This window comes from Dicentrarchus labrax, unplaced genomic scaffold (genome assembly GCF_905237075.1).
Source record: "Dicentrarchus labrax unplaced genomic scaffold, dlabrax2021, whole genome shotgun sequence".
NCBI lineage: Eukaryota > Metazoa > Chordata > Actinopteri > Moronidae > Dicentrarchus > Dicentrarchus labrax.
Genome location: NW_026136712.1, coordinates 20,364,518 through 20,647,166, shown reverse-complemented (window position 1 = coordinate 20,647,166; position 282,649 = coordinate 20,364,518). Strand labels below are relative to the sequence as shown.

The following is a 282,649-nucleotide window of genomic DNA, read 5'->3' as shown; positions in this document are numbered from 1 at the left end:
TTTTATTCTATATTTTATATTTTATTTTTTTTTTTATTTTTATTCTTATTCTATATTTTATATTTTATATTTTATATTTTATATTCTATATTTTATATGTTATTTTTATATTTTATATGTTATATTCTATATTCTTTTTTATATTTTATATTTTATATTCTATATTTTATATTCTATATTTTATATTTTATATTCTATATTTTATATTTTATATTTTATATTCTATATTCTATATTTTATATTTTATATTTTATATTTTATATTTTATATTTTATATTTTATATTCTATATTTTATATTTTATATTTTATATTCTATATTCTATATTTTATATTTTATATTTTATATTCTATATTTTTATGTTATATTTTATATTTTATATGTTATATTCTTATTCTATATTTTATATTTTATATTTTATATTCTATATTTTATATTTTTATTCTTATTCTTATTTTATATTTTTATTTTATATTTTTATTCTTATTTTATATGTTTATTTTATATTTTATATTTTTATTCTTATTCTATATTTTATATTTTATATTTTATATTTTATATTTTATATTCTATATTCTTTTTTTATTTTTATTCTTTTCTTTTTTTATTTTTTCTTTTTTTATTTTATTTTTTTTTTTATTCTTTTTTTTTTTTTTTTTATTCTTTTTTTATTTTTATTTTTTTCTTTTTTTATGTTTATTTTATTTTATATTTTTATTCTTTTCTTATTTTTATTTTTATTTTTATTCTTATTTTTATTTTTATTTTTATTTTTATTCTTATTCTTATTTTATATTTTTTTCTTATTCTTTTTTTATTCTTATTCTTTTCTTTTCTTATTTTATATTTTATATTTTTATTCTATTTTTATATTTTTATTTTTATTTTTATTCTTATTCTTTTTTATATTTTTATTCTTATTCTTATTTTTATTCTTATTCTTATTCTTTTTTTATTTTTATTCTTATTTTATATTTTTATTTTTATTTTTATTCTTTTCTTTTTTATATTTTTATTCTTATTCTTATTTTTATTCTTTTCTTATTCTTTTTTTATTTTATATTCTATATTTTATATTTTATATTCTATATTTTATATTCTATATTTTATATTTTATATTTTATATTCTATATTTTATATTTTATATTCTATATTTTATATTTTATATTTTATATTCTATATTTTATATTTTATATTCTTACTTTATATTTTATATTCTATATTTTATATTTTATATTTTATATTTTATATTCTATATTCTATATTTTATATTTTATATTCTATATTCTATATTTTATATTCTATATTCTATATTCTATATTTTATATTTTATATTCTATATTTTATATTTTATATTCTATATTTTATATTCTATATTTTATATTTTATATTTTATATTCTATATTTTATATTTTATATTCTATATTTTATATTTTATATTTTATATTCTATATTTTATATTTTATATTCTATACTTTATATTTTATATTTTATATTTTATATTCTATATTTTATATTCTATATTCTATATTTTATATTTTATATTCTATATTCTATATTTTATATTCTATATTCTATATTCTATATTCTATATTTTATATTTTATATTTTATATTCTATATTTTATATTTTATATTTTATATTTTATATTCTATATTCTATATTTTATATTTTTATATTCTATATTCTATATTTTATATTCTATATTCTATATTCTATATTTTATATTTTATATTCTATATTTTATATTTTATATTCTATATTTTATATTCTATATTTTATATTTTATATTTTATATTCTATATTTTATATTTTATATTCTATATTTTATATTTTATATTCTATACTTTATACTTTATATTTTATATTTTATATTCTATATTTTATATTCTATATTTCTATATTTTATATTTTATATTCTTTATTGTGTTAGATATTGTAAATCACTTTTTCTGACTCCCCCGGTGCAGTTACACTCCTCTGCCACCGGCGGCGCCAACGAGCCGAGGATTAATAGCAGAAGAAGACGCGTTACTGCAGTCAAACCAGAAGACGAAGAAGAGGCAGAAGCAGAACTAGTTGAATGACATTAAATCGAAAGTTTTAAAACCTTCAAACTTTCAGTTTCTCCGCCTGGGAACAACTTCACCGTCTCCTGCGCGGAGTCTCTGCGTGTGTCTGACTCCCCAACGGCCGCTGAACGCCTGAAACAATGCGGGACCGAACCGCAGAGCTCGGGAACGTGAGTATAATAAAGAGAGTGAGACAGCTAACGCGTTAGCATCAGCGCGCTAACCAACGCTAACGTTTAGACCCGCGCGTCATCGTCCAGGTGTGACACCTTCACCTGGCGGCGGGGAGCCACGCACGGGATCCACGCGGATGAATCTTTAATCTGTTTGTGCGTGTGAATGTGAATTTAACTGACATTTTATTTCTAACTTCCGTTTGAGCCTTAAAGGATGTGTCAGGGCCGGAGCTGGGGGTGGGGGGGGGGGGGGGATCTATATCTCTCTAATCACTCCTTTTTATTATTGATTATTGATTGGTGTGGCTGCAGAAAGCCGAGGCTTCAGATGAGGAGGAGGAGCGCACAGCCTTGATGATCAAACCTGGAGCCACCTCACCCAAAGAGGAGAAGGAGAATGAAACTTTCTTTAAAAAGGTGGAGTTTATTTATATTTATTTATATTTCTGTGTTTTATTTTGTAGTAATCGATGCACAGATGGCAGATCACCGAGATCAGTGGTTTTCCTTTAAGAAACTGGTGTTTTATATTGTATTCAGTGCATAACAATCAAAGTATTTAGAGTAAAATAAGCGATTTGGATGAATTTTGAGCATCAGAAATTAGTTTTAATGATATTTTTATAAAGTTTTTACACATTTTTCTGTTCGTATTGTGGATTTTCTGACATTTTGGGTGTTTTATTTGGCTCTTTTTGTTGTTTTAACTACATTTTTAATGCAGGACGAAGCTGTTACGTAGAGAGTTTAAAAGTATCTAAACTTTAAAAACAACAGCTTCATTCAGTTTACTACACAGAAATTAACAAAAGGCCGACAGTGTATATTGAGGTTTGTTACAGTGAACCACTGACCTAGTTCACTGGGTCTTATCTTAAAGTATTTGCCTCAGATTATAGTTCCACATACATTTCTAACCCACACAGGTGTAGGACAAAGAGGGATTTAAATGTTTGTGGCTTTAAGAAGAAGAAATCAAAATGTTGTTTTGTCAACTCCTCAGTCTCTGCTAATCCTGATGTCCTTGAACTGGGCTTTCATGAATAAGGACTCAGTGTTATTGCCGTAGTATTAAAGCAAAAACGCCCAAATTAACTGGTTCCAATGTGAATATTTGCTAGTTTTCTTAGTTCTCTATGATAGTAGATTTTATATCTGTTGGTTTTGGATTATTTGTCGGACAAAACAATCAATCAGGAGACCTCACGTTGGGTTTCAGTAATGGTTCATCACCTGATTGAGAAAATAATCTGCAGATTAACAGATAAGTAAATAAGTTATTTGCAGCATTGTGATACTTCAAACCTATTTTTTTAAGTTTAATAAATTAAGTGTTTAGTCTGCAAGCTGTAAATAATAGTTAAAAATGCCCATTGCGAGTTCACTACCCGAAGAGAATCAATTAACAAAGATGGAAAACAGAGAAAAAGCAGAAATTCCTCCCATTTCACAACCTTTCACAAGCTTTATAGACGAGTTTAATTATTCATTTATTAACATTTCCTGTTGATAATCTAAGTAATCGATTATAAATTCAACTGTTAATCGTGTTTCTGCCGATAAACCTGAAACTTCTCTCCCATTCTCAGGTGCAAGAAATCCACGAGGGTCTGCACAACCTCCGAAGTAAAGTGTCTGAACTTGAGAACAAGCAGAAAACTGTTCTGGGCGTGGCGCTGCCAGAGGAGAGTAAGTGTGTTCAGATTTACACATCAAGTGCAAAACAGGCCTGACGAGTGCTTGAAACTGAACAAAGTCAACAAAGGATGAAAATATTTGTCAGATTAAAGTCTTTTATTGTTGAAGGAGCAATAATAAACAGTGTTTTATGTGTTTTACTGGATCCCCAAAGGCTGTTTTTGTGCTGAATATGTGGTTTTCCTCTTCGGTTTTAGGTATGAAGAAAGAGCTCCAGACTCTTCGAGAGGAGATCAAAACGTTGGCGGGTCACATCCAAAAAAAACTGAAGGGTGAGGAGTGATGTATAACAAGTGAACACTGCTGTTTTCTTTGTTTGTGTTTGTTTTGTTTACACTAATTGATTATCTCTCCACAGGTATTGAATCAAAGAAGGGAGAGGAGGATGGAAAATACGTAACCATCAGCATTCGGATGCAACGGACCCAGGTTGGTCATTTTTTGCTTTTATGCCACAAAATCAGAGTTTTAAGTCTTGTTAACTTGCTGCATGAAGCTGTTTTTATTCCACTAATAATCAGAATAAAAGGTCAGACAGGGAAACAGTGCTTCCTGTAAAGTGAAACAGAAACAGCACTGAGTTTCTTTCACAATACGTCGTCATATAAACGTCAAAAACCTTTTTACTTTAGATTTTCTCTTACGCTGATCGCTTCTTCTCCACACACTCACCTGAGTGAAGTTTAGTAAGCTCTGGAAAACCCCTTGTAAGGTGTGAGCACAGTCGGGACACGTGTTTTATTGTTAGACTTTAATATGTGTGGTTGTGTTGTATGAGGCCAGGCTTGGAGGATCAATGAGGAGGGTTGTGTTACAGGAATGTGATAAAGTACTTTAATTTGCTAGCTGAGCCAAAAACTCCCATTTTGTTATTTTATCTATAAACAGTTTGAGTCATGTATTAAGTATGTATTAAATCACAATATACACCCAGTTGTTATTTTATTAGCTACACTAAACTAAAAAACGAATACAGTTCTGAGGTAATTCTACATTTATTAATGTCTAACTGTTTTAAAGAGGTGTTGATTCAACTGTATTATCATGTTTGAGGCTGCAGTTTGTGGTGCTGTTGAGCCTAAACTCATTTCTATCAGTGAGAAAAGGCTGAATAACAGAAACACCTGTGAGTATAATGCATTACATTCAACTGCACAACAAACCCAGGCTCGTTTTCCAGTCGTGGAAACATCTGGGAAATGTATTAAAATAACCAAATATTCCATAAATAATCTCTGTTGTCCTGGAAAAAAATGTATTCTTACTCAGATTACCTCCGTAAACCTCGGTTAGAGGAAGTGTCCCATAAACGCAGGCCACCACCTAACTGTTAAATTCATTAAAAAAGAGGAATCAAACTGATAAATGTGTCAATACATACGCCCACTGTCAAGCAAGCGCTGTCCTACTACTACATCCTCCAAAAATCATAATCATCATACGGTTGAACCAATAACTCTAAAACAAACGTCATAAATGTAGATTTTTATTGCAGGTCTGTACCTTCTATAAACTGACAAGTGAGTGTAAACTGATATAGTTTGACAAGAAGTACAAAGACTTGTGTTTGTGTTTTTAGATTTACAGCCGTATAGCGATGATTATTGTTTATTGCCTGACAGCAGATCCCAGAAAAGACATAAACACCTGAATTTAACACGAGTAACATCAGTGCGACTCTCCGGTTTTAATGGTAAGAGTTTTGTATTTTCACCGTTTTAATTTAAACGATTCCTCCTTTCCAGCACGGCGTCTTGTCCAAGGAGTTTGTGGAGCTGATGGGTTACTGTAACACCATCCAGGCCCAGTACAGAGACCGCAACGTGGAGAGAATACAGCGGCAACTCAAAATCAGTGAGTAACAGGAAGCGGGTTCGTGGTTCGTGGGTTGATCGCTTCCACCTTCGCTGCGGCCGTTCGGTGTGGCGGACTGCAGGTTGCATCATTTGTCTCATGACATTTGTCACATGTCCTCGTTCTTGGTCTCGGTTTCTACTGTACACACTATGTTCCTTTACGTTGGCATGAGTCCATCCAATTTATTTAATTATTGGAAAGTAAAAGAATGTGAATCGATTGATTATCGATGGGTGAACAGACACTGGAGGGTTTAAATTGTCACCCGTGTGTATCACAAGTCACAAAAACTTTAACAAGGAGAAATTAGAAGTTAAATGGTTGTAGAGCTGCAAAGATTAATCAATGAATCAGATAGTTTAAATCATTTTTCAAGCAAAAATACCAAAACATTTGATTGTCCAGGGTGTCAAATGTGAGAATTTGCTTTTCTTTGTTGTGGTAAATTGAGTATTTCTGAGTTTTGGACATTTAATAAATGTTTTTATGAACATAATAATATACAAACATTCAGATCAGCAAAGAAAATAAATAAATAAAGAACATAAAGTGAATAGTAAATTAAAATAAATATATAAAAACAAGCAAATTATTCTAGCCTAAATGTTCAATGGAGAATAGTTTCCAGATAAATCAGAAATGAATATTTTATAATAATAAATAATAATTAACTACAGAGAGAACCACATACTGAAGCTTCAGGGTCTCTCCAGAAACATTTTCTCTAAACATAAGCGTCTCTCTCTCTTTAGCTGGGACCAATGTGACCGACGAAGAGCTGGATACGATGCTCGAGAGCGGGCAGACGGATGTTTTCACCCAAAACGTGAGTACAAACGGCGGGCGGAGATGAAAGGAGGCGCGGCAGCAACGTGACTGTCGGAAACCACAACTCCTGCTGCAGCGAAGCACGTTGACAGCTGCAGGTGTTTCCTCTCGACCTCTGTATGGCAGCAGCAGCAGCAGCTCTGACTTTAAGCTGCATACGTATGAAATGATGACAGCTTTGTTCTGTTGTAGCTTCTCTAATTGCTCAAACTGGACTACAGATTTGGTAAGCATTGGCAAAGAAAGTCACCTGCAGCCCCTAGAGGTGTTAGTGTCTGAGTAGTTCATAGTGTGAAGACTCCTGCTGGCTTTTAATGTGCTTTAACCTACTTTGTACTCCTGCTTGGCTCCATTGAGTGTTTTGGTAACAATTAAATTAATGTTTAATTTACCCCAAAGAGACGTTTCCCACTAAAAAAAAGTTTGTCCAAAGGTAATTTCAAAGTCCAGTGTGTAGCAAGAGTACAGTAGCCCAGAACGGACAAACCAAACACCGGCTCCAGAAAGGGTCTTTCAGGGTTTAACAGCTGTAGTTTGGTCTTTTAAATGAGGCTCAAAGAGGTAAAAGTGTCCAATATTGCACAAAAAACAGCAAAAGTGAGAGAAATGTCCGAAAAATACAAGATAGGAGCATTTATCAGTCATTTACTGTACATTTAACTCTCACTTAAGACTTGTAATTGAGTATTTTTTAACCAAACTTAGATGTTTTGTTGATTATGGCGCCCCCTGTGGACAAAAGCGGTAGTGTCTCCTTTCATTTGCATTACAGACATTAAGAATAACAGTAAAAACAGCCAATCTAGAGGCCTCAGTGTTTAAATTAAGACTCCTTGTAGTTTGTTTACTTGGTAGTTCGTCCACCTCTGGTCTTAGATGAAACCCTGAACCCTCATGTTGGATTTGTTGTCCATATTGAACCTAACACACACATCCGCCCTGCGCTACACAGATCCTGATCGACGCTAAAGCCACGAAGCAGGCCCTGAACGAGATCGAGTCCCGGCACGACGAGATCCTGAAGTTGGAGAGGAGCATCAAAGACCTGCACGACATGTTCCAGTACCTCGCCATGGAGGTGGAGGCTCAGGTAACGCAAAGTTTGAACACTTCTGTCTGATTAATTCAACCGTTACCAACTAATCGCTGCAGCAGCTCCCGGTTCTGTCTGACTGTGTTTGTGCCTCCTGCAGGGGGAAATGGTTAACCAGATCGAAAACAACATCAAACTGTCTACAAACTACGTGGAGAAAGCGAAGGAGAACACAGAGAAAGCCGTCACGTATCAGCAGAAAGCTCGCAAGGTACAACTTCCTGCCTGAACTGCATGTTTTAGAGATTAGATAGAAAATAGACCTTTTTTTTCTGTGGATTTTGCACCAGTATGATTATGTAAAGGTACTCTGAAAGCTGCTTTCTTTAACTAATAACTCTATGAAAGAATATTTAAGTTAAATATTTACCACAGGCCATTTCTTCCCCACATTATTAACCATAAAAACCTTTTCTTATGAGGACATATCCGATAACGTACACAGATACCGATACGTCTGAGTAGATCAGCCGATCCTCTATTAGGATACAGAGTTGTGCTTCTTTTTTGGTGTCTTTAAGGTTTGCACCTGATTAATTTGTGTGTGTTTTTTTTAATTGATTTTTTTATTTATTTATGTTTTGTCTCTTCCAATGCAGAAAAAGATCTGGATCGCGATCTGTTTGGCCATCTTAATTCTCATCCTAGTCATCTCATTGGTCTCCACCTTCAGCACCTAACAGCAGGCAGTGTGAGTTGGCTGTAATTAGTTTGCCAGAAACCACATTCTGGCTTTGGAGAACCCCCCCATTGTTTTTCATGTATATACACCTTCAGCCCACAGGATGTACGGATGAATTAAGTCAGTTATATCATCCCTCTGCATTATTTTGTCTTCCTCTAACACACACACGTCTCTTCTAACTGGCTCTATTTGTTGTTTTAAAAGAAGAGATGTGCTCTCTGTTGTCTTAACTCACAAACAACTACAATCTTGCCTCCATTTCCACTTCCACTCAAGAGGGTAGTGCTGCTGGTTTATGGGAACCCCCCCCAACCTTTATCAGATAGATTCTGGTCTACAACATAAAGACCAGGACCCTTTGTGAACTGTTACGTCACTGCCCCCGCCCCCCCTGCTATATTAAAAAGAGGAAATGAGTGGCCTTGAGCAAAGCACAATGCAGTATTGAAACCCAACACTGGCGCTGATCATTACTGTACTCAGGAAAACTGTGCGTTGACTCTTACGTTGTTGTTTCTGGACGATTTGGAGGCTTCCTTTTTATAGGCATATATAGTAAATAGACTAATATAATTGTACATAACCTCTATTGCTGGTGATTAAGACTATTATGCAGATTTTTTTTTTCTTTTAAACTTGAGAAGTTAAACCTGTCTACATGTAACAATTGTAAATATTGTTTTTGGTGTGAAGCTCCGCCTGCCCCCTTCCTCCTTTTGTATTTCAAGTGTCTCTGCACTGCAGTAAAAAAAGGCCCACTTTTATTTGTCCTACCAGTTTGTATTTATGATTTGAACAGTGTTGTTTAAGCTGCTACGAGAAAAAGTTCTGCAACAACACGTGAAATGAAATTGTTTTCTTTCAAAAAATGGTGCCTTTCTCCTTTTTATGTCCACACGAACAGCTCGAGAACGTGATGTTGTGCACTAACATTGTCAAGAAGGGATGGAGTGAGTTTTTATTGTTTATATAAATGTTTGAATCCACACTGCAGTGTTCCAGCTTTTAGTCTGACACATACACGCTCATTACTTTTTAATTTTTCTTCACCCGTTTGTCACATTGTGCAACGTCTCAGTTTTTGTTTTTTTGCTAGATTTAGTAATTTAATAAAGTTTTAATGCTGCAGGGAAATCCTGGAATCGAGTAGTAGCTGCTGCGCCGCCACAATGTGACAAATCTGTAAAGAAAAATGAACCAAAAACTGTTTGTTAGACGCTGTCCGGGTCCTCGTCTGCTTTTGGAAAAGGCCGACGGAGGACCTCTGCTACTGTTTGATATTACAGCTGTTCGATTTTTTTTGCACCACTCATTTTAATCTAATTTGTTTTTAAAATAAAATACTGTCACGTTCTATTATTGTGTGTTTGTCTTGAGCTTTTTTTGTTTGTTCATTAGAATCTTTAAAACAAATTCGTAATAAAAAACTGACATTTATTTCAACACAAATGGAAGAAGAAAAATAAAGGAAACTAATTTTTGGTCTTTTTATTCAACTGTAATTGTCTTAATTTTTCAAGTAAAACAATGTGGAATTACAAGGGATCAAAAGGAATGCAACAAATGAAAGAGACAAATCAAAGAAAATAAGACCATCACCATAAACTACCCCCCCCCCCGCCCCCGAAATATCACCTTCGCTCAAAGTAGCTTAAGTCCAAAAGTAAATTGACAATTTACAGTCATCTGGAACTGTACCAGTAATTTTATTCACATATTTTTGTCCAAGTATTTTTTTAAATTTTTTATTTTTTCTTACATGAACGAAGAGCAATGAAGTAATGGTGACAAAAATCCAGGTGAAAAATAAAACATTAAATTTGGTTGCACTGATGCACAGGGTGCTTTTCTTAACATTTCCTGGGGAGGGAGAGGGAGGGGGGGTGGGAAGAAGGAGGTGGGGAGGGAGGGAGGGGGAAGGTTATATTTTTATTCATTTTTTCCTGTTTTGTTTGGCTTTTTTTTTTGTTTGTTTTTTGTTTTAAATAACGAGTGAAGCTCAGCACCCCGGCGTTCAGGTGCTTCACAAGGCAATCAGAGGTTCAAACCCATTTTGGCCAGAGAGGCACTCTTTAAATTTTCAATAAACACTTAAACTTTTTGCCCTTTTCGATATAAATACATGACAAAGTGGACCGTAACAATAACTGCCTGTTGGGAAGATTAGGGGGGAAAAAAAACAAAAACAAAAACAAAAAAAGGAGCTCCGGGTCTGTGAGGAGCAAATAACGTCTTCAAAGACAATTTGCAACTTGAATTAATCTGTGGAGATACATCGTGAGGTACCGGGGGAACCAGTTAATTTACCGAAGTTGATGTAAAAACTTATTACTACACCACAATGTACTCAATAAAGCAGAGGGCCACGTTATCAGATGTGCAAATGAGAAATGCGAGGCTGGATTTTCTTTTTAAAAATGAATTGAATCCAAAATGAACAGAAAAAAATTGACATGAAAAATAAAAAGGGGGCCCAAGCAAAAGACAAGCTCCAGCATAGTGCAGCAAAGATCACATTGACAGATCAGTTCCTCTTCCTAATACCCTGGAAGAAATAATAAAATATGCATAACTTATCAACTGACTACAAAGAAACAATAGTCAGGACAGCTGACGAAATTTTTCAAAACCAAACTTTCTAAAACCTCCAACTTACAATACAACTGGTCACTCAAAAAGTTTTTAATGTCACACAAATGACTTTTCATTTATAACCCTAATAAGAGGGTGCTGTATAATCCCATCTTAACACATAAGATCTGAGTGTTCCAGTCTTTAATGATTACAGTACATAATGTGAACTAACAACTTTTCCTTTATTACCTCTTGCACCTTTTTGTCCCCCCCCTTTCAAAGTCCCAGTGGTGAAGTTTAAACCACTGTACCATCTTCTATCTGTGTTACCGACGCACCATGATGGCGCCACATTTTTTATACTCTCAGTCCGGCGTCCCTGAGCCTTCCCCCAGCTGACAATGGCTGAGCTGGTTGAGGGGACCAGCTCCAATTGGAAAGGGAGAGGGCCCAAGAGGCAGGGGAGGTCCCTGGCTTGTGCACTCAGTTCCCCTTGCATTCATTAAGAGTGCAGACAAAGCAGCAACCTTGGAGGTCATGACATTGCTCTCGTGACAACACTCTCACTTCCGTTTTTTTTTTCCCCTTTGGCACTCCGATCATGTCTTGTTGTGACGATGTTGACCAGAAGAGGAGCGGGTGCTTGCGGCCGGTGACCGGGCCTGCACCGCTGCGAGCGCCGCGACGCTCCGCAGCACCCTGTCCGGCGTCCCCTCTGTTCCCGAACTGCTGGTCACCTCCTGCGAGATCTTTTGAGACCTCCTGCTGTCGTGCCGACTCTCCCGTCGCTGCCTCTCTTTTTTGTCTCTACTCCGCTCGGAGCTGCGCTCGCTGCCGGAGGAAGTGGCGCGGGATCCTCTGTGCTCCGTGTTTTGAGAGCTGATGCTGTGGGTGCGTTGGCTGCTGTTGCTGCTGCTGCGGCTTCTGCTGCTGCGGCCGCCGCCGTCGCCCTCGCCGTCGCTGCTCATGCTGCTGCACGCACTGTGGCCCCGGGATGAAGACTGAGCCTCTGCCTCGCCTTCCTTCACCCCTGATGACTTCCTACTCCCTCTGTCCTTCTCCTCTGCTTTAGACCTCTTGTACTCCACCTCCAGGGGGGGAACCAGAGAACCAGGGCACTGTCTGGTGGAGCGGGAAGCAGAGCGGCTCGTCTGATTGGGTGTTGAGGGTTTGCTGCTGCTGCTTTTATTATTAGTTAGATTTACAGAGTTACTCTGAGGGGAGGCTGGTACACTTTTGCTTTTAGGTTTTTGGTTCTTGTCAGAAGAGGAGGCGGGGGAAGTCCCGGCGGCCTTGGCCGCCGAGTCTCTCCGAGTGGTGTGGCCAGGCGTGTCCACCCTGCCTTTCATCGCAAGGAGTTTGGCTGCTGCGTTGAGTGCCGAGCACCTCTTCCCCAGAACCTCGGGCTCAGGAGGCAATGAGGGCGCGCTGTTTGTTTGAGCTTTGTTGTCTTGTGAAGGCTGCGATCCTGCAGACTTCCTGGTGATCCTAACAGAAGACGTATCACTGCCAGACTCTCCACCTGTGGACGCGTTGGTGTTGTTTGATGCGTTTCTGTCAGAGCTGTGTGCAGGTTTCTTTCCTTGTCGGCTGTTGCCCTTTTCCCTCTCTTGATCTTGTAGCCTGTGTTTGGCTGAGCGAGTCAGCCGGTGCTCCTTCCTGCTCCCGCTGTCAGAATCCGAGGAGGAGGAGGAAGACGACCTGGAGCGCCCTCTCCGAGAGGGAGCATTGGCCAGCTCCTTGTTGCTGCCTTCCTCTTTGTTCTCCCCGTCCTCTTCCATTTTCTCCTCCTCCCCTGTTTCTGAGGTGACGTCCATTCGCCTCTTCTTGGTAGGATGTCTGTTTTCGTAAGTCCTCTTGTGGTGAGCGTGACGAGTGAGGGTTGATGTCGAGCACCCAGATGACGGCGAAGAGGAGCGGGTGGACTCCTGGCTACTCTGGCGACTAAGAGATCTTTTCTGGCATGGAGTTCTCTGATCTTCAGTAAGTTGCTCCTCTGCTTGTTGCTTAGGGTCTTCTTCCTGATGATCAGTTGCAGACGGTGTTTCTCCGTCCGTTCCCTCCCTTCCTGACTCCAAGTCTTTGGTCTCCGAGGAACTCTCCACCTTTCTCCTTTTCGGCTGAGGCTTACAGAGGTCTGGCTGTTTGTCGTCATCCTCCTTTCTAGTCCTCGCCTCAGTCTCTACAGCTCCCTCCTCCATTTCTGTCACCCTGTCCGGGTCACTTTTAGGGGCTTTCTGCGTTGGCTCTAAAGATTGCTTCTCTGATGAAACACTAGAAGCAGCAGGTGTGGGTATCTGGGGCAGGGCCTCTGTCTGGGCTGGTGTGGACACCTCTGGGGAAACGTCTGTGGACGAAGAGCTTTCTACTGGCAAGGAAATGACTGCAGAGGTTTGTGTGGTGGACACAGGAGGAACTGTGGCAGCTGTGGTTGTTGCTACTGACACAGGGGTGACTATGGGAGTGGATACATGTGTAGTTGGGACGACGTTTGTGGTCGCAACTGTAAAGGACTTTTCAGGGGATGTAGTTGTGGTGACGGTTGGTAGTGGAGCTGGTGTAGCAGCTGTGGAAGTCGTTATTTGGGGTGGGGTCTTGACAGTGTTTTCTGCAGTTGTGGAAGGGGTAGTTGTATGTTCTTTGGAAGGGGATGCTTCTACTAAAGGGGTTGTTACTTGGACTCCCTCTGTTGCAGGTGATGTAGTTACTGTAACCGTCTTTGCCTCGGCTGTGGTAGAAACACTGGCGGATGTTGTAGTTGGGGAAGAAGTGATTGGGGAAGGTGCAGCAGGAGGTTTTTCTGAGGATTCAGCCACCGAAACAGTTGTTACCGGTGCCTGTGTGGCCACTTGAACCGTTGGTGGTGGTGGTGAGGTTGAGACTGGTTTGGTTGCGACTTTGGTAGTTGTCACATTAGTCCTTGTTTGGGCTGGAGAAGATGTATTTGCAGCAGATGATGAGACTGTTGTTGGTGTTGTAGAAGCGCCGTCAGACACAGTTGGACTTGTAGTGGCAACTGTGCTTGGACTTGAGTTTGAGGGACTCGCTTGTACGGTTGTTACTGTTGTTGCTGTTGTTGCTGCAGTGGGGCTAGGCGTTGAGGTTGGTTTTGAAGCTGTAGCTGAGCTAGTAGCTGTAGCTGAAACATTCTGGGTGGCAGCTGGGGCGGACATTACAGTAGCTGGGGTAGATGTTGTAGACGAAAGGGGCAAGTTCTTTACAGCAGTAGTTCCAGTTGGGACTGGGTTCACTGTGGTGGTGGTGAGTGCTGGTGTAACGCTTACTGTTAGTGATTTTACATTAGAAGCTGTTGCCGTTGTGGCAGGGACTGATGCTGGAACATCCGTAGGAGAAGACAAAGCAGTGGATGGAGTGGTAGCAGCTGATGTGGCAACTGTGGTGGTTTTGGCAGTGTCTGGTCCTGTTGTTTTCACATTTACAGAAACTGAAGGTTTTGGCTCTACGGGAGCTGTAGAAGCTGTGGAAACCACAAGTGTTGATCTTGCCGCTGGAAGAGTTGATGTGATGGTGCTGGCAGGTGTCAGTGGGGTTGTGGTAGTCGGGGTAGCAGTGACTGGGATGGGGGCAGGCGTGGAAAGTGCAACAGAGGATGAAGAGGAAACCTGGGTTGATGCTGTGTCTAGGCTTTGAACTGTAGCTGGAGCTGAACTAATGAAGTGGGCTGAGGCTGATGTGGAGGCAGCGACAGGAAGGGCTGCGGTCTGCTGGGGTGCAGGTGCAGCGGCTGCTTGGACTGAAGCCGAGACGGGTGTGGAAGTTTGATCTGTGGATGTTGTGGAGGTTTGAGGTGGAATTGAAGCAGGGGCTGAAACTGAGGTTGAAACCTCAGTCTTAATGTCTGTTTCCTCAGCTTTGGTAGACACGGAGGCCTGACTTGTAGTGACAGCAGCAGCAATGGGGGTCTCCAACTCACGGGGAGGTGGGACTGTTGGCTCTGTGATAGTATCAGTTTTCAATACACCAGAAACACCAGTAGTGGTGGTCTCGTTTTTAGAGTTCTGTCCTTCACTCACAGTTTCTAGAAAGGTTGTGGAGTCTTTGCGAGGACGACCCCGCTTACGTTTTGGGGAGAGAGGGGGGTGCCCTTCCTCACTTGGCGAGGTGGGCTGTGGAGAAGGGGTTACTGTGTTGTCAGGCTCAGGTAACCTAGGAGAAGTCTTAGGGGGCCGGCCCCTCTTTCTTTTCAAAGGTGTCGCAAGAGAATTCACACTGGACTCTGTAGAGGTTGAAGTGGCGTCCTTGCCTGGTGGTATGTCTGTTTTTCTGGCCTGGTTTCCTCCTCTTCCTCTACCCAGATGCTGCTGTTGCTCTCCCAGCTGAGCAGCCATGCGAGATTCAGTTTCCAACCGGCGCCGTACAGGAAGATTTCTCAGCACGGGCATGTCGGGAGAAAGATGGGGTGGGGAATAAGGAGGATAACCTCTGACAGGCTGCGGGTGCACAGACGGACTAGGAACAGAGTCTTGGTCCTGAGGAGATTTGGTAACGGCCCCTTTACTTTTGCCGTCAGGGGTCGGTGATGCGTTGTCTTTGTTCGGTTCGTCGACGAATCCGGCGGCATTCTCCTCCACAGTTGCCTCCTCTGAAGAAGCTCCACCTCCAGTGCCGCTTCCTCGCCGCCGCCTCCTTCTCGGCTCTTTCTCTTCCACCACCGTGACGAGTCTCCCGGGAAGCTTCCGCAGGACTTTGGCAGACGGAGAGTCTTCAACCAGGCCCCGCCGGACTTCACCATCTGCTGACTGTCGCTTGCGAGGCGATCGGGAGCTGGTGGAGGGGGGAGACATGGCGCTGTGGTCTTTGCTGTCGTCATCATCTTTTGCTTGATGGTCCACCGGGCAGCTGGATTCTAGTGATGACTCAGACATCCTCCTCTCATTCTCCCCCTCTTTCTCCTCTCTGCCTGCTTTGGAGTTCTTGCCGTCAGTCTCCACAACGCACTGTTGTTTCCCTCCAGGTGGAGAGGCTGTAGGAGGGGAAGGCACTGGACTCGGGTGGGAGCGGTTTGGTAAAGTCCTGGTTTTGGTGGTCTGGTGATCTCTGGCAGGAGATGAGGCTTTTGAAGATTTGGAGGAATCTTGCCTGGTTAATGAGGAGGTTTTGTGATGGTCTGTGCGGCATGGGGTGGTAGACACAGTACCGGTGTCTTTGGCAGCTCCTCGGCCTCTCAGACTAAAGCGAGGTCTTTCAGGCACTTCTTTAGGGGTCGTAGGCTCAGGCTCAGTTTCAGGTGAGGCCCCACGTAGCCGACCACTAGTCCTTGTAGAGGTGACGATCTTGTCCTTGTCCTTATCCTTATCCCTGTCCTTGTCCTTGGGTTTACGGCCACGGCGGGCCGGGGCTGGCTGAGCAGGCTCCACGGAGGCTGGTGGTGACAAAAAGTCATCGTCGTCCTCATCGAATGAAGCGTGGAGCTTTAGGCCCTCCTCCTTGGCCTGGTCCAGGCCCTTCCTGGCAGCCTCCACTTGCTCCTAAACAGACAAACAAACAATATCCATTTAATACTTCAGTCATTGTTGTGAGGGTCTTTTTTTTCTATTTATTCAACTTGACTGTCATGGCCCCCACTTCAGTCAAGACCAAAATAATGATTGTCACCAAATCAGTATTTAGTAGTTCTGAAATACATGAGTCAATTAATGTTTTATCCCCAACATTTTTTTATAACTGAATTCAGGTCAATATCAAGAAGAAAATGCTAAATATTTGTGATTATAGTTTCTCACATGAAGATTTGCAGATTCGATCACCTTGAGCTATTTTTATAGAATAATTGATCAATTTCTATTTGAAAAATGATCACCTAATAATGGCGATCATCACTAGTTTCAGCTATAGTATTAACTTTAGGAAGCCAGTATAGTAAATGTGTTTCTCTTACTTTTTACACCCCTGTACCTTTGGGTTGAGGAAAGCTGAGTCTAAAGTCAAAGTTGAATTTATTAAATCAAACTTTTAGAAAGCAAAGCTGATGACACAGACTCTGTTATTTAAATTAAAACAAACAAAGAAACAAAAAGGTGAAGATGTTGTGTTACCTCAGCCTGCTTCAACTCTTCTTTGCATACATCTTCTAAGGAGGCTTCCAGGAAGTTCATGGCGTAGCGTTCAATGGGAGTGAGCTAGGGACAGGCAGAGAATATGGTGAGTTAACTGTGCACAGTCCCCCCCCCCGCCAATCCTCACTCACAACTGGCAGTAAAAGCAACAACACTGTACAGATCATTACCTCTATGGATAATGAATAACCAGTAATAATACAGAACTGCGTGATTATTCACCTGCTCCACCAGAGCAGCTATTTCCTGCTCGGCCTTGGAGAGCTCCTCCACTTCCTCTTGTTCCCCTCCGTCGTCCAGCGGTATGTTCTCGTTGAACTCTGCCAGTTCTGCCACCTGCTCTGCTTTGGCCTGAGAGGCTGCCACTATGTCCTCCTCGTCCTCGGCACGACACAGGGCCTGCAAGAATCATTTCAAGATGATCAGGTTATTGTTATTTTACACCATTCTGATTAGACTGTACCCCACAAAATACAACAGTTACACTAAATTTGGATATATATCTACTTGTTCTACTACTTGTTGAATCTGAAAGACAGATTTTTCAACTTTGTCCTGTGCTGCAAAAGAAATGTGTTTGGTTTTGATCAGAATCAAAAATACTTTATCGATCCTGATGGATACAGTTGCTCAATTGCTAAACAAAGAGTTATAAGAAAATATGTGCATTATACTGGAGTATATAACAATAATATAGACAATAAGACATGTAACAGTTTGAAAAAATAGAATCTACAGTATAACTGCAGTATTAATGACGAATATTGCACGCAAGGGCCAGTTTAATGACCTCCTTTGGCGCTCTGTGGTGCATCTCAGAGCAATGAGTCTACTCCAGATAATAACCAAATGCTGGGTGATACATCCCATCGTGTATATGTCTGTATTTGGGCCATGTGGTGTATCTAACCTGCTCCAGAATGGTGGTGCTCTGCTTGTTGACAGCTTCCTCCTCCTCAGCTTGGGGCACCGATAGCTCCACCGCCGCCTCTCTCTTCTCCCCCTCATTCATATCAAACAACTCTCGGATGGTTTGCTGAGGAACAAAAGTTGGAAAATGAGACACATTCAGTGCAGGAAAACTAAAATAAAGAGGCACTTGAACTTGCTTAATGTCCTTCCATTATCACCACAATACGCTCAAAAAGAGCAGTTATGCTAATGATGTCATTAATTCAATGCATTAATTGGAAAACGTAATGTCGGCATACTTCAGATAGCACAGGTGGCATTACTTCAAAAGTAGATCTGAACAAATTTAATTAAAAAGAGGCGAAGAGGGATGTCTGTGTTGCTGCAATGAAAAAAAAAGATGTTTTTATGTGCAACCGGTGACTGCAGTCAATGAGACATCTCAGTCATCAAAGCACACGCCTACAACATGTTTGTGTTTGGATAAATGATTCATCATCATATGATTAAACAGTCAGAACGAGTGTCAGTTGCGTGAGGGCAGCCGTAAAAACTTGATTAGAAAGAAGAGAGAAAGACTGGAGACAAATTAACATACTTTATCTAATCTTTAACGTTTATATGATGGTAATAAAATAGCTGTAATCTGGTGTCGCGTATGAATTTATATAATTTATGGGAACCCACCAATGTTATTTCCATAACATGGAGTAGAAGGATAAATAAAGACTATTGTTGGTAGAATATATATAAATTAGGCTGCTACCTGTTTGAAGAAGGCGGTGGTAAAGTTTCCTCCTTCAATAGCCATATCTCCCAGCATCCTCTTCTGATTAGCTTTCTTTAAAATATTCTCCTCCACTGTGCGCTCGCTGATCAACCTGAAGAAGAGGAACATTAAAAAAAAACCATTAATGTTGTTGAAATCACATTTCTTTGAATGAACTAAACACCTTGGCTCTAAAATAACACCGATATCTCATTCCCACATTCCTTGTTTTTCCATCATCACCCCCCCCCCATCTAAAGTCTTTAATCCTCACCTGCTATTTTGCTATTTGTGTTATCTATCTATGGTGAGGACACAATCAGAACATTTTCCACAGACATTTAGACTTTTATATAGTTGATATTGGCTTCTATTTAGGTGTAGCTCAGCTATTGTGCAACTACCACCAGTTGTTATCAGTAACACATGTGCTTTTACTGGAAGGGCATCAACATGTCTGCCATGAGAAAACAGGAATTTTTGGGACTTCCCAGTATGGTTTTCTTGAAATGAGATCTGCTGAAGACTCAGCAGTAAATTGTGGCATCCTGGCACCGCCATGCAAATCATGAGCAGCTCTACATCGAAACATAAAAACGTAGCCTGTAAAACCCCCGTACCTTCTACTGACCAAATAATCTGTCTGGTTAAGATCACCAGATACTTCCTGCTTGTTTATGGTCAAAATGAAAGTGCAACTGCAGCCTCAAACAGACCATACTGCATGTGAAGAAGAAGAATTTTAAACAGATCTTTTATACTCTTTCCTGTTTTAAGTCAAGGTAAAGTCAAGTCAAGTAATTTAACTGCTTTTCTTGACCCGGGGGGGGGTCCCTAGCTGCTGTTTATACAGAAACTACATAAATAGCACTGGTTTCTATTTTATGTAGACTTGTAGCTCTTGTAAATAGGCTTTTTACCTGTAGATGTGGACGTCTCTGGTCTGGCCGATTCTGTGGCAACGGTCCTGCGCCTGGGCGTCCATGGTGGGGTTCCAGTCGCTGTCGTAGAATACTACTGTATCGGCCCCAGTCAGGTTCACCCCTACACCCCCGCTGCGAGTTGATAAAATGAAGCAGAAAATACGCCGATCGGCATTGAAACGCTCCATGAGGGCCTGAAGGGGAAGAAAAAAAGATAGAGAATAAGGATTAGAGACAGCGGACTGGCTGCTACGTAACTTTATTTTTCCTTTCTGTATATGCAGGGAAAAGGCAACACTTAAACACTATCAGTACGAACCTGTCTCTGCTCCACGCGGGTGCTGCCGTCCAGACGGAGGTAGATGTGTCCGTGGTAGTTGAGGAACTGCTCCAGCACATCTAACATACGCGTCATCTGAGTGAAGATCAACACTCTGTGGCCTCCTGTCTTCAGCTTTCGCAGCAATGTGTGGAGAGTCTGCAGCTTACCTGCACACAGGGGGACACACAATAAAAAATATTAACTATTTAGGAGAACAAACAGAATCACCAGTAGTAGTAGAGAATAATAAACTCAATAAAACCAGTTAAAGTTTATATTATTGTGGATTCTGCTAAAGAATATCAACGGTATCTTTTGGTTCTTTGTATCAACAAGACACCTTACCACAGTCATACTGTATGAGCCTCAGGTCTGGAAACTGGGTCCTCATGTTACACTGGATACGATGGAGACTGCGAGTTAATGGAGCGACTTGAGTTGACAGCATGGAGGAGAAGGCTGCTTGCTTGTGGCTCAGCGAGGGAGGAGGATGGCAGCAGTGCATGGAGATTGGAGGAGCCTCCACTGGGGGAATCGCAAATGTAAACCTAAAATGGGCACAACAAATAACAGTTAAATCTTTCCTCTTAGTTAAAGCTTCCCAGAAAAGAAAACAATCAGCTGATCTACCTGTCTACAACTTCACGGAGCAGCTCCAGCCTGTCCTCAACGCTGTGGATGGCCTCTCTCACGGCGCGGCTCTGAAACCAGTAGTCGTATTTGTTTTGCCACTGTGCGTACAGACAGCTGCTTTGGCCCGAGCGGCTCCACTCCCCCTGAGAGCTCAGGGCGGCCGGAGAGGGACGGGGACCAGGGAGAAAAGTCAGGAAGTCCAAAACCTCCCGGCCATACATGGGCTTTGCCCCACAGTGGCTCTCGTTGACTCGAATGATGAAGTCCAGTCGGCTGTCACGCTGCTGTTTGTGGCTATCTGCCAGCCACGACTGTTGAGTGAGAGGGTAAACATTAGCAGGGTAAAGAGCTGGAGCACAGGATGCTAAAACAGCACAGCGCTTTTTGTATCTTATATCTGATTCTGTGCTGCTCAAATGTAGGATGAGATAATTTAATTTAACAACTCAGTGATCGGTGTCACGAGGTGCAACTTGCTTATAGAGGTGGGCGATATATATCGTTTGGAAATAATTTTCTTTTTTTTTTTTAGAAAGTGAAAAATTTTCATTACTCGGTATTTAAATTACTCCAAAAAATAACGCCCAACCCCATCCATAAATCAGCCCACATCAACAACTTACCACATTTAGAAGCGAGGAGAGCGAGAAAGGAAGGTCCGGACTTCAATTTTGAGGCACTTTTCTGGGTGGAGGGTAGGAGACTTTTTTTAGGGGCTCTTCAAGTTCTGTTCACTTTTAAACTGGGCCTCGGAAACGTTTGGTGGACCAAGTCCAGCTCAGACAATTTAATCAATTTTAAAGGTGGCGACTGGTTATGCCAAAATCCCAAAAAATATTATTTTTGCCATATCGACCCCTACTTGCTTACCACATAGAAAGGAGAGGGAGGGGGGGGAGGAGGCCTTTTTTGGGGGGGGGGGGGGGTTTCTTCCCCCTGCGCGGCCGCTTTTTTGGGGTTTTTTTTTTTTTCGGTTGCGCGCTGCTGCTGTCACGCGGTGCTGCTGGAGACTTGGACGCAGAGGACGAGGAGGCCACCTGACCTGGAGCTGAGGGAAGGATAGAGGAGAAAGCAGAGCAAAGGCAAACGTGAAACAAAAACAAACATAAAAATGTGTTTTGCTTATTGTTGCTTCTCTTGGATGTTTGAAATTAACCGTGCAGAATCATAAACGGGCCGAGTTTGACACCAAAACGCTGTTTTATGAGCAGGATTTTGTAACATCACAACTAATTTGGAAGCAAATTGTGGTTGAATATGTGAATTTGAAGTGTACAGACACTGAGAACGGACTTCACAGTGAAGTAGTACAAGTGAAGTCGTATCCAGCAGTTTAAAACAATGCATGCATATTCATACAATGTGTTTACATGCACAACATTACTCAGAGAAAGAAGGTAATGTGGGTAGTCGAAGAACACGTTTAGTCCACATATGCATGCAGCAGGTCAGTAATCAGATTTCTCTCCTATCCCGGACCTCATGTTGTAACCATTGCTTACTTAAAGTATTTCTGATTTACTTATTTAAACTGAATTAGTGGAAGAAGACGCTGAAGTGGTCCTGATTTTATTTTGAAGTGAAGTGAAGCACAAATGTTCAGCAGTGAAGACTGACTTATGTAGACTCAGAGACTACTTTTCAGTTTCAGTCTGGCTTTCAATGGAGTCATTATAAAAGGACTCATCGCTCTATGTAATTATCTCTCCTCCGATTATCCTTCCCGTTGTTACTTTTCTTGTCTGCGGTCTTTTGTCATGCTCATGTGAACATATAAAAAGCCGATTAGAAACCCAGTTAACCTGGATACCATTTCTCCAGAAGGGTCATTTTAACTTTTGTGTGGAAAAACCATATCAGACACGTTTGTATTTTTATGTCTTAAAACATAAATCTACTAAACTGGCTTCCAGATACTTTCCTGTGCCTGTCTAAACCAGTGGTTCTCAACCTTTTTTCGGTGTCAAGTACACCCCAAATTGATACACATCAGGCAGCGGACCCATATTTAGTGAGATGTAGTCTCAGGGACCCCCATCTGTCTGATATTTAGTCCACAACCGTCTATACTGTGGATTAGAGTGTGGGCTAACTTTTACTAAATTAAATAACAGTGAAATTAAAATATTTCCCATGTTTCTGGGGACCCCCTGAAACCCCCTCAAGGACCCCTGGGGCCCCCCCAAACCACAGGTTGAGAACCTCTGGTCTAAACTTTCATGCATGTTTCATATTACATGACACACTGCACACATCTGGTACCCAGATTAAGCAGATTAAAAAAAAAAAAAATGGGAGTGGGAAAGAAAAAATAAATACTAAAGATTAGTTGCGATAACAATCTGACCCAGTTCTGCTCGCCATACAGCGTTATGAATTATAGCTCAGAGTGATTAATAGCTCAAGCTCGTCCTCTCACCTGGCTGCTCTGTGCTTGATGGAGGAGGCTGCACTACTTTGAGGACAGGGCGAGGGGGGTGGGGCTGGTTCGGGGTTGAGCTAGGGTTTCCGGGAGGAGCTATGGTGTAGTGGGCAGTAGCGGGGCCAGGCGTGCGCTGGGCAATTTGCAGTGGAGCAGTGTTTCTGACAGGGGTTGTGTTGGCGTGAGGGTGCGGGGAAGGGGATGCCTGAGGAGCAACACGAGGGGAAGGGGCCACTGCCAGTGTGGGCACAGGCCCGCCCTCCTTGCCTGCTGTCTGACGCACAACGATCTTCACGACGCCAGGACTGCTCACCATAGAGGGGGTCACTGAGGAGACATAACATATGAGCTGTTAAAAACAAGGCTAACAGATAACACTGACAATTTTAAACATGATTTAATTGATTTTTAGGTAATCAGAGGATAATTCCAGTAGGTTTTCTTGACAGCACTTGCTCATAAAACAGTCATATAAATATATAAAAGGTTCATTTATGGGAGACTTTATGACAGTTTTGTTTGATATTACAGAAAATTAATCTTTTAGAAAGTGAAAGCATTCGTTACACATACAATATGGCTGTACATGTATTTATCAACCAGACAACAACAATGATCCTTAATAGGCTGTCTATGTAGATAAGATTCCCACTGGGCTTCTCTGAGAATTCCACTCACAGAAAAGTCTGTTCTGCTTTGCATCCGGTAAACCTGCTTTGAATACTGCACTGCTCAGCTTATACTGCCAACAGTCAAGTCTCAAACAAAATACGGACGCTGGTGATCTGAGTAAGGGGCTAAAATACAATACAATATAATTTAAACAACAACATGGATTATTTCCACTATATTGGGTCATTTTAAATCAATATCCTGGTGTCTGACTGGAAAAATAGTCTCTAAATTTCCAGGTATTCTAGTACATGAGGAAAACCCTGATAATGCCCAAAGAAAATACTTTAAGATTAAGCTTTATGAATTTTGAGAGAGATTAAGATGAAAAAGAACAGATAAATAGCTTTGTTTGTTTATTATCTTTGTCTGTTGAGGGGCAGAACATGAGTGAGTAAGAGGAAGAAGAGTTGAAACCTTGCGAGGAGGCATTGTGAGGCAAACGATTCGCAGGGAGGGCAGTGGAGGTGCTTGCAGGATGAGTGTTAGCTGCGCTCTGGACAGCCACCTGGGCAGGCTGGCTGATGAGGTGGTGCTGCACTCCGCTGGACACCAGGTGCATTACATTACCTGCAGCGAGTCAGACAGGTAATCAGCAACTTCTCCCTCAAGTCCACAGTCACACATCATACCCAATCATCTGCAATCACTTCAATAAATCCTTCAGATTTATATATGATACATAAAATGTATTGCTGTACAATTACGTTGTATATCTTGAAGAAGCAGCAACTTTTGTGTTAAAAAAAAAATATTTCACACTGTAGTCCAGCTTTAATAATGTATAACTAACTACTTTAGTGCCAAAACCCAAACCCTATAATCTGTAACTACATGTTTAATTCTTATCCAGTGATGGTCTGTTAAAAGTTGGGCAGTAATTGCATTATGATTCACCTGATAGACGACGCTGCAATCTTATTGAAGGTTTAAAAAGGTATTTTGTTTAAAGCTTTAACATAAATACAGAATTATTGATACAGAAAATATACAAACTAATTAAAATGGTCTAACCATTAAATCTTGTAGATGCATAGCTAATTTTAAACGCTAACCTTGAACTGGGCGTGCAGGACCTGCTGGGACTTGGTGGATCTGGGCTCCAGACAGAGTGAGCTTGTTGCCCTGAAGCTGGAAGGTGACGGGTTTACTGCCCTGACATGAGGACACGGGTCGCCCTGCCAGGGAGGCCAGCTGGGCTATGCTCACTACCTCACCAGCTTAGGAAGAAAACAGAAAGAAGGAGCAATATTAGAACAATGACCTGTGTGTGTGTTTGTTTAAAAAGGGTGTGTTGATTCACTAGCTGCTGAACTTACTATAAAGCTGACAGCTATCATTCAGGGTGGAGTTTAAAGGAGATAACGTTAGTAAGCGTTATCCGTTTTGAGGATCAAACAGGCTAAAAAACACTGAACATTAATCAGTTTCTACTTACAAGGCAACCGAGCCTGCATATCTGGACTGAGCAGAACCCTCTGGGGCATGATGTTGCCAGCGTTTGGACTCGGGTGAGTTGGGATGCTGGCTGTGCAGGAGGCAGTGGGAGGCCGTACGGTCAGCACCGGCTTTGGAGCGTTGGATCTCACTGCAGTTTGAGCAGTGAGATGCATGGACGGGCGAGGAGGTGGCGTGGTTGCCACTGAACACACCACTACAGTGAAAAGGAGAAATAAGCAAAAGTTAAAATAAAAAGGATCTGCAAGCACCGCCGTTTTCTGAAATCATCGTTCAAACTTTTTGCTTCACGTGCCTTGTTGGACTACAGGAGCAGGTGCAGGAGTCGAGGTGACTTCAGTGACTGCAGGAGGTTTGGGGGTCTGTGCTGCAGGGGGAACGGAGCAGGTGGGTTTGTTCATCAGTAGGACCGGTCGGTTATCACCTTTAGGTGGTGGCTGGAACATCCTAAAACAAAAAGACAAACAAAAGATTAAACCTTGTAATAATAGATTTGTTTAATACAAATTTTACACATCACCTGGTTTTGTTAGCCACTGACTATGCATTAATGTCCACCTATGTCTCCAACTTGTTCTCATACGGCTCTTTACTTTTAATATCTGAGAAAGAGGTTTAACTCCTTCCCATTGAAAAAGAGGGCTGGTAGTCCTTCGATATGTTTAGTTTCAGTATTGATATCAAAACTGATGCTTTTATACTTTACTTTGCTTAGAAAAAAACATGTTTTTCTACAAAGTTCTTACTTTTTTCTGCAAATAAACAAAAGCAAGGCTTCTGAAAATACATCAGATTGGCCACTTTTAATTCATTTATGGGCAGAGCTGGAGCAAAACAACAACTTAACATTTACACACTTACATTTAAAAAGATGGTGGGCTGTCCACTAATTTCTATGCATCTTCAATACTTTCATACTGTTCATTCTTAAGTGTTTTATTGCTCAGATAAAGCTCAGATCACAGTCTACATTTCTTTGAGTAAAGTTAGGGAACTGATGTCATTTTAGTTGGAAAAAAAACAAATAATATCAATGCTGGTCAGCTTTTCTTGCCCGACACAGTGAGCTTTTAATCGAGCTGATGGCGGTCTGAACACACTGAGAAGTGACCTTTGGCGAAGCACTTAACCCGAGTTGCTCCCACAGTACACTAACACAGCAGTTACCATGGCGTATAGATGCAGGCTCAGCTGTACTGTTCTGAGGGGTTTTCCTGCATAACTTGTGGTTATAAAAGTATTTTAAGTATTAGTGGGTGTACTGTGTACCTGTTGACCTTCATGCGGACTGGTTTGGGCCTCGGAGGGGGTTCAGGGGACTCCACAATCTCCTGGATCAGTTGGCGGCTGACCTTGTAGCGCTGCAGGAATACATCTGCCTGGTACCGGGACACACGGCTTTCCAAACCAACAAGGTCAAACATAGAAAGGTCGCAGCGCTGAGGACGGAGAAACATACAGGTATTTTAGGGTTTCGTCCATCAGAATTCACAATACTGTAACGTGACTGACCAAATTAAAGCTTTTTTTTTTTTTTGTGTTTCTTTAATGCTAACCTTCAAAGGAGAGACCTCCAGGGCGTCCTGCACCAGGGAGGCTGTATGGAAAACAATGGGCTGCGTGATGAAGGGAGACTGGATGGGTCGAGGGTCAAACAGGTTGGGGTGGTTGCACACTTTGCGGAGCTGCATTAGGATGTTAATCACAGACATGAAGTGACCACTGGCCAGTGTTTCCCGGGTCCTGTCGACCAGAAACAAAAAAGGTGATGAATGGAGAGACCACACAATACATAGTAGTGATCATATAGAAGGAAAGGTGATTAGTTTTTAAATTTTACTCAAAAAAAAGGTATGATTTTGCTGTATTTCTTGCCGTCAGATTTTGGACATTTGTACTTGGCTTTATTTGATAACTACACTCAGTTGTCAGTTTATTAGATACATCTAGCTAAAACTAAGTAACAACAGTCAGCAATAAATCCAATATTTATGATTTAAAAAAGGTTTTAATTCCACTGCATGTATAATTTGAAGGATATATTTTTTTTGGTGCTGTTTAACTGAGAAATACTTCTGAGGACGTGCACACCCAACATTTCACGGCAGCGGCTGTTAAATGCAAATATATCTTTGGTCTTATACTGACAGGTGTTTACAGACTTGTTGAAGCAACACCTCTCTAGAACTGTTTAAACAAAAACTGAACCTTCATAACCTTCATACACATAAGACTTATTGTAGGACTGCTGTATTGGACTGCATTCGTTTTAACTAGATGTTCCTAATAAACTGACATGTCAGAACAAAATAACAGTAATTACAAATGTCCTTTTTACAAAAATGTGGAACTCTTAGTGAGGCATTTGTAGTGCAGTAACTCACGAGGCCTGGGCCATGAAGTCATCGTAGAGAAACCGTTGTCTCTTGGAGAGGCGACAGCGCACCACATGCTCGTATTTCTTGGGCATCTGCTTCTCCACATCAATCTTGATCCTCCGGAGCAGGAATGGTCTCAGAACCTTGTGGAGCCTTTTGACCAGGCCTTCGTTGTACTCCTGACTGCCCTCGATCATTCCCGTCAGCGGGTTGGAGAACCATTCTTTGAACTCGCGGTGGGACTGGAATACGTGGGGCATGAGGAAGTGCATCAGAGACCACAGCTCCATCAGGCTGTTCTGGAGAGGGGTTCCCGTCAGCAGCAGTCGCCGGTGGCTGTAATTGGGAGAGGTCGGAGTTTACGTAATGTGCCGCAATTTAGGTAATTTAGGATTATAGATGACGAGGGAGAAGAAGTAGAGTTCAGATAAACAGGCAATCTCAGTCAAATTGATTCAAAGCTGCTGCTTAAGACTCATTAAATCTACACTGATTGATTTTCTGGACACTTGGGCACAACAAGCTGTATAAACAACACTGACATGTCTTCACCTTATAAAGCTTATGTGGCAAAGGGTTAGCAAACAGCTGATACAGAGCAGCAGCCTCTCCTTCTACTCCTGAAGGAAATATCTGTCTCTTTAGGAGCTAAACTCTCCACTTTGATACCAGCTAGTTGCTAACTCTCTCTGCCTGCTGTTTGGTGCTAAGCAGGGAGAGTACAATACTGAAAATTACTGCCTGCTGCTGCTGCTGCTGCTGAAAGCTGTGGGACTGCAACTAAACAGTAAAGTTATAGACCGGAGAAAAACAAAACAATGAGCTGAAAGAAAGCAGCAACCTCTGTGACTGGCAAACAAAGCCAACACAGAAGTATAATGATGATAGCAACTTTGATGTGACACACAATAATTGATAGTTGAATAATTTCCCACAGCACTTTGTGTATTTCTGTTTGTTATTTACAAATAAGTTCTTATCTATACACAGGACTACAATATCCTATTATTTTCATTTGTTTTGCATCAGGACTCATCAATAACTGCCCACATACACTGAAGTGCTCTCGCATTCTCCAGCCACCCTTGTATGCCTGCAGAAAATCCTTCACTAAAAGCTTGTATGCAATAAAACTGTGTGTGCAGAAGCCACTCTTTGAAGCTCTGTGTAACAGTGAGACATTACCACCAGCTGGAACAGGCCACCAGCCAAATGACGGGAAGTTATTCTAATTACAGCCAGTTTGATAGCAAAAAAAACAACATTTCAAATTGGAAGATTAGCTGGTTAAACCTTCACATCCACACACACCACTGTCGCCTGTTGATAAACTTATGTGGTCTGGTGTATTTTGGGAATGCATTCAAAGTCAAACTGGCTAATACTCAATGACGGCTCGTCTTCTACAGTTGAATGCACTCTGACTTTTTGTGACAAGCAACTGCTTACCCATGAGAGAGAAAGGAATCCTTGAATGTGTTTGGAAACACGACAGAGACAGGAGACTTTCTAGTTTGTATTAAAACGACTTCTTACTTATGACACCTATTCAGATTTTCCGCCTTCAGGCCTCATTTCCTAAAAGAACGCTGGAGCTATGATCGTCTCAGTCTAGTAGGTTATTAGATCATACAGAAATGGACACATGGGTGTCTGCCAGACTAACCAGGGCAAAGAAAATAAACATTATCTGATCTGGAAATTACATGAATATTTGTGCCAAAAGCAGTTTCTTCACATAAAAAAAGTGCTTCAGTCTTCTTTCTTGCTTCAATCACAGCAAACCATTTTGTGTTTGACAAAACCTGTCTGTTACGAAAACAAAAGTGAAACGTTGCTCCCATGCTGTGTGGATTACTTCAACATACACACAGGAGCTGCCGGGGATCAAACCAGCAACCATACCAACTCGCACTACCACCTGAGCTACTGCCACGTGAGGTTGAGACTGAAATCTTTGTTAAAATGGATCTCTTTCAGCCTTTTTTAAACAAATTTAATGAGTTACAGCATCTTTTAAAACCACACATATTAAAACCTCCTAAGAGACTGTTTGGATTGTAAGAATGTTTACTTGTCTCTGGAAAAGTAAAATCTTTATTCCAGCATGTGTCAGCATTTCTTTTAAGTGGCGGGACAAAGTACAAAGCAAAATATGTATGCTACAATGGTTTTTGGACAGCTCATTCATGTCTGCAGAGGGTGCATGTGGTGAAGCACGTTAAGCACGTTAAGCAACAACCCTTGGACACAAGACAGGGACTCATTATTCCTGGCTGGTCCAACGGGGTGTGCATATATAATGTTCAAAGAGCAGATGTGTCATGTGTCCACGTTTGTAGATCCACAGATGTTTCTGTTAAGAACGGCAGTAAAAATAGTGCCAACTTTCTGGTGGTGCGTTTTGATTTTGGAGGTTTGATGAAACGGTACCACATTAAAGAACCAGTGCGAAGGATTCAGTGGCATCTAGGGTGAAGGAGCAGATTAAAGGCCGCCCTATCTAGAGCCAGTGTGTGGTTTGTACTCTCAAGATGACGGCCTTCATGGAAGAGGACTCGTTCTTTTTACAGATAACAGCTCATTCTACGGTGACGAAAACACAACATTTACAAAAAAATAATTAAAACAGACCTATGACTATCATATTCCATAAATGTTACACACTGGACCCTTAATTACACATTTAGAGCCCTATAGTTTGTACATTTCTCCTTCTGAGAATACAAAAACACCCAGGCTCGACTGACCTGTTGAAGTTCAGGAGGCTCTGCCAGCGCTGGGACTTGAAGTTCTTGATGTTTTGCGCCTCATCTAGGATCAGGTACCGCCAAGACTTGCGTCGGAAGGCCTGGTGATCCTGCAGCACCAACTTGTACGAAGTGATGCACACGTGGAAAGCATTCGGCTTTGTCCAGCCCTAAGAAAACCAAAACAATAGGAAATCAATAAGTGTTTTTATATCCATCACAGACACTTGGAGGACTGGAAATAAAAGGCTGCATCAGGGTTGTTATTAGGTACTTTGGGAACATAAAGCAGGAAAACCACAATTTCACACAATACTGCCAATTGTAGAAACACCTTGAAAGCATAATATATGAAATCCCACCCGTGCTAAATATAATAAAAAGGTTTTCCATTCCAAACGAATTAACTAATTACCTGTCTCTTCAGCTTTCTCTCCTTTTGGCTGCCAAAGTAGGTGAGGATTTTAAACCCGGGACACCAGCGTTTCAGCTCCATCTCCCAGTTCAACATCACACTGGTGGGGACGATGATAAGGTGAGGGCCCCAGTTACCTAAAAACAACGGGTCACATGACAAAATATCAGCAGTTGAAGATGAAAGAAAGAACATGTGAGTTAAATTACTGTATAAAAACATGAGTAGCACTCCAAAGAAGACTTTTATACCCTTTTCACAGGCGAGGTGAGCGAGCAGAGCGATGGTCTGGATGGTCTTTCCCAGACCCATCTCATCAGCCAGAATGCCATTTAGCTTTTTCTCGTACATGGTGACCAGCCAGTCGAGTCCAATGTGCTGGTATTCTCGTAATGTGCCATGAAGCAGGAATGGGATGGGGGTCTTGACCTTTTTATTGGAAGAAAAAGATGAGAAAATTATGGTTCAGAACTGAGTATGACTAGATTTTTGCACTTCAACCCACAAAAAGTATCCTTTATCCTATTTCCTAAACTATTCTGGAGGGTCTCCTCTTAAAAGAAGAGCTCTAAAATGATCTTTTGTCAGTAAAAAAACTCAAAAGACATTTGAGGTTAGAACAAAAACATTATTCTAAATATTAAAGACTGACCTTTGTAGTAGCCAGAGTGTAACCTTTAGGCTGCAGGCTCTCTGCAGTAGCAGCAATGTGGCTGATCTCTTTCTTCGGCCGTGAGCTAGAGGATGGCGGGCTGTTGTCTCCCTCCTTCAGCAAGAGCTCCATCCCTTCCTCTCCACAGTCATCATCCCCATCTTCTTCCCCGCTCTCCTCTTCGTCTTTCTCACTGTCGTCCTCTTCCCCACTGTCCCCTGGTGAAGCTGAGAAAAGCACATTTGAAAACAAGAAATAACTTAATAATAAATTCATGAAGCGTGTAACAATCACAATCTTTAAAAAGCAGGGAGGAAATATTTCCCCTTCCGAAAAGATGTTACACCTTTAGATAAACAGTTTAGAAGAGATTATTTAGATTTCCTGTAAGTTTGTTAATACCTGAGGAGGAAGTGTTGCTTTCAGCATCGCTCTCATCTTCTTCAGTCTCCTCCTCCTCGTCCCCAGACACCTCAGAATCAGAGCTCACTTTAGAGCCAGATGCAGAAGGAGCCTCAAAGTCTGAAGCATATGCTCCTTTGTACTTCTCCAGCAGCTCCTCAACACTCATATCGCCTACAAGGAGAACAGAGAAGATGTCAGGGTAGATGTTTACTGTTTTTAAAACAGGACGCTGCTTAAAATTAATGAAATGTGTATTGGCATGCAGCTAAGTGGCACACACACAATACACGGCTATATTAAAATCAGAAAAGCAGCAATCAGCATTAAAAAAAAAGCACTAAAAAAGGATCAGTTATTCTACATACACCAAACTTGCGTCTTACAGTGCATGCATTTCCCCAATATTGAACTGTGCTTCAGGGATATGGGGCTTAAAATAATCTAGAAAATGCAGCTGACTCTATAAATAATAGAGCTGTGGGGGTTAATGGATTAGCTCTCATTCTAGCAATACAGGAAGACACAGGCTGGGTAAAAGGGTACAACAAAAATGTGAAATGATCCAACTGCAGATGGTCTCACCAAAATGGCTGAGGATATAATAGATAAACACAGGCATATATTGCATATATAGAGAATTAAATTGTGTCAGCTTTACTAAAAAAAGTAAGATTTTACTGATGTTTGAAGAAAAATAGTTTGAAAATATATCGTCTCAGCCAAAATTTAAAGGACATATATTCATATCAAACATGAGCTTGGCCTTGAATCATACGTTATTATGTTGTTTATGTAGACACCAAAAGATCTTTAGTTGCACAGTTGAGCTGGTATTCATCCTCTGCCCATTGAGGTTGGAAGATTCAAAGATATTCGTGAGGAAACCAGATTTTTTTCCACATGGATTGGGGTCGCCTAAAGCCCTGGAATAGTCTGGTGTTCAGATCAGGCCTGCAAACTCCAACGGGATGAAAAAGGGTGACAGTTCTGAGAATAAACGCACGGCTTTCAGTGTGTCCCTACTGCTGCTGGGCCAAACAAAGCTTTAAGTAGTAGCAGTTTTTAATCCCTGTACCTGTAAAAGTACATACCTTCCTGCTGGTATTTGATGGTAAGACGTGAGTTTTCTAAACAAAAACACATTTGAGTATAAAAAGCAGCACACTAGCTAACTTTAGCCACAGTTTGTGCCTCTCACACATAGCTGCTGGTAGCGTTAGCATTAGTGAGACTCCAAGTAAGTCTAACCCCTCTGTAAACACAACACACCTATGAAGCCTAATGTACTGACACTAGCTTAACTACCCACACAGTAACTCTCTGAAAGGGACATAAACGTGTTTCTAGAGACCATCAAAGCTCAGATCTTTCCAGCAGAGACAGAGTCTGACAGTAGCTTCTCATGGCTGGTTAGCTCTGACTACCAGATCTACCCTTTGTTTGCTGACCCTCTGCATTACAAACTATGCAACCACAAGGCCTCCTACAGTCCCTCACTCTTCTGTAATATGCTGAGACCGAAATAGGGCTGCACAATTAATACAATATTAACCGCGATCATGATTTTGGCTTCCCACAATTAAATGAACGTAAATCGTCTAACATCTTGACGTTTAAAGCGTGTGCTCGGCTCATTGAAAACTCTGCAGCATATCAAATCAAGCGCTCCCTGAACTAACAGCCAGCCACCACAGGTGATGTTGTGGTTTCCCTTTTTGGCCAGCTGTCATTGTCGCTGCACAGACACCCTGCAGCTGCAGCCTGGATACTTTTATTCACTGAGAAAAAATGCTGTGTTAAGTTACTCACACAGCACATTAACCGACCGCTGCACCTTCACGTTAAAGAAACCTTGTGTAATAATCTGTAATCGTGACATAATCATGATCTCAGTATTGATCTGAATGATAATTTTGGCCATAATCGTGCACCCTAAGACGACTGCATTACCTCTGCATATGAATGTATGAATGACACTTGAGGCAGTTTTTTAAAGTAAACATTTAAGTTGACAGTGAGTGGATTCCTCTTCACAAATAATCAGTAATAACAGAAGCTCTTAAAATACCTTTAAAAAAAGCAGCAACACAAAAAGTGACAGCAGCATGAGCGATTACACTTTACATTTTAAAGTAAAGCGCCTACCTTCTCTGGCTAAGTCATCCAATTCCTCTGCGTGGTCTACATTTCCTTCTACCTTCTCCTGGGCATCTATGGTGTCCTCCTCATCCTCAGCTGAAAACGGGAGAAAGGAGAAAACAAATATAAACACATTTAATTTTAAGTAATTAAAAAAAAATCTGTTTCTACCCATTTTTCCAAGATATGTAGAAGTATTATTCTTTATTCTAAAAGATCTTACCATCCTCTTCATTGGCAGTGAATTCGCCATCTTCCTCCACCGATGAAGAGGTTTCATCAGAGCATTCCTCGTCTGAGCCCGACTCCTATGCAATCCAACGAGTCAGTGATTGATTCAATTCACCCAGTCATGTACTTTCAAATGTAGCAACACATAGTTTATTCATGGTCTATTTTGAGTTGTGATGTTAATTAACATTATTTAAAATAATTATGTGGAAGTGAATCGTATACAATCCTGCATGTGTTAAAAGGAATGGGTGTACAGTATAGTACCATGTTTAATGGACAATGATGATACAGTATAAAAAGGTTTTTACTGTATAACGCAGTGAAACATTCAGACGGTCACGTTTTTACTAAGTTTTTAGGGAGGAATCGTTAACGCAGCACAGTATTATTTGGATTAACCACACAGAAGCAGATTTTTACTGGTCACTAAAATTAAATGAATCAATTTTCCTTTATGGATTTAAGGACTGAAACACCGTTAATAAAAAGAGTCCAAGAGATTGTCAGTATGCTTGATATTTTTGGTTCAATTATTAACTAATTAGTAATTAAACTTGAAACAACCAACCTGCTTTTGTTTGATGTTTTTAGTGTATTTGATGTTCTTTTGCAGAAAACAACAAAGCTGCAATATACAGTTCACTGTTCAGTTTGTTGGGATCCAATGCAACGACATAGTGAGGTAATTTCACTACATATATTAGCAATAATAGTAATATTACAGGAAAGCTTGATGATCATGATAAACCAGGATATTTGTAGCATGGACATATAATCCTTAAACATTTACAAAAGGACAGTTTGAATGATAATTTCAACGTATAAATTAGTTTTCACGCAAATATGTGGCTTATAAAATGGTTTAAACTAAGGAGTTTTAATGTCTGTGTGACATATATCAAATCTGCCAATTTAAGATCCATTCTTTTAAGAACACCTGATCTGATGGTTTAATTCAGATTATTAGCAGTTGTAAGTGTTTCAATGCACGGACAAACGCTGTAGTTATATTTAAGAGTTTGAATAGGAGCTTTTAAACAACAGTACAACTTAAAACTGAGTTCAGCAGTCTACTTTTAGACAACAATCCCAGTTCCATGGGGTTTGTGGAGGTACCTGTGGCAGTTTGAGGGTGCTGAGTAATTGGTCCAGGGGCAGCATGCCCTCCTCCTTCAGCAGTTCAATCTCCCTCCTATGGCTCTCGGCGTCATTGCCCTCCTGTTGCTCCTCCACCTCTATGGTCTCCTCATCATCCTCCTCCTCACAGGGAGGCTCAAAGTCTCTGTCTGCGCAAAGAAAATATAGTTTTGTACGGATGGACTTGTTTCCTGACTACAAACAAATACAAAAAAAAAACCTTTTTGTATCTCAAAGATACACGATGCATCCAGATCAACAGGGTTCATAAAAAAGGCACAACACAAAGACTCAAAAGGACTTTTTAACTTATGAGTTTGGGTTTCATTGACAGAGTCTTGATAACTAAGCAGCCGCTGCACTTTAGCACCACAAAACATTGTCAAATAATAAAATTAAATAGGGACTGGACTACGACCCATATAAATGAACCGATGCCAAGTGTGCCCGTCCTCACTGAGAAAACCTTCCACTGTAGTCACTGTTCACCTCCATGCTTTGATAATGGGCAGCAGACAAGTCTGACAGGTCTGACAAGTCTCAACCGTGAGTGTTGCTGAGCAGTATCAGGTACAGCGTCGAGGAAATGTTTTACTGCACTGACTTTTTATATTAGACTTAATGTCATCTTGGTGAAGACAAGATGTCTGTGAGCTCAGGAAATCAGGTGGGATTTGTGCAGAAATGTGAGAACATGGCTGATTCTCTCAAAAGATGTGATAACCTTGACAATGAAAAGGAAACAGCTTTTTGCTTCCATGAAACATTTTACCTCTGTGCTTATGAAAATGCAGTCATTGGTGTGTAGCTATGACAACGTCCTTTTCTAAACCAATGATTCATCTCTGAAAGCAGTCTCAGTACTATCACATGGGCACAGTGAGCTCCATTTACAGAATAAGTTGCAGGTACTGTTTAAAAAAAATAAACACTTCTTTACCATCCTCATCAACGGGAGGTGGCGGAGATTTTTTGGGAGTCAGAGGGACAGTTTCAGCCGGCCTGGTGGGTGCAAGGGACTTGCTGAGGAGGTCCGAGTATTTCTCTGTCTGGCCAACAATGAAGTCCAGCTGAAGATCCAAAGCCTTCTTCCTCTTCTCCTCCAGTCTAGACTGCTGCTTGTACTGCACCACCTTTAAAAAAAATATGAGACACAGCTACTCTTAACACTGCCTAAATGAAAAAAGATTAGACAAAATGATCCTCCTTTAACTGTTTATAAATCCTGTAACGGTTGATAGTTTCCCTTGTTGAGTCAGTATTTGTTTTTTATTGTCTGAAAAGTAAAGGGCTTTTTATTTCTATCACAAAAAAACAATCAGATACAAACGATCCTGTCAAAATCCACATCTGAACACTGAAGCAGAGTGTTTTGTTTGCTTGGTGTCTGTGAATCATCTGTACCTTCTCAACACTGGTCCAGAAAGCCCGGACTTCCTTTGCAATAGAAGAGGCAACTCTTCTGATCTTGGCGTGTTCATCTCTCTTGGCTTTTTCTTCTTTTTGCCTCAGGTCCTCGTGGTGTCGCATCACCATTCGTACCACCTAATAACACATCAACAGAACACATCTAGAACACATATACGGTATGCATCATGAGAAATACAATACAATACAATACAAATGTACCTAATCTTTTAAACAAGCTAGTTAAATTATTCACAATTACACATTTCTAGGTGTAAAATCCCTCTCTGATAACTCACCTTTCTCGCCACTCCTCTCTTCCATCGCCTCTCTTGAGCGAAGTCGCCGGAGAGCCACTGCATCTCCTCACACAAGTAGTCCCAGTGAACTTTAGGTCGTGGCGGTTCTGTCAGGCGGGTGAGACGCTTCATCGACCAGAAGCCCTCTCGCTTCAGCGCCTGGGTTCGATGTTCGATGTCTGCTTCCTACAGGACACAATGACCAAACCGCTCAGTAAATCCTGCCAGCAAACAATGTTTTAGAAACTGTGAGCGAGGGGTGGGAGACAAATCTCTTACGATGGAAACAATGGCTTTCCCCAGTACTGATGCTGCAGCAGGGAAACTGTTTACTACTGGAGATATAACATTAATAACATCACAGCAGAGAACTCCCCTCCTTACCTTCACATTTAACCAGTGAATAGTCTAGACTATTTACCTTAACTGCAACTTATGTTTTCATATTGCACACAAGATAAAGACACAAGCGAATTGTTTTGAACACAGTGAGCCTAAAAATAGTGCCACCCTTTTGTATTTATTGAATCAAGAATCAATTCCAAATCAAATTGTAAGATTTCAAGAATTCCCACTCAGAGTTAGGACTCTGCTGGGTAACTACAGTTGTTATGCAGGTAAATAGTGAGAGTAGCAGCGTCTTCAAAAATACAGTTTTGTTGATTATTGACTGCTACATAGCTCTCAGTTTGCTCTCCAGTGTAATCCGACTGGGCAGAGGTAAATAAAAGTCAAAACACTATCAGGAGTTAAATCAAGGATTACAATAAAGGGAGAGGCTTCAAAATTGCAGGTGTGTGGCTCAAAGTGTTTTTAATGGAAGGGACTTATTGAATTTAAGGGTCTGATCAGCACACTAAGTAACGGTGCTCCAGGAGGGTTCAAGGATACGGTCACACATGCATGAATTCATATATTTTCTTCACGTGGAGTTTAGTCACTGGAGAAGTCGCAGGCTCAACCAACAACAAGACGTGTGTTCACTCCCCTGCAGTCGTGCATTTGTGACCCTTAATCCTCTGTTGCAAACCAGGAATTTCTGTCGATTTAAAAGCAATTTGTTTAGGTATTTTAAATTTTGGACTACTAGAGAAGCCTATTCAAGGCATCAGGGCATGAAGCAAATTGTCTCTAAACGCACAATTATGGCGATGTAGTGAAAGGCCAAAAGGCACTAAGAGGTTGACATGCGTCATATCCAAATACACACACAGCTTTCAACAGCCGGTCACACACTGGAAGCCTTTTGTGGCTCCTCAAACCACCTGTAGAATATTAAAACTATTATTTAGACTTTCTGATTTACTAAAGCTGCCTTGCTTCTACATGAGAAATGTCAAATTTATGCATCTATTTATGCATCACTCACGTGTTTAGCCAGCTCTGCCATGTCTGTGTGACGCTCGCCACGCGGTCGCTGAGGAGCGGCCTGATCGGGTGGGGAAGAGGAGGAACTGTAGCCACCAACAGAGGAAGGAGAAACGAACTTCCCGTGAGGACCCCGGAGAGGTGAGGACCTCTCCCGTCGTAGAGTGGACCAATCGCTGGTGGACAAGGGGCCGGGGTAAGAAGAGGAGGTGCAAGGTGAGACAGGAGATGAATTCGCCGTGACCCTGTCTGCTATCCACTGGCGTACCTAAAGGCCAAAAGGGAGGAAGATGAAGAGGAAATCAATTAAAAAAACGTTATCTTAGTGAGGTAAAAGCGGTAAGACTCAATGAAGACAGAAGCCACATGCATGAGTTAGAGCAAGCGCTTATAAGAAGCAAATCCGGACATGCTCCGACTTATAAACTGGCCATTAGTGAATTTCCGTCAGGTTTCATCTCATGCAGAATTACAATCATAAAAATAGCGGAAGTCAAACGAATGCCTTCTTAAAGTTAAAATGCTTCAACAGTGGCAGCGCCTCGCTAGTAAGTGCTCGTGAATATCCTGTTGAAAGGGAGCCTGTCTGGGTGTCTGACAACCACCTCTTACCTTAAGGAACAGTGCCTGTCTGTCTGTCCTGCTCTGTCCATGCTGGAAAACACACATGGCTTAGCATGCGGCCAACTTAAAAGAAATAAATCACTACATAATAACATGAATAATGATAATAACACTATTTACATATGTGACATATCAATATGGACTACATGCAGGAGGATGGGTAAAATGATGCCATATTTAGACAGTAAAAAAACATGCCAGCATGTTTGATATGACTCACAGAAGCATAATGACGTGAGGGTGTAATAAATATTGCTTTTGTTTCCAGCTGGGGTAAATCTTAAATTCTTTTCTTTTTGGGTTTAGTGCCCATTTACAGCTCATAAAATATTTCATAAAACTGTCACACACTTAAAGGTAGACCTACAGAGTGTGGCACATCACAACAGCCTAACAATGCTTTTTGTCCTCGGTTTAATTAAATAAAAATGTGTGTTCACAGAGGACGCTCAGTGTGACTGCGTACTGCGAAGAGATGCTTTACTGTGGCAATTTATCATTCAGATTATAAAGTAAAATCAGCTCTCTGAAACAGGAAGATGCACTACTAGCTAATAAACACATACTAGTATCACCATAATCACAGTGTAACAATCCACAAGATGCTCTTGATAGAAATTCCACATTTATCAACACTGTTTTCACTTCAGATGCGCCCTTGTTTAGCGGAGTCGGATACATCTGTGTTATCTCTGCATTCAAGGACAAACTCTTCGGTATTATGAGGCCCAATGCTTCAATGTGTCACACTTGGTCGTACTTCCTACTTCTGCCTCTGGCCTCACAGCTCTGCCAAAACTCCACCCTAGCCTGCAAATTTCGACATATAAGCGGATATCCCATTCGTCGTGAAGTTACCTTATGCGGTGAGCTGGGGTTGGTCATCTCGCCTTCTGTTTTGTCGTCGTCGGGGTCCTCGTCGCTGCCTTCCTCCGGACTGCTAACCTGTCCCGAAGTGGCCTCCTGGGCCTCGGTTTCTCCCGTCGGTTCGTCCTGCTCCATGTCCTCGCTCTCGTCCTCCGCGTAGAGGGAGTCGTGTTGGCTGACGGGGTCGTTGAGACTGGCGGATGTCATGACCGTACCTTCACTATCCACTGATGCTGTGAGCATGTAAAGGGTGTTAGGCGTAGTAGGTGGGGTGGCAGCGGCGGCTGCAGGGGTGAGGACATCTTGGGATGCAGGATCTGTTTCACTTGTTGAAGTTTTAGTTACAGTTAAGGCCTCTTTGTCAGATTTGCTTGTTGAGGTTGTGGGGGTGACAGTCTGGTCAAGTTGAAGTGAGATGTTACCGCTCATGGTAGGCTGCAGTACCTTTACAGGCGGAGCTGTTGTCTCTGAAGTTTTATGGACAGAGCACTGCGTCTGATCTTTCTGGCTGCTAAGCGCCACAGACGCACATAAAGAGTCTGCTGCTGAGACAGTTTGGGGAAGGCACTCCTCAGACACCGTGCCAGAGCAAGAGCTGTGGGCATTGGCCAGCTTGCCGGCCGCATTCTGTTGCTTGGACACCTGTGCCAAAAGGGAGGGTGGGTGTTTCAGGATGGGAGTTTCTCCCGGTTTAAGAAGGAGCAGCTTTGGATTTATAAAACCAGAGGAGTGAGTGGTGCAGAAAGCCTCTGGTTTGGTTTCTGTGGGCACATTCTGAATACTCTGTGATGGAGTCTCCGTCAAAGCGGGCTTTGTGGCACTTACAACAGTGACTCCTGGGGTCTGATTTAGAGAGGGCTGATTTTCTACATGAGAAACGTGCACTGAAACAGCAACGGATGATTCCATCCCCATGTCCTCACCAGTACCCACTGGGGACACGAGCGATAATGCACCAGCTGTTGCTTCTGCTTCCTGTTTTTGGGGAACTGCCTGACTTACAGGAGACTCATTCACCTCCGTTTGGTTTTGGACAGCCGCACTGACCTGTGAGCAAGGTGTCACAATTTGTAGACTGGTGTCTGTCTGTTTAACAGTGAATGATTCAGATGTAACAGCAGCTACTTCAACTAAACAAACCGCACTTGTGTTAGCCACTTCAACAGCTTGGTTAGCATCTAATACCAAATGCTGTCCGACAGCAGCCACCCTTGCGTTTTGCACGGGCAAATTATGGGATTTACCGTTAGAGCAAGCCTGTGATGAAAGCAGGGGCTGCTGGGAAATAATAACCGTGTCACCTTCATTAAGTGTGTGAATAGATGGTTCAAGATGCGACTCTAGATCCTGTTTGCCAGCGTATTCCTCAGAGTGTTCTAGTAACGCGTTGAATAAGTTCACCTCGTATCCTGGAGAGTGAGCTATCTGCACACTGCTGCTGGCGCAGACCGTTTCCTCGGCAACCTCCTCAACCAGGCCACAAAACTCATACACTTCCACGGGCTGCGAGTGCAAGTCCATATCTGCCTGAACACTTTCCTCGTAGAGCTTCGGTTCTCCAGCAGAGAGCTCAGCACTCAGCTCGTTAACAATGGCAGCTTCACAGACGCTGCCGTCTTCTCGTTGTAGGAGGTAACTCTGATTCAGGTGCATGTTCGACCAGTCCCCACTGATGTGAGCCTCCTCTCTGACTACCACAATTTCTTGAGCATCGGCGGTCAGCGGAGTCTCTGGGGTGAGGACTTGGTCTGAGGGTTGAGATGTTTCTGCTTCAACAACCTGCTCCGCCTGCAGTGAGTCAACTAGGCCCGTGTCAAACAGAGGGGTTGCAGCAGAAGGTTTTGAGGAACTCTCCCGTGTGGAAGAGCACTCTGGCAGCATTTTGAAGTCAGATGAGGAGGTGGTGGTGTCAGTTTGTTCTTCCCTCGTGCTGCTCTCCCCTTGCTCTCCTTCAAGGGGATTGCAGCTCCTCTGGACGTCGCCGTCTTCTCTGCCGACTGTGCTGCCGGACACCGAGCCTCCATTTCCAGGAAGAGTGTATAATCCAGGAAGCAATTCTCTTGCTTTTGTGGTCTCAAGTATTTCAGCTGAAGGAGGTTGTGTTTCTTTGTGAGAAGTGTCAACAAGCTCTTTAACATGTTCAAACATCTCAATTGATTCCAAAGAATTAGCTTTCTGTGTTTCTCTGGCGTCATTTGAGAGCTCTTTGATGACTTTAGGTTGTGTTTTTGACACGTCAGTTTGTTTAATCTCACTGCTGTCAGATGAGGGTAAAGGGAGCGGGAACGATTTTGAGTCCTGGTGAACACCTGCCTGCTCCGCAGCACTTGGCGGAGGTATATGGCTGCCTTGATTTGCGTGGGCAAGTGCGTCCCTGTCAGACTGCTCCATAGTCCCATGTTCTGTGGTGTCTTGGACTTTGAAACCAACACTTGATTGTGAGACAGATGGAGCTGAGGCTGTGAAACAGATTTGAGATTGGGGTTGAGGGAGAATACTTCCGCCTGTGTGCTCTTTTCCACCAAGTTCCACGTTTGTTCCATTCTCTGGTTTATATTCCAATGTGACGGACTGTTTCTCCTTTGTTCCCGCAATGTCCACAAGTCCAGCACCCTCTGTGGGTGGCGGAATCTGGTTTGTCTGACTATTTGAGTGGCTTTTCTCTTTATCAGTTTGTGACCCGTATTGCAACTCTTGCACTGTGCTGTCAATCTGTGAACCTGGGGCGAGGGGAGGACAAAAGGGGGCTGGAAGCCTTTGCGTCTCAGCAGAGGAACTACAGTCCTCATCGAGGGATGTTGGCAAGGATGTCGAAACTCCGACAACGCTCTCCTCAGCGGGAGCTTCTTCTGAGACGCTGTCCTTAGAGTCGCCGCTGATCGGGAGAGTCTCAGGCAAGCTGGTCGGAGGGGCGTTCTCCATGCCGAGGAACGCAGAGTCGCTGCTCTCCGGCAATGGCACAGTGGACGGATTGGTGAACGGAGGGACTGGGCGGGGGGCAGCGGCGACCGGCTGCGGGGCATGCCGAGGTGACTCCCCAGCCACATTCTGTGCAGCCTGGGGGTTGCCACCCAGCACATCCACAGCCGGAGGGGCACGCTGCCGCACCGCCTCCTCCCCAGAGCTTCCTTCCTCTGTGCTGCCCCGGCTACACACTGCACCTGTGGGCGATACAGGTTGTTAACAAAGTGTCTGGACCAAGTGGGTAATTTATTGAGTGGCTAAAAACGAACATAAAAAATAAAACACTCAGCACAAATAAAAAAAAAAAAAAAACCTTTTGTAGATAAGGTAGGCAGTCACTGTACTGTGGCTGTGTGTGAACACAGGACACTGTATTCTCCTCACCGCCTACTAACCATCCGACTCACTACCTTACAAAAGGCACGGCACAGAACTACTTTTACCTCAAAACAATCTGACGTTTTTGTAGAAAAATAACTTAACATCTAACACAAGCGAGCCATCATCGAACACTGGACACGATGTTACATTCAGAACTGACTGGATGGTGTGCAAAGCAACAACTTCTCACCTGTCTGTGGTGTGAGACACAGATCTTCTGTGCTTTCTACTTCCAGGATGCTGAAATTAGGGTCCCCTCCACATATTCTGAGGAAGCGAGAAAACAGAAAACGGACGGTAACTTTATTATTAAATAAAAAAATTTAAAAAAGGACCAACTGCATATCAAACTCTGATGTTGCAATCTATTGTGTTTGCCACACTACACAACTACACAATAATGAGTTTAATCATTGTGAAAACAACAAGCAGCAGCTACAACACATTGCATTAGATGAGATACTAGTAAAAAAAAAAAATACCACGATGTGTCGGGGACGAAGTGTAACCTGTCACACCGAGAGCAGCAGGATAGCTAGGTTAGCAAACAACTGCTAGGACTACAGTGGGGGGGGTATCTGCAGGGGCAATAAAGGCGGAAAATACCCCGTGAAGCTCCGTTAGCTACCTCCAAGTTGCATCTCTTTTTTTTTGTTTTGCTGCAGTCGCCCACAGGAAGATGCAGCACGCGCTCTCTCTCAGCTAGAAGCCGGTGGCGACCGGAGGCGCGCGGGGCCTCCACTTCCATTCATTGTAACGCTCTCGCGACTGTAAACCGTGAATCCACCGGGGCTACGGGAACCGGTCGGTAGTCTCTACGGTGGGGGGGGGGTTACATCTTTATTCAAGCAAGTGCACTGGGGGGGGCTTTACGTGCACGAGATGGAAATATGAATCGACTTCTATGTGTGTGTGTGTGTGCGCGTGCGGGGGGGGCAGCGACAGCACAAGTTAACGCCTAAAAACGGTTTACCGGTTTGGTTTAACACACACACACACACACACACACACACACACACACACACACACACACACACGGTTGGGTGGCACTTAGAAAAAATAAAAAAATAAAAACGGGGGAGGGAGGAGGAGGGGAGGGAGGGGGAGGAGGGGGGAGAAAAGCCTCGCTAACTAGCAAGGTAGAAAGAGTTGGTTAGGGTGCGTTCGTTTTGATGCGCAGGCGCCCCCCTCCTCCCCTCCCCTCCCCGCCCGCCCGCCGTTATGTAATGATCCGGCTCCCAGAAAGAAAGAAAGCCCCGGTAACGCCGACATATTGATAAGTTATTGGAGCACACACACACACACACACACACACACACACACAGAGAGAATAACACCTGAAAAGTCGCATTAAAACCCGCTTCTGCATGCACTACAGGGAGGGGGGGGGAGGGAGGGAGGAGGGAGGGGGGGAGACAATCACTCGTGACGTCATTGCGTGGGGTCAAATCTGTTTTTTTTTTTTTTTTTTTTTTAAAAAGGAAAAATAAAAACGATTTATAATTATTCGGTTTCGAGCAGTAACGCGGATTACGGTCCGGATGAAGACACAGAAGGACGAGAAAAACAATGTTTTAAAAAGTTGCATATACATTTTGCAGTGATCAGACGGGGGGGGTTAGGGGGACCCGCACCGGCCCACGGCTGGCCGTTTGGAAGCGACCGGGAAGAAAGTGATGGTTGGCGGGTAATTTATGTCCTTTAAAGACGGTTTTAAAACCGGAGTTCAACCGGCGCTGCTGCTTCTACCGCGGTTCAACTTGGTGTCAATACATTTCCGGCGCCGTCCGTTAAAGCAAATACCACCAAGTAAAAATGCAGTCGGATTGTGTCCTTTCGTTAGTCTGAGCCCCCCCCTCAATTCCCCCATTACTTCCTCCTTTCCCCCCTCCTCCTCCCTCTCAAGGCCGCCATCTTAAGTTCCCACCTACCTGAAATTTCCGACCGATTTTCTTTTACTAAATTCTCGTTGAAGGAGTCGTCATCCGCGTAAAATCGCACTCAATCCGTAAAGCCAGTAATCCAAACCGCCTCCCGGTACCCAACGAGGTACCACTAGGTCTGTGGGAAGAAGTTAAAATCCGGACCGGGAGAGACTGGGTTTCGGCGCAGAATGTAGCGGTCGCGGGGAGGAGACTTTACGCAGCGAAATGGTGGAGGACCGCTGCTGCTGCTGCACAGCTCGCTGAAATCTCGCGAGATTTCCGTCAAGCGCGCCACTTAAATTTTAGATTTTTTTTTTTTTATCTCCGTAGTTCGCTTCATGAAAATATTTTAGTTTAATCGTTTTATTTTTTACTTTAAAACCGTCGTTTGGATAATTATATTAATATTGACTGTGAAAGTAAAACGATGTATATTTATTTATTTATATATTTATATTTATATGCCAACCTGTGGTCAGATTTTATATAACAATAGGTTTTGTAATTATTCTTGTGATAAATATGATAATGAAGATATATATTATAATAAGTTTATTACATGTATGACCAGAATACCCCTGGACTTTTGGAGCATACATTTCTTTTAACTTTAATAATACATAATGTACTTTCCTTCTTATTCCCTTTAAATGTAACATTAAAATAACAGTTGCTTTTGGTCTGTTTAGATAATATATATATTGATATTAATCCAGGTGTCAATAATAATCTTTCTGTGTGTGAAGTAATTTAGCTGAGATATTAAATATAAATAAATTAATGAAGCTGAAACAATCAGTTGATTAACAGAAAAATTAATCACCACTTCTTTTAATTAGAAAGGACAAAAAAAATGACTGGAAACTGCAAATATGTGCTGTTTTTCTTTGTCTTCTCAGGTAGTAAACTAAATATGCTCGGGCTTTGGACTGTCTGTCAGACAAAGCACTTGTTTTTGATACGTCAGCTCCGGCTCTGACACATTGTGATCCATATTTTTTCCAGTTTTATGATTTTTATATCAAGAAAATAATGAATAATTAAAATGAAAGTTGCTATCCTTATATTAAAAAGAGTCAGAACAAAAGACCCACACAACAGAGTAAACAACAATTCATTTAATAATTAATCTTTGTGGTCTCTAGGGGAGGGGTTTGAAAGGTATAAAATGGTCATATTAAAATAATCGACCCAGTCTTTTCCCTCTCAGGATACCCACTGTCTAGCTGTCTTTTTGACACAAGTACATATATTTTTTTTTCAGTTCTTCAGCAGATGTCCCACTTATCCATGTATATAACTTATTCTCGTTGATGAAACAACTCGACAGTTCAATGTACAAGGCTCCCATAGTCCCAAATGGATATAACACACAACCAATGACACACAAGGCAAACCTCCCTCTGAGCATAATAAAGTCCTAGATGAGATCCTTGAAGAGGCCAGAGGTTGCAATGGATACGGCTTAATGTTCACGAGCATTAAAAAGTTTTGTGAAGCAAGCCTTTTGCTTTGTCTTTTGCATGATTTGAAACAGATTACTACCTGGGGAGAGAGTACTGGTTGATACCCGAAACAAAGACAAATAACATAACAGTGAATATATTTATTATTATAGAAGATAATTAATGTTAAGAATAATAATTACAAAGGCAATTTCTCTAGACTACTATAATCTGGTCCTGCACATATAGTCAAGAGGAGACTGGGGGAAACAGTTACAGGAAGCTCTAAAATACTGTGTTCACTCACACAGTGTAGCACAGTTCATTTCGCCATTCATCCTTTGAAAACAAAAACAAAAACAAACCAAAAAAAAAACAAGCCAAAAAAGGTTGAATCTCATTATCAGTGAAGCTGAGGGGTTTTGGGTTTAGATTTTTTTTTTTGGGTAAAGCAGGAAACTGAGGTGCGATGCTTACCGATCTTCATTAAAATGGTCTCATCAGTAATTTTGTCTTCTCACAATGACAAAAAGACACAAAGACAGAAACAGAAAGCACCACTTTTACCACTGTATTTCTAAAGACCCTCATCCACAATACCTAATCAGGGGTGACTTATGTAGAGGAGGGCTTTATAATATCCCATGAGTATTTAACCAAGCTGAGGATGAACCCTTGACATGTTTTTTTTTTTTTTTTTTTTTTTTCACAGTGTACATCCCTCTGGAAGTCATTTCCAATCCACCCGGAAAAAAGGCTTGCTAAGTAGCATGGATCATAATTCACCTGACAAATGAAAAAAAGCTGTCCTCTGCCTCTTCGTACAGCTTCTGAAATCGACTACTGTAATAACCAACAGCCAGTATAAAATAAAAAATACACCAAGGATGCACAGAAACCATGTACCTTTAAATTGCACTGATAGAACCATTGCGCATATTCCAAGTCTTGCATTCCCTCCCTACCATCACCTCCAGCCAGTCATGGTTACCCCTTTTTTTGCAGGGGGACTGGAACTGGTTTGGTTGTGTTACTGGAAGGGGAGGGGTTAGTAGTCTGCAAGAGGAAAAAGGGGGCAGGTTGAGAGCAGCACAGTGATCCTGACATTTCCCTTAATCTCCTCCAGTGTTGTCCCTGTACTATCTGGACTCTCCGTCTTTGTGGGCGCTGTACAGTGCCAGCTCACCTGGCCCAAGTCTAGAACCGCGGGGAGGTGTGGACGACCGGCTGGTGATGGACGGAATGAGCGGAGGCGGTGCCCCCACTGCCAGCGCTCCCACCAAGCCTGCAGGGGTTTTTGCCAGGATGCCGTTGGGCACGTGGTGCGCGTTCAGTGAGCCTAGACGGGCGTAGAGGCCAGCGTGGTGCTGGGCAGCAGGAGAGGCTCCGTGGGCGAGCGAGTGGGCGAGAAGGCCGGGGTGGAGCTGCTCCAGGTGAGCGGCAGTAGCAGCATGAGAGGGGCCCGAGAGGTGAGCGCCAGGAGGGAGGTGTGGGTGCATCCCAAAGTAGCGAGCCCGCTCAAAGTCTTCCCTCAGGATCTGGGCGCGCTGCTCCTCATCGATCAGTCCTCCGCCTGGGTGTCCGAGGTGAGAGCGGTCAAAGTGATGGGCCATTAGGCCAAACTCCTGGCGGACAGCAGAGCCGGAGGCAGCGGAGGTAGAAGTCGGAGGGTGGTGAGGGGGGGCTGCCTCCATAAGGCGTTGATGGAACAGTCGGGCCAGGTGAGGGTCTGACCGAAGTGCCAAAGCCTCCCTGCGATGCTGATGATGCTGATGATGCTGCTGAGCTGCAAGCTCCCTCCAGGGGTCCCAGGTGAAGCTATGTGGACCCTGCGGAGGTCCTTGAACTGGACCATGGGCAAAACGTTCTCCTGGACCCATTACCAACCCTGCACCTGCTGTGCTCCCCAGATACGCTTCAATGGCCCTGGAGCGGTCCAGCAGGGAAAGGTGTTGGTGGGAAGGAGCGTGGTTTGAAGTATGTTGCATTAGGGGAACACCAGGAGTGGGAGTCAGTGATAAAGAGGAAGAAGAAGGGGTACCAGAACTATGGTGGTGTGGATGGCTGTTGGGCCGGTCAAAGCTGTGGTTCTGCACCGGGGGAGGCAGGGAGATGGGGATATGCTCCGGCTCCTCTTTCCGCTCCTCTTTGACTTTAACTGGTGGGAGAAGCAGTGGAGGTTTGGAGACGGGCGTTGTGGTCCGGTCAGACTTCTTGGCCTGAGACAAAGAAGTGACAGAGGCAGAAGCTGCGGAGGAAGAGGGGAGGTTGCCGTCTCTTTGGGAGTGTGAGGGTTCATTGTGGAGGCTGTGTGTTGTTGGGGCCAGTGCACGGGGGTAAAGGTCCAAAGGAGATGGGGCTGAGCGGTTGGAGGGTGGGGGAGTAGTGAGCACAGAAGATGAGGAAGACCGTGGTCTGTCCCTGTCTGCTACTAAAGATGAAGAGCCAACAGGCAGCCCACGTGAAGACACCGTTGGCAGCGGCCTCTTATCTCCATCTCTGTCTCGCTCGCGCTCTCTTAAGCTGCGTGTCAGGTCCTCAATGGGGCCACTGCTCCCACCCAGGGCACTGCTGTGACCATTAATGTGGGAAACTGGGGTGCTACTGCGGGGCTTGAAGGAAGAGGCAACTGGAGACATTCTCACAGGTTGTCGGCCATACAGCATATTGTCTCTGCAAAACATAATGTGCACAACGGTTACATAATGGAAATCATTCATAATAATCCTTATGTGTATCACTTAAACTACAGTTTTTGAGGGCTTTTTTTTTGCCTTTATTTGACAGGACAGCTTAAGACAGACAGGAAAGGGAGAGAGAGAGAGGGGGTGACATGCAGCAAAGGTCCACAGGTCGGACTCAAACCCATGGCCACTGCTGCAAGGGCTCAGCCATGGGGCACCAGCTCTACCAGGTGAGCCACTAGGGTGCCCTTAAATAAGTTTTTACTAGTAAATTGTTGATGTAAACAAGCTGCAATGCACAGTATCACACTTGAATTAATAGTAACTTGGGTACTGATTGCTAACGAATACTGCCTCATGTCAAAAAATCGAAGCCATTTCTTTAAACCGGTATTAAAATCAACTGAATGTCATACCTGTCCTTTTCATCCTTGATGTGGGGGATGTCTCTCCTCTCTCCTTCCTTCCCCCGATCCCTATCGTCCCGCTTATCTGCTCCTTTAGCCCAGCTGGGGCCTGGGGGGAACACAGATGGGCCACCGTGTAGACGGTTCCATGGGTCATGATGGTTGGGGTTGGGTAAGCCTCCAACCACACCAGCTGGTGTGCTCGCTGCGGACCAAAAAACACGTAATTTTTGTTAGAAAACAAACCAAAAAAACAGCGTCGTGGTTAAAAAGGTAGACAAACCTTAAAGCTTTTGAATTAAATATTTTACAAACCCGCTATTGCCATCTTGTGGAAATAAAATCCACATGCATTACACACAAGGTTTGGTTCTTAGCATCTAGTGTGATCCCAGTGAGTATCAAGTCACAGTTCTTAGAAGTTAAGAGTAACAGTAAAAACTCTTAAGGAAACACACCTAAGTAACACAAAGTGCATTTTATAACTTATGCTGCTTGAACAACTTCTGTTACAGGACGTACAAAGAATATTTGGCCCTTGCTAAATCATCAAACCTCTTGTGACCCTGTAAGTGATGTGGTTAAGCACTGGGCACTTTGATTAATGAGCTCTCCCATCTTAGCCTAGTTGTAGCAACACAACTAAACAATGGGACAACTTCCTAATAAATCTTTTTCTCCCTTAAGATTTGACAGAAATGTTTAATCCATGTTTTCATGTTGGACTGCTTGCAGTCTTCACAGATACTCAAGTTAATGCATCCAACCTTGTACTTGTATATCAATGACAAAGCCCAGCACAGCCAATCACAGCATGTCTCTGACAGTGACAGCTGAGCTGTAGCTGTGCTATAAGACAGGAGAGAAAAGCATTAAGAGAGGAGAAAAGCAGTAAGTGATGACAAACAAACGCCTCGGCCAAACGTCAAGACAAGATTAGTAGTCGCTGGATATTTTATCTCAGGTAACAAGGTACTACACCGAGCATGTGGTAAGATTATGAGTCTTGTTTACTAACTAATTAATCAAATAATTTGATTTATTTGACTATTGTCTTACACTACACATATTTAGGTGTTCGTGTATGGCTGTTTGTGTTAGAAAAATACACCTGATGCCTTTAAGAAACTATTTGGAAAGAAAAAAATGTGTTTATACTCAGTAATGTAACCATTAAAAAAAAGTATTGTTTTGATAATTGGAGCTAAACCTCAAGAGTATATTCTGGCCCCAGGATTGTGAAGAGAAAATCAAACAATACCCAGGCCTAGATCAAAGCTGCACTGGTAGAAGAAAAGGCAGGAAGAGGGGTTCATCAGAGGCTGTGTTAATCTCCAACGTGCATTTATGCCTGTAAACTTATCAGAAGCAGATCTCAGTTCCTCACAAAATATCCGCTGTACTTATTTGTGCCGTTAGTAACTTCTGAGACTGAAATGTCAACAGTTATTTCTGAGAAAAAAAAAGAGAAACTGTGTTGTTAATAGTTTTGTTTTGAGCCTGCTCATGTCCTACAATTAAACCGTGCACTGCTGCAATGTCACAGAAAAAACACCCCTCACAATACAAAATCTATTCCATTCTCTTTTTATTGCTCACTGTGAATTATCGGTTCATAATGGCATGAAAGGAATATAATCAGCTACAATCATGAATCTCTCTTGTGGGAATAACAGGCTAGAAGGAAGGTTTATCCGTTTTTTGGAAGCCGCCACGTCCCCAGTTCCTGCTTCAATACAGTAAAGCTTTACAACCCACACCACGGAGCAGATTAGCTGCTTAATGTAAATATACAGATGTAGCTAAAATCTGGATTCATCCCTTACCTTTACCAGTGCTTACAAATAACACAACAATAATAATTTTAAGTGTTAATTTGACTTCTTTGCTAAATTCAATAATTCAAGAAGTTTACACTGTTCTTCGTGGTATTAATGTATAATCCTAGTCTATGGAGGTCACTCCAAAATTTGTATATATCCATTAATTAATATGTATTAACAAGTAAGTGTGACACTAGTGAGCTTAAGTTTATTAAAATACAGTTGTGGCGTAAAATGCATTGCTCTCCGTGCACCGTCTTGTTCTGAACAGGTGCGACTCGACAAGCCACAACAAGCTCATCATCATTTTTAATTAGCAGAGTATGGTGAGGAAAACATAACATTTTGCACTTAATGTGGGTGAGAGGCGGACAAATTATTTTCCACCCACCCACACACACACAGACACAGACACACACACACACACACACACTGCATCCTCAGACTCAATCGAAAGCAACCAGTCAACTTTTCACAGGTTCCAAGTATTTCACTTATATCCTATTCACAAACCCTCAATATTCTTTAAAGGTGTGTTTATACTGTACCTTACAGCATCTAACCTAGAAAAAGAGAGAGCTCAGACACGAGTTGGGACTTAAAAGTAGAGGTTATGATTTTTCAAGTCTGTCTTGATGCAATAATCATATTTACTGGGTGCTGTAATTATTCCTCATGTCCATACTGGGGTGTGACCTGATCCCCTCTTTGTGCGACTATACTGCAATAGATGGGGGACAAAATCCACAGTATTCTGTGTAAAAATGTATTTTTAAGTTGAGCTGAAGGTAATATGAGTCTTCGGCAGTCTGATATCGTCAAAGAGAGGAAGAATCCTCAGAAGTTTCATACAAAATTCCCTCGCCGTGCTTCCCCAGAGATACTTCTTAGTGGTTGCATCTAGGTTTGTACCCAATGCCGGCAATAAATCTACATAAAAAAATACTCGCTTGATCTGTCTGACTCAAACTGCTCATATTAGTCTCAGCTGAACTTTATAAGACATTTTTGAACAGAGGGAGGACTGTGGATTTTTGTCCCACATTTCTTAAGTGGAGTCACATTATAAAAAGGAATCACATTATGGCCATTATGGAAAGGAGGGATGATTACAATGACCAGTAAGTCGGTATGTGTTTAGCCTAACATGAAAATGTATTTGAATGGAGGCCAGATCGGTGACGCAGCAGGTAATGCAGAGGGTGTCAACTGGCTCAACTTTTACCGCAACATGTAATATGTGCTGTTTACTTTATGATCGTCGCACAAAAAAGATAAAACAACCGCTGCCATGCAACCAGAGTTGTTAAATCCTGTCTCACAGCATTATAAACCGCTGTCCAGTGTTTTGCCGTCTGATAAGCCACCGCCAACAGAGCCCCAGGTGTTAACGCAGGGCTGTTTTCAGTCAGAACACCCATTTACCCTTTCAACATTCATATAACATGTGAAGATTGTATTAAGACAGACTTGATAAGATCTGAACCGATCCTTTAAGCCTCGTGTTTTGAGAGTACAGGTACTGTAAGACTGACCCATTGTTGGGCTGCCAAGTCCTCCAAAGGCACCAGAACCAAGCGCTCCCAGTGGGGTGAAGGGTGGGGATCGGCCATACGGATCTAAAACACAAACGCAGACAAACATCAGAGATACTGCGTTGATCCAAACATTCATGGAATTATATGTCTATACAGGCGTTAAATACTGCTGACACTTCTGAAATACTTCCAAATAGATGTGAGAACCTTGACACAAAGATCAAAAATACTTTGAGATCACAGTTTTACTGAATCACAGCTGAAGAGAATTTGTTATATTTAACATAACAGTTACGGAAACTATACCGACAATAAATATGCAACTGACCTTGACCATTCATAAATTAATCAAAATGAAAGTGAAATCTGGAGTGGATTCAAAGTGACAGACATTGTGGCATACAGATGTGCCTTTTTAAGCTGCTCTTACCCAAGTGTGCAGCTGGTGCGAGGAAAGAGGAGTGGGGCGTTGATGGAGAGATGAAAGGAGCCGAGGACGGATTGACTGGCCCTGTGGGAACAAAGTTGTAGTAAAAGGAAAAAAAGAAAATGTCACGAGCAATCAAGTCAAACGCGTCGAGCTACTCATACACTTCATGCTGTGATTCAAGCAACGCTGTGAAACCTCAGGGATGTGAAGACTGGATGGATCGAAAAACAAATAATGACAGGCGGTAGGAGAAAGCATTGGTGAGATCTTTAAGAAATTAGTCAGAATTATGTGTACTAATAGTCATCTTATAGTCATGTAACACATTACACAACTTCTTGAAGTTGTCAAATCAACAATAAATTCACATTCTCTCAACTGGTCCTCAGAGACAATAAATGTTTAGACACGCACCTGTCGCTGAGAACAGACTGGGAGGCCTGGTCAGATCATGAGTGGGAGGCAGGGCTCCTCCTATGGGCCCCAGGGGTCCCAGTCCCCCAGCTCCAGGAAGACGGGCCAGCAGGTCAGTACGGAAGTCCAACTTGTGAGGATCAGCCTGCATCAGCTGAAACAGTTCTCATTTTGTTACGACGACTTTATGATTTTAATCTCTCAATGAGGCATTTCACTTGAATTAAATTTTTTAAAAATCGGGGAATCACTTAGAAACACATACCTTTACTTTTTTCTGATGGCTTAGAATCATCCAGGCCACGTATACATGCATAGCACACCATTTTCCTGGTTTCTGCACAGCATAAAAGAAATCACAGGGGTTTACTATGTATGTATGTATGTATGTATGTATGTATGTACTATGTACAACTTAAAGCCTTTGCACACAGAGTCAGATGTTCTTCCGGTTGTTTCCGAAATATCTCGTCTAGCCTCAACACAAGGTTGGGGTTTTCCAGCTGGAGATAATGTTACTCCCTAAAGCTCAGTATGAGTTTGGGAAAATAAAAAGTCAGTGAAAAATGCATAAGCAGGGATACAAGAAAATCACGGGGGTAGAACAACCACATACATTATACACGGGGTAATTTCTGGGTCTGAAATATCTAACTGGGTGTGCAAGGGCAGAGAATAGACCGGTAGCAGTCAAGATTACAAGTGAGATTAATGCAAAGAGTGAGTGAAGCAGTGAGGAAGTAACAGGCTGAAGATTTTAAGGAGCCAAGGGATTCAAAAACATCTGTTTTTGCTTACATTACTGATTTTCAACGATGTCCCAAATGGATCAGTTAGCTACAAGAGAACAGAAGTGTGAGACCACTTTTAATCAACATATCTCACTCTTTATGAGGAATAGTGTTGCACTCTTTACTGCACTGACTAGGCCCATGTTGCAGCACATCCTAACCTAACCTGGCTGTCCACATCTGTACAGTTCAATGCTATCAAAAAAAAGGAGGCAAACTTTATGTTTTAAGTAAGCATGTTGTCCTTACCCTGGGGTCTTTGGGCTGCAGGTGGTGAGGCACAACCCCAAGTCGTGCGCTTATATCAGGACCCGTTCCCTGAGGGACAAGAGGCTGTCACACACAGTACAACACATCAGCAACAACCTACTAATCTACTGATTGACATGTTATTTTCTGTCTTTTTCAGTGACTTTTGTCATGTGTTCTCACTGTGACAGATTCTGAAATCACTTTGTCAGAAGTAAGGAGTTTACAGTCTTGTAGTACCTTGAAGCAAACATGCGAGGGAGGGTCAGTGCTCCTCAATAAATTACCCTCCAGCGTTTATTGTCTGGAATGTCACAATTGTTAATAAACACGCTTCATATTTTCATCAGTGCAATCCCAGTGTGGGTGATTAAATGACTCTGGCTAATGACACCAGGTAATGTGAGATGTCTCCTGACAAAATGACGTCTACTTGGATGCCCAGGAATAAGTAATATAAAGATGTGAAGAGTTTTTGTTCTCACCTTTGGCTGAAATGCTCCTTGCAAGGAGCTGAAAGGCCCAGTGGGAGGAATCACAGGCTGGATACTCGGCACTGAGGGCGGTGGGTATTGTGGGAAGAACTACCAGGACACAGACACACATACATATCTTAGTGACCACTGAACAGCTGAACAAGTTAATCAAATCAATGTCGTTTTGTGCGCATAAAATCTTATTTTCTCGTTGTATATTGTTTAATCTGCTATTTATCAACACCTAAATAATCAGTAAGATTATACAAAGTACTCACAGTGTGTCTGTACAGCCCGTCCATTTTTCCAGGATACTTATCAAACTAAAAAAAAAAAACAGAAGCAGTGCGTGGGTTAAAACATCGCAAAAAACACATTCCAGCCACACTGGAATTTCAAGTACGACACAGATGTTCAGCATAACAGCAGAGAGCATCTCACCAGAGGCGGTGCGGTAGCTGTGGGGTGCAGGAAGGGCGTGAAGTGTTGGTGTGTGTGCGTGTGTTGGTGCTGGTGGTTGTGCTGATGAAACTGGAAGGCCATGGGTTGGATGTTCGACTGGTTCTGCGACGTCCGGCCCGACGAACCCGGGGCGGAGCTCGATGCTGATGGACCACCGGGAGTGGAGCGGCCCGCAGCAGCTGCGTTATTTTCAGCCCCTGGGACGCTGCGTCTGCCCTCGCGATCTTGTGAATTCAAGTAGTGCGAGTTTAAGTTGTGACGCATTATTTCCTGATCTAGAGTGGAAGGTGTCAAAGTGAAGGAGAGAAAAGAAATTATGTTAATTGTTGAAAATAAAACATTCACATCAAAATCATACACAGATTAGCTCATAAAGGGGAGTATAGAAGTATAAAATACGACAAATGTTGATATTATAATACATCATATCAGTATCTATAGTGAGTATTAGTACTATAGTGTTCACTAGAACTGCTAGAACTCGTTTGACAGACACAAGAGTAACACATTCAGGATTTTTATGTTGCTACTTATCTAGTCTCCAAATACAACACAGTACATCATGTAGCTTCTGCTTTATACAAGTACTGCAATACTCGCAGTGATCAGGCCTCACTTCATCAATAAATAACTTCCTCAACACCCGAGACAACTGCCAGAGGAAGTCTGGGTTTGGTTTATTTTAGTAACATATTAGTCATCGTGTTCCCATGAACAGCTGAAACAAACCAACAGGCTGTAGCAGCAGTGAAAAGTAGCTTTCCTGTTGACTGTACCTGCTGCAGTTGAGTGGGCAGGACCTTGGAGCAGAGGGGGAGGAGGAGGCAGGCCAGGTGAGGACGTAAATAGGGCCCCAGAGCTGGCTCGGGATGGGGGTCGGAGGGGCCCTGAGACTCCTGAACCCCTGCTGTAGGGCAGCGACACACTGGTGGAGGGAGTCGGGGGGCGCATGGAGGATGAGGAAGACCCAACAGATGAAGCAGAGGAGGGAGGTTTGACTGGGGTGCTGCTCCTGAGAAGAAAGAAGTATAAATAATGAATCAACTTTTCCATTCTTAAACACTGAGCCAGCAGGGATTCATTGTAAAAAAAAAAAAAAAAAGGTACTCATACCTGTTGTAGATGGAGTGAGAGCGGCCAGGCAAAGTGAGGAAGGGTTTGGGTTTGGAGAGTGGGGGACTACCGTTGTGGCGGCTGCCGTTGGGCCGGGGGACGGTGCCTGAGGATTTGACCGGGGAAGGCAGGAAAGAGAAGGAGGTAGAAGAACAAACAGGCTCTGGGAAATGCTGCTCCAAGCTTTTCTCCTGGCTTCGCTCCAGGCCAGAGACTCTCGGGGTCACCATCAACCGCGAGACACAAGGGGCCGGTAGAGGCGGGCAGCTTTTGCCCATCGATGTGCCCATGTTTGAGGGGGCAGGCTCCACAGCTGAAGAACAGAACATCAGTCAGTATTTTGCACGTTATAGTACCAACATATACAGGAGAGGGACCACAAACCCAAAAGGTGAAATAGTGCTCAGGTTTAGAGGTAAAAGGAGAACAAATCCAAATTCCAAGGATAGTCAGAGCTGGTTCAAATTAGACCCGAGGAAAACTGGAAAATTCTGATTCACGTCCAGCCCTAAGATGTACCCTGAGGCATAGAGGTTCATGCCTCAGGGTACAAGTCATTACTGACTTAGCCTCACATAGCCAGACTATCACCACACTGCGTTTCAGCGCTGTGCCAGTTAGGGCTGTACGTTATGGTAAAAAAATCCTATTGTGCTTATTTTGACAGATTTTGTATCACAATTTTACTGGAAAACAAAACTATGAAAATCATGATTGTGTGTTTATCAGCCAGGGCGACTCTGCAGCACTACAGTACTTCATTACAATAGTGTTTTGTCACACATTTGACATTTTATTAAAACACTGCAGCTTCTGCAATTTGGTTATTGCACTTAAGATAATATTTCAATTAATTGTGCAGCTCTAGTGCCAGTGCAGAGGGGGGCTGGCTGAACCCATTATCATTCTGGTATAGAGGAAAGAAAAAAACCTCTCTGGATTGTTTGTATTTCTTTAAACCAATCACAATCGTCTTGGGCAGCGTTAAGCCCGAGGATACAGTGGCGTTTCCCTTGCAAAGCACTCACACGCAGAAAGCAGATCGGGAGGAAAGGAAGCCAATGGCAGCCATAAACCCACATCTTACTTCCTGTGAGTCAGACTATTATTGACTAAACCCACATCATGGAATACCAAACAACCAATCTTTCATGTCATAATCACATCAATGTACAGCACAGGGTATGCTGTGTATTCTGATCTTTCATACTTTGGTATAATTGACTTAAAATCAGCACCAGTCTCCCATTGACTTAAAATGTAATGACACAGGAAAGAAAGCAGTCACAGCTACTTTAATCATTTTCTGTTAAGATCTAAATATAGACAGTTTACTGACACATCATTTCCCTGTTTCATTGAATGTGAAGCAGCAGAAATAAAGCAAACTGAATTTCTCATACCTTTCCTAGTACTGACTGTGAAGACTGGGTCCATGTCATTGTCGGAGGCCTAGACGGGGGAAACAAAGATTTAAATTAATATACAGAATTTGTCGTACCATATCAAGACTGAATCATGTGTGACAATCTATTAGGCGAACCAACAAATGAATAACATCGTCTCATCGTAAAGAGAATGAGTTTATCTTGTTCCCATACAAGAATACTGTTTAATAGCAACAAAGTTCCTACAAAACAGGGCAAAAAGTGTCAAACATTCATTATCTAATGAAAAGAAAAGCCTGGAATTAAGATTGATAACAATGAAGCTGTACACACCTTATCTCCTGTATCACTCTCAGTGTCACACTGAAAGAAGACAGGGAAAAAAAAGACAATTCACTACTGGAATATTTCAAACAACGTACAGTTTTTAAAGCAGTTTGCAGAGAGGCTGCACACTGATACACCAGAACATCATGTTCACTTCATTATCAGGAAGAAAACTTACAATGTAGCCCGTCTCCAAAGGGTGTCGCTAGAAAAAAAGAACAGATAAAATTGGCTCTAATGGGTTTTCAAATATGTTTTAAATAATGCTAAATGGAAAACTGTATATCAGTGATTAAAAAAGGATATAAGAGGTTTACATAAGACTATATTTCCTGGTTGTACAGAATCACCCGCTTCATTAACAACACAACCTCGAATGATGTGTGTTGAAAACCAGTTTTACTAGATCACAATCGGTGGCAGGATATACAGGTCAGCAGCAGCACCACAGAAACGTACACATAGCTATTTGATTAAGAATTAGCTCAACAGCTCACATGACGAGACGAAGGTAGGTCCAACCACCCCATTAAAGCTCAGTAGTCATAACGCAATTGTTCACCTCTATTCTTCTCCTCTTGTTTCGGCTCTTGTTCCAACAACTGCTGGAGTAGCTGTGCGGGGCTCCTTCCTCCGGCTCGGACAGCGGCCCCCCGCCGTTCTCCTCTGGCCCTCTCTTCCCCTTGTTCCTCCTTCCCAGCATATCAGTGCGCTGACTGGGCTTCAGAGAGCAGTCCATCTGATAAGGAGAGGAGAGAAAAATAACCAGTGTTTACATGTCTACAAATAAAACATGAATGTGTACGCCGGAGGGAAAAGACCATAGGCTAGCTACACGCTGATTAATTTCCTGACAGACCTAATTTCTGCACAGCTTCGACTCTTTGAGTGATCGCAAAAATAGAAACACCAGAATGATGTAATGCAATACAGCAGCCTGCAGGAGACTATTACTTCAGCTGTTTGTGTGTTGACTCGATTGTCTGGTGTTTTGAGACTGTGTTTTGTGGTTGTGTCGTGTTGAACTTGTTATATTTTGTCCATATTTAAAACAACAGCATTTAAAAAAAAGCTCCTGTAGAGTTTAATCAATACTTTGCTGGCAAATGTTCACAATGGGGGGGGGGAAGAGAAAATCACAAAGGGACAGTATTAGTATATTGTATTAAAGTACAATGTAGTGTGTAGAAGTTACGATCTTTTGGATCTATTATCATCCAAACTATCTACACCGGGGGGTCAGAAGGTAAAAATTAGGAGTGAACAAGTTAGAAAAGAAGAAGCAACTCCGCTAAACAAAATCATTATTATTTCTTTCACCCATTTCTGGTGAAATGCTTGAAGTATTGCCTCTTCAGGCCCTTTTTAAAAAGGATATTTTGTAAGCGTGGTTTGGCTACAAAAGGGTTACAAGCAGCAGCTGAAAAATTTTGGGAACCAGTGACTTATATGCAAAGACAGTTTGCATAAAGGCGCTCTTCAAACCTCAAGAGAAAAAAGGCGTCAAAATAAGTGAATGAGATCCAAATAAAGTCGTTTACAATGCAAGAAACAAGTGCATAAACAGCTGGAAATGACAAGGTGTTGATGTTGCATGTATTGTTCAACTACTGTTGGTAGCTAGATGTCTAAATAAAGACTGTGAGCTTAAAAAAGGCCACGTATTGTCATTATTCTGTTTGCTTGGATCCCTCAAAGTTATCAAGTTTCTGCTGTTTATTGTAGAAAAAATACAGCAGATTATTATATTGGAATGAGGAATAAATAAATAAATGATGTCTTAAAGAATAACTGCGGGCAGTTACTGTTGTTAAATTCGAGCAGGAAATTCAAAATTCAGAAAAAGGAAATTGTCACATTCCAGTAAACATTGGTACTTTTTTTTTTTTCTTATTAGCAGTTTCAGATGGTAACCAACCATCAATCTTTGCCTTCACCGGTTTATTTGACTGTAAAATAAAGTTACCCAAGAGAATAGTGGAACTGTACACGTGTGCAGTTTTATGACGTAAGCTTACTGACAAATTAATTTGGTTTCCTGTCCTGATGCAGGGGTCAAAGCAAATGTCACAAGACCCACCCTGAAGGCAGATGAACCGATATTAAAGATTATTTCTCTTCATGTGAATGACAACTGTGCCACTTGTAAACAACATGTAAATATTTATATACATGTAAGATGTGTGTATGATGTATTAAAGCGTTAATTTCCTGTCTGTCTTAATGGATATACACAAACCTGAGCAAGTCGGGAATGAAAAGTATTATTATTAGTGAGGAGTACTTAACGTAATCTCCGTGGTGAGTGACACACAATTATACTTTTTTCTTTCTTTTTCTGAAAAGCCATTTGGCAGCTCATCAACACCTCAAAGAATTAGGACATGAATAATTTAAGGTCTCTCCAGAACCCATCAGAGCGATGCCTTGGGGTTTGGGGTTGGGACTGAGTGGACTGCTTTCTCCCAAACAAGGAGTGATGTCAGAGTAGAGAGGGCGTATAATCTCACAGGATGGTATAGTACAGAGAATAAGGATATTTATATATATTTCGGGATAAAAAAAAACACTAATTTATCGTGTTGAATTCGCATTTTTGTGGTATATTCTCACATGACTTGACTTGAAAAAGCTGTCTAGCTCACCAGCACATGGTCCTATATTTGTTTCCTGATTTATTTTGAGGGGGTGTGCGCATTTTAATATTTAGGTTTAAAATCCTAAACCTGTCAACCCACAAAAAAAAGTTATACCTGGATGTGTGGGTAAGATCAGGGAGATGATATGTCCTATATGTAACTCAATAAATAAGCGTTCATTAAGAAAAATGTAAGGTAAAGTGATTCCAGTATGTTTAAGTGCCATTTTATATTTTAGGGCTTCAAGATATTATAAAAACATCACATTAAGATTATTTTAACCGATATTGCAGCTTTAGGGCTCAAATTATCATTTTAGCCTCACAAATGTATTTTTCTGTCAACAAATAAAAATGTTTTCTTTTATCTGGAGAACAAGATTAGTGGAGTTACAGCTACAGTACATCATTATACACGTTTATTATTGCACTTGGCTCATATTGTGATGAACTGTGGAGCCCTAAATATCGCGATAACACGGTGCATCTCTAATATTTAAGATATTTAAGATAATTGTGACATGAATATTTCACTTCTTTCCTCAGAGAGAGAGAGAGAGAAGAACTCATTTAAGTTTCAGTCTTACTGTTTCTGCCAATCAATTCAAATAAAAGAGAGGAAATGACCAGCCGCCTGCCACGCTGCATTATAAACCCTTATCCATCACTTTGTTTATTCTAATGTGGAAAATAAATTACACTTGATGAACGACAGCTGCTTTCACTGGGTGTAAACACACACATTTACCTCCAGTGCCTCCAAGCTGATAAAGCTCGCAATAGCGAAGCCATCGATGATGTCTTCCTCGCAGGACACCGACTCCCTCTTCCTCCGGCGTGGAGGCCTGTGTCTCCCAAAACCGGGCCGACACTCCCTCCCACCGGGACCCAGGACACTGTTGGTCCCACACGCCTCCGGATCGGAGCCTGAGGACAGGGATGTGGCCCTCTCCTCGGCCAGGTTCACCCTCCTCCGCCGCCGCTCCCTGTCGCGCTGTGAACGGGACCGGCGGCTCTGTCTGAACCCAGTGCTTCGGCTCGGGCCCTCCATGTTCAAACGGTTCTTTTGTAACTCCAGTGAGACCCGAAAGGAAAAAAAAAAAAAAAAAAAAAAGGCACTTCTTTACTCAAGTCACCAGAACCGCTAACTGAAACCAGCAGCACACAGGCCCTGTGTTAAAATGGCGTTAATGGGAACCAGTGGCTATTATTCACCGTCCTCTGACAACAGTCCAGTGGCATCAGAGCGGAACCTCAGAGTCATTTCAGTCAATGTGAACGCAAACTTTACCCCCACATGGGCATTTAACACATTTAACACACGCACACACACACACACACACACACACACACACACGCGCGCGCAAACGTCAGGACATAGCCGGACTGTGTCTGTAAGCTATAACGTTAAACGCATGTAAACAAAAACAAAACCTGTCAGGAGTCCTAAACAATATAAACAGAGTAACCCCCCCTCTTCTTCTTCTTCTTCTTCTTCTTCTGGTTGATGCTAACGCGAGCTAACGCTACAGTCTCCAGCCGATTAGCTCATTCTTCCGCGGCTCGCTAATATTTGTAATTTAAACTATATATTGTTAAAACAACGTCGGTGAAGTCAGCAGGGCTCTCTAACAGTCCGCGGCCACGGTCCGCGCGGTGTTCTCGTGCTCCCGACGGCGCTGATCGATAGTTTTATCGGTTCAATTCACATCGAAAGAAAAGACGTAACGTTAGCTTCCCGCTGCTAGCTGAGCGTTAGCCGATCCAGCTGTTAGCCACCAGCGAGATTTATTTATTTATTTATTTTTAAAAAAAAGAAAGAAAGGAAGCAGGGAGAATGTGTGTTTGTTTTAAGCCTTAATAATAATAATAATAATATTTAAACACAACTCTTATTTCGGTCCGCGTCCATCACGAAGAAGAAAAATAAAAATAAATGAAGGCCCAAATATGAAAGCCTCGGGGTCGATTTCCATAAACGTGGGTGTGGGCCGAGCCCCTGGCGGGCTGCGCCGCTCCGTCATGCAGCCTCCTCCGGTTGTAATCCAACTGTTTTTAGGATTAGTTGGAGCCGTTTCCGGTCAACGAGCTCTGATTCTCACTGAATCCACTCTGTTTGTGGACGAATGGCCGCTCCGCTGCCCGGTTCAAGAGTTTCCGACTGGATTTGAGATTAATGTTGAAAATGAGAGAAAGAGAGAGAGAGGGAGAGAAAGAGAGAGAGAGGGGGAGAGAGAGAGAGAGAGCCGTTGTCAGCCCGAGCGGTGCATTGTGTGCGCCCTTCTTCTTCCTCGGTCAACAGACTGTCTGCTGGGTCGCTCTGCTGGTGCACAGCGCCCCCAGCTGGAGACTGTTGGTCGCTGTCTGTTGTCAGGTTCCCGACATATCCGATGTGTTGTTGTTGTTTTTTTATTTATTTATTTATTTATGCGTATTGCATTCGCTTTTGAACTTTTCTGACTCATTTTTTCTGTTTTTCTAACTCATTTTTCCTGTTTTTCTGACTTTTTTTCTGTTTTTCTAACAATTATTTTCTGTTTTTCTAACAATTATTTTCTGTTTTTCTAACAATTATTTTCTGTTTTTCTAACAATTATTTCTGTTTTTCTGACAAATTTTTCTGTTTTTCTAACAATTATTTTCTGTTTTTCTGACTATTTTTTTCTGTTTTTCTGACTAATTTTTCCTGTTTTTCTAAAAAATTCTGCTTTTCTAAAGAATGTCTGTTTTTCTGACAAATTTTTTCTGTTTTTCTGACTAATTTTTTCCTTTTTTAAAACAATTTTTTCTGTTTTTCTGACTAATTTTTTCCTGTTTTTCTAACAATTTTTTCTGTTTTTCTGACAAATTTTTTCAGTTTTTCTAACAATTATTTTCTGTTTTTCTAACAATTATTTTTTGTTTTTCTGACTAATTTTTTCCTTTTTTCTAACAATTATTTTCTGTTTTTCTGACTATTTTTTCTGTTTTCTGACTAATTTTTCCTGTTTTTCTAAAAAATTCTGCTTTTCTAAAGAATGTCTGTTTTTCTGACAAATTTTTCTGTTTTTCTGACTAATTTTTTCCTTTTTTAAACATTTTTCCTGTTTTTCTGACTAATTTTTTCCTGTTTTTCTAACAATTTTTCTGTTTTTCTGACAAATTTTTCTGTTTTTCTGACAAATTTTTTCTGTTTTTCTAACAATTATTTTCTGTTTTTCTGACTAATTTTTCCTTTTTTCTAACAATTTTTTCTGTTTTTCTGACTAATTTTTCCTGTTTTTCTGACTAATTTTTCCTGTTTTTCTAACAATTTTTTCTGTTTTTCTGACAAATTTTTCTGTTTTTCTGACAAATTTTTTCTGTTTTTCTGACTAATTTTTCCTGTTTTTCTAAAAAATTCTGCTTTTCTAAAAGAATGTCTGTTTTTCTGACAAATTTTTCTGTTTTTCTGACTAATTTTTCCTTTTTTTATAACAATTTTTCCTGTTTTTCTGACTAATTTTTTCCTGTTTTTCTAACAATTTTTTCTGTTTTTCTGACAAATTTTTCTGTTTTTCTAACAATTATTTTCTGTTTTTCTGACTAATTTTTTCCTTTTTTATAACAATTTTTTCTGTTTTTCTGACTAATTCTTTCTGTTTTTCTGACTAATTTTTCCTGTTTTTCTGACTAATTTTTTCTGTTTTCTAAATTTTTCTGTTTTTCTGACAAATTTTTCTGTTTTTCTGACTAATTTTTCCTGTTTTTCTGAGTAATTTCTTCTGTTTTTCTGACTAATTTTTCCTGTTTTTCTGACTAATTTTTCCTGTTTTTCTGAGTAATTTCTTCTGTTTTTCTGACTAATTTCTTCTGTTTTTCTGACTAATTCTTTCTGTTTTTCTGACTAATTTTTCCTGTTTTTCTAAAAAAAATTCTGCTTTTCTAAAAGAATTTCTGTTTTTCTGACTAATTTTTTCCTGTTTTTCTAAATTTTTTCTGTTTTTCTAACAATTTCTTTTTCTGTTTTTCTGTCTCTTTTTCTAACTAATTTTTTTCCTGAATTATCAAGATTATCGAACCTCCAACGTGCAAGTGACTCCCTGACTACAAAGTCCTCAGGTGCCTGCGTAGAGTCCACAAACTAATAGATATCAAACCATCTATAAAACTTAAAGACAGGACTATCTCCTAGTGTCTTAAACCAAGAGAAAAGTAAATCTTGATTGAACTAAACAAGCTGGTCTGTTAAATCCAGCTCTCAATAAAGGAATTAATGTGTCTATTGTTTCTAAGGCCTTCTAAACTCAGAAAATAAATTACTCTGAAAAACAAACCAAAAAATAAAATTTCAAGTGAATGCAATACACTTACGTAATTTTATTTTATAGGCTGTCATAAAAAATAAAATTACAGAAATGTATTGAGGTATTATCAGAATCACTTTTATTGGCCCAGGTTAGTAACATTGTTCACTCACCATATTCCACTTTATTGCATAGAGTATATTTATTTTCATTATGGTTTTATTATATTTTACTCTTTGCACTACATTCCCCCGGTTCCACCACAGGCGATCAATAAAGGAGCATCTTATCTTATTTTATTTTATATGCACACATACAAGGAATCTGACTCTCAGTGTGCAAACGCAGAATAAGCATGAAGAAACAGGACAACAAGATACACATAAACTGCTATGTACAGTTCTACACATACAGTATATTTATATATAAGCAAAATAAATAATTGTAGAGAGGATGCTGAAATAAATGTTTACGTGCAGGTATTTTTATGTACATGAGGCAAGTGATTATAATAATATATTCTGTATGCCTTACTGTATATAATTATTGGAACTTATTATTGGGAATTATTATTACTGTTAGTCTAACTCAGTGGATAAACTAGCTTTTTTCCATAAAATATGTCACTTAGTTTACTTAACTTAAGTGAACTAAGTGAAATATTTTATGGATATTTCATATTATATTCAAAGAATAAACAATAACAGTGCCAAACAACTGATAAATTCTATAATGAACCTAAATAGTGAATCTAATAACTGCAGGAAGTTTGTGTAAAGGAAAATCTGTGAATTTTGCATCACAGATGAGTGTTCCTAATAATTCTGGGACATTTTTATACAATTATTTGTCTGTATTATGTTATTTTAACAATCATAGATACTTAATACCTTTCTTCTTTTGACAAATTCTGTGTTTTCTCCTCATTGTTCTATCAGCTCTTTGATTGTTTTAACTTTTCTAATGCAGGACGAGGCTGTAAAATAGTAATCTAAAGCTTAGAAATAACAATTTAATGTAGTTTTCCTTCACAGAAATGAATGCTGAGAGAAAGGCGTGCTGTGTAAATGTTCTGTGTGTTTTTTTAAAGTTTTCTTACACCCCTTAAAATCAAGAGGGCCTTACGACCCCCCCGGTGGCCAAAAGTATGTGGACACCTCATTCCACATGCATCCTTTTAGACTGAGATTGTTTTAATGCTACAGCATACCATGATATTCAAACTTTGTGACAACTGGCCACAAGGCCGCTGTGCACCAAGCCAGGTGTATAAAGAAAGCCTTGGAAGAGTCTGACTGACCTGCACAGACTGCTGACCTCGACCTCTTCCAGCAGCTTTGGGGTGAGCTGAAGCACCAACTGTCGGGAGCCAGACCTTAACACCAGCTCTCGGGGCTGAACGGGAGCAAATCCCTGTAAAATCTGGTGGACAGCTTTCCCAGAAGAGTGGAGGCTGTTCTTAGCAGCAGATTAATGACCATGGTGTTGAAATGAGATGATGTTTTTAGGAGTATAGGTAAGGGTATAGTAGGGTACTTGAAGGGATAGGGTCAGTAATTTTTTGACAGGCCACCCAAAAGTATGTAAATATATATCTTTAAAATTATAATTAACTTTTTTTCTCCCTACACTTTAACACCTATGCTGTTTAAAACCCTTCTACACAATACCAATGTCAGTAATTCTAGTGGGGAAATACTGAATTCTTGTTTTTTAACTTGTTTTTTCTGCCTAAAAAACTGTCGAATCAGCCTTAAAAACCCAACCGTGAGCAATTCACGTGTAATTAAATAATGTAAACTCTTCAAATTCCCAGAAACAACACTCAGAACTTAGAGACTTAAACACAGAAACAACACTCGACAAATATACAAGAATTAATATAATCAAGTATTACTTTATTCAAAATAAAAGCCAGAACAGTTTAAACCTCTTCATTAAATTCATGTCACTTTTGTAGCCACGAAGCAACACTTAGCACAATATACAGGCAGACATATAACATAACTATATTATTAGCTACTTCAAGTGAGCAACAGATCAGTGTTTTAAAGGACAAACCTGATGTTATTCTATATTTTTCTTACTGTCAACAAATTAAATTAGAAGATCAAATGTCGAGTTCATGTAACAAAACTTTCAAACTTTTCTTCCAGCCTCAAGTTCGCTGGTTTCTACTGAAGATGTAAATCTTTCACATCACAAACATGTAGTTTCATCATTAACAATGGCTTAATAATAACCTTAAACAGCTGGGCAGTTTTTAGCAAACTTTACTCAAACACACAATTCATTGTTGTTGTTGACAATAAAAGAAATACAGAATAACTTCATCATTTAACACCACCTCCAAAGTTTGCAAATCAGTTTAATAAATGTGATTCTGTTGTCAGTTCTCTTGCATCTTTGGTTGAAGTACAGACAGTTCTTATTATTAATCATTTTAGTTTCCTGGAGGTAGCAAGAAGGACAACCTTGTGAATGACAATAAAACATCCCCTGAATCCTTGAACATTCATCATCTGGAGCCGAGCAGAGAGTGCAGCAGGATGGCTGTAGCTACAGACACGTTGAGAGACTCGACCCCGGGGTGCAGCTCTCTGCCGGCTGGGATGGTGAGAAGAGTTTGGCACAGCGAGAGCAGCTCCCGGGACAACCCTTCCCCTTCACCGCCCATCAACAACAACGTGGGTTTAGTCATCTGAAAGTCTGAACACTGGGTGACAGGAATCTGGATCTCCTCCGCTTCGGCTCCCACGGTGCCGACCACCTGCCAGCCCTGTGCCGCCTTCAGCCTCAGCATTTCTTCCAGGTTTTGGTACCCGTACACGCCCATCACCTCCATGACGCCTGAGCTGGCCTTGCTGACCACTGGGGACAACGGACAGCTGTTGGAAAGACTGCTGGCGACTCTGTCCACGCCGAGGAAGTAGGCAGTGCGCAGGATGGCGCCGAGGTTCATGGGGTCCTGAATTGCCTCCAGGACAAGCCAGAGAGGGGTGCGGTGGTCTTCTCTGCTGGGTGCTGAGTCCCTGCCTTCAGTGAGGTAGCTCAGAGGACTGGCCTGCAGACACACTCCCTGATGTAGTCGCCCAGAAGACATCTTGTCCAGATCTTTCCTACTGACCCGATGGATTTGGACTCCTCGCTGATGAGCCACCTCACACACCTGCAGCACAGAAGCCCTGTGAGAGGCCTCGCCATCTTTTACAAACAGCTTACGGGCCGTCCTTCTACCCTGAGACAGAGCAAAGAGACAGGGAGAGACGCCAAACACAACCTCGTAGCTCTCTGCTTTGGAGTCCAGTGTCGACTGCTGTTGCATCTGTTTCTCCTTCTCCTCAGGGAAATCATCCAGACACAGTTTCCTGAGTTCAGACGACACCCTGCTGTTGTCTCCCTTCCTCTGATTGTGCTGCACTGGCTTCTCACTTTTCCACGCTTTGCTCTGACCTGACCTCTCACGATCCCACCGTCCATCAGATGCATTAGGTTTGGGTTGGCCCCCGGGGGTACTGAGCACTGTGCGTTGTCTCTTTGGCAGAGGGTTGAAGCTCCTGTCCTCTGGGTGCAGGAGAGCAGCTGTGACATGATAGGAGGCAGACTGAGAGCTCACTCTGGAGATTAAAACAGGAGTCTGCAATCTTCTGGTCCAGACAAGCAGCATCTTCTGCTGATGCACAATTCTTAATACCCACATATTGACAGAGTTGGAAATGTGTCCAGAGGCACTAAGAAGGTCAGAGAAACGTGGTTCAAATGCCTGAGAAGTCCTTTAATCCACATGTGTGTCCGCAGATTTCTTGTCGATTATCTTTAATCTTGATTATTAAAGGCAGAAATGTTAAAGAGTTACCTTTGTTCAACCATCAACACCAACTCTCTCCCTCCATAGCTGCTGTGTTTGAGGCCTTTCTATGAAATACGCACATGTGCAACGCAGCTGCGGAAAGTACGCGACATTATGACCGGATGTCGAGCGCGTTTACCTATAAAATAAAAGCCCAACAAAATGTAATTCATGGCATTCAGAAGTTTTCCCAATAAAATAAGAAAATTAACGGCATAAACCGGAGACTTTGATTTAATCTTGAATATATTATTAAAGTTATATATATTTAAGTATATTTGGTCTAAATATCCTGAACATAAACACCATGTGTAAAAGAAAAACACTGAAAATACACCTTCAGTGTCCTCAATAGTAGCTATGGCTGTAAAGGTGCTGCTTATGAATTATGATGATAATTTAATGTAATAGAATATCTCAATATAAAATAACAATACATATCTGAGTACTTTTACTTTTGATAGTTTATATTTTGCTGATAAAATTGACCCTTATACTTTTTTAAATCGTGGTATTACGATGTGAGCTTAATTAAAATATCTACTATTTCCACCACTGTATTAAATGTTTTAATTTTAATAAAAAGTATTTTTTTTTTTTTATTATTTTTTTTACAAATAAAGGCTTTATTTTGAAAGTTGTTTCTCTCACTTCCTCTGGTGTTGACGCTTGTGACGTCGGTGATTATAAAAAAAAAAAAAAAAAAAAAAAAAAAATCTGACGTTTGTTGTCAGGCGTGCGCGATTACGTCATTTCCCGGAAGTGAAACTATCGCAACACGGAAGTGTCGGAAAGAAAACAAATAATCGCTTCTAACTGTGTCGAGTTGAAGTCGGAGAAAAACGCCCTGAACACCGTCTACCTTCTGGATCACCGTCTTCTCACGTCGAGCCCGGCAGACGGTGAGTACTGGCTATAGTCTGCGCCGGTGGGGGCTATCAGCTGTGGGGGGGGTAAAAACAGGAGAGAGAGTTCAGCGCTGGTTTAAAGGCCTCAAGTCACACAACTAACTGCTGAGGAACATCCCATAACTCTTTATTCTCCACTGCAACCTGAACACTGAGGAAAAGTTCCATTTAAAAGTCTGTAGGTAATGTTTTACATTACATTAAAGGACTGTGTGTGTGTGTGTGTGTGTGTGTGTGTGTGTGTGTGTGTGTGTGTGTGTGTGTGTGTGTCAGGTGATATGAGTCAATCAGTCCATCAATAAGTTCTCATATTAACTGGTTAATCGTTAAGCTATGAACAGCCCAAAGAACCCCAAATATATCCAAGTTATGATGAAGGACAGAAAAAAAGCAGCAAATCTTTACATTAAAAGAGAAGATCGATTGTTCTGATCGATTGTTCTGATCGATTGTTCTGATCGATTGTTCTGATCGATGTTTAAATACGAAGCTGCAACCAGCAGCTGGTTCATTTATCTTCGTTAACAGACAGAACTCGCCTACCAGCGCCTCAAAAGTTCACTAATTAACTCAGTAAATTCTGTTTATTCATTCAGAAAATGTGTCAGGTGACATGGGGGTGAATCAGTCAGTCAATCAATATGTTTTTATATTAATTGATTTATCATTAAGCCATGAAAATTACAATAAACAATCCAAAAACCAAAATATATTCTCAAATCTTCACATTTGAGAAGCTTCCACTTGAGATTTTGCTTCAAATTGAATTCCTGTCCGTCCTAATTGATTAATTGATTAATAATTTAACCACTTTTTAACAGCATCTATCTAGTATTGACTTTCTGCTTGTGCTATTTTCAAACAGATGGATTTCCTGTTTGGGAGAAGGAAGTCTCCGGAGGAGCTGCTGAAGCAGAATCAGAGGGCGCTCAACCGAGCCATGAGAGAACTGGACCGAGAGCGAATGAAACTGGAGCAACAGGAGAAGAAGATCATCGCTGACATAAAGAAAATGGCCAAGCAGGGACAAATGGTGAGCTGAAGGAAACTTTCTGTGAGATATTAAAGAATAATCCTAACTGCCACGTGTGCTTGTTTTTTTTTTTTTAAATCCTCGCAGGACGCTCGTCAAAATCATGGCCAAGGATTTGGTTCGCACGCGGCGCTACGTGAAGAAGTTCATCATGATGAAAGCCAACATTCAGGCCGTCAGTCTAAAGATACAGACGCTCAAGTCCAACAACAGCATGGCACAGGCGATGAAAGGCGTCACCAAAGCCATGGCAACCATGAACAGACAGGTCGGTGACACACCTGAATCTTCAGTGGACATCAACAACAACAATAACAATAATAATAATAATAATAATAATAATAATAAGCCTCTTGTGTTGACAATCGTATTTAATTTCCACAGCTGAAACTGCCTCAGATTCAGAAGATCATGATGGAGTTTGAGCGACAGAGTGAAATCATGGACATGAAAGAGGAGATGATGAACGACGCTATCGACGATGCCATGGGGGATGAGGATGATGAGGATGAGAGGTGAGGGACAGTGCTGACAAATCTTTTCTTCTACTCTTTATTTAGTTGTTTCATTATAATAATTACTGACCAAAGAAATGAAAGAAAATCACATTATCTTTATGTTATTCCCCCAGAACCTCCTCCATCCCTCAAACACACATAATACCTATAATACATAACATAATGAAAGAAATTAGACATCTTGTACCTCTTATTTTCCTTTACATTCTTTATAATCATCAGATTTTATTCAATTTTTAACCAGTGAAATGGGTTTCATTAAAGGAGTAGTTCAATAAACTCGCTGGCGTTTTTACTGAGAAATAAATGAAGAAGATGCCACTTTTATGTCTCCTCAAAACACACACATATAATACATCATACATAAAATAGATCAATAAATACGTAAGTTATCAAATTCAAATGAACACGCATTATACATTATACTGTAGTTATATATATTTAAAGGGACACTCCTTCAGTTTATCGCCTAAAGATCAGTTCACCTGTCACGAGGAGTGTGACTCAGCCTGTGAGCAGGTTGTGTAATTCGTTCTGTGGCTCTGGAGGAGCTTTCTAAAATCTGACTCAGCTGACGTCATAGGCAGGGAGGGGAAGCTTTCACCTCACTGATTTCAATCTTCACATATTTGTATCGCAAAGAACTATTGAGTTGCATTATGGGAAGTGTAGGATCCAGTGTCCAGTTCTTTCTTGATTCATAGCCTCCACAATCTTATATAATTCACCCAATATATGAATTCACTTGAACACGTTTGTAACTGTGCCTCTGCTTCATGTACAGCGACGCCATCGTGTCCCAAGTGCTGGACGAGCTGGGTCTCAGTCTGTCCGACGAACTGTCAAGTAAGAAAAATCCCAACACTTCCTCGTCTGTTGTCCGGTTTTTACATTTATTATACTGCTCATCGTGTGTGTGTGTGTCCATCTCAGATCTGCCCACCGCCGGAGGAAGCTTGGCGGTGAGCGGAGGAAAGAAGGCCGAGCCCCAAGCCGCCCTGGCTGACGCAGACGCCGACCTGGAGGAGCGACTGAACAACCTCCGGAGAGACTGAACGCGGCCGGAAGGCGCGCTGTTGTTTGCGAGGTTGTTAATACAGATACAAACATACTCGAATCTCTCGTGTTTAGATTCTTTTTGAAGGTATAACTGGCAGAAACGCCGGCTGTTTCAGAAAAAAAACGGTCTGTGTTATAAAAGGTGTATGGCTTTCTGTTTTGAGGTGTTTTTTTTTTTTTTCATTTTTAAGCGTGAATTGTGTATTTTATCAACAACAACAAAGAAAGAAACCCTATAAGGATCATTCATAGGTCTAGCAAATTCTTGTCTCATGTAAGACATTGCCAAAACACACAAAAATATCTAAAAGTGACAATTTATTTCACTGTCTGTGTAGATACTAACTCCTTGAAGGCATGACGTTTTCACAATTTAAATTAACACTAAAGACGTTTTAAAAGAACCCAAATGAAAGTTGGTAACGTGACAGAAGTGGCTATTTTATATGGGTGTCTGCACTTTTTGTACATCAGGCTGGTTTTGGCGTTCTTTGTATCCACATCATCGTATAAAATACAGTTTTAGCTCCGATTTGGGCTTTTCAATGACTTTTGATTGTGTTTATTTGTGGGAGTTGATGGTCGTCAGGCTCCAGCTGAAGACGGTGTACAAAAAGTCTCATTTATCTCGACATCTTTTCTGTCTAAATTCACTAACAGGACGGTTTATTTTACAAAAACACACACATATATATATATATATATATATATATAGGGATAAAGGATAAAGGACAAAGAAAGAAAGAAAGAAAGAAAGAAAGGAAGGTATGTTCAGGTGAATCTTCACCGGTGGAAAAGCACTCCTGTGTACTTCCGTTTGTCTGTGGTGTTTTTTTTTAAGACGAGCAGGATTTTCACCAAAAATAATTAATTAATACGAAGTCGGTGGTGTTTTGAGAAACTGTCCTGTTGTTTTCCTTTTTTTTCTTTGTTCAATAAACATTTTTTTCCAGATTTAACATAACTGGTTGTTTGATTAGAGGAATATCACACATGGAATTCAGTTTATGAGTTATAGAAAGCACTACACTAGTGTTTAAGAGCTTTACTGAGCCCTAGGAAATCACCCAGATGATGCAATCTGGGTTAGTCCAGCTCGGGTTTGGAGGCTACATACTGTTAAAGGCATTACAAACTGAAGGAGTGGAGTTTAAAAGACGTGGGCAGGGAGTGTCAAATGAAAGATGTTATCTTGTTGCATTATGGGAAGTGTAGTATTCAATGTTTTTTTTTTGGGTGGTTCACTTTCTAAGTATATCTTAATACTCGCATATAAAATATTGGTCACTCTATAGTTTGAAGGAATTTTATACTAAAAAGATTAACTTTTAAAGATCACTTGATGTTACTAAGTACAGTACTTGAGTTAATGTATTTAAGTAGTTGACATTTTAGAGGGAAATATATATATATATACTTTTAATGGGAGTATTCTCAAAATGTGGTTTCACTGCTTTTTCTTAAGTACAGGATCTGAACACTCAGACTGGTGAAGCCTCATATTTAGCTTCAGCTGAACTTAAACGCAACAAAACCTGTGGATTTTATTATATATATATATATATATATAAATATTATAATCTGAGTTATTTGAATCTTGAGATATGTTTAAGAAATGTTTAAGATAAGGTTTCTGTAGCAGTTTGTTTAAATCTAAAAATGTCCTCATCCAAAATGTTTGTTTAAAACCAAAAACAAATTTCATAGACATGTTAATTTTATTCCAAAAAAATTTAACTTTCAAAACTGTCAATTTGTCAACATACAATCATAGAACAATATTGAATGTACTCAACACTTCCAACATTAAATAATAAAAAAATAACAGCCATGTTTTATGTACATTTGTTTCTGAAAGCTATGTACAGAAAAAAAAAAAAATAGAAGAAAATAAAAGAAACTCAAACTTTGTATTTCCAAACTCTGCCTACAACATACGCCCGGCAGTCGAAGTATTGAAGCTTGCAGAAAGCCATTGCATCATAAAAACAGGTTGAGCAAACGCAGCGAGGGAAGAAGAAAGAACGCGGGCAGAAATCAAACACTGCGATTGTGACTGAGATTAACTCAGAGAGGGAGAGATTAACTGGCAGCATGTTAAAGAGCATACTCGTGAACATCATAGAACTACAGCTAGAAAGCTTATTTATCGTCTAAAAATGGTTTCCCGTGAACGTCAGATAGCTGCGTCCTTTAAGACACCAATGCATACACGTAACTTGCCTAGTATTTACTGGATGTAAGCGCATTGTAAAGATTGGAAACACAAAAATTAAGATCGTAAACTGTACTTTTGTTGTTATCGGATCGCCTTACGATGAGGCAGCAGGTTCTCACTGAACAGAGCAGCCAAAAGTCATGCTATCAAGAACAAGAGTTTGTAGTTTTTGTTGCCCAATGAGCAGAGATTATTCTCCATTCTGGGGTTTAAGCCATGCTACCATCTTTTTTATTTTTATTTTTTAAAACAGCTAGAGTCCATGCAACTCACATAAAATAAAAAAAGTAATAGAAACAAAACAGGGAACAGAACACTGGGTATCACGCCAAGTTTTACCACCCCTCTAATTTTCTGTGCTTTAGTTTTCATAAAGAAAACCAGGAACACGTAACAATCATTTGCTTTTCTTATTCTTTTTCTTTCTTACATTGGATTGGCAAGAACTGATATATTCTCTTTTTTTTAAAATATGAAATCATGCTGTGTGGCTCAAAACTCCCGATATCACACTGAACATTGATAAATCTTTAGTTGTGTGCGAACAATATAGGCAATACACAGCACGATACAGTCAGATTTGGACATGTTTTTTTTCCACAGAACGAGTGGTAGGACGACCCAGAACCAAAAAAAAAAAAAAAAAGTTGTAGCCGTATTGCTCATCATGACACACAATTCAAGCTCTACTTTTCAGTCAAAATGGCAAATAATGTTTCTTCAAACCCCCCCCACCCACCCGCCCGCCCCTGAACATGAATGCACTCCAATATAGAGTCCAAATTATCAGCTGACTATGCATAAAAAGTGATTAACGCCACTTTTTGTGTGATAAAACCAATTTTTCAGGATGGAACAGCTGCTACAAAATGTATTTTTAACATGTTACAGAACATGCACATAACATTTTTCTTTTTTTTTTTAAGAATACAAACTGATGTGTAATCTTCAACAGCCGCTAACATGGGAACTGTAAATATTGTGGCGTCAGGCATTTAATCTCCCCTTTCAGAAGTGTAAATGAGACCAGAATATCGACATCCACTGGCGCAGCTACGTCCCATCCTATCACAATATTCTGCAGGAGATCAGCTGGTCTGAGGCGACACGTTGAGACTTGAGAGCCGTGAACTCTGCCACAGACTGAAAGCAACAGCAGTTATACATAGCGACTGGTGACGCGCCTCCCCCACCCCGTCCCTCCCCAGACAAGACAAATGTGTAGCATTCTCTAAATCTGCAGCACGGAGCGGCATCTCTCCGCCGTTTAACGCCACGTGGGTTTCACTTCCGACAGGTCCGGTGAGGCGTGTGTTTTTTGGGCACCTCGATGCGACATCGGCTTCGGTCATCCAGCCAAGGCAGCTCGAAGTTCCTGGAGGAAAAAAATTATTTAAAAAAGAATAAATAATAAATCAACATTTTACTTTTGTTTAAAAATAAAAACAAGTGTAGAGACTTATTGTGCTCGTCTTCAACTTGAATTAGACAGGGGAGTGAGTGGATAAACAGAATACAGATTCTTCTATACAGGGCACAAGGGCTCGCTGAAAGGTTTGATGAAGCAAGGTGATCACGTGCTATTTGGGCTGCACAATAAAGGTAAAAAAAAGATCATATTGCAGATTATTTTAACAGATATTGTGGCTGCAATATGATTCACAGTAGTGGGAAAGAGCATTTTTGCATCACTGTTTTCATTTTCACTGAAAAAAACAACCAAAATCATGATAATTGTGACATGTAATGTTGTTTTGTCACCTGTTTTACATTTATCCCAGTTGAACATACCTGGGATACTTTGGTGTGATGTGCTTAGACATAGGGAGTTTCTTTAGGAAGAGTTCAACAGACTATAAAAAGAAGCCCTGACGCTGTTCTGGAGGCTTACTAAGACACTTAATGTTCTTCCTATCCTGTAAGCACCAGGTCCAACAGTGCCAGCCTGAGCTGAACACAGTTAATGTGACATGAAGCTGAATTAAAAAAAGGAAAAACAACAAACGCAGCTCAAACTTACTGTTGTGAGAGTTTGGGCAGCGGCCGGCCAAATGCAACCACAGGCAAGAAGGGAGTGATCACTATAGTTTCAACTGGAAGAAACAAAAAAATTATAATTTTAAATCTCTTGAATCCGTTTTAAAAAAAAAAAAATCCCGTTAGTGTTGCTGATTGCAGTTTAATTGGACGGGATGTTATGCAGATGTACCGTCTTCAGTGTCGGGATAGAAGGACGACAGCTCTGGCTCGGTCTCCGGGACGACTTTCTTCCGGTTCATGCGCTGCTGCAGACGCTGGAACATGCGCTGCTCTCTGATTCGCTGGATGTCCCATCTGAAAAACACAGAAAATTAATTTTAAAAAAATGTCAGGAAGAGTAGACAGACAGAAATCATAATAACCTCAGAGTGCTTTAGAGCTGGTAAGTGATACGTCTTACTGCTGGAATTATTTGAAGCTTAAACTCTTCAGACGGCATTTAAAACTTCAAATTCAATCAGAGCTTCTCTAAGCACTAAATCTCCACCTTCCTCTACTCAGATGTGCATGTTTTAGTGCGAGGAAAATCAATTATTTATGATTGTTTTCTGATTAGTTTTTACACTGTAAGCCTTTAAAAATCTAATATTTTACCATTTCTAATCTACCCACAGTCAAATCTTTATGCTAAAAATAGTCGAATCTACAGTCTGACGATACATCGACCACCTATTAGTGATTTATCAGTATTTGGTGCATGTTTTGGCCAAAAGTTGACACTGACACTGTGAAAATATCTGTTATCTTATCAGCAAAGAAATAAGAAAATCCACCTTGTGCATCCTTTTGACTGGCATCTGTTGACTATTAATATTTTAGTTCTCAGCTCTCTTGATCTCAATAAAACTATATTGATTACACAAAGCCTTCCTGTAACTTGTGCAGACAGAAATAAAGTAGAAAAGCACTTAATCGAATGTTTATTACAAGTTTAGAATAATGTTTGTTGTATTTGTGTTATTTAAAAGTTATTAACAACATTGTGATTTATTTTCCAATCCTGTTACAGCCGTTCATCTCTTGGTCACCACTCTTTAATAAAAAAATGTTTAATTATGCTCCATGTTTACCTTAACAAACATATAATACATATTATATATTTTAACTCCAGTATTCAGTATCAGGACAACATATCTAACAATAACTTCAGTTACTGATTTGTACCTTTTCCTCCTCTTCTCATCCAACTCCAGCTTCAAGTGGCGTTTCAAAAACACATTGTCATCCAGCGGCTGGACGGGAAGATAAAATTCACACATGTAAATTCAAACAGTTTCGAGGATTTAAAGTGAGATAAACTCCAGAGGTAGAATTATTTAAGATGAGTCTCACCTCCGGGGGGGTGAAGGAAGGGTCCTCGTCCAGGGGCTCTATAGGATTTTCCCTCCAAGACGGAACTACAAGGCCAAAAAGAGGGAGAGGAAATTATTCATAGGTAGTGTTATGAGTACATTTGATGGATATAGTGATTAAAGATGGGATATAGGTTAGGCTTACAAACAATCAGCATATCATGTACTACATGAGGAGTCCACTCACTGGCCACCTCTTCCTCCTTTTTAGGGGAAGTCTCACGCAGAGGGGACAGAGGAGGTTGGTTCCAGCAACAGAGGTACATCTCTGTAGTAGACATGAAGGGCAGATCTTCAATCTGACAGCTCAGCTCGGGCTCCTCTTTGCACGGGAGCATAATGTCCCTTTCTGCCCCTGACCTCATGGGAACGGTCTTCTCTGGGGTTTCCTTACTGCGCAGCTCTCTGTGATTGGGAGAGCCGGGCTGAGTTTCGGGCTTCTGCGGGCTAAGCTTGGCACTTTTGCCCCGTGATTTCTGGACTTTTGCATCCCCAAAGCAAGATTTCCTGTGTGCAGAGACGATAATAAGAATAAGAATTGAAGTTGAAGACATTTTAAGTCATGAATTATACCTCTAAAAATCTGAACAGAGCAAATTAAGACTACATTTTAATGACTTGTCCTCCTTTTCCCAGTGCTGTCTGGTGTAATTTTACCTCTTTTGACCTTTGCCACCCCGACTAAAGGGATGCTGAGCGGCTGTGTTTGGCTGCGGACTCTCTTCCGCGTCCAGATCCCACATGTCCTCCTTGTCAGGGGTCCATGGCTCCAGGGGCTGGAAAAGGCGCTTGTCACGCGGCGGGTCTTTCCTCGTGAGCTGCAGGCGACGCTCCATGCGCTCAATACGTGCAAGCAGCTGCAAAAAGAGGAACGTGGAAACCAAAAACTTAACTTTAAAAGCAAACACATGATATCAACCCACCAATATTTGCTAAAAAAAAAAGTTTTCCTTACTGTCTCTTTGTCTGCTTTGAGCTCATCTATCTCCTTGTCCTTGGACTGCAGCTGTTGTTGCTGTTGTTCGATGAGGTCCAGTTGGAGGAGGAGGATCTGCCTGAGGCAGTTGGCCTGCGTGTGGGGATTTGCAGGGGTCTTCCTGATGTTCCTCCACTTGCCCTCGGACGAGAGTTCAATGGATGCGGTGCCGAGGACTCCGGGGACGACCCCCTTCACGCTGTCGTCGGCGCCGGCATCCTTGGGGTTGTTGTTCACAGCCATCTGAGGGTTATCCATAGTGTCAGCAGAGAGGGGTTTACCTTTCACTGGGGTTCCCTCACCCCCCATTTGTCTGACAGGGGACAATATCCCCACAGTTTTACTGTCTCCTTGAACTAGATCTGCAACTGTGGCAGCGAGGGGGACTTTACTGGTCATGTAAATCTGGTCTAAGTCCTTAGATCTGCTCTCGCCCCTGTGTACGTCTTGCACATCTATAACAAAGTCACAGGACTCCCTCTTGAGGCTCACAGGACCCCCGAAGTGCGTTGGGTCAAAGTCGATGGCGTCAGCGTCCTGCTTGATCCCTGTGTTTGGAAACAGTGTGGATCTCAGAGTCATGGCGAACACAGCGGCTTCTCATCCTGCAACGCCTCGGCGATGCAACTCCCAGCAGCCTCCCATGAGAACTCGAGCAGCTGCTGCCCTACAAAGAGAAACAAACAGCAGACAGCAGACACAGTCAAAAGACATTTATCGTGTTGTTACAGATTAAAGTGGAGGCGTGCTGTCTGTGAACGGAGGCTAATACTCGGACACACCGTAGAGAAACTACAACATGATCCCGGGGCATCCTTCTCCTGGGAAGAAGAAAAAAAAAAAAAACCGGCTCGAAACCCAAGCTAAGCTACGTTAGCACCGCAGTACAACCGTACAGGCGCTAATTTCAGAGACTAACTAATCACATCAGGAGACATTAAACACACCGAGCCTCGGGGTTACACGTTACAGCAGGAGGGCTTCACACAACGACTCGGGAGTGGCTGTGTAGGACACTGGCAGCGGCCGTCTCCTCCATTTTGGTTCTCGCGAAATCATGAAAAACAATAACAGCTAGCCGAGCTAGCACGCTAACGCTAGCCGGCTAGTTCAACCAGCACGGGGTTCCTGAAGGCGGCGCGTGCGTGTGCGTGTGTGTGTGTGTGTGTGTGTGTGTGTGAGGGGGTGCACAACAACCACATTAATAGTTGGGACACACCTGTGGTTACCTGTGTGTGTGAGCTCACCTCGGTTATAATCCGCGTCCACCTGCGACTCTCTTCTTCTTCATGTTCCCTCCTCAAGACTTGTTTTAAAGCGCCCTCTGCTGCGCATGCGTAATGTGTTGGTTGTTTCTTGTGTTTGAGAGGGAACCAGCAGGGGGCGCCACTGGGCCTCTCTCTGCACTGTGGTTATGTAAGGTTAAAAACAGAGGGTGGGTGGGTGGGGGGGGTTAAAGGCGAGTTTAGAGGTTTTATTTTGTGTTTTATTTTTCTGCTGCTTTATATATATATATTTTTTTAATCTGTACAGCTCTTTTTCATTTTAAAAACACTTATTTTACATATTTTTTCCATTTTTTTTTATTGTTATTTTCTATTTTGGGTATGTTGATTCATATATATGATGTTTATTGTTGTGCACCAAAACACTAAAGCTAATTCCTACTATAAGAACACCTACTTAACCTTTATTTACTACATGTGTTTTATAACATTAATAGTTATATTGGACATAAAACCTATTTGCACTTTGAATTTAGTCATTTTGCATAATCAGTACTTTTACTTTTTAAGTATCCTACATTTGAGTGCTGATACTTTTGTACTTGTGCCTCTAAACTACATTATTTGTTATACGATTGTATGTACACTGTATTCTTTTTATTTCACTATATTCCCGAATGCTGCTGTGTTGATTTGATTTTCTCCTGCAGGGGGATTAAGAAAGGTATATCTTATCTTATTATCTTTAAAAAAAAAAACAGACTAGTGGCATCTGTAGATAAAAACGTCTCATTCTAAAGTAACAAAAACACACTAAATCCTTTATTCAGGTGATTATTAATATTATATTCCATTTCTGACAATAGATCCACCTAAATGTTCAACACTGGACCTTTAAGAAAGCAGTCATACTCAGTCTACTTTCATTCTCAGCCACTGTATTGATAATCTGTGGATATCAATATTAAGAGCATGTATTCAGAGCAAGATTTAGCCTTGTGAGACTAACCCCATCTCTTCAGGTTGAGCGTTTGCATGCAGCACTCCGAGCAGACAGACAACCAAAACTTCAGACAGCACCTTCATGATGAACCCTGAAGCAAAACACACAGAAATGTACTACATGTGTTTTATAATATTAATAGTTATATTGGACATAAAACCTATTTGCACTTTGAATTTAGTCATTTTGCATAATCAGTACTTTTACTTTTTAAGTATCCTACATTTGAGTGCTGATACTTTTGTACTCGTGCCTCTAAACTTTGAATGCATGACTTCTACTTGTGATGTAATATTTTATTCTGTGGCATTGCTGCTGATATTTATTTTATTTTAATACTTTAAAACATGTCAGGGGGATGTTTAGGCTACTTTTTCGGCAGCATATTTATTTGACAGCTGTAGCTACTGGTTACTTTGCAATTTAATATTTTCCATATAAAACACATAGGATAATAATTTAGGATTTAACAGCAGTATCTGCTAAAACCTAACAGACATAATGTGTATTAAAGTGTATTTTAAGACTTCCAGGGCATTAGTGTAATACATAAATAACATTCGTTGGACATATAACAGAATATAGTATTATAAGAATGATAAATGCTCTATAAAATGAGAATACAATGTGCCGTCTAGAAGCTGGTGTTTATGATCATCTTATAAAATATGACGTAGGTATTTAATTGCTGCTTTATTCCACATTAATAATAATAATCCAAAAATGTAAATTATAACCTGATAGAAGAAATAATGTCATCCCACCACTGATTTTACATTATAGTGCTACTTACTTACTAGTAAAAGATCAAAATACGACTGCACATAACTGGATAATGATCTAAAAGCAATTATTAAAAAGTATTTTATTACTATTAAAGGTTGAGAATAAACACCAAGCTGTTCTATAAAAGTATAAGCAGGTGTTGCTCCTTTAGAATTACTCATAGAATTACGTTTTCTGTAGGAAATATCTGCGATAACCTTCAGTCAAACATCCTGACACAGAACATTTCGGCCTACATTTTACATCTTTATCCTCGTGTATTATCAACAAACCATTACTTTTTTCATACGCTGCCACATTTTCATTAGTTTAATGGGCCTTGAATCATTTCCTTTGGGTTGTTAACTCAACGCCAACTCTTTAGGAAAAAAGTAAAACTCAATTCACCCTCCACATTTATTACAGTGCTGCTTATCAGTAGTCACCTGTGTATGTGTGTTTCATAAATGCTTTAATGTGCTGGAACTAAAATGTTTTTCTTGCTCACTTTCCTGCTATGACATGTATTAATATTGTGCAAACTCCATAAAAGCCCATTTTCTGAAGGCACCACGTCAGGGTAAGTAGCTTAAGAGCGTCTCGTTTTAAAGATATATCTCCATTTAAAGGTAAGAAAATACTCTCAAAAAATGAATTCATGCAGTTGCTCACACATTTGGTTTAAGCTTTTATATGTTTACTCTTCCTCTTGGGCTTTTAGACTTTAGATTAGGGAATTATAAAGACGTTATTTTTTGATCAGCTCTCGTTTAATTAAAACATTTCTGTGTGTTTTGCTTCAGGGTTCATCATGAAGGTGCTGTCTGAAGTTTTGGTTGTCTGTCTGCTCGGAGTGCTGCATGCAAACGCTCAACCTGAAGAGATGGGGTTAGTCTCACAAGGCTAAATCTTGCTCTGAATACATGCTCTTAATGTTGATATCCACAGATTATCAATACAGTGGCTGAGAATGAAAGTAGACTGAGTATGACTGCTTTCTTAAAGGTCCAGTGTTGAACAATTAGGTGGATCTATTGTCAGAAATGGAATATAATATTAATAATCACCTGAATAAAGGATTTAGTGTGTTTTTGTTACTTTAGAATGAGACGTTTTTATCTACAGATGCCACTAGTCTTGTTTTTTTTTTAAAGATAATAAGATAAGATATACCTTTCTTAATCCCCCTGCAGGAGAAAATCAAATCAACACAGCAGCATTCGGGAATATAGTGAAATAAAAAGAATACAGTGTACATACAATCGTATAACAAATAAGGATATTACAAAACATAATAGAAAATATAAAACTATAAATCAAAATATATACACTATATGCAAATTGCAATGGTGTGCAACTGACTAAATATCTAAACTGTACATGTGCAATTTAAGATAAAAGATTTGTGAGTTTTGCTTCCACTGTATGTTAAATAATTGAACATAAAGGCTCCTGTCAACTAATTCTAAATTAACACAGAAAAAATAAAGAGTAAATTAAAATAAAATAAACATCAGGGCTGTAAAAGGCCATTTTTTTCATTATATACCAGAAAAGAACCTTTTGATATCGGCATATATTGTCTGTGATAGGCCAGTATCGGTGGATAATATCGGTTAGGCTCTACTTAATACACTAAAGGATTAGTTAATTTTAAGATAAGATAAGTCTTTATTGATCTCCAGAGGGGAAATTCAGGCGTTGCAGCAGAACAAAGACAGAAGTAAGTACAGATAAATAGAGAAAAGTTTAAAATAAGCTCATGTCAGTGAAGTATATTAGATATAAGAGTTATATGATACCCTCTACTGTACACCAGAATAATAACCACAACCAAACAGTGAATCTAGATAATAATAAACAGTTCATTAGCTGCAGCTCATGTGATTTTACATCTGTGTCTTTTGTCAAGTCTCAGTGAAGACGAGCAGCATGTGGGGAGAAGATACGCCGAGTCGACGGTTGGCAGCGAAATCAGCAAAATCATGGATTCACTGGTGCAGAAGAACTTTGTCGACTTCTTGCTCAACCAAAGGGAGAAAAGAAGCAAGTAAGTGACTCAAAGAGTGCAACAGATTTCAAAGCAAACGCAGGAGATAACAGCAGATTTATGGTAAGTGATTACTGCCCCTCCTTCACAGGCCTGCTGCCCCTGCAGAGGAAGAGCCAGAGGAACGTCTGTACAACGAGCTGCTGAAGCTCAGTCACCAGAAGAGAAACATCTAGGTGTGTTTTCCTCATTTTATACTGTATTAACTGATCTGTCTTGCTGTGTTTTAACATCATGTCTCACATCTTGTTCTCAGGCTCCAGTAAGCTGCTGTGATGCTGCTAAAAACCCCACAATTCTTCTGATGTTTCCTTCTGATGTTTTTAAAAGCTTGGCTGATGTGAAATCTTGTGTGTAATGAATGTTTGTCCTGTGGTAAATTAAATAAAGTGACTTAAAGCCGAGTAAGTGGCATTGTGTCTTTATTCTCTAAGAAACATTTAATAGGATATAAAAGCTGAAATGCTCCAGTTAAGCTGTGTAAAGTGTGTTTAAGGCTTCATATATGTTTATTTACCTAATTATGTAAAAGTTATTTACATTTAACAGCTATAATGAGACGTTATTGTCAGATTAGGAGAAAACCTATAATCAGTTTATAAAATATGCAGTGGTGGAAGAAGTATTCAGATATTTTACTCAAATAAAAGTGTATAAAAATACTCAAAATGTTAATTTAAAAAGTATAAAAGTATGCACAACGGTTCATTTTATAATCATATACAGTATATATTATTGTATTATAATTATGTGAGGTTACTGATACAGATGCAGCTTATTGTAATGACTTTATATAATGCAGGGTAGCTTAATCTGTAATAATATATCATCATTTATTAGTTGATTTATATATTGTGTTAATCTGAAAAGTCACTAGTAACTAATAGAAAGTATATTTGTCTCCAAAATTTAGTGGAGTGGAAGTAAAAATAACAGAAATACTGCAGATTAAACTATGCAGCAACATATAAGAAGTTCAATTGACAACATTAAAATGCTGCTGATAGGTAATAAAAGGAAAACAGCATAAATTACACAATAATAAATACAATAAAAATACCGTAATGAACTTAATACACTACAAATACCCCAAAAATAATGATTAGGTGAATGAAAACCACTAAAACTTTAATCTTGACTTTAAAACTAAGTGGATAGAAATCATAAAAGATAAAGTTCTGTCTCCACACACAAACACACCCAGGAATTTATGTTTTGATGGATTATTTGACCATTTAACTCATTGTTTTATGTTGCTAAGATCCTATTTTTTCAGGAATGTTTCAACTATAAACATTATGGATGCATTTGTAAGTTTTTCTGACTCATGTAAAGAGAAAGAAATCATGCATTAGTCTTAACTTTCATGCTAATAAAGGGCTGTAACTGCTTTGGATTCCTGTGTTAAAATGTGCACAGGGAAATCATAAATTAAACACAAAAAGAAGAGACTCTCACTTGTTGTTATTTTGACGTAAACTAGTGACTTTATCTGTATTTTATACCCTTAAACAGACATTTTTTTCTACTTTAAAGCCTCTTGACTCTTCAGCTCTATTAAGAGATTTTTTTTAAATTCTGTTTTTGTATTTTCTAGCTTGAATTTTACATGTTTTCTTGTATACAAAGCAGTTTTTAAACAATAAAACAAAATCAGTACTGCAATATTCTCCGAGACACCAGGGGGCGCTCTACGATAACACGTTGACGTCATTGACCGGGAAGGGCTATACTTCCTTGCTGTCAAACTGGAAACACTTAGTAGCTTCACTTTATATATTAATATAAAAACGCACAAATACAAGCTTAAATTTATATAATCTGACATTAATCTGCGATAAAGAGTCGCGTAGTTTCTATTCTTTGTTTAAAGTTTTCGGTAAACGTCACTAAAATGCACCGGAGAGGCGTCGGCGCGGGAGCTATCGCGAAGAAGAAGCTAGCAGAGGTAAACAACAACAAATAAACATTTTATATAAAGTTTATAAAACACTTTCATGTCTTTACCTGCAGTTTTATTCCTTTCTTTTTTCTTTAAGGCGAAATATAAAGAGAGAGGAAATGTTCTCGCAGAGGATCAAATTGTTCAAGTGAGTCAGAATTTAGTTTTTTATTTTTAAAAATACTTTAAAATATTCCTGTAAACAATAAAGTTAATGCAAATGTGTTTATTTCTTTATTCTGCGTTTGTAAATCTGTAATAAAATCTGGATTTAACTGGTTGTATTGTGATAAAAGTAAAATAATAATTCTGTCTTCTGCACAGTTTCTTTATTTATCTATATATTTTTTAAAAGTATTTTATTCTTGTGTGTTTTTTCTTTGATTGTTTATTTTAAGCACCAAGACAAATTCCTCCTGTGTGTAAAAACCTACCTGGCAATAATAATAATAATAACTTTATTTGTGTAGCACTTTTAAAAAAAACAAGGTTTAAATTACAGAACACAGTGAAATAATAAATAATAAATAATAAATAAAATAAGTAGAACAGAACTGAAAGACGGTTGGAGTAAAAAATAAACATAAAAAGACCACATCACGTAAAAACAAGTCTATAAAAATGGGTTTTAAGAAGTGAGATAAAAGATTAAATCATCTGTTATTGGAATAAAAACAAAACACCAATAATCCTAACGTAACATTTTATTTACAGTCCTCACTTCCACTTACAAATATAAACATGGATCTGTATTTATTCAGTGTTGCAGACACAACTTCTGCGTTGTTGATTTGAAAATAATTCCCTCTCCTGATTCGGTTTTCCTGCCAGATGTCGAAGCAGTTGGAGACCTTCAAGTCCAACCTGGAGGAGTTCGCCAGCAAACATAAACAGGAGATCCGAAAGAGCTCCCAGTTCAGGGTTCAGTTTCAGGAAATGTGTGCCACCATCGGAGTTGACCCGCTTGCCTGTGAGAAACACCTTCTGGAATATAATAATGTGTTTTTTAAAGTAGAAAATAACCTTTTAACCTCTCTTAACTTATTTTTTTTTCCTCCCACAGCCGGGAAAGGTTTTTGGTCTGAGATGCTCGGCGTTGGTGACTTCTATTATGAGCTCGGTGTACAGATTATTGAAGTGTGCTTGGCCCTGAAACACAGAAATGGAGGTTTGTAACTTGTCTGGAAACTGAAAACTAAGTGATAATCAGTGTGTTGGACCCTGATATTATTCATGTCAACACAGTAACTATATAATTAACATCTGCAGGATGTAGATTCCCTGATTACTGGACTTTAGAGGTTAACATGTGTCTCCTCTTTAGGGCTCATTACTTTGGATGAACTCCATCAGAGAGTGCTGAAGGGAAGAGGAAAGTACGCTCAGGATGTGAGCCAGTAAGTGTCACTTACTGAATATTTAATGTGTCATTTCTGTGTCAAATGTTCTGTTTTGTATTAACACAGCTGCTCATATCCATTATAATCAGAGTTGATATTGCCCCATGTGTTTGTTGTATGTCTATTAAAGTCATTTACGTGCTCCCCAGAGACGACTTGGTGAGAGCCATAAAGAAACTGAAGGTGATGGGTAGCGGCTTTGGGATGATTCCTGTTGGTGGTTCTTACCTGGTCCAGTCAGTCCCAGCAGAGCTCAACATGGATCACACTGTAGTTTTACAGCTGGCCGAGGTAAGACGGGTTTATTAAAGCAGGTCTCACGTGTTTGTTTTTACCACAAATTGAGACATGCTTTGTTCTGTTAACTATGAATTGTTCACCCAGATTTATTCTTGCTGTTGTTTTTTTAATCACTGACATTGTCTTGAGATACTGAACTTTGGTCATGGAGTCTTAATCAGTATAAAGATCTTTTTAAGAGACACAGTTCATCATTTAAATGTGTCTTCAGCTTTATATGTTGGTCTCACGTTTGTCCCAAAGTCTCTTTGTTTCCAACACAACACTCAAATCTGAATCAAATGCCATCAAGGCTGCGACTTTACATGGTTAAATAATCACCGTGTCTTATGGTCAAAGAAAATCAAATCAGTTTAATAAACCACAAAGCACTCTGAATGTCAGATCAGTCTATAAAAACATGTATTTGTAGCACCAAATTCCCTCTTTGTGTTTCCTTCCTGAGCTGCAGTGAAGAGGAAACAAAGACAAAGTATTAATTTGGTATTAAAAAGACTAAAACTTTGATTTGTTTCTTCTGACTGCTGAAGCCTCATATGAACTTATATGTTTACACCAAACTGAGACTGTTGGTTTCCCCCAATCACTTAACATTGAAATCACAATAAAAAGATGTTTATTTACTTTATTTATTTATAGCCAGTGTGGACAGGAGGAACTATGACTAAAAACCAATGTACATATGGAGATGTGAGTTTGAGACGTGAAAAAATTTTAACTTTTCCTTAAATTTGTTACTATATATGATTTATGAAGGAGAAGGTTTTTGCTTCCAAAGTTGGGGAATGAATTAATAAAAAAATAATCCACCTGCAGGTTTTAAAGTCTAACACTTGATGTCACTATTCTCCAACTCACCACTGTCCTCAGTTTATGTGGTTACAGTGGTGAGAAGGAAAACAGGTTGTTCTCTCTATTGTTCCTGTCAAGGGTTTTATTATTCCAAGAAAGAGAGAGAGAGAGAGAGAGATCATGTCTGTTTGTTTCTTTGTTCATTTGTAGAAGAAGGGCTACGTCACAGTGAGTGAGATCAAGGACAGTCTAAAATGGGAGAAAGAGCGGGCGTGTCACGTCCTGGTAAGTTCACATCAGCTTATTTCTTTAAAACTTTATTATTATTATAATAATTATTTCACAAAGTACTGAGGTGACGAAATGCAGCAACTCTCACTGCTTCTGCTGAGTCAGTCTCTAACACTGAATTCATTTTCCTCTATAGACAATAATGTTATATAAAAAATTAACAATAATTATTGTTGTTATATAATAAGTGTTTTTGTATCTCTTACACCTATTAAGTGGAACTAAAAGTGGGATTGTTGTCTGTTCAATCCTTTCCTCTCTCATTAAATCAGTTAATCATTTTTAATTATACATACATATATAGTGTTATTAGTTAATTCATTGAGCCATTTTCTGCTGCTTATCTTGCTCAAGGTTTCATTAACATAATTATATCAATAGGAATTATTTAGTGCTGCAACCATTAGTTAATTTTCAGAAAGTTAATTGACAAATATTCTCATTTAGATTCTTGAATGGGAGGATTTGCTACTTTTCATTGTCATAAATGGTAGAAAATGTTTTATCTTTTGGACTGTTGCCTGGAGAAAACAAGCACATTGAGGACATTATAATGTACAAATTTCAATTATTTTTTTTACATTTTATAACCTAAATAGTTAATAGATGAATCAGTAATGAAAATAATCATTAGTTGCAGTCCTAGAAGTGGTTATACACGGTTGTCAAACTGAGAAAGGTATTAAACTGCATTGTAAGTCTGTGAACTCTCCTGTTTCCAGGATCACCTGCTGAAAGAAGGCCTGGCTTGGTTGGATTCTCAGGCAGCTGGAGAATCACAGTACTGGCTGCCCGCTCTCTTCTCTGAGCTGACTTCCCGCGACGTCACACCAGAGGAGGCCAATCAGATGACCCCTTAAGGAACGACGTCGGCTTTTAGAGGCCATGTTGGTAAACAATATGTGCCTGGTGGGTGGTGGGAGGAGGGGGGAGGGGGAGGAGAGGACTCATGTGATGGAGCTGGCTGGTTCACTGGGCTTGGCAGGCTCGGCAAACTCCCTCCTGAGATCATTCTTTGGACACGAGGAGGGAAAACTTTCCTCAGCTGCTCTTCAGTTACATCCAAGTGAGCAATAAGTGCAAGAAAGAAGTTTGATTTCCACTAAAACTGCGTATGAATTTCAGTGTGAAGTCTCTGTTGTCTTGCTGGTGTCACGGTTTATGGGTGGGTATGTATAATTCTCAATGTACAGAACATGTAAGTTTTCATGTATAAACAACAACTTTTAAAGAAAAGACTACATCTGCATTTAATTTTTTTTTATTGTCAGCATTAAACACACTTACATTCATTCGTTTGAACTGATTATTGACATAAATTCGCTTGTTTACGTTTGCTTAACCTCACCAACAATTCGTTCTGTCATACATTTTAAATTCAACAGAAATAAATCCATACATCGGTACGATCCCAGTTACTTTCGCCCTTGAGAGATGATTAAGTTCAAAGCTATACTGTAGAAGGAGAACTGGGGTTAATATGTGAAGTTTTAAATGTGCCATGCTTCATTAATATTTAAAGTTTCATCTCTTTAAAAAGGAACTATTTCAAGCATGTTTCAGCCTATTTACTACAAATATATATTTACCTTCCTGCTGTTTTATTTTCCAAAGCATACCAAAGGTTGTTTTTTAACATGTTTTTCCTCTAATTTTAGGTAATTCCTAACTATTAAGATCATGCCTACTTTTATTCAAGTGTTCTGTAGGGCTGGGTGACCCTGGGGACCAAAATGTGTCCAAAAGATCTTCCCAAAAAGCTGATATCAAACATCTGGTCGGATCTATTATCTTGTTTATTATCTTACGTATTTCTTTAAACAGGTAATTCCTGATTTAAAATCATTAAAATACAAGTTTTCCATATTTTTATTAAATCGTTGGCTGCACAGACGTTTTATTTCCTAACATGAGGCCAATTTTACTATTTTGTTCAGGCAAAACACGTCTGCTTGTGTTCAGACGACAATTTTATCTTCTATTGTTGAATCACAATAAAGGGGTTTTGTATTTTTGGGTATCAGCACAGGCACTCTGGAGGTATCTTACTGGCAAACGATACCCAGACCCACCTGTGTGGTAATCCACCGCAGACCTTTCCAATCCATCCCCACTTTTAAATGCATCACTGCGCAATCATTAGACAACATTTGACCTAAAATAAATGAGGACATGATGTTCACTGCGATGGATTACGTAGCTCAGGCAGGTTTCAAGTCTCTGCCAGCTGATTCTCACTGCATACTGGACACATGATGGACACTAATGGCTGTGGTGAAGAACCAAACTTCAGTGTGCTTCGGAAAATAATCAAGAATAAAGTAAATTTGTCATTTGGAGTAAATTAGTAAAAAATGTGCATAAAGAAAAAGAAAACAGCACGTCCTTTTACATACAACCCAACCTGTAAGACCTTTTTTTTTTTTTTTTACCCCCCCCAACACATGAGTGATACCCAACGGGACCTTTGGACCCGGCGCCCATTCTCACACCTCGTGGCTGTAGACGTGATCTTCAAACACAGACTGCTCCATGTTGTCACAGATCATCGTGCAGAAGGGACAGACTCTGTGACTCTGCTCGTGCTGCTCCAGTTCCTGCTGGGTTATGAGAGGGAACCTCTCCTGGCAGTGACGGCACACCAGCGACTGCGAAGGGAACAGAAATAGAGGCCGGGCATTAGAGGCGGTAACAGAATAGGGAGCGGATTATGTTTTAAGGTCCGCTTCGAAAATAAACTGTAAACAGTTGAGTCACTCTCAGGCCCGTGTGTGAATATCCAGAGAGGGAGTCGAGGGATGTGTTGTGGAGTTCAGCTGCCCTGTGTCCTGCTTTTAAATACTAGTTCTTTCAGTTTTCCTTTTTCTACCACTTTTAGTTCATTTTGTGATTCGTGATTGGAAAGATTATAGTAAGAAAATACAGATAAATAACCCGCTACGGCTCACCGACAGCACGTTCTGGAGAGGAATCATATGAGTGTTCGGGTCATTTGACTTACCTCTTCCTCTTGGTCGGCAACGCTCCCTGCAAGGAAAGAAAAACAGGCCAAATTATTTTAAAAATGACCGTTAATTGTTTATTTGAGGCCTGCAGCTATGATGATTAAGCTGTTAGGTGGTGATAGGCATGAAATCTTTGGTGTGGACGGCCCTTAATTCACCCAGAGATGTTAAAGTTAATAGCTACTTCTTAAACACATAAAATCTGTATATAATCTTCTGTATAGAAAGTCTCACAATATATAATAATAGTATTAATATCGCCCAATCCTAAACCCGTCACTCACCTATGGTCTCATACAGGTTCTCAGTCTGTTCAGGTGACTCCAGCTGCTGCCAGTCTTGGCCGGCGGGCGCAGTGCCAGCTGGCGAGGTGACGTCAGGCTGCATGTATGACGACTCGGCGGGGGGAGACGCCTGGATGTCAGCGTAGGCTCTCCGTAGCGCCTCAATATCATTGGTGAGACTCTGGCAGAAGAAATACAGTTGAACAAACTCTCAGAACACACAGCGACCCTCTGAATCGAGACGATTGTGTAAAACGTACCTGGTTGTCTCTCACGAGGTCCTCTCTCTCTTTTTGCACCAGCGTGATCAAGTGATCCTTGTCTTCAATTTCGCTTTCTTTCTCTGCAATCTTTTCGTGGGCCTCTCTGAGTTGTAGCTGAAAAATAACGAAAGGAAAGAAGAAGGAGTTATACACTACATGGCCAAAAGTATGTGGACATCATGTGTTCCTCTCTTTTGATTTCAGGCTTTGATCTACTCAACATTGTCTGAGGTTGAGGTCAGAGCTGGCGTTGGTCACAGCTCTAGGACAGCCTCTCTCAAAGTCTCAGAGAAGCCAAATATTTAAAAAGCCTTTAGAAATCTAAAGTTTTCTTTAGCTTTTTCTTTATTTTACACCTTTTATTTTGTGGGTTGTCCACTTCAGTCTGCTTTGGGGGTTGCGGTGACATCTCGCTGACCACGTCCAACCCGTGACAACCCCCCTTCCTCCCTCAAACAACCGTACATGCAGCTGAGACTCATGAGCTGATGTCGGTTCCCGAGACCAGAAAAACAGAGTGTTCAGCTCTCACTTCTTCTGTAGCGTTTCTAAAAATACAGCCTCATTGCATGCAGCAGCATTAAGATTTCCCTTCATTAGAACTAAAAGGTTTAGCTCAAACTAACATAAACAACTTGTCCACAAACTTTTGGCCACATAAATAAACCTGAACCGAGGTTTTTGTCTTCACTTTACCTCTTGTTTGTTACATTTCCGGTTAGCCTGGTCATAGGATGAGATCACGCCCTCTAGCTGCTCCCTGAGTTGCATCATCTCTCTGTCCAGATACTCCACTCGGCTCCTGATGTTTTTGGACTCCTCCTTCTCAGCCGCCAACTTGGCCTGAGTGTCCTGCAGCTTGCGGGTGAGAGTCTGACACTGCTCCTGAAGGGGAGGACATCGTAACATTAAGCACAGAGGAACGCCGTGTCATTGTTTGTAATTAAAAGCCTCTTTCGTTAAAATTTGCTCCCACCCTCAGATCATCTTCTGAGCTGTTCGGCGGTGTATCCTGCTGCGACAGCCTCCTGCATAACTCCTGGTTCTGTTTCTTCATGTCGTCCATGTTGTGTGCAAGGCTCTGCAACCTCAGCAGCTCAGCAGTGAGCTTCTCATTCGCTTTCATGCTGCTCTTGAGATCAACCTGGTAAAACACACATTTGAATACAGGACCAAAGTTCAGATCTGGACCCAAATCTCGACCTGTCCTGTCTTTATCTGGATGAACAACAATCGCAGTATTACAAGTGTTTATAATGGCATTTTTGAGCATTTAACACGTGATGTTGCTCTACTTTATTGGCAAAGTAGTTAAAAGTTATGGTCCGTTTACGGTCTGTCTCTTAAAGGATCAGACCTGATACATGTTATTCATCTAATCTCAACTAAAAGGTCCACTTAGGAGCTCTTCAGGAGCTTTAAATCACATGTCACCGTCTTCATCAGCAGGTGCAGCTGGCTCAGGTGTCATCTGAGGCCAAACACCATCTTTGAACCGAGACGGGGGATTCGATGTCTCCAGATATGCAACCACTCGTTATCAGGTCACATGGCAACACCTGAGCCAGCGCCATTCGCTTACGAAGTCCTTGAGATGTGGTTGAAAACTCGGGGGGGAAAAAGCTAGTAAGTGGATCTTTTAGAGTTAAGAGCTGCAGCTGCAGATACTCACCTAAAGCACCAAATGTGTATTAATCCGCAGATGAAAATAGTTCCCCAACAAATTCATCATTTCCTCCTGTTTGAGTAACTTTTGCTGAAAACTACAGCGAGCAGCTGTTTAAGGAAATTACAAAACCCCTTTTTAAGAATTAAACTATATATTTGTGAGCTGTTTATAAAGATTTACAGTACATCTCTCATCTCTGACTCTGGTCTGGCATCAGGACATTAAACAGCTAATAATTAGCCGCTCTGTGCCACTAGAAAAGTAGATCCCTTTTTAAAAGGATTTTAATGTGGAAATTTGACTTTAACACATCAGACATACATTGTTGTTCCAAGCTGATTATTATATGTCTTAATATGTGACTGGAGGTGATCTTTAAGTAATGCTAGCTTAATTCCTTAACCTATTTGTGGCCGCAGTTGAAATCATACTATATTTAGTCTTCTTTATTTGTCCGGACTAATAATAGTTGTGTGCAACTTTCATAATGGACTATATAAACAGGAGCTTGTCGCATGAGTGTGCTGAAATTATTAAAAAATCCAACTTTTTTTACTGCTTATTCAGGACATTTTTAACTATTATTAACTGGCTTTATCTCAGAAACTATAATTATTTGATATCTATGAACTCATAGCAAGTTAAATGTCAAACATATGCACGCACATATAGTGTTATTTCATATGGAAAACACACAATTATAACGTTTTTCTTCATTTGTATGTAAGATCTGTATGCCAAAGTATGTCAGTACCACATTTCAAGCCTTTAAACATAGTCTGAGTTAGACTGTTGCACAGAAAAGTACCTGCAGGAGCTGGATGTTGTCTTTCACTTTGAACAGTTCCCTTTCTTTTTCTCTGATTATGGAATTTAGCCTGAAACACACAAAAAAAAACCAACATCTGTTTATTGTTCAGAAAACATTACGCAACAAGTTCTATAAGCTGTCATCGACTTTAACTTGACTCACGTGCAGATCTCCAGACTTTGAGCATCGACCTTCCCCCTCAGCTCCTCACGCTCCTCTTTGAGCTGGTTGATCTTCATCACAGCTCGGTCGTATTTCCCCTGAGCGTGCGTCTGAAACAAATGCAATATTTAAAAAAACATAAAAAGGACTCTAGTCGGAGCATTTAACAGTGAGATGCAACAACGTCATACCTCAGTTTGTTTTGCTGCTTCGTCGAAACTCAAGCTTTGACTCATTTTTTCCTCAGCAGCTTTACGCTCTCGTATCTCCATCTGCTTCGTTATTTGGGTCATCTCCTCCTAATATTGACATCCAAAAGTTAGGTTTTCACAGTGATTCTGTAGCACATTTATATTTTCACACGTGGATCGACAACAAACCTTTAAGTGGTCCGTTTCTTTCTGCCGTTCCTGTAAGGTGCTCTTTAAGTTTTCATTTTGCTCCTTGATTTGATCCAGTTCTTTGAGCAGCTGACTCTTTTCTTTCTCTTTCTGTTCGTTCTCGTCCTGTAGAAAAGAAACACAGTGCCTCGTATCAAAGTTTAACTCGACAGTTTTGCAACGAGTAAATGTCTTCACTATCACCGAGATGTTACGATTAATTAGATAAGCAGACCTTAAAGCTGACGGCATCCTGCTGTTCCTTCTGTAGAGCTCTTTTCAAGGTTTCGTTTTCCTCCATTATCAGAGTCAATTCTTTCTGCAGCTCGGCCTTCTCCCGTACGCTCTGCTCGACCTGTTCCTGGGTTCAACGAAGCACATTGAATCAATATAAAGCTGTATTTACTTTAGCCATCTGATCCCATTAGATTATAAAGAGTTGTGTCACAGAGCTCAGTCAACAGCCCTGCTGCAAGTACAGCATTATCAAAAGATACAGTCACTATCTCCAAATCTAGATACCTGTGTCGTGATAACCAGGAGGTCGTCATCCGAGTTGCTGTCCATGTTTTGCTCCACTGGGTTTCTGAAACAGAAAGGAGTGCTGGCTCCTCGTACCTGGCCAGTACTGTCGACGTAGCAGAACTGGTAGAACTCGATCTCATCCTTTGGCAGGTAGTAATCTAATTGGGCAAGAACAGAGCAGACTGCTAGAGGGCGAAGATCTTTTTTCTAAATATATATATATTTAGTTTTCTTTTATTTGATAGGACAGCTGACAGGAAAGGGGAGGGGAGAGAGAGAGGGGGGGGATTACACGCAGCAAAAGGCCAAAGGTCGGATTCAAACACAGGTCTGCTGCAGCAAGAACCTTTAAAAGTGCCCATCACGATATCTTAAAACCCCTTTTATGTCTTTGTATTGCTTGTTTTGTTTTGACCAACAGTCAAAAACCAAAAAAATATCCAATTTACAATTATACAAGACAGAGAAATACAGTAAATCCTCTCGTTTGAGAGGAAGAAATCAGGAAAAGTTCTGCATTTATGCTCGATAGATAACTGATTTATTTTCTGTTGATCGTTTAATCAATAAATAACCACTATTATACTTATCAATAGTGTTTGAAGACCCTCGATTCTTTTTATTTGTATCTTGTCTTTACTGTAAAACTGACATATTGTTTCATTCCCGGCATTAATTACAATATGTGTGTGTTTTTTAAGGTGTTTCATTAACCAAACAATACAAACTGCCTCCTTCTTTATGTTCTTAATTACACCTTAAAGACATATACTGTATATTTAACTAATTAGCCCTAAGCCAACAGACCCAAGATACATATTAGTGGTCAGAAGACAATTATAAAGGATCCACTGCATTATGTGAGACACTTTCGGATGTTTGGGGCCTAAAATGAAACTTAGAGAAGGGAAATGAGGCACACAGAGGCTGTAACCTGCACTGAAAGGTCATACTGTGGCCTAAAAGACTCTGTTCAGCTACTACAAAGAGCTAGATAACCTACACATAAAAATAAAATCTGACTCTCTAGTTTGCATAGAGAATTTGACTGCAACAGATAACCTGTATGAAGGCACTGAGTTTCTATATAAACACGCAGCCAGAGGATCAGACTTGTGCCACAGCAGCTCATAAAAACAGAGACTGAAGCATCAACTGTTTACACTTTATACTGAAACTTCTTACAGGATATTATGAACATGACAACGCATTATGTAACCCCTGCAGCAAAAGTGAAACTATTTCTTACCTTTAAAACCAGCCTGCCTTGTCACAGACTGCTGCTCGACCACATCCAGGCATGGCTCCACCCACACAAAGGTATGATAATCCTTTGTTGTGCTCCAACCCACCTGGAAAGGAAGAAGTTAGACCAAGACTTCCACTTCACGGAAAATAACTGGAGCATAAGTCATTGCTCTTCCTCACCTTAAAGATGCCCACCCAGTCCCTGGGGTTGGGCTGGAAGGCTGCGGTGAGGGTGTAGCTGCAGGTGATGTGGGTTGACGGCGGGTATGATTGCGGGATGTCCGTGAACACCACCTGGGAGTAAGTGCGTGCTGAGGAGTTGGTGGCTGCGACCTCTGTGAAGCTCTCCATGCTGAGTAAACAAACAAACAAACACTGATGATGAAACATGTCATGAGTGTGACTGATGACCGCAGGTGTCACAAGATGGTTGTCTGTCTGTTTTTGGTTTTTTTTTAATAGGCTCCTTTCTTCCTGTGGTTGTTTTTTGCGCACTTACAATCTTGTTTCCAAATTGATTACGCAGTCATAATTAACTCCAAAAACATTTCCCAGAGCAGAACAGGCTGATCTATAACAATACAACTATTCACCTTCTCTCCGGAAATGACATTTAATCTGTTATAAAAACTTTTAATAGCACTTTAAAGAGCACAAAAAAGAAATCGAAAGTAATCATGCCAACAAAAAAAAACAGACCGCACCCGAAACATTATATATTGATTACTTTGAAACACGATATTGGTTTTACTCTAAGCTCTTCTAACAGACGTACACTTTACAGTAAATGTTAGGATATAAAAACATTGAAACTCACATGTTTTTGGTGTCACAGCATCGAGAACAACCGTCAGTCAGCAAGTCGGTCCTCGACACACACTGCGGCGCGTTCAGGCGCTGCTCGGACATTTGTACCACCAGGCTCGTAAATACGACATCACTCTCCGGCCACTTAAAGGTCCAGTGTGTGACATTCAGGAAGGATCTATTGGCAGACAATAATAAGGTCTTAGATACATTAGAGTTGCTATGTTTCTACGGTAGCCCAGAACAGACAAATCAAACGCTGTAGTAGTTTTTAACACCTTAACTTTTAACCTTTAACAGCGTAAATAGATTATAAATAGACCAAATCTTTCATTAAGGCTTTCAACTTAACTTTTTAGCTATTTATTTTTTCTTTTATAAAATGTAATGTTTTTTTTTATTATTGCTTCTTTTACTTGTGTTTTTATATTTTCTACGCATGTTTATTTGTATTAGATGCAATTAAATTGAATTAAAACAAAAACATATACGTTTTAGTCGACCCGAAGTCCACATGGAGAGTTTATTGTTTTAATTAAGTACTTTTACTATATTTTTATTTATTATAACACATGTTGTGCTGTTTAAAAAACATTATTCTATAACAAAATAACAAAAAGTGGACATTATAATAAGTTTTTAGTCTGCAAAAAACAATCACAGCTAACAAAACCTGACCTCAGTGGTGTCAGATAAGCTGATATCTCACAGGCTCATGTGCGCACAAATCAAATACATAGCGTCCTCCTTTCCGATTGTTATTGAAGGCATCAGTGGTGACGCATTGTGGGAAATGTAGTCCAGTTGTGACAACTCACTCCTTCCTCTCTTCTGCAGGGTGAGATAAAAACACAAGAGGGAGCCAAACTCATTACAAACTAATGCTGTTGTGTTGTTAGAATAATTTAAATATTGTTCACTTTAAACCCCAGGAGTAATGTTTATTGTGTTTTTACTTTTTATTTGTTGTTTACAAGCAAACAAAACATGCCTGAGTGCATAAAAGGTTTCCAATAAATCAGTTAAAGAAGCCATATGATAGAATTTGGAGATTTTACCACTTAAAAAACGCATAAAATAATAGTAATAAAACACTAATACATAAAATCCAAGTAGGCCACCCACTCCCTGAACAGTAATATTCAAGTTCTTTGTAATATTAAAATTAAATACTACAATTTATTGTCAACATTTTCCACCAGTATTTTCTACTGGAACTCATATTTTGGGTAAAATGTATATAAATAAGATAGAAAACAAAATTGTGCACTTATGGTTAAATTAAATAATAAGAAATGACAAAATGTGAGCTGTTTTCTATTTAAATAATAGAACATTTATATTAGTAAAACTGGTGATTGTATGACAAATCTTGGATCCTACAGTATAATAATAATATATTATTTATTATATATTATTTATTGTGTTTTCAGATAGGAAAAATATGAGTTTTCTGCAGAAACTACCTGGTTATAAATAAATATATGTTGTGGAAACCATCTAAACTGCAAGGTGTCACCTGTGCATCAACCTTTTTACGGTGTGCCTTTTCTCCTCGATGAGCCAAAAACAACCAATCAGAAGCGAGTATTCTCACACCCCCCGGCTTGCGATTGGCTGAAGGCAGAAAAGGGGGCGTTCCATCTGAAAGGCACCTCGCTCGCCTATGTGTGTGTGTGTGTGAGTTCATTCATGTTTACATTTGCAGGCTCCTCTGTGCGTCAGGACGACTCTCCCCAAACCACCGAGCCCCGCCAACAACGACAAACAACAACACTTACCGGAGGCCGCTCGGTGTATGCGTACAACCCCCCCCGGTAAATGAGAGGACACTGCTCTCTCTAACGGTAAGTTTACGACATTTTATAGCCGTTTAAAAAAAAGTGGACTGCGAGTGGTTGTTAGCGTTACCACGGCAACAGCTACTCGCTGCCTGGGTTTTTATCTTGATTTCGTGTTATAAAACTTAAGATACCGACCAGGTGAAACGTTTAAACTGTGTCAAATATTAAGAAGCGTTTTGTGTTAATGCGCAAAAACTGAATTCTGACATTTATTTTTGCTTAAATAAGGCCTGTCGGTGAGGAAAGTCTTACACTAAACAGCTTTTGCTTGTCAGCATTTGAGAAATACTCAATTACAAGCAAAAGATCCTGCAAGTAAAAGTACAGTTATACAGAAACATGGCCCCTGTGAGTGTTATATTATTATGTAGGCTTTTATGAATTATTAATTCTGATGCATTAATGCATTTTACTCTTTCAGTTGCAGGTGTGGCTTTTATTTACTGTCTGAAAAGTGAAACTGTAGCTTTTAAAAGTGAAGTTTAAAGTACAATATTTCCCTCTGAAAGGTTTTTGGAGTGTAAGTATAAAGTAAGTAGGCCAACTGAACTTAATACACTCAGTACTTTACGCCACTGCTTACAACAAACCAGAGTTTAATTTTCTTTGACGAATCAATGTACAAACTTACATTGTTATTAGCTTTTGTGCAGATTAAATACACTGTATTCTGTCCCTCGTTGTGTGATTTGATTCCTCCTGTTTTTGGGTTATTTAGGTTATGGTGTTGTGGTGCTGTACGCGAAATTGCTGGCCCGGTTATGTTACTGTCTGTCACCAAGTTACACTGAATATGAACCAAGTTGCATTACTGTATATTAGTGATGTTTTTTTTATATTTTATGCAGTTTCTTGTACAGTCGAGACATTAAAATCAAAGCCACAGCTGTGATAGTTCCAGTATTTTATGGTGTTTTTTTTGGCACAACAAATTAGAAAAGTGTACACAAATCTTAATTTAAAAAGATGTCAATTGCTGATCTTGTTGAGCAGCATAATAATTTGCATATCCAATTCACGCAGCTGTTCTTATAGACAAAACTAAACAACAAAACCAACTGTTTATCATTGACTTTCTTATTTAATAACACACCTGGGACATTCTACTTTATAAACATAAGAGAAAAGAACGCGTGAAACTACCCACATTGATTATCTCTCCATAAAAATACAACATCGTCACATTAAATTATAATTGTCCTGCTCTGTAATTGTTGAATGTTACGTCTCTCTCTCTCTCTCTCTCTCTCTCACACACACACACACACACACACACACACACAGAGTTTAAATACCTGCACACGCACATACAGTCGTGGCTTATCAATTCAGCAACTTGAACCAGTGCTGGAAGCTTATCATGTGATCTTTAAAGCAATCCAAGAAAGACAAAAGGTAGATAAGTGAGTGCAGAAGGGTGTTGGATGTCAACTCCTGATTATTTAATGTTGATTGATTCATAGAGGAATAATTTCAGCCCAATATTGCTGTCACCCCGTCTTGTTTCTCTGATTGATACCTGGTTGGCTGTCATGACAACTGGGAAACATGTTTGTGTGCTTTCTGTTTGACCAGCATTTACCCCCCCGTCTGCTTCTGCCCCAGCTCCATTTTGAATGTCTTCAGTGGAAGGCTAAGCTTCAGCTGAAGGTACTCCGTTTCAACTTGGCTGAGGAGATGGATGTCCGGCCTGTTCACTTACACCACACACCGCCGCGCCGCTTTTCAGCACAGATTTAAATTCAACAGCTCGAGGCGTTGAAAAACACTTCTCCTATTTCAGTGAACAAATATCAGGGATTATCCCTCTCCACTCGCTCCCTGCTGAGGTCTCCTGCTCATTTTCTCTCCATCATGTCGAGAGGGATCAGGTGTTTTGTCCCCACAGTTTCTAATTGGTCACCAGATCCACCGCTGGGCCTGTTGCTCGAGTGTGTAAGTCAATCTGAACCGAGCCATCCTTGTGATGATACAAATCTTTCTTTCTTTCAGAGGCAGACGGTGCACGAGGTCGAGATGTGGCTCATTGGTTCGTCTACTGAGGAGTGTGACAGCGTCTTAAAGGGCTCTTGAGACAGATTCGGGTATCAAAAGACGTGTGGAGGCAGACGGGCGGGCTGGGGGGGGGCAGCAGCATCTTCCAACGCCATTGTTCCTCACAAATGTAGGCGTAACAGTGCAGGTGAGTCAGAGTCATTTCTAAATGAAGACAGCACCGTAATGAAATCAACACTTCTCTAAAATACTAGTTAGTTGTTGTATCTGACTGCATTAGTTTGAGCAAGGTAATAAACTGGAAACTGAGTGTGTTGCATCACTTGGTGCAGAAGGACTCGGTTCAATAATCAACGGAAAATTAGCTGGTGTTTATTTTGATAATAATTTAAGTAATTTATCCACATATAGCGATTATTTGTGGATTCAAATGTGCAAAGATTTGCTGCCTTCCTGTTTCATATCATTTCAAATTAAATTCCTTTGGGGGTTTTTGGACTGTTGCCAGATAGAATTAGCAGTTTGAAGTTGTTTGAAGCAGTTTAATTCACATTTATAGACTAAATAATTCATAATTTAAATATATTTGATAATAAAGGTTAGTTGCTGCTTTAATTTTTGAGTGTTTACATGAGTAAGAGAATGTGTTCCGTACTAAACTGCAATTTTAATTCGATAATTTGTTGAAGTTTTTATACAGAATTTAAAGGTTTCTCTTTTCTTTAATAAAGCAGACTTAACCTCAAGAGTTAAGTGAGTTAAATTAGACAATAATAAGTGCTAGCTTTGCGTGTCGTGCTGTAGCCTGAATGTATGTAGTGACAGTTAACAGTTGACAAAGTAATTCACACTGAAACCAGTCATTGTTTGTTGAGGACAGATAATACAAAGGTGTCACTGATGTACCTGCCGTGGTTGCACGCTGAGGGACAACCTTGGAGAAATCCTTTGCGGGGCCGTAACTGTATCCAGGCTGAGGTCAGTGGGGCGTCTCGGCCCAGCGTAAAGCTCACAGTTCAGGGCCAGGATTATCCAGATCATTGGATCAGAATACTGTTACCTAGCACCGTAACCTCCCACAGTGTACCTGGGATGTCCCTCCGTGCCGCCACCACCCCCACGGTATTCTGTCACAATCACTACCAGGAATTAACTTGACCTCTCCTTCACCCTACAAGACACCAGATAGGAGACAGGGACGAGCAGCTGAGACGCCGCTGTGGCGCTCGCTGGCCACCGCGCTCGGGTCAGAGTGCAGACGGACGTTAACAGAAGAGGAACACATAATAAACTATAGATTAAACTATAAACTTTAGTTTTTAGAACAGGAAATGACACAATGCGTACTTCATGCCAGGAAAACATACCTATGGATATCATATTGAAATAAATCCTTTTAGATGTTACGCTCTTTAAGATCTTTCTGGAGCTGTTTCACCATCATTCATAATACTTTTTATTTTTACCAGCAGCTCCTCCATTTCCTCTGTGCGTTGCATTGTGGGAGAATAGTATCCATATTTAGTATTCGTCCTGTCTGGTGTCTTTATTTCAGCTCTGAATTAGTATGTAACATGGATTTAGGACACTCTGTTAGTCTTGTTTAAGTTATTGATGAATGTGCGTCTCAGTCACTTCTGTGTGGTCACATTTTAAAAGTGCTTTTAGCGTAGACATTTGACTCTACAAGGATGATGCACGGGTCGTGTTAAAGGGGATACTCCCCACTCTAAGACAGTGGCTGGACATTTTTGAAGAGATATATGATAGTGAAAGGCTCACACGCTGTCTAAAAATTAAGAAGAGTTAATGAAAATTGTGGAAACTACATTTAAAACCAGTAACAAGGTCAGTTTTTTACCTCTCTGACACTATTTTTGGTGTTTCTTTTGTACCCACATTTTAAAACTAACACGTTTTAAGTTCTGCTTCTGTGTTATAATTAATTCCCCCCTCGCTATTGTTGCACTATTGCCCACTATTTGTATCCGTCCTGCCACAATAACTCTTGAATGCCAGTGTGTGACAATGTGCCGACAGCCAGAGCACTCAACTGATGAGAGAAATGGAAACGGAAACATGACTCCGTGCGCGCACTTACACCATGTACTTGGTTCTGTTTGATTGAATTTCATTGTGAGGCTGTGCAGCACATCCCATTAAAAAAAAACACACCATGTGAATGAGTAAAAAAAATGGGAGTTTGCATGATTTGTTTTTAAGCTTTTTTTCCTCATTGTCAACTAAGCACATTTGTGTTTGTTTGTCCACGTCCAGGATGGGTCTACCTGTGGACAGCCCCGACAGGAGGGATGATGCACTTAAACAGGAGCAGCAGGGCGAGGGAGACGGGGGCGAGAGCCAACCCGAAGCCCACACCACCCGCACGCCGCCACCCATCAACAAGAAGAGGAAAAAATGCAAGAAGAGGTACTTTGCTGCTGGATCTCCTCCATTTGTACTTCTGCATTTATTTCCCATCACAGGTATATTACCTCCGAGCACCCTGACTGTTATGATTTTTTTTTGCAACGTGTCCTCGAGGCTCTTAAGTTTTTGTTTTCTCACTTGTCCTCATCATCCGGGGGGGAAGGAAGACGGGCGTAATGAGGCATTTTGTAGGAGCTTGTTGCAGCAAAGCAGGTGTCTGTCCCTCTTTCTGTCTCTCTTCTCTTCCAGATGACTGTGGATCAACCTCACCAACTGCAAATATGAAAGCGGTACGTTCAGGCCAAAGATGTCTATATTGCCGCACAGCTCCACCTATTTGTATTTTACAGACACACAAACAGAGACTGTACTGGAAAATGGGAAGCAATATATATACTACATGGCCAAAAGTATGTGGACACCCCTGTCTACTCTTCTTTACTTATAGTTTGAACTACTTTTTTTTTCAATTTAAAGTTTCAGTTTGTAACATTTAGGACGACCTTTTGGCAGAAATAACTGTTTTCATTCATCACCAGAAGCGTCAGAATTGTGTTTTTGTTACCTTAGATTGAGCCTTTTATGCTGTATACATACAGTATATAGTATAAGGTACAGTATGCAGATGCTACAGGTCGCCTCCATGGAGTCCATCATGTTGAACCGCCATGTTTCTACAGTAGCCCAGAACAGACAAACCAAACACTGGCTCACTTTTTCGGCCACCATAGTTTCTCCTTCGCGTTTGGAAGGGTCTAATGTTCGAGTGTCCACATACTTTTGGCCATGCACTATATTTTGAATGTATACTGTTTTGTTGTTGTGTGACTTGTGGTTAATCTGTAGCTCCTAGATCAGTCCAAACACTAATAAACACACACAAAAACGTTCATCAGTAAAGTAAAAATACTCCTTGCTGTTTCTTCGTCTCAGTGCGGCGTGCTGCTCGCAGATACGGACTCAGGGAGGCAGCGGAGGGTGAAGACTGGACATTGTTCTGGACCGACTGCTCCGTGTCTCTAGACCGAGTGAAGGACATGAAGCGTTACCAGGTATTCCTCACAAAAAAACACCCACATTAAGGGCCACACCATCATCGTACAAGACTAATTAAACTAGATTTAATTCTATAAATCAAGCAGAAAATTAATCAGGTCATTCTGCTCTGTCACACTGTAATGTTATTCTACATGTAATTTAAATTCTTCTGCTCAATATGCCTACCCTCGAAATAATAAAAAATGTAGATTTCCACTGAGATTATGATATTGTGTCTGGGGTTTTTTTTTCCCAGGGCACAGTGTTCATGGCTCATAACAGTTTTCCAGCTCAAGTAATCAATTTGTAATTTAATTGGGTAATTCAGTGCAGGAACTATTCAGCACCAGCGATTCTTCCCTGAATGAATAAGGTGGCTCGGTTTATTTAATTCCTTTTTTTTGTGTCTTTGCAGAAAATAAACCATTTCCCAGGGATGAGTGAGATCTGCCGCAAAGATTTACTGGCGAGAAACATGAACCGTATGCTCAAGCTTTTCCCCAAAGACTACAATATCTTCCCCAGAACGTGGTGCCTCCCTGCAGAGTCAGTTTTGCTCTTTTATTTGAGTTTTTTCCCCCTCAGCGTGTCTTAATATACTTACTCCTGATCCCTGTTGTGCCTTGCAGTTACAGTGACTTCCAAGCTTACACCAGGGCCAAAAAAAGCAAGACTTATATCTGCAAGCCAGATACCGGTTGCCAAGGCAAAGGCATCTTCATTACCAAATCAAGTAAAGACATTCAACCTGGAGAGCATATGATCTGCCAGGTGTACATCTCCAGGGTGAGGGTATATTAAACAATTACACCTACACACACACACACACACACACACACACACACACACACACACACACACACACACACACACACACACACACAGTTTTACATTGTTTCTCGTTCCCTTCTCAGCCTTTTATAATTGACGGCTACAAGTTTGACCTGCGTGTCTACGTGCTGGTGACGTCATGTGACCCATTCAGCATTTTCATGTTCAAGGAGGGCCTGGCTCGCTTCTGCACCACCAAGTACAACGAACCGACACACAGCAACGTGGTAGGGAAATGTTAAAGCATGAGTCTCTTATTGTCAATAAATCCCATGAAAACCAATGAATTGATCCTACCAACAAGTACTGTACATGTCCAAAGCAGAAAATAGTCTCCAAAGATTCACTATTTGCTCCTGTTTGAGTAACGTTTGTTTAAAACTATACGTATATTTGTGATATGTTTTTAAAGATGTCCAACACGTTGTTGGTTTTAATTTTTTCATAGGATTTGTTAACGGTAACAAAAACATCAGCTTTATCCTTCAAAGATCAGAAATGACAGTAAAAAGTACATATTTAGTCATGTTGTGTCATTTATAATATACAGAATATTCTATATCCTTGTGATTACAAAGAAATAATGAGAAATAATAACAATAACAACAAGAATAAAGTAGGCAGATAAAACCTTTTTTTCTCTGAATAATCGATAAATCTTTTGCTCTGTATGTCATCAAACTGGGAAAAGTTGCATGGTGACTTTTTAAAATGTATATTTCTTTTGTCTGACCCAAAGTCCAAAACCTGATATTCAGTTTTTACTATTTAAAACTCAGAAAAATAGAAAATAATCACATTATAGAAGCTTTTTCAATTATTGAAACTGTAATTTTCTGATGATCATTAAATCAATCATTCGACTAATCGTGCAGCTTTAATAACAACCTATCAGTTTCTGACTGCAATTTAAAAGGCAAACTCATCAGGCAGACTGCCCCAAGACCTTAATATAAATATATATGTATCTTTCTTATATGTGATCTATATCTCTCTTCCCTCGTCTTCCTCTCATTAGGAGGATGTGTGCATGCATCTCACCAACTACTCCATCAACAAGAACAGCGAGAACTTTGTCCGTGATGAGGACACTGGCAGCAAACGGTAAATAAATAAACAATGCTTGTTGTGTCGTATTACTACTGCATTTTATTTATTGCATGTTTCTTTGTTTCTTTGTTTCTTTGTCCTCCAGAAAGCTCTCCACCCTGAACAAGCTCCTGGAGTCCATCAGCTGCAACACGGACAAGATGTGGAATGACATTGAGGACATGATCATAAAGACTCTGATCTCTGCTCACCCCATCCTGAAGCACAACTACCACACGTGCTTCCCCAACCACACCACCGGCAGCGCCTGCTTCGAGATCCTGGGCTTCGACGTGCTGCTGGATCACCGGCTCAGACCCTGGGTCCTGGAGGTGAAAGACCACGACACCTGTGTTTAATATCAGCCATAAATATAGCGTAACTAAACCCCAAAAACCACCTCTGTCTATGGGTAGTGTTGTTCATAGATTCAGGTCCAAATCTGGACATTTTAGTGCAAAGTATTTTAATATTTGCTATAAAAATGTGCAGCGACTGCGCTCCACTGGTTGACACTGGCTATTGCAATTTAATTTTGCTACTGGCTGATCTGGAGGCAGGTGATGTATTTGGTGGCAGCTTTCGTCAGCAACCAACCCCTGCGTCTATCAAACCAACGTCTCCACTCTGCGGACTGTCTCCTGCTGCGTAGCGGTTAGTCACAAACTACCACTAAAGCCACTAGCATAGCTAACGTTACAACACAAGTACCCCACAGAAACTTTATGAATGTGGTTGTAGTGACTGTCAAAGCTCCAGCGGACTCTCTGTGTATCCAGCACGGACACGGAGAGTCTGACAGCAGCTGCTCATGGCTGGTTAGCTCAGCTTTAAACGTGTTTCCCTTTAAGTAGCTATAAGGTTGAAAAAAAACCTGTATGATGTGTGAAATAGTCAAACATGTTTTTTTTATGGCTGTACCATTCTAGCAAATGGAAATATTCTACATCATTTCATCAAGGAATCAAGGAAATGTATTTATTATTATACAACACACAGCTGTATAACCAAATGAACGTTTGTAGTTCTTTCATGTTACACACATAGAAAGAGATGATCACATTCATAGAATAACATAAAAGACAAAAAGTGTAAACATAATACACATTTCTGTAAAATTCAGTCTTTTGAACTGAAGGAATTAAAATGTTACTCAGGAGATACGTGATCTCATTAGATGTCCAATCCAATCTGTGTATTCTTATGTGTCTTCAGGTGAATCACTCCCCGAGTTTTACCACCGACTCGCCGCTGGACCGCGAGGTGAAGGACGCGCTGCTGTACGACACCTTGGCCCTCATCAACTTGGGCGCCTGCGACCGCCGCAAGATCACCAAAGAGGAGAGACGCAGGGTGAAGGAAAGGCTGCAGCAGAACAGCACCAGAGAGGCCAGGTAGGGTTCTGTCAGGTGCAAATGGCGTGTGAATTTTTGTCCAAGGTCACACATCCATTCACACGCAGGTGACTGTTACTGTGTGTGTGCATGCGTCTTGTGTGTGTGTGTGTGTGTGTGTGTGTGTGTGTGTGTGTGTGTGTGTGTGTGTGTGTGTGTGTTTTACCACCAGGTCGGAGGAGCTGCGTCAGTGCCAGGCTGCCACGGTGGAGCAGATGGAGAGGTACGAGGCCAAACACCTGGGAGGCTTCAAGAGGATCTATCCCAGAGAGGGAGAAGAGAAATACGACAAGTACTTTAAACACAGCAGCTCGCTCTTCCAGGAGACGGCGGCGTCAAAGGCCAGAGAGGAGTGTGCCAGGTACACCGCAGCACGCCGTCAACATACAATCCAGGAAAGAGTTGAAGCCACATCTTTCTCTGCACATGAGAACAGTGGAACAGTAAAAGGAGAGGAGGACAGTTTCTTCTGCTGTGTGCATCGTGACAGACGTGATTGTGTTAATCAGTTATTAGTTCATCAACAGAACATTAATTGACAAAAAGTAGTCAGAAGAAAATAAGTGTTTGTGGTAGTGACGGCACGCTCAGCCCCGGAAAATGTACGATTTAGGATTTTTATTAACACTGATAAAAAAGGGTTCAGGGTTTTCTCTTTTAATAATAACAATCTATTATTTGTTATCATTATAAATTGAATATCTTGCGTTCTGGACGTCAATATTCACTATTTTTGCCATTTAATGGACTAAATTATTAATCAATTAATCAATAAAAGAATAGGTAAGACTGTGATTTTGCTGCTTTTTAAATTTAAATCAATATCACTGTCCATAACTATTGGTTGTTAATAATGAACTGGACTAACTGTTCTCTAGGAAAACAGCTCAACTTTAATCTCAGTTTGAACACGTGAACGTATGAGCAGGATTTATGACTCTCAGCTGGTTTGGAGCCAATCGTAATCCAGTAGTCCAACCTGTTGTGTGATCTATATGTATGGTGGCGCTCAGTTTCCCCTCTGGAGGATTATTAACATATTTCATATCGTATGAAACTCACAAACACTAAAAATAGACTTTACAGTGAATTAAGAGACATTTTTTTGCCCTTAACTGAATGAAATGTACTTTATTTGCATATTTATAGCTTCTGGGTTTGTCAGCGAGATTAAAACCGTGTCAGACAATTAATCTGACATTATTTAATTTCATTATTATTCCGAGCAGAGATATTTTTATATGTCTTAAAAAAGGGGTCTCAAACTGCCGGCCCGGGGGCCATTTGCGGCCCTTCGTCCTCCTCCCTCCAGCCCGCAACAAGATGTCAAAAATATAATATAATCCGGCCTTTATATCAGTTTAAACTACCCCTTCTTATACAATTAAAATAAAAATGCTGTTTTATTTTTAAAAGTGCATTTTGTTAGGCACAAAGGTCAATATACCAGTATGTGTCTTTATTAAGGTAAAGGGATCGGCTTTGTTCAAATTCAAATATAGCTAAAAGCTCAATAGTGGAGAGGAAGATTATCCTTCTTGGAAGAAACTAACTGAACAATTTCAACCTGTCTCAATATTAATGACACAAGCTGTTCAGAGATCAGCTGAAATAACATATTTGAATGTATGTAGTGTATTTCTTCTCATCATTATTATTGAAGCATTACATTTTGAGTACTTTCCTTTTTAGGTTTAGCTTATAAAAATATAAAGGGATTTAATTGGGAGTAAATTATTCATATTATAATTTTTTTTGTGTTTAAATCCTTTATATTGTCAGAGAGAGATGTTAAAGTTTCTGATGTGTTTTAGGCAACAACTGCAGGAGCTGCGTCTGAAGCAGGAGCAGAAGGAGAGAGACCAGAAGGGAGGCCGGAGGAGAGACTTGCAGGGGGAGACGGCGGGGGAGAGAGTCAAACCGCGGCGAGCACAAACACAACCCCCCGGCTCAAACTGTGACCCGCAGCCGGTGAGGCTGTCTTACCGTGTCATTAAAGACGCAGAGTCCATATGAAACCACAAGAGGGCGTCAAACAGCTTCTGTCCTGTGATGAATGGTTCATATTCTGGCTGACCCCTTCCAGTAAATGTACTCTTACCCAGTTTAAATTAGCTAGAATAATATTCCCGCAGATTGTTTTTTATTGGGTGTCTCTCATTTTGAATTCAAATATCTTTTATTCTCAAGACAGGAAACAAAAACAAACAGTGTTATCAAGGTTATTCACTGACAGTAATGGCAAATGTATTGTGAATGCATACCGGTGGCTACATATACAGCGAAGGGCAATAAAAACAAATTGAATCAAATGTGTCTCTGCAGCCGCCTCTGTCCGGCGTTTCGGCGGATCGTGAAGAGGTCCGAGACGAGAAGAGGGAGCAGGACGAAGAGCTGGAGGAGCAGGAGCGGGTTGATGCGCTGCTCCAGAGGAAGAAATTACTGCAGGACCTGGGCGTGGTGGACCAGATCCACCAGCTGTTGCAGGGCCGGACAGAAGGTGGAGGGGTCCCGCAGAACGCCAGGGACGCCTACACCCACCAGCAGAGTAAGCAGAGACAGCAGCAGGTGAAGGTAAGACCTCACCACTAATGTGGTCTCAGTTTTTTACTTGTTTGTTTGTTAAATTATATTTTAGCTTCCGGTCACTGCTGTGTTTTATTTTCTTGTATTTCAGTTGGACTCTTTGACACAGTTTTCCCAAAAGACAAAAGCAGCAGCAGCAGCAGCAGCAGCAGCAGCAGCAGCAGCAGCCCTGCAGTCAGATGTCACGGCAGGTACGCCAGACAAAACCAAATCAATGGTTTATTTAAAGAAATTAGGAATGCTCCTTTAATAAACAACCCTAAATAATCAATTCAGATTCAAAAACATCCTGTTATTGTCCAAACTCATTTTTTTTTACAATTTCCAAATGAAAAGAAAAGACAACATCATTTTTTCTATGATTGTTTTCACACTTCTGCAGTTTATCATCTTGATTAATCAATTAATTGTTTAATATAAAATGTTGTAAAATAGTAAAAAAAAAAAAAAGCTCTTGGTGCTGGTTTCAGTTCAAACCTGAAGACTTTCTGTTAATCTCATATATGATCTCATATATACAAAGAAAACCAGTTAAATTCTCACATTTGAGGAGCTGAAATCAGAATATTTGTTTAATAAATACTGAAACGATTAATCGATTATCAAAGATAGTTGCAGATTAATTATCTGTCTTGTTCTCTGCTTCTAACCCCTATTATTTTTAAAGTTTAACTCAGGATTATGTGAAAGAGGAATGTCTTTTGTCCAATAAAACTTTATGTTTGTCTCCGAGAGGCGAAGCAGTGTTCCAGTGTAAATCCACATCCATCAGTTCACATTTAAAATGTTTCAGTGTGTTCTGACGGCCGCTCTATGAACGGATGAACAGCAGTCAAATCATAATATTAAGAAATAATTGTCAGTGAGGAATGAAAACGTGTTAGCGGTTGATGTTTTGGGCCATTGTCACTGATTGTGTGACGCTCAGGCAGTTCAAAGAAAGGCCATGGTGGTGGATTTTATCGATAATTTGCGGTACTAATGAAATCATCATGAGGCAGAATTAAAATGACATAATATCATTTGCCTCGCCGCAGCACATCCACTCCCACACGACTCAGCAGCGCCTGCTCAGGCCCACGGTGGACCAGAAGAGCCTGAACGAGTCGGCCTGCCTGCAGTCTGAGCCCGAGAGCCACAGCAGGGCGGCGGAGACGAGGAGGACCACCAGCGCCCAGCGGATACACTGGCCAGGTAAACACACCCCCACACACACTGTGATAGGTCAGAAATTACCTCCACACAGCAGTAAAAGGCATTTATGTATGTGGATGTGATTATTTTTGTTATTTCTCAGCTACTGTTTTGTCTTTTTGTTGCATTTTAACTGATTTTGTGTTCAGCTTTATTCTAAAATTAAACATAACTTCCTCGTAAAGTTAAATCAGCTGTGAGAAAGTGTGAGAAAATAACACTCTTTACTTTATTTTCACTTTACTTTGACCTTCTTACTTTGTCCATCCCATCCAATATTAAATAAATATTAACTTCAGTAATGAGTTTGTGCTCTTTAGTTATAAAACTTTTATAATTATCACACTGTTTTGTCTTCTTTTGTTTGAGTTGTGTGAATTTTTCCAGTTTCCAGAGACATACACACATAATTAAAAACAGAACAACCTGATTGTTGTTTTTTTATTGTTTTATTTCCCCACAGATGTCAAATGTTCTCCTTCTGTTCCCCCATCAGTCGGAGGCTCTCTGGCTGTCAGACAGGACAGCAGGAGCAGCTCCTACCCCGACACCCGGTCCCGTCCCAGCATCCCCATCATAAACCACGTCCCTAAAGGGGGCCTGCGCTGCAGTGCCTACATGTCCCACGACCCCGCAGCCCTGCAGAGTCTGCTTGTCATCTCCACTCGCGCCCCCCTGGTCAGGAGGCCTGGCTTCTCTCACATCGTCCGCAACTCCTCCCGCAGAGCCCCCCAGCACGGTAAAGGGCAGTGAGGAGCAGGACCACCGAGTCCAGACCTGCCTCCGGGTTTTAAAAAAAGCGTAGACACACAGGAGAAGAGGAGGTGGAGCGGCTTTAAACTGTGAAAATACATACAAACACACTGTGCCTGTGATGAACATCTCGTGTTTGTAGACAGATTTTTATATTGGCTCGCCACTTTATAACCTCCAGCACTGCAGAAGCAACATTATGGCTTTTTAACTTTTTCTACCTGCTGCGTGTGCTCAGATAAATATGTGATATTTCACTCTGAGGAGGAATTATCTCTCTACACACACACACACACACACACACACACACACACACACACACCTCACCTAGAGTGCCAAAATAAAAGCCTGATTTTTTACACCATCTGTGATCCAATCCTGCTGCCTCTGAGATATGGATCGGGAGCTGATACACTGACTGTTTATTGGGTGTTTATATGAGCTTAAAGTGGCTCAGTGAAACCGAATGTAATCCTCATGAATATTAAAGTATTATTAATTAAGATTTAAGAAACTTATAGGAAGATAAACTGAGGGATTTTTACAAAATAAAGGCCTTCTGCTTCTTTTCTCAAGGACGTGTGTTTGAAAATATATCTATTTTTTGCACTGATTGTCAATAAAATATCTTTTTGTAATGAGATTTAGTTTCACAGTCATTGAAGGTTTTTTTCATTTAATTTCCTGATACAATTATTATTTATTATTATTATTATTATTTTATATTATTTTTTATTATTTAGTTTTTATATTGTTTATTTTTGGTGCAAAGTTCTTAATTAATCAACGTTTGTGATTTCATCCTGAAGCTTTTCAGTTTGAGTTAAAGAGGCCATAAAGTTTTACAGCATCATCCGGTTTCTTTGTTTTTCTCGCAGATTGAAAACAGAAAAAGACAAAAAACCAACTTTAAAACTATCAACCATTTGACCCGAAATCCTCCAAACAACCAGAACAACACAGGAAGCAACGAGCTGAGAAAACAATTAGACAATAATTCAAATATTAATTAATGTTTAACTGTAAAATTAAGCTTCAAAATGTTATAAAACCTAAAATCATCGACTGATTTGAATCGAAAGGTTTTTATTAAATACATTTTAAGAAGCAAGGCCTCTGCCTGCAAACACACCGAGCTCTTGGTTTTCATTGTTGACTGAAATATTACAGAAAAATAAATACAGCTTTCAGCATTAATTATATTTATATTTATTTTATTCCATTTAGGAATTATTATCAACGAACGTGGAGATTTAACTGCTTTTATTTTGGAAATACAGCTCAAAGTTAATTCCTGTTCTTTAAACCTATTTTTTTAACCAAAAATCTACATTTTAAGGTCAGTTTGTTGGAGTTTGTGTCTCTTGGAGGCCCCCAAAATAAACCCCTTAAAGCTAAAGGGTGGGAATGTGTTGCATTTAAGGAATTTATGGTTTTATTGCGTCTATAAATGTCGGAAATCCTCGTTTGTGGTGGAAGTCAGCAGCTTGGCAACTGAAAAAGACAAATTTTCAACAAAGAAAGAAACGGAAATAAGACAAACGAAATCATAATAAGAAGAAGAAATGCGTTTTTTAAAGAATGAATTTGAGCCTGAAGGAACTTAAAGCTGTGTGTGACTTTCAGACGGGAGTTTAATTTTATCCTGATGATCTTAATAGAAAAGTTGGTGGATGAAATGTGATGTTTTAAAGTTTGTGTGACCTTAAAATCCCCCTCTGGACTTTCAATCAACCCGAACACCATTTTCCATCTTTGGCCTGGAAGGTTTATGCCAAATTGATTTGCAGTGACTGAAAGAAATCCTCCATTTTGAGAGATCATAACAGTCTTTAATGTAAAAATCTTTTAGCCTAAAACCATTTTATTTAAGCCCCAAAATAATAAGATTACACGATTATTTCAGTGCGTATTGAAAGAAAATGGATCACAAAAGGGTTTTTAGGATTTAAAATGATTAAAGCAACAAGAAAATGATCTAATTAAAGTTGTTAAATGAGTATAAAAGCACTACGGTTGTGTTTAGAGAACAATAAGAAGCTTGTACAGACCTTTTTCCAGTTAGAAACCAGATGCTGGAGCAGAACCACATCCAGCTCAATGTCAAACAAAATAAACTCTTACATCTTTTTTTTAATGTTTTTTTTACTCTTTTTAAATCCAGCATCAAATTTCAAACATCTCTGGGAGCTTTTGGAGGACAGAATAAAAATGGCGATGGGGGAAAGCATGTCTAAAGCACAAAAAAAGGGCTGCTGTTTATGAAAATTTACAACTTTGCCGTGGAAGTTTACGACTCAGCCGGCTCCGGGATTGGTTGCTGGCGGTCATGTGGACAGCAGGAATGGGAACTTATTTCCCATGAGGTTATATTGCAGCTGCTGTTTTCCAGCTCTCATTCACTTAACACTAGTAACACAACCTTTTTTTCTTGAGCTCTTTGTATATGCAATACGCGTGTGTCTGTATGTGTGTGTGTGTGAGAGAGAGAGGGGAGAAGCTGGCCGCCGGTTCGTGCGTAATCTCCCCCAAAAGTGGGGCGATGGAGGCTCCGCGCGATGCCCTTCCCTATGTGTGTGTGTGTTTGTGTGTGTGTGTGTGCGCCATGTTAAAGCTGTATGTTCGTAAAAATGAGGGATCATCACACTCCTTCGGATGGTGGGATTACTTTCATGAAATCACTTGTGCGAAGTGGGAATTGTGAGAGAGGGAGAGGAGGAAAAAAAGAAAAGGGGGACTTTGGAGAGAGAGGAAGCGAGAGGAAGCTTCTGCGGAGTGGCACCCACACAGGGAATGATGGATTATCAACAAAGGTAAGGGCAACCGTGTTTCTAATATGCCGGCGATTAACTCCGCTGCTGCAGCGCTGTTGTGGCTGGACTGTCACTGTAGGCCTGATGTTTATATTACAGGGAATGAGGAAGATCAGTCTTTATAAGAAATGGCAATTATCCAGTCTAAAGCATCTTCTTCTTTTCTCTCTCTCCTCCTCCCCCTCCTCCTCCTCCTCCTCCTCCTCCCGCGCTGTGTGAGATATTCTCAACCAGTTGCTGGGTCTGTTTAATCCGCCGTCAGATCTGAATATTTGCGCTTTAAAAACAAATATAAATGAGTGAAAACAATGCAGGTTTGAGGCCTGTGAGAGACTGTTGTTATATAATCAGGAGGGGTTTCGGCTGCAGGCCAGACAGGCTTTACTTTGATGATGATGATGATGATGATGATGGTGGTAATGATGATGGGCACGCAGGCCCTGTGCTGCAGACGTGATTTTCTTAAAATAAAAAACAGAATCAGCTAAATATATCCAGCTTCTCCTTAATAAGCAGATTTTATTCTATTTTTATGTATTTTTATGTTGTTATTTTATTCCCGTTGTATCCTGTAAAACATGGAGGACTGTCTGTAGGTGGATATTGGCGCGCTGTCTCCTCTTCGAGCTGGTTTTTTGCCTCTTTCTCTACCAAAATCTTTTATAATTTTGCGCAAATATTTGCTCCGGTTGTTGTTTGTTTGTGATTCAGTAAAATCTGCAGAGTCAACAATCAACAATCAACCGCGTTGAAGGTGTTTTGTTGGATTTTTGGCGCCTCTGCAGCAGTTTGTTTTGTGTTTGTCTGCGTCTCGTTTGATGCTGCAGTTTTATAACTCTATCATGTGATCGTGTGGAAAACAGGGATTGTGTCTCTGTCAGTGGAAACCATCAGTGTGTGTGTGTGTGTGTGTGTGTGTGTGTGTGTGTGTGTGTGTGTTTGCACTGTCCAGATGTACAGCAGCTGTCCGGCTGCAGAGGCTGCGGCCTGGTTCAGAGGCGGTTCTCTCCACGTACTGAAGCCAGAAAAACACAAAGATTTTGCATTTAAACGTTCAAATTAAAATGATTTCCAAACGGATGTTGTACTAAAATATTATACAAAATAAAAGATGTTTACATCAGGAAGCGAACTGGAGCTTCAGCCAAAGCGAAGACGGAAAAACAGGATTTAAACAAATGTTATGTACAAGATAATAACCTATAAATGTTTATTTTCAGCCTATTTCATTCAAAACACTTGATTTTAAATTAAATATTCTGTTATTTTTAACAATACAGTGACTTATTTCGTTATTTCTGTTTAAATGGGGGACTTTTCCAAAGGCGAAACAGCTAATTAAAAAGGAGGAAGTTGTCTATAAGATATTATAAACATCATAAATATAAATTAAAAGACTTAATTGAACAAATTCACATGTTTTTGTGCACGAAAATCTCATGAAATCATATTAATAACTATAAATAAAGGCCTTTAATAGCAGAATCAGACACTAAATGTGGAGGTTATTAATAACACAAAGCAACTAATACTACTTAATTATAAATAATGAACATAATATTAATATAAGCTACTAATAGAACATAATAATATTAATAATATCTAATAGTTATTTAATTGTTTTTAATACAGTTGAGGGTTGAGGGGAAATACTGAGGCTCATTTCAGACTTTTATACTTACACAATTTTTTTTAAAAAAGGGGGGGATTAGTTTCCACTTGATCACGGAGGGTGAAGATGATGATGAAGATAATGATGAGCTGTGTGGAAGCGCGTGTCCTCCTCCCTCCTGCTGCCTGCACGTCCTCGTGGAGTCACACCTGGTGTTGAATGAGAAATCAGGAGCTTTTTTTAAAAAAAGAGTGAAACACCAACATTATCTGCTCTCGATGTGGATTCATCGATACTTGTGATTGGTTTTTTTGAGGGCGGGGCGGTTTCTGGGCAGCTGTGTGGATAAATACTGAGTTTTATTCGTGTGTTTATTAGTTACAGTAGATTATTTAACGGGATGGAAGTGAAGGTTAGAGGAAGAGGAGGAGGAGGAGGAGGAGGAGGAGGAGAGGGAGACGGTGTTCGCCTGCAATTTGTGCGTAAATGGAAATAATGCGCAAATTGTTTCTATTGCGATGTTTTTTTTTGGTCTTTTTGCATTATGTGTGTGTGTGTTAGAGAGTGAGTGTGTTTGTGTGTGTGTGTGTGTGTGTGTGTGTGTGTGTGTGTGAGAGAGAGAGAGAGAGAGAGAGAGAGAGAGAGAGAGAGAGAGAGAGAGAGAGTTGTTTGTTTATTACGGAGGAGAAGAAGTCCGTCTGTTTTTCCGGACAATATTTGCATAAAACTAAAAGTTATAACGCAAACAGTTCTCCTTTTATATAGCATATTGTAGTTGTTGTTGTTGTTGTTGTTTTTAGTGTATATGTATTTTCTATAAGTCGCAGCATCTGTGTGTGTGAGCGTGCGTAAAGACCGACAGGCTCGAGCGCTTCATTTCGATTCACCGGGGACCCCTGCGCGCAACAAGAGCCCCCCATGGGTGCAATAGTGCAAGCACAGACGGCGGTGATTGGCCAGAGGTTGATCAGATGGTACACTTCCCCTCTGTATTCAGTGGCACCTCACAACCCCCCCTTTCAGCAAAAACCAAATCTCGGATAAAGTAATGGCAAAACCACTTGGACTATAAAAGACAACAAATCATATTCCTCCGGAGTATATACACCCCGTTGTCCACCCAATGAGTTCCTATTTTGTTAACTCAACTTTTCCCGTGTCTCTACCGGGAGGACAGGACTCTCTCCTGGGTCAGATACCGTTATATTCCTCGGGATACACCGATCCGTTAAGACACTACTCCAACGCGGCCACATATGGAGCAGCGGCGAACATGCAGGAGAAGGTTTACCCGGCGTCCTACTACCAGCAAACGGGCGCGGCGGCGGCTGCGGCCATCTACGGCCGGGCCGGCGGCGGAGCGCCCTGCGACTACAACCCGGTCGGGACTTTCTACAAGGACGCGGAGGGCTCGTGCGCTTTCTCGAGCCGCGAGGACCAGCCGCTGTTTGTCACTCAGGAGCATCAGCAGCGCAAAGCGGAGTGCCCGGAGCAGACTGTCAGTATGAGCAGCAGCATTGACGACAAGTCCTCCACTCTGATCTACCCGTGGATGCAGAGGATGAACGCCTGCTCCGCCGGTGAGTACGTGGGGAGGGAAAGGAGAGAGAAAAGCGCACGGGTTTTTTTTTTAAACTCTTGTTGTTGTCACGCTGCCTGGAGGTAAAAGAGCGCAGGAGAGAGCAGCTCTGCGTGATGAAGTGAGCGTCCTGAGCCCCCTCGCAGAGTTACCTGTCAGCTCCATACTCATAATAATATTTAATCAACTTAACAATCGGATGATGATTGTTGGGCCGAAAGTTTTTTTTGGGGAGATTATCGTGATTTGCGCACGGATCTTCTTCACGCGCCCTTCAGAGGGCTTTGGCTGCTACATCATCATCCTTACACATACATACACGACGGCCAACGCGCGCACACGCACGCACATACAGATTTGGCCTACATCACCCCCGAGCTGCAACTTAAAGCTCTCAGCTCGTGTCACATGGCATCCTCAAAATGGGCCTTTTTAAAACATTTTTAAAGCGACACTAAATGTCAGAAAAACACTTTTTGGTGATTAAATGTCCAAAATATAAACACAAAAACACTAAATCTCAGAAAACAAGGCGCTATGGAGGCTCAGTGCTCATTGTGGCGCAGTCTGACTCTGACTGTACATCCCTACTGTAGTGTTATAGAACAAAATACTGATGGCATGAGAGGGAAAAGACACCATGAGGTCACTTTTACGCACCACGCTTTAAACACATTATTGGCTACATCCTGTTGTAGCCACATTAAAGATTCATTTAGGAGATTTTTTTAAAAATAAAATATATGCAGAGGTCCTCATGGCCTCACTGTAAGGCGTGTCATGGCCATAATACACAAGTATTATTAGAAAATGTAGTTATTTTATAGAATATATTTAAAGAAAATAGAAATATAGGCTATTGAACGCCACTGTGAGGCATTTGCGTACCTATAGGAAAAGGCTGTTATAGGAGAATTCTCTTTAAAAATACACATACAATGGAGTACAGTTAATTGCTGTATCATAATTTGCTACTTTATACACAAGAAAAAGATTATATTTGAATGTTATAAAGTGTAATTTGGAGTTGAAATACACCAAAGATCTGAATTTCCCACTTTATTGTATTTTTTCAGACACACGACTACAGATATCGAGTGCACTCTCAGGTAGATTTCTCCTCCTACACTCTCGAAAATTCACGTCAGACCAGCATTTTAATTATTAATTGATGAATTCATTTTTTCCCCCTCCTCCTCCTCCTCCTCCTCCTCCTCCCCAACCACTTCCAGGCCCATTTGGCAACAGTGGCCGCAGGGGCCGACAGACCTACACCCGCTACCAGACTCTGGAGCTGGAGAAGGAGTTCCACTTTAACCGCTACCTGACCAGGAGGCGCCGGATAGAGATCTCCCACGCCTTGTGTCTGACGGAGAGACAGATCAAAATCTGGTTTCAGAACCGCAGGATGAAGTGGAAAAAGGAGAACAAACTCCTCAATCCCTCAAAGACACCCGAGGAGGAGGAAGAGGCGGAGAAAAAGAGCTAAAGGACACTGAAAGAAAGAAAGAAAGAAAGAAAGAAAGAAAGAAAGAAAGAAAGAAAGAAAAGGCATGTGTGTGTGTGTGTGTGTGTGTTTGTGTGCACACTCCCCAGAATAAAATGATGTATTATTTCTTTGTAGATAAAAAAAAAAGTGCTGCAAAAATCCCATGTTTAGAGACGTGTAGAGTGATAGACTTCAGTATCTGCACGGTGATAATGTCTGCATTAGGTTAAAATCAGGTCCTCCTCTGTTTGTCCTTGTGCTCGTGTGTTTTTTATTTTTAGGGGACTATATGCAAACAAAATCCGCCAACATGTAAATAATTTTTAAGTGTTTAGTTCTCGACAATGTTGTTACCTCATTATTCGTATAGACCTACTGAGTTTTTATCTCCATGATTTCTGTCTACATGACATTAAAAGAAAAGAAAAAAAAAGAGTCCTTTCACTGTACATCTTGTGGTGTGGTTGTTTCTATAATAGTCCATATTGTTGTTTACAGCTGTGCCATCTTACATTTGTACAGAGGGAAGAAAAAAAAAATGTTACATGTTATTTATTGTTGTTCACCTGTGTTCAATGCACATCTGGATATTGTGTGCAATATTTTTGTTTAGGAGAAATTGTACATAGAAATAAAGGCTTTTTGATGTATATTGGAAACTCTTGTGGCGTCATTAATGCGCAAGAAAAACATGCGTATTTTTATCATTATTATTATTATTCATGTTATTATAAGGGATATTAAACTGCTTCTGGACTCACAATAAGCCTATAAATCCACATAAAACCAGAGTAAAGATTAAAATAATTTCCAGTTTGACACTCTGCGCGTTAAACTGCCGACAGTCTGGCTGATAAGTCTCCGTTATGTGTTACCTGAGCCTTTTGTGGCCTATATTATCAGCGTGTTACATAAATGATGGATGACTCCGCGGGGCCTGACAGCGCGTCCCGGCGGCGCACTGCCACCGCTGTCCGGAAGATGGCGCTCTCTGCCTGCACGGCTCTCGGGGGCGCAGCGGGGAGGCACCATTGACTGGAGCCTAACGACCATTATTTCGTCATCATTTGTAACCATGGAGCATGAATTACCTCTTGAAGTCATCAGTGAGGATTTACGACTGGTCAACAAAGGCACGTGATTCCCGAACGCTCTCCCATATTTGGCCGCATACCTGGCAAAGTACAGTAGGGCTTCATTGCTTATAATTCATGATTGCATCCATAAATCGTGCAAGCACACAGGATTATAGCGACAAAGATCTACAAATCGAGGCTTTAAAAATCCAAGCAAATGAGCTCTTACTTTGTAAACTCGTTCTCAGGGCGCTATCCAAATGGCTCCGACTATCAGTTACTAAATTATGGGACTAACGGCGCTGTGAGCGGTTCCTTCAGAGACCCTGGCACCATGCACTCCGGGTCTTTCGGCTACAACTACAATGGCATGGACCTAACCGTGAACCGCACCAACACCGGCAGCCACTTCGGTGCCGTGAGAGAGGATGCCCGGGGATTCGCGCCGGACGCCCGGTACAGACAGACGCCCAACTGCTCGCTCTCGTCTCCAGATCCGGTGCCGCCGTCGTGCGCCACAGCCAGCCGGGAGCCGCTGGAACTAAAAAGCCCCTCTCCTCCCTCTGACCGGAGCGCGACCTCGGGCGGCAACAACCTCAACAAAAGCAACAGCGCTCATTTCACGGAGATAGAGGACGCCACCGTCGCCTCCGAGACCGAGGAGGGCGCACACAGCAGCGGCGGCGGCTCCGGCACGGCACCGCGGGCGCAGCAGCAGCAGCAGCAGCAGCAGCAGCAGCACCAGGACCCCAACGCCACCTCCTCCACTCCCACATCAAACGATTGCCAATCGCCACAAATATTCCCCTGGATGCGGAAACTGCACATAAGCCATGGTATATTTACACCTCTAATAATCTCTTGTTTTGAAAGGATGTCACGCTGACGCTGTGCCATAAATCTGTCAAGTGTTTGCATGAGTGAGCAGGTTTTTGGTTTGTGGATGATTAGAGGGTTTTTTTAAAAGAATAATTTCAGTGTTTGTAAAGTCTTTAATGGGATTGTTTGCTTTTGGATGAGGGGGGTTGAGGTTAACTGCCGCTTGGAGCCTGAGAGAGGATGGGTTGTGAAATGTCTTTAGGTTGGGGGGGGGAGAGTGGAGAGAGCAGGAGAGGCTGTTTGGTGCGAGAGCTTTTGGAGATAAGAAAAGGCAATAATAACCTCGGAGTGTTGCTATGTGTCGTGTTGGTTTGCATGCTTCCCTCCCTTACATCAGCTCATTCCATGTTGTGACCCCCTCTGTCCATTACGCATCATGGTGAAGCCAAAAGAAAAAGTCTAGCAGTCAAACACCCTCCTCCTCTTCCTCCTCCTACTCCTCCTCCTCTCTTCTTGTGGTTGTTGTTCAGTGCAGTTTTTATTTTATTTTTTTTTTTTGCTAATTTTTCTGGATTTTCTGTAAAATTGTAGATATGACTGGACCTGATGGGAAAAGGGCCCGAACCGCGTACACCCGCTACCAGACGCTAGAGCTGGAGAAAGAGTTTCACTTCAATAGGTACCTAACCAGACGGCGGAGGATAGAGATAGCCCACGCCCTGTGTCTTTCCGAAAGACAGATCAAAATCTGGTTTCAGAACCGCAGGATGAAGTGGAAGAAGGACAATAAACTGAAAAGCATGAGTCTTGTAACAGGAGGCAGCGCCTTCCACAACTGAATAACTTTTTTTTTTTTTTTTTTTTTTGGAGGAGAGTAAAAAGAATAATAGTTTAAAAAAAAAAGAAAAAAGAAAGAAAAATCCATGAGTACTGTAAAAGCTATTTGAAAAAAGCGCAGCACCTTTCCAGCATGCTATTGTGATAGAAAAAGAAGTATTCTGTGGTCTTAAAATGCCATTTTTAGTTGACTGTTGTTGTTATATGATAGCTTTAGATGTCCTATTTGGAAACAAATTAAGATGTAAATATTATTGGGGGTATTACTTGTCCATGCTTTTTGCTCTCTCTCTCTCTCTCTCTCTCTCTATCTTGAAGGTGTTTCAACTTGAGCTCTTTATTGTGACTTATTGACGGTCTAACAGGAGTAAAAAAATTCATTGTACAGTTAAAAAAAAACACACACAGAAAAAAACTAAAACAAAAAAACCATATGCTGCTCTTCATTGAATGTAAACCTAATGTATTCCGGGGCCATTCAAAGCGCTTTAGTGTAAGTTTTACTGCTATTTTTGATGGTTATCTTGTGGCCAGATTCCATAAAACTTTCATAAAAACCAAGCCAATGTGTAGCTCTAGGGTATTTTGTGCATCTATTATTATTATTATTATTGTTTTAGAACTAATTATGAGCAATGCAAATGTATTCAACCTGTCAATGTGATAAATTTTTAGTGCAAAGGGTTATTCTGTGGATAGGCAGTGATGTGAAAGCTTCTTTCGCCAATAAGCTTTTTGTATTTGTAAGTGAACTCATAGCGCTTGGAAATAAAGTTTCTCTCAATTGCTTTGAACGTTGTCTCTCGACTGTATTATCAGTTAGAATAAAATACAACATATAAAAACATCCTGGCTCGCTTTTGACCCGGTTTTTTTTTTTTTTTTTTAAATAAACTCGCTAATGATTAACCTGTGAGAATTATAAAAGTGTCACACGAACAACATTTTAACATTTTGGCTCCAGTTAGCAGAAGAAAAACAGAAATATCTAACTTTCAAAACTTACCTCCTCTGAGCCTCTCTGTGCAGCGAGATGCGTGTTTGCCATAAATATGTTGGTGATGATAAAAATTAGAAAAAGAAATCCTGAGTGGCTTTTTTTTTTTGGCTTACAGGTATATAGGCAAGGCTGAAGTTGGTAAAAAATCCCCCCTTGCCAAAGATTGTATAGGCCTATATTACTTACAGACTGTGAAAAGTCACGTGAGGTCCATAAAGTTGGTTTTATGGTTTTGGGGAGTAGACAATGTACTATATAATTCACAACCTTGAATGAAAGTGACGGCTTAACTGCATGGATGGGACTGGAAAGGCTGGACTGGGGAAGGAAGCTGATGTCCAGTCATATTTAGTTGGTTTAAGAAGGCTGGAAAAACTTTAAAAACTGTTTCTATTAAAATATTGTGGCTGCTGAACATTTTATTTTAAAATATCAGATTAAATATGATATTTTTTTTATTTATTGGAGCTTCTGGATGCATATTTTAAAATAAAAATGCTGTTTAAACTCAATTTGAGGCAGATTTTAACCCAAATTATTTATTTTTAATGTTTTGCTAAAAAAGAAAAAAGCCCAAACTTCTGCTGTTTGGAAAATATCTTTATTCCTGCAGAGCAGTACCAAATATTAAAGAGAATTCCTCTTATTAAATAAAAAAATAAAGAGATTTAGTGCTTTATTCTGCACACACTAAATGTTTTGCAGGGGAAAAATCTCTAAAGACTAATTCGAGGCTTTGTGGAGCTGACATGAAACGAACTTGAGCGGAGTGATTTATTCCGATCTGTCAAGTCACCGAGCGGCCAAAGGTGAAGTCTCGGACAAACTCCCGAGCTGGACACAAGCTCCACTGATTCTACATAAAGAAAATCTCGAATGTCTAATGTGTGCTGCAATGCATTGTCTACCGGGGCCACTAATAAAAAAAAACCCATAATGATATTATCTCCAGGAAACTAAAGGCTGTGTTTTGTAATATATTCAAAGTCTTTTTAAAAACTTCATTTCAGGTATAAAAAAAAAAAAAGTTAAAACCAGTGGTGGGCTATATGGGTCCCAGACATTTTCCACATATTCATAACTATTAAGTGGCAATTTAACCAGCGTAATGAGTATTGCATATTGATAGGGGTAATCTGTACCCGGATCTCATGCATTATTCATAGCGGCGGGGATCATCTCTGGGTCAGGAGACGATGTAGACTGTGAGCCGTCAGGAGGAAGCTGCACATGCTGCCAGACTTTGCACTGTCACGATCTCACATCTGGATGAAAAAAGAGAGAGAGAGAGACACATGCATATGAGAGAATTTAATGTTTTTAATGCTAATATTGTTCAATTTGTAGTTTTTGCTGTGGTGTTTAAAAAGAAAGAAATCAGTGCACACATGCTGCTTAATGTCAGATTTTTAGCTCCCCTTTTTTTCCTTTGGATAGTTTTAATAATGTGGACAGAAATAGTGCAACATGTGCAGGAAATAATAAGGTTAGAAAGCTACTATTTTAACCACATTTAGGTGTGTTTAAGTGTTTTAGAATGAAATCAGTGTATCCTCTAATGCAGCTTCACTCTCTGGGTAGTTAATGAGGTGATACACTTCACAAAATCCTTTCTAAAATAAATTACATTTAAACATAAAAAAACTGTATTTATTATTTTTATTCTACAGTTAAATAAGTTAAATAGGTCAAACTTCATGTCAGCAACTCCTTTTTTAAAACCCGCCTCCTCTCACATGAAACCTAAAGCTTTAAATGAACCAGAATGATCAAACACATGAAACAAATGTCACCTTGAACGGGTTTTTTTGGGGGTGTTTTTTTTTGGGGGGGGGGCAGTTTATGGTGTCATGGATGCTCAACATCTGGCTGACTGTGTGTGAGTTCACTGCTGCAGCTGCTGGTTGGAGGTTGATGTAATGCTGCTGTTGTGCCAGCAGAGGGCGCCTCAGACCGGGCCCGGCTGATGATGGATGAGGTTTCTTTCTTTGAGGTTAGAGAGCAGAAACACCCGCGTTCACTCCGAGCGTGTTTATTAGTTATCTGTGCAGGTCTGAGAGGGCAGAATAAACCTTTAATCCCACAGATATGAGCTGAGAGGGAAACTATTACAAGCACAAGGCTTTATTCTGGAGGAGCTGCTGTTTCTTTATTCTGGTGGAAGCAGCTGAGTATATTTAACTTAAGTATAATTTGAGTATTTCCCATTTTTGGTGTCACTTTAAACTCTTTTATCTGACAGCTTTAGTTTCTACTTTGGCTTCCTACAGAAAGGATTGTAAAGAGTGTTTCAGATGAAGTTTGTCACATTTCAAGAACAAATTTGAGGCCCAGATGAGAGAAATGTGCAAAAACAGTTAATAATATTTTGTGTAACAGAAGTTTTATTTTACATTAATCATCTCACGACCCCTCAGATTTACCTTGTGACCCTTTGGAGGGGTTTGACCCCCAGGTTGGGAACCACTTACACTACTATGCTGTTTACACAATTAACTAATATAATAAACACTCAACAAAATATTACTTTTGATACTTTAAGTATTTAGTTTTTAATACTTCTATAAGACTGTATTTTTCACATTGTGGTATCTATGCTTTGACTTCCACTACTGAGAGCCTGAAGAGAGATGAAACTCGGGTTATATGGCCGACAAATATTTAAAACATTAGTCAATAGTAACCTCACACTTCCTGTGTATGTGTTTATGAGAGTGACACAGTTACACCACTATAAGTGCTCATAATGTGCATAAATACTGACGTTAAAAGACATAATATAGGTTTGAATATGTGTGTGAACCTCTTGTCAATGGTACAAACATATGTACGGTGTATGTTTGGTTCTACTTTCAACAAATAATTGTATTAATGGTTAATAAATCATTAGCTAATGCTTTATAGAGCTGCTGTAAGCCATAAATAATAACACGTTTTGGGTTTAACTTCCTCTGACTGACGATCTGAGGTGTTTTATTTGGAAAAATACAGACGATCTGGACCAAAATCCATTTATTAATTACTTATTAACATGTATAACCGCACACTTGATGTATTAAACCACTTTTCTAATGACTTATTAACATTTATAACTGCAGATTTAGTGGATTAAATTCTTTATTAATGACTTACGAACACTTTTAACTGCAGACTGGGAGTGTTATTCTCCTTTATTAATGACTCATTAACATTTATAACTCACACTAGATTATTAACCCACTTTATTAATGACTTACACACACTTAAAACGGCTGACTAGGTGTGCTTTACCTCTTTATTAATGATTTATTAGCATTTATAACTGCCTTATTAGAAAATAACACACCCATGAACATTTATAAATAGATTACCAACATTTACAAGCTGCATTATTACCAAATAAAAACAATAAACACCAGCCAAATGGATTTTTTAACAATGTGACAACCCAGAATTAGTTGTTTATATGCTTATAACGGATCTAAATGATTTATTAACCATTAATAAAGCCATTAACAGTAACTTATAAACCCTTCATACCGGTTGCCTTATTTAAAACAGGTGCTATTTAAAGGATCTAGAAAGAAAAAAGCTCTGACTTCCCACATCTGAGTGTGCTGTTTCTGATATGTGGACATTATTAATAATTAAGCAGGCAGGCTTCTGTCCATGCACACAGGCTGACGACCTGTCATCTATATATACCCTGTAGATCCGAATTTGTGTAAATGTAGCAGCCAGCCACAAATTCGCGTCTTGGGGAGTATGTAGGTGATGACACTTCACCTCCGAGGAAAACATTAAAATCCAATAAAACCCACTAATTGATTTCTGTAGGTTCCAACCTGTGGTGGCTTAATAATTCATGATATCATTTTAATGCTAATAATATGGACCCTGCTAACATATGTTTGATGTTCCCTGGGTTTGGTAATATGTGTTGAAAGATGTTTGTGAGTTTGGTGCACAGAGCTGGAGGCCTTCACAGGATTAAATCCACTGCTTTTGAGTGTTTTTCACTTCTTTTTATCCCCCCACCCTCTCTCTCTTCTAGCTGTTTGGAGAATATGACATCTGTGAAAGTTGCAGGACAGGCTCTCAATGAGGGGGGGCATTGTTCGGCACATCATTTGTCTTCTTTTCAACCGTGCTGCCATGTGTGTGTTAGTCGAGGAGGAGTTTTAGTTTGCAGGGAAATGTGAGGAGAGAGACCCTCAACAAAACAAGCTCCCAACAGACTCCCAACAGACCCGGAGCAAGACTCTGCCACGATGAGGAGATCCAAAAGGAAAAAGTAAGTTTAAAGTTTTTATAAAGTGTTTGGTGACAGAATGTGAAGAGGCGGAGTCAGAGTCCAGAATAATTTAGCATTTATAAGCAGTAGACAATAAGACAGTGTATTATGTGGCTGTAAGCAGATATAAGAGTGTTTATTGGTATTATTGTCAGTAATTATAACTTATATTTCCTATTAAAACTGTGTTTTTACTACATTATAATTGTCTGTTTATACATCCAGCTCCCACTGATGGGTTGTAGTTGTTGACAAACACATTAATAAACACTTATTGTGTTATAAACCATTTATTAAATGTTTACATACTGCTTATAAATGCTAAATAAAGTAAAACACCTGATTATTTTGTGGAAAATGACTTGTGATCTTGTGTTTTTCTTTATTCTTAGTGTGTTTAAATGATATGAATTTGTGTATTTTATTTATTTGCTCTACCGCCCTGTGTTGTCTGTGGGAAATGAAGCTGCTGCCACAGTTTGATTCAACCGTCTTTGGATTAATCTTGAGCAATAAATCCTCTCCTCGTGGACACGTGGGTCCCTGCAGCTAATTGACAAGAGAGGTTGCAGAGCGCTGCATTTGTCAGCAGGCCTGCAGACTGAATGGAGGGATGGAGGTGGAAGAAGAGAGTGTGTATGGGGTGAGGATAGAAGAAGAGGGGTGGTGTTGTGTGTGTGTGTGTGTGTGTGTGTGTGTGTGTGTGTGTGTGTGAGGAGCGTTGGAGATCGCCGTGGTGATGAAGATGGGATGTAAAGTGCAGCTCAGGGATGTTGTCATATCTGAATGATAACTGTGTGTCACCCACTATGGGCCACAGGGATCAGACATGAATTTATATTTATACTGTATGTCTTCATTCAGAGCTCTGACTTATCATGTCGGTCCATCTGCATGCCCCCCCCCCAAAGCCTCCTCCTCCTCCTCTTCTTCTCTGGCTGGCTCGTATATCACAGGACGATTTAGACTTTTTGAAGACAGCGCACTTATTGTCGATTTTCTTTGTATTTATATGGCACCTTTTATAGCACCATATAGGCCATCAGGGAGATTTATGGCGCAGGCGCTGCATATAAGTTACCAGTTTATTAGGCACACTTAGTATCTGTGTTGATGTGCAGTAATTGGGGGGGACAAAATATGAGAAACACCTCTCAAACAACAACAGCCTCCAAGGAAGGTGTCTGAAAACATCTCATGGCCTTCATCCTGTGGAGATAGCTTAGTTGTCGTTGTTATCTGAGGCTGAAAGCTCCTGGAAATTCCCAGTAAGTGGACCTTGAGCTGAGGCTTGAAGCTCAGTGATGCACTGAGCCACCTAAACTGGCAACTGAGTGCACATGCAGACATGTTTTGATCTTTTATATGAAGCTCTTGAGAGACATTTTACTAAAATATGTCTTTAAAATTAAATTAAATAAGATTTCTTATACTTTTTTATAGCACTATTCAGGCTGTCAGTGAGATTTATGGTGCATACACACATGTAAGTTACCAGTTTATTAGGCACACTTAGTGTCTTTACTGATGGGAAGGAATTGGGGAGGACAATAGGAATAAAAACAAGCTTTAAACCAAATCTCATGGCCTTCAGCTATGGAATTAGCTCAGCTGTCATTGTTATCTGAGGCTGAAAGCTCCTGGAAACTCCCAGTAAGTGGACCTTGAGCTAACTGCTATTGAAGCTGAGTGATGCAACATTAGTTTAACCACATAAACTGGCGACATACATACAAAGTTTTTACCTTTTATATGAAGCTTAAGAGACATTTTAATCTTTTAATCTGTAAAATTAAATTAAATAACATCTCCCACACCAGCCATGAAACAAAAGGCTTAAATAACTTTAATTTTTTGGGACATGGAGCCACAAACATCTGGTGGCCACTCTCTATTTCTGTGCACGGCTCAGAGATCAAAGGTTGTTCATTTGCATTAATTAACGCTATACCTAGTTAAATATTACCTTTTCAGAGCCAATCAAAGCGATCGAGCAAAGAACGTGAAGATGAGAGATCAAAGCTGCCGCCAATCGATCGATCCCCCCCCCACCAATGCAGCAGTCTGATGGGTCACCATGTAAACCAAACCAGCTCCTGTCCGGGCCTCATTACAGACTCAACCTCTGCATGGAGACTGTTTAATGGACGCTGCTGCTGCTGACCACTGTCTGTCTCCCTCCTTTAGTGCTTTAAAATCACTCCATCGGATCACTCATTTAAATTAGAAAAAGAAAAATCTCATTACATAAACAAGACGTAATGCACTTGGTATGTAAGTGTGTAAAAGAAATAAATAAAAAAATCAAATAACTGATAGCTTTCTTTTGCCGGAGTAATTTATGGCGTCTCTGGCATCGGTCCTAAATGGGATGTTTGAATTTATTATTACAGCTTTGGACACGTTCCCAGGACGGTTTAAACAGAATAGAGACTGAGCTTGTGTGTGTTCATATAACAGGAAAAATGCGACTTAAATTAAAAACTACAGCAGCTATTTTTAGGGCCACGTTTTAATTCATTCCAGCGGCGGTGTTAACAGGACATTTTCCTTATCTAAATACACTTAAAATGAGCTTCACTGCCAAAATATTTCAGCTTTTCTCTGGCCTCTCATTCAGTCACCTTCATTTTTTATTATTTTTATTTTTTTGTTCTGCTCTAATTGCTTTAAAGATGTAGAGGCAGTCGAGATGTCTTATCTTTATCGCAGAGGCTATTACCATATATGAAAGTGAGCTTGCATGATCAGCACAAACGGCTGAGACATAGAGAGAGCTGACATTGTGTGCAGAAATGCTATGCAAGGGCGGTGTGTGTGTGTGTGTGTGTGTGTGTGTGTGTGTGAGCTGCAGAAAAGAAACACTGTCCACTCTGCTTCACCTCACTGGCATGCAAAGCCACACCATCACCATCAGCATCATCCTATAACGCGGGAGCCGCTTTTTCTCTGTGTGCGGGGATTATTCTAATCTGGGGAGGTTTTTACGCACACAAACAAACACACACACACACACACACACAGAGAGAGAGAGGGAGAGGGAGAGAAAAAAGAAGGTGAGAGGGAAGGAAGCCGGTGTGTTTTGTTTCCGCGAGGATTGTTTCAGTGCGGGATGAATGTGGGTTGTGAAGGTAAGGCAGCCGGGCTGTTGTGCCGCGGACTGGGTTATGTGTCTTTATGATTTACGAGCCTGACTCCAGCCGCGGTTCAACCAGAGTTCATAAAGCTGCATGCCTCCAGACTTTATTCTCTCTCGCTCCTTCTTCTCTTTTATATTTGTATATAAAGAAAGAAAAAGCTGCTTGATGTAATAATTCTGTGTAATTTAATCTTAAATTTCATTAAGATTGCAGGTTTCTTTTATTATTATTATTATTATTGTTGTTGTTGTTGCGTTTTCTCTCTTTCAGTTGTGGCCATAAAAGCAGCTGCAGTGCACAATGGACTCTTGTATTATTTTGCGTTTGATGGATGGGTTTTTTAGCAGATTGTGATATAACATTTAATTTTTCTCCTCGGAAATGTTAAGAGACAGGGGTTATCCATTAGCTGCACACAAGGGCTGTTATTTATTAACAGTTACAGACCTATTAATTCTATTTAAATGTGTTTACTTTTTATATTTATATCGAATATATTTTCTTTTTATGGGCCTATTTATGTTTGGATGTGTAGACTAATTAGTATTATTGTTTGTCGTTATTTATTATTTTTTAAACGAACAAAAGAAAGTCCTATAGGCCTATTTCATAACCTGAGATCATCATATTCCCCTTTGTTTGTATATATTACAACGTAATTAAAAAACAGAAAATGAGCCTTGTTGTAGACCGGTGAGGTTTGCATTAACTGTTGGGGGGTAAAAAATAAGAATTTAATTTAATTTAAACTCAGATTTTACACGATTGTGCTCGAATTCGTTTTTTTAGAGGGTTTATTTGCGCCAAACTCTTAATTTTCCATTGCCTCTCTCGCCAAGAGAGGCTTGCTATTCATGTCAGAATACTATTGAGTTGATAAGATGGATCATGTGGTCTCCTCCCTGATTCTGTCTCTTTTTTCTTCCTGGATCCTCTCAGGCCAGAAGCCCAGGGCTCTCTGGAAACCTGCCATGTGACATTTGGTTGCCAGCGCTCCGTCAGAAGGTCAAAGGGGGCCCCGGTGCACATTTCATGGAAATGCAGAAAGCCAGTGCGACGCACAACGCCCAGCAGCACCACGACTTCTTCAGCGGGTCTCTGGATGGTGTCGGTGCGTTTGGCTGCACCCGGCAAGCGGCCGCACACCAGCAATTGGCGCAAGTGGCGACGTTTGAGCGCACGTTTCCCCGGAGGTCAAAACAGCAAAACCCCAAATTTCCTATGAGCAAAAAGATTTTCCCCTGGATGAAAGAGTCCAGACCCTCAGAGCAGAAACACGGCAGGAGAGTTACAGGTCTGTATGACAAAGAACAGGCAGCAAGTGTTTCCAAATGAGGCCTTTTCATTTGCGTTTCCTCAAACCAGCTCTCTTACGCAGTTAATGGAGGGAAATTAGTTTATAGTTTCTCATTTTCAGGGTTCAAAAGGTCAGGAAGGTATTAATAAAGCTACAGTCAGACAGGCTCAGCTTTTAAGCATCTAAAGAGATAAACAATCTATTTTTAAAGCAGTTTTCCAAAACAAGAACAAGTGACACAGAAAGACTAATTCATTTAGAAATGCAAGTTTATAAAAAATGGGTTTTTAGTGGAGAAAACATCAAGATAAACAGCCACAACCACTTACAACAGAACATACCACATATGAGCTAAACTTAAGTCACCATGTTTGAAATATGTCTGACCTGCTTCCTCCTCTCACTCCATATCAGATACTGTCAAACACACCACAACCTCTAATAACCTCTCACTTATAAACAGTGTGGTTTAACTGATGGCTGGTTTCTCTCACCATAGTGCTGCTGCTTTGAACGCCTATTGTCTGATTCATATTTATTTATTTATCCTTTATTTATTCGGGTTATTTGCTCCCTTTAATTAGCTCTTATGCAGTTAATTAAGTTTATATTTTCTCCTTTCAGGTTCAAAAGGTCAGGTGGCCATTAATGAAGCTACAGTCAGGCATGTAGGAGGAGGATAAACACACCTTGGCTCCGATTTCAGGCTCACATCATTTTCTTTAGGATGGAATTTAAAGAGATAAACAACATTTTTTTGCACTTTTCAAAATAAAAGACATGTATTTATTGAGGTCATTATGCTCATTAATGCCTCTATACTATTATACTATAGTTTAGTCTAATGTGATCAAAATTATATGAATATAGTCAATTAATAAAACAGAAAACTGACACACAGACTCATCACTCAAAGTCATGAATGAAAAGAAGAAAGAAGACAACCTCCCATTCACAGCTTTCACTCAGTTACTCCAACCTGTTCGACCCCTTTTTTTTTTTTTTTTGCTCCACAGACTGCACCGTCAACGAGAGGTGTCCAAGCGCGACCCCGGCCTCCAAGAGGACGCGCACCGCGTACACGAGCGCGCAACTGGTGGAGCTGGAGAAGGAGTTCCACTTCAGCCGCTACCTGTGCAGACCGCGGCGGGTGGAGATGGCCAGCCTGCTCAACCTCCAGGAGAGGCAGATCAAGATTTGGTTCCAGAACCGCAGGATGAAGCAGAAGAAGGACGAGAGATTGCAGGGCCTCACCACCACCACCACCTCCTCCTCCTCACCCCCGTCCTCCCCCTCCGCCCCGGGCAGCCCCACTCTGTCGAGCCTGGGTTATGTCCATCTGGGCGGGGATTACCAGTCGGCCTCCCCTCGGCTCAAGTCCCAACAACACCAGACCCAGGCGGCGTACCCGGAGTACTCCAAGTATCCGGCTCCAGGCTTCACGCACGGCCCACAGTTTAATGTGCAGTACAACAGCGCGCACACAGACCCACATGTGGATCTGGACGGGTTATATTTCCCTCAGAGCTGCACTCAGGACAGAATCATGCAAGCTCCCAAACTGACTCATCTGTAGCAGACAACATGTGAATCCCTTCGACTCTCCACAAAAAAAAAACTTTCCCGTTAATTCATAAAAGGACTTAACTGATCTGTCTTGATGCATGACTATTTCTTTTATTATTATTGATTGGACTAATTGGTCTCAAGTCTTATTTATGCCTATTTATTCATCTTGTGCATTTTTTTTTTATATTTATTGTTGTGTTAACTTTTACGCATGGGCCACTTCTAATCAATTTGTTTCCAGGCAGTAAGGAAAATGCTGTAGCTCAAATTAAAATGTTCGCTGTTGTTATTTCAGCTACATAAATAAAACGCAAATTTGTTGAGATTTCCTCACCAGACTCTTCAGAGTAAATACTCCTCCAAGAGCAAGTATACAAAAAGAAAAGAGTGTAATGGAGCCAAAACGTTGGGAAAAAATGGCAAATTTCACCCCATTTTTTTTGTTCCAACTTAATTAGCACTTGAGGTCTATAACATCACATTAACTCTTACTTAATTAGGGATGAGTGTGGACGTGATAGGCTTAGGGAGATATTACATTATGGTCTTGGTGTCGTTAAAATCTCAAGCACGACAAAAAAGGAAGAAGAAACTAGAGAAAGAAAGGCTATATGGTTCTTAAATGTGTCTTTGTTCTTTTATGGGGAAAGTGGGCCACACAAGCTGTCAATCTTTTAAAAAGAGCGCATGATGGATCACTGAATTCACTGTGCTGCCTTTGAGTCAGAGTCTGTCTGCGGGATTCATGTTGTGGAAAGGCCGAAGAAATGTGTTGGTGATGAGCCAATAGACCTTTTTAACCAAACTTACATTTAGATATATTTATAACTAGTTTTCAGTGTCGAGTTTTCTCTCTCTAACGTGAGAATTCGGATAAATTAATGCACATAATGCAAATAATTACGCCCAAACTGGATACAGGCCATAAATTAAAAAAAGGCTAATATATTAATATAAAAAAATAGACTTTATTACGTTGTATTCTAATTACTTGAATCCCTTGGATGTCACAAGAATGATTTAGCAGTCTATGTAGTAACCTTTAACCTCAAAGACAACAGTAATACATGACGTGTGCCCTATTTTCTATTACTTGGAGGCCTTTAACATAACATTTATAACACTAAATCCATATTATTATTATGGCTCTTGCTATTATAATTCTGTTCCACATATTTGTCCACATTTTTTTTTAAAATGTGTCATTAATTTGTCATTTCGTGCTCCTCTAACACTGTAGCCTGAAAATGTGTCCTGATGTTTGTGTTCTTATCAGATGGATGAGCGCGTTTGATTGAAGCATTTGTCATGTAAATGCGAGCCGTTTGATGGACGAGCCCGCAGACTTGACAGAGTGCTGTAGGTCCTCTGCCATTGGCGTTTAGCGGGTCACATGGTGTGTCAGGAAGGTGATATGAGGGTGGGAGGCAGTTTTACAGCTTTGACATACTACCTAGAAGGTCAGGGCAAAGGGAGCACCGATTAATGACTCCTCAGTCTTGATCACTTCTGAACAAACAATAGACCCAAGTCCAGCATGAACTCCTACTTAGACTACCCCGTGTGCAACCGGGGAGCAAATATTTTCAGTGCCAAGGCCGGATACCACAACTTGAACCATGGATACATGTCGTCCAACTCGTGCGCAACAAGTGATAGTTACGCACCGGACGGGCGCTTAGTTGCTGCAACTTCTGCGCCACACCAGACCCCGAGCCTCCCTCTGCACCACCAGACACACGTTAACTTGGATCTGCAGTTTGCAGCGCCGGGGAACTCCATGTATGGGTCACCCCTGGAGTACGGACACCACCAGTACGGCCTGGCGCCCGAGCAGGACCGGAGCTACATTCATGTTTCACCCCTTGGAACAAACATGGCTCCCTACACCGGGGACAGCTGTGGGCCTGGAGTTGCAACGGGCAGCCAGTATCTACATTTTGGCAACGGGGATCAGAGACTGCAAGAATATCCAGAGAGTGTTTACACAAGGTTACCGCCCCAAAGCAAGGAGAAGGATTTGGACCATGTGGAGGAAACTTCTAAAACATTCGACTGGATGAAAGTGAAGAGGAATCCGCCAAAAACAGGTTTGTTCATCTTCATCTCAGACAGATTTGATAATTAGAGCTGGGAGTGGTTTTTAGAGAACCCATGAGACCTCTGGAGGTAATATTGACTCCCAGTGCGTAAACCGTGCGTAAAAACACAATTCAGCTGATGTAATAAAGTGTTTTAAATTGCTCTGAAAAAATTTAATCGGCAACTAATGTTCTGTATTTGTTTCTATCCATTCGTCACATGTTTCATTCATATCTAAAGGCCATGCTTCAGGCTCCACCACTGTCATGTTTTTCCTCCATCATCAACTCATCCATTTCTCTCCACAGCGGTCCTGTCGGAGTTCGGGGTTCCCAGCCAGCACAACGTAATCCGCACCAACTTCACCACCAAGCAGCTGACCGAGCTGGAGAAAGAATTCCACTTCAACAAGTACCTGACGCGGGCGCGGAGGGTGGAGGTCGCCGCCAGTCTGGAGCTCAACGAGACGCAGGTGAAAATCTGGTTTCAGAACCGCAGGATGAAGCAGAAGAAACGCGAGAAACTGGGCGGCGGTTTGATCAACAGCCCGGCACCTGTGGAGAAACTCTCCGGGCCTGACACCTCTCCAAAGGGAACGGGGAAAGATTGTGAACCATGATTTGACTTTAAAAAAAAAAGAAAAAAGAAAGACTGTTTGGGGGGGGGGCTGAGAATTTCTCCACTTCTTTCCCTCAGTCGCACCATTCCTGAAAAACTGTGAAAAATGCATGTGGACTTGTGAAGTATATACAGGGTCTGTCTGTGTCTGCTGATTATTGTGCATCTATTTCTGAATGAGAATGAGAAACTTTTTAAAAAATGTCTTGTCATTCCTTCCTGTGTTTGAAACCTTCCTATCATAAAAGCCCATGCAATGTTTTTGTGTTGGAGCACTGAAGAGTACTCAGTGTCATTGTTTGCACTATTTATTTACAGGGTATTTTCCAACAAGTGTTGAGATGATTTAGCTTAATAAAGTCTATCAAATGGAGAAAAAAAACAAGTGTTGTATTTGCTGTTGTAAAAAAGAGGCTGTAATGGATGCTGATAATCCCTGATTAAGTCCTATCCAACTTCTACTTTTGATACAGAATTTGCTCCCTTTGATGAAGTCTTTTCCTATTTTTCCAAAAAAAATATATGTATATAATAAATTGTTCTAAATATGAATGTTTCTGAATCGCATTACAAATTCTTTTGCTATATATATATATTTCCATTAATAGTCTCAACTCAAGTCCCCCTTGCATAATGTGACAAGAGGAATCTTTCACAACACATGGGGTGGTTCCCAGCGACCTTTTCACCCTCAAATACCTCCAGGGGCTCTAAACATGACAACAAACTCCAGGGAGCCAGGTCTCACCCTTGATTTGTTACCCAAATTCTGCTCGGATACAGCTGACACAGGTTGCAATGACATCCCACTCTTATTTTACATAATTTGAGTTAAATACTTTTTCATTAAAACAAACCACATTTTTAGAAGTAAGCTGATAATTTGACACTTCAACGCTCATTGTGGTTTCACCTTAAGCTCAACGTTTGCCGGACCTGACCACCTAGTTTCATCTGAGGGGTAAGAAGGGGCAGCAGGTTCAATATTTGCACTGGGTGTTGGGTTTGCGCACACAGTTTCTGCCCCAGCAGCACTGGCCTGTTGGTGCCCTTTTTTCCTAAAGCTGAGGTTCACACAGAGTTCAGGAACAAATGAATGCAGAGTCAATCTGTCAAGACACCAGAGTGGCTTGGAAGAAGTCAACTCTAAGACTCTCGTGCTTTAGATTTTTTGCAGGTATTGCCTTTAATATTTGGAGTAAAGTAATTATAGAGGGCATTTAGTCGATGTTCTGGTTTGTGCAAACTAAAAAACTGTTCTAAGTTTCTGAAAAAAGATGCTTGTAGGAAATGGAAATCAGCAATCATTTGAAATATATCCGCATGAGTATGCAGTTCTCTCACAACTATATTAAAAATTAATACAGTTCCACTAATAGAAGTTACAGTTGAAATACCATACGGCCCATTACTGTAAATTAGAAAAGGGGCTGAGAGGTTTGTTGTCATGCATTTCTTAAGCCAAAAGCTTCCTCTTCAGATGAGTCACAAGGCCAAGGACTGGGGGAGGTGACAATCGATATGGTGAATAGTGACGGATTCAACAACAACAATAAAGGGGGCACGGTGTAGAAAACAAGTGTGGGACTTCATTCCAGAGGTGTGATCCCTGCCATCTCTGTAGGTAATACCTCAGCGCTCCCAGCGGGCTCTCCATCTGGAGGTGTCAGAGTCGGTGCTGCAGCCAACACCAGCAGAGACAGATGTTCAGCTGGGGGAAGAGGAGGAGGATATTTTTGCCCTCTTTGCCTTCTGCCGGAGAATGTAGGGCAAGGAGAGGAGAAGAGCAGAAAATGGTTAATGAACACTATGGTTACAAAAATAATCAAAAACTCCACAGCGTGAACACCCGACTGCACAAACATGAGGTCTATTGATGGATACAGCAGCCAACCCTCTTTTACTCCTCAGATATCTTGCACATCTTTAGCCAGCCCCCTCCGCCTCCCCTTCCCCTCCGCACTTTGTTTGAGGTCAACCCAGTGCTGTTTGTACCCCATGCTGCTTGCAGTTGTTGCAGGCTCTTTTACAAGTCTATTGCCAGGCTCACTTCCTTGGTTTTCTACCAGTTCCTCTGTCGCATGTCACTCTGCAGGGTCCCGAGGCTTCAAAGGGAAACTAGATACAGTATTCATGGGAAAAGGGAGGGGGTTGGTCATCTAAGAGATACCACAGAGGAGTCATTTTCATTGGCAGATATCAAACACAGCTATTTAGGTTTAACGTCGTTTATCTATCACATATACAGTACGTACTCTAGTAGGCTGACAGGACACACAGGAGATAAATGGAGCAGTGAAGGAGCATCTGTTGGAAGTGCAAGAGAGAAATTTCCATTAAACTGAGCCATATTGGCAATATTTATAAATATAAAACATATCAGACCTTTTCAGGGACAGAACGATAAAGTCGTATGTCCGTCATTGTCCCTGGTGTTTTTATTACGGTCCACCAACGTTTATCAAGATGGAGAAAGGACATTTCACGACAGGCCAAAGAAATACCGCAACAAACGATCACTTTTTTGTTATCGATTAATTTGCAGTTTATTTTCTCGATTAAATCATTTTGATTTGTAAAAACGCCAGAAAAGAGCAAAAAAAAAGACAAATCACAATTTCCTAAAAGTCTTGTTTTGTCCAAAATGTAAAAAAATACTCAATTAACTATGTAAAAATGAAAAGCAGCAAAGTATGTCACTTAAGTTTGACATTATTAACAATTTTAATGAAAACTATACTTTTAAAGCACTTTTTTAAGAACATTAATTTTTTTTTTTACCAATATTAAAGTTATTGTTCATCCTTGTGGAGAAATGTTGCCTAGTTATGAATGGCACACTCTTCCTTTGTTGTGGCACTGAGGATCTTTTTAGCCCAGACTGGGAGAATCTTGACAACCATCCCCCATCCCAGTCAGGCTCTATTGGATCTGGAAGCGCCAGCCGACCTGAAGCCCCAGCCTCCCGGGTCCCCCTTGCTACTGCATCCTTTCCCCACTCCATCAGCATAGTAACTGAGAGAGACAAGTGACTTGGCCAGGGTTAACGTCTTAATACTCCCTGGGATTGCCTCCAGGATCCAAATGGCTACCCCTAATAGTTTTCCTCCTCCGTGTGCCTGTCAGACCGCCATGACTATATGCCGTAAGAAAAACAAGACTGGCTGAGAGGCAGAGTAACGAAGCAGCACGATGAAATAATGAGGGGTGGTGAGGAAAGAATAGAGCGGCCGTGAAAACGTTTGGTGTAAAGATGCGAGGTCGGAAGTGATGCTCGCCTGCTCGGGGACTGAGCCGGGATACTTTGCATGGAGAGCCTGTACACTTGAAATTAAACCGGCTTCTTCCCTTAGAGCCCAGGAGGAGGAGGTGGCGGTGGTTGGGGGGGGGGAACCAGAACTCAATCAGTGTCACGTCACATGGTTCAAAGCGGCCAATTCGATGCTGCCAAGAAGCTGAGAAATGCAAGGTGACAGTTCATTTTACCAGTGACAGTGTGTCGGTCTCGCTTGCTGGTTCCCCAGTCAATTCCCAGCGAGCAGTGAAGGTTGAGCGTTGCTGTAGACAGACAGCAGCTCCCTCCCTCCCTCCTCCTCCTCCTCTTCCTCACTACCACCACCACTCTCTCATCGACCCCGCTCTGCTTTGTATTCCAATTAACTGGACAGAGGGAGAGGCGGCGGTGTGCAGGATCACAAGCGCAGGCAGACACATTTTCTTTCTGGCGTCCTTCCAGTCTCTCAATCCCAACACTATCAATAGCTCGGTGCTTTCCCCTTCTCCCTTTCCTTTCCTTTCCTTTCCCCCTTCTCCTTCTCTCCTTGGCTTATGACAAGGGCCAGTTGTTCCAAGGGGGGGGGATAATTCATAGATTCTTCTTTAACAACTGCCTCTAGGGACAATGTCCTGGTAATGAAAAATAGGTCTCTCTCATACATTCATACATCACACGTAATAGAGGTGTGCAATCACTCAGTTGAGTCAACGCACGGCGAGCTGTAACTGCTATCCTTAACAGACACCTCGAATAATGCTGAATTAATATTTTGAAATGGCTCATATATTCTAACATAATACAATTTGAATGATTTTATATTCAACGCTCACAGGGCTAACATTGATTTGAGTACAAGCTGAGGTATCCCTCCACCCCACACACACACACACACACCCTTCACCAAGTCAGTCAATATGTGGCCAACTGAAGGTTTGTAGATTTAGCACAACACATTTGCTCTTCTGTCTTTTGTGTCCTCAATCTATCATCACTTTTTTACCTCAGCGCCACCAAAGCACCCCCCCCTTACACTGACATATGTTTGAGCAATGGGTGGGTTGGGAATACAATGATTCTGAGGAAATCCGAAAAGTAAACTTACCTCTTTTTATCTCCTCGAGCAACACAAACATTTACAACAGAACCTCTTAAGAATCAAAACCAAACACCTTCTTTTATTTTAAAATCAAGGGGGTTTTTGAATGTGCTGTGACATGTTTAATTTAGCCCGACCACTTGAGATATCTGCCGTTGGAAAAAGGTGACACCTATTCTTACAGGGTGATTTATGCCAGTGTGTTTTAAAACAAATGGTAATAGTATGATCTGTAACTTTAATTTTTTAAAGGTTTTTTAAAAAAGAATTTCTCATTTGGAGCGTAAACATGCCCTTCAACCACAGCACTTCCTTTTCTGAAATAGAGATAAAGACAAACAGAGCCTGAAAGACAGGCATGGGTGCTTCACTATTTGCCCCTCTGGACTGCAAAAGAGTTTCTACCTAGCTTGAGAATGTGGTTTTGTGTGTGTGTGTGTGTGTGTGTGTGTGTGTGTTTGCAGGACAGGATGCACACACACATTCAAAAAGACACACCCTTCATGCCCTGAGGATCCTCCTGACTCTCTCTCCTGGGCTCTATCAGATCAGAGGGACCCGCTGTCCCTCCCCACACCGCAATGCAAATGAAAAGGAATGCGCTGATAAAAGGCCAGATCCTAAAGATGAGAGGGCAGAAGGAGGACAGAGGCAGCGAAATGCTAAAGGGGGAGGTTGGAGGTGGGAGGGGGAAGAGAGAGAGCCTCTTGGGGAGATGAGAGGTGGCGGAGGAGTCAGTGTTGGTAGTAGCGGGAGATCATAGCCTTGCTCCCCCTCGGCGGCGTTTGATACAGGGCTTTTGTCGCTCTTTCAGCGGTGCATTGTTGGGTGGTGTAATCCCCGTCGGATTACAAAGGGCTTCCCTTTTCATATGGGGCTCACCCAGCAGGCAGGTGGCTGGGGCTCTGTGGAGCTGTCAAGGGGAGGGAACCTCTTTTCCAGGGGGAGGGGACCCCCAGTTCCTCTTACCTTCACAGGGGCTTTTTTGCTGGGAGGCCAGTCAGGCGCAGGTCAACATGGGGACAGTTCTGACATGGGATTCAACTCGCCCTGACCCCGTAGGCTTCCTGTAGAGAGGTGACAGGGGGAAGGAGAGCGTCACGAAACAGCGTGAAATACTGAAAATTATTAAAATATGAATATGTACTGAAAGGAAACTGCTGCTTTTATTATAAAATAGTTATATTTAATAGTAAAAATGCAACACAGGGTCATTTTCTACTTAAGTTTAAGACCTAGAAAACATTTTTTATGATTCAAAATGTTGCATTAAGACTAATTTATGTTAAAATACTCCTGAAATAGCATTTAATGTTGTGTACGTGTCTGTGTGATGTTGCCCGGGATATTAAATAATTATCTTGTGAGCTTGAACACACACTTCTCTCTTTTTTTTTAAACAGGAAGACAAATATAACATTAGTCCAACATAGTCTAGATTGATATCCGGTGGATTCTGTCGATGTGAGCAGCGTCTGAATGAGCTTCGGTTTCCTGATGGCTTTCCTTGCAGTGTTTCAGTAATACAGGATCAATAAGACCATTGTCAGGCCCACCGCTATTTCTATTAGTATTACTGCTGCTACCAATATCTTCTCTTACAATAATGTCAACCGTAAAAGCCCAGTCCAGTCCATCCCATTGCTGTTCACCCTCTACTGGTAATATAAACCACTCATCCGTGCCCTGTCAGATATAGTGAGGGACCAATTTAGTGATGCTGCATTTAAGTGTTAGTCAGAAATAACCTAATTAGTTGAAAGCTTAAATCAAAAAGACCCATCAGCAAGTGTAATTTAAACAGTAAGAGAATTTCTGATAGCCCAATCTGACACAATGTGTTATTCATGGTGAAGAAAATGTTAATTAAACATTTTAAAATTAGTAATTAAGCCTTCGCTGTTATATATCTTATTGTTGTGTGATCTTACGAAAACATCAGTTTCCTCCCCGTGGATACGTATTTTCTAATCTTTAAGTGCAAGGCAATTGCATACCACTGGATTTGTATTACAGGATAGCATTACAGGTCCCCATTAAGTTATTATTTTCATAACAAGGCTGTAAAGGCACTACTTTGATTTAAAATAGACTTTTTTAACAACAGCGATGACACGAAATAATAGGTGTTACCAATGATACTAATTAATTAAAGGTCAAATAAAGTCAATGTGCTGCTGTTATGCATTTTGACTCATTGGAAAGGCTCTGCTACACCTGTAATTACCCTACTATTTCATGTCAAATTGGCTGCTGTGAAAAAGGTCAATTTCACAGCTTCTACGATGGTGCTTTTAACACAGCATCTGCACAAAATGTAAATTAGCCAGTTAACCCAGTGTACATTAAAATAAAACACGAATCTACACTAATATCTACCTTCTTGTCAATGATGTTGAATAAACGTAGTTTGTGAACAATAAAATATTAAACTAATATTATAATAAAAACATAAACATGGCAACTCTGATTTACGATTTTACACCTTCATTAACCAATTGGGAGAGTATGAGTACTTGAATGCATCACCCGTGCAAAAGTCGTGGTATACATTATAAAACTAACTTTTTATTGTTTGACAATAAGTGATAAATATATATATACTTACACAGAAACACTGTTGTTTGAGGAGGAACGTCGGCTGCCTTCAGAGGCCAGGTAACAAAGCTAATGAAGCCATTAAACGTTAGCTAACCGTCAACTAACGTTAAATAACGGCCTCCTTAGCAACAGGTTAGCAACAGGTTAGTGTGACCTTCGTATTAAACGGTAAACAATGACTTCACTTGTGACTTGTGATGCAGGAATAACAGACAAAAAGGTGTTTTAAAGTATTACTTTATTGTATTGTTATTTGTTTCCCCACAGAACTGGGACATAAAGCAGTCACCACTGTTTGAGACTCTCCACCTTTAATTGTGGAGGATTATTTAACTGACTGGCCACAATCAGGGGTATTAAAAAGGCGTCCAGTAGTGTGCTCTGTTGGTAGTGTTTCATTACATAATTATATTTATTTCAACTGTGTTAGTTTGGTTTTTCCAGAGCATGCAGCCCGGACCTTAAGGTTTGAATAGCGCTTTTCAATTTAAGAAACTCCTAAGGGGAATCCTGTTTTGCTGACAAGTATTGTGTGTGTTTTTTTTTAATAATGTGGTACGTTATTGATCCCGTATTGGGAAATTGTCTGTTTTCTCTTTGCACTTTGCAGGGAGGTCAAGCAAAAGATCAGGAGCTGGCAGGGATTCACCGTCCCCCAGTCCCGAATGCTCGCCAGCTTGGATGTGTGAGCCCAGATCATGTGGTTGAAGGTGTTATCAAGAGGATTTTAGCTTTATTTGAAGCACTTGTTGGCCACTTTTACAAACTTACAAACTATTATGGCACAGATCCACATATATACAAAGTAAAGCATACAAAGAGAGGCAGAGATACATGTTATTTCAGCAGCAGACACCAAAGTTTCCATACCTACATGTACATAAGATTTGCGTTGTTTTCTTACATAGTAAAAGTAGACAGTGTACAGGATCGGGGCTCCTGCTCAGGCTTCCTTTGTGACATTGTTATTGTAGATGAGACAGTGGGGTTTTCCTCAGCTTCAGTCAAACCTTGTCATCACCCCTCGACCGAGAAACTAGATTTCAGAGGAAGTTGTCATCTGCATACCTGCTCCACCCCATTTTGTGCAAATCTAGATGCATGCACGGAAGTTAGGTTTCAGAACGAGAGGACACAGGTGGTTAGATGCTGTGCCAGTTTGCCTGTGAGTGTGCGCGCCAGGCTTTTGTTCCTGTCATGAAGGCTGGACGTACGTAGGCTGCCTTGTGGAGTGAAAAACAAAGTGTGAAGGGCCAGAAAAAAGTCTTAAAAAAGTACAGCGAAACCAAAGTGTCTCGAGTTGGACAGGTGAAATCCAGGGATGGGGACAATCCCGAACGACATCAGGAGGCTTTTGGATGGTAACGTCTTTATATTCTACTGTAATAATGCTTGTTTTAAAGAGTACAGTTATATTTATTTAAGTCTTGTTATGAAATAATAGTGTAACCTTGGAAATATAGTAAAAGCAGGCACGCCCATCACAAAAAAAACATATTTAAAATGTACAAATCACACGATTCTACTAGTTTTGAACACCTAAACAGTTAAGTGACAGCCTATAAAAAAATTATATTGTGTTCACAGCTTTCTTTTAATTCTTTATTTTATTGCTCAGATAATTCTTGCACTTCGTTGTACAAACAAAAGCAACCACCCTCTCTGAGTGATATCCTGTAACACGGTGGCACTGTTGGCATTGACTACATTTGCATGTACCGCCGGGCCTTTGGAAGAACATTTGCATGTGTCGGTACGTTCGTGTAATTTGGAAGTGAGGACAGAAAGAAATTGATTCAGATAAGTGGTGTGAGCCAACCTGTTTCACAAGCATTGGTCTCCCTTCACTGAATAATATCACGATGACTTAAAATCAAGGTTGCAGTTCAGTTCAATGACATGGTGGATGAAAATTATTAATCATAACTACTTCTTTCTACAGACGTTTTGAAAATGTGACGTCTTACCTCTGACTTTGGATTTCATTTTCACAGATCAAGTCACACGAAAGAGTAGTTTTATGTTTTTTAAGGCCTCAGAAGAAGCAATGTAATAGTGAAACTATAAGCAGCTTAAATATTTAATCGCTTTAGAAACTAATTTGGAATATTTTAAAGACTTTTTCATTAATTAGCGTCAGTGAGACCTTATTAATGTATTTTATGGGCATAAAGCTCTACTCGTTTGTAAAGTAGAAGCACTGACCTGAGACTTGTGAATAAGAAACCAGGATAAAATCCAAAGTCATGTGGATTAAATGATCAACAATATATGTATAAAATCAAGGTGGTTGTGTTGTAATGCTTTATATTGTACAGGTTTTGTGTTGCTGTACGAGTATAAAGTGACAGAACAACTTCATTTGAGAGATAAAACACCACACAGCAGTTCTTAAACATAGCAGACTTTTATTTTGAATGTTATACCTCAAGGTCTTCATATTGAGTGACCATCAGACAGATTGAACTGAGATCTGCAACACCTACATGTGGGACTGTTTAAGTACATAATTTGAGTAAAAGATGAGGTTTCTGTCTCTCACAAACATTATAAACCTCTGTGTGTGTGTGTGTGTACATCCTTACAATGTTTTCTCTTCTCTTCAGACTGCGAGCTGTTTGTTGCAGATATCCTTCAAGATGAGGACCTCAGTGAAAATGCCCAAGAGACTCGAAAAGTCTTACTGAATAACTTCAGGGTCGTCCACATAAGGTAAGATTTTACCTCAAGAAGCAGTGTTAAATCATTGGGGAGAGGCCACAGGAAGCTGCTCGACTAGTCAAGTGTCACAACGTAATTTCACGACACCATTATCTGACTTTTTGCTGTTAATACAACAGAAGAAACCTTAATTGTTGCTGTAATTGGTTTAAACACAGTTTACAAAATTACATTTAAAGGAACTCATTTAGTCTAATGGTGTCACCTTCAAGACTTTCTTGCGAGGCGTTATTGCTCTCATTTATTGTTATTAAAAAGTTTTTAAAGATCTCATAGAATAATCTGTTTCGATCAGGATCATTTAATCTTAATATCATTTCCAAGCATAACGAACAGTCCATGAACCCCCCCCCCCCCAAAAAAAACAACTGAAAGTCTAGTACGAAGTGTGATAGTTTAACTCCGGAAACTACTCCACTGGTGTTGCCTGCACTGCATGATAAGAGACGCATGCTCTGTGGTTTTGTGGTCTTCTGTGCAGGAAGTGATTACTGAATTTTTGAGAAGCAATGCTGGAGCTGTTGCCTGAGAAATTAAAGCACAACAAACTTTTCAATTCAGTGCAAAACATTTTGATGTATGCCTATTTTGATTTTACAGAAACCCTGAAGAATTCCCCTTTCCGTGTAAGTACAATTACCCTGAAGAGTCTCTATCATCATAGTATCACATACTGCTGTATCTACAGTGAGTGGTTTCTGCTGAGTGTGTATATGTGTTAGTGACAGGTTTATCACATACTACTGAAAGTTAAGTCTTAACACTTTACTCACTCACTCCTGTTTGCTTTATCTCTCTCTCTCTCTATGTCACACACACACACACACACACACACACACACACACACAGCGGACTATAGGGAGGAAGACGGTTCTGATGACAACCGCAGCTCCAGTCTCGGCCGCTCTGTCCAATCAGACGACGCCTCATTAGCCTCTGACAACCAGGATGATGGAGGCCCTGAGTGTAAGTTAACAATAGTCGTGATTCTGATTCCCTGTGTGTGTGTGTGTGTGTGTGTGTGTGTGTGTGTGTGTGTGTTAGAGATCTTTGTCATTTGCGCAGTGCAGAGATCTGACTTCATAAGAGACCTTCATAACATCAGTTTTAAAAAAAAGGATTTTTTGGTTTTGACCAGCAGACATTAATATGTATGATTATATGTGGCTTACATAAGTTCACACCACCTGGTTTAACCCACAGCAATGCAGTGACATTTTAACCCCTAATAATAAGACGTACACCTCTATACATACAGTGTGCGAGGGATTCTGCACCGACAAAGAAAAGAGGTACAGAGGAGGAGTCGGTGTCACAGGAGACAATGCGGTATTCCTCTGAGAAAACTAACGAAAATGCAGTTTTGACACACTACCCCTCATCAGCCTCCCTGGCACACCTACACTTCACCACAGGAAGCGCAGTCAGAACCCCTTTTGCTGTATATTGTCATTCGCCCTCTTAATTTGAAAAAACAGACCACATCTGTGAATTCCCTCCCTCCCTTCCTCCTTCCCTGGCCTCCTACCTTGCTGCCTGGCTCCGGTGACATCAGTGACTCCTCCTCCTTCTCCTCTCACTCCTGGCCAGTGTGCCAGGTAGGCTGTCCTGGTGCCAGAGAGAGAGAAAACAAAAAGGGGGCTGGTGGTTTCACAAAAGGTCCGATTGGGGACCTAGAGCTCCCTCCAGTGGCGGTTCCTCCTCTCCTGATCTGTCCCCTTGAGCTGTGTGGACTGTGGGAGGCATGGAGGCCGGCCCACACAGAGAGGAGGCTTTGTAGCTGCAGGCTAATGCAGTGATTTATTGACCCCGAGCCCCCTCTATTCTTTCACAACCGGGTTTGAAATACAACACTGTACCTGAGGGGCCATGTGTGTTCCATCCCTCTCTCCCTTTATCAATCTTTCTCTCTATCTTCCTTTCCCGGAGTTGCCCTCCCTCCTGTTCAGACTTTTTTTGTATTTCTGACTCTATGCGCCGGCTAATAGCCCTTGACGTGACATGCCGCAGGTGGGCATTATTGACTCGGCTGCCTCAGGTGCCCATCTCAGCCCTGTCCTTTATTTCTTCTCCAGCTCCTTTTTTTTCGTGAAGTAAAAGCTGGAATCGTGGAATTTCCCCAATAAGACAAAAGAATATGTTGTCGCCGGTTTAATGCCAGCTGGAAGTATTCAAAACTGATCTCCTTATTTGGAACTGGCTTAATGAACTCTTCCGTCCTCTGCCCACAGAAGAGTAACTGCCGTCTTTCTCCACAACTTTGGAAAAATAGAGTAAACAAATCACGGCAGATGGTGGAAAGACAAGACCACGAGACAATGATAGTTAATTTTTTGGGGGGAATTGTTCATTTTAGAATAAACAAAGCGAGATTTCCTTGGGGAAACAAACAAAATCAAACTATAAAAAATGCTTAAAAAATTTCCCTTACGGCTATAATGGTAACACGCCCAACAACAAACTACGCCGTCTGTTACTGTGGATGCGATTGTCGTTAAAGCACGAACGTTGTGTCACGCCATTGTTGGCGTTAAATGTGAGAAATAGCCAATTATGCAGCACTATCAAAACCTTTTTTTTTTTTTGTTCTTTCATTTGCATTTTTGCTTTGAATAAACAACTACATTTTATTGTTGGATCAATAATCATAACATTTTGATTCTGTAAGAAAAAAATCTGTCTTTTTATTGCTGGGAGACGGCGACCATGTTAGCGTAGTGAATGGCCTGTGTCCTCACTAAGAGGGCATGTGGAGTTCATAGTTCATTCTCTGTTCACTGCCAGTTGAAAGAAATGGCTCACACGTTTTCTGCTGGGCGGTCTTGATTCAATGGAAGAGGGAGTGTTTGTGGAAAATAATGGCATGACCACTTAATGAAATCAGTGTTTGGTGGAACAATCATCCACTGCGACGATTTAGGTTTATTTGAATTTCCTCTTTTTTCTTAACTCTAACCTTTTGTTGCATAAATTAATGATAATATTCTGATTTAGTGAAAAGTGTAAGGACGAAGGTAGAAGAGTTTTTCTCTCTCTCTCTCTCTCTGTCGAGTTTAATCGTATCATTTTATTGTAGCCTACTGTATACAATAGAGACTTTGTGACTTGGAGAATGTATTATCCGTGGTAATCGACTGCCTGCCTTCGCTGCTCTCTGTTCCCTAACCAGAGAGTGAGTGAGTGTGAAGTCGATGGTTGCTTTTTACACGCGGGAGGAGCCTGTGCCGTTTGATTAGATGCGGTGGCCTGTTGTCTTCAGCGGACTGGGTGACACCAGATTTGTAATGGCTGACAGGAACAGATGGAGCCTCCATTGTTAGCCCGGGTGTCTGCATGGTAATGTGAACTGAGTTTCACCCGCCGACCGCACCGGTGACCTGACCGCGCCTGCAGCCTCACCCCAGCCTCGTCTGCCCCCCTTTCAGCACCCTCAAGCTCTCTCTTTTGCTCTGCTATTTGGGGCTCACACACATTTTTTTAGGGAATTTGTTTCACTCCCTCCGTCATTCCAGTACATTTTGCATACATAAACAAATATATGCAAAATTTTCTCCCTCTGCCGTGTAGAATCCACTTTAACACACGCAGAAATAGACCCCAGGAGACAGCCGTAGATGTGGGGGCTTTTAGCCCTGTCATGCTGTTTGCAGGTCAAGTTTACGAAGTTGAAATGGCCTGTTTGTTTTTCTTTGATTGGGGGAGCACCGCTGGGCGCTCGGGGATGTTTGCTGGGAAGTTGCAGCGATGACAGAGCACCACCGCAGGAAGAGCTTTGTTTCAGGAGGTCGTGATCGTAATGATTCTTGTATTGTGTACCATAAAGTCTGTGTAGGTGTGGATTCATTTATACACAGAACGTTATTTTCTGACATACTCGGGGTCACTTTTTCGGTTTGTTATTGAGTATCTTATTATCATTTACTGTATATAATGTGGCATATGTTATAAGCATTTCCATTTATAGTAAATATCTTGGAGATCATTTAATTTGACATATAATCGGTCATTCTTTTGTTTATTTTCTCGATTAATCAATGAATAATCTGGTTTATAAAACAGTGAATAGTGAAAAATATCCCTTTTAAATTGCTTGTTATCAGTTTACTGTCACATGAGCTGAAACTAGGGAGTGTTTGACATTTTCTTTCTTGAAAAACTATTAATTAATTATTAGTTTTAGCTCTAAAGGCACGTATGCTCTGTTGTGTAGGCCTATTTAAAGAATACAGGAATGTGACCCCCTTTTCAGTGATTACAGTGCCGGCACAATTTCCTAAACCAATTACTTGCAATATAATGCAGTAGGATAACCAATTTGAAGTTATGTCTCGCTGTTGCCTATTTCTCATTTGAATATGAGCAGCCACACAGTAACAACATTATTACACGCTGCTGGTAAATAGAATATTAAATCTAAATTTTGTCATTTTGGCTGAAGCTCCAGAAAGCTATATAAAGTGAAGTGCTTCTGAAGGTGCACGCCCGGGTCTCTTGGCTGGTGAAATAGGAGGGGGGGAATAACCGATGCCAGCTGACGGATGGATGCTTCATTAGGGGGTTAATCAGCAATGTTTAAGGCGCCAACTGGCCCCTCGTCTGAAGTCAAATTAAGTCGTGGAGAAAAGAGCAAGTTTGTGGGCGCTTCACATTTAAAGAACGAGAGACAAAAAATGTTGAAGCGCTGCTTAATAAATCACTCACACTCACTTTTACACACCGCACCTGGACTAGTATTTTGGGTCTTGCATAGATGACCTCCTCGCAGGTTTGTCGGCCTCTGGTCGTCCTGTCTGAACTTTTGACCTTTTTGGCCTCTTGCTTGGCCAACCTGTGACCTGTCTGCTCTCCGGTCCAGAGCTTGTGTGTGTGTGTGTGTGTGTGTGTGTGTGTGTGTGTGTGTGTGTGTGTGTGAATGATCGTTCCCTTTCCCCATCACAGAACGCCCATCGGTCGTGAAGTTTCTTTGGACTCTTGCAATAGCCATCTACTGTATCTATCCCGTCAGAATTTCTGCCTGGAGATTAATTCTTCACCGCGTTCATCGGCGTATGGATTTTGTGACATTTAGATAGCGGCTGCTAGTTTGCAAGGAAGCGAGGGGATATGTTAATGACCTCCAGTCTTCCTAATTCTTCTTCTTCACTCTCCTTTCCTTTCCTCTCTCAGTTGCTGGCCGTGTGCTTCTCTAGAAAGACACATACACACACACACACACACACACACACATTACGAGGCAGGAGCAGGCTCTGTGTATCTCTGCGACTGCTTGCCACCAGGGTTCAAAAGTTCACACTATTCCCCTAGGGCTACTGTGCTGCTGCAGATGCTGATAGTCTTTTTCTCTCTCTCTCTCTCTCTCTCTCTCTCTCTCTCTCTCTCTCTCTCCTCTCTCCACCACCACCGGCTGCCTTTCTCTCCCTCTCTCCCTCGCTGTTTACACTATTAATCTTGTACACTCTCTCTCACACACTCACTCACACTGCCTGGCAAGAAGAGAGCGGCTTGAAGGGGGGATTTGGACGTATTTAACCGAAGGGCATCCATCACTCTCATCTCCGGCTTCACCCCCACCAAAAAGCCACACGGTGTAGTTTTTGCATCCTCCCGTTTTTGCAAGCCCCTCTGATGCAGCTTTCCCCTCATTTGCTTTGTTTTATTGTTGCATTGCATATAATTACATCCCTCCGTTGCCTCCGGTGTAGTGCCGTGTTGAAACCCAGGGAAAACAGGCGAAGGTAAATGTGCGGCAGTCCATCTGTAAAGAGGCACATAGGCAGAATGCAAAGTGGGAAGCTGGGGCAGGGTGGCTCCTAATCTCCCCCAGAGCTGTCAATGTCACAGACAAATAGCAAAACTATCAGATGCGGCGGGTTCACCCAGAGGTTAGCGTTCCCAGGTACCTCCTGCATTCACTCCCTCTCTTTCTCTCCCCCCTTGCCTTTGCAAATGAGAATTTGATTTTGCCCTCCACTGGAATCCATTTCTGGAGATGAATGAAGTTTCAATGCCAAGCCCAGGTGGCCCCGCTGATTTCTTAGGGAAATAAATGGAGATGGGAGAGATGTGTTGGCCTGTACACAGACAGTGACACGCCGGCTCCCAATGCCTCTGGGATCCCTCTGTTTAATTGTTGCTGTAATGTAGCACTTTAAGGTCATTAACATGCCCTTGTGGAGTTATTCGAGGATGTAGAGTAGAGGTTGCATCCCTCTTTACACCGGGATCTCCGCACGGCTGGAAGAAGTCACCACTGTGTGTGTGTGTGTGTGTGTGTGTGTGTGTGTGTGTGTGTGTGTGTGTGTGCCAAGTGGAACAGGGCTGCCGTGGGCTTGTATGCTGTTAGAAGATTGCTTATCTACAATGGACATTTTTTTTTATTATTGATTCATAGTGGCCCCCTGCTGTAAGTTAGCTTATCTTAAAGAAATAGACTCAGGAGCCAGTCGATTGAGAAAATATTTTATAGCAAAGGAACCTGGAAACTGTCATTAGTTGTATTTAAACTAAACAATTATGCATTTGGTTAATTAACTTCAAAAATATAAATATCTTACAGCACTGATCACAGTTAAAGTGACATGTTATAAAATGCCAGGCTTAAATAAACATGGTTAAATTATAGATTTTTTAAATTTAGTAGGTCTGGTTATTACTTACTTAAAACAGTAAAGAATGTGTGCAAACGTATAAAAAAAACAAAACAAACTTTATTAAATAATCATCATCCTTGCAGTTTTATATTGCATTATATTTTTCTATGAGTTCATTTATATTTTGTCATAAAGTCAGTTTGAAATGACTCCTGCTGCAGTTACTGTCAGAGAGGTGGATTTACTGTTTTCCTCTGAATGAAACACTGAAGTACCAATTTGTTTTTGAATTTTCTTTTTCTTGGTTATTTGCTTATTTATATTTAAACAAAAAGATGAGATAAAAAAAAATATGGATAATCTTTTCCTTTCACAGTTATTACTTTGTTGTTTTATTTTAATTTTACTCACTTTTGTTAACCGCTTATATAAAATTAAAGTATAAACAGGCACAATTCTTATGTTTTATTGTATTGCAGCTATTTTAAAATTAATATATATTTTTTTGTAGCAAAAGAAAAGGAAAACAAGCAACAAAAGAATTGCAACATATTGTAATTTGTTCCAAAAAGGCCAAATTAAGTCATTATTCAGCCATTACTCATATTTCTTTATTAAAGACTGAATGGAAACTTGCAAGAAATATATAATCAATATATTACAGTAATTATTCGCTGGTCTCCTGCTAAAATTAAAATTTAATATATTTAATTTAAGACACAGTAAAATGTATGGTGGCATTTAATAAATAAATAAAATAATCACCTTTTCAGGGTTTGTTAATGGGAACTGTTGTTTTGGTTTAAATCCCATAAAGTTAAAAATCTATAATTTTGTCCACTAAAATATAAATATGAAAACATTTATGTAAAATACAAATTATTTTAAATAAAACCACTTGCATCAGATTTAAACAAAACACTGCTGTTGATAAGCATTTTGGCCTTATTTTCCTCGACACCTGTTGCCCACGGGCTTTCTGGTGATTTATTAAAAGCAGCCAAAGAACGGTGGCATCATATAATTGTTTATTGGCGTAATATGTAACCGCAGTGACAATAAAATAAGAGCAATTATATATAGAAAAAAAGGCGATAGGCGTGACATACAGCTCAGCAAGCACAACATATTTACTTACCATTATTGCTAAAATTATTATTTTTTTAAAGCATTTTAGTGGAAATAACAGAAGCATTTTAAAGTTGCAATAACTGTACATTCAGAGGGCGAGTGTGTTGATTTTCTCTGAGTGTTTTCTCCCTCCAGGCTCTGTTATATCCTGTTTTTATCACAGATATTCAGGCTCTCCTGTGGGCCCGAACTCCACCATTGTTGGTATTTATATTCTTACTACTGTTTTTTTTTTCTTCTTCTCCCCCCTGTCTGTGTCAGTGAAGCAGCTGAAAACCATCCCCAGCGATTAGAGGATCATTGTATCTGCAGTTAAGCATTTGAATAGTGGTAGTAAATCTAGAAAAGGGAAATTCAGGGTCTCTGTATACGCTGCTTATGGCTGCCCAGGGGGAAGCCGATGTCACATAGTAAATTTAGCCCCTTAGTGTCTTTACAGTGGCCGGCCTGAGATGTTTGAATATAGGAAAACGGAGCCTAGGATGACTTGACATCTACTCCTGCGTAGAGGCACAGAAATATGTTTATATTTTATTCCAAATTGCATCAAGCATAAGAGACTAAAGCAGACAATAAAAGAGAGAAACACCAGAGAACAGAATTTCCTAAATCGAAATTTACTTGAGAAAACCAAAAAGTGTGATTTCAAATATTTACCTGATCCTCTGTGTGTATTGTTAAGGCTCAGTCATAAAAGCTTTTATCTCAAGTCAGAGACAGAAGATTTGTTGTTTTAATCTGATTGACATCCCTGATCCAAAAAAAAAAAAAATCCTTAATCACCCCTGCATAAATTCCCGGTCCCATTAAACATTATTAGACAACGATACAGGCATCATGCAGCCTGATATAATGCACTGCATGTTTTCTTTGGTTCAAACACATGCATTAGGAGGTTCTAAACACGGTTTATGTATCGATGACTGAAGTCCTAATCAAATCAGGGGGAGGAGAGGAGGGCAGGGAAGACATTCTGCCCTTAACCTCAGTGCCTCTCAGTCTCTCTCCTCCCTTTTTGACGTCCGCCTCGCTGGAGGGACGCACAGCAGAGGCCCTCTACTGTAATGAGGAAAAATGTATCAATTTAGCTCGGCCTGCGCACAGATTGAGCGCCGGGTGGGTGAAGGTGCACCGAGTGAATCCTTTTTCCTAATCAAGGACAGTATCGAAGAGGATTGCGGTCTCGCTCGCTTCGTCTGTAGAGTCAGCAGCATTCCTCCCCAGCAGCCCCCTCAGGGCCGGGGAGCCTCTCTCTGCCTTCTGTTTCACCTCATCAGCAGAGTTCAGATGGGGGTCAGGTCCTGCCCCCTGATGTTGCATTCAATGCAATACCTCTTGCATCGAAAAGCACTGTGCGAGCCCCCCGTGCTCAAGGACTAAGCACAGGAGAAAGAAAACATATGATCACTTGCTGATTTTGATTCCTACCTGTCCTATTAAAGGGGTCACCTCTCTTACATGCTCCTACATGCAGTAGATGTATGAATCCCATCAAGTGGCCAGTGTTAACCGGCTGTATGTTGTAGTTTCCTCAGTACCTCTTTAGTTTATTTATTTAGCTATGAGAGACCGCACACACTAACAATAATAACATTAGGGTGATGTTCCCAGATTTAGCCTAAAGGATTATTTCCGTCGTCAGTCCTTGGGCAGGTTGATGTAGAGAATTAAAAGAAACAATCAAACAAGCACAACAAAAAGCAGACTAGAGCCGAAATGATATGTTAATGGATTGATCCATAGAGAACAAAGAATAAGCAACCACTTTAATTGTTGTTTTTTAGTGCAAATATTAAAAAAAATACACTAGTTCCAGCTTCTCAAATGTAAGTATTTTCTAGATTTCTTAGTTTATTTAGTCAGTAAAATTATATTTTTTAAAGCAAACCATTTGAAGACGTCCACCCGGGTTTAAGGAACTAGTGATGGGCATTTTTCACAATTTCATGACATTTCATAGACCGAACAATGAATTAAACGATAAACGATTGCGGCCGACAGAAAAGCATCAATGCACATATAGAAAAATACGACATAAATGAAAAGAAACCCAATGAAAGCTGTTACAGAACAGACACAGCGATACACAGTATAACCTTACAAGCACAAACTACAGAAATATAGACTTCCAAAATACTGAGGAGGCAAACACACACACTCACTACAGAAAAACAAAATAGAGCAGGCACATAAGACAACCGATATTTAACATCAGAGACATGCAGACTTCAAATACACTTGATAGACATTGATGTACAGAGTTACTTCTTTGATTTCCATGTCTTTCTAAACATTTCTCCCATCCTACACGTTATTTTAAAACACTGTTTGTGTGTCAAACATCATAAATACTGTAAGACATCTTCCACAACACATATAATATACAGTATAAATACACTTGATTTTTAGGTTGATTTTTAGAAGTTCAGCAGCATAGAATAGCAAAAGAAGAAAGACAGATTTTTATGCTGATAAAGGGCTTTTCTCCCCCATCATCTCACAGTCTTTCTCCATGTAACTGGCTAACGTAAATGTCTCCATAGCTGGAGATACAAGAGTGGTTCCTGCGTCTGGAAGTACACGTTCCCCCTGCTGAGGTTGAACCCAGCCGGTGCGGTCGCTCCTCTCTGCCTCCTCACAGAAAAAGATGCTAAAGCGATTGCTCGCTCTCCATCTTCTGTAGCACCATCAACATCTTCAGTGCGTTTTTGTATTTTCATAACATCTTTGTTGCATTATGACCACCGTTAGATCTAATGTAACATATTAGTCCTCCCACCCAACCATTTCCCTTCATTTTGATTCACTCTCTATCCAGCCTTTGATTGACTTTCAGCCTAAGTAAAGTGGATTTTAATGAGAGAATACATTAACTCCCTCTGGTCATGCTAACATAAATCAGTCTTTTCTTGCGGGATCAACTGCTGAGCTCATAACACCATGCTGAGAGAGTGTGAATAACCAAATGAGAGATTGCGGCTGTGGCAAACCGCTGGCAGCTCAGATGCATTGTTGTGTACCCCCCCCAGTTTAAAACAAGTTCAGGAAGGCAACAGAACGGAGCACTTATCAGCACACAGGTCAGCTTGCTTATGGAAATGTTCCTTTGTCAGGGATCAATTAAACACATATCTCTGGTCAATTTCTATTGATTATTTCCTTCCATTTGGAAATGGGTTGACTCGTATCTTTTCTAGCTGATGACCACGAGAGCCGTTAGCAGTTAGCGAGGGCCCCGTAGCAACTCCTCACCTTGATTTACAAAACACGTGATGAGACTCTAAGATCACATCTATCTGCTTCTCTTTGTTGGTAATTGCACTCAGCTAAATAGGTTATGCTGGAATATCAATAAATTGCCATCAAATTAATGTCAATACCAAAGCTGTGGATGGTGCTAATTAAAACGCAAAAGGGATGAAAATGAAGTCATGGCATTGCCCTGAATAATTGATAACGCAATTTATGATTTTTATGAAAGAGTGCCGTCTGTCTGCGATTTTTGATGAGGCCTTAATTAGATGCATTAATGTGTCTCTCTGTGCCTGTAGTCGAAGCTCCAAACTCAAACACCATGATGGTTGTTGGGGTTTTTTAACACCCCTAAATTACACATTTTCAAATAACATTACCTCTGAATATCCCACTTAAAATTGCATGGGTCCCAAAGAGGTGTTAGTGTGTAATTCTCATTAAAGGAGGTATTGTTAACTGAGGACCAATCAGGTTCTGCTTTTGTTTAGGGTGGGGATTAAGTACCATTAAGCTGTGTGATGCGTTTAGGTTGTGCTGCTACCCTGTGGAAGAGTCAAGAACTATTGTGTACTTGTGTTTCCATTTTCATTAAGGTCTGTGTTTGCACCCACTCAGTTGTACCCCGTGTTTTGAGATTCATACAAAAGGTGGACAGTCAAGTGAGGTCATGTCACCCGGCGTTAAAGTGTTAAACACGCATGAATGTGTAATGTTTATTGACTCAAGCAGATCAGAGTGATCCCGTGTTGATTTTGTACCACCTCATCTATTAGGCGGGCCTCGACCTTTGAGATAAATGAAGAGCGAGGGAAGCAGACAGATGAGGGGATTAGAAGTGGGCCGCAACAGGGAAGCAGGCACAGGAAAAAAATGGACGGACTGCCGGCGGATAGATGAGGTGGGGGAGCATAATGACCGCTGTTTGTTATGATGTACTGAATCAGGTTCTCTTTGACAAAACAGTCCTTAGCACCTCTGTATTTATAGTGTCACCGGTCAGTCCATCCACAAAGGCAGGCTGATGATATGTGAGCGTGTTAGCGCGGTGAGGTGTCTGGGGCTCTGCTCTTCAATGACCCGCTCATCTGTCAGGCCCACGAGCTGAAATGGTGCCGGGTTATCGGATCACAGGCTGGATTGTTGTGAACTTAAATCTGTGGAATGTGGGAAAAAAAGCCAGTATCAGCTTTTTGTTTTGGTCTCTAGATCAGAGTTATTCAGACAGAGGTCACTGAGAATAGACTGGAAACAACAACTGTAAGAGAGTTGAGAGTGGGCATTCAGCTGGGAAGCTTTTTCATGTTTTTTTTATGAACAAGAAAGAGGTTCCTGTTTGTTTAATGTTGGGGGATGCTCTTTGTTTAAAGCAGAGGACCCAGTTGTGGGATGACATGTTTGGTTTTTCCCAGCAGTTAAACAGGTCCGTTCTTAGAGGGATGGACTCCAGGCATTCCCCTTGTCATCAGCGGTCTGAATGGGGTGTCACACTGACTAGTGTAAATGGCCTTTAAATTGTTCCTGTGTCTCAGACTAAAAAGGCGGTTCCTGCTCTCCCTTTGCTTTTTTTCCCTGCGAGGCTAATGCCTGTTGACTAATGAGCTTTGTTTTTGACACATGGAAAAGCCAGGTACTCCCATTGAAGCACAGGGCGGAAGTCGACCCTTTAGGCCAACCTGGGGTCAACTTTACAAGTTCCCCGCTAATGGCTAAAGGATAGGAAATATGTCAAATATTCAAATTTCTTGTTAGAAGTTCAGAATCAACTTAAACATGGACCAGCTGCTTAGAACCGCTTCTCTCAAGGCATCCTGGTGGTTTAGTCGCACACCATATAACTGGTTTACGTTTACGGTAATCCCATATAGGGGAAAATCCCAAACAAAGTCATTTTTAAAGGGTAACTACATCATGAAAAAACAGAGCAGAGGGAAATGTATGTCCATTTGAGAGACGTACTTACCTGTGTTGTAGCTCAGTTAGCTGCTCTGCTTTGAGAGGCTTGCCGGGGTGTAAGTGGGGGAGTGTCAGCTGTAGCTCTGCTGTTTGTTGCCCTTGACGTTACTGTTCGTTCGCCCTAAATACTGTATGTTGTTTAGCTCTGAATTTAGCACAGGTATTGTGGGATCATGTGTCGTGTTTGCTGCCACGGAAGAGGAATAAATGCAAATGCTCGCTAATGCTAATGCCACCAGCAGCCATGTGTGAGAGGGACAACCCGGGGCTACAGTCAGCCAGTCTTCTGCTATTCATACTTAGTGCAGCAGCTGACATATGTAATAGACCTTGGAGGTTTCAGGAGGGGTTAACAGAATTTGGAAAAACCCAATATTCAGATCTAAGCCGACACACACAAGCTAATTTTGTGTAGAAAATACAGTTTTTACACACAATATGTGTATTGTTGGACAAATCTCCAGTATTAACATCATATGCCAAAAAGCATCTGTCATTATGTGAACAGTGCAACAAAACAGCTACTTCTCTCTAGCACAAATGGCACAGTAGGCTAAATACTATGTAAACTGCATTGTGCAGTGCTTTCATAACAACTGCACTAATTAACTAAAGCCTCTTAAGTCGTGCCATTGTCCTATCATGTTTAAAATTTGACTTTGCAAATTGAAGAGAGTTGTTTGAATTTCCACAGGAAGGTTACTCCCATTAAAAGTGCAATGTGAGCTGATGAATGGACTGCAGTGCTCAGCAGCACTGTAAATGTATTGATCCCAGTTTCCTAAAGCCTAGCAGGGATGTATTTGATCCACAGGGTTGGAGACTTTATATTCATAGTGTGTGTTTGTGTGTGTGTGTGTGTGTGTGTGTGTTGCCTTGGGAATGAAGACCATTTTAAGTGCAGCTTATTAGGCGTTAGCGCTGAAACAATCAGTCAATTGATTCACAGAACCTATTTCAATAACAAATTAATTGCTTTAACTCATTTATCAGGAAAAACGCCATACTTTCATACTGGTTCTAGCTTTTCAAATATGAGGATTTTGCTGCTCGTCTCTTGTTTATATCATTATAAATTGAATATCTTTGGGGTTTGGGCTGTTGGTCGGACAAAACAACACATTAGAAGGAGTCACCTTGGGCTCTGGGAAATTGTGATGATGATGATGAGTGTGAGAAACAAATGAACTGCTTCTGTTCACAGTCTTTGATGACATCCCCCTTGTGGCAGCCCAGGGCCTCAACAACATCTTGAAGCAAGGCTACTTGGAGAAGAAACGGAGAGGTATAATATATAAAGATATAAAAAACCATATGAACAAATGTTGTTTATGTTAATCATTTTCCATTTGATATATTTTAATTCAGGGTTCCTTTATTTCTCTAGATCACAGCTTCTTCGGCTCCGAGTGGCAAAAGAGATGGTGTGTTCTGAACAATATGATATTCTACTACTTTGGGAGTGAAAAAGGTTTGTTTGAAATGCCAGCATACAGAAATATTACAGGTTCATAAATTGAATCAGATAACAGCGTACCGTGTGTTCTCCTCCATACAGATAAACAGCAGAAGGGTTCCTTTTATATCAATGACTACAATGTGCAGCTGGTGCCCAACCTGAGAAAAGACTCCAAAAAAAATGCCTGTTTTGAGCTCTTCGCCCCCGGACGGCGGTCTTTCCAGGTCGGTGTTACCACGACACGTATCAGGGAATTCAAATAACTAATATAGTTTGATAGATATTATTTTGGTAACTGTGTTTACTAGTGATTCCCTACGTCCTTCTTCTCAAGAGGAAATATCTACAGTCTAAGTTACAGCCCAGTCGATACTCATCAGATGATTTGTGCTTATCTGAAATAATAATTCAGCATTCGGCAACAATTCTGTCTGTTGTTTAATTTACATTATTTAACCAAAAGTGCCCAAATATTCACTGCTTTCAAATGTTAATATTTGCTGGTTTTTATAACAAGACATTTGAGGATGTAAACTTGGGAGGAAATTGTGACATTTTATAGAACAAGTGATTTAGTTAACTGAGAAAATAATCATCAGATTACTCAAATATTTATATTGGCTTCAAAAATCCAGTATCAATCGGGGGCTTTAATCTAAATCCATTTGGAAAACATTTTATTCTCATGTCTGTATGGTACATTAACACCAGTTTCCTACTCACTAAGAATTAATATGTCTTAATTAAATATTTTAGAGAAAGATTTAGATCTGATAATATCATAGCCATTACAAAAGGGAACTCTTTCTTCCTGATTAGACAGCTAGAAAGAGAGTTGGTGAATGTCTCAAACATTAAAAAATCAGGACTTTTTTATCCGTATAAATGCACCTTTTTTTTTTAGATGTGACGATAATTGCAGCATTATTGTCGCTCTTTCCCTTCCAGTTTACTGCCAGCAGTCCTCAAGAGGCCAGAGAATGGGTGGATCAAATCAATTTTGTTCTTAAAGGTAAGCCAGCATCTCTTTGTGGTTTATTCCGGCAACTACTGCATGTGCAGTTTTATCGGAAGAGCGTTCGCTGCCTTGTCGCTTCTCCCTTTTTTTTGTCTTTCTTGATTTGAATCAAGGGTTTAAGGATAGAGGATGTCACATCACAAGCCCTCTCAAAGACAAATTGCTGCTAGGATATATAAATAAAATTGACTTAAGCTGACTTTTTTAAAAGCCACATAGGTTAATTGGAAAATACGGTTAAAGCAGTATAAACCTTCCAACCTCCTTTTTCCTCAATTTTCTACTAAAGTTTGCTCGTGTTTCCGAGGGGCAGAAAGGTCAGAAGTGAAAGGGAGCCCTTTATCATCTCTGACTCAAATGAAAACCACCTGATCCATCACCAACTGCGCAGCCGAAACACACGAGTCCTGAACCTCCTCATTCGACATGTCACTGACCGTGTCATGAGCACCATCATGTAGCTCTAGTTCTCCTCCACCCCCCCCCCCCCCCCTCAACCACTCCTCCCCTAACCCTCCTACCGAATTCCAACTTACAGGAAATTGATTGGTAGATGTTCTGGTTATCCTCCAGTGACATTGATTTCTGCTTGGCCGCTGGTGTACGGCCGAGGACCTGATACCCTGTGTTACAGTGGCCAGTCGCCTGCAATGAGACCGCTCCTTCATCTGAGTGAGCAGCCGTGCCTGGTCTACTCTAAAATGGGCTCAGGCCGGGCCACCGATTTGCGGGAAGTAACAGACACTCTGCAGTTTGTCTTACTTCCTTCGAGCCCAGTTTTACTACAAAATGCTGGCTGATCCAGAATATGTAGATGATTATTAACTTCACCCACTGAATGTACCTGAGAACAAACCTGACTTTTCATAATAAATAATTTCATTTTTATAGAAAATTCAGATTTTTTTTTAAAGATTATTTTTGGCATTTGGCCTTTATTTGATAGTAATAATAGACATGTAAATGTGAAATGTAAAGAGGAAGATAGAGAGAGAGAGAGAGAGAGAGAGAGAGAGAAGTATCACATATATGCGATTATATTGTATACATCTTATCGCAAGACAAAGCAGCTTTATTTATATAGCAAATTTCAAACACAGGCAATAATTGTGTTACAGAGGCATTCAGAAAAACAAAAAAACAAAAAAGGAAGAGAAAATAAAATGAAATGACATGCATAAAAATAAATAAAATATAAAAAGAATAGACCAGAAATATAGTTAGAGTGCAGTTAAAGTGCTATAATAAGTTGTTAGTTGGATATAAAGGCGCAGGAGAACAGCAGAGATTTTACTTTAGATTTTAAAGTATTTAAAGGTGGCTTGGGTTGGGGTGCATTTGAAATCATGAGGAAGTTGGTTTCTTCTGTGTGCAGCATCGTAGCTGAAAGCAGCTTCACCCTGATTTGGTTCTGACTCGAGGCTCCGCCAGCTGACTCCTTCCTCGAGGCTCCGCCAGCTGACTCCTTCCTGGAGATCTAAGGGCCTGTGTACGAGACTAAGGATGAGACAATGTACGATTTAATCGCAGGTCGCAGTAGAAACATTTCTGTTATTGGGATAATTGTTAATATCCTCACGAGTGACTTGAAAAAGCTAACTCGCTAACATACAGTCCTATATTGACCTCCTAAATTTATTTTAAATTGCCACAAGAGGGAGCCTTTCCAGTCTTTCCAAAATCCTGAGCCTGTTACCAAATCTGAAGGCTCGTCTTGCCCCTAAAATAAAGTTAAACTGGATGTTTGGAAATACTTCTGATTCCAAACTGAAGAAAGACAAAAATATAAAATATCAAAATATTTGTTTCTTAATATATTAATTCTTAATATATAATATTTTGTTGATTAATGGCAGGATAATAATTTTCATATTGTTCCATACCTAGGCCCTACTGGGTTTATGTTATTCAAGGAGATTAAAAATGTATTTTGGCCTGAGATTATTGAGTAATTTAAAAAGCAACAATTGGCCGACGGTAAACCCAAAAATCTTATTTTTATTTTTATATTATTTTTTGGGGGCTTTTTACTGCCTTTATTTGATAGAGATAGAGATGAAGAGTGAAGAGGTTGGAATTGAACCTGGACCACTGTGGTAACGACTCAGTCTTAGTACACAGGTCGGTGCTCTATCAGGTGATCTACCAGGTGATCTACCAGGTCAGAGCTGAAACTAATGCTAAAAAGAGGAAGTTGGTTAATCGATTAGTGGATGGACAACAATTGATACGAGTTCATTAAAGTAATTTATCAAGCAAACAGGACATTTGCTGGTTCTGACTTCTCAAATGTGACGATATGCTGCTTTTCTCTGTTGTATATCATAGTAATTTTTTTTAAATGTTAGTCAGACAAAACAGTCAGTTTGAAGATGTCAGTTTGGGCTCTGGGAAATACTAATGGCCATTTTTCACTATTTCAGACTCAGCAATGAATTTGCTTGATCCAAAAAATTACAAACACGTTAGTAGATGATGAGAGTGATTGTTATTTGCAGCCAGAATTCAAGCCTCCAGTGCTCTGCTACTATATGGCACGCGTCCTCGCCTGTGGTGCATTCAGGACTGCTCAAGCATTTCTCTTACTTTACCCTTTTAATGCATGTGTGTGTCTTTTGTGGCACGCTGTGCTTCATCTTGACGCTAACGCCGCCCATCACGTTGTCTCTCCTTCCCCTCATAGATCTCAGCTCCACCGACATCCCTGTCGATGATGACGAGGAGGACGAAGAGGAGCCCTATGATGACATTGAGGGGGTGACCGGCTCTTCCCAGCTTCGGCCCGGTGTTGCTCAGGCCTCTCACGGCGACAGAAAGGGAGGAGGGCGTGAGATGGGGGAGGTCGACAGCGAGGACGAGGATATCTACGAGGTTCTGCCAGGTATGAGGATGTGGTTACCACGCATGCAGAGACGCGCCACCCACACATAACACACACACAGATAAATACACAGGAAGGCTGCACACACAAACTCTCATGATACTCCGTCAGACAAATAGTCGCTCTGCCTCTCTCACACACACACACACACACACACACACACACACACACACACACACACACACACACACACACACACACACACTCCAGCCCTAAGGGATTTTTCGCAACAAGAAATATTTGTGATGATCTCCCCTGGCTGTGAAATTTGTGTTGCCAGGTGCCTCCCTATCACCACAACACCCAGACTGATCACTCATTTTAAATCAAGCAACACTAATAAGCTTGTCAGGACTGAGGTGGCTGCTGCAGAGAGGCACACAGGGCCAGAAGGGAAGAGTCTACTTACACTAGACTAGAAAATCAGCTTTTATTTCTGCTCTCCCTCCTTATCTCACTGAGCTATCTGTTGAAAAACAGTCATGTTGTTGAAATCAGCGAGAGCTGTGTGGTTTCCGAATGCTCTGTCATAGAATGTCCAATTAGCTAATGTTGCCAGGCAACAAATCGCCTACAATTCAATCCACTAAGCCGAGTTTTTGGGCTAAAATTGCCTAGCAACAGCAATTTAGCTGAAAGGGAAGTAAAAACTGCATCTCTCTGGGCTTAAAATAGTTCTGAAGCTCTTAATGTCACATGTTTAATAGAAATTAGAGTTTGATTGAGAATGAGACCCCAGAACAGTGCGTGTGAGTCCCTACTGAGGGAGAGACAGTCCCATGTGTCAGGGTGGCTACAAGATCCCGGGAAGGACAAAAGGGGTGATCTGATCTTCTCAGGGCCGTCGTCCATCACTCTTTCTATTAAATAAGATACATCAAGATTCTGTTTCACTCAGTGAGTACATTACCTTTGCCAAAATCACTGGTGAGAGGGAAATCAGTCTTCAGTCTGTCACGTCGGCGTTCAAAGCCATCTGGGAAGAGGTACAGACCCTGACCACAGATGGCATATCGAATGACGGGCTCTTTCGTTCACTTTCTCACCCCTTCACTTATCAATCACTCTGCACCTCTCTTTGCTCACTTACAGCTTCTACACAGTGATTAGATACTGTTAAACTATTAGATTTTTATGGTTATTTTTATTGATCGGGATCCGAAAAAGACAATGAAAGCTGCGTGTGTTTATATTTTGAAGAGTCGTTCTTTCTCAACAAATATAAATATTTTTGGATAGTAGTCTTTGCAATGACCTTATTTTGTTGGACTTTACTTCATTCATTGCTCACATGAATGTTTATGATTACCTCGCAAGAGATGTCGCTCAAGTTTTGATTATTTTCTGAAAGTTGTTAACCTTAAATATCAGATAACATCTTGCATGTGTTGCATCCGAACTAGCGGAGAAATGTCGAGTGTGAGTGACGCGTCATTTTCTCTGTGATGAGCTCCTTCGGTTTTGTCGAAGCAAAACTCTGAACATGGCTCGGTTGCAGGAAGATTGCAGAGCGATGGCGGTATTGGCTCTGGTGCTGATGACTGATTTTATTGACTGGAAAATTAAATCACTTTGATATAGAAACCGTTGGCCCATAGCGGTGGCCTCTCTCAACTGAAGGATGCTCTTCTGTACAGCAGTTGAAGAGTGCTGAACAAATGTTTGGACTCTTTTGGTGTGGTAACAACGCCATAATTAATCCACAAATAATGGATATATAATAATCTTTGCATTTTTAAAAGGTAGTTTTGTTTTGTTTATGAAATATGCAACAAAAAGTGTCAGTCATGGTGTTTGTTTTTGGGACAGAAAAAGCAGACGAAGAAGATACACATAAGAAACCTGCATCCAAACAGTACACATCACAAATATGCACAGTATGTGTGTGTGCGTTTCTGTGTGTGTGTGTGTGCGTTTCTCTCTCTGTGTGTGTGTGTGTGTGTGTGTGTGTGTGTGTGTCGTCCTTCCTGGTCTTCCTGGAAGCAGAGGCGCAGGTTGTGCTGGAAGGTGGATAGTGTTGCTGGGTTGTGGCGTTGCTGTCAGCCTGCTACTGTTAAGGATGGATGTGGGAGACAGAGGGCAGGCATATCACTGTGTCACCTCTCAGACCACCGGGTGCCACGCCCCACAGTCAATGACACGTCCGCCTCCGCATGCCTTAAAGACAGCCTCTTTTTCTTTAAAAGTCTCAGATTAATTGGAAGAAATTGAGGAGTTCTGTCTAGTTAAAGTAAAATAGACATCTTTTATCATGTGGAAAATACATCAGGGATTGGCTGACGATCCATTTTATTTATTTGTCATTTTTTAGCTTCATGCTGCCAAAACAAAATCTTAAAAAAAAAAAAAAAGCTGTTCAGTCCACAGTGGATTTTCTTTCCTATCATTATTTTGCTGTTTTGTCCTGTTAAATAATGAAATTACATGTTTAGGTGCTGATATCTAGTTAGAAAATGCTTCTTGCTCATAAACATTACAAATGTTCTGTCACAAACATAATTTTGTCGTATTTTGTGTGTTTAGAAGAGGATTTCCCAGATCCGATGGATGAGAACAGTGAGAAGAACAACAAATCAGGTCAGAACCTCATTACGGTCTTCTGCTTATAATGAGAACAAATTTGCAGCTTAATAGTTTCACGGTGGGGAAAGGAACATTGTCTTGTTCTTTTTTTATTTAAATTTGTGCTCTGCATCTCCTCTCAGCTTGGTCATCAGATTATGCTAACTACTACCAGGGTTTATGGGACTGCCAGGCCGACGAGCCGGACGAGCTTGACTTCCAGAGAGGAGATCTCATCTACATCATTAGCAAGGTGAGCAAAAATAATCCAAGAGGTTATTTAAACTGGTGTTTTTTTTGGACACCAGTCAGTAGGAGATGGGAGATTACTGTTCTGCCATTCATCTCTAATGGGAACCATTCCTGATTGCACCCCTTGACTCGTTGACGTAATTACAGGAGCAATTACAGTAGTTTAAAATGAGTAAAAATGTGATGCAGACGTGTAGAATGTGTAATTATTTAAGGCTTAAACAACATCAACTCCAGTAATCACTTTGTCCTCATTTACTTTCTGAACATGCTGATATCCCCAACATCTAAATTCCCTCTATTAGTGAGCACTTGTATCCTGATGCAGCAGCGAAGCACCAACAGTGGCATTGTCTTTTTTTTCCCAGGCCACTAGGGTGAAGTGCCATTCGGGGCGCTGCGTAATGGTGCTGTTGTTCATTATGGAGCCTCTATCACAGGGGTTAATTGAGTAGGCAGCCATGCGAAGCTCTTCCTTTTCTGTTTGACATAAACTGCAGGTGAAGCCATCCTGCATCTCAGCTCTTTTTCTCTCAATCTATTTCCTCGTGTTTTATGGCCATCTTGTAAGTTACATGCAGAGTATCTACCAGTGAAAAGCCACCCTACTGGAAATCAATGGCTTGTAATTTGGGCACTTTTACTCTGCTGCGTACAGGGACTTGTTCCCAGACTGTTGCTATTGGTCGGTTTGAAATTGAATCATCATGTTCTGTGTTTAGGCTAAATGATCTGAAGAGCCGAGGGAGGAAGACATTACAGTATATTCAGCTTTTTTTTTTTTTTTTTTGTTGGTAATTATGTGGTTTGGGATTGAGAAATTACACATTCAACCTCATGATTTTATGCATCTTTAATCAGCAGTTGGAGCCTTTTGAAGGTTAATTATTAGTAATATTTTGAGCGGTTTTAGCACAGAAACAAACGTTCTTACTTTTATTGTAAATTAAAGAAGTCAAGGTTTTACTTCTTTTAGATAGATAAACAAACAAAAATAGAGCCTTTTTGTTTATAAGAGCAGATATGACACAGGTGAAATATGCCCTTCACAGAAGATGGACTTTTAATTGAGGTTTTCTTGGCAGTGTCAGATTAATGAGATGCCAGCCTTCTCTGTCTGTGCGTGCTGGTTGATAGGGGGAAAATGTCAAAACAGCCATGTCCATTTTTCACACACGGATGACAAAGGCAGCGTACTTGGGGGAAACAATGGAGGACCTTGGCTCTGTGCTACAGATCCGCCTCAAACAGCCTCAGCCCTGCCCGGCGTATTACTTTTCACTGTATGGATCAGATTACTGCTTCACTGGAGACCTTAAAAAGCAAACTTAGTCCAGGTTGGAAGCAAATATTTGGTTGTAGTATCTCACAATCTTAATGACACAGATTACTCTTGTTTTGTCAGAGCTGTACACTTAAAGTCATAACATGGTGACAGACTACGAGCGAGTATTCTAACTGTCCTCTAATGGATTTAAAGCGAGGGGGCTGGTTGTAAATTATTTAGAGGTGATATCTCCGGACGGCTTCCGAATGTTTTGTGTGACGACACGACTCCACCCGTGTCCCATTTTGCGTCCTGAAAGCATCACATTTCCCTCATGAATAGCATTATTTGGATTATAGCCTGTAATCGTCTATTTATTTTAATGAGCCCGTGGGGAGGGCTTCCCCGCGTCTTCTGTGTGTGCACGCAGGCCCCATGTCGGCGTTCAGTTTTTTACGGGGGGGATTCCGGAGAACCCTGACCTCGATGAGTGAAATACGGGCCCTTGGCTAGAACTCAAGTCTGTCGCTTAACTGGGGACCCAGACACATGAAATGGCCGTAATAAAACCAGGGCCCATAAATTCTCTTAGAGGGTGGGAGGCCTGGTTGTCTGTGCTGTTATGTCAACACTGACCATAATTACAAGGTAATAAGGACACGCTCTAAGTGCTAAATCAATGGTGCTAACAAACTGTTATTTTTAAAGCTGGGATGTGATTGACTGCTGAAGTGCAGAATGGGATAGCCACAGGCGTGGTGTCATATGGCTGTGAACTGAGGAGAACATGCCGATTGTATAAAAGGCCCTCATCCATCATTATTGATCTCTCACTTACTGTAAAGTGGGGGCATTTTTACTGTATTCGTGATTTTTTTCTCTCTCTCTGCCCCCCCCGCCTTGTGTGTGTGCGTATCTGTGTATCACTGACAAAGTAAATAAATTAGGAACCTCACAACTCATGAAACCCATTAGTTCAAGAGAATTAATCTCGTAGTGTGCCTCTGCCGCCGGTTTCAGCGATGCCTAACTTGCTTTCCGCAGAGCTTCGGCGGCGATGCTCAGCGCGCTGATACATGAGGTAGAAACGCACCGTGAAATCTATCTTGTGAGTTTTTGCTCTGGCATTTCATTTCTGAGAGCTTGCATTTTTCTAATGCGCATTACGGCTTTACACTGACATTTTAGTGTGTGATGACAAATAATGGCGAGCTCTGTTTTCTGCAATATCACACTCTCAGATTTTCTAACTCGATTTAAATTGTTGAGATGTTTCCCACACATTTCCACTGCATCATATCCTCAAAGAGGGACGGAGAGACTTATCATTTACAATGTGTTGTTGAAGTGTTGGATTAATCTATCATCTTTTAGCCACTATAAGCGATTGTTTCGCTTCTCCCTGACATGTGTAATGTTTGTATACTTTGTCAGCCATGTCCCCGCACTAAACCATAAGGTTGTCCTGCATTCTTGCCCTCTAATTTATGTATCCAGATTCAAAAGACATGGGCTCTACAGGTCAGCTGTCACATTCCTGTATTCCCACAGGCACTCATGGAGAACGGCGGGATGGAGTGGGAAGAGATTTATGGCACAAACCCATCCAGGGTCCTTAAAACTCTGGCAAGCGCTGCTGCCACCTCTTCCTCTTTCTCTCCCCTTCGTCCTGCTCACCTCTCCTCCTCCATCCGCTGTCCAACCAAAAGCCAGAGACAGGGAGACGGGGCCAGCCAATCCGGCGCGTCTCCCAAACCGTAGCGTCACATCACATTTGGCCAAAGTGTTCAGCCGCAGCTGTTTTGTTAGAGACAATGAGAACATGGACACCACTGACACCTTGTGGCGGCATCCAGCAGAGTCTTGTTTATTAAATGACAACTTATTCAAACACCAGAAGCTGATTTACAACCTTATAGATTTACTCGCTGTGAGTTACAGTCGCGTATAAATACAAGTTGTGATGTTAGAAATTTTGTGTTTTAATGGCCACTCGTTTTCTGTCCAGGCTACCTGTCTTATTTTAGAGTCATAACAGGCTTCTTCTATGTTTAACAAGTCGGTTTGGCCCGCTGCCTATAGGTCACACCGACTGAATGCAGCTGAAGAAAAGGAAAAGTGGGCAAACAATCAGATGGGAAAAGTCAAGCAAGAGAGACAAAGAGAGTGGATCCCTTTATTCTTTTGTGTGAACCCTGTCCCCCCCCTCTCCTTTCTCCTTTTCTCTGTCACACACCCATTTAAAGACCCCTAGCTGCTATTGTGGCCATAGACACCAAGACGCTATAGACAGGCAAGACATCCTATTTACCACCCAAAGTAGCAGGGGGTGAGTCTGGGGTTTGGGGTCATGCAGGAGGCAGCGGTCATCCCCCGGTCAACTACAGTAGGTCATTATTCAGCCCAAGCCAATAGCCCAGAACCGCGTCCGAGCAACCCACCCCCAATCCATTCTGCTTAATTATTATAAATGAGGGGCGGCGTAAACAGCCATCATTACAGACACTCAGTGGCATACACAAATCCACTTTAAATTGCTATTAAGTTAAGGAGCTATCTGTAATCCCAGGCGTGCATTAGAAAGGAGCGAGTAGGTTTTCTTTTTATTAAATCTCATCGTCCCTGAGATATTTTCAAACGTTCTCATGCTCTGTCATGTTTCCAATTTGAAGCCAATTCACTGATTTAATTAAAAGCCCACTTGGAAAAAATGGACACTAAGTAGCCATTTCGATCTCTGGTTGTGCAGAATTATCGTCCATATTTCTGGATGGATTTCGACAAGATTTCTTTTGGCACAGAATCCTTATAACCTCCCCAAAAAAAGCACTTTTTTTCCTCCCAGTTTGAGGTATTATCAGGTCGTTTATTGAGGTGTACCTTGTGTGAGCAGGGAGGAGAGCTTGTTAACCTGATAGTGGGTTACAGATCATGTGCTTCTGTCTGTTAGAGGTGTCCATGTTTCTTTGTTAGAGTGACCAGTGATGGAAGAACTGCAGAGAGCTGCAGTGTATCTGATGAGTCTATGTAGAGGAGAGAAAGAAACGCAGATAGAAAAAAAACCAAAAAAACAAGAGAGGATGCAAGCGGAAAAAGGCTGCTTCAGGAGAGATGGAAAGAGAGGAAAAGGAGGGAGGGGGTTGGAGATGGGGAAGGAAGGAGGGAGGGAGGGAGATTGTAACACCCAGGCGGCGGGTTCAGCGGCAGGGCAATGAGAGACTTCCTGCGCTCCATCACGCCCAAGGCCTGCCTCAGTCAGCTGGTGGCCGAGGAAAGATGCCTCATGTGTCAGGCTTATTAGCACTCCCCCTAGTTTGTATGCATTTGGGATTGTGTGTGTGTGTGTGTGTGTGTGTGTGTGTGTGTGTGTGTGTGAGAGAGAGAGAGAGAGAAAGGAAAAGGACATGCAGTCAGAATCTCTACAGAATTTTACATCCTCCCCCCCCAACAAAATGTGTGTTTTCTAAAAGCGAGGGATATTAAAGCTGCGTTTTGTTTTGGTAAATGATGGCGGCATGACACCGCCTGCCTCACCCGTTGTCTTCCCGCCGCATCCAACCAACCTCGACTCACCTTCTCCTCGCTTCAGGCTTCGGGTAGCTGTCAATCCGTCCTCCGGTCGGGAAACGTGAGCGATGGGCTCCTATCAGAATGCCACCATTAGCCAGCCCCCTGAGTGGTAAATAAACGATCGCGCCGGTACACTGCAGGTGTTGTCATGGCAACCCACTCTCAGTGCCAGCCCCGCCCACGCTCGTCCCCCCCCACCCCACTCTCTTGGCGGAGGAGTCACTGGGAGGTCAGTGAGTCAACACACCGCAGCCGCCACGACACGGCGCTGTTTGGCACCCCCCCCTCCTCTCGTTCACTCTCTCTGGAGGGGATCTGATCTGCATCCAGGTTGCAGCAAACACCGGAGCTCTGATATGTGTCACCTCTCACACACACTGTGTCCTGCTACATCTTGTTAATGAGATAAAACACAGAACATTTCCCAGAACTCCTCCACTCTGGGGGTGGGGGGGGGGGGACTTTGAATTTTGTCTCTCCAGAGCATCTCGGAGGGAACGTCTTCCCTTTTTCAGGTGAATACTAAAAACAACTTGAACAATGAGCCCCGATGTATGGCCCCCTGCTTTGCCCCCAAAACATTTGAGAGCTCAAGATGCAAAATCACACAACCTAAAAGACAAAAAAAAAAAGAGGGAAACAAACAGAAGGAAGAGGACATTGAGGAGTTAGCGTAGTTTTATGTCATTTGGATAATTTACTCTCCACGCCTCTTGGAATGTCCCTATTACAGCAGGTGTACTCTGGATGAACCCATTTCAAGTATGAGGAAGATGGACTCTGCATGCCTGACAGACTTCCACTGCCATTGGCAACCCCACTCTGTGATGTAGCAGTCGTATTAAAATGGCGGCGCTGATAATCCAAAAGACCTTTCTCAGGGAGAATTTGAGACCGACTGCACAGATGGGCCACGGAGATAAATAAAACTCTCTGTCACTACGGTTGGTGGAATAGTGCTGCGACGCCCCCAAGGGAGAGAAAAACTGTTTCGCTCCCTCTCTCCAATGCCTCCCCCCTCCGCCCCCCCTGTCCGTCTGTCTCCCCTCTCCTCCTCCTCTGTTCAACGTTATCACGAACGAGAAGCAGAGCCAGCTTTCCGCAACCGGGCTTTTCCCCACTACTGTCTTATGGGAAGCATAAAAAGACAATTTCGGACTTAACTTTCCTCGGCGTTACGAGCTCAGATACACACTGAATTGCCAGTCGGGCTGTCAGAGAGCCGAACGTACTGGAACATCCCAGTCAGAGCTGTCAGTGTGGTTCGTAGGGAGGGGGGGAGAAAAGATGAGGCCTGGGTGGACAATCTGCTTATTGTGGGGTACCTGTTTGTGCTGTAAGAACACTTGAAGCCTTGTGGTTTATCACTTTTCTAAGCGATCCATTCATCCTTGCTGTCCAAACAGCGCTCATTAGCTGCAGGCCTCATTCCTCCAGGGTTTGAAAGAGGTGTCAGGTCCGGATGATCGGCTGAACCTTTGACAAAATGCCATTCGTCACGTCACGAGTATGTGTGTGTTGTTACAAGTAGAACCTGTAAGAACAAGAAAGGTCTGATCCCAATCGGAAACATGTGAGCTATCGATGGGGGAAAAAAACAAACTAGAACTTAAATGTAAATGCGTCTGTGTACATGTGCTCACGCGTACATTAGGATGTGCTTTGCGTGTAGTAGAGTTTTATCTTCTCCTCAGCGTGGAGATAAACCGCTCACGCAGCCGTTCTCAATCTGCTGGAAAACAGAGCAGAGATGGGTGGCCGGGGCTCTTCGTTCCATCAGGGCAGCAAAACGACGGCCGGCTGGTGCCTCCTCGGCTGGGCTCTAACGCCCCTCTGGTCTCTGGCCAAATATTGATCTACTACAGATCTAGTTAGAGCCCAACTGCTGTGATCAGATGATCATGTGGTTGTTAATGCGACTCATGTTCCCGAAATGCTTAAAGCGCTTGAACGAATGCAAGAATTTATGAAAGGTTTAGCTTAAAATGTATCAAATTGAGTTTTTAGATCCGGAAAAGCGATGAAAAGAATTAAGTATTTGCATGTTTTCACCTCTTTATTGATCCTAACTATAGAATATTTTCACTTCCACTTAATATCTTGATTATTTAAGTTGAGTAATTATGCATTAGGAGTGTATACATTTTATCTTGATTGTGATTTGTTAAGTTATATTTAAATGCAACATAAAATCTCACATTCCACCTACAATTAAATTCAATACATTTTTACACTTCCCAAATTTATAATACAAATTGTAAACTGTAAAAAACAAATTATTGATTCAGCCAACAATAATTACATTAAGCTTCTATTTAAAAGGGTGAGAGTGTATTTTTAAAGTCACATCTTCTTGTAGGATAGATACAACTGGAGCTTTTATTTTATTAACTAACTAATAAATGCATTTATTTTATTTTTTATTTATGAATTTAATTGATTGCAACACTTTCAGTTGATAAAATGTTCACCAGAATCCCAAATCATTTCCTAAAGTTGTTTTTTTTTTGTTTTTTTTTTTTTGTTTTACCAGCTGTCAGAAAACCCCTGAAGGTGTTTCACTCTTTGGTTTTATGAAACTGAAAAGATTTTATGAACTTTATTTTTTTCACCAGATTACATTTAAGCATCTGTGACCCACAGTTAGCGTTACATTTTATGTATTAATGGAAGAGTCTGCTCCTGTTTCTGTTTAATCACAGTAAAGAAATGAAGTCTTGTTATAATTAGTCTGGGAGAAACAGACAACAAACACTGTCGTTTATTTTAGACACTCACTGTCTCAATAGTCTTGTTTGCTGTTTTCTCCCATTTTGGATGAAACCCTGGAGACTCAGTGTCTATTACATGTCTATTTTGTGCATGGCTGTGTTGCAGTGGGATCCAGACTCTCCTGGATTTCCTTTTTCTTGAGGCTGAGTTTATACAGCGCCAGAGCATTGTTAACCTTATTATTATAGTCGCCACCGTAAGGGATCAGGGGGCCAACATATAATTGCAGTTCAAATCATCCGAATGGTTGTCCTAATGTTAATAATACGAGACAAACGGCACGCTCAAATCAAATAAAAATGTGAGATTGGTGCTTAATCCTGCTTCGTTTTACTTGTCCTCGGACCCCCCTTCGGAGGCTTACGGTTGTTTTATTTGTTCATTTTGGGTCCAGGAGTACAACATTCACGGCTGGTGGGTCGGCGAGCTGAACGGCACTGTGGGCATCGTCCCGAAGGACTTCCTGCACCCTGCCTACATCCTCTGAGCTCCAACAGGTACCGAGGCACTCTCTTATCATCAGCATTATGGACCATTACTGTGGCCTAATACACAGAAACGGTCCCCCTGGTACTCATCCAGATTGCCACTGAGGTACATTCAGTCATTGACCTGCCGTTTATGGCATCTGCTGGCTGGAAGAAGTACTGCATAAAGCAAGCTGAGCGGTGCAATGGGCAACGGGTGGGAATAAATATGTGCAACAAAAGCATGATTACAGCGCCAGTTGTCCTATTTAAGAAAATGATTCCCTAATACTGGTAGATAGGCAAGAGCTTAAAATGAATTCTGAATTATTAATGCGTGCGTGTGTTTCTTTTTCTTCTCCAGCTGCTGTTGCTGACACCTCCGGCCGAGGATTTCACAGACACAGTCAGATAATTCTGATTATTCTGTAAATTATATCATGTAAATCTGCTGCTGTGGTACTTATTCCTGCAGACTACAAACCTATAAACCTTTGGTAAATCTCTTGCAGATAATATTGATATGCAAACCAGAGCTACAATAATTAAATAGATTAATCAGTTAATGGACAGAAACTGAACAATTGATGATCCATTAATATTTAAAGTTATTTCTTAAGTCAAGAAAAGCTTCTCGAATATGAGGATTTGTTGCTTTTCACTGTTTTATATCATTGAATTTATATAAATTTAATATATTTTGGTTTTTGGACAGAAAAGTAATCTTAAGACGTCACTTTGGGTTCTGGTGAATTTTAATTTTAACATTTAAAAAAATGTTTCTGGACAAAATAATCAATTAATTTATAAGAAACATAACTGAAGACAATAATCAATAATGACAGGAATTGTTATTTGCAGCCTTTGTGCGAATTGATTAACTATTGTGGACTAATACATTTATCAATTCACAGTATGTAGATGTGTGTTATTTTCTTGTTTCATCATGTTATGTAAAATATTTTAAACTACATTATATCAGGAGGTTATCACAGAAATACACCAAAATAGAAACTTTGTGTCAGATTATTCAGTTAAAAACTCAGTTTGTTTATTAATCTTGTTTCATTTTCAGCCACTAGGTGGCAGTGCTGTTCCAATGTCTCATCTTTAAACCCCTGAGATGTGTTTGGTAATAATGTATTTTTTATATATATATATATAAAAACATTAATTATATGAAAGCACTGAAATAAACAGTCACATGTAACACAGTAAAGAAGAAAAACTATTTATTTGAAATAAAATTAGATTGCAGTTTGTTGTGTATTTACATGGACACAGTAACTCAGGATGTTATCATTGCCCTTGTAGATCCATGTTATAAAATAAAAGCTCTCCTTAAAAAAAGGGGGGGGGCTTTTGCCTCTGAACATTTAAAACAACTTTTAAAAAGCAAAAAGAGAAAAACTATTAATTTACAATGTAGAAAGAAAGCAAAACCCAGAACTCCACAATCCACCTACGAGGTCCCGGTATGTCTGCGACACGGGTTGAACAGCGAGGCTCGTTTTCTAAGTGCAATGGCACAATAAAACTCTGTGTCCCTTTTTAAAAAACAAAATGAATCACAAGCAGTCGCAGCAGTAGTGTGTGAGAACAACGTGGAGGTCAAACTGCAGCCAGCTTACACAAGGAATTAAAAGGTTGTAGTTAGTTATTGTGTTTACATGAAATAAATGACCGAGTGTTAGTGTTTGTAAAAGGTGAGATCTGAACAGGTTTACAGAAACGACAAGAGACCACAAGACTGAACCTGTGCGTGTCCATTACAGAGAGGCTGCAAAGTGAATAACTCTTCTATTGTACTCGTATTCTGGCCATTTATTATAATAATAATCACATTTCTTATCATAATAAAATTCTTGTTGGGCTAAATATTTGTTATTTTCCCTCTCTGATCCACTATCTGACAATAAATACCAGGTTAACTATGAAACATTGTGTGTGTAAACTCACTATACGTTGACCCAACAGGTTACCAACCTGGTTTAGCGACTACGTTAGTAAGTAACGTTATATAATCAGCATTAAACTTACATTATCATGATCCAGTAGTACACAGTTGTTGACATAAATAGTAGTACAGTGATTTCTTTTGGGGGGGGGGTTCACATTAAAAAAGGATAGATCTTCTCCAGTCTGTCTTTAAACGTTATGCCCGTATTATACAATCCATATAGTTGTTCCTGCTGTCCATAAAGAGATCCCTTCCTAAGTGATCGAACAGAACCAAAACCTACAGTGCTTTAAGTTTAACTACAGTTAATTTCACTTTGACAAATTAAGTGTCTACCAAAGTTAGTCTTGTTTTGTTTTGAATTCCCTCTTTCTCTCGCCGTCCCTTCACCACAGCTCAGCAAGGAAACAGGTAGAAACTGGTAGTAAACAGATCGTAACCTCATTTGTCTAACTCATCTATTGAGGCCTCTTTTTTAGCTTCAGCTGAACTTTAGAAAGCATATTTAGATGCAATGTTAATGTTAATCTAGACTAGAAAATGTGAATCTAACCTTTAATTCAAGTGTATTCACTGTCATAATGTCTCTCAAATGTTTCGTTATTGAACGACAATCCCATTAAAATGTACGTTTTGTCCGTTTTACTTGACAATAAAACCTTTTAGCTCATATATATATATCAACCCCAAGATACATATTTCCTTTTGTGAACGTGAGCCCCTTCTGCTGTTCCCAAAAAGCCAAACATCATCCACAGCAGAGGAGCCAGTTAGAGACTGTGTTTAGTGTACCTGAGTGTAAATGAAGGTATTAATTTTAAAATTAAAATCCACTATTTAAAATCAAACAAACAGTTTGACCTAGAACATGCGTGACATGGTACTTTTAAAGCATAATATGGTTGGCAGACACCAGATCGTACGCATTGTGACGACGCTATATAATGCGCAGACATTTTGAAACGCCACTCAACTCCCAGGATGCACCTTGTGTACGTGCGGTGTGATGAAATATGTCTTTAACAGGCGGCAACTCCCAAATTAACCCACCCCCCCCTCCGCCTCCATTCAGCTGTTTACCTAATGCACCTCCACCTCATGAGTTTCCTCTGAGGCGCCCAAAGACAGCGAGGATAGCGTTTCCTGCTCCGTGCATTAACTGTCGTCTAATCCGGGCGAGCAGCTCGTCTCTAAGATGCTGAAGTCGCTATTTTCAGTCAAATCTCCCGCAGTTACAGCCGAGTTAAGGTCCAACGATTTACTCAATTCACTGATCTCCGCCGTGTATTCCAGGTCCTCATCCTCCCGGGTGGGAATGCCCTCTTTTTCCACGGGGCATCCGTTCATGTGTAGGTCCAGAATGTTTATACTGGAGGCGTCTACGTCTGACCAGAGAGCGACCACCTCAGGAGACGTCTTCACGTAGCCGTTGGCATCCGGGATCGAGTCCTCGGCCTCGTCACAGACGCTTTCGTCGTCGCTGACCTTGACGATGCTCTCGTTGGAAGATGGCAGTGAGTGGCTGTCCTCGTCGCTCTCGTCACTCTCGTCTTTGGTCCCGACCAAATCCACGTCTTTGGTCCCGACCAAATCCACGTCTTCTTCTTCAACTCGCTTTTGGTCCATTTGTTCAACGCTGTCACCGCCAACACTTTGCACATCGGGGATCTCTTCGTGGATTTCTGACGCGAGTGGCGTCTCCTCTTTGCTCTCCGATTCTGAACTTTCTTTGTTGTCTGGCTCTTTTGAGTTCTTAAACTCCTCCGTACCGCTGACGTCTGCAGTGAGCTCAACACCATTAACCTCAGAGATGATGTGGTTTTCTAAAACCTGCTTCACAGAGCAGACCTCTTCCAGAACATCCTCTTGAGATCTGGCGTCACTGTCTTTAAAATCTAAAATTGCTACAGAATTCAGTTTTTCCGACTCAGAATTGTTTATATTTGCGTCTTCAGAACTTTCCTGTTGACCAGCCTTCTCCTCAACGGTCTTTTCTTCTGCTTCTAAAGTCCCAACGCTCTCCTCTTCGACCGAACACACCTCCTCAAACACTCTGTCCACGCCACAGACCTCCTCGAAGCCAGTCCCCATGGGCGAGTGCACCTCCACCGGCGTCTGTATCCGACAGCCCCTCTGCTGGGTTGGTTCTGCGAGGCTGAGGCTCTCACGGTCGTCCTGGCTGTCACCTAGAAAAAAGCTTGCCTCTGTCGGGCCACAGTCCTCAACGACGGCCTCTAGATGGTTGTTCTTCTGGACGAGCCTTATAGCCGAGTCCTTCTCACAGAGCGGCTGTAAATCTTCTAGAGGGTCAGAGTCGCTACATGCCACGAGCTCAGGGCTGGAGGTCTCTTTAGTTTGTAAGCAGGGTTGGTGAGGAGCTGGACTGTGGAGCGAGACAGAGAAAACATTTACTTTACTGGGAATTTCCACAGAACAGGAAGTTAAACTGGCTCTCTCCAACGGTAAACTATACCTGCTGCACGAGCACCTTTAGTACCTGATAATTAACACATTTTATCTTGTTTGTTTGATCTGTAAAACTAGGAAGTGCACAAACAAGAAGTTGTGGTTTTACAGGTTTCTGACCATTTCTTTGCCAGGTGATCCTTAGAGAGCCACACTCGCTGTTGCTCCTTGTTTCCAACTGTTATGCTAAGCTAAGCTCCACATTTTTTCTATCCAACTCGCCTCTTGTTTTAATTCAATACATATAAAAAGATGTTTATATTTAGGGTCTATTTGCATCCAGTTCCAAATATCTGAATGCATATTAATGGTTCAGTTCATCATTCAGACCTATAATAAGCAAATTTCTCTTTTATATTAACATTGAATGTAATGAATGTGTAAGGTAAAGGGTTGTTTCGTACCTCTCCATGGACTCGTACGAAACGGTCAAACTTGGTTCCTTGATGGAGTCGTCCTCCTGAGCCTGAGCGAAGCCCAGATTGGACGAGGCGTAGGTGAGGATGGCGTCCGTCACGGAGTACGGAGTGTGGCCCTGAACGCAGTCCTCGATGTGACCGACCGGCAGCTGGGTCTGCAGGAAGAGGTGGAGCTGGCTGTCTGACAGACATACCGTCATGTGCACCACTCTGCCAAGACAAAGGTACAAAAGATTATATGTGGTATCAAGGGAGCTTGCATTACTTAACTGTAAGTAGAACAAGAACTGACTTGTCCAAGAAGGCCTGAAGTCCTTTCCTTCTCGACTCCAAGAAGTCCTCATTGCTGAAAGAGAAGAAGGACTTTCCTGGAAGGTCTGGGACCGGCCTAGAAGGATGAAAACAGGCAAAAAGGCTTCATTATCCAGGTTTGTAGCTTATAGCCTATTTGCTTCCATGTAGGTGAAAGGAAGAGCCAGCTTTAAATAAGTATTCATTGATTTTTCTGGGCTACATCAAGTTATTTTACTTTATTTCACCTAATAAAGTTGGGTTAGGGCAGACAGTTGCCACATGATTATTCATTTGGAGTCGTGTTTCTGGTCACCTGATGAACGTTCAATATTCTCTCTCATTTTAGCTCCGTTTTGGTTTCCACCAACTCCTGAGAGAAATATCTGTCTGTCTGTCTGTCTGCTTACATTGCCGCCCTGAGATGAACTACCACTGGATCAGCTGCTCACTCTCAACAACAACAACTTACACCAAACCGGTATTCTTCTGAAGCTTCTTCTTGAGCCAGGCGAACTCGCTGTAGCGCCGACGCACGCAGGACGTCTTGGCTGTGAAGGCTTTACTGTTGGTCTGGGAAAGAAACAAATATAAATACATTATATATATATATATATATATAGGAAGCCTGATCAGTGAGAGCAGAGCATATAATTCCTCTTGTCAACAGATCCTAAAAGAAAGAAGTCGAAGCAAAGAGAAAACACATTGTTGGTTTTGGTAACAATAACTAAAACATAGAATAAAACCAACCATATAATTTAATTGAAACATTTAAAACCCATTTATTCACATTGAATCCTGTCAGTTTTTGAGACTGATGTTGTAACCAGAGTGACTCACACTGGAGCTGAATTTATGGCAGAACTAAAGCGTTATCACATGTCTGATTTGTTCCAGGGATGTGATGTGACACAGTCCACTCGTGTTTGCATAACAAGCTCCCTTCTGACAGCCCATAATCAATTACAGTCAGCGTCGGTTAGGTTAATGTCATCAAAGCCAAAGAACAAATTCCAATAGAGGATAAAAGTCCTCAGAAGGCATCACTTCTTCACCGTGGAGAAATACCTTCAGCACACTGAACACCTTCAGTCAGACGTAGGATTACAGAAAATAAATCAGCCACTATTTTGATAATCGAATAATTGTTTTGTCATTTATCTAAAGCGAAAATTCCATATTTCCTGGTTCCCGCTTCTTAAAATATGAGTACTGATGCTCTGAAAACGTCACCTGAGGATGTAGGAACTTAAAACTTTTCCTAACAATTTCTGACATTTTATTTACGTTCATTAGTTTATTGAGAAAATAATCTGCAGAATAATGGACTTCGAAATCTAATTGTTAGTTGCAACATATCGTTAAGATATTAGACATGTTTAGGTGTCTTTTTGGGAGCTTTAAAATATTCTATACAAATATCCATCCATGTGTTTTAAGTTAGATTGAAGATTTTAGACATAAATGTTGAGCAGGTTTATAGTTTATACACAGTGAGCTGTGTTAGAGGAGCTCACGGGTCCAGAAAAGCCACTTGTTTGGACTTTCTAATTCTCACATCCGATAGCGTATCCACGACAAACAGAATGATGTACGGTCATGTGAGGTCACATGATCTCAGCCAATTTCATGAGTCAACACACACACACCCCCCCACCCACACACACACACACACACACGCATACATACATCCCTCCAGGCATGGAGCCTTACTGTTGACACAGCATTCCTCAACACAGACCGCTGCCCTGGACGACAACATCAACTCCTGTCCTAAACTAAATGTAAGGAATCCATCTGCTGCAATCTCAGTGGTTTCCAAATCCAAATGTTAATGTAAATTAAGCTGAAAGTGTCTCAAGCTATTTAATCCTCCTTCTACCTTCTGAAGTATTTGGGAGTTTGAGACAGAAAAAAGAAAGATAAGATGCATTACTAACTCGTCTTTCGTCCGTCGTTACCACATTTCTTCGTCATCCCTGTGTGAAACTACTCAGAAGCCAACAGTTATGTTCATTGTTGATTATTCAGACAACAGACTGGCTGCACGGCAGATGTTTTAACTTGTCACGGCAGGAAAAACAGCGGCTCAGTTCCATTAAGTGTCCCAGTGACAGTGAACCACCACACACAACAGTAGGACCTCCCCCTAAGTGAAATGCAGCCATCATTAATATCCTGTGAGTTTCCTGATATGTCAAAACATCTGCTGTGCCAGTAGTTCATTATTTTCCACAACATGTTCCAGAAAATAGTTAAAAATGTCTCCTCCAAAGGCCAAAGTGTTGCCTTCAAATGTCTTTTCTTCTGTTTGGCCAACTTATAAACATTCAATGTGCAATAATATAACAAAGAAAGCAGCAAATCTTCACACTGGAGAATGTTTTGACATTTCTGCTTGAAAATTTGCTTTTTGATCAATTATCAAAGCAGTTGCCATTGATTAATAGTCAATTGACTCCTCTTTTCAGCTCTGAAAACAAATCACTCACACCAGATATATTGTAATTTAAAGTGTTAGTACTCACATGTAGGAATATTTTATAATCCACGTATGAATTCCACGAGCCTTCGTTCTGGATGCGGGGATCTTGTACCCGCACTGCAACAAAATCCTGAAGGACAGAAACAACAAGTCTCTCTTTCAGTTTCAATTAAAAAAAAAAACTGCTGTGGTGCTTGTGAGTGAGTCTGTGAGTGAGTGTGTGTGTGTGTGTGTGTGTTGTGTTTGTGTGTGTGTGTGTTTTGCTGTATCACGGTTAAACCAACAGAAACTTGAGATCTCTGCCTGATTACTGGGTAGGCATGACTAGTTCAAAGAGATAAAAAGTTCCTGAAAATGCCTTTCCTGAGACACATCAATGGACATATTGTTCTTTGGCATTTGTTCAGTGGAAGTCATTATAAAAAAGGAGGGAGGGAACATTTATTCTTAGGTTTCACAAACAGTAGCATGAAGAGGGTGAAAGGTCCTATCTAGGTCTGTTCTGGGCTACTGCAGAAACATGGTGGTTCAACACCCTCTGTAGATACAAACAGCTCATTTTAAAGTAACGAAAACACAACGTTTCTTATCTGTATGTGATTATAAACAAACTAAGACATACCTATGAATATTATATTCCATGTCTGCTGGTAAATCCTCCTAAATGTTACACACTGGACCTTTAATATTGCGATTAATGTAACAAAAAAAAAAAAAGGGAGGTAGGAGGCTACTCACATCTTCTTCTTGATTGCTGATCATCCTACCGAGTGCTGCACTGCAAAGACAAGGAGAAATCAATGAGGACAGGATTCAATAAATGTGATTAAAGGCTCAAACTGTGCATGTCTTAGTCTATAGTGTTGTCACGGGCTGATGACTCACCCTGCAAAAGAGAAGCTGGTCAGCAAAAATCAACAGTCACTCTCGCAGGCATTTCTCTTCACCATTTATAGAAGTATTCAGACTCTTAAGAGCTTTCCGAAGACCCATCATACACCAGTAATGGCTGGTATATGTCAATTAGGGCTGCCACTGCTGTTAATGGCTTTTTACAAAATAAATAAAAAGAGAAAAGCTGCACATCCTCACACTGAAGAACATAAACCCAGAGCATATTTGGCTTTATTTTCCCCTCCATGATCAACAACTTAAATTAATAATTAATTGTCAGAATAGCTATTAATTGATTTAATTGATCCATCTATGACAGACAGGAACCAGACAATGTTAGATCATCAGTGACTTAATGGACTTCCATCTGTTTCTTCCACTGTTACTAATACTAATTGTTATTTCTCCATTAAAAATTGGATTTAGTGGCTATATTATGAGCCATTATTGTAGCAAAAACTATTTACAAACGTGAGTGGAGACTTGTGTAACTATCTTAATTCATCTACACATTTATAAATCTGATTACTTATTATTAATATCAACAATAAGTCGAGAATTGATCTGTATTTAAAGAATAACCATCAGAAACATGTAACTGCTTCCTTATGAGGTAAATGACCTCCACAGCCTGTAAAGAAACTAAAAGTTACACTCAAATAAAACAATAATAATATACAATATATATATAATAAACACAGTTAAACACTTTTCTTTAAGGGTTTGTTTTGTTGTCTGGCCTGAGAGAAAACTGGACTTCTGAAAACAACATGCCTCACAGGAAACACAGCAGTTAGCAAACAGAGGCTGATCCCAGTCGACAAATACTCACTTTCCTCACACATATGTTGGCTGCTGTGATGGTTCCCAGTCGGCTGAGGTCGACGTTGTCCTGACTGTCGAGGTTTCTTTTTTTATTTGAGCCCAAAATCCCCAAAAACAGAGGCTCGTTTGTCCGGACACCTCCTATCTCCATTTCGCAAGTCACAAGCGCCGCTGCGACGTCACGCTACGTAGGGTTCCGGTTGTGCGCGCGCATGCGTAAGGGGGAGGGGGGGGCGTTATTTACTTTTTTATTTATTTATTTATTTTTATTAGCTTAGTATTTATTATTATTTTCTGTCGTATTTCATATATATTTAAAGTAAATTCGTACCATAAAAAATAAAATTTAAATTTATTTATATAATTATTGTTTTCCGGCACACGTCAGCAGACGGTGTTTGCTCAGGTGACTGAAAGCTGCTGACAAGTTACACAAGGTGATTTATATATTTATAAAAAAGGCTATTAATGGTAAGTCAAAGTTATGAGTTATTTAGTCAAAAAAAAAAATATATCAGATACCAAGATAGAAATGTGTCTCCAGGGAGTTAATTATTGTATTATTATAATCATTAAATAACATCTGCTGTTAGGTAATAATGCTCTCGTGTTATGATACCTCACTTTCCATACTGTACACACCAACTTATATATACTTACATACTTACATAACATAGCCATGTAGATTCATTGCACAGTTTACATATCAATGTGTATTATAATTCAGTTAATGCCTATAAACACCTTAAACCGGGGAGGGTAAACCTTGTTTAAGGTTCAAATTAAAATGTTATTTAGTCAATTCTAAGGTGCTTTTAGACTTTATAAAACTCAATAATCTGTCCAGAAAACCCAACAATCCATTTATTTACCCCACGTCTGGGGTAAACATGTTAAATACCTAAATACTGGATAGGAATCTCTCACACCTGACATAATCCCAACCTTAACACCACCTTAAATTGATATTAAAATGATTTGTGAACAGTGTTGGGCAGTAACTCCTTACAGGTAATAGTATTACTTTCCCCAGTAACTAGTAGTGTAATTACTAATAAATGTCATTAATAATATTACAGTTACTCCCCAAAAGAATAATTAGTTGGCTGGGGAATAAAAAGCTGTATATAGTGTACATACAACTCTTATTCTATTTTATCTATTTTCATATAATATCTTGTATTTTACTTTTTTATTTAATGTGTGTTTTTCCTATCTGCTGTGTTGTATCTGGAGCTGCTGTAGCCAGTGAGTCTCCCCAATCTTAAATTAAGTGTGGAGGTAATATGAAGTTTTTGAAATTAAGGTGTTTCACTTTTCTCCTATTCAAACAAATGGACAAATTCTCAGGCTCCCACCTTGATGTATATAACGGTGTTTAATGCATTTTAAGGGTTACCTTAAAGATTAATTAAAAGTATTTTAATATAATAATATGTGTAACAATATAATTCCCCAATAATATTAACAAAAATAGTGTTTATAATGCTTATGAGGGGGGCCGCTCCATCGATCCAGTCCACGTTTTGCGTGCACTCCGCATGCGCAGATCTACACGTCATACGCCACGCAGCGCGACCGTCCCCGCTTATGGAGATGAGTAAATCCATATGCTTTACAGATCTGTGAAAAAACGAACCACTTTTTTTTTTTTTTTTCTCTGTCTCCTCCTCACATACCAGACGAAGGGGCGGAAACGGGCACATTGCACTGTAGTCGGGCTAGCGGTTTTCTGTATTTGGACAACAAGAAAAAACATTTATCACTGTGAATTAGTGAGGCAGAGGCTGTTGTTTCATTTCGACCCGGGTGGAACTTTAAAAAAAAAAAAAAAAAAAATTATAATAAATTGTAAATCACCGGTGAGTTTTTTTTATTTATTTTTTTCCTCCACATTTTTTCCTGTCTTCTCTCTCTCCCTCCCTCCAAACGGGTTGTGTCGGGGTAAACGCTTTTTAAATTGTTCGTGCACGGGTCTTGTAACGTCTTAGCTCAGCTCAGCTCGATAAATGTGCACAGTTAGGAGACACATTGTCTCCGTGTGCACATTTATAATCGACCGCACACATTCTGGTCGCTCGCTGCCAAACGCGAGAGGCAATATGGAGACAGCGGCTAGCGTTAGCTGCAAACTGAGGGCACCTTTTTATTGGGGGGGTGTGTGGGGGCTTTGTCGCGACGTGTTTTCTCCCCCTTTCTCTTGCTAACGTTAGCGACCACAAAAAAAAACAAAACAACCAAAAAAACATCTGGATTTAAGGTTTACGGGGGTATTTGAACGCCACATCAATGCTAGTGTTTCAACAGGGTGTTTGTTTTGTGTTAATGTGGCGTGCTGCAGCCGCCAGGTGTTGCACTGTAGTTAGTGGATGCTGGCAGGTAACCACGGTGGTCCCCCAATTGATTGATCCAAATATTGATCTCAGTAGCTGCAGTAAGTTTGTGTAAAACCAGAGATTTTAATGCATTTTGAGCAGATTACTTTTTATACACATCTGTCTGTATTATGTATTTTATAATTTATAATAATCATACATACTTAATAGGCTCTTTTTTTTTGATAAATTAAATGTTTTCTTGTGTCTGGCAAGTGTTCATATAACTCTTATTCTATTCTTGCATTTTTCTATTATATCTTTTCTCTCCTGTTTTAATTTAATGTGTATTTTCTTATCTGTTGTGTTGTATCTTGAGCTGAATACACCCAGTGTGGTATCAATAGAGTCAGATCTTATCTTATGTTAAAAGCTGAGATATAGGCACTAGAGTGAGGGTCCAGAGCCAATGATCTACTGGCACGTCCATGTACGCCACCGCTGTGTTATCAATGAGTAAAGTGATAAGTATTGAGGTGGCTACTCCTCTGTAATTATCTCGTTGAAGGGGATCAGGGGTACATTTATGCACGCCAACTAAAACACACTTGTAACACCAACCCCTCTGTAAGGGATCAGATGAGTTTACACATACATGGGTAACTTTAGGCAATGCAGATTAGGCAGACAAACATATATATATATATATGTACTGGGTTTTGTTTTTTTAAACGTGAAACACATCGATTACTGCTAATCTACATCGCTTCACACTGTTACCCATGTATCTTTTCATTAAATCCCATTCTCCACTGCTGTTTTCTCCTCTCTACCACATTGATCCCGGCTCGCTTGATGTTGACCAGGAACCTGCTGGTCCCCAGGTCTACCTGATGAGTATGAGCCTGACTACAGAACCCCCTAACGATGGTCCCACTGTTACAGAAGGTTTAATATATCATTATTTTCTAACATACATTTCTCTGTATCTCTTGTCCTTGTCCTGCGGTAAGGTGTGAGTCAAGAGTCAAGGAATGAATAATGTCTGTAAATGTTTGTAACCCACTTAAAACTCAGCAGAACAGTGTCCCAAACAAATGTGAACATCTTAAAACACCTGTAGGCAATAAAGAAAGGGTGGGCGTCTTCAGGATCGGTAACTTGTCTGTTCAATGCTCCTGTTTTTAGCGGAGAGCAAAATGACTTCACCTGAGAAGAAAGAGAAGAAGCCAGATGACGTGCCGGAGGAAGAGGAGGAGGAGGAGGAATACGTGGTGGAAAAGGTCCTGAATCGGCGGGTGGTCAAAGGGAGAGTAGAGTATCTTCTCAAGTGGAAAGGCTTCTCTGAGTGAGTGTTTTGTTGTCATTAGCTTATTTATAGGGGTCTTTAAAACATCTTTTCTTGTCATTATCCTCCAAATCAGACAATACATTCAAATTACAACCAAGAAAAGAACAATACACAGCATTTAACAGGTGACTACATTATTAATTAAATACATAAATACTGTATTTTTTATGCTCTTGTGTTTGCAGGGAAGATAACACGTGGGAGCCAGAAGACAACCTGGACTGTCCGGATTTGATTGCGGAGTTTCTGCAGTCCCAGAAATCAGCACACGATGGAAAGAGGAAGGCGGCCGGAGAGGCAGAAGGAGATGAAAGTAAAACGAAGAAGAAAAAAGACGATGTAAGTCCCAAATTCTTTGTTGTTGCCCGTTTAATGGTCATCTTTTCATAACAGTTTAGGGTCGAAGTGGGTTCGTCTGTGCGGACGGCAGCACCAGCAAATACATTAATATCATAGTAATAATAATCTACTGGTAGAAAACAATCAACTTTCATCTTAGCATACTAAAAAATGAGTTGTATAACTTCTGTTTTATAACAGCATTTAAACTGACTGCTGGGCTCAGTATGTGTAACTACCAGATGCCCTGTTGTACTAATAGTTCTGACCCACCAAGCCAAACCTCAAGGAACTAGTATAGACGAAGACAGACTTCTTTTTTCCGTGTCTTTCCTTCTGTTCAAATTTGCAATTGAACGCACCACAAAAACTACAGCGGACCACCAACGTGCATGTATGTGTTCACCTGCATGAGGACACAAAGTAGTCGAATCCAATCAGATTAAATCAGTAATACTATGTGTAATATGTGTGATGTGTAATAATGTGTCTAATAAAAAGTTGCAACTGGCTCTGTTAAGTTTTGTTTATTTTTTTTCTTTGCTCTGGTGTTTGTGTTTTCATTGTGGAAGAACAAAAGAAAAAGGCAGATGAGATGAAACTCTTCTACGCAGCATGAGATTGACATTGTTTTTGCGGGCAGAGCCGTTCTTTTTAAAATATTGCCAAGAAAAGGTTGGTGAACCCAAAACCAGCCCCCCTGTATGCTGGTTAGATGAAGAGCTGCAGGTGTTTATTGTAGTTTAGGCATTAAACCTCATCAAGCATCAAGCTGTCATTTAAAACCACATCACAGTCTGATCACAGCGGCTCCACCAGCACGGTTTCTGAATGATGAATGAGGAGTCCACTTGAACAGGGCCTTACTCTGGGATCATTCCACTAACTACTGGCTCCCCCCCCCTACCTTTTGGGGTGCCCTGTGTGCGGTCACACACCCACAATACAATAACAACTGTCAAGCTGAAACCCAAATGTCCAGACTTCAGCGCACTCGCAGACTCGTTCCCGGAAAAGTCTGCGAGTGCCTCAGGCTGCCCCAATCCAGTTCACGAAGTCCACAAAGGGGCTTGTGGACTTTCTGTAGACTTCCAGAGTCCACTTGGGATGCAAACTTCACAGGAATTACCCACAGTTCATTGCAGTACATATGTGATGCTACAAATTCTTAATTACATGAATCTGCAATTATTTTGATAATTGATTCATAATTTTAGTCCTTGCCAAACATCTGCTGCTACCAGCTTCTCAAATGTGAGGATTTGATGCTTTTCTTTGTCATACATGATAGTAAAGTGATCATCTTTTGGTTTTGGACATTGGAAGACATCACCATGGGAAATTATAACGAGCATTTTTCACTATTCGTAGGTAACAGACAAACATTGGAGGACATTTGGGTTCAGCTGCAGCAAATACAAAGAGGCAGGATTGTTTGTTTTGCTGATGAGGTTTTGGATCAGATTCCTAAAGCTACACACTTACATATCTTCAAACACACATTTCGTGCTTTCACAGCAGTTTCCCCAAAATGTTTTTGTGGTATTCTGTTTGTCTCGGTTTAATTTAAAGGTCCAGTGTGTTTAGGATTTAGTGGCATCTAGCGGTGTAGTTTGCAGATTCCCCAACACCTTCTGAGCATGAAGGACAAACTACGGTGGCCTTGAAACGTTGCCAAAATACACGGAGCACCCCGATCTAGAGCCAGTGTTTGGTTTGTGCGTCCTGTGCTACTGTAGAAACATGGCGGTTGAACATGGTGGCCTCCATAGAAGCTGACCCGTGTGTCTGTAGATATAAACAACTCATTCTAAAAGCAATAAAAACATTCAGCTGATTATACACTCATGAAAACGTCACTATCCTTTTCTGCCTCCTAAAAGTTACACACTGGACCATTAAATGCAAATAAGAATCCTGACTTATCGTAGGCAGTTAGTGTTTATGCAGAAATGTGGTTTTGGACGTGATTGAAGTTGTATTTTGTCGTTTGATCCTCAGACAGAGAAGCTAAGGGGCTTTGCTCGGGGGCTGGATCCAGAAAGGATTATTGGTGCCACTGACTCCACAGGAGAACTCATGTTCCTCATGAAATGGTTTGTATGCACAGTAACTGCTGGGCAGCTGTTAAAACAGGAACATCAGTGACTGAATAACTGACTCGGTTGTCGGGGAATGAAATCGTGTCATTAAACATTTGTCTGCTCGTGCCAGATGCCGGTCGGCTGAATTTGTGTTTTCTGTTCGTACAGGAAAAACTCTGACGAGGCCGACTTGGTGCCCGCGAAGGAGGCCAACGTGAAGTGTCCGCAGGTGGTCATCTCTTTCTACGAGGAGAGACTTACTTGGCACTCATATCCCACCGAAGACGAAAAAAAAGACGAGAAAAACTAACACAGGGCGAAGGGGCGTGGGGGAACAGAAAGAAACTGTAGTTTTGAACTTCATTGTACTTTCAACAAGGGATTTGGAGGTGTGGGGTGGGGTGGGGGGGGCGCGGGAAGGGGGGCAGAGACAAGCAAGACGCCATTGAACTTACTCGTCTTTTGGTGTAGTATCACTCATTTGATTCTACTTTTATCTGGATATAATGTAACTGTATATATGCTTCAGGTTTGCTTGACAAAAAAAAAACCCCAGCTGAATCCAACAGAAATGTACAACGCAGTGTTAAGTTTCAGTATCGACTCCAGTTCGGCTACTTCAGCATCATTTCCACATAACATTTGGTCCAGTGCTCGGTCATCTTGCTATGACATCGTATTAGTGAGGTGATGTTTTTATTTTTATTAGTGTGACTTATTTTTATTTTCTTTTACTTTTTTTTAAAAACTTGATTCATTGGTGCTTTTCAGAGCAAAACTGTGTTCATCTTAGCTGTTTCCTTAGGACTTGATTGGTGTATGGTTATGAACTCTTTTCAGTGATTCATTTGGTCATTGGTAATCTTTGTAGTGTTTTTCATTAACATGTCTTGCTTGTCGGTTTTGGAGAATAAACCACTTTTTGTTACTGTGCTGTTTTATGCTGTTGTCACTTTTAATATAGACGGGATTATAGCGACTATTTTCAGATCACTTTTGGCCATTTAATCGATAAACCACTGGGTCTGTAAAACAACAAAATAATGAAAAATGCTCATCACAGCAACCAGGAGTCCAAGGTAATGTCATTAAATGTCTTGTTCCATCAACGGTCAAAACCCTAGAAATATATAATATTAATTAATTACTCTTAAGATTAGGAAAAGCAGCAAAATCTCACATTTGAACCATCAAATGTTTGATTTCTGATTAATTATCAAAATGCTTGGCAATTACATTTTTGTTGATCGACTAATTGACTAATGGTTGCAGCTCTGATAGGTAGCTTTAGGTTGTTCATGGTCCCGGGGCTCTTTCCAAGAAGCAGATTTTCTGAGTTATGAGGATAACTCCAACAAACTGACCCTAAAGTTACCTACTGTTAACTATAACTCACGAAATCCTGCTTCCTGGGCCGAGCACCCCGCTGGTACGGCACCACATGGCATTCACGACAACTAGAACACAAGAGTCACGGGTGAAAATAAAAACACTTTATTAATCAATAAAAACAATTCTTGATTGCCAGCAAATATCTCAAAACAGAGGGAACTACATCCAAACTCAAAAGCAGAGGGTGAGACTGTTATGGAGACATTTGACAAACTACATAAAATCATGACGAACACAAACATGAAAATATTTACATAACAAGACAGACGAAAAAAAAAATAAAAATAAAATAAAGAAAGTGCACTAAGTAGTAGCAGTACTAAATAGTTGGTGTCGCACTGGGTTACACTGAAGTGAATGTTAACCAGAGTTTCATGCCAGAATATCACATTTAACGAGGACATTTCTCCTTTCAAAAACTATTTTTTTGGACATCATCTTTAATGTTTGCGAGTTCTGCTCAGCCTCTTGTAAAATGTTCTAGCCTAACCGCTATCTCAGCTGCAACAACGGACCTATTTTTATATTATTTTTTTCTCCATTTTTAAAAAGAGAGGGTGATGTGTACATGTACTGACGAACCTCATTCAGATAGACAAGTAATAGCACTTCTACTTTGAGAACGGGGTTTTTTTCTCTCCAGTTCTCAAAACATTTAAAGTGAAAAGGTAATGAGATTGTGAAATAAAAAGGCATTCAAATCAAAGTGGCCACAGCACACACCGTCGTATCACGCATTCAAATAACTTTAATCTCATTGAACAACTTGGCTCACTTTGTTATCAACACAAAAACTTAATAACATAGAACTCATAATATTTAAGCCAACACCTCGGCTTTACAGCAGTTAAAAAATGGCCTCCAGTGGCTTTCAATTGGGTAACATTGGCAAATAAGTTACTTAAAAAGGGATATCGCTACACCACAGCGACAACTGAGCCGGTTTTAAGTTGAAAAAGCAACAAATAATCCATAACTTTGATCTGTGACAGCCTGGAGTTGGTGGTAATAATACAGTACTCTCTGAAGCTCCTGGCCCATCACAGACTCTTCAATCCCTCTTATGATTACAGGCTCCGTGTGAAGTTTTTAAAAATAAAACAAAGAGGGTGTAGACTTTTACATAAAGCTGATGTGGCTAGACCTATAACCTTGCTTATACTACAGATTATGAACAGTTAATAAGAGCCTTTCCTAAACGCAGCTCCCGTATTTAAACCTGCAGCGAAGGAATAGCGACAGACACGGCAAAATGCATATAGCCAAGCCTTTTTTTAAAGACAAATTACAGTGCTATGTATAATTTATAAGGAAGTTGATACATTTAGCAATGCAGTGTGCCTCCTCCCAAAACAAAAACAAAAATAAAAATCCATCTGCCCCTCTTACAGGACTTTCACCTCCAGGCCTCTTTTAGCAGTGGCCAGCCCGGGGAACCCCTCAAGCCTCCGACTCCTTTCGTGTTTCAACATCCTCCTTCTCACACATCAAACCCAATCTCTTAAGGGCCTTCTGAACTTAGATGCAACCGACACAAACTGACTCAAAAAACTGGAATTTTGCGATTCACACGCACACTTACAGAATTAGAGTGCAGTGTTCGAGCATTTAAGATGTATTCAGATCAAGAAGATGTGCACCATTACAACCTTTGGTTAGTATTGGCGTTAATGGCATCCTAAAATGATGGACTTCCTTTAACCTTTGGTATCTAAACTCTCGCAAACCGTAGACGCTGCCTGAAGATTTGCAACTTAAAAGCCTCAGTGACTATGAAAATCACTAAAAGTCTCCAGGGTGGGGGGTGTGATCTGATAGTCCTTTAAAACCTTCCGTGCATAGGTATTCCAACCATTCTTTGTCGACAGTGTTCCTTTACTCCCACCTTTCTCGATACCAGTCCCTTGTTTTACCCTACAAATCTTCTCCGTCCTCAGTGGTTTGGTGCAAAAAGGATCAAGAGCAGCTAAAATTTTCTCTAATAGCTCATTTTATGTCCTTTTTATATCCCTCTTCTCTTTGCTTATTGTTTTCCCCCATCTAAATAATGAAATATCAGTACTCAAACGAAGAGCTACTTCTGCTTCAAAGTCGTCTCCAGGAAAATAACGTAGGAACAGAATGAAAAGAGAGAAACTAATGCAGGAAGAGTAGTCAACAATGCCATTTTTCTACTCACCAGAATCTTCTTAAAGGAAAAAAGGACATCTCTCTTGCATCTGCAGAAATCTTTCTTATTGATTTAGCAAAGTTATAGAATAAACAGCAGTTTGCCCCCCTCACTTCTTTTTGTCTTTTTGTTTTTTCTCGGGCTTACGGTTCTGCTCAGCGGTTGTCACGCCGCGGGGCATGATCAGCACGCTGCCATCGGCGCTGTACTGGAGCGAGTACTCGCTGGGAGGATAGGGCCGGCCCTCCTCATCCCGTAGCTGAGTGAACACCTCTTGGTAAAGGCTTTGCATCTTCTGCTTCATCTGCCGGATGGAACGAATGAACTCCATCTTCTCCTTCAGCAAACGGGCCTTGTCGCGCCGCAGGTCTTGGACCCCCTGCTCCAGGTTGATGATGGTGTCCAGCTTGCGCTTGCGGCAGTTCTGGGCCGCCATCTTGTTCTTGCCGCGCCTGCGGATGTCGCGGATGAGGGCTAGCTGGGCTTCACTCAGGTGGTGCTTGGCTAGGAGCTCGTTGAACTCTTCCACAGGCAGATTGATGATCTTTTCATTGGAGAAGGGGATTTTCATGGCTCTGGCTCGGCGTTCATCGCGGCTTGCGTGCTTGTCGAGCAAGTCCTGATGAGGCTGAAGCTTCGAGTGCTGTTTGTCGCGGACAGTCTTCTTCCCAGTTGAAATAGGGAGCTCTGGGTGCTCAGAAAACGGCGATGAAAGTGGCAGGTTATAAGTATGATTGTGGCTGATGCCGTCGAGCTGAGGGAGGCCGTGGAACTGGGAGGGGTCCTGATAGCTCATACGGCAGAGCTTACTATACCCAGGCTGATACCCCCCAACAGCACCCTCCTCTGTCTCTACAGTGGCGACCTCAGAGTCGGTGCTGTACCCCACAGCTCCCTCCTCTGAGAAGGTGGCAGACGTTGATGAGGAAGACGCTGCGGAGGAGCAGGACGTCTCAGAGCTGCTGGGGGATGCCGGGCTGTGGCTGGAGTCCAGGGAAAGACCAGAATCTGAGTCAAGCTCATCCTCCAACTGGGAAGCTTGGGCCTGGCTGAAGCCTTCCTCCATTGCAAGGTCCAGCAAGCTGATCTCATCGAGCATGGACTCCTCCAGCAGGGTGCTGAATGGATCGGGCAGGATAGGCGTGGATGTTATGTTGTTACTAGAACTGTTGATCTGTGGTGGGAGAAAGATCCCGGTCAGGTTAGTGGCTCCAAACGTGGAGTTGATGTTGCTGGAGTTGCTGGACGAGAGTCTGGGCATGGGGGTTCTTGGGGTGATGCTAATAGAGTCCATCTGGGGACTGAACATCTGAGGGAAGTCTTGGCTGCAGCTGGGGAGGGAGGCCTGGTGAAGGCTGACATCCTGGTTCACTGGTGTTGAGCCAGTAGAAAGTTCAAAGTTTCCTGCGGTGCTTGACTCAGTTGTCCCACTTGTGGAACTGACACTGCTGGAGTCGGAGTGTATCGAAGTGTTGTTCACTTCCATTGCCTTTGAACAAAAAGATTTTGTTAGGGGATTATGAAGCACATTTATGGTGCTAAATAACGTATGCACATGCACAATAATGTATTTTTCTCTACTTTTTATGGTTAAATCATTTCCCATGTTGAGACAATAGTCATTTTTTTCATACTTCCAAATGCCGTTGTCCCCAAATTATACACACAAGAAGCTTTTCTTTTGCACCTACCTCTGTCAGTTCCCAGACAATGAATAATTTAATGCTTTCACAACAAACAGATACATCTCAGGAGTCAAAAAGTGATTCATTTTAAAAAGGGAACATACTTGTAGTTCCATGATGGCCATTATATCTTGCCACTGCTGTTCCAGGTCTAACTGTGGCTCTGCTGGGGGCAGCTGTGGTGCCAGAGGAAGGCCCTGAGATGTGGAAGGAGCTTCATTGGAAACTATTTCCGGGGTGACAACCGGGGCTGGAAACTAATTGAAAATGTCATACATATAAATAAAAAAACAGTATAACAACTGTAGTTTTTCCTTTCACATGAAGCAATACATTAATATCTGGCTTTACAATACTTGTGAGACAACAAACCTCAGATTCTTCTCCAAAAGGGAAAGTGGCCTCCAACAGCCTCAAACATTCTTGTAGAGACAGTGAAGTCTGTGAGCCAATACCTGGGAGCTGGGTAACAACAACAACAAGAGATACCGATAGAGTCACAAGTACAAAAGTAGTGATTCTTTTGAGGAATCAAACGCTGTAAACATGAAGTCAAATAACGTTTTACAGACTGTCCAGCCACACTCTTAGTCAGGAGTGCAACTGGACCTCGTGTATCATAAACAGTGAAGAACAAGACAAGAATGAGACATTTTATACAGACAGCATAATATTATGGGAGGATAGCTACTATTGTGTATGTGGACACAAGCTCAACATATCAGTTGTAACTCTTTCTTTCAGTTTCTCAATGATGATTAAAAGAAAAAATCCCTGCACTTCCATTGTGACATGCATATCGTTACCATGGTTACAAAATGATCTTGCATACAGGTTATACATCACTTCTACACAGATCAAGAGACCGCTTTCTTACCAGTTCTCACTATCAGCAGATGGATGTTATGGCCTTGAATTAAAGCTACTGTCACACAGTCCTGTGGTTGGTCTGCTTTGCTTTCATACCACAAACAAAAACCCGCCGCAGACTCGGCCCGGAAGCTAAACAGCAGCACCGACCGCAGCGGACCGAGACCACCTTGAGAAGGAGGGTCTCGGAGCGGGTTGTTAAGACCGCACCCGAGTTTTTTTTACTGACAGCTTTCATGCCAAACAAATTGTACATTAGCTTTCTTGCATTGTTAAAATCTTTTTGCATTGTTGATTAATATTCTGTGTATTCACCTTGTTAATGCTCAGCTGAGAGCATATTTTTTTTGTGTTGTACTTTATCTGCTTAGGTTCACTCATTAAAAATGTCTGATGTTCTGCGTATGTGTGCATTGGTAGTTTTACGAGGATTACATTTATACATCACCGGGGGCTAACGATTCTGAATGGCAACTGGTCCGCTGGAAAATTCTCCCAAGTCCTGAAATAAATATAATTCAATAGTTTGATTGAACAGCTTCATTTCCTTTGATGTCTCCTTCTACTGTCTGAGACTAAACTAACTCACTCACTGACTCGAGTGACTCACAAATGAGATGAAATTCTTACAGTCAAACGGAGCAATTTTAACATATTAATGCAAATTTTTTCAACGCACGTTTTAGGCAAAAAGTGAAAACAGACTAACTGGAAATGTCTCTGCATTAATAAAACGTCACTAGTGTGCAGCTCCCAAGTTTCTATTTTCTTTTTATGTGCTATAAGACCGTTAAATGTACCACCTCCCACTGGATGAAACACTAGGATATAGATATCCATTTAGTCTACAAACCTGCTCTGGAATGCTCTCTCCTGTCTCCCCGTCCACTGGCTGCTCCCCTTGTAAGTTCACTCCATTTCTCCAGCTCTCTTGTTCCTCATTCCCGTCTTTGTTTTCCTGTGGGCTGGGCTTCTCCTCCTCACTCTCCTTCTGACGGTTGCTGTAGTTGAACACTTCTCTTCCCGCACCGAGGTCGATGTCCTGTCGCCATAGGATGTCAATCAAGTCAATGTCCTGGAAAAACATATAGCAACCATTGAGAAATGGCCCTGTGCAGAGAGAAGTTACTTTAATAACCAGGTATTGTGCAGGCATTGAAATCTAACTCACACTGTACAAAAGGTACAAATGAAACCCAATATATCAAGGTTTTTTTTTATGATTTAAGTGATGTATTATTATTATTATTTGTGATAAACTAGTACCATTCATCTTTTTTACGTAAGGATAATTTTGGTAGGAGTGGGAGATCATGTAACAGAAATGTAGTCAGATGATGGAACCATGACATAAACACTTAGGCATGGTGGTTATCATGTGATCAGAAAGAAGTCTTGGTTCATTAGGGTCAAACAATGACTTTGTGTCACCCCGAACTCCACTGCATCAATATGGACATTATGTGCAGGGTTGTTGTTTTCTTCAAGTAACTACAATTATAAATTAAGAAAACTAGGCCCGAACAAAAGTTAACTATCACACATAGAAATGTTGTTAAAAAGTAACAAACAAATGTTTTTATTGGTTTGTTTAGTGCTGTTTTAAGAGAACAACAATACAACAACATTAAATGGTGACCAGGATCACAGCCGTAATGAATGTGACTCAACTGGTTTGACTAAAAATATCTGACACTGACAACAGACCAGTGCTGTGGTCCATGAGTGTTAATGGTAAACTATGTTTTTACTTTTTGGAATACAGCTTATGTGTTTTCAAGCTGCCATACCCCAAATATTTATGAAACTGATAGTGACTCTTAAAATAGATAGGGCTGATTGATTAAGTTGTCTTTCAAGGGTACAAAATGAATAATAATAAATGTTTTTCTGAATATATAGTTTATTTTTGTGGGTAATGATGATTGCTACTTGGCAGATTAGTTTACCACTATACTCTAATCAAATCTAATATTTAATGGGTTTATCTGGGCCGAAGTACATGATTAAATCCTACTTGCCCCATGGTGAATGTGTGGACAACAAGCAACTGTCAAAAGGAGGTGTTTGTCCCCTTCTTTTGACAGTTGCTCCCCAGGTGTTGAGAGTGAAGGCAGAAAAAAGGCTGCAGTACCTCTTTGGTGAGGTCGTCATTGCCATCCCTGCTGCCCTGTTCCTGGTTGCCCTCTGGGGCCACAGCTCCCAGGCTGCTGTCTGCTGCGTTCAGGTTGTACGTGGATTCAGGTGCTCCGCTTCCTCCCCTCATGGCCGGGGTAGCGTCAGGGTTGTTAACGTCCTCTAGGCCGGCCCCATTGTCCAGGGTGATGCTGGGGCTGGACTGGCTGCTGGTGGATACCACAGTCTCAGAGTCACGATGCACTAGCCAGGTGTTGAGCTCGGTACTGGGCACGGAGAGGCGATCCAGTTGGCGCACCTGGTTCAGCAGCCGCCGAGTCGTGAAGAAATGGTCGAGGTCCACACTCTTTGGATGGATGCCATAGCCGTCCAGCGTGTTGCGCAGGTTGTGAAACTGTGTCTGGGTGTAGGCCGAGCTAGGGCCCAGGATGATCTCTCTCAGTGGGGGCAGCTGATTGCTTAGATAGGTGTCAACGTCCACCCGCACCCCAATGAGACTCAGAAGGATGGTGAACTGAATCAGGCCCTCTGTGAAGTACTTTTTCAGGTAAAGCATTTCTTTACAAAGGAACAAAAGGTGAAAGTAAAAAATAAAAACAAAAATGGGGCCAGCTACCTCGGATCAATACTTCTGCACTTGTATACATGAACATAAAAAGTGGTTAAAGATAGTGGGAGGGGGAGGGCGGGAAAGGGTCTTCAACAGGATTCTGTATGTTTAAAAGGCATATAAGATCCAAGATGGGGGGGTTCCACTCTGAGAGAGTCCAGTTTGTGCTCAAAGCTTTGTTCTTCATCAGGTTCTCATCTTCCCATTCCTGACAAAAAAAGTGAGAAATTACATTTTATTGCTCCATTTCAAACTGCATTACTTCAACATTACAAACCACACTGCTTCCAGCCCTAAGACACACGAGTCTTACCTTTCCTACATTTGCATTAAGCACATGTTAATAGGGGGGGAGGTAAAGAAGGACTTGCTAGCCCACTGCAACCACTCCAAAGACTAGCAATGCCTTCTCCTCCTTGGATCCTCCAGCAGAGCAGAGCAGCAGAGATGATGAACACATCACCCCACCCTTCACAGGACAACTACTTCTCGTGGCTGCCGCTGAAGGTGAATGGGAGAGTCGAGAAGAGCTCGCTGGGCTGACTAGCACACGCACCAGACAACGTTAGGTGGCAGGCAGGGTCCCTCCCTCCCTCCTCCTTCCTCCTCCTCCTCCTCCTCCTCCTGCACAGCTGCGCCTATCTTCGTCCTTATGACGTTAGCTGTTAGCTACCTGGTGTTTTTAGACCCGGCTGCCGCTGTTACACCTGTGTAATCGCTTTGTTACGCAACATAAAGTGGCAGTGATAGTACGTGTCGCTGCGTTAGTTCGTTAGCTTGCATCTCTGTTTACCCCAAAAAGTGACAGGCGCCCCTCTAGTTGTATTTTTAGGACTACCTACTTCCGCCGTGGCTAGCATCAAACAATCTCCCTAGCAACAAGTGGTGAAAACATGAGCGACACATTCCGCAGCCAATCGCGGGCCTCAAGGGCGGTGACGACACATGACTCCAGCGGCTCCCGGCCAATAGCAATAAGGCGTGGGCGGGGCTTACAGAAAACGCCGCGGTCCTATTGGCGCTCAAAGCCAAGCCTACGCTGCGCTAGCCTTGGAAGCTAGTCCGCCGCTAACTATCGTAACCATCCAAACTACTTTTGAAAAGTAACTTTAAAAAAAAAAAAAAAGAGTAAACACACGCAAACCCGCAAAAAAAACCCCCGCAACAATTCCCCCCTCCCCCCATAAACGCCACGCATCCACCCGCGTGTGCGCCAGCGTTAGCCCCCCGTGCTAGCGCGCGTGTGTTCGCCTCTACGTGTTATTAGTTAACATTTAAATACTCACGCGTGAAGGTTTCGCAACTGTGTCTCCGTAGCCCCCCCCGAAAAAGTCCGCTCACACGACCACAGCAGGCGAGTCCCGGTTCATTAACAGTCCCAGAGTGGCGCCCGGTGTAGCATTCCCCAGCCTTTGCTCGTTGAACGGCCCACCATGACTTGCAAAAACTGCTAGCTGGCCCGGCTAGCCTAGCAGCAGCGCCGCTTGACACCAAAACACGCTTTCGCACAGCGCATGCGTAGAACATTCTAGTGGCAAAGCTTTCATCACCCGACTGTGAGTTTTATATTACAGTTCCCCCCCCCCACACACACACACCATCAATAAAGTCACTTTGTTTTGTTTTTTTAAAAGATTAGATTTCAGATTTAGTTTTTTTTTTATTATAAAGAAATTAATAATAGGATAGAGCCTTGTTTACAGCAAGTCTCAGAAATAGTTACTATATGGATTGATTGATTGATTGGTTTAAATCTGCAGGAAATATTGGAGGGTTATTTTCAAACAATGCATGTAATTACGTTAGAAGCCAAGAAAGTTGTTTTAAAACTGTGAGAAATCAATTTGTTCGTTTTATTTTTGTCCAATACATTTTTCTAAATCGTTCCGATATTTTATTAATTACTGAATTTGGAGATTACATTTAAATTTTAAAGATCTTTAACAATAAGAAATGTTTATGTGAGTAAGTATGCCTCATATGCCCTTTAGTGTTATCCACCCTTTAAATGTATTGGTATTTTATCTCTTTATTTATTTAATATACAATAGTATAGGTACTTTATATGTTTTATGTACAATAATAACTCTTTATACTGTATGTATCTTACAAAAAGAGATAATATTAAATAAAATAAAATGATCTATGTAGTAAAAAAACAAGTTTAACCAAGCATACAGTATAGTGGATTATATGACATTTCTAAAAAGTCAAATGTTTCTTACCTAATGTAAATAAAGAAAATGTCAAACACACAAGATCTACAATTAAATACCACTTTTATTTCTCCAAGTAGATCATGATTACAAAATATTTTTTAGTTAACTTCTGTGAAGTTATAGGTTATATATTAACCCCCATTATGTTGACGGGCCTTTTGTGGTATTTCTTTGAAATGTCAGCTTCAATCTGCAAAAACAAAGCACAATTAACAATCAGAATTACTGGCAATAATCCGTCATTATTACTACTTTTATTATTACTAAGGTAATTAAAAAGTGTAATATTATATTGCTTTCAATAGATCTGCAATGCTATGCTATGTTTACTGTCTTCTAAAAGGGCTACAATGCTACAGAGCTGTCTCTTTTGTAGTGAGCTGGAAAAGTGCCAACTCTGTGCACATAAATAAATGGAAATAGTAATCCAATACCAGTTTCTGGAGTTCCCGGGTGCATCCTGCCAGCAGGTCAACACGAGGCTCCAGTCTGGACTGCTCCTCTAGGGCTTCCTGCCTTTTCTCAGCCATTGTGGCACCTTTCAGTACCAGAATGTCCGCCTGCTTCAGCTTCTGTCTCAGCACCTCTGACACACGTTCAACATACCTAAACAACACAGGAAAAAAATTATCATAACATTTCTGAAGGAAAGCAAAAGGGTTTATATGCTAATAATCATCTCTTTTCCCCCTAACATCTATGCCAGATGTCTGTATCGTTGCTCAAGTTAAATCAGATTCTGTGGAATGACAAATATGTAAAAAATAATGACAAGATTTATGCTGAGTGAAGGTGATACTATGAGGATCAGTTATGGCAGCATACCGCGGCGAGGCCTGGATCATAAACAGGTGCTGCATCCGGAGAGAGGTGAGCCGGCCCAGAAGGTCCTGCACCTCTGACAGCATCTCCCGAATATGTTCACGGGATTGGCCTTGGATGACGGAGGGGGCCAGCTGGAACTGGCTCATAGCTACCACATCTCCCTCCTCTCCCATCTCACTCACGCGCTGCATTAGGAACACTTCCAGCTGTACAAACACATGAAACCAGTGTCACTTGTTCGGGGGTTAAATCTGATAGATGATCTAATGTATCACCCTATATGCCGTCCAATTAATAATGGCATACCACAGGAAACACGGAGGCCCCTCCTTCAACCAACCTTGTACCCCACAACATACCTTTTTCACAGCTGCCAGTTGGTTGTGAAATAGTAGAGTAAACACAAGTGTTTAATGATACTAATTAAAGGTCTGTTCTAGTGAGTCTATTGGTAACAGCTGTGTTTAACCTACTATTTAATGTCAAAATAGCTGCTGTGAAAAGGTCCATTATTCACTTCCATTCAGTCTGATTATTTGGGACTGTCAATTTATCTGCTAATCCCTTCAAATTAAAACAAATACTGAGAATAAAGTGCACTGAATTATTTCCTGGGTGTATAAATGTACGTTTATGTATATAAATAACTGTATATATTGTTTTGTTTTATTGGTTTTCTATGTTATTCTATGAATTTAATTATCTTTTTCTATGTCTGTAGCATGAAGGAACTTTATTTTGTTATACAACCTTATGTTATATAATAATAATAATAATAATAAGTACATTTCCTTGATTCATTGATTTATGTATGCCCATATCGTACATTATTCCATTTAGTGTTCATCATAAGCTGCAAGAACACACCTTCATACACTTTATATATAAGAATATTCTCATTTTAACTATTAAATCCATTAATTAATAATTCAATTGATCAGCAAAATTTATCAAGAAAAAAAAATGGGTTAGGGTTAGGGAAAGGTAAGGATTTACTATTTTCCTGTGCTCTTTGTAGCAATTTAAAGACCCTGGACAAATATTAAATAGATTAATTGATAATAAGAATTATTACTACTTGCAACCATGTTTACACTTACACACAAAGGTCAGGTGGATGCACGGGCTTACACATGTAATTTGACACCAGTAGATTGTAGTCTTTACCTCCATTAGCTCATCGATGAACTGGCTGCGTGACTGAGAGTTCTCCAGTATACTTAAAGCATCCTCACCCTTCGCCACACCCTCGGGACCTACAAGAGGACACACGTCTTCAGCAAAACAGACATTTCAACAGCTGAGGGGTGTAATAATCTGCTGAGCAACAATTTGAGATTCATAAAAAAGAAGAGTAGTTACAGTCTGTGCCGGCATCTACGATTTCAATTTCAATTGGAGCTGCTTCACTGTCGCCCCAGTCAATACCCCCAGCACCAGAGTCCTGTTGAGGGAGACAGACAGAAGTTGGTATATCAATTGTTCATTACTTTTAGCTACTGTACACATTATAACTGTTATCAATAACTTTTAGTTAACAATTTAAGCTTTTTATTCATTACTTTTCGCCAAATACTTCATAATTTCAACTGTTTATTGAATACCGTTACCTATTTCACCATTTTTCTATTACTTTTAGCAAATGTTTCAATTGTTTATGCATTACTTCTAACAATCTATTTCAACCATTAACACAGTACTTTTTTTTTTAACTTTTCTTTTTAAATACATTTTTTTTTTTTAGCTTGTTCTTAATTTATTTAAATATATAAGGTGAGTAAACACAAACTGTACATAAAAATAAAAATGCAGATGTGTTCAGGAGTCTTACCTCAGAGCCCGGCTCCAGACTGATACCCCAGTCTGCTCCATCCTCAACTGTGATGACAGGTTCCTGGCTATTTGCCCCTTCGCCAAAGTTACCCCAGTCAATCTAAAGCAGGTTTTTAATAGAAAAAAATCAGTTGTGAATTGTATCTATTTGACCCACAGTGGCATTTGTTGATTATCACACAGTTACACAGAGCTGCAGCATGAGTTCTGGGGCTGGATTACATCATTTTTAAAACACTTTAATGTCAGTTTAGTAACCGTGATGATGTGAATTAGGTCTGATTTGAATAACGGCCCTGTGTAACACAAATAAAATGGACAAGTAGAATTTATTAATAAATATTATATGACTGATTATGAGTAATACATAATACAGAGACAGAAAAACCAACCGTATCTTCTGTGACTGCATCAGGAGGAGCGTCCTCCACAAATGGCCTCTCAATAACTGTCGGGACTTTCCCCGTTCTCCACTCGTAGAACGTCGCGTTTCCTCTCTTCTGGACAAACGTCAGCATGGGCAGGACAGGTTCAGACCTACACATAACAACATGTGAGCTTATAGTTAGTGGCAGACTCATTTTATATCGGGCTGAGCTGCACCGTGTAAGTGAGGTGGTAAGAAGTACAGAGCAGCGTGAATAAAAACAGTTTTTTGATGATATACTCACCACTCACATACAAAGTTTGTGAAAGCAGTATAAAGTTGGATTTGCTCCTCTAACTTTGCTGCATCCTTTCCAACTTCCTCAAGAACCGCTGGTAGGTCTTTGACCAACGCCTGAAGCTCCCGAGCCACATTTTCTCCCTGTCAGAGGAAAGAGGGCGAGCAACAGGATGAAGACAGAAGTCTGGACGTCTTTCTGTTAGTTAAAGACATCATTTTGTACATTGCACAACCCACAAACACTGGTTTTTGTGTTTTATTGTTCTCCTGCGGGTGTGCATGTTGTTGTTGTACTTACGGTGATGCCATACTTTTTGCAGGCAGCATAGTAGCGTTCCCTCAGGTCTGCGGCTGAGCTCTGGCACTCCACTTCCCGCCTGCTCAGCTCCTGCTGCAGCTGCTGGGCTTTGGCCAGCTGCTTCCTCAGAGCCGGACCTTCATAGCTCACATTGCGACTCAGCAAGCTGGCCACCTCCGCTGGGACACACAAACAGACTTTATTCTATACACACAATTATTTAGTTTCTACAGCTAGATGCTACTTCAGAAATAATCTCAACAGCAGCAACTACAACTACTGTTTTCACCATTTCTGGTTCCCAAGAGAACGTCAACAGGTTTTATTTGCTTAAAATTGTCTTTCTACCTCAATCATATACAGACGAATGCTGTATTAAATCCATAAATCCATGTTTTTATATCACACTCACCCAAATAAACATTGTCTCCCTCATAAAGGGACACAATCTCTTGCCAATCCTGTGAAAACAAAAACAGAAAACACAATTTAAATCTTAATTTCAGATAGTCTTTGTAGTTTTAGAGCAGAGGAACACGACACAAAGAAATCTCCTCAGACCACTTGGATTATAAACTCGACAAAACTGACACACCAGCAGTTTGTTTGAATCCTCTCACCTTCATCCTCTGAGACGAATATCTGCCAAAGATGTTCTTGGAGGAAGCTTCAGTCCCCTTCAATATCTCCACTATCCTCAAGCAGTGAAAGTAGTGAATGTCTGTCAATAAACGCAAACAAACAACAACAAAAGTACGTCAGCCTATAAGCATTCATACAGAATTTAACAACAGTTACAGCTGTTTACAGAAATATATTCCATCTGATGTGCAGCGAAAAAGATTTTTAAGGACTTTCCTAAGCTGGTACTCTATTCCCTAAACTAAGAAGATCTTTTTGTTTTTGTTTTGTGTGTGCATAAATGTGAAGCACAAGACACTAAGACAATATCGCAAACCATATCTTCCTGCTTGTTTTTGGATGGCAGACAAGAAAAATAATTTATATTGTGAACTGAAATATGAAAGAACGGAAAGAAACATATATAGATTAATATAACTCATGTCATACCTTTTTCTATGTGGTACAAACTGACACCTATCTTTATCTCGTTAAGAAGAGTCTTTAAGGATTCTGGAAATATCAATATATATAACAATCTCCGAGGTTCACCAAGGAACACGATTAAAATCAAGATAATGTGACATTTGTTGTGGTCTGTACCAAACAAACGTATTTCATTAAAGATTTGTAGACCAGGGAATCTCTGCCGAACTACAGCATCTCATTACAATGCTGTTTTGTCTCTCATATTGCGGTTTTCGATAACACTGCGATTAATTGTGCAGCTCTAACGAGAAGCACATTAATCTGGGGGCTGTAAGGGACCCACAGGAGCCGGAGAGAAGCTTCTTGATCTCCTCGTTCTCCGGCATGTCCTGGATGGCAACGTTGATCTTCTCTCTGATCTCTTTCACCGCGCTCTGCCATTTCAGATTGCAGTGACGTCGATCCAGCAGCCAGTCTGTGCACACATAAAGGACTCATCATCATCATCATCATCATCATCATCATTGATATTGATATATCTGTGGATTGGGCATCGTTTGATTCACTTATTGCAGGCAACAGTTGGTTATAGCTCTGCAGGAGAAGAAACACAAGCCTTTAGGTAACAGTAACAGTCTATTTTACATATTTGTGCCTTTTTTTTTAACTTACCCAGAAGTTTGCTGGTCTGTATGTCGATTGGGAGGTTTTGAATATTCTGTTTAAAGTGATAAAACGGTAAATATAATCAGTCATTCACACTTGTTTTCCTCTATTTAAGTAGCAGTAGCTTACACAGAGGGATAGTAATGCATTATAGTGCGGCTTGTAACGTTGAATAGCAACATAAAGAGCAGAAAGAAGCCTCAAATAAGACTATTTTCTTAAAGCTTTGCGGAATGTTTATGTTTTAACTGGACTTTGACAGCTAGCTGGCTAACGTTAGCTTGCAGGCTCATTTAAAATAAATAAAAAAATAAATAATTTCAGCTTACCTCCATTTTATCTTCACCTTTTGAAAACGAAAGCACTTCCCAATATTTTATCGCTTCATTATAAGTTTATTTAAAACGCTTATGTGGAGGATTGTCGTCAACGTCCGTGTTTTCACTGTTTATGACACGTTACGCGACGGGAGAGCCAATAGAAAGAGGCGATGTTAGACCCCGCTCGAAGGATTGACCAATGATGTTTCACTTTGCTGACAGCGGCCGCTGATTGGTCGATGTGTTATTGAGTGCAGTATTAAAGTCTGCCGGTAGAGGGCGGTGTCGTCCTTTCACTGTCTGCATGCTCTGAGATGAGAGTTTGTAGTTTTTAAGGGAAGTTAGTGTAGTTTTATTTATGTAGTCAGTCGAGGAAGAAACAGTACAGATACAAGAGAGTATTATCAGCAAAATGTACTAAAAGCAGCAGAAATTAAATAAAGTAAACTACCTTTTCTGCAGCAATATGGCCTCTGTGTTATTATTATTAATATAGTTTGTTTTGGGATGTGTTAGGTAGTATTATTTTACTGTTCTAGCTGCTCGTGTTGGAGCTTACTACTTCATACACTTTGCATACAGACAGATTGTTCCCCGCTGTCACAAGATCAATCTGAGGGTTCGGGAAATTATTAATGTGAGAAGAAAGTTCTGCTACACACATCTGTATTCATTTGTTGGACTTTTCTTTAATCTGTTCTGTTTAATCTTTTTTTTTTTTTTTGGAGAAATATTCACTAGTTTTCCCTCTTTAGGCCTCGAGCAATTATTTAAATGAAGCCATCTGAGAAGTTTAAAGGGAAAATGTCTTTTAGTTGAACTGCTTACAGCTCACAGACGTCATAGGGCTTTTTTTGTTGTTGTAAGGAGTCACAAGCCAAAAAAAACATTTGGTATAAAATGGAAATACTCAAATAAAGTACCTCAAAATTGTACTTAACTACAGTACTCCTAATTACTTTCTACCCTTGCACCATCCCATCAAATAGAAATATTCTGTGTGCATCATTTTAGAGACATTTCCCCACAGTTCAGTCTGACATATTTAACATATTTGGAAACTTTAAGGTCTACACTAGAACTTAAAATAAAGTTCTTATGGTTTAATTACTGACTGACCCTGTTAAAGTTATTTCCCATCTTTGCATCAGACCATACACAAATCTCTTACATGCTGTCACTGAAAACCAAAAAAAGAACAGAACATTTTGGGGAATCTTGTGAACTCCAACCTGGACAGAGATGAAAATGGCTCAACCGCTGCCATTAAATCCCTGCATGTAGTCGCAGCAGTCAAGTGGCCTAATTTCAGGTCATTTGAATGGTAACCAAACTTGCAAAGTAAGCATCCATTCACTGTCTGTGATTTTACGCAAGCCATGCAAAACATCAGGGCCACTCACCTCATCTCTTTCTCGCTCTCTCTCTCACTCACTCACTCTCACTGTATGTCTCTCTCTCTCTTTCTACAGCTTAAAGTAATTACTTAGTGTTGTGTAACAGGAATGAGAAAACTCAAACACAAAGATGACTTTATTCTGCGTCCAAATTCCACATTAAGACCGAGTTTTAAAGTGAGACTGATAAAAGGGAATTTATTTGCAGTTTGGAAAGCTGCTCACCTCTCAAGTTCACATTAACTCTGATGTCAGTAATCTTGATGCGGACTGGGCTGGCCTGAAGAAAGGTCTCACTAAATCACATGGTTGCAACATTTACTCACTCGTGCACTTAGCTGGGCAGGCTGTAGGTGTATGTATGTGTGTGTGTGTGTGTTTGGGGAGGGTGTGTGCTGTAGAGAGGAGAGTACAGAGGGACAAGGTGAGTGAGAGAGAGAGAGAGAGAGAGAGAGAGAGAGAGAGAGAGAAAGAGAGCGAGGCAGAGGGAGAGAGATGCTGCACCTGTGCATGATCACCTGAGGAGAAGAATTAAAAAGAAAACAGAGGAGGTAAAGAGTCTGTAAGCATGGCGGGACAGTTTCACATCTGATCTCCTTCAACCGGCTCGTCATAAGAAGGTAAGAAAGCACATTTGTGCACCTGAAAGCGATTTAATGTCTCTAATATACTGCAGGAACTCTTCTCGCTGGTGTTAAATGTTGACGAGATCCAGTAAAAGCTGTTGATTTGGTTCAATATATTGGTTTGGTTTATTGACAACTTTCTATATTTATAAAATACTAAATATCAGACTTTGTTAGGCTTAGAAGGATAAAGTCTGCAACTTTTTTGGACAAAAACAAGACATTTTAAGATGTGATATTGGGCTACAGGGGATTGTGATGGGTACTTTACACTGTTTACTGATGTTTAATTGAACAAATAATTCATTTATTAATCTAAAACACAGTTTGGTTGAAGTCCTACAAGATGGAGACAGTCAGTCAATGTCTGACATTAAGACATGTTGGAAAATAAGAACTAAAAAACTAGAAACATTGAGTCATATGAACAAATTCTATGCTATGTGTTGTAGATGTGTTATGAGATGACTCTCACTGTTCACCTCAGATTGTTTCAGCTGATGTCATCACTCGGCTGTATGATGTTTGAGCAGGTGACACTGTTTGAGTGAGAATAATAAACCTTCCTTAACTCGAGATTGCCACAGCCTAAGTCATGTAAGAGATAACAAATGTTGAGCACACATGACATTTGAAAGAAAAGTCATATTTCTGTGACTTCTACATCAACAAAACAAACAATAAAAAATAATTCCAGACACTTCGATTGATGCAAATGATCATTTTTATAAACATCAGGCGAAGGACACCCCAACTGCTCTTCATTCACTCATTCAACTTTGCTGTTACGGGTCAACAGCGAAGCTGGCACGAGGGACGAAACCCGAGAATCTAATGAACCTTCAGCTCAATTATGAGGGCAGCGCAGTCCTCGGTGCCCTTGGAGCCTCCTCTCTCCCTCCAGCTCAAACATTGTGCTATTGAAGGGCTTTTGCAGCTGGTTAGTGATTTCCGAACGTTCCCTTCCTGCTGTGATCTCTGAGGCTTTGCCGAGCAGCTCACCCACACATAACAGAATACATAGTAACTTATTAAAGAGAACTATGGAGGGCCTCCTTTATGTCAACAGGGCTTTTTTGTCTCAAAGGTCACATCTAAGTCAAACATGGAATACTAAAAGAAATATGTGTGCATATTATACCACTGTGTTACTTACTTAACGCGGTGTGAAAGTGCCGCTCGAGGCCCCCGAGTTACCTTGTTCTGCAGAAACTGCTCTATGAAAAGTCAACAATACTATGTAAATGCTCAGTAAACATTTGTTATAGAGGAACCTGTCTTTTGTCAAAGGCTAAGCAGATACATGTTGCTAAATTCTGCAAGAAAAGAACAGGAATTAACTTTGGATTTAGTGCTTGAATCTAAAATCAAATAAAAGTAACATTAAAAGAGCTGAAACACAGAAGAAAACAGACGCTATCTGTTACCAAAGGGGCTGTAAACGAGCAATAGGCCACGTGTAATTAAGCAACACAGGGTCAACAGGAAGGAACATTAGGTCAATACTAATAAGGAACAAGGTCTCTTATTGTAAGTGGATTCAAACCCTATCACAACATTTAATCAGAAATCTCATCAATTGTTTCCTCCTCTGAGTCTTCCCCCTGAACCTTCGCAGTACGTGTACGTGCCCAACATCACATGCTTCAGATAAGAGTAAGATGAGTGTTAGGGCATGGACTGTGTATTTGCATAGGTGCTACATGATAACATGACCACACCAAAGGAGGATTTGTGTGCTTCTTTTCCTCCCGTCTGACCCTATAAAGTAGGAATCATGGTGTCTGTGGAAAATCTGGTTTATAAGCAACATTTTATTCAAAATGTGTAGCTCTGATTAAGACCATCAGGCCTCAATCTGTGCGTGCTACCTGTTATGCCTTTGGGTGTTCATCCAGGGTTCAACATTGGATTTTTATTCAAATAATATTCATTTTTTTAATTTGCGCGTTTGTCCCAGTTTCAAATTTAAAAAGAAGATTTGAAAAATGTTGCGAGAATTAAAGGAGATCCTGCAGTTTAAACTGTATTATTTAAAAACCCCCAAATATTTAATTTATTATAAATCCACTGTAAGAGCAAAAGCAGCCATTGAAATGATTTCTCGAATAAAGAAGCTCATTCTTGACATAAAATAAATGATCTTAACTCAAGGTCCACTTTCTAGCTTTTTCTGGAGCTTCAGAGCAAACTCTGCTAATGAAGACATGTGGTTGAAAGCTCTAGAAAAAGCTATAAGAACCCCTTTAGTAGTTTAATTACGCATCAAAAGCAAGAGTCTTTTGTGTGTTAGGAGCATTGTCATTCCTGTTTATGGATTATATTTTATAGAGGATATAAACACAAACCTGTTTAAACACTTGACATAACACAAATAAGCAATATAAGAATCACATAATAAATCTTTGTGCCTGTATGCACCCATAAATCTGCATTACTGTAGCTGAAATCATACAAATAGTGTGCGTTTTGTGATGCTCTCTATAGAGTCTTTGCTGTTATATAACTGAACTCCTGGTGCAGCATTAAGACAACAGCTTGCTTCTTCATCGGTCAAGGGAGTTTCTTTTTTTCTTCCTGACTTCATATCAGATCACATGGGAAAGGGGACAGGGGATACTCTTCAGATGCTCATTAATTTATCAGCTGAGAGTCTCAGGTGTCCTCCCCCCCATTAGGTTACACCTTCTACTCACGGAGATGTGCAACAGATGAAAAGAAGCTGAGGGTAGTTACTGTCTGCTGTCGAAGGACAGATAACTGTACAGGAGAATACAGCGTCCAGCATGTGCTCGACCAATATGTAATTAATATAAATATATGTACTGAATCCAAATGTACACCTGATTTAGAAATTACAGTGTATTATCAAAGTAAATGTACTCAAATAGGCACAATGTTATAGCTATTTGTGCTTAATTTTTGTACTTTTTTACTCCAATACATTTAATTCTCAGCTGTAGTTACGATTATAGATCAAGATTTTACATACAAAATAAAAGAGCCAGAAGAAAAACACCATAAACGTGATAATAATTCTGTATTTTTTACTTTAATGGAGTTTTGTTATATGGATGCACAAACAACAGTTCAGTGTTCGGGCCATAGCTGGGATTTTAGGGACTTTATACTGAGTTCAAAAGTCCAAATTCCAAAAACATCTAGAAATGTTTGACTAGCCAGAACAATAAGTCTGTGAAACCTTCCGATTATTTTATTATTATTAAGGCTAACTGAGGTTGAATGTTTATAATTGACACTGGGAACAGTTGTTAAGTACTATTTTAAGATGGTAGAGTTATATTGGACAATTTCCCAATACGTTTTTAAAATACATTAAAAAATATTCAATATTTAAAGCTCTCTAGTCTTCCAAAACACACCATGAGACATTTGTGTGTGGCTTTAGAGTATAAACTCAAGTATAAAAGTACAAATACTACAGAGGATATCACCTTAGTGACCTCAATAGCAACTTCAATACATTTTATTGTCCCAATATGTTCCAGGAAGACAGATATCTGAAATATGGCACAATAAAGCTGAGGAGGAACTTTCTCAAACTATTCCTGTACTTGCATTTTATTAGTTAATGCCGGGAATAATAATAACCACTATCAATAAAGGCATGCTCTCCACAGTCCTAAGTATGTGCTCTATGTCCCTCTAGGTCAGTCCTCCAGTCTCCGTTGGTGCAATGGCTGATCCAAGCTGGTGGAAGCTGACCTTCTCACGCAAGAAGAAATCTGAATCTAAAGTTCTGTACGAGATCCCAGCTGAGTACGGCAGCAACACCGGAAACAAAGAGCACTCGACCAATAATCCCCCTCCAGACCACACGGACAGTCAGTTCAATGCCAGACTGGAGAAGATTGTAGATAAGTCTGCCACCAAGGGCCGCCAAGTCAAGGTCTCCCACTCCGGACGCTTCAAGGAGAAGAAGAAGGTCCGAGCCACGCTGGCCGAGAACCCGGATCTGTTCGCAGAGCACAACCTCAGTGACGAGAACCATAAAAAGAAGACTGACAAATAGCAGCTTCCACAAAAAGCACATACTTGATCACAAATGTGTCATATATCAGTGTCACACCTATAAAAGCTTAGAGGAAGGCTGAAATACACACACACACACACACACACACACACACAAGCACAACCATGTGGCACAACACGTGTGAGGTGGATAAACACTTGTCACCAGGCACCGCACCCACGTACACACTGTAACCAATGGACTCACACCCATACAAACAACTGGTATCAGCGGACAGTCACCACTAAACAAAGTGCTGGAGACATTTTTTCTTCTGTCTCGCTCACACTGTTGTTATTTATCTTCAGAAATGATCTGTGACGTGAAAACTCTGCCTAACCTCTCATGCAAACATCCTTATGAATGAACAGTAACATTATTGTACATTAACTTTTTATGTTTATTATTATAGATATGACGTTTTGGAATTAAACTTCCTGTTTTTGTGTCTTACTAAATCGATACAGGAGTGAAGAAATGTGTCTGTAAAGCAAATTTTTATTACCTTTTTATGACCAAAGCAAATAGAGACGTGATTTTGATGACTTACGGATACACAGATATGTTATAATCTTTTCTGAAAAAGTCCTAATGCAAATTTGTTTTTAATAAATGTTTCAAGATGAGTTGATCTAAACGAATGCTTTGTGTTTGTGCAGCAGTACAGGCCTGTCGCTATTATTTGAGCATCAATGATTTAAGCCACTTGGCGTGTTAATCTCGGTTTTAGGTTACCGAGACGAGTGTGTGCAGGTTTTGTTGACATGGTGATGGTAAGCAGACACTGACATTTGACACGCTGCCGTGCTTCTGCATATTGTAGTGTGGCGATCGTTGCATCAGTTCACAGACTGACTGCAGACGTGTTACAGCCATGAATCAGCTGGTAGGTGGAGGAAGAGGTCGAGCCTTTAAGTAAAAGTATTAATACCACACTGTAAAAATACTCTATTACAAGCAGAAGGCCTGCTTTAAAAATGTATGTATGTAAAAATGTATTATTAAGTATTACAAGTACTCTTAATATGTGTTATACTATTATATATTATATTATATTAATATGACTCATTCATTAATGTAAAAGCAGGATTTTACTGCTTTACTTGATTATTTATAGCTATATTATTTAATAGAACTGCATCTCAGTATTCTCATTATGGATTAATCTAATTATTATTATTATAATTTCTCCATTAATTGATCGATTGATTTGTAAACATAGTGAGAAATGCCGTCACAATTACACAGAACCCAATGTGACACCTTCACAGTGGTTGTTTTGTGAGAAATTTAAATTTTATTCAAAATAATTTAAAAGAAAAGGAACAAATTAAACTTTTTTTGGATGTTAGATTGTGGGATAGTTTAATTAATAACTAAAATATAATCCTATTTTATGAGCTCTTTGTATGTGCTGTATGCAAAAAATCTTCATTTGCAAAGTAACTAGTAACTAAAGCTGTCAGATAAAGTACAATATTTCCCTCTGACTGTAATGGAGTAGATGAAGACTCGAGGAAAGTACACGTACAGGCTGTTCATCTTTGCTGTCGTGTGTCTGACATCTGCTGGACAAACACGCACTTAGTCCTCAGTTACAAATTAAACTTTATTATTGGCTCTATTCCACAGTTAATTCAAGTCAAAATAACATTCAGTAAACAATCAACAACAACAAACTTATTCTCAAACAGTACAAGACTCACACAATACACATCATAGTTGGCACAGTTCAAATCATCAGCTCTTTTAATCTCATTATTAAAAGGCAGGTAGAGCCAATGTCTTGATTTAAGATCCATTCATAATGAATTAAAGTCAGATAAAGTCGGACTGTATGTGGTGATTTTATCGGTTCTGTAGTATAATCTCCTAGAAAGACATTGGTGTGCAACTGTAAATTTACATTTTTAGATGTAATCTAGTACTAATTATAAGGAAAATAAAGACAGTGTTAATTTGTTAAATACGCTTCCAGTTAATTAACACAATTTCACAAATAATTCAATTTCAAATTGTGTGATTGGTGATTGTGTGATTGGTGATTGGTTTGTTTATTACTGAGTTTATAGTTAAAGGTGATGTTGTACTGGACTACATTACATTAAGAGGTGTTTTTTATTGATTTATTATTAATACTACTAGTTCTCTTTACTACTAGTGTTTTTATTTGGATTTAAATAGATCATAAACTCAACATAACCAACTAAACTCAAACAACTGTCTCTTATTTCCTCTGAAATTAGTGCAAAATTACATATTGTAGTTTTAGTAAACTTTCTTGGAGATTACGGACGTGTAAAATCAAATGTATATTATTTTACCCTTATTTTAACACTGAAAATGGACCACGCTCTGCTACTAAGTACTGATGAAGAGTGGACAGTCAGTGGTACAGCAGACACAGTTTCCTACGTCCTAAAGGTTAACAACAACAACGCTGAATAACCAACGTCACCGTCAATCATTGTTTGACCAGACGAGGAGGAGTTTGCTCTACCGTGTCGGTCAGTGAACTTTCTGTGTCCGCACAGCGTCTTCTAATTTCATATTGTGTGGAAAAGGTTACGGTTGTGTCACACCTCTGAATAAACTGTGTACTGACATCAAGGACAGAGAGTTCAATGACGTTAGGCTTGTTGGTAAATCCTACACACAGAAACGCCTTTTCAATCAACATCAGATGGTTTCCCAACAGTACCTGTAGATGACTTCAAATGAGATAAAGTTTTTTAATCAGTGATGAGATGAAACTTCCTGTTGAGGTTCGTCTCATGGGGACAGCCGCTGGTACACCCAGCCTCCCTCGGCGGCGTGCTGAAACTCTCCCGGCTCGGACTCCCCGTCCTTCGGCTTGGTGAAGACGATGCGGTCGTGAAGTCTGTTGGTCTGACCCTGCCAGAACTCGATCAGGTAAGGCTTGACGATGTAGCCGCCCCTGTTGACAAAGGAAGGACCGAATATTGAGAAAAATCTGCCTATAAGCTCCTCTGACGCTCACTAGTTAACACATTATAGCCATGGAGTTATATTTAAGCCTCATTCGTGTCCACCTAATGTGACATTTTGAGCACATAGATCACATTTTGTACAAAAAAAAAAAAAAGATTCTGAAGAGAAAAATTACATTTGAGCAAACAAAAGTCTATCTCGTCCTCAAATATGATGACAAATATAATGCCACATACGCTGACAATTCGCTGTTATCCAGCCCAGGAGCAGTTACTTCCTGAAGTCTCCACTGGTTGCCTAGCAACTGAAAAGGGTTCAACACATAAAGCCCCTGTAAAATGGCAAATTTTAGTTTTTAATCTTTAGGTTTAGTATGTTTTTTGCATTTTATTTTATTTTGTAAACCTTAGGACTTGAACCAGGCTAGTTGTTTGCCCTTGTTTCCAGTGCTGAGTCATTCTAATCATCATTTTAAGATTTCATGGTTTAATTTAATGTAAAATACTCACCAGTAATCAGGCATAGGCACCTCTGTGTCCTTGTACTTCTCCTCAAGTTCTGCATTTTTCTGCCTAAGATACTAAAATAAAACAGGCTCAATTAACGGTGAAAATTGAGCCTTTAACATTTATATATTACCGACATAACAGTGTATAATTCTTACATCTCTGTTAGGAACCGGAGTGCTTTGTCGGCTCACGGCAGCCCCGATCTGGCTGCTCTTTGGTCGGGAGTGGAAGTACTCTTTGGAGGTCTGGAAGGGGATTCGCTCTACATCGCCCTCAATGCGAATCTGCACGTTAAAATTACAGTTCACAAATGTTTTTTGTGGGAAAAATCAATTAAAATATTATCAATAAGACCGTGTTTGATGAGCGATGCTGACCTGTCTGTTGAGAGGTTCCCAGTAGAAGACCAGACATGCATACGGATTGCTCTCCTGTGGACAAAGAACCGATCACATTATCGATGAGATCAATAAGAAAAATGCTAAACACTACAAAAGATAGTGATGTCTGAACTCAGTCAGCATTAAATGAACTGGAAAAGTGATGTTTCCATCAAGATATGTTCAAACAACCAGTGCAAGCAGAGTATTCAAACTAAGGTTGCAGTTATTTTAATGAATGATTTATCATTCAGGTATTTTCTTGATTAATTGATTAATTGTTTGGTCCATAAAATGTCCCAAAAATAGTGAAAAAGAGGCATTCAAACAGCTTGTTTTTGTCAAACCCAAAAGATATATAACATTCAAGACGATGGAAGGAGAGAAATTTAGACATTTTTCCTTAAATCATTTCAGCTGTGCGTTTACCTGAAACTATTAATTACATTAATTAGAAAACAGTGAAAAAACCAACAGTCCAAACACCCAAAATATTCAATTTGCAATTAAAAAAAATAGAGAAAAGCAACAAGTTGTCGAATCTAAGCAGCTGGAATCTGAGAATATGTAGATTTTACTTTGATAAAATGACTTAAATTAATTATTCAACCCCTGGTTTCACTATCACAAAGCAGCAGACAGCCGTGCTACATTATGAAGGGAATATAAATGAGCAGTGTCAAAGTTTTTATTGGGTTTTTAAAGGTCACATAAGGTCACAAAGAGGACGAGAGACTCACCAGCTCAGAACCCTTCCGGCTCTCGTAGTTGGAAAAGAATCTGAAACCTTCGCTGCTGTAACCTTTCAGGAGGACCATACGAGCTGATGGACGTCCGTCTCTGCACACACAGATTTAAAAAGCCTGACGTTAAGAGTGTGAAAAACAGAAAAATAAAAACACTTCAGCCTTCTGCTACCTACTTGCTGGCAGTGGCAATGCACATAGCATTCGCCTCTCCAACTTCAGGACACTTTGTGGCTTCATCAAACCAGTTTCCAAACTGTTTGATTGGGTCCAGAGATACAAGCTGGCTCTCCTCAAAGCACTGTGAACAGAAACATAATCAATTACACACACTAATGCACTTAACTTCATGCAGGCCTTGAGTGACTCCTAAAAGGTCAAGTGTCCAAGGTGTGACACATCTGTGCAGCATGAAAAACAGCTGCTTTCTCCAGCTGTGCACACACACTGCACTCAACAACAACAACAACAACAACACATTGCAGTGTTTTGTACATCACTGGACTTTATGACCTTGCAGTTGCACGTAGCAGAGCAGCGGATTAGGTTATATGAGTGAGTTTATTCCACCATGACACAGGTATCTTATCTCAGGTGTTTCCAAAGGCTACTCACGTCCTCATCTCCTTTGTATTTCTTCCTCATGTCACTCAGGTCCATGTTTGAACGGTCACTCGTTGATTTCCGGTATAAATTCAGTGCAAACCCGCTTTGTTGACCCGCCGTGAAAGAGACATGAGACGGAGGATTTCGGCTAAATACGCCGATTTGCTCAAATAAAATCGCACTGAGTTTGCGCCTCATGCTCGTAAACTGACGCTGACGTAACCGCGTAACCTTGCGTAAAAATGTTACATAAAAAGTTTTGTAACGGCTCAAAATATTTAAGTATAAAAACGTTTTTAAAATCGTATTTTCACACGTAAGCTTTAGTTAAGATTAAATATATATTCTTTGTGTCTGCAGCGGATTTTATTTAAACATAAAAATCCGAAACGCGATGACGTCATGCTGCATTCAAGTCATATCTGTTTTTATAAGACCTCGTCAGACACTCCTTGGATTCAATGATGTGTTAGCTCCCAGTTAAAAAGATAATAAATTGATTTAATCTCGCGGACATTTATGATATAATATCTTCCATTTGCTGTCACACAAGTGTCAACAAACTGGTGGTAAAATGAAAGAAACATAAACAAAATTCGATATTAAAACCGATATTCCTGATTTATACATTAACAAATTAGCTCTACATTGTTTTGTTTGTATCTGCATTTGCTTGTTGGTGATTATAAAATATGTAAAAAACAAATAAATAAAATAGGATTGGTTTAGATGGGATTGTCTTACGTCCGACGCGGCCCTGAATGCAGCATTTACGCAGTCGTCACTTCCTGAATCAGACTTTTCCTGCTGAACATGGCGGCGACCTTGTGTGCAAAATTACTACCGAAACCAGGTAACGTAGAGCCAAAACAACACAGCTGTGTGTGTGCAGCACCGCAGCCTCCAGGCTGCAGGTTGAGTGTTGTGTGAGCGGCTGTGTAACAGACTGTGTAACAGACTGTGTGCCCTGTTTCAGGATGGCTTCCCCTCACACAGAGTGTTCGCCACGGCTCCAAGGCGGTGACTCGCCACAGGAGACCGATGCACCTCCTCAAGCAGAAGATCCTGGCTGTCACTGAGTACGTCCCTCCGAAGCGGCCTTTTCCTCCCGGCGCATATCCATCCGAAACCAAAAGAGTCCAGGAGGTAATGTTCATCCCGTTCCCAGAGCCAGAAAGTTTGTGCACAGCAAAGCATTAGACTCATCTGACTGCTGGGCTTCTTATTCCTCATGCACAGGTTTGTATCTGCTGCTGTAGCTTCCACAAGAGGCTGCAACCTGCAGAGGTTTGCTGCACAGTTAATCCCAGTAAAATATAAATATTCCAGGTAAAATATGTGACAGGATTATTATTAAGTATTGTAGTTCTGAAGAGATGCCCTGGCCTAAAAATCTTGTGTAAGAAAACAAATGTCACATCGTCATGGTTTTAATATTTATTTTCACATATCGTGCAGCCCTATTATAAATATACTTCAGTCAGTCACTCTATAATTGCACTTTTATTCAAGATTGATGTGAAACTCAAACTTGTAATTTCATCAGGATTTACAGTTTTGTGCAATCATTTGTTAACTTTTTATTTTACAAAGTACAGCTGCTTGTGAAGTTAAATTAAAAAAAAAGAGACATACAAGTGCATTAATGTAGAATATATTCAGATGATATCTGTAGAAACATCGTCCTCAAACCTCAAACCATCTCTTTACCAAACCAGTAGCTTTACTGAAATCCACTTCCCTGTGAGACAAACTCTCTCTCTCTCTCTCTCTCGTTGCTCCACCAGGAATCTCCTTTCGCCATCCTCTTGAAAAAGCAATTGGAGAAAATGTTCCAGGACTGTAAGATGGTCGCTGTGGTCCAGAACAACGCCTGCAATGCTGAAGACATGCTGACTCTCAGGCACAGACTTTATAAACACGGCATCACTGTCAGGTTCTTCCCCAACCCGGTAATGCGAAAATTGCTAATTGCTTATTACTAAGTGTGTTGATTGTGACGTTGAGGTCTTCCCCTGTGTAGCTTGATCAGACAGTAGATAGATGATGAGACTGTTGCTATTGTTTATTAGTAAGATAAACCATTATGTGTTTCCTTTACTCAGAAGACACAACACAACCTAATTCCACCTTTAGGATCATTTAAAGTTATTCTAATCTTTTTAATTGTGCTCTTTTTTTTTTCCAGGTCGCAAGGTCGTTCCTGAGCAGCAGCGTTTACTGTAACATGGCTCCTCTGTTCATCGGCCCGATAGTCCTGTTTGTTAGTAAAGAGCCAAAGGTGAAGCAGATGCTGACGATTCTGAGAGCCAGTCCACAGATGATACTCGTGGGTACGTTCGTCTTCTGTGTCTGCACGCATTTATTTAATTGTTATAAAACTATTTATTACTCTGAGGGTGTCTTTGCAAACAGTTAAAGTTATAAAACTAAAAGGCTTTTGAGAGTAACCACCACTTAAATAACTGATTACCTTCTTGTTGTGAATTAGTTTTATAATATAATGCAGCAGTCCCACTAAAGACTTAACTGGTAAAATTAATTCCACACCTGAGCTTTCATTACTCGTCAAACATTGCAACTTGTTTGCTTGAAAGAACATTTTCAGTATATCTGTGATTGAGATATAAATACATTAACTCCTGAAGAGTCTAGTGTTTTCATAATTTCATAATCTACAAATATATATAAACTGTTTTTTAATGTAGAATCAAGTGTATGAAATGTCAAATAATGATTAATATCTATATATAGATATCTTAAATTCCTGGAAACCAAATGTATGTTGTCAGAAAACCTCAAAGATAATGAATTTAAAATGATAGAGAGCAGCAACTACTGACGTTTAAGGCTGGCAAATGTTTGATAAGTGAACTAAAAAGTCAAAATATTTCAGTCAATCAGTTAATTTACTAACAGTTTCAGTCTGCTGGAGTAAGATAAAATCCAGATTTAATACCAAACACAGGATGAATCCAACATCTCTTGTTGAATATTCATTAATTTTAGTCAAAAACGTATTTAACAAATTGTGTTAAAGACATTTAACTGCAGCTCACTGACCACCACGCTGCTCTTCCCTCAACAGGAGCCTGTATAGACAACACGTTGCTGAGTGCACAAGGGGTAGTGAGCTACTCCAAACTGCCGTCAATCACCGTAGTCCAGGGCGAGCTGGTCAGCGGGCTGACGATGCTGACCTCCCACACGGCCTCCCTGATGCAGCGCCACCCGGTCCACCTGTCCGCCCTGCTCCAGCAGCACGTCAAACAGCAGAGCTCGGACGACAGCGTGGAGGAGGCCACGTAGAGCTTCGGAGGAAACTACCGGGACCGTTGCCTCGCAGATTTCCTGCTGCTTGGAACGACAAGGGGACTGCTGGGTTGGATGCACACTTTAGATTTTATTATAAATTTAGTGCCAAAAGTTCCAGGCAACTTTTTTTTTTTAAGATTAGAAGAACTCTGCAAAAACAAAAATCTTAAAAATTTGAATGGAGCAATTCAATTGGTGCTAAATTAGACTAAATTGTACAATGTGCATCCACCCATAGGGGCACTGTGGCTGCTGTTGACTGTTTTCAGTGCACCGCAACCTCTCAGTGGAAGTGTTGTATGGACAGTGCTGCAAAGGAATTCCTTTATTTAAGGATATGGTCACATATAAATAAACTATGTCAACACAATCTCTCATTGTTTTGGGGATTTAAGATGTTTGGATTAATCAGACGTGTTTAAAATTGGAATTTCTAATTGTCAGAAATCCGTGTTTCTTCTTGTTCCTGCAGTGTGATGTTGGAATGATGTCTGTGCAGAGTTTGACACTAGAAGGATGTTTTCACGTTCAGCTGCTTAAAGTGGAAAGTTTCTCTGTACTCATGGAAAATCGAGTCTACGAGCATGATTTGTCAGTCCTGGTTCAGTATCCAGCTTCTACAATGTGATCCACTGGTGCACAGACCCTGAGAGTGGACTTTACATTGAAGGAGGAGACATCTTGTGTGCAGCAGGAAAACTTAATAAATTAACTAAATTTGCATATTTCATAGATTCTTGTATTTTTAATGAGGTAGAAGAAGTAGATTCCTTTTTGTTATGTGTCTAAATATGTGTCTGGATGGGATCTTTAAGTTAAAAGTCTAATTTTTACATTTGATACAGTATTAAAGTAGAGCAGTGGTTCCCAACGTGGAGGTCGGGACTCTCCCTAAAGGGTCGTCCAAAGCTTCACCTGGGGTCGGGAGGCTTTCTTAAATTTAAGGGGTGTAAGACAACCTAAAAAATATACACAGTAGGCCTAAATATCAGTGTTTCATTCATTTCTGTGAAGAAAACTAAATGAAATTGTCATTTTTAAAGATTATATTTCACTGTAAAACCAGATAAATTATACTCATAATTGTTTAAACTGATTACATTGAACATTTTAAGTAAAACTAACTAAGTTAAAAACATTTTTGATTAAGTAGCTTTAGTAATTTTAAGTGACACTGGCTTAATTTTGATATTTGTATTTAAAAAGATTTTGTATTTAACTTACAAACTTGAGTTTGAGGATCTTTCAACAGTTTTTCTGATTTAAAATAACCTATCGCATTACAGTGTATTAGTTAATATCTATACATCGACCTGAACTCAAGCTGTATTATAACAGTGGTCAAGTATCAGAGAGAAGAAAACACTGAATTGGTCAAAAAGAAGCCTATTAAGTCTTTTTGATTGGGTTAATTGTACAGTTTACCTGCTATACAATATAAAATATCCATTAAATATGTCAGTCAGGGGTCATCATTGATAAAAGGGGTCCCTGAAGGAGAATACCAGCTGGAGTGGCAGCATTGTTGTAAGGCATAAGTAGCATCATGAAAACCACTCCAGTCAAAATAAACACAAGTGGTCACAGATTCTGATACACTAATCTGCAGATTACAGCATGTTAATCTGGGTCAGTTAGTCTAATGGCCCGCCTTTCTAATGGGAGACTCAGGCACTCACTTCAACACCACACTCCTCTGCAGAAGAGGGAAGGTCCCAGAACACATTTAGATCCAGAAAACCAAAGTAAATGTGTGTTAAATCTCTATTTTGACAGATTAAAATAATTTAATCGCTTTGATTTTGATGTTTTATCACAAATTGCTGCAGAAAGCAGAGAAGGAAGGCTCAACCGCACCATAAAACTGTTGGTATAATGGTAAATAAAGGTCAGATTATAACCTGCAATGAATGTTGGACTAATAAGAACCCGTATCAACAAATATTTATGTTTTTGATAAAATTATCAACACACATAAACCCAAATTCCCCCTTAAAACACCATATTTAACCATATTTAATAACATCCTAGTACAGTAAAGCCCTATTTAACATCCTATTTTTGCTTTAAAACGAGTAAACTAGGTGTGTAGAGTGAGTTGAGGTTGGCTGGATTTACCCTCCACTACATCCCTGCTAGACACTCAGTGTAATTCCAGCTAATGCGGATAATGCCCAGGACACATTGCGCACGGCGCGCGCTGCCTCCGACGCGCAGCTCTCCTTGGATTTGAGCTCGAGTCAATCACCGGGAGAGAGGGCACGGCCGGTGAGATTATGTGATCAGAATTAGTGATTATCTTGTGGAAGTAACATGTAGTTTGACGTTTTTTTTTTCTTTCTTTAACTGTTTTCGATGGAAAAACGTTTTCTGCGTCGGAACGGTGATTTGCCGCAGTTTCTTAAACGCCAAATGAGACACTTGTTGGGTTTATCAGGCGCACAGGACTGCAACAGATGATGAGAGTCGGAGGTGAATTTCAGGTAAGACTTCTCTCCAGGTCTTTTTTAACGTTATCTTGCACCGAAAACACGGATATGTAAAAGTTTGGGTTAAGTTCTGACGCAAATTACCGAACCAAAACACCAGAATATTTGATATAATGTCGATATGATATGTGTTAAATTGTAATATCTGTAGTCAATGCATCGTGGCTCTTTGTTCATATTGATAAAATACCAAAAAACAGTCTTAAAACGTCCACTTCTCTGTGTGCCGGGACTTCTTAATGGGCTTTGGATAAGAGATTGTGCGGCCCTGAATAGTTCACATGGACCCTAAAGCACTCGTGGGACATCAAGTAAAGATACTCAGAAATATCAGAGTAGCTGCTTCCTGATTGTACTTGTCTGTCAAAACAAATGCAGTGTGTGTCTGTATGTGTGTGTGTGTGTGTGTGTGTGTGTGTGTGGGACAGACATCCTCACACACTTCCACAGCTGTTGGAAGACAATGTGCTTCTGTCCTGTTAGGTATAAATCATTTACATGTTCTCACCTCTGATTTTGGATCACAAGCACACTGAGTCATTTGATCTAAATAAAAAAATTGGTAATATCTGTACTGCACATGTGGAGAAATCTCACACTCATTCATAAATATCTGATCCTTTTGCTGATCTTTTATTTTGCTGCAGTTTTTATTCCAAAAAACGAGATTATAGCTGTCATAATCTCTGCATCCCAACCCCCCGATACATCCTTTACCTTGGCTGACTTGTTTGGTTGGCTCCCATTTCCATGTAAGGAGCTCATTGTGTCACCTATCCATCAGTTTGTGTATCTTTATCTCTCGTCTGGGAGGAAAAATGGCATTCTCAACGTTTTAATTCCTTATTACTTTTTGAAAATCTGATTTAAATTACTTTTTAATTACATTTCCTCAAAGTGCACAACCTCGACTGTATCTAACTACGACACCTATTCTGTAAACAATCGATCACAGTAAGTTACATGGACCTTTTTCCTTCTTTCTTCTTTTCTTTTTAACAATCTTAAATTATAGTCTTTACTCTTGTGGAAACAGTAACTTTAAGATCAAAACCGATTTGTTTTTAAACTTGTAGAATATTCTTTATTTTCTTCAGTGAGTAAGCAAGCTCAGAAACCTACAAATCCTTTCATCCTGTTTCCACCACATGCTTTCATCACTTAGATCAGTTACTGTTATCCTCTCCTGTCCTTATGTAACAGCAAGCCAGGCGGGTTCTGTCCAGATTTAGAGGGATATCAAGTTTGGATGTAACGCACCATTCACTGCGTATCCATTCAGACGGCCTATATTCTTCACATCTTCATAGGGACTCTATTAATCCCACACTGGGGGGAGATTCACTCGTTACAGCAGCTCCAGATAGAAATACACATTAAATAACAAAATAAAATAGAAAAATACAAGATATAATAATAAAAAACACCAAAAATACACTAAACACACGGAGACTCCTCAACGTAGTAACTTACCTATTGAGTGAATAAGGTTGGAAATTCCCAAATTAAACAGACTGCGATGCTGCAGATGCATGTGTGCAACGTTTTCTCCATGCAAACAAAACGTGGTCACTGTCTCAAACATGTTGTGCTTCAAGTCTTTATCGAGGTTTTGAACCTTTTGCCATCAAAGCACTGCACTGTAGTTATTCTGTCCTGTAATTGTACTGCAGAGTTTGTGTTTTTACGTCTGTAAAGCACTAAACTTGCTGTAAAAAGTGTTTATTTAAAGGAAATGAGGATTATTATTATTATTAATAATTATCATTGTTCAAAGTGCTTTGATGCCAATCCTACAAACATTTATCTGTTTTCCTCTGTTGTGATTGTGGTCAGCACTATGTTGTGTTACTGCTCTTGGCCTTGGGATTGTGTTTGTCCGTATCCGAGTGGCAAGTGGCTAAAAACATCCTCTGAAAAACCAATTAAGCATAGGTTGGTAATCCTCTGCCCGGCCTTCAGGCGGTTATGGCCATGGTGTTACATACAGTATCCAAGTTTGTCTGATTTGAAGCCTAAACTTCTAAATTAATCACTATTTTGGCAAAAAAAATCATGTTTTACATCGATCTTATTTACTTGATTGGAGCATGTTTTAGGGTGTTTGTGTCTTTTTTAACCGCTCCACCCATGTTTGTTCAAAAGATTAACAGATTATTCTGTGACACAGCAACCGCAAGAATGACTCCACATCTTCATAGACTGTTCCTGTTTTTAAATCAAGAATATTACAAAGGAAACATTTAGCAACTCAAATACATAATTTTTGGTCATATTCATGTAGAAATATAACATGTAAAATCTCAAATATTGCCACATCAATTGTCTGAATATTTTGTTTTGTTATTCAGTGAAGTGCTCAGTGTTGGTGACTTTAAGATCCAGAGTGATCTAGATGAGGATAGTGTATCCAGGCAGCATTTAAAACATCACAGGAACCGAGAGCTCAGCTCCCACCTCTGTTAGGTAACTGGATTACACAGAGTCCTAGCTCGTCTCCTGCTCCTGCTTTGAGCCTATTTAACACTTTCTCTTTGGTTTCTTGCTCGTGGAGCTGTCTCGCCCTCGTGGATCATTACACAGCTCTTCATAAAGGACAATATCAGACTCTAACATATTCCATGTAGGCCATGATGTTTAATTGATAAGCAGTAACTAAATAATAGATTCATTTTCAAAAGGTAATTATCAGGAAAAAATGCCATAATGTGAAGATTTTCTGTTTTATCACATCGTAAAATGAATATCATCAAGCTTCATTTAGTAGCTATTCTGGAGCTGTTGATTCATGTCACACGATCTTCATCAGCAGATGGAGTTTGACCAGCTGTCATGGACGTGTGTTTTGAACTGGGGTCAGTCAGAAGAAGGATTAATAGAAGTATTCACATCACATGTAGTCATTGAAGTAGCAATAAGCCACTAAGTGCAGAAGTATTAGCACCAAAATGGACTCAAAGTAAAAGTACACTTAATGCAGAAAGGCCCTGTCAGTGTTATTGGATCATTATTATTGATCCATTTAAGCAGGAGTTAACAGTTGTAGCTGGTCAAGGTGAAGATACTAAGTAAAAAGTACAATATTTTTCCTCTAAAAAATGGTGGAGTAGAGATATAAAGTGTCATAAAATGGAAATACTTACGTAAATGTACTTTTCACCACTGAAAAAACTATTTGAACTCATTAACTAATTTTTCTGATATTTTGTTTACTAAACAATAAACAAATAATAAAAAGAATCATTAATATTTAGATGTCAGGGGAATATTCTTTCACTGGCTAATCTACTCATCCTGACATTTCATGTGATCTTTTTTTTCGCAGATTGCAGCTGATCTCTCCGAACAACCAGCCAATTGCGAAAGGAAGGGGAGTCCGAGCCCCGCGCCCTGAAATGGATTCACACGGATCTTCACTCAACCGCAGCCAATCAGTGGCGAGCGGCCTGGAGAAGACGACGTGGAAGCCGTCCCACTCTCGGAGCAGCAGCACTCTGTCATCTCGCCAATCCAGACAGGTTTGAGGATTTGTGTCAGTTTAGATCTTTAAGGGCACTCCGAACCAGAAGAAGGCCCAGAATAACATCTGACTTGTGTTTAAGTTTCAGTTGTTTTTATTCTGAATTATAGTCGTTATTTAGCATGAATCCCCTGAAATGAGTGAGTCTGTCTATTTATGTGAAAGGCAGTAAATATGCTGTAATAAAATCAGTGTTATTGTGATGATGATGTTTAATTTTATCACTGTGTCATGCATACAACTATGTATGTATGTATGGTCTTACAGGACACTGCAAATTAATTTAAACCACACTCAAAATACAGCATTTACACAGTCAAACAGCACTTTTAAAGAGCCAAAAAGTAAATAATACCATTTCATGTATCAGATTTTTAGACAAAATTAACTGATTAATAATAAGAATCTCGTTATCAACAGTCCTAGGGAAGTCAAAGTAATTGACTGGTCCATCTTGCCTTCTTTTCTGAGCTTTTGAGACAAAGCTTGCTCTCTTAAACGCACCAAAATTAAACACTTTTTTGTGCACAAGAATATTTCAAGGTTTTGTCGAGCCGTTTCATGAAAAACTGACAATGTCAAATCATCATAATGTGTATAATAGAGAAGAAAATGAACTAGATGTATTTTCCTTTTTGCTACCCCCAAATTCAAATACACAATCCTAATTGTAAGACGTCAGTACAAAAAAGTAATTAAGTGTTTTTCCCCATTCCGTGCTGTCCATAGATTATCAAGGATTGGGAAGTGATCGACGACCTTCAGGTAGACATGCAGACAGGAGGTGAACATGATATGACCATCCCGGGTCTCTGTGAGGGATATCTTCTCAAGAGGAGGAAGTGGCCTCTTAAAGGTTGGCACAAGGTGAGAAATACATCCACTCTGTCATCCTGAATGTCAAGATGTTGACTTTAGGAATAAAATCAGCTTTATAAAAATAAATAAGTAAATAAAAAAATTGCGTTTGATCTCTTTTTCAGAGATACTTTGTCTTGGAAGCAGGAATCCTGCGTTACTCCAGAAATCAGCAAGATGTAAGTGAACATGACATTTTATAACAGGATATGTTCAACAACTAGATTTGAAAACACTTTGAACACATACTTTTTTTTCCCATCAAAGGTCTCCAGGGGAAGGGTACAGGGCTCCCTGGATGTTAGCCTTGCAGTGATGTCGATAAATAAGAAATCTAATCGGATCGACTTGGATGCAGGAGACATTCTCTATCATATGAAGGTAAATGATCAAATTCTGCTCCTATTTGTCAAACAAATAAGTGTTTGACAAATAGTGTGCCTTCAGATTAAAAATACTTTTTTGTCTCTCCAAGGCAAAGAGCCATGAAATCTTCTACATTTGGGTAACCAAGCTACAAGCGCACCGCTTGTACAAGAAGAATGAGGCAGCTACTCTTCACAGCGGCTTCCTCCAGACTTTGTCCTTTAGCACTGCAGCTGGACAAGCTCAGAGAAATGGAGATTTGGTGACTATCAAATAAAAAATGGAGTCAAACCTAAAATAACAATCCTCAGGGACTCATAGCGAGTCTTAGATTAACTCCTGTGTCCTCTTCTGATTGTATTCATGTTACCAGAGCTCTGCAGGCGTGGCGGATTCAGCTGGAGCATCAGGAGCGCTGCCTTCAGCTAACACCGCTGTGAACAGCAAAGTGTCTGCCTGGCTGCAGCAAAGTCACAACCCAGACATCTGTGTGCAAGGTATTTGTCAGAAACTCCCAAAGACACAACATTCACAAATTAACAAGGTCTGGATAATCTTAGAAAAATATCCTTAAAAGGGAACTATAAAGCTTTTTAATATTGCAAAATCTAATCAATTACCCCAAACAAAAGGGCAAGGAAGAAGAATTTGTGGAATAAATGCGATGATATTTCTGGTCCTGCTTATTTTGATTTTGTATGAGATGATTTTAAACTGAGCTTTACATGAGCCTGACATTGTTGTAGGAGTGTAATGATAAATTGGTGGCGTACTCTTTTGGAATTGTGTCTTGCATTTCTGTTTTTTATTGCTCTGAATAAATGGACACGCAAAGTATGTGACACATTAAAATCCTGTATTTTCAGTGCAGATATACTTTTTTTAATTAAGTTTTTCATTGGTTAATCTCAGGTTTTTGTCCACCAGAATAAAAGTGATTTCTTCTTACCATTTAATTATTGTTTTGTTTATTTAAAAGCTCCTGAAAGGAACAGCTAAGATTGATGATATCTAAATGTGTAAAAGTATCCACAAACAGTTTTTCTTAGCTGTGGAGTCCTTGCTAACCTTCCTTTTTTCATCATAAAAACTGATCATGACCACAGGAATCTTATCTGATCAATTGGTCACAGAAAATTAATAAAAGAATATACTTCTGATGTCTTCTTCCAGAGCTGAACCGTTGCCATTTGGACCTTTCTGAGCTAAACCGTTTAATCCAGAGCCTCCAGACGTTGGATGCGGGCCAGGCTTTCACTAACGGAGACTTAAAGCGCATCATCAGCATACAGGTTGACTTTCAGATCACTCCTTCTATTTTCAGGAGCTTCACATGAAAAGTAAAATTATTAATGATGAGATTTTGGTTTTAAATTTTTTGATGCAGAATCTTTCGCTCGAGAAGCCGAAGAAGTCGAGGTCAGGGAAGATGTGGGGTCACTCTCGCACACTTTCCAGAGTGGAGGCACTGGGAATGGTATGTAAATTACTCTTTGTATTTAGACCAAAAGACATGAATGACATTGTTTTACATTGATTCAGTCCTTTGATTTGTCATGTCAAGTTTATTTGAAATACTAAATGGTATTTTGATTGAAAGTCTTATTACTGGTCTTTTTTTTTTTTTTTAGAACATATTGGGTTTAAGTTTTTGACATCCCAAACCTCCTGTAACATTTTGGGACCTTTTTCTAATCCAAAGCCTATTCGTGGGATTACTAAATCGGTGAGTTGGCAATGGGTTGAACATGGGACAATTTGATTCATAAAAATGATTCAGTATTCTCCATTTAACATCCTGAAAATGAATTGTGACTGTATTAATAATGACATAAAAGATAATGCCCTTTTTCAGGTCAAAATGGTAAATGTGTTTTGTTGTAATTGATTTTTGTGTTTCATTCAACATCCACAACATATGTATATATCAGAGTATCTTGTTCTTCCCACATAATAGAACATAGCAATGACCTGATTTGGATTTATAGAGACATTTGAATTGTAAAGTCAATAAATAGATCAATCATGTAAACCTGCATTTAGTTTAGATGCTAGTAGTTTTCAACCCTGTTCTTTAGAAACCAAAGTACTTTTGGTTGTCTATCCTGCCAGCTAGTTTGAGTACTACAGCTCTAAATGTTTTCTTTCTTACAAAACAAACAGGACCTCATTTAAATGAGTTAACACAGTTGAGTAGCTGGTATGACAGATAACCTGCAGGGCTGTGGTTCCTCAGGTCCAGGTTTGAGCCACAAAGAGGAAGCCAACCTGATTATCTGAGTGTAAATAAATCCCTGATTAGTTGATTAATGATAAGACTTCTAACTATGTCCTACAGTACAGGTACAGAGTGACCTGTCATAGCAGGAAAAACACAGGTGTAACTAATAGCATTAATGATGGCTCTGTTCCATTTTGGTCAATTCAGTTTGATTGATTTCACCAGGATAAATATGGGCACAATACAACAATAAAACAAATAAAACTTTACTAGAGAGCCAATATACCTTGGTCCTTGCACATTTCAATGGTACAAATATATTAGTTACACCTGTGTTTGACAATAATTTCACATGAAATTGAAGAGAGACATCCATTCGTCCATCTGCATGCTTTCCTGTCAATACTGCGCTTTGTACTAAAGGAAGAGTTCTCCACTATTATGAATGTATAGTAAATATGACACTACTGCCAGCATCTGGTTAGCTTAGCATACTGACTGAAATCAGAGGGGAAACAGCTAGCCTGGCTCTGTGGAAAACGTAACAACCAGCACCTCTAAATCTCACTTAGTAACATGATGATGTTAGCAATTAGCTCAATGAACAAGTGTGCTTCATTATGGCCTCACCAAGCTGCAAACTTGACTGTTAACTTAGCTTAGCATAAAGACTGCTGGCTTTATAGCTTCATATTTACTGTACAGGCATGTTTACAATTTTCTCATCTAACTAACTGCAAGAAAGTGAATAGCTGTATTTCAAGTCCTTTAGGAGTCATAATCCTGTTTATATTCTCACACATGCTTCATATTAGATAGTATGCACACATAGTATTAAATATTAGTAGTATCAGTTTGGAGAGCTGAGGATTGAAACCTTCTTTGCTGAAGAACAGAATACAACTGTGACACTTTTACCCCATTACACCAAACATAACAGATAACACTGGAACAGTTAAATTAACCAATGAATCTTCTATCCTCCTCTGTTTACTTCATAGCTGTCTTCCAGTCACCTGAGCAACTCGTCTCACCTTGGTGCATCAGTCCCCTCCATCCCTGACTACGTCTACTCCCAGCTGTCCCCTCCTACTGTCACACTGTCGCCTGAGGGCAAGAAAATCCACCAGGACATCTGCGCCATGTCGCTACGAGGTCAGAAAAACAGATAACATGCATATATACACACAGACAGACATGGTTTCTGCAAGGTAGTATGGAGAGTAGTAACTTTAACAATAAAAGACATGAATATACGTCCAAATTTCCACAAAAACGTCTCTGTCTTTTATTCCTCTTCAGTGCTTGCTTCCCTGAAGTCAGTGCATGAAACTCTGTCCCAGGAGAGGCAGAAGCTGCAGGAAGTCTGGGAAACTAACAACATCCACGACTCTAATACATTAGCTGAGGTAAGATTCATACGGCACCTGTGATCTGGATTCCCCGGCACATACTCCCTTCAGGTTTTTGATGGCTGGTTTTCTTTGCACCTCCTTCTATCTCTTCCTTCGGCGTTAGCCTGCAGTGGGGAGGCATTCATCCCACGGGCCTCCTTCAGTAGCAGATTCGGCTGCGGAGTATTTTGACGCCAGCGATGACGTCCTTTGTGGTAGTTCCTCTGAGGTGTCTGATGAATCAGGACTTAGTGACGGAAGCACCCCCAACTCTGAGCCAGAGGAAGGACATGGTGGGTTACATGTGCATGAAGTTTCAGCTACTCTGACTGCTACTGTGGTTTTTTTTTCTCACAACTTTATAACTTTTAAAGAAACTCTTTTTATGTGTGCATTGAGACCGTTCTGAGTATGTTGAAGCATTTTTAGCCACAGACACTAGCGACAGTTTGTCTGTCAGTCCACCACTTTTTAAAATATTATTGGATGGATTGCCATGAAATTTGGTTTAGACATTGTATGAATGGTAATAACTTTGTTGACCCCTTAATATTTCCTCTAGCGCCATCATCAGGTCAGCACTTTAGTCTGTCCAATACTTATATCTTTATGATTTATAACTAATCGCCTGCAGTATTAATGCTTTTTTTAAAATGCTAATTAGCAAATGTTAGCATGCTAACCCCCTAAACTAAGATGGTGAACATGGTAAACATTATATCTGCTAAACAAACCCTTTCTTAGCATTTTTACATGATACATTTATTTGTACGGCACATTTGAACAACCCAGTTAATTCAAAGTGTGTTTACAAAAAACATAAAACGCATCAAGACCAAATATAAAAGGAACATAAAAAATTATAATAAAAGAAAAGAGGAGTAAATGTTACAGTGCAGTGACAATAACATTTATCAAAAGTTGGTCAAAGTACGGCACAAACCTTTTGTTATTGATAATTAATACAACTAGCATGAGAATTCTGTCTTTATTACTTAATTCTGATCAATATTATTTCCTTTCACCAACATTACAGCCTCAGCCACCCGGAAGTACCGTGCCAGCATTTCCAAGTCTCCTAACAGTGTCGTTGCCAAGAGCACTGGCCGGCGAACTACCCTGCCCGCTACCTGTCCCGACAACAGCCATGTGGGCCTCATGGCTATCCTCTACAACAACATAGGCAAGGACATTTTGATAAGTCACACCCCTCTGCAGTTACACGTAAATCATTTTTGTCACTTTTGTCACTTTTCTGAGGCTCGTGCTGTTTCTCCTCAGGTAAAGACTTGGCTCGAGTGTCCATGCCTGCTGCTCTCAATGAGCCTGTTAACCTGCTGCAGAGGCTGTGTGAAGAGCTGGAGTACAGTGAGCTGCTGGATACTGCCAGCAATACACCGGACCCCTACCAGAGGATGGTAAGACTATTCAAACATATGTTATGTAAGACAGCTGGTAGTAGTATTGAGTGGGATTTGTTGTAGAAACCCTGATTAATCTGTGTATACGACTGCTTAGATGTTGATAATATTCCCTAAAAATATACATATCCTACATAATAATAGTGAAAGAATGAAGTCAGAGACAGTTATTTTTACCTGGTAATTATAACATCTCTTTTCCACTAGAACTGCAATAAATAGTCAATTCATCGATTCATTGATTTTCTATATATAATATAATTGTTTAGTCCAAAATTCTTTGATTTCAGCTTCTCATAATATTTTCTTTGGTTTGTAGGCAAAACAAGACATTTAAGGACGTCACCTTTTACTGATATAATGAAAACTATTAATAGTTGCAGCCCTCTTACCCACCCTCATACCTCTGAATTAAATTAGAACAACAAACTTGGTAGACAATAAGATTATAAAGGATAAGCACAGGCACCAAGTGCATCAGTAAATGAAGGGAAATGTTGGACCTGGGTAGGACTAACTGAGCAATAAGATCTTAAAAGGAAGCACTGCTGGCATAGAAGAATAAATAATAAACTGCTATAATCCCTTAAACATTAAATAAAATATATTGCACATATCATTTACAGGTTTACATTGCTGCCTTTGCAATCTCTGGTTACTCGACTGCGATGTTCAGAAACCGCTACAAGCCCTTTAACCCGGTGCTGGGGGAGACCTACGAGTGTATCAGAGAGGACCGGGGCTTCCGCCTCATCAGCGAGCAGGTATCTCAAGAAGGAAACTTTTATTACACGATATCTTATTCAGGAATATCTTGTTTGTCTAACACCCATGAAAGCCTTTAAGAGCTCTGACTGGCAACTCCAGGGGAACCAAAAAAACATTTTAAAACTGGGAAAATACCATTGGGAATTACAATTTAGTCCCCATAATCCCCTCTTGGTAAATTAACATAAATCACCTTTTGGTGTAATCGAGCGTCTCAGCCGCACGGAGCTGCATGAGTCAACACTGGGTGATTTATTGCTTTAATAAAATCATTAACTAATTATGTTGTCATTTAGTTTTAATGTCACTTATTTTGATGGTCTGTGATCGGCAATTAAGTGGAAAGTAATTAAATGTCAGTCCTCATCAAAGCCATTAATTTCTTGAACAGTAGCTTTACAATGTAATTCATAAGAAACTGATATTTAAGTGACCTGTTATAAAGTTTTACTGGAGATTGTAATGTAGCTTAGCTCTAGATACATATTCATGAGTATACTACTACAATATTTATAACATCATGATTCAGTGGCTCCTATTAATATAATTGATTATAAATCATTGTATGTGAGCAAAATCCCCTTTCCCAGGACAGGTAATATTATACAGGTATGAACAAAAACACTAATAATGGCTGTGTAGCATTAAAGTCTTCCAGTGCTTGTTGTATTACGCTGAAAAAAGATATATAGTCCTTAAAAAATGCTTACAAACAAGCTTACAGTTGGATAAAGTTGCTCTGCTAAACTTAAAGGGAACTTTAAAGGGGAAGTATTTACAAGCACTACTGCAAATGTAAAAAAAAAAGTGTATTCTTCTAAGTGGATTCTTAAACTTAGCCCTCTTCTTTATACTTTACCAGGTCTGCCACCATCCTCCCATCTCTGCCTGCCACGCAGAATCAGAGAACTACTCCTTTTGGCAAGGTGAGACCAAATGTTTGTGTTTGTTAGTGCTGTTAATCACATGTATTTTCTCCAACTTTGCTTTGGGGATGCATTTGAAAAGCTGCCACTGTATATAATAATATTCTCAACAACACTTGTTTTTATCCCTGATCAGACCAGCGATGGAAAAATAAATTCTGGGGGAAGTCACTGGAGATTCTGCCAACAGGGATGGTTAATGTCACTCTTCCAAGGTAAACACCAGGCTGTGTGTGTTTGCAAATGTACTGCGATGCCTCTGTTAGGTGAGGCATGATACTAGCCGTTAAATGGAAGAAAAGATCAGACTTTATGTAAAACAATTATGGTTCTTTCTAAGGTGCAGTTATATTGCATGCACCTTAACCATCACTTCTGGATGCCCAACTAATGAGTATTTTAATTGTTGATTTTTCTGTTGAATACTTTTTTGGCTAATTTATAAATCTTTTTAATAAAAAAAATGGGAAAAAAGCCCTAAAAACCCCAAATATATTCAGATTAAAAGATATGAAAGAGAGAAAACATTCACATTTGAGAAATTCAAATCAGTGAGAGGAATTTTTGCTTGTTAAATTGCCGGATTTGCGTGTTTTGTCCAGGTATGGAGACCACTATGAGTGGAACAAAGTAGTGACCTGCATCCACAACGTCCTCAGTCAGCAGCGCTATCTGGAGCATTATGGAGAGGTCACCATCCGCAACCTCAAAAGCAACGTCTGCACCTGCAAGATCACCTTCGTCAAGGTGAATAAAAACCTTGTGCTGATGTTTTGTGTCAAGTTGAATTGTCTGTATTTGGTTCCACAGCACATCTCACGGTTTAGACTGACGTGTTTGTACTTTGTTGTAGTCTCGTTACTGGGGTTCAGAAACAAACAAGAATGAGGTGCAGGGCACGGTGCTGGACCAAAGTGGGAGTATCATACACCGGTTCGGAGGTCTGTGGCATGAAGGCATCTTCTGTGACACTCTGCCCACTCCGAAATGTGTCTGGAAGCCAAGTGAGTCCATAATGATCGCTAACAAGATGTAGGACAGTTTGTCCTTGAGGTGTTTCATGTGTTGATGTAATTAGCCTGATTGCTGAGATTCTACTTTAGAGGTTGAGGAGTTTAAATGGAAGTGAAGTGAAATGATACCTCTTGCCAAATCCTAATGCTAATCAGCATAAATCCAAACGTCACGTTTGTGCAGCAGCTCACCTGAGAGTCTTATGTCACCCCACAGATCCCCAGCCAAAGGATCACCTGGTGTACTATGGCTTCTCCACCTTCGCCATGGAGCTGAATGAACTCACCCCGGACCTGAAGCCTCTCCTGCCTCCTTCAGACAGCCGCCTGCGCCCAGACCAAAGGTGAGCGGAGCTGGAGATGTTGGTGTAGGGAAAACTTCTTAATGTATTTGAACAGTTTTCTGATGTTTTAATGCTTAGATATAACATCTGCTAGCTTAGCACAGCGAGACAGCGGAAAGTGGGACAGAATCTGGAATATAAATGGTAGGGAAGGTTTGACTAATCAACACTGTAAACTACTTGCGTACAAGAACAGCAGTAGAGGTAATATTTTGCTAGTTTAGTATTTCTGCTAATTGCTGCTCTCAGTTGCAGGGGTAACGTGTCCCAAGGTACATCAAATTTTCTTAGACATTGTTGAGCGTCTAGAAGACAAAAATACTGGATTTTCTCTGGTGAAAAAAGGAAAATAATGTGTTTTAATGATCACTGTAAAATGGGACCAGGATTAATAGGTAGTGTATTAACGTACATGTACTTTACTAAGTTATAAAAGTCGATTTAGTGTGAAGTTATTCTTGAAATTGTTCCTCTTTTCATAGGTTGCTGGAGGATGGAAAGGTGGAAGAATCAGACATGAAGAAAGATGAAATAGAGGAATTTCAGAGGGAGCGGAGAAAAGAGCTGAGCAAAAAGGGTGAAGAGCACATTCCACGTTTTTTCAAGTAAGTTTTATTCATCTTATTAAACCTGCTAATAGAAACAAACCATCATGTATCATCTGTTTAATGCCTCACAAGAAATGAATAAATCATCTTGATTGATTCATGAATGATTGACAATAGAGACCATAAAAATTTAGGATTATTTTGGTTATTAATTAATCTGGTGATTATTTTCTCAATAAATAATTACAAAAATGGAAAATTGCTCATCACAATATCCTGGAACACAAGGTGATGTCTTGTTTTGTCCAATCAACAGTCCAAAACCCCAACAATATTGAATTTACTATAATGTAAGACCAAGAAAAGCAGCAAATTCTCACAATTGCGAACACTGGATTCATGGTGATATAGCTGAAAACAACCATTTAGAAAACAAAAAAATGTTCTCAGGTTTTCCTTCCGTGCTCATGTGCAAATACAAGAATCAAAGCAATATTAAAGTGTGTAAATGATTACTATTTTCTTCTTCAGGAAAGCCAAAGACGCCTGTGGACGGGACGTGTGGTTGACAAACGAGACGTACTGGAAGCTCAGAGAGAATCCAGGTTTTGCTAAAACTGAAAACCTGATTCTGTGGAGCTGAGACGACGGCCAGACAAAAACACATGAGAGAGAGATATGAGCGGTGGATAATTGGACAGCATATATGAACCGCTCTGAGGATCGTGCAGAGTGGAGATAGTGCTGCTGATCTCATCTTGTACCTTCTGCACGCCCATGACTGGCTCATGGGAACCAGACACCAGTCGAGTTACACAGCATCCACTAACAGGTCTCCTCGAGATCATTTTTCGAATGGATTTTAATGTTTTTTTTTTTTTTTTAGATTACATCAATCGTATATGTTTATATTTTTGAGAGTTTCACAGATTTCTGCCGACTAAACTGAACTTGTGACGCACACTCGGCAGACTTTGAAATGAAAACTCTTGTTAAAGTTTATTTAAAATCAGGTCAGTAGAAGACCTACAATGTTAGGGTGTTAAATGTAAACATTTGATGAAATCATGTCCTCCTCTCAACCAGTTTACTGTGTTTGTATGATGAGTACAATTGTTAGAGATGTATCAATGCTACAGTCAGGGCTGGATCACCAACTGGGCAAACCTGCAGGCCCCAGACCCACCAGTTAGTTTGTGGTAATTTGATTTATTGCAAATTTGTTTGTGGGAATACGCACCATTAAAGCACAATAAAGATAAGAACCTTAAAGCGGCTATAATCACATTTTTATTATAAGAATGGTATCAAATACCTACAGAGTATTATAGCCTGAATCTTCTGTTCCCCTCGGCTTTACGGAGCTTCATAGTGAATTCCAGCTCTTTGTTTAAACTGTCCGGCCCACCACTTTATTGTTTCACTATTGCTGCTCTAACCGTGTTGTTTATGATTAGCTGGTGAACATAGTGGAGCATTTAGCAGGTAGAGACCAAAACCAGAGCTAAAAGACGGTGAATATTGGATTATTGGCCAGAAAAATTACTTCAGATTAATTAAAAACAGCATTTTTATGCTATTATCTGTCAGTTTTTAGATAAAAACATTAATATTTAGTGGCCAAAATAAAAGAATAAATATATTTTTTACAGATTGAAGGTAGGTGCCGCATTAATACCTGTCTTGTCTACCTATTGTATGTTGTAAAGGAGCCCTGTGTCAAACTGTGCATGGTGCATATGCCTACATAAATTTGTGTTTGACCAAATGTTTGTTCAATCAAACTATTACAAACTATTACAAAGCATCTAGCTGCCTGTCTATAGGTGCACCTGTACTGACGTAATGCCTATGAACTATGAACAACATCTGTGGCTTTCATATTAATAAGAACTGAGTATGATGCTGAACATGATCATCAATCACCTACTTAAAGGAGTTTTACTGATAAAGTTTAAGACAGTATCTGTCTAAATACTTTGGTCATTGCTAACATAGATCATATGATGGTGCAAACGTCATTTTATTGTTTTTTATTTTATCTTTTTGAACGTGTTATCTATTGTTTAAAAAAATAATTACCAATATTCAGTATATATACATATTTAAAAGAGGAGAGAGGATGTTATACTGTATTTTTATGTCATTAATAGTCAAAAATATTATCCAGCTGGTTGGAAACATGTACATACTGTATTTATACAGTACATTAAACTGTCAACATCACTACTGTGTTTTTATTTCTCACTGGTATCATTTAGTTTATTGTAACTGCACTTGACTGCAGATAAACGTGTCTAATATTTCAGATCAATAGCTACATTAAATAAAAGGAACACATCAAAACGGCCAGATTTAATCATTTGTAAGCTTTAATTTCATGAATAAAAAAACAACAATACAATACACAATTATGCCACCTTTAATAAATAACAGTTTTCCCCCCTTCAGAAATCTTCATCTCTCATTTGTTTATGAATTGCAATTTATAAGCTCTTAATGAAAGAGTCCAAAGGAGCTGTTGCCGCTCCTTCGACATAAACAGTGCACATGGATCACACGCAAAAAATAACATGCTTGTTGCTTGACCTTGTCTGGTCTCCCTTCTTCACTCCTCTATTTTCTATATCATACAGTGAAATCTCTGGAAATAACAGTTCTCCCAACACTCTTATTCTCTTACTGAGGGGAAATGTGCATTCAAGGGAAACACAGACTCATGGGAAATGGAGGTATTAGAGGTTTAACATCAGGGATTGGCTGATTGCAATGGCTGAGATATCCAGCAGGGGTCGTTCCTGAGGTGTCTGAAATCATTTTTCTGCTGCTGTTTAACGTGAGATCTTTGCCCCCATGCAGGCGCAGGATCACTGAGCGGACCACGTAACAAACCACAGCACATAAAATAAATAACTGACATCGTCCACAGGCCACATAAAACTTTGTCATCATTGTTTTTGCAATGCCATCATTAATTATAAACTGATTTACCATCTAGTAATTGCACTTGAAACCAGAATTGTCCATTGTACACCTTCATTAAGGTACATTAAGAATCATAACTCTTTTTCCTCTGACAGATGTCAAAGTGAACATTAAATAATACATCTTTTGGAAATGTTACACGAGCAACATACATACTTTTTTCATCAGTTAACCATACGATATATCCATTCTGCATAAAATTAACACTTCATTAACACTTTATTATTTAAATGTTCAGGTAAAGGACTGAGCTGTTAGACAGTTTGTCCCTTTGCATCAACATCATTAAGACCATTTTGTCAAGTGCTGAAAAAAAGAGATTTTACATTTATATGCATCATGTTTGTGATTGTCTTTAAGTTCAGCGCTTGTATAAAATCCAATTAGCTCATAAAAGAGCTTCAATTTTGTGTCGACATGTGAAACCTTAATAAGGCAAACAGGGCCGTAGCCCTGGCTCTGTCCAAGGGCGTCAAAACCTGCTTACCAGCACCTCAAAGCTCATAAATTAACACATTATATCCTGTTTGTTGAATCTGTACAAAAACTGAAGTGTAAAAACAACAATTTGTGCTTTTATGAAGTTTTATGTGCAGGAGTATTTGTTCACAAGCTTGGCTAGCCATTTCCCCCTGCTTCAAGTCTTTATGCTAAGCTACGCTAACGGTCTCTTCGCTTTAGATGACAGCAGTCTCCTCATCAATATCAATGACGTCTTGTTATTTGCACTTTAATAGCTTAAAACTCATAGCATAGTAAATATACATTAGTATATACAGTATAGAGAGCTGGTGCTGTTTTCATCAGCTCATTTTGGCCTCTTTGAGAGTACAAATTTATAAAATAAAATTAAAAAATGTAAGTAATTTTATCTCTCCCTCAGAAAAGACTTAAGTGACCCTGCACTGCACTGAGCCTGTCTGTCGCCCCCAGGGTTGTCTGAGGCCATTAGCACACCTGGTGAGGAATGAGGAGCAGACCTCTGATCAGCGCCGACTGCAGCCTCACTCTTCATTTCTGTCACCAGGCCGGGAGCCGGGCCTCTGTCAACCACTGTCACAACATGATAGGCCCGAAGACTAGGGGGGAAATTCTGTGTCTGTCTGGTCACTTTGTGCTTCCTGTTTATCGTGACAGTGCCTCGTCTGTTTTTACCTGCAGGTGCGTGTGTAGCCGCTCTGAATGACCCACTTTGTACACGTCTGTTGTCAGTTGCTCTGCTGCTACTGTACGGGAAGTGTTTGGGAAAACCTGCAGAGCCCACAGCAAAAGAAGGATGCAGAATTAGGGAGTCCCATACGTCTTTTCTGTAATTGAATCAAACAAGATTAAGATGTTGCAGAGCTAAAGCCACAGTGGGAAATTGACTTTCATTGAATGTAGTCTAATCTGAATACTGTAATGTGGTCAACATGTTTTAAGCTGTCACTCTTCCCTCTGCCAATACTGTTTTCCAGTTACGTCGTTATCGATGCTGGTATTGATCGCAGGCTTTATTTGTGTGTGGTGACAGGAGCGTTTTCACATCGACTGATTGTAGCAAGGGGCTGGGCCTTCATTATAATGAGGCCTTTTTCACTCTATCAAAGCAGGTGGTTTCCAGCTGACCTTGTTCACGTCTGGTGCTAAAGTGTACAAATAATTTATATCACTTATTCACGTCTTTAAATTTCCTGAAAGCCAACGCAGTAGGAGGAGATGAGCTTTATCTTAAACAGCATTTTCCAGTGACAAACTGGTGTGACTAATGAATGTTTTTAACACACATTGCTCTGCATCCACTTCAAGACACATACTGAATATCCCCATATTTATCAACGGGTGACATCTCAAGTACGAGTCACATGACTTGGACTCTAAACACAAATTTGCTGACTTTAAACTTGACAAAAATTTTTAAAAATTGCAATGTGTGTTACAGAACAAATTATGGCTTGTTTAGGACTTAAAACTCAAACTTTAGGACTTCGGACCAGAGTGCAAAGGCTTACTATGACTTGGTCTCACCTCTGCTTTATCAGAACTGCATGTCGGATGGTCGAACAACTTTGGAAAACCCCCACACATTTCCAGTGGTGGATGAAGGGGGGGGGGGGGCGTCTGACAGATTCTGCAACTTTCCTAAAACCGACAACCTGACATTCACACCCACCGCACACTGTGATTACCCAGCTGTGATCTCTCTCTAGCGCTCTCTTCTTTTTTTAAAATCTTGTCACAACTTTTTTTTTGTTGTTGTCACTTTTCATATGAACACTTTGAGTGTTCCAGGAAAAACTGTTTAAAAACGTGTGCCCTTATTCTTATATTTAAACCTTTCTTTTCCCTCTTTACGACGATCACCTTTCAGTGTGTGTGAACAGTTTTCCATTTCTGACGAGGTCGGACAGCACGTTGCACAAACTGGTTCTTTCCAACACTAACTCTGCTGTGGAGAGGTCAAAGGTCATCGACCAGGAGTCAGTGTGCAGTCGGAGAAAGATTCACATCTTGATACCAGAAGCCATCTTTGAACAAAGACAGCATCTCACCCCATGTATGACCAAGTTCCACACTGTTAGGTCACCTGATAACAACCACGTCATCGCCATGACAACTAAACTCCATCCACTGAAGAGGGCCACTAGAGGCTGGAAATGTTGAGAATTTTGATTATGGATTAATCTGCTGATGATCAAATGTTGCATATTCATTTTACTAACATGTATAACAAATAAAGGCAACAAATCCTCACATGTGAAATGCTGAAAAAATTACTAAAACTAGTCTAAAGTTTTTTTTTGTCTAATCGTTGTGTCTCAAATCATACAATTCTGTTTTAGTACTTTAGTTAAGTGTTAGTGAGGTTATGAATATGTGTGGATCATCAGAGACCAAAAAACATTTCAATTTTTATCAAATTAACCTACATGTTAACTCTGTATTTTAGTCATGTAGTGCAAAGATCTAATCACACTACATTGCAAACATATAAAGATTTGATGATGTGGCTTTACCCTACAAGTGCAAATTGTAATCTCATATCAAAATTCTTAGTAACATGACTGAAAGCTTTTCTGTGTTAATTCCATCAATCTCTCTTTACGACAGTGAGATATGTTGTCTACAGCTGTAAGGACTTTCTATTTCTGCTGTGGTTGCTGTTTTACTCAAACACACAAACAGAAAAGGTTGTCCTAGCTGGGTTTAGTTAGATTACTCCAGAACATGTGCTTGCTAAGCCATCTTAACCTCCTGACATTACTTCACTCTGGCCTCCGCACTCAGACAGCCTGCAATGCTCCTCTGCCGCCACCAGTGGGAGCTACACTAAATGTATTGGCCCGGATTGGTGAGAATGCGGTGTGTGAAATGTAATTTCTTCTCAGAATTATCAGGGGAAATGAACGTGAGCATATTGTGAGACTAAGTGTGAATGGCTGAGGGTGAGAAGGAAGAGACGAAGACGGAGACAAGACAGAGCCAAAGAGACAGAGAGAGTGTTTGATGCAGTAAGAACAGACAATCCCTGCAGGCGTCTGTCAGCAAGCAGATATGCAGATCATTTTTTCCCCCCCCAAATCTCCAGATGTTTCAAAGGCTTAAGTCACAGGTCTCTTTGTCTGTTTGGTGTTTATGTGACTCTAGGGCACTGTCCCAGTCACATCCACTTCTGTTCAACACTAACTTTGACAGTAACCTTGAAAGTTCCTCCTGTAATCAGTTGACACTTTGAGAGGAGACTTTATGGACTGTGTGGACTGACGTGACAGTAGATGAGGCTGCAGCAAAAACGGAGACTGTTCCACCTGGCTGGACCGTGTCCATGTGGGCCGTGTGGGAAGACGCCGGGAGACGCTGTGGCGATGTGTGAGGTCTTCAGTGGGTGTAATAGCCATAGTAGTCTGCATCACTGTTGCTGTCCTTCTCGCAGACCTCACCACTGCGCGGAGGCGGGGAGTTTTCCGTGCTAGATGTGTAAGGCGACACCCTCCTCTTCTTGTTGTCCCCCACGCCGCCCTCATACAGGCCTGAGTCAGCCGAGGCCGCTGATTTCACAGAGGGAGGTTCGAGCCAGGGGTCGTCTCCCGCCACCTCCACAGTGTCTTTGGGTTTGTCCTGCAGCAGGGGCGGCTGCAGAGGCTCTAGGAGCGAGGGAGGGTGCAGCCTGGGGTTGCCAGGTGACGTGGAAGAAGATGATGAGGACGAAGAGGACGACATGGGTCTAAACCAGCCCAGACTGGGGCCAGGCTTACTCGGGTGGCTGAGGTACTGAGGGGTGGGTCGGCTGGTGGTCCAGCCCGCTGAGGTGGCTCCTGATACAGACACGCTAGTAGATGCAAAGGGATGGTCTGGGTAGTAGCTGAGGGCATGGTGAGCGGATGTCTGCAATGGGAAGGGCTTGTAGAAGCCGTTTCCGGAGAAGTCACCCTCATAGGAGGAAGTGAAGTCAAGCCGGTTGGGGGCCACGCCCTGCTGAGGGGGAAGGTACCAGCGGCTGTGGGGACCAGGGCTGGAGGACGGGTCCTTGTGCTGCTGGCCCATACCGATAGGCTCGCGGCCGTAGAAGCGGCTCTGGGGCAGGGGGCTCATGTACTGCTCTGGGAGGTAGCCTTGGGGGTAGCAGCTCCCTGGCAGCAGCTGCTGGCTCTCTGTGGGGGAGGGGGTGAGGCGATCAGAGTCGGGAGGAGCGTACAGCCTAGGCAGGAGGAAGGAGGAGGGGAAGAGAAGAGAGTGTGAGAAGAGAAAAAAAAAGAAGGTGTTATTTCCTGCCCAAACCTCAAACTATCTATCAAACATCTCACAGCCCCTCACACCCTTTCACTGCAGCATGCTCGAGCAGCCAGTAATTGCATCTATTACAATATATGAGCACATACCAGCACATATAAGTACCAGCAATGATTCAGTCTCGCATTTCATGGTCAGCCAATGCAAGTGAAGACTGTGCAAGTGCTGTCTCCCTAAAAAACAGATTTACAGTTGTTCTCTCTTTACAAACATATATTTTTTTAATAGATTACTTACGTGTCGTAATTGTCGCGGAAACCTTTAGCGAAGGGGTTATGGTCTATTTTCAGCTGAGTGATCTGTGTAAGGAATAGGAGGAGGGCAATGAGAGAATGTAGGCATAGGAAAAAGAGAAGGAGTGAGCAACCACCAAGAGAAACAAGAGAGCAGAAAGAGAGGAGGCCACTGACTAATAATTAATGAGGATAATATGCAATTTCTGCTCTTGTTGGAAAGAATTTTGAAACAGAAAGTTGGCAACACACACACACACACACACACACACACACACACACACACACACACACACACACACACACACACACACACACATATATAGGGATGGAATAAACATACAAACAGGGAGAGTGTATCTTGCTATGGAATACAGTAACTCTAACACAATGTATTTGAACAGCTGTTAAAGATCTACTATATACGGCACATAGTGGGGAGGACTGAGCCACAGTACTCAGTTCAGCTGAGGTCAGGTGACTCTTAGTTGAACTTAACTACTGTATCGTAATGCTGTGCTTACACTTACAGTGGGAATGTAAATTAGTGCGTGTGAATCTTAGATGCACGCATGCATTAACCAAGGCTTTTTATATGAAACATGGCTCTGACATGAATCATTGAACTCTAGACCTCATTAAGATGCTGTCATAAGAGGTGTTGTTATGGTGCTGGGCCTCATTGTGCAAAGGTTACACTAAATAAGCGTTTAAATGAAATCAAATAAAGTAACAGATCCCTACTTTTTAGTCCAAAATGTGAGAAAAATACGGACTTCAACACATAATTTATAATTTCTTCTCAGTAAGATTTGATTAAAAATAAGAAAACAGAGCTGAGGTTGACCATAATTGACACTTGATGCCATATTTATCATTTCATTCCTCCTGTGATTGATGTGACTTACATCAGCGTTCTGATAAGCAGTGACAGCGATGAACTGAGTCTCCGGGAAGATGAACGTCTGAGTTTTGGATGAAAGGAAGGGATCCTCAGTGCCGTCCTCTTTAACCTCCACGATGTGAAGACGAGGCTGGTACTTATGGAGCGACTGGAGCACGATCATCTGGAGAGAACCACACAGGAAATATGACAGATGAGAGAGAGAATAAAGGTCTTTGGATGGATTGAACCTGGAGATGTTCTTAAAGCTTAATAAATAATCTTAAAACACATATGCAGACATGCACACATGGACGTTTTAGACAGAGAACAGGAAAAGGAACAGTACCTGTGCCACGTTATTGGTGCTCCCCTTGTTGTTGGTGAGCTTGAGTTTGCTGAAAGACACTTCTTGTCTCATCCAGTGAGCTCCTGTGTTTGGGGAGTCGGGATGCATGTACATCCTGTTGCCTGTAAGTACAAAATCACACCATGAGCAACATGTTGTTTACAATTTTGGTCACTTTAAGAAGCATAAATCTAACATCAGGCATATCTGCAAACCTGCGTGTTTATTTGGATGTTATAGATGCAATCAGAGTGCAGTTGGATGAATTTGGTGTTGATATTAACACATGTTTATCAAATGTTTTGGTGAAAAAGAGAGATAAGGAGCTAGCTTTTAACTGCCCCTTTTCCTACATTTATTGCAATAAAAACTTTTTTTTTTGCAGCTGTCTCTTCACAGTGCAAGCAGCATCGACAGCTATAGATATTGTTGATGTTACTGGCTGCTGATATTTAAAAAAAATATATGTGGGAGGGTGAGAAGCTACTGCATATAATAATTTTCCATCATATTTTACCTGGAAACATATGCTTGGTCACTATTTTCTGCTAATGGGGACAATATTGTTTTAATGACTTATATTTGATGCATTCTTATTGCAGGATACAATCTCAGCACCCTGATTTTTCACAGTGTTACCACAATGACCTGCTAACCTTCTGTGAGCACACCACATAAGTGCAATATTAAATCTAATTGAGCAAAGTTGTCACCACAATTTCCACAACTGTAGCACATCAGCAGTCACCTTTCCACAACACCTGGCACATGTGTGACAACACCTTGCAGTTTCTCTCATTTATATAATTGTGGTTAGACTATCATCAATCACACACAAAATGTCATATTGGTTGAGTTGCTATTGTTTTTTTACTGAGGTGTGAACAGGAAGAAATGGAGTACAAGACAGGGATGGGAACAGAAGTGAGAACCAAATTCATGTTCTTTTAAGGACAGCAAACTGGAAATAAAGATAGAAATGTCAAATCCAATGTAAATCCAATATTTCTGTCCATCAATCCAAACAACTCCTTGTAGATAAAAGTGAGTGGTTGAATATAACACTGATATATAACAGTATATGAAGGGAAGGGTGCATTTGGTGACCAGTTATGATGTAATCCATCAAAGTGCTCTGTAAATATAATGGAAATGAATAAATAAAATCAACTATTTACATTTTTTTAGATATTAGATAGTGTAAGGGGATTCAAAAATAATAAAACAATCAAAACGGTGCAAAAATAATGATTACTGGCAATAGAATTGGTTTATAAATGGCTTATTTAGTTCAAGAAATAGGAGTATCCAACTCGTAAAGTACAGTTCAGTGTAGCTAAAAAAACCCAAATCACCAAAATTGGAGATAATGTGGTTTTCATAGGACAGCAGCCATGTGGTGGTTGAAACTGCAGTTGAAACTATTTCGAAATTTCTGTACTGCAAGTCTTTGTTACTAATTGACAAACACAGGGATACCAGTCGGTATACCAATAAGCTAATACTGATTTATCAGTCTAGTTCTAGCTGAAAGCTGATTCTTCATCATACACCATCAACCAAAGTCAACCTTATGAGATGAAGCAGATAACAAAAGACTTTTTAAAGAGGTGGAGTCCTGTAATGCCACATCCTACACTCTCATACTTACATGCCCTACATTTTCTGATAATAATAGATCCCCACCTTCTTATTTTACACCCACGTGCATAATTAATTCCTCCTTTCCCATTTTTCTGTATATTTGTGCAATATATTTGGCTCCTTTGAAATTTGAAAACATAAAAAATTATATAAAATAACAAAAATGTAAAAGTTTAAACAAACCTAAAACAAATATAAATATTGTGTTTGATCAAGCTAATAAAGCAGGTGACACCTTCTTAAGCTTTTTCATTAAACTTCCTACCCAATCAAACTGAATCATTTCTGTTTTGTTCTCACCACCTGCAGAATGAGGCTGCTGATTTCAACAACAGCAAAAGCAACATCAAAATGTCCACAGAAACCTCTCAGGCTACTTGTGCATCATGATGCACTCTTGGTTTCCCTACTGTATGCATGTAGGTTTGCTACAATATTGCTAAATAAACCACTTCCTCAAAATCGTCCATGTTGCATGCACTGAGCTAAACCTTCCAGCTAATTGATTAACCAGAGTTCATACGATCACGTATTTTGTGTCAGAAGTTGTTGTTGGAAGCCCCAAAAAGAAATGTGAGCATGCATTTATCCCTCATTTATGGTTTCTGCTGCAGGTAAGTGTCAGATTTAACAACACGTTACAATTTGGGTGAAGTTTCCTGTAAAAGATTGAGAAATAATTTGCGCAACTTTGCACATATACGGCTCCAAACTGCAGGGACGGGTGGCCGAAAAACAATCAGAATTAAATTCAAGTAATATGATGTTAGTAAACTGCAAACTGCATGCATGTCAAGGGACACCAAAAGGACAAAAGAAAGACCTGCTGTCGGTGAGTAGGAGATACTTTTCAGGTGTAGAAAAAGTACTGTGTCACCAGTTATGCATTTCATTTTTCTAAATACACTTAAATTATGAACAAGTAAAAGAACCCATCATGCAGGATGGCCCATTTCAAAACCAGTAAACAGTATATGATATTATTGGATCTAATTACTGATGCATGAATGTGCTAATCATTTTAATGTTGCAGCTGGTAAAGGTGGAACTAGTTTTAACTATACTGCTGAGTGGATTTATCTATAAAAGTAAATAATTAATGTGTTGATCATATTTAAATAAAATGTAGTGCAGTAAAAAGTACAAGTAAAAGTATTATAATTTTACTCGAACATGTAATGTAGCATAAAAATGGAATAACTCAAGTTTAGTACAAGTACTTAAGTACAGTACTTGAGTAAACATGTATCTGCCCTCTTATCTTTATATAAACAATATGGTTACATTTAGTTTAGTTTAATACTTTAAGGTAATTTCACACTCTCACTTTAGTAATGTTTAAATGTATTTGAATTCTCTGATAGTGGAAATGTTTCCAATCATAAAGACGGCAACCACATAAAAAGACATTTCTTTGTGTTTCATTATGTGGCATGATGTGAAATATACCTGGCATGTTACCCTCCGCTTTCCCACACTGGACCCACTTGCCGCCCTGGTACCTCCAGTGGTGCTGATCAGCCAGGACCACGTCCACGTAGACGTTATAGTGGGCAGACGGATCCAGAACACTGATGTTGAAGCTCAGGAAGGGGAACATCCTCCTGGATAAACACACAGGGAAAGACGAGATTAATCACTGTGAACATATATCTTTATTTTTGGATCTTATAGCTGACATTTGCATGCCTTGACATTTTTAGATTAATGTTTGTGTCAAAAAAATACAATTAAAGTTGGCAGTTGTTAAACTTTGGTTTAAATGAACAAAATAAAAAAATGTGAATATATCTGGACAAAATTTCTCTTGACAAGTGCCAGCAGAAAAATAACAAATGCTCAAAGTGGATATAAAATGCATGTACGACTACTTCCAGGAGGATTTGACCTACTGAGATTGTGCAGTATCTTCTACTGGCATGAAGTATTATTGATGAACATAGGGACTGCAGACTTCTGCCTTGAAAGACAAGCAATGATGAAAGAAATCCAGAGTGCACTAACAAATTATGCAAAGCCAAAGCAATCTATAGTGTCAAATGGTATATTTGTAAGAAAAGTACGCACAAAGAATACATTTATAAGAAAGAATCCATCAGTGCTCTTTCAGGGCAATAGTGTGTGGAACTAAGGCAGGGAGGTGATTCCCATTAGGACCTTGTGACCTCTTCCTGTTTGCCTCTGCTTCACCAGAAGAAGAATCAAGAGTAGGAGTAATGCATGAGAGGTTGAGAGGGACGAGTGTATGTGAATATTTAATGCTGATGTTAATAAAAGATGCCCCAGAAGCTGTTCCTGATTGCTGGAGCTTTACATGATGAACTTATTTGGATCACAGAGGGCTTCAGTGAGACGAGGTGATCAGGAGGTCAGGGCGTCCCCGGGCGCCACGGCCCAGGGACGGTCAAACCAAGAGCAGGAGACGCACACAAATATAAGACACGGACACCAAATGCACACACCACATATATGACAGACAGACACTTCTGACAGTCCACAGTGACATCTTCATGTATAAACTAAACATCCAGAGTGCATGTAATGTTGACAGAGATGCACTTACTGTCTCAGGATAAATAATCCTGCAGAGAAGTTCCCATGTTACAATATACAGAGCAAAGCAACAGTAAACACGTCATCACGTGAATTTTTACAATCGTGACTCATATTTGTCACCTTGTTTGCATGGTTTTTCTTTATGCATCATCTTGCAGTAGTTTGACATTTTGGAAACAAGATGAGAAGAATGTGTGTGATTATGTCTGTACAGTGAACATGAAGCTACAGCTAGAAACCAGTTAGCTTAGCTCTGAATAAAGACTGGAAGCAGAAGTGATCTGGCTTTGTACAAAGGTAAACAAGACACAGAGTCTACCAGCAGCTCTGTGAGGTTGTACTTTGGCACAGTGGTGCTTTGAGCTAAATGCTAACATCGGTATGCTGAAATGCTCACAGTGAAACATGCAGATGTTTGGCAGGTTTTTATCATGTTCATATCTGTGTTGCATGTTAGCATGCAAACATTTGCTTTAGTACTTAAAGCCTCCAGGGAAGGCGACCTGTAGATATTCTAAGGTAGCGAAAACACAACAATTCTTATTTTCGGGTGATTATAAACTAGTGAAAACTAAAAATGTCAACCTCTTGGAGGAGCTAGAGTCACAGGATCACCAAAGTCAGTATGATTTAATGTTCTGGAGCATGAATGTTTATATAAAATCCAATAGTTACTGAGTTGTCTGGACCGAAGTGGTCGACTGACTGACATTACCATCCCATGATAGCAGCATGTTATATCTTGTTTGTTTAATCACCACAAAAACTGAAGTGTGAACAAGTGGTGGTTGTGTGTGTGTGTGTGTGTGTGTGTGTGGGGGGGGGGGTTACTGCACGTGTGCTCAGCCAGAACCAGGGTAGCTGTTTCTCTCTGCTATGCTAAGCTAGACTTACTGTCTCCTAGCTGTAGCTTAATTTGTCACAGAACTTATTCTATAAATAAAAAAACCCTCCACGGTTTCTAAAGGCCAATAAATGACCGACTGGATGAGGACTGATTCATTCACTTAACTCAGTCTATGCTCTTGTATATGCATCTGCACGGCAGTCTGGGTCTATATGAGGTCAGCAGTGTGTAGTTGGTGTTAATAAATGAGGGCAACATGTTTGGCATTTGGCCCAGCTGTTTTACACTGGCTAACAGCACCTGAGGCTATGGAGCATTTGTAATGACGATGCCCTCCATCCCTTTGATTTGTTCAATGTGAAAAGTGAGTGCTATTTCAAATTAGACGTCCTGCCTGGAGTACCGTCTGCAGCACAGCCCCATGTTTTCAAATTCAAGTTGAATAAAAGGATGTTGTTAAAGGGAACCGAATGAGGGCCTTGCCTAAAAATGTTTTTTGTTTCAGGGCAAATGAATTTTAAAGAGATTAGTAGTATGAAAGTGTTTGCTGTTTTTATAGAGTGCATGGCTTAAATTAGTCATTATAAGTGTGCAAAGACTGTACACAAAAAAGAAGAAAAACTTCCTTTTCAGAAACGCCTTCTTCTTTCTTTTCTAAAACGTTTTGGTGTGGGTGGAACAAATAGATAAGATCTAAAGTCTACAGTGTTTGATCACAGCTATAATTACATTATAGTTGACAACGCTCTGGGTCAAAAACAAGAGCTAAACTTATAATTCAGTCTGAAACTTATAAAGTGTGTCCACAAAAGACCACTGTGGTCAACATGTCAGCGCTGCCGTTAAAGTAAACTACAAAAAACTCTACTATCTCGTCTCGTCCGGATGGAAATTTATCTCATTTAAATTCAGTGTGTCCTCCCTGAAGCAGTTCGGCCATTTAGTGGTGTAAAAGCAAGTGAGGTGTGTAAAGAGCCGATGCGATCTGTTAGCAGGCTAACCTGGAGGGCTCTGTCATTGTGTGTGTTGCCTCGATCTGTCTTCATGTTTAAACAGCACAAAGGGCCAATTAAAAATATATTTCTCTAACAAAATGAAGTCATGAATAAGTCAGGATACCTGGTATTATAAACGGTTCATTCTTTATTTCTTAACGAGAGCACATGGTGAGTCTGAGTATCAAACCTCTGTGCCGACTGAAGTACGTCCGTAGTATCAAAAACTGTCACGTATAGAAAGTTGGTATTGATTGTTGGAACAGATTCTTCTTTTATTTACTTCCTGATTTAAATAAAAAGTTTGCCAATTCTTGACTACTTTATTTAGGGTAATGCTCCTTTACTGCTGATGTGTTTAGACAACATTTGAAGGATGATGCAGGTAATTTTTTTTATTTTTTTTAATGTTAACAAATCCCACGACAAGAACAAAACTAACAGTGACTAACAAGTATTGTGTGTGTATCCAAAGCCTGGGATCTTCTTCCTCTGTGCCATAGAGCTCCATTGTTGTCCCAAACACTATTAAAAATACAACAGTGAGCCACACTGTTACACATGACATGTTCCTTCATTACCATGAACACACACACTTGTAGTTTATTCAGACTCAGTCACACACGCACCATCCTGCTGCTCCAAATACTCACTAATGCACCAAATGTGGATTAATCCGCTGCTGGAAATAGTCCCAAACAAATCTGTTTACTCCTGTTTTAAAAGATATAGCCACGACACACAATACCCAGCCTGACACGACCTAAATGCACCAAGATATTAATGCTGCAATATTTTAAAAACACTCATCTTTACCACTATATCTTTGGTTTGAATTGAAGAAATGTTACCATATGTTTGAACTTTGCATGATTTCTTTGAATGTGTATTGCGCATTCTCCTAAAGAAGCTCCACAAGTCAGACTTTTCAAGAATTTATGTAAAAAAAACGTTAAACATATATGCTGGATTGTGTCTTTAAATGACGGCGTTTTATGCTTGTGGACTGAGCACACACACGTACAGTCACACACTCTTTTTACCCTTCAGTGGTAAGACAAAACCCTGCCATGAGCGGTCCCAGTTGGGTCTTTCTGGCTACATGGTGAGTCCAGTTTAACAATCAATCATAGTTCTCTGTGAAACAAAATCATGGCAGCAGCTCTTTAGTGGCTTGCAAAGAACAGGTGATAGGTCTCTTCTTCCACTGCAGAGTCTAATACAAGTGAAAACAGAAACTGTGCTGTTCAGCATATGAATGGATCAACCCACCTACACTGTGTGAGAGTAATCTAGAAAGTAGATGAGTAGTTGCCCCAGTGATATTGTCGATTCACTTATACTAGAGCCTTTTATAGGAAATCAGAACTTGGCAAGAGGGGGAAACCATAGAAAACACAACACAGAGGGGTATTTTCATGAGGAGGCGGCAGTCATGCTTTTTGTACAGAGTTCACCGAGAAAAGCTGAAAAACACAAAACACGTTAGTGTGCATGTATGGGCAGTGTGGTGGCGGTGTGGTAATGGAGCGTACAGTGGTTATGCTGATTTTTGACTACAGTTTGACACATTTTTTATCTTTCTGCCACAAATAAAACAGCTTTTGTTGCATTTTAGAAAATGCATTTGCTGTGCAGTGATACATGCACTTGCTTGGACACCAGGGGAATCAAACCTGCAGCTCTACAGTTACCATACAGACTCCCTAACCAACCTGCCAGTGTGCCAGTCTGATTCACTGGAAACTTGACAGTAATGACAAACGGCTGGTGCTCCCTCAGCCTGATCCAGGTGTATACGCACATGAATACTCATAACTGTATTTTTTCTTCTGACAAAATACCATAGAAACAGATGAGTGTGGTGAACCAGTAATACAGAGACAGTACTGCTGGTGGTGACATTTAAAAAAATCAAAATAAACTGTGTGGATGTTGGGGAGAGATGAAGAAAGGGGTGGGGGTTGGGTAGACAGAGGGCGCGGGAGGGGAAACCGCGGGGGGGAAACGGAGGTTAGAGAAAGGGAAAAGGAAAGAGCAGAGGGTGGAGTGAAGGGAGGGAGGGGTGGAGGGTTTGTCCTGGGGATGCAAGGCAGAGGCTTGAGAAGAGAAAAGGAACTGGATATTCACCAGGGAGAGGACTTTTCTACATGAGTGCACCAACTGATTCATCCGGACAGGAGTTCAGGTCCAGTTTTTGTCACCGTGCGTACGCTTGATCATCTGTGACGAAAACATGCCAGTCTACAGCTGCTGCCGGACACAAGCACTCTTTAACACAGGCACTCCTGCTTCTGACTTATTGCAGAGGAATTCAGTGACTAGACGTGTTGAAATTTCAATATTTTAGTGCAGCATGTCATATAATAAATGATAAAGCTATTTTTTTTCCCTCTCTCGATACTTCCCTGCACTGCCTGTGTCACCTCAAGGTCATTTGTTTTATAATCGAGATGTAAATCTTTAAAAATATGTTGCAAATATATTGTTATATCTTTAAAAAAAGCCTGAGTAAAAGCTGGGCACTGTAGTTTTGTAGTTCTGTTATTAAAACAGGAGATAACAGTTCATTTGTTGGGGACTATTTTCAGCGGTTTAATACACATTTGTTTGTCTAGTAGTGGGTATTTCCGGACAGCAGGTGTTTGTGGGATTGAGTCAAAATAAACTACAGTGCGTGTGTGTGCTCATTTAAATAAAGGATTGTGTCAGCCAGTGCAAGAGTGTGGCTCACTGATGTGTTTTTAATGGCAACAATGGAGCTCTATGATCAATTCTTTTTTTTTTTTTTGGTCTTTTCATGGAATTTGTTGACAAAAGGTAAATAAATAACCTCATATGTGAAGAAACAGGCTTCATATTCGGTATCTAGTAAATCACACGACAAATTAGTAGTGTATTTATTTAGTTCTCTCGGCCTTGAGTTTTTATTAACCCCAAAGAATAACGACATTGAAAGCAGCGGGGTTTGGCCTGTGGCTCAAAACGTGGTGGACTTCACCACTCAGTTATTAGAAGAGGATATTTACTCAGTAAGAGGAAGCACTTGTTTAGCTATCTGAAAATATTGGCACTTGATGTTTCTGCGAAAAGCTGCATATGCACACATAAACAGCTGAACAGGAAGTGACAAGTCATACTGTTAAAACCTTGAAATAGTCCCACTTCTGCTTTCAGAAAGAGAGCAAGAGAATTAATACACTTCCAAACATTCATCCCCAAACATCTTGCAGTGTTTGTGATAAGAAATGTAATTGTCAAATTGGTTCTTTGACGTGATTAATGAGGTTTTTGCTGTATGGCATTGTACTGAAAATGTCTGCAGCCAGGCACGACCGAGAGGGCACCCACTCGAATTTCCTTGGTGATGTGAAGTGATCATTTCCTACTACTTTGGAAAGAAACTTGATTATTCACTGAGTATAAATGTAGAGTTTACTTACTCCTACTTTGTAGGACTTAACTTAGAAGCTGCAGTGCATTTACAAATACTACATTCTTATAATTATGTACTAATAAATATAATAAAAGTGATAATATATGTTGTAGAAGTTGCCACCTTTTTACAAATGTAGCAAATGTAGAAACTTAAATGGTATTATGATGTTATGGTTAGATGCTTTTCTGCTAACTCAATCTTCAGCTACTCATAGCGGCACTTTGTAATAAGTAGCAACCATTCTTGGGAGTAAAATAAATCAAAGGATTATTTCCTCCCTAAAAAACTACCGGACCACAGATTGATACATGTTACAGTTTGGAGTCAGTGGAGCAGAGAGAGCACATGAGCATGATTCCTCTGAAGTTTAGATCTGCATTATTTCCCTGAAAGATGTTTGTATGTTAGTCACTCTTATTCTCCTTCTCAGAACACACACTGTACTGTACTGTACGGTCAATCAGACATTCATTAGCATTAATTGTGACTTATCCATTGTTTATAAATCTTTGATGCTTCGAGTACAGGCACATTTCAGGTTGATGATATACGATTAATTCTAAATGTGTATTTATATTAAATCAATTAATATTCAGTTGTTATTTCCATAAGAAAAAACTCCCTTTAAATGATTGTGCTTCTTGGAAACCAAGGTAGGGAAAGGTTTGTTCTCTTGACTCATATCTAAACTCACCCAGGTGTAGGATCAAGACATTGGTCAAACAAATGAAGGAGGAAAAAAAAAGCTTCACTTTCTCTTTTCGCTTTTAGTCACCTGATTCTTTTTTAACTATATCAGAAAAACCCATTGTTTTGCATCTTACTGCTTTTTTTGTCTTGATTCATTTGGATGACAGAAAACTACGCTATGTTTATGTCGAACCTCGACTCTCCACTGCGTGCAGACTCGATGAACTCTGCCTTAATGCAGACACAGGATGAGCAGGGCCTGAAATGTTATCAACCAGTGTGGTGGTCTGAATTTAGCTCATGAGAAGTGCAGATGAATTCGCCCCCCCTCCCCTCCCTTTGCTACAACCCATGAAAATGTCTCTAGATTTTCAAAGCCCAGGTGTGGTACATGAGCCAAACTTCTGAGAGATCTGTCAGGCTGTACACCGGGCGTCTAGTGCAGGCTGAAGAAAGTAGAAAAAAAAAAGAGAATCTAGTCTTTTACTTCCTGAACTTCAAAGGTGCCTCACCTTCTCAGCGTGGCCATCTGAAGACTCAGTGGTGTTTGACCCTTCTCTATACTTTTCTCTAGAGTTTCTTTCACCCTTTCTCTTATAGATACCAGGGTTTTGATTAACATTGCAGACCCGCAGACTTCTTTATGAAATCACAGCAAAATTATTGTGGGAGCCAGAAGCCGAGATGAAAATTTAAGAAGGCTATCGCCTCTGATATTGAAAAACCATCCTATTTTTTTTTTGGGTTCCTCAGCTCGACACCTCCAGAATCTTGCAGGAGTTTTTTTTATAAAGTCTGTGTTTATTTGGACTCTTCATAACTTACTGTGCTAGATACTGGGGGGGGGTTAAGATACCAGGGTGAGAACATTTTCAATTGCCAGGATTTGAAATTTTCGTAACATGAGGTTTGTGGTTTTGCACAACATGAAAAATTGCTTTTAGTCTCATGTGGAAGGATAACACCTCCGTGCTCATTCCACCGACCGTTTTTTGTTATTGCGGGTCATATTTACACTTTTGTGCAGAAAAATCTAGCAAGTGTGTGTGTGTGTGTGTGTGTGTGTGTGTGTGTGTGTGTGTGTGTGTGTGTGTTTGTGTGTGTGTGTTTGAGTGTTTCCTTTTCTTTTGCTGCAGTTTAAACAATGTGTTTTAAATTAAAACTATATATAATAGGTATTTTAATTACATGACCTGATAGATAATAGCTACTGACCACAGTGTGGGTTTCTAGAGGGGAATCTGCCAGGATTGGTATTGTCAAATGACAGAAGGAACACACACACACACACACACACACACACACACACACACACACACACACACACACACAATATCTGAAATTGGCTCTGCTTTCTTAATGTTTTCACAAAATCCACATACTATAAAATGTCTAATAAATGTCCTTTAATAATCTCTAAATAATCCATATAATGCAGTATAAGGTGAAGTATGGAAACACAGCATTTTGCATTTTTTTGTATTAGGAAAAAAGAAAAAGTTTACAAGAAATCATCTCAAGAAACTACTTCAAAGATTATTTTCTGACTTCAAAAACCTGCACTCAGAATAGTTCTGACAGCAGGTGTACTTACAGCAGTCAACCAGAAAGTAAAGAAACCATGCAGGTCAAAGGGGAATAATTTACAAGACTGTAAATTGCAGCTAGCAACTTAAAATCCATCACCTACAAAACTGTGAATCTTCCTGCTTTCAAAAGCCAGAAAAACACCAAAAATGTGTCAAAACAACAACAAAAGTGAGTTTAAGAAAAAAAATCGAATTTAATTTCAAGTCACTTTTAATAAGAAAATGTGTTTAAGCTGACAGAGTGGAGTCAGTGGAAATATCAGTGTCTTATTATGTGACAGCGCACTTGTCTGGTGTGCACAGATCCGAGCCATGAGAAACCTATGGCCTCAAACCTTCTGTCAAACAAAACCGGCGCATATTAGTGAATTAATCCTCATCGACGTGGCTGCATCTTAATGCTCGGTGACCCATCAGAGGGGCCCGGCAGCACCATGTCCCCCCCCCCCCCCCCCACCACCACCACCAACAACCCTCTCTCAGGTCAGGAGCCGCAGAAACGCGTTATGTTCTTTTTTTTAAAATCTCAATTTCACTCTTTTAGTTTCTGCAGCCGCCTACTCGAGATATCGCGCTGAGGTTTATTTATCAAAAAAGTTTCTCACTTTATCACCTCTCCGTTAAAAAAAAAAGTAATCTCTGTCTGAGCAGAGATAAGATAACTTCTTAAAGGATTTGATTTGTTACTGATCTGATTTTGAGCCTTTTAATAATTACAATCGCAGGAGGGAAGAGTTTGTTTTCCACATTTTTCTTTGCAGAGAATAACAGGATTTATCTGGCACTGCCTCCTAGAAGTAAGAAGTTATAATGAGGTGACATTAGAGGTCAAGCAGAGGTGTCAAAATGTATTCCAGCAACTCTACATGCAACTTATATTTTTTCTTCTGCCTAAAGCAAATTTAGATTTATTTATTTATTTCATTGATTTATTTTTACTAAATCACACGACTGAGAGAATAGCTCTTATAAAGATGCTCCTTGAATCAAGTGTTGTTTATTCTACAGCACCATCCTTGAGATGCATTTCAGATTATAGATAATAGATTATCCACTCATGCTTCATACTTCAGGCTCTAATTATGACTCAGCTCTGCTCGGATTTGCACGAAAGCAGCGAAGTGATAAATCGACTTATGGTAAACATGGAGTTCAGAGGTCATTCTCATCTTTCTCCAAAAAGACTCAACGCTGCGAACACCTCTGTCACCTGACCAGTGATGTGATGTGTGTAGTAAACAGGAGCTACAAGACGGTAAACTCTGGCCTCCAATCGGTGATAACACTAAAAGGCAGCATGACAAGGCTGCAAGGTGTTATTTATTTACTCAGGAGAGAAAAAACAACAACTGTCTTTTATGTTAAATTATAGGAAGTTAGTGTGATGTAGTGGTTATCTGCCCACCATTAAAGGAAGACTGGTAGTGAGAAATGAGAAAGTGTGTAAAACCAAAGAAGAGCGGTGGGTAATTTGCAAATTCTTTCACTTCTTCTCGGCTAAAATCTGAGCACAAATACAAGCAACCGGCTCCATCAGATTTTATTAGTGTGGAAAAAATAAGAGAGAGTCGTTGGACTTGTCAGTCTTACCTCCCCTGTTTGGTGATTATCATCTCGGTTTGGAACTTGTGGAACTTGGCCCATAGCGGGTAGTTATTGAGCAGAGCCTGAGTCTTCCCGCACACCTGTAGCCCAGGTAAAGGGTAGAGAGGCGGCCGCTGGTAGCCGTGCTGAAAGCTCGCAGGGTAATTCTCCGGAGCAGGAGAGTACAAGTCTTTACTGCCTGCAGGAAACCCGTCTCCTGCCGTCGGGATGTAACCCTGCCCGGCTCCACTTCTTGGAGGCGACCGCACGCCGCCGTACGGGCAACTGCTGAGGGTCTGTGCGTAAAACCTGCCGGGCTGCGCTCCGTACCCTCCCATCGCCTGGTCCGAGTGGTACGGCAGAGCCAGAGGGTCCTGCCCGCTTTGAACAGAGTCTGGGTAGTAAAACCTCGCGTCCTGAATCCCCATTTTAAACTCGGCTAGATCCTTGCCGCCGCGGTGGAGGTGACTGCTGATGTCGGTGTTCTTTCCGAAAGTTTGCGTTTCAGTCCCATTCAACATGCTGAGGTAGAGGTTGCCACCTATGCCGCCCATTTGCAGCCCCGCTCCCGGTCTGTGCGTAATGTCATAAGGCTCCACTCCAGCGTCCAGTTGAGTAAGAGCATGTACAATAAAAAAAAAAAATAAAAAATCACAAAACAGCACAGTCTGGATTGTTATCCTCACTTATTACTCACAGCGCACTGACATGCCACAAACTTTACAATACTCGTCTCGGTCGCTCACAGCCTATAATTTAAAACCTCACACGGACTCATTAGACTATTTATATATAAACTTTTTTTTTGCCCGAGTGGGTGATTGTCTTGTCTTTTTTGACGCGTGGAGTCGCTACAAGTGACTCAAACACATGCTCAGTTTTCTAACCTATGATATATACATTTTGTAAAGTGGTCATATTGTGGAGGTGTGTCTGATGCAGAGGCAGGACGTGATAGGCTCCGGATATGAGAGGAGCCATCCCCTCATCAGAGAGTAACACAAATTACACACGCTGCCCTCTGCAAAAAAAAAAAAAGGACTATGATTGCTTTAGAAGGACTAAAGACTAAAATATAAAAATATACACATTACAGTGCATTTTAAAAAAAACATAAACATAAATAAAAGCAACAAACTATACATTTACAATTAAATGCCACAAACTCTCCAGTGGGAATATTTTTTGCGCATTTTCGTTAAAGTATGATCTGCTCACATGAATAATTAATGTTATTATGATATTCTGTTTTTATAGCCAGATGTTTTTTTATGATGAGTTAGTGAAGTGAGCTGCAAGAAGAGGGAATTAAAACTAAAGACAAATCAATTGCTTGAATCCCCTCATTAATTAGGCCAATGATTTAACTATAGTTCTTTAATTTTGACAAAGCATCAATAATTCAAATATTTTGTGTTTTGTACAGTAAATTCACCTCGTAATTTAACTATAAATTGAACATTGCGCTATAATTTAATATATTTCCGATCAGATGATTCTTTAAATGTAATTTTTAAGAAGATTTATTAATTACGACTGTTTTTCCCCCGCTAAATGACTCCTCTTTGTCTTATAGTCCGTCCTAAAAAAAACATTGTTTGACACCTTTTTTTCTGAAGTTAAAACTTGTTCGATGACAAAATAACGATTTGTTCTTATTAAGTCACAAAATAAATCAAAACATCGTCACATTTTCCATGTCGCAGGGTGTTTTGAGAGATTTCCACTGAAATAAAGCAGTTTTTCACGTGTTTGTAATAGACAGTTGACAGGTTGGATCATCAACACCATTTTATTTTCATTTTCCATTTGATTCATGAAAGGCTTAACAAAAAAGTCCGTTAATGTCTTTATTAAGCTATAGTTGTTATTATGTCATCAAATTAATCCAAAATAACATAAATGTTAATTATAAATATCTTTTTAGGAAATAAACCTCAAACTTTTCTAAAATTAATTTGTAACAAGATGAAATCCAATTAACTCTTTACACATTTCTTGCCTTCTTTTATTTGTTAATGATGACCAACTTAAAGACTTTATGCACCCTCATGTAGATAGCCTATAGTGTTAATGCAATACTACAATAAAATAACATGCTTCTATACAGAAAAATCAATGACATATGTTCCTTTAAATAATGGAGTTTCTTTATGAGAGGTCGGGACCTGTTTCCCTGAACAGTGGAGTTGCTGCAGTAGCTGGATGACCGCAGTCGTAACAGATATGAGAAGAAGACCCGGGTTGAAAAAATACCAGAATTTTCCTTTAAGGCTTGAAATGCTCTGACTCCTAGCACAGGCCTGTATCAGGCCAAGAATAGACCCTTTTCACGGCAGACATTTTGACTTGTCAAAGCAGGAAAAGTACAGTAACATATAATAACGTTAACGATGCCTCTATTCCATGAAGTGTCCCAGTAAGACATGTCAGGAAAGCTCATCTAATACAGCCTTCATCAGTGTTATTAATCCCACATGTATGTTTTCTAACCCTAACCTTAACTGTCTGCTGTTAAAAGTGTCTATATTTGTGTCTTAGTGTTGTAAATTCAAACAGTTTGGCACAGTGTAGGCTTAGTTTGCTTGGTGTGCAGTTGTGGCACACAGAACACCTCCGAAAGAATCAGGTAGGGTTTCATTCCCAGTCAAATATGCAAAATTAACTTTCACAAACGTTTTTTTGTGCTGTCATACAGTAACTAACCAATCCCACATGATTTGGTCCACGTCTAGATGAAACAGAAAGTGTGGCTGTCACGCAGCAGCGCTCTCTGCTCTTTAAGACCTTTTAGTAGCATGTTTGGCCGTCACAGGTCAGCCAGCCTGGACAGAGAATCAGCTTCATAAACACAGTTGAAAGAGATAACCCTGGGGTATCAGCAGCTGCATGGGTGACCACACACACACACACACACACACACACACACACACACACACACACACACACACACACGTACATTAATAGATGAAAGCCCCCCAGTGCAGGTATGACACAGTTATCCCCCTTGACACTGCCACTGCTCTAATCCCACTTCCTGTGTCTCTCCTAGCAAGGTGAGCTCATAAGGGCACACGCTGAAGTCATCAGTGTTGACACGGGTGGCGAGAGGGCCTCAGTGTGAGCGACACCACGGACGCCACGGCCAGCCAGGCGTGTCCACCCCACCCCCACCTCCCCCCTCCGGCTTCCTTTTCCTCTGCTCCCCCTGCTTCCGGCGAAAGCCCCGGGCCATCACCTTGTGAAGCACAATCAGCTTTCATTTTCTCCTGGAAGTGTTATTAGCAGGTCAGCTGGCTCTCGTGCATGAGGCAAAGCACGCAGGAAACCGCAGGTATTCTGAACAGGATAAAGCTTTTCTAATCTAGGCGCAGCTCCACTCTGATGAAGCACCTTGTGATTTCTCAGGAACCACAACTTCCATCCACTGCTGCCTGTATCGTACTGTACATAAGTGAATCTGGGTGAGCTGGATAGTGGATTCTGCTCGTAGACATGAGAGGCCGAGCCGAGCTGCAACTGGACACTGATGTAAAATCCTGACGACTGTAAAAGAATGTAGTAAAAGCCAGTGCAGTTGGCTTGAACACTGCTTCTGTCGTCTGACAGATTTAGACGTGATAGACAGACACATCAGCAGATGTCTTCATATATAACATGTCTTTATCAACAGTATCACCTGATCGCTCAATTAAAACAGAGGATACTTGAGAAAAGGAAGAGGTGGCGATGATTGTCAGATTGTGAGATTTACACCATGAACTCATTAACTGGTTTAAATTACAACTATGATATGGAAATTAAGTTTTATTTAGTCTGTGATGTATAAGTGTGGATTCCTGGCTGACGTTAAAAGGCCTCAGTATGCTTCAGATGAAGCGCTTGTCAGATAGTCAAACAGCGTTTTAAATTCCTCCTCCCAAACACCTTTCCCACGTTTGAATCAGGGACAACTTTTGTAACTTTTAGATGCAAGCAACAGTTGCCCCGTGGGGAGGTGAGTTCGAACTTATTGCTTATTTTTGCCACTTTTTGCACGTGAAACCACAATCCCGTCTCCTAAAGATTACGTTTATATACAACAAATTTGCAACAGGAGCGCGTTGGTATAGCTGAATGGTTGCAGCATGCATGGTCATACGGCTGAAGGTCGGTGACCTTTGTTGCATGTCATACCCCCTCTCTCCCCACATTCCCTGTCTGCTTCCTCACCTGTCACCATCCAATAAAGGCAAAAAAATGCCCCAGAAATAATCTTGAAAACCACCCAACAAATATGCAACAGCACATAAATTTTGTAGTAAAACATAATGCAGGCTGGATTACGTTCTGTTAATACAATAAGAAATTGTTGTTTATTAATGTACTGCCAATCTTGCCTGAACCCAACCACTGATGGGACTGATGTGATCCAGTGTCGAAGTCCCGACTATCTCCCTACGACTCCAATGAGATACATAAATATAGCGTATAAATATGTGTGTGATGACATATACATTGTACAATCTACTATCTCGTCCCTACAAGTCCCACAAATTAAATCACAAAATACAGTTGTTCCCAGGCCTTCAGACCGACACATTTCCTGATCTGATGCCACTATTGACAGGATGAACTAACTGTTTCAACTGTTTTATGATCTTACAGCACTTTGGTGAAGGTGTAGACTAGAACACAGTTAGGTTAGGGAGATAGCATGGTTTGGATTAAAATGCTAAAGCAGTTGTAATCAATATTTTTTATAATGTTTCAAATGACAATGTGAAAGATGTTGCTTGTGGTGATGAACCTATAGATAATTATCATCTCAGTCTGCAGCTCTCTTCACCATGAGGCTTTATAGTGAGTCTCCGCTCTTTGTTTAGCTGTCTTCCCTGTTTTGTTTCTTTCAGCTTCAGAGTCAGAAAGTTCCCAGAGGAGTTGGTGGAGACCAAACACAGAGCTAAAAGCGAGAGCAAAGACTGGACCTACATTCATCAGATGGACACAAACACATCTTCAAATTCACTATATCAACTTAAAAGGTGATAATATGCCAATGCTGTGTCTACAAGTGTGAGGTTATGGGACCTCCGTCGTTATAGTTACAATAATAACCAGTTTGTTAGAATTACGACCACGGTCAAAGTTAAAGGAAATTGACTGTTGGTTGGAAACAAGAAAGGGAGAATGATTTGTTAACTCATCCACCCTCACCTTCTCCCTCTGCAGACTTTGTGGCTCCATAACATCACCTAACTTCCTCCTTTGCTCCCAACGTACAATAGTCGGATTCTTACTGCCACTTGACGGCTTTATCTCTTGAATGTAAATACATTTTTGGCGAACGTCTGATGCTCTCGTTTCTCTTGGGAGGACAGTCTTGTATAAACACTTTCTCCTTTAGATGTCTTTGGATGAGACTTCGTACACGAGTTTGTCTGAGGCTTACTGAACCTTTTAGGCAGGTATAAAGTTTTGAGGTTGACACCACTTAGTTTACAGCTTGTTCCCGCTGAATCTGCACTGGAAAGGCCCACCAACCCCCATTTGAAACCTGAGGAGGCTACATGTTGCTCTAACTCATGATCACAATGTTCACTATGTCAAACTCATATATGCCTGTCGTTAATACAAACTTCCTACTGTATTTCAGCCACAAGAATCTGACATGAAACCACCTTATAGCTTAAAAATAATAATTACTGTAGTGTATTTGTGTAATTGTTCCGTTGTCCTCCTCGCTCATATTTTAAGTCAACTGTGCCTTTTGGGTGCATAACCCCTCGGCCATAAATATCCGTATCTTGACATCGCACCGATGTGGGTGGGCATGGCATGCCTGACACAGAGTTCACAAATCAAACCCAATGTACAGGCTGAGCCGTGGCATTCATTTCACTTGAAGACCAGTTTGGCGCTTGTAGAAAGCAGACTAATTAAAAAATATGACGTTATCATCACACGGAATGAAAGATTTATCTCTTGTGCTTACAAGAGAAAACGCCTCAGCAGTCCTGATGTCATAGTGACATTTCTGAAAATGAAGAAAGTAGCTCCCAACTGCGATCACTACAGCACAAAGACTTACTTGTGAACCTTTTTTACTCATGATCCCTTGCCGTGGGTTATGAACTTGTGTCTATGAATGACAGATTGTTACATTTTTAGAAGCCCATTGAGAGAAAACTATCGTCTATTTCACAAGAAATAGACAAACAATTCCCTTTTCTTGGATTATTTTAGATCCTATTACACATACTGTAGGAACACTTGCTAATACTTTATAATAATGATTTATAGTGTAAGTTTGTGGTAGGAGCAGGTTCCAATAAAATGCTTATGGGTACCTACTTACTTACTGATACTTATGTACCTAATATTTACACAAATACCATAATAAAAGTATAATTTATTTCTCCTCTTTTATCTAAAATGTCCCTTGTTCCCCACAGTCTTGTATATATGTACGAATTGGCCTCCTTTCGAATTCTCCAATCAAATTGGGAGCAGCAATATCACCAGAAAGTTGGGGTGTCCAGCCCAATGGTAAGAAACAACTAAATTAGCAAACATATTAACACTGTCAGTAACATACAATTAGATAACTTTATGAGCTACTGCTAAATAGCCAACATTAGCATTAACAGCTGTTTAGTTACCAGAAGAAACGTTGCAAGTTCCGCATTAACCTTCCTCCCTTTAGTTGTCAAGAGCTGTCTCCAAGGCCCGTGTTAACTCTTGTTTTGCTTCTATTGTATCACTTCTTCCTCTGTCACCGAACGTGGTTTTAGTGGTGAAGACTTCTTCTTCATCGCCTCGTGTTGTACTGAGGGCAGACTAGACGCCACAGTGACTTACCATCGCCTCTTGAGGCACAAAGTGGTTTCATGAGACAGAACGGGCCAGGGCTAGCTGTTTAGCACACTAACTTCAGTAGATACCTTTGCAGCACAATACATAGAGATCTTTGACATGGTGTTAAAACTGTTATTGCTTCACATTTTGTTGATAATTTTAGTTTTAAATTACATATAGCCTGTTAAAGTATTTTACTGGTACATGGTACATCCTTCAACATTAATTACACTGTAAATCCAACATATGTTATAAAGGCGACGTTACGAGATGTAGGTGCTACACCGTGATGAGGCGTTGACAAATTCATTAAAGACCATGGTAAAAATGTGATGAAGCTTGGCTTCAGTTTGGGTGTGTTTTGCGAGGCAGGGCTGGGAGCAGGTGTTTGGGTGCTGTGAGAAGGAGGAGTGAGGACGTCCCTCATAATCATCATGTAAACGTTTCTCATTAGACCGACTTAACTGGAGCTCAAGACCCTTTCAAAGTGGCTCCTGAAGAATGGCTTCCTGTCTGAGGCGCACCATGGCACTGGTTCGTAATTAACGCAACATATGTTTATTCAAATCTCCGCACGGGGTGTGAAAGAGGGCTTCAGGAGGCACCACCCACAGAGACTGTGAAAACAGAGGGTGGTGGAATTAAGTGAGGAAAGACAGAATGGAGAGATCCTGTGAGCTCCAGATAGAGTGAGATAAAAAAGATAGCACTTATTGCTCAGCGGAATTCACACTCGATAGCTCATGAACCCTTGGTGAAGTGCAAATGTATTCCTCAGCAACCCAGAAACAAACAAGCTGCCACTTCCTTAGCCTATAATTAGCTGGTAATCAATGCTGGGTGGGTTTCTGTCCTGTCAGACATCCTCAGCCATCGTGGGGCAACACTAGACCTGCAGCTGTACTTTCAGGTCTCAGATGACAATCCAACATAAAGAACATTAAGCCATGTTTTCGGAAAGCGTTCCTTGCTTATCAGGGCTGCCTGAAAAAACATGTGAACAGGATGCACATTGTAAACATTTTATACAAGTTCAAGCAAGACTATGTAGCTTTATTTTCTTATGTGGGCTTTTGAGGGGATTTTGCAAAAAAGAAATTAAGATAATGAGTAAAAGCTGATGAAACCCTTTGGTTTGCCACCTCCCTGATCCCCAGTGGAGTTTATAGACATCTCCATTGGCACATGTTGTGGTGTGACACCTCCAGACATTTGCCACTTTCTCCAAGAGCTTGTTTAAGAGAGGGGAGCGTGGTGGTGTTAGAGTAATGGGACAGTGTGCACTCTCTTGTTGGCCTATGAACCCTCGCTAACCCCTATAAACACAGAGAGGGTATGCGTAGGCTTAAGGCAACAGCTCTCAGGCACTGACACATACAGATGTGACCTTTCAGCCTGAAAATATCATCCTAGAACCTGCCCCAACTAGATAATATTAAATTAGCTAAATTTTCAAAGTCAGCATTTCAGTCTTCACCACTATGAGCTCCTATTAACTGGTTGAACCTCAGATTCTAGTTTCCCAGAGTGCCGTCTGTCCTGATTCTGCTTGACCTTAAAGCTGCTTTTGACACCATTGATCACCATATCTTGATTGATTATCTCATAGGAATCTCTTTGTACCTTTGCGTTTTTTTACTTTCCTGTTATTGTACTATTCAAACCGGCTTCTTTAACATGCTATCTGTCACTAATTGAACTAAACTCACACGCATTACCAACACCATAATTACTCTCCCGACACCCAACATTGCAGTGTTAGAAAATAAGGCCATTGCACTCATAGCAGCCTCAAAAACACAGGACATCACACACCCACTCAACCTACTGCCCTACGGGTGCAGGTACAGAGCCCTGAGGTGAAGAAGGGCTCGCTTTGGAAAAAAGGCTAATCACCAGCCATTAAAAAGGAGGCCTTGCTGAACTGACCTGAGCTTTATAGCTGTCTGTCATTGTGTGTTGTTACTTTATACTGTTTATTGTTTGATATGTACAGTGCTGTGGAAACAAATTTTCCCTTGGGGTCATTAAAAGTCTAAAGCTCTAACGTGTGATTGATGCACTTTGACACCTTCTCAAAGTTACATCAGCCACATTTGCTACAGTGGTAGCTGTTTGCATAGGTCTCTGACTCATGATGTGGTGTTTGATCAGAAACTGAGGCAAAAATTGTTGCGTGTGTCAGAGATTTCACTATGAGTTTCAGGCATTTAAATTAATCTCTAAGGTTTCCTGAAAACCATGGCAGCTAATTGTATACCAATAGCTATAGCTATTGGATCAATCTCCAAAAAACACAGGATCAAACACTTCCCATAATGCAACTTTTTCACTAGACCCTCCCAGCTTGGTCAATGCTCACATCTTTAACACGCCACAATCCAAAGTTTGTACCACAGACTTTCGGTAATAAAATTTGTAGTCAAGCCAGGACATCATCAGAAGATATTATACAACAGTTTTCACAGGCTGATAAGTACCTGCTATGATGAGAAAAGGGGCCTTTATGTGTGAAATCTGTGATGTTTTCTTTAATTAATGTGATAATTTGAATCTACAGTAAGTTATATATCCAGTAAAAGGGAGCGTAGAGAAAGTATACATCATACAAGTCACTGGAGTCACTGTAAGCACATTATAGATTTGACAGACTTGTGAGCCACAACTAAAATAAACTAGGATCTGACTGATGGCTGGTGTTGCTTTCAAGCCAAGCCTTAGCTGTATTAGTTGATGCTCATGTAGGTTCATTCATGCTGGGTTGTGCATCTGGGGCCTGCTGATCCATGGGAGGTCCAGCACATGAACACACAACACTGGCAGCTTTATGTTACTCAGACAGACAGCACAGTGCACAGCTATGACAAAACAGGGCAGCTGTGCACTTCCCCACATTCCTCCGGCCTGCTCCATGAACGCATATCACCTCCCCTCATCGCCCCCCCCCCCCGCCCCCCCAAAACATTGCCAGGCTTCCCTTACAGGCACCATACCTCCCAACACACACCCCGACCCCACACCCACCTCATATGCAGACAGACTCCCCACCTCCGCCGCCATCCACTTGCCGTGCCCTCTGACTACATTAAGAAATCATCACCCTTGTCAGGTTCAAGCTGACCCTGCTATACTAAGTGCTACTGTCAGGGTCAGCTGGTGCAGGGTGAGCTGCACGGCTGCAACTACTGCTGGGGATTTAATTACTGCCAAATGAGAAGACTATAGAAGGGTTGAGCATGGAGAGCATTATGGAATGACTGTGAGCCCACGCAGAGTTACTGACTATTAAACGCTCAAGTTTCCTCACCTAGACGTTTTATATGTAGGGCTGAAATTGTGAATGAGTGGTTGTGGTTGTGCAGTTGTTTCAATTGGCCAGCGGCCCAGAGTATGTACTTGGCAAATTGCCAGGATTTTACAGTATGTAATCATGTGAGTAAGAGAGAGAATATGGGGCTGAACGTATGCATGATTTTTGCAGAACTCAAACAAACAGAAGCATTTGATGAATCAGTTTGAATGTGGAATAGTTTTATGAAAGAAAGGAGATGATAAGAGTTAGATAAGAAGATTGATACCACTCTCATATCTGTTAAATATGACTACTATTTTAACTATAGAAAAATTGTCAATTTAGGTTAATTTGAAATCTACTGAAATTACATTAATGTGAAATAATATAGTTTTTTCTCTCAGAGGCCTGTCTTCATGTTATCTGCTTGTCTTCCTTAATCCACAAAAATCTGCAAAGATTTATTATTTTGTATTTAACCGAGTTCACAATAGGCTCGAGCCAAGCCAAAAGCTTACTGATAAGCCTGTAAATTCCACTTATTTTTATGACTGTGTGCTTATTTTATGACGCTTGCCTAATTTAATTAAGTTATTTAGGGCATGGAGAAATACAGTATGTTTTTCCTTCAATAACAAGCTCTGTTGTCTTTGTTCATCCAGAGTGACAGCTGTACATCAGCTGCCACTCTGGATAGGCGCTTGTTCTAATGCCTAATTATCAGGCCATAAATCCTGCTGGACAAGGTGTCAGGTGCTGTCAATTCAGAACAAAGATTTCCATGGGTACGTGTCACCTATCAAAGGCGCCGTCTGTTTATTTAATAATTGATCAACCCTCATACAGGTTCAGGGCCATAGGTTCCTTACATGGTTTCTGTTCTGTTCTATTGCAGCGTCTACTGTCCCGTCTTAATCCCATACTGACACTTGAGAAATGGCTTTATTATCCTTCAAGTTAACTGATGGAATTTAGAGGATGTTCATGAGAAACCAGCAGAAATATGAGATGTTGAACTTGAAATATTTGGTGAATTACATCACAACTCCTATAGTACAGAAAGTGCTTGATTGCTGTTTCTACTGACTTTGCTTTTACATAAAAAAAACCCTTTTACCTTATCTATATAAGAGAAGTGAGTTGCCACTTTTTATCTTATCATTGTCAAAGCCACCACTCTGCCATCCTCACAGCCACATTGACCCACTTGGCCATTTTTTTTTGCCTTCGCCCATTTCCCCACCGTCCTCCACCTCTGACAGGTGCCTGGTATATTTAGTCACTGCCATGAAGAAACACAGTTGGAAAAGAGGACTTCACTGGGGCCCATGAAGGGAGATGCAGAGAAAAGATCATGCAAAGATGCACCCAGTGTTTTTTAATACTCCATTACCATTTTTCTTCTCCTCTTGTGGACAGTGGAGTGTGGCTCAGAGGGGCTTAGAGGGGCCGGGGTCACTGCGGTCTAACCCTGCTGACAGAGCTGACAGTGGTCTGTCACAGTGGAGGACCTGGTGAGTTTTCACTAATCCACTCTTACTCAACGAGACAGTGTTCTTCTCTACATCTTCTACTGTCACAGCAACAGCTGCATGAGCTTATTTCTGAGGAAAAAATTGTGGGATTTACCATGTTGGGACCTTGAATGTCTGCACAAAATTTCATAGCTACAAACAATAAAGAATAAAATAAGAACACAAAAACACTGAGATGACAGTGGGTGACGGCATTGCTATCACAATCAAGAAACGACATAAAATCCAATCCAACTTTTTCTGTAGATACTTTATTGCCTTCACTACCTCCCAGTCCAAGGTGCACTTAACTTTTGACCCTTCTTGTGTCCTAACTCAGTCTTTGAAGAACACCGCCCGAGATGGTGCAGCAGAAAATTACTTTTGAAGAAAATCTGATCTGAATGCTGTATTAAAATAATCCTGCCCCCTTGCTCCTCAACATCCTGCAAGCTTGATGCTGGGGGCCTTGATATTACAATCACTGTAATGAAGCCCGGATTGATTGAATGATTGGCAGCTTGAGACATGTGCTATGAATGACCTGAGCCGCGGATTTAATGCACAAACACAGTGATGGACACGTTGTTCTGGGGTATGTGAAGACATGGAAAGTGCAACAGGGTTAACGCACAAGAGGCTAAGACTGAGGTGTGTATGTGTGTCCAATGCGTGTGTGAGTGTATACAGACGTTGAAGTCCGGTAGCCCCTGTTTGTTTCACTTGCTCCTGGGCGAGCGCTGGCATTTGTGTGCAATGTGTGTAATGTGAGTGTGTGTATTTGTGTATAGGGCTTGAGTGGCAGGAGGCAGAGGGGCACTGCTTGGGGTGGTCACACACAACAAGTGTAGGAAGAGGAGGAGGGGGGAGGGGGGAGGTGTACTGGTACTGAGGTGGTGCCGCCTATGTATGTGTGTGTTAGGATTCAGATTAGACACGTTTAGCCCGACATGGTGGCTTTAAGCGGCGTTTCAGCTGACAACAACTTGCCAACCAGAGGTCTTGCCCGCCACCGCCACCACCTAAGTCCTCTGATTCATCTGGCCCTATCAGTCCACTGCTATCTGTATCAATCATTAGAAATCATTTATTTTTAGTGGGATGTGGCCTCTCGCCCTCCTTGCTGCCCTCTTGCCCCTGCGGCCCCCCCTCTGCCTTGGAGCCCCTCACTAATGAGTGTCAATCTGGAGGGCTGTGGCACTTTTACTGCAGACACCTCCCCTGACAAACGCAGGGCTTCAGTCAACATGAATCATGCGAATGGACGGCAGCAAAAGTGACAACCGTGCCATCCGCCGCCAAACCCCTCCCTCGTTTCCTCCCCAGCCTTTTTAAAAGTTTGTTCATAAAAGCCTGAACATCTTTTTATCCTTTTGATGCATTTAATTGCTTAATATTGTCTTTAGAAAGACCAAGTGTGTGTCCACAATTACTCCTTATTTGCTATATGCTACACTATATTTACTCTCAACCATTTTATTTAAATGACACAATGAAATGAAAAAAGTAGCGTCTACATGGACACAACGATCCCACAATGCAATGTGTCACATCTAATAGTGGTGCAGCATTACACCTGCCACTGAAGTGTGAGAAATCTTACTGTTTACTGAACAAAGGAGATTTAGGACACAGACTAAGAGTCTAGTCACTAGTGGGTCTGTGAGGCTGCACTTATGCTAAATGTCAGCATGCTAACATGCTCACAATGCCAGTATTACTATGCCGATGACAAGCTGATTTGCTAATTAGCACTATTTTGACCTGATGATGGCACTGAATGAAATGTTGAGGGATTACCAAAGTTAGTAGGGTTCATCCTCTGTGGACAATGAATGCATGTACCTCATTTCATGTCAGTATGTCCCATAGATGTTAGTTCAAAACCACAAATGTCAACCTCACAAAGTCATTAAGCTGCTTTGTCCCGGAACCATGGATGGACTTTGATATCCTTTTGTATTATCCTTTATGGTTTATACCAGGCATACAAAAAAAACCTTGTTTCTGCTGTGAAGGACCCCGGCTATAGAAGTTCAACTTTGGTGTCTCTACAGTATTATTTGTATTGATAGTATTGATATGTGCAATTAGCATATGGGGTCAAATTCTGGTCACTATATAGACCACAACATCCCCTCCCCAGCACTCGGTCCTGACATGACTGTCTGAATGCTTCCACATGACGTGATGTAGTCACGAAGGTTGGAACCTTGTCAACTCTGTTTTGACTTTACAGCAACATATCGTAGGTATCAGTATTTCTGCGTTTGAATGGACTTTTGTTTGGATGTATGTAAATGAATTTGCTCATGTGAGTCCGTCAATCCTCTGTGTTCCTTTGATTCTCGGGATGTTGGCATATTCTAGTAACCAGGCGGACGTCAGAGATCTATTCTGGATGCCCGCTGCAACAGCCGGCCAGCAACAGCAGCAGCAGGGGGAAGGAATGCCGTCTGTCCGGAGGCCTGGGCAGAATGATCGCTGATCCTGTCGGAGGAAGCGGAGATGGCGGCTCTCCTGTTTCATGGGTTGTGGAAGAGAGAGAGAGAGAGCAGAGAAAGGGGGAGTTAGACTGGGGACATGACACTGACATGAGGTAGAGTGAGAGTGGTCTAGGTGGTGGTGTTGGGGGGGGGCTGAAGGCATTTGGTTTGGTGCCAGTCGAGCCAGCTTTCTGGCATGCCACATTCCAGGAGATCAACACCACGGTGTTTCCTTTCACCCCCAACCCACATCCACCACCCTGCAGCCAACCCCAAAACCTGAGCATTTCTTGCCCCCAATAAATCTTTATTGAACAAGAAAAACAAACCAATAATGTATCATCATCTATACAACAATGGAGAATGTTGAATAACATAAAATGTATCTAAAGCAGCATAGTTATGTTGTGTTATGTGGTTCATATATTGTAGTGCTCAAAACTCACCCAGGCTTCATCAAATGAAGAACACTGTCCTTCAGAGGGAGCGAGAATTGTGATTTTTAAGAGAAGAGATGACCCTTACAATTTGAAAGTAACCTTCTTCAATTCAATACACTGAAGGGTTTTGCTGATACAACCTTTCTTGGTTAGCTGATCTTAACAGAGATAGTATAGGTTGATAATTAGAATTACTGTCATTACTGACACATGTTTTAGCATGAACAATTTCTTGTAATCTTGTGGTCACAGTGGTTGAAACATCGTCACAGTTCAGTTAATCAAAGCCGATTGTGGTTAAACTTTGCGTCATGATGCCCTAAAAATCGATGTCCATCAATGCAAATGTAAATTAAACTTTGCTCAAAGAGGAGACATGTTACCTCCCAATGAACCCTCTTAAGTCACGAAGCAGATTATTGGTGCATGTGTGAGAAATGCTGGCTGACTGACAGTGCAGGCTTTCAGAGGGGTGATGAGAGAGATAGGTTCCTTGACAGACGATGGAGGAGGTTAGATATCAATACATCAACAGATGATTGTCACTAATCCAAACCTGTGTCATGGAAAGATGTGAATCATTACACTGACGTAATTCGTGTCACTGACATCAGTTTCAGAGGGACTTTGGAAGGGCTTTGAAAATTTTCAAGACTTTTTTTGGCTGGCAGTCCTGGTGCATCCAAGTGCTGACGTGTGTGTAGGGTATGTTCTGATGACCGAGTGGTGTGGGACGCTGTTCTCAGTTTGAGTCTGGCCAGAGATCTTTGTTGCATGTCTAACCAACCCTCCAACCCACATCCTCTCTCACCTCACTTCCTGCCAACTCTCTACACAAAAGTATCTATCTATCTATCTATCTATCTATCTATCTATCTATCTATCTATCTATCTATCTAATCTATCTATCTATCTATCTATCTATCTATCTGCAGGTCACCAAATGTGTCTGGTTCCTATAGATATTTGTACAAATGTCACGACAATCCATCAAATAGTTGTTTGGATAGTTCAGTCTTGATCAGTGGTGGACCAACAGATTGTTATTACCATCCCTATGGAGCTAGCACTAGTGTGTTTTTATTAAACTTAAAATATTGAACCTTAATTTGCTAATATGACCGTAGACACTCACACAACTTACTCTACTGCGGATATCAAACACACTGCTCCTTTGCTAGCTAGCTATCAGTATTTCTCAACACAATGGACAACTGAACAGGCCGATGCTGTTGCTTTAGGGTGGCTTGTTGGAGGAAATAACGGTGTTTGTGCTGAACACTCTGCTGCTGCTGCTGCTGCCTCGATTTAGCAATATAGAAATATATAGAAAGCTATATCGTGATAAAAATAATAAACTTTATTTAATAAATAAGTTACAACATGCTTTATTATGGCATCTGCTTTTGGATAGTTTGTGTGCTTATGTTGCTATGTGCAATATTTGCATTGGTATTGGTTGTTATATGAATTTCTCATAGAGGCTGAACTTTTTAAGTTGTTGCCATTATTTCATAAGCCAGATGCAAACTAATTACTCTTGTAGAGCGTCATTATGTATTGGTTTTAAGAAATGTAAACACTGTTTTCGTAGCTTTTTTTTCCCACACAAACGATAAGTTGCAATTATTTTTCTTCTCACATTTCATATTCAGGTAAGCATTACACAAATATATTTAGATTTATGTGTGAACTTCCTTTATTATTCCAATTATTGTAAACTACTGAGCATCTGTTCTGCGTATTATGCTGCAGTTACACTCCATGCACTACATGCACACTTAAGGCAAATTTGCACCTGCTGTTTAATGTGTAAGTAACTAATTGCTTGCTGCTGTGAGGTTTTGCTGTGTCTTAAGTTGCTGCTGCTTATCAGGTAGTTTGTTGGGTTTAGATGTATCCATATTACCTTTTATCCATATACCTATTACCAACCTACTTTGTTTGGAATCTGCTGGTCTTATTGTTTGCATGTGGGGAATGACAATATTACAGCCTAGAAACCAAACATCACTCCATACTTTTGTGTATACACCTAAATAAACTGACTCTACTTGAATCGACTGACTAAAAGGAGGTGCTGCTCGGGGAGGAGTTTGTAACATGCTTGAAATGCCACCAATGATGTTCAAAATTTCAGTTTCAGACTTGAATTTTTTCATGTGGAACATCAATCCTTGCTAATGACTCAAATGGCAAGATTTGAAGTGACATTTTGAAGTGACATTTTAAACTTCAGAGAACATTATGCGCCTGGTGTTACGTCTTGCTTTGCTCAGCCCTTGAGCACCTTCAACCTGCTGTGGGGTTTTTTAAGGGATGTAAGGGAATAAATTGCCTTCAACAAGAGTTTGTAAAACAAAAAGTGTTTCTCCCAGTCAAGTTTATCTTAAAGAGAGAGAGAAAGGCAAAGGAAAAAAATGCACAATTGCACCATGTCTGAATCATTCATAGTAATTTTCACACAACAAATACAATACACTTCACTAGTGATAGCCTATGTTTGACCTACAACTCTTTCCACTCTATGTTTCTACTCTGGTCTCTAACCACACTATGATGCTCACATGAACATGCTGGGTGTGAAAACCATCACATCCCTTTAGACCTTTGGCCTTTTTTTTTTATCTGTGTGAATGTGTAGTACATTTTACTGGTGATGTGAATAGCAAGACAACTGATGGAGACAAATAAATTACATTCTTGGAAATATTTGAGTTAACATCAGGTTTAAAGAGCTGTTTTAGCCATGCTATCGGCGAGGTTCTAGGGAGTCAGTCAGTCTAGCGGTCCACAGCCTTGGTCCAGACCAAGCAGCAACATATGACTGAAAAATGAAGCCAACACAGAAGTGCCAAAAAGTGCAGTTAATCAAACAGCCACTTGAAGCTGGCTCCAAAAGCCAACTTTATAACAGAAATGAACAAGTTTTACAACCTGGTACAAATAACGGTTTTGGTCTCTATAGCTAAATAACTCGCCTGTTTAATTATACTATATGATTATAAAGTCATACGTAAATAAAGGCGTGGCCAGGTGGGTGCCGTCTCACCTCCAGCTATGCTCCATGTCCATGCCCATTGACCGTTTTTGAATTAGCCAGGAACCGGTGGAGTCCAGACTGCCAAGATGTCAATGGCTGGAGCCATCACACTTTGAGCTTCATAAAGGCTCTTCAGAAACCTATTGGTGTTGTCATGGTGACCATTTAAATTATGTTTTTTTGATTTTTTACACAAGGTCCAGATAGAAATATCTTTCTAGGAAGGATTGCCATGAAATAGAGGGAAGAGGGTGAAACCTACAGACTTTGGTGATCCCTCGATCCATAGTGCCAATATAAGGTTGAAATTTGTTTTCTGTTAAATTTGGTGCAGAATAATAAATAAATAATAAATGCTTTGTTCTTTTTTAATGATTGCACTGGATGCCTATGTGTGTGACTGTGTGCTTTTGTGTGTAAAAGACGGAGGTTTTGTGTGGCCATGGGTATTTTTATGAATTTGTGTGCGTGTATTCATGTGTCATCTCTGTATGTGTGTATTTTTATAAATCAGTGCATGTGTGAGTGTGTGCACGGCTGTGTGAGTGGTGGACGGTCTGTCAGCTCAGGTTAAGCTGACGCTGAGTGGCCACACCTCAGGGGTGTGCAGGCCTGCGAGGCGGGCTCTCTCTCATCAGCAGCATTAGGCCGCCGCGTGTGATGGCTGCTGACCCCCGGCGGAGCAGTGGTCGTGACGGTTGGCCGGTGTTGGGCACCAATAATGCCAGGTTCTGGGCTCACTTCCTGCCAGGAGCAGCCCTCACTCTCCTGCTGTCAAATAGTAAGTGGCGATGGCAAAGATGGCACTTTGGGTAATTTGTGCTGGGCCTCATCAAGGACACCCTGTTAAAATGCCTCGTGTCTCTGAGTCATAGACCATGGAGGAGATGGACGAGAGGGAGGGAGTGTCAGGAAAGTAGTTTGAACAAAACTTTCTCTACTTTTAAGAGAGAATTAAAGGGTAATTGGGATTTTATTAGAACTTGGATTTAATTTTTATTGATTCAGCCATCGTTTCTATCAGTTATGATAACATTGCACTGGCCAAGATAATTGCTAAGGCCAAACAGGACAAGTAACATGAGCATTCTCACAGGTTTTAAACAAACTCTCAGGTTAGGCAAACTCGTTTGGAAGATAAAATGAAAGCAAACTTAAAAAAATAATCACCCAAACTATCTGTTGTATAACAAACATCACAGTTAACACTGTCCACCTGGTTCAACGTAGACTAACATTACTTACTACAGTTGTGCATACACAGTGGTTTTCCTTTGCAGTGAAGGATTATTACTGATGTGCTGGTGTGCTCACTTCCAGTTTTACCTTCAAAGTTAAAAAAGAAAAAATCTTGCTAAACTGTTTACAACCTGTCAGAACATCTGAGTGCTCATTTCTCGCCCCTTGGGACTTCTTTTTGGAGATGCTGCCGTGTTCCCAGAATGAGATCTCAATGGCCAAAGCTACAAAACTAAGATCGAAGTTGTAATAAATTAAAAATCTTTTAAAGTAGATGAATAACTCAAAGCTCTCAAAGGTCTGACTTTACTTTAAGTTATGGGAATTTCATGCAATGATAATTTCAGATATTATATACATATATTCTATCGTAACACTGTAGATTGGATGGGATCAAGTTCAGATCTCTAAGCTGTGAACGGAGACGTTTGGCTCCCTGTTGTGTGATGGTCAACAACGGCAGCAGGTGCACCATAGGGAAGTACAACAGGGAGGCTTGGCCACCACCAGGAAATGACCCCTGCCAGAAACAACAATGAAAAAGCCAGGGTTTTGGAGCCTTGAAAATATGAAGTGACAAAGGGTGCCCTTTGTGTGGGAATTGACATGGTACAAGGCTGACACTGTGCACCCTCTAGGGGTTGATCTTCCAGTCAGGATCAAATGCCAAAACTAGGTCAGTGGGAAGAGAGAAAAGGGACAGAAAGGGAGGGGGATTCTCAATATTAAGAAAAATTGTGGCAGTTTATTTTAGTGTTCAACACCTTAAGCAGAATAGGATACACAGTCAATCAAATACACCATTATCATCCACTCATCTACCACTTTCAAACATTTCTACCCAAGTCAAACCCGACAGTGTAATCAGATAGACAACATCAGTAGCCAGTAGACAACGACAGACTTGTGGTTTCATTGTCAGTGTTGGTTTGGTCCGTATTGATGAAAAGGCACCTGTGGTTGTTACCGCAGATCCTCCACACACTTGTAAACAAAGGACAACTGATATTGACAAAAGCAGCATATGGACCTTTAAGAGTTTTATAATTTAGATGTTTTGCAAGATGTCGGACCTCAGTACTTTTTGGTACTCGCTGAAATAATTATAAATAGTTCCTGATTTAAATCACAACTGATGTCAATGCAGATTTTTGACCAGTTTTAGTTTTAAACCCTGTTTGTGTGTCAGTGTATTTTCTGTGTATGTCTACGTAAGCAACAAAAGCACCGTGGTTAGGGTGAAAGCTTTTGGTTTCAGTTAAATGTTAAAGGAGTAAAAACATCAAGTCTTGTTATTTTCAACATTTAACCAAGACTATGATCTTTCCAAAGCCTTAACCAAATGGTATGAGCAGGTATTTTCGTGGTATTCTAGACAAAACAAATAAAATACCTGAAAATACGACTCATTATGTTGACAAAAACATAATCTGGATTGGCAAAAGCAGAATTGAAAGGGGAGTGGAGTTCATTTATTTAATGATTTTCCACTTCACATTCAGTATTCAATATTTGGCGTCTCTTTTGCAGAAAAACACGTTTATTTTTCTCAAAGTAATGTATCAGTTCAGTACAGAAACTTCATATTAGCGCTAGTGTAAAAACAAGCTGTGGCCAGTACAATGACGTATGGAAACTAGACCTGAAACAAGCTTGATGCACGGTAAAGCATTGTGTTCTCGGAAAAAATGTCATCCCCAAATAAGGGTTAAACGTGTTATAATTTGCACTAACAAGGTGGAATGCCGAATTATTTCTTTCCCCCACCAATCACCTTCTGCCTACTAGCCATGACTTGCCTGTAGAGTTCTCATCTGGGAATGCAGGGTCTATAGCGTTGTGAGATGAACAACAGCAGTAATAACAACAACTCGGCTGATCTTCCCCTCCAGAGGAACAGGGGTCTGGCTGGTCCAAGCACACCGGCGACCGACCCTCCCTCTGGCCCTTGTTTGTC

The 282,649-nt window shown here is 40.5% G+C and overlaps 23 protein-coding genes and 2 long non-coding RNA genes across 42 annotated transcripts; 13 read left to right on the top strand and 12 right to left on the bottom strand.

Moving 5' to 3' along the window:
- Positions 1-2,033: 2,033 nt before the first annotated feature.
- On the top strand, positions 2,034-9,764 carry stx4 (syntaxin 4). The gene is made up of 10 exons (XM_051418369.1): positions 2,034-2,241; positions 2,560-2,664; positions 3,837-3,936; positions 4,143-4,217; positions 4,304-4,374; positions 5,691-5,799; positions 6,555-6,628; positions 7,583-7,720; positions 7,824-7,934; positions 8,323-9,764. The coding sequence occupies exons 1-10, from the start codon at positions 2,212-2,214 to the stop codon at positions 8,401-8,403; spliced, it is 894 nt and encodes a 297-aa protein (XP_051274329.1). The 5' UTR covers positions 2,034-2,211; the 3' UTR covers positions 8,404-9,764.
- Positions 9,765-9,881: 117 nt separating this feature from the next.
- srcap (Snf2-related CREBBP activator protein) lies at positions 9,882-45,354 on the bottom strand. The gene is made up of 34 exons (XM_051418698.1): positions 45,122-45,354; positions 43,381-43,457; positions 39,837-43,006; positions 38,356-38,622; positions 36,987-37,172; positions 36,685-36,825; positions 36,221-36,413; positions 35,260-35,429; positions 34,133-34,217; positions 33,916-34,005; positions 31,768-31,941; positions 31,366-31,592; positions 30,965-31,142; positions 30,714-30,850; positions 30,299-30,468; positions 27,555-27,884; positions 26,727-26,913; positions 26,440-26,609; positions 25,466-25,617; positions 25,151-25,366; positions 24,768-24,932; positions 24,130-24,282; positions 23,038-23,367; positions 21,599-21,666; positions 21,489-21,521; positions 20,616-20,929; positions 20,331-20,533; positions 19,983-20,152; positions 19,661-19,857; positions 18,738-18,852; positions 17,970-18,095; positions 17,282-17,458; positions 17,039-17,122; positions 9,882-16,471 (listed from the first exon to the last, which is right to left on the bottom strand). The coding sequence occupies exons 3-34, from the start codon at positions 42,765-42,767 to the stop codon at positions 11,582-11,584; spliced, it is 13,029 nt and encodes a 4,342-aa protein (XP_051274658.1). The 5' UTR covers positions 42,768-43,006; positions 43,381-43,457; positions 45,122-45,354; the 3' UTR covers positions 9,882-11,581.
- An 864-nt stretch (positions 45,355-46,218) lies between these two features.
- fbrs (fibrosin) lies at positions 46,219-63,606 on the bottom strand. 5 transcript variants are annotated; one of them, XM_051418363.1, is made up of 18 exons: positions 62,049-63,606; positions 59,225-59,401; positions 58,841-58,867; positions 58,669-58,698; positions 58,351-58,399; positions 56,948-57,260; positions 56,611-56,846; positions 55,814-56,109; positions 55,651-55,695; positions 55,382-55,480; positions 54,897-54,980; positions 54,655-54,693; positions 54,122-54,193; positions 53,857-54,010; positions 53,443-53,523; positions 53,010-53,093; positions 49,661-49,856; positions 46,219-49,233 (listed from the first exon to the last, which is right to left on the bottom strand). In XM_051418363.1, the coding sequence occupies exons 1-18, from the start codon at positions 62,349-62,351 to the stop codon at positions 47,700-47,702; spliced, it is 3,819 nt and encodes a 1,272-aa protein (XP_051274323.1). In that variant the 5' UTR covers positions 62,352-63,606; the 3' UTR covers positions 46,219-47,699. The 5 variants fall into 5 exon arrangements, with proteins under 5 accessions (XP_051274323.1, XP_051274324.1, XP_051274327.1 ...); XM_051418364.1 differs by having other exon boundaries at positions 54,897-54,965; XM_051418367.1 differs by lacking the exon at positions 54,655-54,693.
- A 3,836-nt stretch (positions 63,607-67,442) lies between these two features.
- mrm1 (mitochondrial rRNA methyltransferase 1 homolog (S. cerevisiae)) lies at positions 67,443-69,506 on the bottom strand. The gene is made up of 2 exons (XM_051418370.1): positions 69,422-69,506; positions 67,443-69,296 (listed from the first exon to the last, which is right to left on the bottom strand). Exons 1-2 carry the CDS (start codon positions 69,433-69,435, stop codon positions 68,084-68,086), a joined length of 1,227 nt encoding a protein of 408 aa, XP_051274330.1. The 5' UTR covers positions 69,436-69,506; the 3' UTR covers positions 67,443-68,083.
- Positions 69,507-70,152: 646 nt separating this feature from the next.
- On the top strand, positions 70,153-73,897 carry chmp2a (charged multivesicular body protein 2A). The gene is given in 7 exon segments (XM_051417634.1): positions 70,153-70,317; positions 71,189-71,356; positions 71,444-71,449; positions 71,451-71,624; positions 71,741-71,871; positions 72,659-72,720; positions 72,808-73,897. Coding segments are annotated over 6 exon segments (663 nt in total). The 5' UTR covers positions 70,153-70,317; the 3' UTR covers positions 72,930-73,897.
- A 735-nt stretch (positions 73,898-74,632) lies between these two features.
- msl1b (MSL complex subunit 1b) lies at positions 74,633-80,885 on the bottom strand. 6 transcript variants are annotated; one of them, XM_051417627.1, is made up of 9 exons: positions 80,767-80,885; positions 79,499-80,186; positions 79,201-79,400; positions 78,689-79,050; positions 78,524-78,588; positions 78,356-78,423; positions 77,361-77,485; positions 77,172-77,244; positions 74,633-76,526 (listed from the first exon to the last, which is right to left on the bottom strand). In XM_051417627.1, exons 2-9 carry the CDS (start codon positions 80,099-80,101, stop codon positions 76,436-76,438), a joined length of 1,587 nt encoding a protein of 528 aa, XP_051273587.1. In that variant the 5' UTR covers positions 80,102-80,186; positions 80,767-80,885; the 3' UTR covers positions 74,633-76,435. The 6 variants fall into 6 exon arrangements, with proteins under 6 accessions (XP_051273587.1, XP_051273592.1, XP_051273593.1 ...); XM_051417632.1 differs by having other exon boundaries at positions 78,524-78,597; positions 78,731-79,050; XM_051417633.1 differs by having other exon boundaries at positions 78,731-79,050.
- A 5,393-nt stretch (positions 80,886-86,278) lies between these two features.
- snf8 (SNF8 subunit of ESCRT-II) lies at positions 86,279-90,524 on the top strand. Its single transcript, XM_051417670.1, has 8 exons — positions 86,279-86,511; positions 86,603-86,653; positions 87,337-87,475; positions 87,569-87,673; positions 87,830-87,902; positions 88,055-88,196; positions 89,208-89,282; positions 90,011-90,524. Exons 1-8 carry the CDS (start codon positions 86,458-86,460, stop codon positions 90,146-90,148), a joined length of 777 nt encoding a protein of 258 aa, XP_051273630.1. The 5' UTR covers positions 86,279-86,457; the 3' UTR covers positions 90,149-90,524.
- A 9-nt stretch (positions 90,525-90,533) lies between these two features.
- On the bottom strand, positions 90,534-98,601 carry calcoco2 (calcium binding and coiled-coil domain 2). Its single transcript, XM_051417669.1, has 15 exons — positions 98,453-98,601; positions 97,816-97,987; positions 97,637-97,739; positions 96,385-96,545; positions 96,098-96,223; positions 95,863-95,988; positions 95,674-95,781; positions 95,483-95,592; positions 95,318-95,387; positions 93,817-93,984; positions 93,537-93,725; positions 92,838-92,954; positions 92,578-92,758; positions 92,290-92,315; positions 90,534-91,936 (listed from the first exon to the last, which is right to left on the bottom strand). Exons 1-15 carry the CDS (start codon positions 98,542-98,544, stop codon positions 91,775-91,777), a joined length of 1,911 nt encoding a protein of 636 aa, XP_051273629.1. The 5' UTR covers positions 98,545-98,601; the 3' UTR covers positions 90,534-91,774.
- Positions 98,602-100,017: 1,416 nt separating this feature from the next.
- Positions 100,018-114,239, top strand: ttll6 (tubulin tyrosine ligase-like family, member 6). Of its 2 annotated transcripts, XM_051418264.1 has the most exons (17): positions 100,018-100,289; positions 102,279-102,468; positions 104,559-104,711; positions 104,964-105,001; positions 105,645-105,763; positions 106,165-106,295; positions 106,379-106,535; positions 106,664-106,807; positions 107,599-107,684; positions 107,776-108,001; positions 108,885-109,063; positions 109,236-109,424; positions 110,878-111,034; positions 111,389-111,637; positions 111,741-111,840; positions 112,687-112,843; positions 113,307-114,239. In XM_051418264.1, the coding sequence occupies exons 3-16, from the start codon at positions 104,560-104,562 to the stop codon at positions 112,773-112,775; spliced, it is 2,016 nt and encodes a 671-aa protein (XP_051274224.1). In that variant the 5' UTR covers positions 100,018-100,289; positions 102,279-102,468; position 104,559; the 3' UTR covers positions 112,776-112,843; positions 113,307-114,239. The 2 variants fall into 2 exon arrangements, with proteins under 2 accessions (XP_051274224.1, XP_051274225.1); XM_051418265.1 differs by lacking the exons at positions 100,018-100,289; positions 102,279-102,468 and having other exon boundaries at positions 104,602-104,711; positions 104,961-105,001.
- Positions 114,240-115,664: 1,425 nt separating this feature from the next.
- hoxb6b (homeobox B6b) lies at positions 115,665-121,739 on the top strand. 3 transcript variants are annotated; one of them, XM_051418274.1, is made up of 4 exons: positions 115,665-116,409; positions 119,199-119,601; positions 120,677-120,709; positions 120,833-121,739. In XM_051418274.1, exons 1-4 carry the CDS (start codon positions 116,215-116,217, stop codon positions 121,087-121,089), a joined length of 888 nt encoding a protein of 295 aa, XP_051274234.1. In that variant the 5' UTR covers positions 115,665-116,214; the 3' UTR covers positions 121,090-121,739. The 3 variants fall into 3 exon arrangements, with proteins under 3 accessions (XP_051274234.1, XP_051274235.1, XP_051274236.1); XM_051418275.1 differs by lacking the exon at positions 115,665-116,409 and having other exon boundaries at positions 118,230-119,601; XM_051418276.1 differs by lacking the exons at positions 115,665-116,409; positions 120,677-120,709 and having other exon boundaries at positions 118,230-119,601.
- LOC127373640 (uncharacterized) lies at positions 116,404-124,977 on the bottom strand. The gene is made up of 3 exons (XR_007886927.1): positions 124,828-124,977; positions 118,092-118,230; positions 116,404-117,424 (listed from the first exon to the last, which is right to left on the bottom strand). It is a non-coding gene; the product is annotated as an uncharacterized LOC127373640 (long non-coding RNA).
- Positions 122,189-124,615, top strand: hoxb5b (homeobox B5b). Its single transcript, XM_051418281.1, has 2 exons — positions 122,189-123,001; positions 123,576-124,615. Exons 1-2 carry the CDS (start codon positions 122,383-122,385, stop codon positions 123,821-123,823), a joined length of 867 nt encoding a protein of 288 aa, XP_051274241.1. The 5' UTR covers positions 122,189-122,382; the 3' UTR covers positions 123,824-124,615.
- Positions 124,978-126,036: 1,059 nt separating the features above from the next.
- LOC127373641 (uncharacterized) lies at positions 126,037-147,496 on the bottom strand. The gene is made up of 3 exons (XR_007886928.1): positions 147,360-147,496; positions 143,143-143,240; positions 126,037-126,086 (listed from the first exon to the last, which is right to left on the bottom strand). It is a non-coding gene; the product is annotated as an uncharacterized LOC127373641 (long non-coding RNA).
- LOC127373631 (homeobox protein Hox-B3-like) lies at positions 128,580-135,433 on the top strand. Of its 3 annotated transcripts, none has more exons than XM_051418272.1 (3): positions 128,580-129,094; positions 133,174-133,528; positions 134,548-135,433. In XM_051418272.1, the coding sequence occupies exons 2-3, from the start codon at positions 133,267-133,269 to the stop codon at positions 135,105-135,107; spliced, it is 822 nt and encodes a 273-aa protein (XP_051274232.1). In that variant the 5' UTR covers positions 128,580-129,094; positions 133,174-133,266; the 3' UTR covers positions 135,108-135,433. The 3 variants fall into 3 exon arrangements, with proteins under 3 accessions (XP_051274232.1, XP_051274233.1, XP_051274231.1); XM_051418273.1 differs by lacking the exon at positions 128,580-129,094 and adding an exon at positions 130,529-132,150; XM_051418271.1 differs by lacking the exon at positions 128,580-129,094 and adding an exon at positions 132,140-132,225.
- hoxb1b (homeobox B1b) lies at positions 135,779-138,352 on the top strand. The gene is made up of 2 exons (XM_051418282.1): positions 135,779-137,190; positions 137,491-138,352. Exons 1-2 carry the CDS (start codon positions 136,638-136,640, stop codon positions 137,799-137,801), a joined length of 864 nt encoding a protein of 287 aa, XP_051274242.1. The 5' UTR covers positions 135,779-136,637; the 3' UTR covers positions 137,802-138,352.
- On the top strand, positions 145,881-178,611 carry skap1 (src kinase associated phosphoprotein 1). Its single transcript, XM_051418270.1, has 13 exons — positions 145,881-146,135; positions 147,381-147,486; positions 148,096-148,121; positions 148,345-148,461; positions 161,629-161,709; positions 161,812-161,895; positions 161,983-162,107; positions 162,832-162,895; positions 165,585-165,782; positions 168,306-168,359; positions 168,488-168,597; positions 176,600-176,702; positions 177,037-178,611. Exons 1-12 carry the CDS (start codon positions 146,096-146,098, stop codon positions 176,690-176,692), a joined length of 1,098 nt encoding a protein of 365 aa, XP_051274230.1. The 5' UTR covers positions 145,881-146,095; the 3' UTR covers positions 176,693-176,702; positions 177,037-178,611.
- Positions 177,888-186,202, bottom strand: snx11 (sorting nexin 11). Its single transcript, XM_051418267.1, has 7 exons — positions 186,023-186,202; positions 185,035-185,069; positions 184,340-184,426; positions 182,281-182,381; positions 181,810-181,905; positions 181,503-181,727; positions 177,888-181,015 (listed from the first exon to the last, which is right to left on the bottom strand). The coding sequence occupies exons 1-7, from the start codon at positions 186,033-186,035 to the stop codon at positions 179,788-179,790; spliced, it is 1,785 nt and encodes a 594-aa protein (XP_051274227.1). The 5' UTR covers positions 186,036-186,202; the 3' UTR covers positions 177,888-179,787.
- A 1,481-nt stretch (positions 186,203-187,683) lies between these two features.
- cbx1b (chromobox homolog 1b (HP1 beta homolog Drosophila)) lies at positions 187,684-193,032 on the top strand. Of its 2 annotated transcripts, none has more exons than XM_051418279.1 (6): positions 187,684-187,877; positions 189,197-189,278; positions 189,519-189,678; positions 189,867-190,020; positions 192,022-192,116; positions 192,273-193,032. In XM_051418279.1, the coding sequence occupies exons 2-6, from the start codon at positions 189,224-189,226 to the stop codon at positions 192,412-192,414; spliced, it is 606 nt and encodes a 201-aa protein (XP_051274239.1). In that variant the 5' UTR covers positions 187,684-187,877; positions 189,197-189,223; the 3' UTR covers positions 192,415-193,032. The 2 variants fall into 2 exon arrangements, with proteins under 2 accessions (XP_051274239.1, XP_051274240.1); XM_051418280.1 differs by lacking the exon at positions 187,684-187,877 and adding an exon at positions 187,935-187,959.
- A 550-nt stretch (positions 193,033-193,582) lies between these two features.
- nfe2l1b (nfe2 like bZIP transcription factor 1b) lies at positions 193,583-202,470 on the bottom strand. Of its 2 annotated transcripts, none has more exons than XM_051418262.1 (6): positions 202,254-202,470; positions 200,356-201,175; positions 199,075-199,296; positions 197,724-197,813; positions 197,456-197,608; positions 193,583-197,155 (listed from the first exon to the last, which is right to left on the bottom strand). In XM_051418262.1, exons 2-6 carry the CDS (start codon positions 200,911-200,913, stop codon positions 195,776-195,778), a joined length of 2,403 nt encoding a protein of 800 aa, XP_051274222.1. In that variant the 5' UTR covers positions 200,914-201,175; positions 202,254-202,470; the 3' UTR covers positions 193,583-195,775. The 2 variants fall into 2 exon arrangements, with proteins under 2 accessions (XP_051274222.1, XP_051274223.1); XM_051418263.1 differs by lacking the exon at positions 202,254-202,470 and adding an exon at positions 201,281-201,540.
- A 759-nt stretch (positions 202,471-203,229) lies between these two features.
- Positions 203,230-208,998, bottom strand: cdk5rap3 (CDK5 regulatory subunit associated protein 3). The gene is made up of 14 exons (XM_051418269.1): positions 208,855-208,998; positions 208,532-208,577; positions 208,203-208,334; positions 207,430-207,530; positions 207,222-207,270; positions 206,810-206,988; positions 206,516-206,652; positions 206,237-206,381; positions 205,843-205,944; positions 205,374-205,455; positions 205,179-205,267; positions 204,012-204,217; positions 203,621-203,792; positions 203,230-203,376 (listed from the first exon to the last, which is right to left on the bottom strand). Exons 1-14 carry the CDS (start codon positions 208,858-208,860, stop codon positions 203,311-203,313), a joined length of 1,512 nt encoding a protein of 503 aa, XP_051274229.1. The 5' UTR covers positions 208,861-208,998; the 3' UTR covers positions 203,230-203,310.
- Positions 208,999-210,607: 1,609 nt separating this feature from the next.
- Positions 210,608-215,538, top strand: prr15lb (proline rich 15 like b). Its single transcript, XM_051418285.1, has 2 exons — positions 210,608-210,862; positions 214,539-215,538. Exon 2 carries the CDS (start codon positions 214,566-214,568, stop codon positions 214,899-214,901), a length of 336 nt encoding a protein of 111 aa, XP_051274245.1. The 5' UTR covers positions 210,608-210,862; positions 214,539-214,565; the 3' UTR covers positions 214,902-215,538.
- A 958-nt stretch (positions 215,539-216,496) lies between these two features.
- pnpo (pyridoxamine 5'-phosphate oxidase) lies at positions 216,497-220,315 on the bottom strand. Its single transcript, XM_051418283.1, has 7 exons — positions 220,104-220,315; positions 219,665-219,789; positions 219,483-219,582; positions 218,740-218,793; positions 218,518-218,646; positions 218,363-218,433; positions 216,497-217,839 (listed from the first exon to the last, which is right to left on the bottom strand). The coding sequence occupies exons 1-7, from the start codon at positions 220,290-220,292 to the stop codon at positions 217,674-217,676; spliced, it is 834 nt and encodes a 277-aa protein (XP_051274243.1). The 5' UTR covers positions 220,293-220,315; the 3' UTR covers positions 216,497-217,673.
- Positions 220,316-220,788: 473 nt separating this feature from the next.
- On the top strand, positions 220,789-224,130 carry mrpl10 (mitochondrial ribosomal protein L10). Its single transcript, XM_051418284.1, has 5 exons — positions 220,789-220,947; positions 221,071-221,240; positions 221,882-222,046; positions 222,283-222,427; positions 223,183-224,130. Exons 1-5 carry the CDS (start codon positions 220,908-220,910, stop codon positions 223,401-223,403), a joined length of 741 nt encoding a protein of 246 aa, XP_051274244.1. The 5' UTR covers positions 220,789-220,907; the 3' UTR covers positions 223,404-224,130.
- Positions 224,131-225,613: 1,483 nt separating this feature from the next.
- osbpl7 (oxysterol binding protein-like 7) lies at positions 225,614-241,503 on the top strand. Of its 2 annotated transcripts, XM_051418260.1 has the most exons (23): positions 225,614-225,892; positions 229,224-229,416; positions 230,148-230,285; positions 230,402-230,455; positions 230,544-230,657; positions 230,752-230,904; positions 231,016-231,139; positions 231,816-231,934; positions 232,030-232,119; positions 232,345-232,368; positions 233,865-234,018; positions 234,166-234,272; positions 234,382-234,550; positions 235,294-235,440; positions 235,539-235,675; positions 236,305-236,442; positions 237,309-237,372; positions 237,509-237,587; positions 237,975-238,119; positions 238,226-238,376; positions 238,603-238,729; positions 239,212-239,334; positions 239,809-241,503. In XM_051418260.1, the coding sequence occupies exons 2-23, from the start codon at positions 229,294-229,296 to the stop codon at positions 239,918-239,920; spliced, it is 2,592 nt and encodes an 863-aa protein (XP_051274220.1). In that variant the 5' UTR covers positions 225,614-225,892; positions 229,224-229,293; the 3' UTR covers positions 239,921-241,503. The 2 variants fall into 2 exon arrangements, with proteins under 2 accessions (XP_051274220.1, XP_051274221.1); XM_051418261.1 differs by lacking the exon at positions 232,345-232,368 and having other exon boundaries at positions 225,615-225,892.
- A 124-nt stretch (positions 241,504-241,627) lies between these two features.
- tbx21 (T-box transcription factor 21) lies at positions 241,628-264,366 on the bottom strand. Its single transcript, XM_051418266.1, has 6 exons — positions 261,848-264,366; positions 251,591-251,745; positions 248,498-248,619; positions 248,174-248,332; positions 247,270-247,331; positions 241,628-246,940 (listed from the first exon to the last, which is right to left on the bottom strand). The coding sequence occupies exons 1-6, from the start codon at positions 262,393-262,395 to the stop codon at positions 246,121-246,123; spliced, it is 1,866 nt and encodes a 621-aa protein (XP_051274226.1). The 5' UTR covers positions 262,396-264,366; the 3' UTR covers positions 241,628-246,120.
- Between the last annotated feature and the right edge of the window lie 18,283 nt (positions 264,367-282,649).

Excerpts from the sequence above, each read along its gene's own strand:
- stx4 (XM_051418369.1), top strand. The coding sequence starts at position 2,212 with ATGCGGGACCGAACCGCAGAGCTCGGGAAC. Across the intron at positions 3,937-4,142 it reads CGTGGCGCTGCCAGAGGAGA|GTATGAAGAAAGAGCTCCAG; the intron begins GTAAGTGTGTTC and ends CTTCGGTTTTAG. Across the intron at positions 7,935-8,322 it reads ATCAGCAGAAAGCTCGCAAG|AAAAAGATCTGGATCGCGAT; the intron begins GTACAACTTCCT and ends CTTCCAATGCAG.
- srcap (XM_051418698.1), bottom strand. The coding sequence starts at position 42,767 with ATGGAGAACGCCCCTCCGACCAGCTTGCCTGAGACTCTCCCGATCAGC. Across the intron at positions 34,006-34,132 it reads CACTGCCAATGAAGAGGATG|CTGAGGATGAGGAGGACACC; the intron begins GTAAGATCTTTT and ends TCCCGTTTTCAG. Across the intron at positions 18,853-19,660 it reads AGAGACGTCCACATCTACAG|GTTGATCAGCGAGCGCACAG; the intron begins GTAAAAAGCCTA and ends CCTCTTCTTCAG.
- fbrs (XM_051418363.1), bottom strand. The coding sequence starts at position 62,351 with ATGGAGGGCCCGAGCCGAAGCACTGGGTTCAGACAGAGCCGCCGGTCC. Across the intron at positions 54,981-55,381 it reads AAGGAGCATTTCAGCCAAAG|CCTCTTGTCCCTCAGGGAAC; the intron begins GTGAGAACAAAA and ends TGTGTGTGACAG. Across the intron at positions 54,194-54,654 it reads CATCGTTGAAAATCAGTAAT|AAACCAGGAAAATGGTGTGC; the intron begins GTAAGCAAAAAC and ends TATGCTGTGCAG.
- msl1b (XM_051417627.1), bottom strand. The coding sequence starts at position 80,101 with ATGACTCTGAGATCCACACTGTTTCCAAACACAGGGATCAAGCAGGAC. Across the intron at positions 79,401-79,498 it reads TCAAAGCAGACAAAGAGACA|CTGCTTGCACGTATTGAGCG; the intron begins GTAAGGAAAACT and ends CTCTTTTTGCAG. Across the intron at positions 78,589-78,688 it reads ACATGATATGCTGATTGTTT|TTCCGTCTTGGAGGGAAAAT; the intron begins GTAAGCCTAACC and ends TTGGCCTTGTAG.
- snf8 (XM_051417670.1), top strand. The coding sequence starts at position 86,458 with ATGCACCGGAGAGGCGTCGGCGCGGGAGCTATCGCGAAGAAGAAGCTA. Across the intron at positions 87,476-87,568 it reads CGGAGTTGACCCGCTTGCCT|CCGGGAAAGGTTTTTGGTCT; the intron begins GTGAGAAACACC and ends TTCCTCCCACAG. Across the intron at positions 88,197-89,207 it reads TAGTTTTACAGCTGGCCGAG|AAGAAGGGCTACGTCACAGT; the intron begins GTAAGACGGGTT and ends GTTCATTTGTAG.
- calcoco2 (XM_051417669.1), bottom strand. The coding sequence starts at position 98,544 with ATGTCCGAGCAGCGCCTGAACGCGCCGCAGTGTGTGTCGAGGACCGAC. Across the intron at positions 97,740-97,815 it reads ACTGGGTGGGCATCTTTAAG|GTGGGTTGGAGCACAACAAA; the intron begins GTGAGGAAGAGC and ends CTTCCTTTCCAG. Across the intron at positions 91,937-92,289 it reads TTGCCGACCAAGAGGAAGAG|TCGCTGGTGTGCCGTCACTG; the intron begins GTAAGTCAAATG and ends TTCCCTTCGCAG.
- ttll6 (XM_051418264.1), top strand. The coding sequence starts at position 104,560 with ATGGGTCTACCTGTGGACAGCCCCGACAGGAGGGATGATGCACTTAAA. Across the intron at positions 106,536-106,663 it reads GCCAGGTGTACATCTCCAGG|CCTTTTATAATTGACGGCTA; the intron begins GTGAGGGTATAT and ends TTCCCTTCTCAG. Across the intron at positions 107,685-107,775 it reads GAGGACACTGGCAGCAAACG|AAAGCTCTCCACCCTGAACA; the intron begins GTAAATAAATAA and ends TTTGTCCTCCAG.
- hoxb6b (XM_051418274.1), top strand. The coding sequence starts at position 116,215 with ATGTTCGTAAAAATGAGGGATCATCACACTCCTTCGGATGGTGGGATT. Across the intron at positions 116,410-119,198 it reads ATGATGGATTATCAACAAAG|GACTCTCTCCTGGGTCAGAT; the intron begins GTAAGGGCAACC and ends CCGGGAGGACAG. Across the intron at positions 120,710-120,832 it reads GATATCGAGTGCACTCTCAG|GCCCATTTGGCAACAGTGGC; the intron begins GTAGATTTCTCC and ends AACCACTTCCAG.
- hoxb5b (XM_051418281.1), top strand. The coding sequence starts at position 122,383 with ATGAGCTCTTACTTTGTAAACTCGTTCTCAGGGCGCTATCCAAATGGC. Across the intron at positions 123,002-123,575 it reads GAAACTGCACATAAGCCATG|ATATGACTGGACCTGATGGG; the intron begins GTATATTTACAC and ends GTAAAATTGTAG.
- LOC127373631 (XM_051418271.1), top strand. Across the intron at positions 133,529-134,547 it reads ACACGGCAGGAGAGTTACAG|ACTGCACCGTCAACGAGAGG; the intron begins GTCTGTATGACA and ends TTTGCTCCACAG.
- hoxb1b (XM_051418282.1), top strand. The coding sequence starts at position 136,638 with ATGAACTCCTACTTAGACTACCCCGTGTGCAACCGGGGAGCAAATATT. Across the intron at positions 137,191-137,490 it reads GAGGAATCCGCCAAAAACAG|CGGTCCTGTCGGAGTTCGGG; the intron begins GTTTGTTCATCT and ends TTCTCTCCACAG.
- skap1 (XM_051418270.1), top strand. The coding sequence starts at position 146,096 with ATGGGGACAATCCCGAACGACATCAGGAGGCTTTTGGATG. Across the intron at positions 147,487-148,095 it reads TTCAGGGTCGTCCACATAAG|AAACCCTGAAGAATTCCCCT; the intron begins GTAAGATTTTAC and ends TTGATTTTACAG. Across the intron at positions 162,896-165,584 it reads AATCAATTTTGTTCTTAAAG|ATCTCAGCTCCACCGACATC; the intron begins GTAAGCCAGCAT and ends TTCCCCTCATAG.
- snx11 (XM_051418267.1), bottom strand. Across the intron at positions 182,382-184,339 it reads ATTATAAAATATTCCTACAT|ACCAACAGTAAAGCCTTCAC; the intron begins GTGAGTACTAAC and ends TTTCTTTCCCAG. Across the intron at positions 181,728-181,809 it reads CTTCAGGCCTTCTTGGACAA|AGTGGTGCACATGACGGTAT; the intron begins GTCAGTTCTTGT and ends TTGTCTTGGCAG.
- cbx1b (XM_051418279.1), top strand. The coding sequence starts at position 189,224 with ATGAGTATGAGCCTGACTACAGAACCCCCTAACGATGGTCCCACTGTT. Across the intron at positions 189,279-189,518 it reads TGGTCCCACTGTTACAGAAG|CGGAGAGCAAAATGACTTCA; the intron begins GTTTAATATATC and ends TCCTGTTTTTAG. Across the intron at positions 189,679-189,866 it reads AAGTGGAAAGGCTTCTCTGA|GGAAGATAACACGTGGGAGC; the intron begins GTGAGTGTTTTG and ends TTGTGTTTGCAG.
- nfe2l1b (XM_051418262.1), bottom strand. The coding sequence starts at position 200,913 with ATGCTTTACCTGAAAAAGTACTTCACAGAGGGCCTGATTCAGTTCACC. Across the intron at positions 197,814-199,074 it reads GAGAGAGCATTCCAGAGCAG|CTCCCAGGTATTGGCTCACA; the intron begins GTTTGTAGACTA and ends GTTGTTACCCAG. Across the intron at positions 197,156-197,455 it reads TGGCCATCATGGAACTACAA|GCAATGGAAGTGAACAACAC; the intron begins GTATGTTCCCTT and ends TTTTGTTCAAAG.
- cdk5rap3 (XM_051418269.1), bottom strand. Across the intron at positions 204,218-205,178 it reads TCATCGATGAGCTAATGGAG|CTGGAAGTGTTCCTAATGCA; the intron begins GTAAAGACTACA and ends GTGTTTGTACAG. Across the intron at positions 203,377-203,620 it reads CCCGGGAACTCCAGAAACTG|ATTGAAGCTGACATTTCAAA; the intron begins GTATTGGATTAC and ends TTGTTTTTGCAG.
- prr15lb (XM_051418285.1), top strand. The coding sequence starts at position 214,566 with ATGGCTGATCCAAGCTGGTGGAAGCTGACCTTCTCACGCAAGAAGAAA.
- pnpo (XM_051418283.1), bottom strand. The coding sequence starts at position 220,292 with ATGAGGCGCAAACTCAGTGCGATTTTATTTGAGCAAATCGGCGTATTT. Across the intron at positions 218,647-218,739 it reads GGGAACCTCTCAACAGACAG|ATTCGCATTGAGGGCGATGT; the intron begins GTCAGCATCGCT and ends TTTAACGTGCAG. Across the intron at positions 218,434-218,517 it reads CTCCGGTTCCTAACAGAGAT|TATCTTAGGCAGAAAAATGC; the intron begins GTAAGAATTATA and ends GTTTTATTTTAG.
- mrpl10 (XM_051418284.1), top strand. The coding sequence starts at position 220,908 with ATGGCGGCGACCTTGTGTGCAAAATTACTACCGAAACCAG. Across the intron at positions 220,948-221,070 it reads AAAATTACTACCGAAACCAG|GATGGCTTCCCCTCACACAG; the intron begins GTAACGTAGAGC and ends GCCCTGTTTCAG. Across the intron at positions 221,241-221,881 it reads AAACCAAAAGAGTCCAGGAG|GAATCTCCTTTCGCCATCCT; the intron begins GTAATGTTCATC and ends TTGCTCCACCAG.
- osbpl7 (XM_051418260.1), top strand. The coding sequence starts at position 229,294 with ATGGATTCACACGGATCTTCACTCAACCGCAGCCAATCAGTGGCGAGC. Across the intron at positions 230,286-230,401 it reads CTCTTAAAGGTTGGCACAAG|AGATACTTTGTCTTGGAAGC; the intron begins GTGAGAAATACA and ends TCTCTTTTTCAG. Across the intron at positions 237,373-237,508 it reads GAACTACTCCTTTTGGCAAG|ACCAGCGATGGAAAAATAAA; the intron begins GTGAGACCAAAT and ends ATCCCTGATCAG.
- tbx21 (XM_051418266.1), bottom strand. The coding sequence starts at position 262,395 with ATGGGCGGCATAGGTGGCAACCTCTACCTCAGCATGTTGAATGGGACT. Across the intron at positions 251,746-261,847 it reads ATAATCACCAAACAGGGGAG|GAGGATGTTCCCCTTCCTGA; the intron begins GTAAGACTGACA and ends GTGTTTATCCAG. Across the intron at positions 246,941-247,269 it reads TTCCGCGACAATTACGACAC|GCTGTACGCTCCTCCCGACT; the intron begins GTAAGTAATCTA and ends CCTCCTGCCTAG.